The sequence below is a fragment of the Spermophilus citellus genome (genome assembly GCF_964194105.1).
Source record: "Spermophilus citellus genome assembly, chromosome: 4".
NCBI lineage: Eukaryota > Metazoa > Chordata > Mammalia > Rodentia > Sciuridae > Spermophilus > Spermophilus citellus.
The window spans coordinates 22686900-22916927 of record NC_138185.1 but is presented as its reverse complement, the minus strand read 5'-3'; the positions used below and the strand labels follow the sequence as shown (position 1 = coordinate 22916927).

General features: G+C 44.1%; 9 protein-coding genes and 1 pseudogene across 33 annotated transcripts; 5 read left to right on the top strand and 5 right to left on the bottom strand.

The window, feature by feature from the left end:
* Positions 1-11366: 11366 nt before the first annotated feature.
* On the bottom strand, positions 11367-16454 carry GDF5 (growth differentiation factor 5). The gene is made up of 2 exons (XM_081291481.1): positions 15571-16454; positions 11367-12794 (listed from the first exon to the last, which is right to left on the bottom strand). The coding sequence occupies exons 1-2, from the start codon at positions 16181-16183 to the stop codon at positions 11920-11922; spliced, it is 1488 nt and encodes a 495-aa protein (XP_081147607.1). The 5' UTR covers positions 16184-16454; the 3' UTR covers positions 11367-11919.
* Positions 16455-23535: 7081 nt separating this feature from the next.
* Positions 23536-24136, top strand: LOC308648454 (vesicle-associated membrane protein 2-like). The gene has a single exon (XM_081293209.1). It carries the CDS (start codon positions 23609-23611, stop codon positions 23957-23959), a length of 351 nt encoding a protein of 116 aa, XP_081149335.1. The 5' UTR covers positions 23536-23608; the 3' UTR covers positions 23960-24136.
* Positions 24137-30944: 6808 nt separating this feature from the next.
* Positions 30945-81186, top strand: CEP250 (centrosomal protein 250). Of its 10 annotated transcripts, none has more exons than XM_081291263.1 (33): positions 30945-31005; positions 40695-41001; positions 42125-42181; positions 43287-43369; positions 43570-43735; positions 44437-44543; positions 44761-45012; positions 46929-47025; positions 49146-49253; positions 49775-49936; positions 50462-50640; positions 50937-51119; positions 52794-52938; positions 54161-54307; positions 55195-55425; positions 56206-56399; positions 56604-56731; positions 56943-57112; positions 58002-58169; positions 58561-58695; positions 61482-61625; positions 64192-64325; positions 65684-65822; positions 66735-67077; positions 67564-67685; positions 68602-68722; positions 69755-69876; positions 70274-72871; positions 75853-75966; positions 76149-76304; positions 76817-76918; positions 77764-77826; positions 79215-81185. In XM_081291263.1, the coding sequence occupies exons 2-33, from the start codon at positions 40816-40818 to the stop codon at positions 79476-79478; spliced, it is 7320 nt and encodes a 2439-aa protein (XP_081147389.1). In that variant the 5' UTR covers positions 30945-31005; positions 40695-40815; the 3' UTR covers positions 79479-81185. The 10 variants fall into 10 exon arrangements, with proteins under 10 accessions (XP_081147389.1, XP_081147388.1, XP_081147386.1 ...); XM_081291262.1 differs by having other exon boundaries at positions 30991-31010; XM_081291260.1 differs by lacking the exon at positions 30945-31005 and adding an exon at positions 31590-31710.
* Positions 81187-93345: 12159 nt separating this feature from the next.
* Positions 93346-107177, top strand: ERGIC3 (ERGIC and golgi 3). 2 transcript variants are annotated; one of them, XM_081292700.1, is made up of 13 exons: positions 93346-93505; positions 93642-93712; positions 93832-93919; positions 94129-94248; positions 96395-96488; positions 97603-97768; positions 97911-97968; positions 104731-104762; positions 105585-105681; positions 105759-105823; positions 106486-106622; positions 106713-106768; positions 106993-107177. In XM_081292700.1, exons 1-13 carry the CDS (start codon positions 93418-93420, stop codon positions 107034-107036), a joined length of 1116 nt encoding a protein of 371 aa, XP_081148826.1. In that variant the 5' UTR covers positions 93346-93417; the 3' UTR covers positions 107037-107177. The 2 variants fall into 2 exon arrangements, with proteins under 2 accessions (XP_081148826.1, XP_081148825.1); XM_081292699.1 differs by having other exon boundaries at positions 106957-107177.
* A 2079-nt stretch (positions 107178-109256) lies between these two features.
* On the bottom strand, positions 109257-151916 carry LOC308648562 (fer-1-like protein 4; the record flags this gene model as incomplete). Its single annotated transcript, XM_081293318.1, is given in 45 exon segments — positions 109257-109455; positions 109552-109652; positions 109737-110020; positions 110516-110757; positions 110951-111049; positions 112433-112518; positions 113060-113220; positions 113721-113875; positions 114428-114598; positions 114769-114896; positions 121151-121267; positions 121365-121502; positions 121575-121675; positions 121773-121815; positions 123370-123545; positions 123548-123646; positions 123784-123982; positions 128277-128438; positions 128530-128646; positions 129197-129370; positions 129474-129608; positions 130106-130230; positions 130354-130507; positions 131470-131622; positions 142017-142133; positions 142207-142294; positions 143821-143921; positions 144372-144492; positions 144584-144761; positions 144952-145060; positions 145317-145678; positions 146286-146472; positions 146560-146743; positions 146856-147015; positions 147265-147349; positions 147428-147490; positions 147753-147884; positions 148000-148060; positions 148574-148744; positions 149030-149071; positions 149246-149337; positions 150713-150812; positions 150910-150998; positions 151508-151563; positions 151838-151916. Coding segments are annotated over 45 exon segments (6096 nt in total).
* A 3859-nt stretch (positions 151917-155775) lies between these two features.
* On the top strand, positions 155776-160876 carry SPAG4 (sperm associated antigen 4). 2 transcript variants are annotated; one of them, XM_081292258.1, is made up of 12 exons: positions 155776-156094; positions 156572-156676; positions 156931-156997; positions 157188-157249; positions 157478-157521; positions 157781-157806; positions 157924-158032; positions 158267-158342; positions 158435-158550; positions 158860-159027; positions 159524-159613; positions 159715-160876. In XM_081292258.1, the coding sequence occupies exons 1-12, from the start codon at positions 155791-155793 to the stop codon at positions 159871-159873; spliced, it is 1326 nt and encodes a 441-aa protein (XP_081148384.1). In that variant the 5' UTR covers positions 155776-155790; the 3' UTR covers positions 159874-160876. The 2 variants fall into 2 exon arrangements, with proteins under 2 accessions (XP_081148384.1, XP_081148383.1); XM_081292257.1 differs by having other exon boundaries at positions 155858-156075.
* A 2622-nt stretch (positions 160877-163498) lies between these two features.
* On the bottom strand, positions 163499-198766 carry LOC308646433 (RNA-binding protein 12). Of its 11 annotated transcripts, none has more exons than XM_081289332.1 (17): positions 198604-198759; positions 193387-193471; positions 168307-168435; positions 168027-168206; positions 167823-167897; positions 167674-167745; positions 167457-167537; positions 167195-167284; positions 167008-167094; positions 166804-166890; positions 166644-166703; positions 166429-166562; positions 166269-166323; positions 165624-165675; positions 164376-164509; positions 164000-164236; positions 163499-163829 (listed from the first exon to the last, which is right to left on the bottom strand). In XM_081289332.1, the coding sequence occupies exons 3-17, from the start codon at positions 168433-168435 to the stop codon at positions 163689-163691; spliced, it is 1614 nt and encodes a 537-aa protein (XP_081145458.1). In that variant the 5' UTR covers positions 193387-193471; positions 198604-198759; the 3' UTR covers positions 163499-163688. The 11 variants fall into 11 exon arrangements, with proteins under 11 accessions (XP_081145458.1, XP_081145459.1, XP_081145457.1 ...); XM_081289333.1 differs by having other exon boundaries at positions 193387-193439; positions 198604-198756; XM_081289331.1 differs by lacking the exon at positions 193387-193471 and having other exon boundaries at positions 198604-198761.
* A 5439-nt stretch (positions 198767-204205) lies between these two features.
* On the bottom strand, positions 204206-226171 carry NFS1 (NFS1 cysteine desulfurase). 3 transcript variants are annotated; one of them, XM_081291125.1, is made up of 13 exons: positions 225942-226171; positions 225252-225361; positions 224596-224712; positions 222709-222792; positions 221079-221231; positions 212180-212273; positions 211389-211523; positions 209282-209439; positions 208790-208895; positions 208261-208342; positions 207586-207669; positions 206960-207049; positions 204206-205092 (listed from the first exon to the last, which is right to left on the bottom strand). In XM_081291125.1, the coding sequence occupies exons 1-13, from the start codon at positions 226036-226038 to the stop codon at positions 205029-205031; spliced, it is 1374 nt and encodes a 457-aa protein (XP_081147251.1). In that variant the 5' UTR covers positions 226039-226171; the 3' UTR covers positions 204206-205028. The 3 variants fall into 3 exon arrangements, with proteins under 3 accessions (XP_081147251.1, XP_081147249.1, XP_081147250.1); XM_081291123.1 differs by having other exon boundaries at positions 225252-225355; positions 225942-226160; XM_081291124.1 differs by lacking the exon at positions 222709-222792 and having other exon boundaries at positions 225942-226158.
* LOC308647177 (10 kDa heat shock protein, mitochondrial-like) lies at positions 212281-213776 on the bottom strand (annotated as a pseudogene). The gene has a single exon. The product of its transcript is annotated as a 10 kDa heat shock protein, mitochondrial-like (transcript).
* On the top strand, positions 226062-228007 carry ROMO1 (reactive oxygen species modulator 1). Its single transcript, XM_081291133.1, has 3 exons — positions 226062-226200; positions 226391-226521; positions 227814-228007. Exons 2-3 carry the CDS (start codon positions 226391-226393, stop codon positions 227920-227922), a joined length of 240 nt encoding a protein of 79 aa, XP_081147259.1. The 5' UTR covers positions 226062-226200; the 3' UTR covers positions 227923-228007.
* The last annotated feature ends 2021 nt before the right edge of the window (positions 228008-230028 follow it).

Sequence of the window (230028 nt, the reverse complement as noted above, 5' to 3'; positions counted from 1 at the left end):
GGCCAGAGCCATTCCCCTCCAGGCTGAGTCACCAGCAGGAGCCCTCCCTTTCCATGGGGACGGGACAGAACAGGACATTGATTGGGGCTGGGGTTGTAGCTCCGAGGTAGAGTGCTTGGCTAGCACGTGTGAGGCACTGGGCACTGGCTTCATGGACTTCCTAACTGATAAGGGAGGTTTAGGAAAGTCTTGTAAAAAATAGAAACTGTGGGTAAGTGCTATGGAGGAAAAAATAAACTGAGGAAGTGACATATAAGATAATATCTAAAGGACAAGAAGAAGCTGGTCAAGGGGACTGACAAGGGTCCTGAGGAGGTCGTCCAGAAGGAGGTGGACCTCAACTGAGACCTGGAGAGTCCTTGATGTTGTCGCAAAGAAGGAATTTAAGGACAGGTCAAAATGAGGCACAGAATGAATTTATTGATGTTTTGAAATACGCATACAATGTGGAATGGCTATTAACTTATGTATTACCTAACTTATTTTTTGTGGTGAAAACACTTAAAATCTACTTTCTAAGTGATTTTCAAGAATATGATATACTGTTATTCTCTATAATCACCATGTTGTGCAGTAGATCTCTTGAACTTGTGTGTGTGTGTGTGTGTGTGTGTGTGTGTGTGTGTGTGTTATTGGGAATTGAATCCAGGGGTGATCTACCACTGAACTACACTCCCAGTCCTTTTTTTTTTTTTTTTAAATAAGGTCCTGCTGAGTTACTAAGGCTGGCCTTGAACTTGCAATCTTCCTGCCTCAGCCTCTATGCCCTACTTAGCTGTCTTGAACTTTCCTTCTATCTAACTAAAATTTTGAAGTCTTTGACCAGTATCTATCTCCCCAACATAAACACTTTTATATGCCTGCTGGTCATTTGTATTCTTCTCTATGAGCTGTCTATTTTCAAAAATCCTTGGTAACCACCATTCTACTCTCCACTTCTATGAATCAACTATCTTAGATTTCACATATAAGTGAGATCATTTTGTATTTGCCTTTTTGTGCCTGGCTTATTTCTCTTAATAAAATATCTTCCTGGTTGTAGCGAGGGGGCAAAATTGTGAAGTATGCAGTCAAGGAGAGAAATAAAGAATGTCCACACACTTCTGCCACTTTCAATGCTTTATTCACTCAAATTACTCAATTTACAGTTTCACTCTTTAGATTCTTAATCAAGAAAACGACAATCCTTAATGCTAGGCACTGCAATCGACATAATCAATTCACAGCAAACAATTCTAGATTAATTGTAGGCATTGCAAAACACACTTAATCATGACAGGCTAATGACAGACATTCCCTCTGTTTGCTAAGTTCAAAAGTCTCAAGCCTTAGGCTTTATGTCCAGCAGATGCACACTCACTTAGACCAAAGTGATCAGGTCCAGAACCAAGGCAGGCTTTTCCTGGCATGGAGTGGATGACCAGTTGAGGAGAGGGTCATAGGGAGAAGTTGTGGCTCTCACCAGGGTCCAGAAGAGGCCGTAGAGTTTGAGAATGGTGAGGATCATGCAGAGGATCAGGAAGGATGGCAAGTGATGGGATGTCAGGTCCTCATCAAGCTCTCTAGCTCCAGGGCATCCTTGTTTCTGCTGGCTGAATCCCTGTTCATTTGCTCTATTATACTAAATTTGTTCTATTATACTAAATTGTTTTAAGAGAGAGAGAGAGATAATTTTAATATTTATTTTTTAGTTTTTCGGTGGACACAACATCTTTGTATGTGGTGCTGAGGATCCAACCCGGGCCGCACGCATGCCAGGCAAGCGCGCTACTGCTTGAGCCACATCCCCAGACCCAATTTGGGGACTTTTGACCTCCCTTTTAATCCTTATCAGCCAACCCTATTGAATTATTTAAGTTCCTTATATATTTTGGGTATTAATCCCTCATCAGATGTATAGTTTGAGAATATTTACTTACATTCCATAGGTAGTTTCTTTATTCTGATTTTTTTTCCTTTGCTGTGAAAAAGTGTTTTAGATAAGCCAGGTGCAGTGTTGCTTGCTTGTAATCCCTGTGACTCAGGAGGCTGAGGCAGGAGGATCACTACTTCAAAGACAGCCTCAGCAACTCAGCGAGGCCCTAAGCAACTTAACAAGACCCTGTCTCAAAATCAAAACTAAAAGAGGCTGGTGATGTAGCTCAATGGTAAAGCTTCCCTGGATTCAATCCCCAGTACAAAAATAAATAAATATATTTCCCAAACAAATGTCATGGAGCTTTCCCCTTCTAGAGTTTCGGCTTGGATATTTATGTCTTGTCTAACATAGTACAGTTCATGTTAGATCAGCACTGTATCATTGTGAGTTGATTTTTATATGTGGTGTGAGATAAGGGTCTAATTTCATTCTTCTGCATGTGGATATCTATTGTCCCAACACCATTTATTGAAGAAACTGTTCTTTCCCCATTTTGTGTTCTTGGCATCCCTATCAAAGATCACTTGACAGGGAGTGGGGCATGTAGTTCAATGGTAGCACCTTTACCTAGCATGTGCAAGCCTTCAATTCCCAGCACCTCAAAAAAAAAATGAAGCCATCCATGGTGGTATATGCCATAGTCCCAGCTACTCAGGAGGCTGAAGCAGGAGGATGATTTAAGCCCACAAGTTTAAGACCATCCTGGGCAGCATGGCAAGATCCCATCTCAGTTGACTATAAATATATGGATTTATTTCCAGGGTCTCTATTCCATTCTCTCTATTGGTCTAAGTGTCTAAACACATGCAAATATTGGGAGGTTAGAGAGGGAAGGAAGATTCTAAGATAAGAACCCTGAGGTGAGAAATGTTTTTTTTTTTTATTTTTAGTGCATAAAATTGTTTTTGTTTTTATACAAAATATAAAGATGTTGCCTGTTAATCTTCCATTTGAAGGATTTTATAAGCCTAAATGAAAATACTTTCTATACACAATTGGGTAACTTGCATGTGCAATATTAGAAACCAACGATGTAGTGCTTCTATACATAAATTAGGATAACTTTCACTGCATATTAAAGGGGAATAAAAGAAGCATTCTAGTTAATCAAATTAAAGAAGCAAAGTGACACAAAAACTGCTTTATTTTATCAGTTTTTTTTCATTGCTATAGTGAAATACCTGAGGCAAACTAACTTTGTAAAGAAAATAGGTATATGTAGCTCCTGTTTTTGGAAGCTCAAGGACATGGTGCTAGCAGGCATTGACTCAGTTCTAATGAGGGCCCTCTTGGCTGTGTCACATCAAAGTGATGGCAAAGACAGAAACACATGCAGGATCAAGTGTGGATACAAGCAATCACATTGCCAAAGGGAAGCCAGAGAAAGCCAGGAGGGAACAGATTCAGACTATATAACAGCACTGTTTTGAGAACAACTTTTATCACTTCCCAGTGGCAGAATTCCCAATTGACCTAAGGACCTCCCAGTAGGCCTCACATTTCAAAAGTTCCAAATCATCTCCCAATACTGCCACCCTCGGGACCAAGCTTCCAATACATGAATCTTTGAGAGACATATCCAAACCACAGCATATACAAATAAACCTATTTCAGTAATATGCACAAGAGATAATGGACTAAATGTTGGAGACTAGAGAAAAGGTTGATATGTAATTTCCTTTCTGATGGCTTTGATTTTCTCTGTGAACTGGGATAGGGGAGAGAGTTTTCCTATTCAAAAGAATGCAGATGGTATGGAACTGTAATTTAGAAGAATAGTGAAAGTTTAAAGTTCAACAGAGAATAAAAATAAAGGGGTCAGAGGCTGGAGTTGTGGCTCAGTGGTAAAGTTCTTGCCTAGCACATGTGAGGCACTGGGTTTGATCCTCAGCACCACATAAAATAAATAAATAAATATATATATATTAAGATGCCTAGATTGGCTCCCTGCTTAAAAAAAAAAAGTAAAAGATTCAGGGAAAAATGGAGGTGCTGGGCTGGGGTTGGTTGTGGCTCAGTGGCAGAGCACTTGCCTAGCATGTGTGGGTTCAATTCTAAGCATTGCATATAAATAAAGAAAAAAAGGTACATCAACAAATAAAAAATTTTAAAAAAAAAGAAGAAAAAGAAAAATTGAAGCCCTAGTAAAATTCAAACACTCTTCACTTTTTCAATTTTAATCTATTAATTTTAAATTAATAGGTGTCGTATGATTACATTCTTTTTTCCAAAGACTAGCTTTATATTACAGATAAAGCTAAAGTGTGTGTGTGTGTGTGTGTGTGTGTGTGTGTGTGTGTTGCAGAGGAGCAAACCCAGGGCCTCGAACATGCTAAGCAAATGCTACAAAACTGAGCCCTATCTCCAGCCCAAGGCTAAAATACTTTTTACCCACCACTTTGAATCCCAGCTCTTTCTACCCTCTCTAAAGTCAAAATTTTCTTCTAGATATATTTTTTTAAATATTTATTTTTTTGGTTGTAGTTGGACACAATACCTTTATTTTACTTATTTATTTTTATGTGGTGCTGATTAAAATTGAAAAAGTGAAGAGTGTTTGAATTTTACTAGGGCTTCAATTTTTCTTTTTTCGCCCGAGCTAGGCGGGTGCTCTACTGCTGAGCCACAACCCCAGCCCTTCTAAATATATTTTTTTTAATTTTTCCTTTTTTAAAATATATTTTTAGGGGCTGGGGATGTGGCTCAAGCGGTAGCGCGCTCGCCTGGCATGCGGGCGGCCCGGGTTCGATCCTCAGCACCACATACCAACAAAGATGTTGTGTCCGCCGAGAACTAAAAAATAAATATTAAAAATTCTCTCTCTCTCTCTCTCTCTCCTCTCTCACTCTCTCTTTAAAAAAAAAAATATATATATATATATATATATATTTTAGTTGTTGATAGATCTTTTATTTGTTTGTTTGTTTGTTTATTTATATGTGGTGCTGAGAATCGAACCCAGTGCCTCACACATGCCAGGCAAGTGCCCTAATGGTGAGCCCCAGTCCCAGCCTTAACATTTTCATATATGTGTATATATATTTGTAGGAGTGGTGGGTTTTTGTTGTTGTTGTTGTTGTTGTTTTGTTTTGTTTTGCTGTGCTTGGAAGTGAACTCAAGGTCTTGTGCATATACCATTGTGCTACCCCTACAACCTCCTCATTGCACTTTTTTTTTATTATTTGCATGTCCATTTGTACAACTAGACTGCAGGTTTCTTTTGAAGACTGTTTTTATTCAGTCTACAAAAACAATAAAGTCATATTAATACCCATTTAACTTACTTTATTTCTTTTTTTTTTAAAGAGAGAGTGAGAGAGAGAGAGAGAGAGAATTTTTAATATTTTTTTTTTTTTAGTTCTCGGTGGACACAACATCTTTGTTGGTATGTGGTGCTGAGGATTGAACCCGGGCCGCACGCATGCCAGGCGAGCGCGCTACCGCTTGAGCCACATCCCCAGCCCCTTACTTTATTTCTTAGGGGAAACATTTAAAAAAAAAAGAAATACATTATGATTCACTTATATGTAAAATAGAACAGTAGTTGCCAGGGACTAGGAGGTGAGAGAAGTGGGGAGTTATTATTCAGTTTTACAAGATGAAAAAACTTTAGAAATCTATTGCACAACAAACATGAATATAGTTAACAGTACTGACTGTACACTTACAAATTATTAAGATGGTAAATTTTATTATGTGTTTTTGAAATGGGAGCATGAATCTACTATTCCTACAGCTGGTCTTTATTCCTTCCTCTTTCACATCTCCAAAGCTGACTATGATTCTGTTGTTTAAAAACAAATGTTTTCCTTGCAACATGGCCCTTACATGCAAGCCAATTACTTGTATGGACCTCAATCAAAGATATAATTTTGATACTGGAGGGGGGAAAATGGCCATGTTAAGCTTGCTAAGAGAAGAGAGAATACGATATTTAAAGATTTTTCAACAATCATTTTTCCCATATGAACATAATTTGAGTGTCCAAAATTTATTCTGTGTATCCTGAAGTCTTGGTACCAATTTTTACTATTCTCCTTCCTCACCATCTCTCTAGTGGTGTGATTGATCTTTGAGGCCCTGGCTACTTCGTTTTCTCTGTTCTCCAAGTGAGAACCTCTCAGAAGTCAAGTGGACAGCCTCAAGTGCTCATACCTGGGGGACTTGGAAATCCCTTGCTGAGTCCATCCCTCAGAGTCAGTGGAACCACTCACCAACATGGTGTGATTTTAGAGAGGATATGCCTGCCCCACTTTGGAGACTCACTGTTATTCATTTGCTCACATAGTCTGTATGCTGCAAATGTCTTCCTTCAACCCCCATCCAAATTTTATTCAATCTTCAGGACCCTCTCTTATTTACCTGAGTTAAATTATCATATATATTTTTTTCATTGTTCTTTACTTCTTATTTTATTATTTAACACTTCAAGTTTGAAAATCTTGATTCTCCCATTATCAAACAATTGTAGATCTGGTGGAAGCATAGTTCCATGGTACAGTGCTTGCCTAGGATGTGTTGAGGCCCTTTTAAAATCCCCAGCATCACAGAAAAATAATGATTAATCATAATAATTGTGACTAAGGTTTATTCATGTTTACTATAGGCCAGACATCATTAAAAAGGATTGTATACATATGTTAGATATATATTTACAACATTGAGAGTATTTTTGTCCACATTTTATATTTAAGGAAAGAAATGTGTGACCTTGCCCAAGGTCATGCAGATAGTAAGGAGCAAGGCTGGAATTTTATTTCATACAGTATGACCCCAGAGTTCTGACTTATGTTCAATGTGCTGGATTGAGAGAACCCTTAGTGTTTATCTAATCAACTTTCTCTCCTGTACTGCCACTTTATCTTCCCCTAAACTATGATCTAATCCCTTCTCCAGTTTCCTAAGTAATTATTCTAAGCTCATTTTGACCATAGAAAACTTGGTATTTTGCCTATTTCATCTTTAGACTTAAAAATCTCTCCTTTAAATTCATCTGAAATCTGTTCAGGGAGCAGTATAGTATAGTAACTCATGTGTAAAATGGAGAGTATAGCAGCTATCTCATGGGGTGGTTGCAGGAATTAATGATTAAAAGCATGTAACATAGTGCCTGGTGCCAGGATCTGCACAACACATGACAATAATTGGCTCTAAGTCTTCTTGTGCACAGATTTGTTCTCTGGATGCACAAAAACTGATCATGTCTATTATCTACAGTAGTCCTTCAATTTCTGAAAGTTGTGATTATGTTTCCTCTAAGCTGCTGCTACCTTCCCTTTCCTCCTCTGCCGCCTCCTCCTCCTCCTCCTCCTCCTCCTCCTCCTCCTCCTCCTCCTCCTCCATCCCTATATCTCTATCTATGGTTTCTGCAGCTAAAGAAATAATATCTCATAGATAATATCAGATATTATTTATAGACCTCTTGCTATCATATCCTCTCTCTCTTCTGCTAAGGCTTAGGTGAAGAAGTCAGAAAATCAATGAACAGTGGGTTTGTACTCTACACATCTTTTTATTATTATCATTGTTCTTTTTGTGTAGTGCTGGGAATCAAACTCAGGGCTTCATGCATGCCAGGCAAGCATACTACAGCTAAGCTGCACTCCCAGTCCTGAAACTCACATCTGTGGCATTTAGGCAGCCATATTTTATTTAGTTAACTCCACTGAGTTCACATCTACCTATAACACCATTTCTTTGCCATCTGAAGTTGTAAAAGCACATTTTTTTCACATCCTGTGTTTGTGCAGTTAGGTTCATGAATTAAGATGGATAATTTGACATTTTTCCTGTTTTATTTCATTTCATAGGATTCAGCCTATTCTGTTCTAACATCCTTTGGGATTTATATTTTCCTTTCCATTTATGCTTGGACTCTGAGGACAAGATCATTGCAAAGTAAGAAAATTCCTGTAAGGTGCTAAGCACAAATACCTGGCACACAGCAATACCTTGATAAACACAAACAATTGTGGTGGTGGTTGTTATCCCAATACTCAACACAGTGTCTGGCTCACAGTAGAACCCTGATAATATTCATTGATTAATGAATAAATGATTGGATCAAAGATTGATGGAACTAATAAATATTCCCTGTCTTGACTCTCAGGCCAAGTAAATTTGATATTATCATTCTTTTACAAATAGGGAAACTGAGGATCATAGATGTTAAATAACTTGCCCATGGTCACTCAACTGGAAAGTGGAACCAGAACTAGAACTCAAATCTGCTTGATTCCCAAGCATGTATGGCGGACCCTTCCCTATGATGCGTCCTCACATCTAAGAGAACGTGCTAGGAAGCCAGAATGAAGTCCGAGAGACTTCCCAAGGTTGTGTGTCCCAAGCCCTAGAGAAGTTGATTCTCTTGTAACCCTGGGACCCAGGGATGTTGAAGGGCCCAAGAGATGGGGAACAGAGCACTGGAACCTCCCTCCTCCCTCCCCTCTGGGCCTCTCGTATTCCCTGCCTAAACTCTGCTTTGCTATTTCTCCTAAGCAACTAACAGCATTGTGTGTCCCCAAGGAGACACTTTTAAGGCCAGGGAACCAAGACCCAGGGAAATGATTCAACTGCTTGCCAGAACCAGGGTCAGCGGAGTCAGGGGCCCAGAAGAGTAGGTACAAAGAATTAGAAGACCCGTGGGAAATCTGTGGTTGCCTCTCTACCACCCCTATCTGGGTATCAGCTTCCTCTTTGTAAGAATGGTGGGAAGTAATAGTCCTCATTTTACCTTATAATGGTTTGTGTTATAATGATGACAACAGCTAGGGTTTACTGAGTACCATCTCTGCCAGTTACCATGCTGAGTACCTTTCATAGTCTTAGCACTATGAAATAGGTATATTATTTACTCCCATTTTAATTTTTCATTCTTCCTTCCTTTCATCTTTGTCCTTTTTTTATTTTATTTTATTTTATTTTATTTTATTTTATTTTGGTACCAGGGATTGAACTCAGGGGCACTCAACCACTGAGCCACATCATCAGCCCTATTTTGTATTTTATTTAGAGACAGGGTCTCACTGAGCTGCTTAGCACCTCGCTTTTGCTGAGGCTGGCTTTGAACTCTCTATATTCCTGCCTCAGCATCACAAGCAGCTGGGATTATAGGCATAGGCCACAGCGTCAGGCTCCTTTTTAATAAATGTGGAAGCCAGAGTTCATAGAATTGTTACTTGCCCAAGATCTCTAACCCTAAGTGTCAGAACTGAGGTTTGAAACTGTGTAGCCTTTTGAGCCCTTTAGACCTGAGAAATAGAGGATGGGAGAGTATGATAGAAGTCCTGTACTCTCTGGGCAAAAATATATTGCACAGTCTATGGCTTCTTATGATTGGGGCTGAAAATGGGAACCTACGGAGAGCATTTCTAATGAGGCAGTTGTGCAAATCCAAAGGTGGGAAGGGCTCTTCTCACCCACATGATCAGATTGAAACCCTAGGTCTAGATGAGAGGAGGGAGGGTACACAATCTGACTAGCTCCTTTGTAAGAGACAGTTCCAGAGAAGATTGTGGTGGGAGAGGAAGATCCTAGGTTGTCCAGCCAGAGCCACTATAGCCCATTCAAAGCCAAGGCCTTCTGCAAGAAGAGTACTGTAACTCATGATGTTCTGCTGGGGTTAAGGCAGGAAGAAGCTCCAGTTTTCTCAGAACTTTCCAAGAAACCAAGGACGCACAGCCCAGGAAATAAGTACTTATGGCCTCCAATGGCACCTGTGACCCCTTAATTCCCTGTATCTCTGCCCTTGGGTTTCCAGCCACCCAGCTTCTACACTGTTCTCCTTATATCCACAGCTGTCTGCTTGGCATCCCCAGCACCTCCCTTCCAGGCTCGTTCTCCTCTCACACACACCAGGACTGTCTGCCATGGCAGCTCCTTTGTTTACTTCCAGAGCTCACAGGCTCACCACTAGCCAAACACAACGAGGCCTGGCCAGGGAGATCTTGGCTCTAGGATCAATCTGGCCCCTCTGGGACAGGTAATGACCTCCAAACCAAGAAGGCAGCTCAAAGGTAGGTTGCTCCCTGTGCTGGGTTCTTGCTTCAGAGTCTGGCAACCCAAGTTTCAGGACTAGAGGGAAAAGGTACAAGTTCTGCCCATAGCTGGGCAGGAATCCCTACTGTTGAGACAGCTTTGGCTAAGGGCTCCCAGAATTAAAGACCTAGCTAGAGAGAGATGGGGAAAATTTTGAGGCCTCCTGGGTGGGAACCAGAGGCTTGGATTTTTGCTCCTCTTTGAGTCTCTCATCAGCCTGGTAAAACCTGGCTCTGAAACCTCAGTTGGAGGATCCAGGTGCCTAAATTTCCTCACCAGGAGGTTGTGTTCCTCTTCCAAAAGCTCAGGTCTCATACACCCCAAAGATTCATATTCTCTCTCTCTCTCTCTCTCTTTTTGCACCAGGATTGAATTCAGGGTGTTTAACCACTGAGCCACATTCCCAGCCCCTTTTTAAATCTTTTATTCTGAGACAAGTTCTCATCAAGTTACTTAGAGCCTCATCAAGTTGCTGAGGCTGGCCTTGAACTTATAATCCTTTTGCCTCATCCTCCTGAGTCACTGGGATTACAAGTGTGTGCTATATAGTGCTCTCTCCTCCCTGAAGATTCTAACTGAAAAGGGAAAGTGAGTATTTACTATAGACTAAGCCCTAAGTAGAAACATAGCCTGGCATTTGTCTGTCTGAGATCAGTGGGAAGATGATTTACCTAATGTATAATTATGTATTTATATAATGTATAATGTAAAGTGAGGGGCTCTAATTCTGACTCTGGAGCTGTGGTAGGTGATGGGTAAGCAATAAGGAATACTGCAGGTGCTAAGCTGGAGGGCAGTAGGGTCACAGACAAGGTCATATGAAGAACAATGGTCATGGCAAAATAAGAGGCTCCCATTGGGAAGGGGAGACTCCTGGCAGTCCAGACTCCCCAGTGTAGAAGTAGAGGGCCCTTTAAATGTTGCCCATTTAATTCTGTGAGGATGGGAGAAAATGGGGGCAGGGCAGATGCTGGTGAATGATCAGAGATGATTTTAAGGCCTCCTGGATGAGAACCAGAGACTTAGACTGCTCCTGGTCTCCATTTCATTTAAAGGAAATGAAATCCCCAGTATCTTTCTCATTTAAAGATCCCTTTTAACACACACACAAAAAAACTTGACTAAGGAATGTAAAAATCTAACTTTGTTGCCAGGCCCCAATGGAGCAGATGGACCCAGGGGCCAATGGGCCTTTGGAAAGAACAGGAATGAGGTTAGAGGTGAACACTGGTCCTGCCCAGTTCTTACTCTCTGCCCCATTCTGCTTCAGTTTCCAAGGGTTGGCGGAGGGGCCTGGGAAACAGAGTTCAAGCATGAAGCAACCCACCCTCCTTCTCTGAGTCAGGAATTCCTTGAGGGGTTATGGGTCCCCTGGAGTAAACAAGAAATTTGCTACAGTTTTAGGCACAGTTTGGCTTTTTTTCTCATCAACGTACTTTTTAATCTAACAGTCTAACAGCCTCATACTCCTTACCCTTGCCCAAGTCCTCTCCCCGCTCTCCCACACCAGCCCAATCAACATCTCATCTGCCCTAAAGATTGAAAGTCACCAGGCACAAAGGTGATTCAAAGAGGAGGTGACACCTGTGTCTCTCCCACCAGATGCTCAGGATAGCACCAGACCCCCTTGGAGAGTTCAGAGGCCAAGGAGGCCTAAGTTAGGAGAGATTACAGGTTGAGTCTCATTGGAAAACACTGTCTCCTGGGTCTCAGTCCCATGCAGAGTCTGTCCCCTTAGACTGTCCTTGTCAGTCAGAGTAACAGAAGAGCAGAAATCCTCAGATGGGGGACTTGTGAATAGAAGGGGAGCCCAAGTCACACTCAGAGTGAACAAAGCTGCTGGAATGCCCTTTGGTGCGGTTGTGTAGATGCTCTGACTGCAGCTTCCTGACCCCTCTGTGATTCCAGAAGTGAGGGGAGGGGCTCTCAGGATTGCCAACCTGGAAGACAGAGGGCCAGTGCTGCTACCTGCAGCCACAAGACTCCACAACCATGTCCTCATACTGCTTATACACCACGTTGTTGGCAGAGTCAATGAAGAGGATGCTAATGGGACTTAGCCGCGTGGGCACACAGCAGGTGGGTGGTGTGGACTCGGGGTCCATGGAGTTCATCAGGGTTTGGATGACTGCGTGGTTCGTGGGCTCCAGGTGGGAGCGCAAGGGGAATTCGCATAGCCCCTCGCAATGGAAGGCCTCGTACTCGAGAGGCGCAATGATCCAGTCATCCCAGCCCATGTCCTTGAAGTTGACATGCAGGGCCTTCCGACTGCAGCGGGCCTTGAGGTTCTTGCTGGGTCGCTTGCCCTGGCGAGTGGCCAGCGGAGCCCGCCGTTTCCGCCGCTGGCTGAACAGGTACTCATACACGGTCTTATCATCCTGGCCCGAGCGGGCCTTAATCTCATTAAAGAACAGGTCCCGTTTCTTGGTTCGGCCAAACACCAGGAACAGAGCCTTCTCGTGGACCTGCCGGGCAGCCCGGTCAAAGCCCAGACCGCGGAGGTCCACAGCCCTGCCCCGTTCCCAGGCCTCCAGCTCCAGGCACAGCTGGGCCGAGTTCTTAAAGTTTCGGAAGAGCTTCCAGATGTCGAACACCTCCCAGCCAGATCCATCCAGGCCTGGCACCGAGCGCACATCCAGCAAGGCTGCCGGCTGCCGGCCGCTGGGGCAGCTGGACAGCTTCAGCTGGGCAGCCCGCCCGGCACCAGGGGCCACTGGCTTGGCCGCCTCCGAGGGCTTCTTCCGCAAGATCCGCAGCTCGGCCCCCAGCAGCCCATCCTTCTCCAGGGCACTAATGTCGAACATGTACCTCTGCTTCCTGACCACAGGACCTCGGTCATCTAGAGAGAATAGCCAGAAGTCAAGTCCTGCAACCTCACGAGGGAGCCAGTCACCTCTAGGCCCCAAGGGAGGCCCAAGCTCTTCCCCTGTGGGAAGCCACTTCTGACACGTGATTGGGTGGCTCCCGTTAAGGGTCTGAGGCGTTCTGGCTGTGTTGGAACTTTCTGGGCCCTCTGGTGATGAGAGAACCCATCTGCGTGGGGGTGTGCCTGACCACTGAACCCGGGGCCCAATCACTGACCCTGACCTTGGAGTGCAGTCCCCCCTCAATCTTCACTGGATGGAATCCTCCCCTGAATCTCTTGTTCCCCAATAAAAAGCTACTCCCCGGCTTGTTCACTCTCTCTCCTGCTAGCCCTGAGTAATCCTTGCTGCCCTGCTGGGCGGTTAGAGGAGGGAACCAGAGAGGGGAGCCATCTCGGTTACCAATAGAAATAAGGTAACTGAGTCTGTGTGTTTTATTTCGATCTCTTCTAGCTAACTTTTATGCCAAGAACCTCATTAATGAAACCATTGGCATGGTGGATTCCCCCTCAGGAGAATTTTCTTTAACCTCTTCCCCACTGTGTCAGAGGCCGACATCAAACCACTGAAAGCCTTTTTAAAGTGAGGGAGCTTCCTGCACAGTGGACCAAATCAGGGTGTTTATCTGTGAATGTGGAAATGGATGATTTGGGTAACTGTTTGTGTCAATGATTTATGTATAATAGTCATAAGCCTTACAACTTCCTTCTACTTATGTCTCCTGCCTCGTGATCTAACATGATATCCTATGTCTGAGATAATGGGGTATACATTAAAATTACCCATTTTTTGAAAAACCTGAAGTTCAGGGACGTTATGTGGCTTGCTCAAGGTCCCTCGCTAGGAAAAAACAGAATTAGAACTCTAGAATTTTTATATCTCATACTGACATGCTCCCATTATACCTTAAAGATCTTAGTGTTCTCATTTTTACAGATGAGGCACAGAGATGAGGAGTGACTTGACGTAGGTCACAGCAAGTTAATGAAAAAGCTGATCTACAACCCAAATTCCTGGCTCCCCAGTCTAATAATTTTGTTGTGTATTTGTCTTCCCCTTCTGGGTGGATGAGGGTGTAACAGTGTGTGTGTGTGTGTGATTGTGTGAATGAGAGAGGGAGAGAGAGAGAGAGAGAGAGAGAGAGAGAGAGAGAGATGGGGTTCATTTGTAAGTATGCAAGGTAATATACATGTGAGTTAAAAAGATATGTATGAATATTTTGCATGAATTTCTGTGTGTGTGTGTGTGGGGGGGGGGTGGGCATTGAATCCAGAACCCTCTACCACAGGGCTACATCTCAGCCCTTTTTACTTTTTATTTTGAGGCAGGGTCTCGATAAGTTGCCCAGGCTGGCCTTGAACTTGCAATCCTCTTGCCTTGGGGCCTGCTGGAATTACAGGCATGTGCCACCATGCCCACTTGGCCTCATGAATATTTGAAGGGCTTGTATGTGAATGTGAGTGTATGATTCCACATATATGCATAAAGTGTTTATACATGTGCACATGTGTGATTCAACGTGTGTAAAATATAAGGCTATGTGTGTGAGAAGCTCAGCAGTGTCTCTGTATCAGCATGGCCTCCTTCCTAAATACCAATTTGCCATTGGGGAACATTCATATGTTGCCCTAGAAGGTAACTAATTAGGCCTTTAAACTCCCCATCTCCCCCTCCCCAAGCTCCCTTAGTGCTGGGGGGGGGGCACAAGGACTTATTTTATGAGCCCCCAAGGGGTCACAGCTTTCCCTGGCTGGGCAGGCAGCCAGCCCACCTCCCCCACCTCGTCCAGACCTGCTGCCTCTGTGCCTCCCCCCTCCTGCCCCCTGTCATTCCCCTACAGGCCAGCTCTAATGAGGAGTCTCTCCTACTCTCTGACCCCTCCCCCACCCTGCCAGCCAAAGTCCTAAGACTCAGAACCCGAGCATAGGAGCTGTAAGCAACCTTAGCAACAGGCAGTCCACCTCCCTCTTCACACTGTGGAGAAACTGAGGCCCTGAAAAGGGAAGAGTCTTGTTGAGTTCACACAGCAAGTTGAGAGAAAAAGCTGAGATGGTAATACTAGATTGGCAGAGGGAAACACAGGAGAGCAGATATTCTCCTGCGTTAATACTAAAAATATGTTTACAGGGCACAAAATTTTCACATTTGAAGGACTTACATAAATCACCGGGTCAGACTCCCATCTAGATGGACAGATGGGGAAACTGAGGCCCCAAGGGGTGAAGGGGCTGTCTCAGGGTCACATTATGAGTTAAACCCTAGGTCTGATGCCTCCTTCCATGACTCCAAGATGCCCCCTTTCCTTTCTTCACCTGTCTGCCTCCCCTGCCCCCTGTCCTGATGACAAAGTTGCAGAACTATGGGGACCTTTCTAAAGTTTCATCCCTCTGTCTGCTGAGAAAACCCTGGAGCTTGGAAAGTTTGGCCAACCCGTAAAGTTACGGAGCGTGGCTTGATAATCAAGTCTTGGATAATCAAGTCTCCAACTCTGCCACCAAATGGCAGGTCTTGTCTCCTCTCCAGGATTTAGTGTCCCCTCCCCCCTGCACCTTGCAGGAACTGGACTTGGTGATCCCTGGGTACCCTATATGCTGACATGCCAGCAGCCTGGATCTGGTATATGTAAGGTAATTCCCTGACACCCACCCACGCAGGACCAGATGCACACACATTCCCCCACCTGTTAAGCATCAGGGCTCAGGGAGTCCCTCTGTGCATGCAGATGCTCCTCCCGCCACCCCGCCCCCTCACCTTGCCCTTTGTCAATAAAGCTGGTGATGGTGTTGGCCAGGCCAGCCTCCAACTTCACGCTGCTGTTGCCTCCCTTTCTGTCAGCATCGGACAGCGTCCTGTACAGCGAGAGCATGTACTCGTGGGGTGTGATGGGGGGCGGGCGGAACGGCTCCTTGGGCTCTCGAGGGGGCCCAGACTCCCTGGCCTTCTTCAGCAGAAAGGAGCTGGGGACAGATCCTGCTTTGGGGGGTGTCTTGCCCCCGGGAAGCTGTCCTTTTGGGGTTACAGTCCGGGCTGCAGGCTGCCTGGTCTGGGGAGGGGGTCCTGGCTTGGGTTCAGATCCACCAGATCTGGGGGGCAGCTTTTTGGGCTCATCCTTCTTGGCCTGTGTCTGCCCGGGGTCTGCCTTTGCCCTGGTGTTGGTGGCCCCCCCACCATAGCTGTGACCCCCTGGCCTAAAGATGTTCCGGGCCAGGGGGGGCCTCTCCTTGGCCTCTGCTTTGGCCAATCCTGGCCTGGCCCCCGTGGGTCTCTGGCCCAAGTCAGGGGCACCCAACACAGTGCAGATGAATTCCAGGTCCAGCCAAGCCAGGTGCCAAAGCAAGAAAGTGAGGAGTTTGGGGAGTCTCATCCTCTGGCCAGCCGCTGGATGACACCAAAGAGAACAGCGGCAGCAGCGAAGGTGCCTCTGGCTTGGCAAGAAAAACCATGAAAGGAGTGGATCTTCAGGAGCAGCGGCGGCAACAGTAGCAGCAGCAGGAAGGGCTTTCTCCTCAGTCTGAGACTCTTGAAGTCCGCCGGGCGTGTGTCTGTATCCAGTCCCATAGTGGAAATGCTCCCGTAACCAGACGTGCACCGTCTCCAGTCAGCAGCTGAAAATAACTCGTTCTTGAAAGGAGAAAGCCGACCGCCCCCTTTCTCCTGCACAACTGACTGAGGGCTTGAAGGAGGCTTGTATAAGGCTGAGGGATTTTTCCAAGAAGGAAGAATGGCGTAATGCTGCCTGTGTGCTCCAGTTTTTTTTTCCTCCTAGTTTTGAATCCTTTCCAGTGAAAATACTTACACACACACACACACACACACACACACACACACGGGCCTGCAGGTGCTCAGAAAAATCTTTTACAAACCTGAACTCAGGAATTGGAAACGGAATTCCAACCCAAACCAATTTAATTACTCTCTGATGTCATGCTGTCTAAATTCATTTATGTGCGATATATTTATGTGAAAAAAATCACCGCTGCCCTTTTGAGGCCATGGCTCACGGGGGCTCTTGGCACAGAGCCCCGTAGGGGGACTCAGGGCTTAGGGGGCCTCTCAGTCCCCAGAGCAGACTCAGGGGTCTTCACCTCCACCTCCTGGAGAAGCCCACCCCACCGACCCAAGGAGAGATGCTGAAGAGTGAGCCCTGAGACCCAAAGCCCCAGAAGCATGAGGAGTGTGGGTTTTCAGTGAAGTCCTTGGAGTGTTTTAAAAGCAATTTCAACCCCTGCATCTAGCCTGGGATCCGATTTGGGGGAGGGGGGCACATGTGTATGTGTGTGTGTGTGTGTGTGTGTGTGTGTGTGTGTGTGTGTTGCAGAACAGATGGCAGCATTTACCCACAGTTTCTTTTATTTTAGTAAACTTGTGGTGACCCAGAGGCAGAAAAAAATATCAGTGCCCACTACCCCCCTCCTTCCCCACAAATGCCATTGGTTGAACTCAGATGATTTCTTCAGGCTTGGGGGACACTGCCACCCTGAAGCCCCTACTTGTCTAGAGGCAGTACTGGGTGTACCCTGCCACTACCCCAGCAAAGACGTCCTCGGAGTTTTCTTAGAACAGATTGGCTGAGTTAGGAGGCAGTGGCCCCAGCCTGGGGCAGCAGCGGCCCCTGCAGGAGGCTGGAAAAACGATTTCCCACAGGAAACTGGTAGTTGGGAAGTCTGAATTCCAGTTAGACTCAAGGGTTTCTCAAAGTGCCTCAGTGAAGTACTGAGCCCCCTTTCTTGGGATGTCCTATAGAGCCCTTGGACAACTTACCACAGGGTCACCTGGGGAAGCTGCTTCTTTCACCTGAAATAATGTTTTATCACTTCCACAACTGAAGGAAGTCCTCCTTATCCTGAGAAGTTAAGGCACACTCACCTCCTCCTAGAAGCCTTCCTGGATTCCCAGTCAGTACCAATGACTCCCTCTAACACAATAATTGTGACACAGTGACAAAGATGACTGGCAGCGGGAAAATCAGCAGTCAGATAGGCTTCCTTCTTGGATTTTTTTTGTTTATTTTCCTTGCAGTGCTGAGGATTGAACCCAGGGCTTCAAGCAAGCATGCTAGGCAAGTGCCCTACCACTGAGCCATAACGGCAACCCCATAGGTTCTTACTTGACATGGCCTGACACAGTAGAAAGTCAGTGAGTGTCTGATGAATGAAACAACATGAAACTCACTCTAGGGGCTGGAGCTCCGTGGTACAGTGCATGCTTAGCATGTGTGAAGCACTGGGTTCCATTATCTGCAAACAAATAACAAAATAAAACAACCCCCGTGGCTGGGTGACCAAGTGACCCACGAGTCCTTTCATGGTGCTGCTCCCAAGGTCACTGATCCCCCAGCCCAGCTGTATGGCTTTGCTACTAAGCTTCACCTGGTACTCCTAGGTCAGAAATGGAAGTATAGCTCCAGCTCCTAATCTCAAAAGACCAATGCAGCACCAGATTCTCTTTGGGGGTCTTTAAGGAAGGGCTGAATTCGTTTTTATCCCCTCAGTTGTCCAGGTTCGTCACACTTGGCTTTCCTTTTGACCTTCCCCCCTTAACCAGTCTTCTAGGACATTCCTCCCTTCATTCCATCTTACTGTCTCCAACGCTGTTCTCCTTACCTCTTGACCTGCTATAATTCCCTTATAACTGGCTTCTAGGCCTCCAGGATCTCTCTGTTCCAACCCTCCCTCTACCTAAAACCCACCCATTAAACAAATGCCAACTCATGTGCCATCTGCTCCACAAAGCCTTCCCTCATCCCCCAAAACACACACTCCTCCTGAACTGCCCTCACGCATTTCCTGTGCTGCCACCCACTCTGGTAGCTCAAAGTTTATCTGTCCCATCTCCAAAGCAATTCATTTCTTCTACTCTGTATACTTTTTTTTTCATATTTTATTACCACTTAATTATTTATACCTATTGTAAATTGTTTACCTACATATCTGTCTTCCCCCATTACATTATAACTAGACTGTACCATATTTGTCTATTAGTTATTCACAGTGCTTGGCGTAGGGCCCAGCACATAGATTTTTTTTTTTCAGTATTGGAAATTGAACCCAGGGATGCTTTACCACTGAGCAACACCCCAGTCTTTTTTATTTTTATCTTTTGAGATAGGGTCTCGCTAAGTTGTTGAGACCTGCCTGGAACTTTCAATCCTTCTGCCTCGGCTTTCTGAGTCACTAGGATTACAGGCGTGCCCAGCCCAAAGCTATCATTTTCAATATATCATGTCTTCCCTGCAGAACTTTGAGTTCCTTAAAGGGAGGGATTTTTGTCTTGCCACTTTGGCATTCTGTAAGCTCCACTGAGTGCACAGATGAAGGGAAGAATCAGTCAAATAACCCAGACATCCCTATACATGGTTTGTTAAAGAGTAAGGGCTCTGGCCCAGCATAGTGGCACATGCCTATAATTCCAGTGACGTGGGAGACTGAAGCAGAAGGATTGTGAGTTTAAGGCCATCCAGGGAAATTTATCAAGACCCTGTCCCAAAATAAAAACTAAATACAGCTGGGGATGTAGCTCAGTGATAAAGCATCCTAGGTTCAATCCCCAGTACTGGGGCAGAGGGCAGAAGCAGAAGTTCTGGAGACAGACCTGGTTTTGAAACCTGGTTCTGCTATTTACATATTGTGAGATTCTGGGAATCCTCCCAATCTCTCTGAAACTCTGGACAAAGATAATAATAGTACTTATATAGGGTTTTTGTGGGGAATCAATGAAATTAATCCCAAAGTGTGATTAGCCTAGAACATGGCAAATATTAGTAATAGCTACTATTTTGTGAGCACTTTTTCTAGTCAACTAGGCATGGGCTTTGTTTTCCATCACATTTGGGGGGAGAAGCGGTACTGAGGATTTAACCCAGTGGTGTTTTTAACACTGAATCATATCTCCATCCTTTTTTATTTTATTTATTTTTATTCTATTTTTTTAATTTTTAGTGTTGATAGACCTTTATTTTATTTATTTATTGATATGTGGTGCTGAGAATTGAACCCAGTGCCTCACACATGCTAGGCAAAGCACTCTACCACTAAGCCACAACCCAGACCCCTTTTTATTTTTTATTTTGAGACAAGGTTTCACCAAATTGCTTAGGTCCTTCCTAAGTTGCTGGGGCTGGCCTTGAACTTGTAATCCTCCTGTCTCAACCTCCTGAGTCTCTGGGATTATAGGCATGTACCATCACACCTGATTCCATCTCATTTATTACCTTATCTTCACAACAACCCTAAGATGAAGGTGCTCTTAGTACTCATGTTTTAGAGAAAAATAATATGAAATTCAGAAAAGTTAAATTACTTTCTGAAGGCTAATTTCTGCTTCAACACATTTTATGCTAAGAATCCTACTCGGGTTTCTAGGAATATAAGATGTGATAGGATGGTAGGGGATCTTAGTTAGGGTGTTCTTGACTTTCAGCCAAAGTTTCACCCAATGGGCTGGGACTTTGGGAACATGGAGGAGTCTCAGGCCAGTGGCTAATGTCTGAGGAGTGGGAACTCCCAGGAATGGGGTAGGAGTAGCAAAGCCACTCTGAGCTTGCATGGAAGGCCCTCTCTGAGGAGAAGCCCAGGGTTCCTGCCTGGCATTCACTATAAAGGTGACTAATCACTTTGGTCCCCTCTGGTAATTGCAACCAGATGCTGCCATTGGCAGTACTTCAGTCCCGACATGTTTAATTACTGGGACATAGAGTCCCTGGGTCCCCTGGGTCCCACTCCCTCCCCCTCCCCTGTCAGCAATATTAATGTCAAACTTGAGGTAGAGGATGGGAGTCTTGGGAAGCCACTGACATGGAAATAATCTTTACAGTCCCTTCCACCATGCGGAGCCTTTAACTCTTATAAATGTTTCCCCATCCATTATCTCACTGGCACCCCACAAAACATCCTTATAAAGTCACTAAGCCAGAGTATTAGTAGATGAGCAAATAGTGAATCCTTTGCTTTTTTTCAAGCACTTGGCAATTTTCAAAGAGGTTTCACATTCATTATGCCAGCTGAACTCCCTAACATCTCTCCATGAGTCAGTGAAGCACAGCACAGAGGATGAGAGCACGGGGCTCCAGGATCAGACAACAGAGTTCATGTCCCAGCTCTGCCACTTACCAATTAGGTGATCTTGGGTATTCATTCATTTATTTGCTTAATTATTCAGCAAATATTTATTAGTGCCTACTATATGGTAGGCCCCAGATCTCAGCACTAGCTGTATAGCAGTGGACAACACATCAAAGTCTGTGCTCTCATGACAGTGAATGAGTCTATGCATTATTTTAGAGAATTCTAAGGGCTGTGTAGAAAAATTAAGCAAGGTCAAAGAGGTGTTTATTTCAGTTAGCAATCCTCACTAGTGGGGGCAGGGTGATATCATTTGAACAGACACCTGGATTTAGTAAGGGAATAAGACATAATAAATTCTGGGGAATGGTCATTTCAGGCAGAGGGAACAGCAGATACAAAGGTCTTGAGATAGGAATGTTCTGGGCATATCTGAGAGAAGTTAGTGTGACCGAAGCAGAGAGAGCCAGGGGGTGAACAGTATGTGATGAGGTCAAATTGTGCTGAAACCACATCATGTGTAGCCTTGAAAAACATGGAAAGGGAGGTAGATTTTATTTTTTAAAAAATATTTTTAGTTGTAGATGGATACAATACCTTTATTTTATTTATTTTTATGTGGTGCTGAGGATTGAATCCAGTGCCTCACACATGCTAGGCAAGCACTCTACCACTGAGCTCCAGCCCCAGCCCTAGATTTTATTTTTAATGCAATAGGAAATCCAGTGGAAGATGTTAAGCAGGAAAGAGATAACATAATGGCTAAGAACTCAGCTGCTTGGATCTAGGGCTGTAGCAGAGCACTTGACTAGCACATGGGAAGCACTGGTTCAATCCTTAGCACCACATAAAAAATAAACAAATAAAATAAGGGCATGCTGTTCATCAACAGGTGGAAAAAAAAAACTCAGCTACTTGTCTTCAAATCCTGGCTCCCCAATTCACCTACTGTATACTCTCACATAAATTGTTTAATCTCTCTATGCCTCAGTTCAATAATAATATCCCTTTCAGAATACCTGTCTCATAGGGTAGTTGTGAGTAAAGTTCTTAGAAAAGTCTCATGCATAGTAAGTATTGTGTAAATATTTGCTATCATTTACAAATTAGAAAATGACCTCTCTGAACTTGCTTCTTTGCCCATAAAATTAGGATAAAAATACCAGTTTTACAAAATCATTCAAAGAACTAAATATATTTACTTACGTAAAATACCTTTCTTTTGGTGACTAGTATGTTAGGGATGCTCTATAAATTATAGTTTTTAAAAAACATTTTTGCTCTGTTAATATTGTCCCTGTTTCACAAATAAGAAAATCGAGGGCTGGGGATGTGGCTCAAGCGGTAGTGCGCTCGCCTGGCATGCGTGCGGCCCGGGGTTCGATCCTCAGCACCACATACCAACAAAGATGTTGTGTCCGCCGAGAACTAAAAAATAAAATATTAAAAATTCTCTCTCTTTCTCTCTCCTCTCTCACTCTCTCTTAAAAAAAAAAAAAGAAAAAAGAAAATCGAGTCTCAGAGAAATTAAGTGAGGGGCATGAGGTTACATAGCTAGTAATGAAGGTGACTCAATCCAGGCACCTGACTGACCAATGTTCTTCCCACAGCACGGGGTAGGGGCTGTCCAGGGAGAGGGCCCCCAAGTTCCTAACCTTTCGTCTATGTTCCTTCTAATCTGTGAGTTCTGATTTGCTCCCACCAGTGGAATTCAGATAGCCCTAACAAGAGTAGAGCTGCCTCTGTTCACCCAGCACCCCAACCACCTTTCTGATTTGTGTTTTAAGCTCTTGAAGATCAGCCACTGCTCAGAGCAAGAGCTCAATGACTCCCCCTCCTGGAATATTTCAGAGCTGCACCGTGTCAGAATGGGCCTCCTGTCACAAGTTACAGTACTACAAACTGGAACTTCTGCATGAGTGTGTGTGTGTTTCTGTCTGTTGTGGAGAGTGGGGAATTAAACACACACACACACATATATGTGTGTCTGTGTGTATATATCTTCACTTTTTTCTTTAGAATAAATATATTTTTAATTTAAAAGTTCTTTTCAAATAGTAATACACATTACAAAGAAGAGTAATATGAATTCATGATAAAAACAAATTCAAACTACAAAAGATAGCACAAGGAGGACTGGGATGTAGCTCAGTGGTAGCATGCATGCTTACCATGCAAGAGTAGAGCTGCCTCTGTTCAGCTAAACCTCCTAACATGCACTGGGCTCAATTTGCAGAATAACAACAAAATAAGAATGCACAAGTGAAAGTCTCCCGCCCACCCAGACCCCAGGTCTTCCAGTCCGGAAACAACCATCATATCAGCCTCCTAGATGACTTTCCATGCAATATAGTAAAAACAATTTTTAAGTCTTTTGGTTTTGGTTTTGGTTGGATGCAGTAGCACATGCCTGTAATCCTAGCAACTCGGGAAGCTGAAACAGGAGGATCACAAGTTCAAAGCCTCAGCACCTTAGTAAGATCCTCAGCAACTTAGTCAGACTCTCTCCCTCTTTCTCCCCCAACCCCAGCTCTCCATTACTAGGGGTTGAACCTAGTGCCTTATGCTTGCTAGGCAAATGCTCTACCACTGAGCCACATCCCCAGCTCTAATAAGACCCTGTCTCTAAACAGAAATAAAAAGAACTACAGAGTCCGAGCCAGCGCGAGCCGCTGCCGCTGCTGCTGCCATCACTGCCGCTGCCAAGTCCTCCGCCCGCTGCCCCCACCATGTTGGCTACTGCTGCCACCGCCCCCCCTGCGGCTCCAGCTGGGGAGGGTGGACCCCCTGCGCCCCCTCCAAACCTCACCAGTAACAGGAGACTGCAGCAGACCCAAGCCCAGGTGGATGAGGTGGTGGACATTATGAGGGTGAATGTGGACAAGGTCCTGGAGCGGGACCAGAAGCTATCGGAACTGGATGACCGTGCAGATGCACTCCAGGCAGGGGCCTCCCAGTTTGAAACAAGTGCAGCCAAGCTCAAGCGCAAATACTGGTGGAAAAACCTCAAGATGATGATAATCTTGGGAGTGATTTGCGCCATCATCCTCATCATCATCATCGTTTACTTCAGCACTTAAATCCCCGAGGAGTCTGCCCTGCCTAGAGAAGGGCCTCTCCCCCACCCCCAGCTGTTCCTTCACCTTTCAGCCATATCTTTCAGCACCCTTCCCCTGGATCCGTGTGTGTGTCCGTGTGTGTGTGTGCCCCCTTGTAAATAGCCAGCTGTTATTTATACATATATAATATTATATATATTTGGTCTGTTTGTAGTTTTATTACTAGAAGATTTTTCCGGTTGTCCTTAACACCCCTTCCTGAGGTTCCCATCTCCTCTCTCTTCCTCTTCCCTTTCCCTCTCTTCCTGAATGGTCCCAAGTCCCTACATTTGCATCTGCTATGCAATATTCCCTCTCTCCTTCTCCTTCCTTTGGATTTAACTGACCCTCTCCCTCACCAGTCCCCCATGCAACACCCCAAAAGATAAAAAAGTACCTGTCCAATCCTCCCTAGGTGCATCTTTGCACCCTTTGGGAGGTTCTGAGACTGGCCCTACTTGGTCCTAAGAATCCCAAGGTCTTCTGGGAGCTTCCAGCATGTTACTTAGCATATCATTTGCATACTGACATCTCTTTAGGTTTCCTTCTTCCATTTTTCTCTTCTCTCAACCTGTGTTTCTTTTTTACTGAGGAGTTAGTCCCCATTGGTCCTTGTATCACACTTTCATTTGCACAACATTACATGCAGGTGGTGGGGAATCTGGGCTTTTGGGGAACCAGGCGGCCCTGGTCCCCAGTATTGCCCCCTCCTAGCCCCTCTAGTCCAGTTTGCCTTCCCTATCCTAATTTTCCAATCCTCTTGTACCCTCCTCTCCCTCCCCCCAGCTGGTGTGTAAGTGTCTTGGAGTTCAGTGTGTTATGATGGACCAATAACTCTGCCACTTGGGGTCTCTCCCTACATTCCTGCTCCCCAATTTTCACGTGGGGCACGCAACTGACATTCCCAGGGGTCTCCCTCCTTCCCATCTGCCTGATCTGCCTCCTCCTCCCACCAGGAGAGTTGGGGGTTGGCAACAATCTGATCTCTTTTGGGAGGAGTGGCTACCAGTGTGTGTGTGGGGGGGTCATCACTGCCTTGGGGAGGAGTGGGACAGGGCAGAGAATCCCCCCAATTCCTGCCTGAAATCTCTGGCCTCACCCCTGCTGGAGGTTGGACTGAAACCTTCCTCCCCTGTTTGGGGGGTGTTGCCCCCATCACTGCCCAGCTCCTCTGACTGCCCCCCTGTATTCAGGGTGGGGGTATTAGTCACTGCCAATGTGTGTATGGGACTTGCTGGATGATGGGGAATCCTTGCCCTTTTCTGGTGCTGTTGAGCCCCAGAGAGAGCTATCCCCTCATTGGGTGAAGTGATAGAGGATGGGTCTAATGTCTTTTTAAATGGCACAATTTTAGGAGTCTGAGGGTGCAGTCCCTTAGCCTGCCACTGGAGGGGGCCCCCAAACTCCCCATGCCCCCACCACCACTCCAGGTTTTCTGTGTGGAGGGGGAGCAGGGAGATCTAAATTGTGGTGTGAAAGGGTAGGAGAGATGCTGGGGGTGGGGGTGCTGTGTTCTAGACCCCCCATATTATCCCAATGTCCCCTGCCTTCCCTCTTCCCCCATCCCGTGCCCCCAATTCTGTGGCGCATCCAGATTGTGAAAATGTACAATAAATGTGTAATGAGTAACAAAAAAAAAAAAAAGAAAGAACTACAGATGTAGCTCAGCTGTAAAGCATCCCTGGGTTCAATTCCTAGTACAAAAACAAACAAATAACAACAACAACAACAAAAAAAAAAACTTTTGGCTCAGGAGGCTGAAGCAAGAGGATGGCAAGTTCAAAGCCAGCCTCAGCAACTTAGCAAGGACCTAAGCAACTCACAAGGCTCTGTCTCTAAATAAAAGATATAAAAAACTTTTATTGATGTATATCCATGCTGTATGTTTAATTACAAAATTAAGTCATATTCACTGTAAAAAAATGAAATAATATAAAAATTTAGAATTAAAAGAGAAAATCTTGCTTGCCCTGCCCACCCCAATCTTTTTTTTTTTTTCCTGATGGTAACCATGGTTACCCTGGGACCTGGAAACCTTATTGTTCTTCTTGAGGTCAGACACTCCAGATCCTTGCTAGAGACTCCTTTCATTCCACCTTCTCTCCATCTAATTCCATCTTCCATTTTGCATATAAGAATTCTAGCAGATCTGTATTATAATCCCCATTTGGCAGCTAAGAATTTGAGGCTCAGAGAGGGGAAGTTAGTTGCTGAAGGACACAAGGCAGAGGCAAGGGTTCAATCCCAGGTGAGTGTGTCTAACCCAAGTTCAGTGTTCTTTCCACTATATTCCTCTGCCTGACTCCAATCCAGAATCTTAGAGCTTAGCTGTGTCACACAAGGCAGCAGATAAATTCTCAGTTTTAAATATTATTAAGGGCCCATTTTTGAGGAAAGAAATGACCTGGTCCCGTGAGAACTGTGACTGACCATTCCTTTATGGCCAAGTCCTGAACAGTGGCAAAATAGGTCAACTCCTTAAAGAAGTGTCAAGCTTGGGTGAGCTAGTAACTTAGAGCCTGACTTGATCAGTGAGAAGGGCTTAAGTTTGGAGACTTGCCCACTAAGGCAGGATCAGAAGCAGGAAGAAAATATCAAGCTGAGTGCCGGGGGCGGGGAGACAACCAAGTGGTGAAATGAGCAAAAGGAGTTTCCAGAGAAAATTCCCAGCATGCCCCAAACATCCCACACTCTTGCCCACCACTGTGCCTTTGCACATACTCTGATCAGAATGCCCTCATTCCATTTGTCTGCTCAACATTTTTACCCTTTCAATCAACTCATAATGTCTCCACCCCTCCCAAACCAGACCACTCTCTCTTTATAGAATTTACCACCCTGTATGTGTGTGAAATATTTGTTTCCTTGCCTACCTCCCATGACAGTATATGAACTGAGGCTCTAGACTGGGCCCCTGGGTTATTATGCTTTGAGTACCTCACAATGTCTAGCTCATGATTCATCATGTAATAGGTGCTCAATCAATATTTATTTTAGGGGCTGGGGATGTGGCTCAAGCGCTCGCCTGGCATGCGTGCGGCCCGGGTTCGATCCTCAGCACCACATACAAACAAAGATGTTGTGTCCGCCGAAAACTAAAAAATAAATATTAAAAAATTCTCTCTCTCTCTCTCTCTCTCTCTTAAAAAAAAATATTTGTTTTAATGGTGCACGAATAGATTCAGATAGATGGAGAGCAGCAAGTTGTTCACAATTTACTGCAAGAGACTGTTTCTTTTTGGGACTCCAGCTCTGCTTATATCTTCATTTGCAGGGCTGAGGTTGTGGCTCAATGGTAAAGAACTCACCTAGAATGTGTGAGGCACTGCATTCGATCCTCAGCCCCACATAAAAACAAATAAACAGAATGAACGTATTATGTCCATCTACAACTAAAGAAATTTTTAAAAAGAACTTCACTTGCAGTGAGTGAGAAATGGTTGTGTTTTTTTTTCCCTCTATTGTCCCCTTCTGTCACCCTCAGCTCACTTCAGACACTCAAGGTATTGACATAGAAAGATGGGTAAGAAGTAGGAAAAATCGAGTATTATAGCAGGCTTTGTGCTTTTTTGGTCTCACAGATGACCATTACTGTCTCTATCCATCATCAAAGTGTCATGAAATGGTTTTAGGCTCCTCAGTAGTTCCCTGCTGGGCTCCTTTCCTTACAGGTCCCTTAGCAAAAGACTTCTCTGTTACCAGTGCTCATGTGTCTGTATTATTATTCTTGGAGCCTCTTTACCCCTACTGAACAGGACCTAGGGTGGTTCTGTAGGCTCTCTCTTATAGCCCACATCTGGCCTTCAGAAAACACTCACTGACAAATTCTGGGAGAGTAGGCAACATCCACAGACTCTCCTGGCTCTGCCACCAAAGCAGCTAGCAGGTTTGTATTGTCTCTGGCTGCTGGGATTCCCAGGCAGGAAGCAGGCCTAGTCACTATGCTCCCCAGCTATAATAGTGATGGATTTGGCACCTTAAATTCTTGTGGAAGCCGCTTTCCCCAATCACTTGACCAGAGTATTTAAAGATAGCATTCCTGCCAATCTTCCCCAAGGAGGGGTGAGGACCCACAATCAGAAATATTGCTATACAAATTCTCTATTCCCTATGCTCTTGATTCCTCTATATTCTTGTAATCTATAAAGGTTTCAGAAGTTTAAAACAGATGTTAGGCAATTAGGAAAATATAGTGTCATGGGGGGAAAATGGTCTAGGTAGAGGGCAAAGTATGTAGTCCTGGTACAGAAAAGTTTGGTATGTTTCACATTCCCAGAGATGGAATTTAGGATGTAAAGAAAGAGCCCAATTCACCTGGAAGGGCCAAGTTAGGTTTTCTTCCAAATGATCCATTGTCTCTCTCTATTTCTCCAATGCAGCCTCCTTTGAGGACTCCTCCCCATTCTGATTCATCAGATGGGTCTAAAATGGACAGACTCTAATTGTGTCTGAAGTCTTTTTTCATGGGACCCTCCAAACAATTCAAGTGATGTGTATGAACACTTACTCATCCCAAATGTTCCTGGCACTGGGCAGGACATTTGAAGGCTGATGCCTAGAGAACCTCTAGAGGGCAATGTTACTTATTCTCCTGCATCAGCAATTTCACTTTCCTGCTTTAGTTGTACCACTTTATTATTTTTTTAATATTTATTTTTTTAGTTGTAGTTGGACACAATACCTTTATTTATTTATTTTTATGTGGTGCTGAGAATCGAACCCAGGGCCTCACATGTGCTAGGTAAGCACTCTACCACTGAGCCACAACCCCAGCCCCACTTATATTATGTTTTAGTACAATTTCCAACTTACGGATAATACATTGTGTCATTATTCAATCATAGAACATACTATATGTTCAAGAGATGTTTCTGGGTAAAAGAATAAATAAGGGAATGAATTAATCCCCCTTTACAAAGATCAAAGATTACCATTTGATTTTGATCCCCTTCTAGTTCATTTACCCCTTTATTGGTATGTTTTGGTAGTCTGAAGCCTAGGTTTACTCCTCATAGTTGTATCATATTGTCTTTTTTTTGCGATGGATTTTATGTTATTAAAATTTTTAAGACTTAGGTTGACTTGATTCATTCAGTCAACGAATAACATTCAATTTAGCACCCACCAAGTGTCAGATTATGTGTTGAATCCTAGAAATAAGTCAGGGACTCTTGACCTCATAAAGCTTAAATTTCAGAGGTGGGGAGAAGATAATAGGTAAACAAATAAAATAAGTAGAAAGTGCTATGTAAGAAACAGACAACTATGATGGAAAATATAGGGTAAGTATTACTTTAGATAGCATGGTAAGGGAAGACTTAACTTAGGAAATATTTTTAAAAATGAGACAGGAAAAAGGAGAAGGTACCAGCTGAGCCAAGAGCTGGGGGGGAAGTGGTCTAGATAGAAGGCAAAGTACTGCAAAAAGTCCTAGTACAGAAAATTTGGTATGTTTCACATTTATGCAGTTTTGTTTTTCTCCATGCCAAGTAGTGTGGCAGGGAATATTCTTGTACAGAGCTTGTTGTGGAATTATTTCCCTAGGGTGGCTTCTCACCACTGATTCTTTCCATCTTTTTCTGCCCAGTACCTGGAGATGTTTCTTCTTCCCTCTCCAGAAACTGCTTTTCCAAATCAGTGTCCTCACTTTCCTATCTCCTTTCACTCCACTTTCTCTTTATTGCAAAGTAGATATTAAAAAGTTCTTACACAAGAGAAATACAATGTAGCTCCTAACACAGTGTTCTCCCAGGTTCTCTTTGTCTTAACCAGAGGCCTATTGCCTATTTCACTTTTGCTACTCATTAATTCACTCAACACTTAATGAGCATCTATTTCATCCAGGCTTTGTGCTGTGTGTTGGAAGCAGAAATGGCCAAAAAATAATCTTTATCCTCAAGGAGCTCACAATCTCCTGAAGTGCTACCCAAAATGTGTACTTAATACATCGGAATCACATGGGGGTATTCTCTAAAACGCAGATTCCTGATTCCCCCATTGGTTTGCTGAATGTTAAGGGGTAGAAATTTCTCAGCTTTTTTGTTTCAATCCCTACTAAAAATTGAGAACCACTTAATGGAAGAGGCAGATAAAGGGAATATTAATTCTAAGAAAGTGTATTGAGGGCTGGGGATGCGGCTCAAGCGATAGCGGCTCGCCTGGCATGCGTGTGGCCCGGGTTCGATCCTCAGCACCACATACAAACAAAGATGTTGTGCCCGCCAAAAACTAAAAAATAAAAGATTAAAATTCTCTCTCTCGTAAAAAAAAAGTGCATTGATATTTGATACACAAAATGCCTTGAGAATAACACCGCAGTCACAGGGGGAAAATTTAGGGGAATCTTGATTACGTAGAAAATGAGACCAACTCTATGTAGCTCTTTGGTCACATTTAGGCCATTCAGGCAAAGGTAACACTGTGCAAAGGTATGTAGAGGGCTGAGTGTTCCAAATAACACTAAGTCATTCTGCTGCAACTGTTGTATTGCCTAGGGCTGCCCGGACCGTCGGGGTTCCAAAGCAAGAAGGAAGACCAGGGTTGCAAGTTTTACAGCTCCTTTCTCACGCAGTTGGTATTCTACGGGGTTTGTAAGTAGAGTGATGCGCAGGCGCGTCTCGAACCAATTGAATTTTTTTATTACGCATGCGCGTTATGTAACGCCTAAGCCAACAGGAGGATAATTGAGGCAAGATTTTTCTGTTCTTGAGATGTCCTTTGCTGTAATCCAAAAGCTCTGGCTGTCTCCATTTCTGGCAAGGGATCCTATGTCTCCATATAACCCCCACTTTCCTTTTGGATGTCTTGAGTAAGCCTGACGCCAGTACCCAACATGGTGGAGATCCGCCCCCGGCGCTGTCGGCCTATAGGCGCGCTACACTGTGGGGCGGGCCCTCCCAAAGGGCGGGAGTTTGGGGGCGGGGTTTGAGCGCGAGCCCGGAGGGCTCCCGCCCCCGGCCCGGCCTCTCGGCGGCTGCGGCCGCTCCTTTGCTGAGCAGCGCTCCAGGAATCTGCCCGAGCTGATCGCGGTGAGGTGGGGCTCAGGGGCAGGCGGGAGGTGCCCGGGTTAACGGTCCGAGGCCCAGGGACTGGCCCGCCTGGGGCGCCCGCGGGAATCCCGTTTGGACAGCGGCCTCCCGTTTCCCAGGAGGACCCGAGGCCCAGAGACGGACTGGAACTTGTCCTAGGGCCCCTGGCCTGCCCGTCTCAGCTTCCTGCTGCCGGCACTACTCTGGCTGTGCGGGTACGCAGTGCGCTCTCCCGCCCTTCTCCCTGCGTCCCCCGGCTTTGCACGTGATCTGTCCGAAAGCCCAGTCCCACCCACCGCCCTGGCGCGCGACCCTGGAACTCTGTTCTTCGGGGGACCCAACTCAATAGCAGTTCTTTGAAGCCTTTCCCAGCCGTCTTCGCCAGGCGCAGCTAACTTCGCTTTGTGGCTTTTTGTGCATTTTCACAAATCGCTTTTTCTGCCTTTTCACACTTTGAGCTCGGTCTTTGGACGTTATGCTTTGCCTTTTTGGTCTCTGTATTCAAGGATCTTGCACATGATGATGATAAGAGCTAATATTTACCGAGTAGTCGCAAAGTGTCAGATTTTCCTAAATGCATTACATGTAAAGTCTATTTAATCTTCACAGAGACCTAGAGGTGTGTTTTGTATCTTCACATTTTGCATATGAAGAAACTGAGGCACTCCCGGATGGAGTAATATTCCTGAGTCTCACAACTAATAAGTGAGTAGAGCTGGAAACTGTCCCCAGGGCATGTGATAACTTTACTCCATTGCCTTTGGGTTTAGTAAATGACTATTGAATTGATTTTCATATTAGCCCCTTGAGTTACGAAGGCCAGGATTATGATTCCCATTTTACTGACACGTCTTTAAAAGAAGAATTGATGTTCTCAAATTGATAGAATGAGTTCATGACAAAACCAAGGATAAAACTGGGGTTGACCCGGTATAACTATATTCTGTCCATTATATTCTACCTTTTATTGCTCTTTTTCCCTCAGAATGCTGCAGGCGTAGATGTCATTATTTCACACCCTTTTTTTTTTTTTTTGGAACCAGCAAAGATTTTATTTTATTTTTTTTAATTGTTTTATTGTTGGTTGTTCAAAACATTACATAGTTCTTAATATACCATATTTCACAGATTGATTCAAGTGGGTTATGAACTCCCATTTTTACCCCGTATACAGATTGCTGTGTCACATCAGTTACATTTCCATTGATTTACAAATTGCCTTTCTGGTGACTGATGTATTCTGCTGTCTATCCCATTCTCCACTGTCCCCCCTCCCCTCCCCTCCCCTCCCCTCCCCTCCCCTTCTCTCTCTCCATCCCCTTACTATAAATCGTTTCTTCCACTTATATAATTTTTCTCCTACTCCTCCTTTCCTCTTATATGTAGTTGTGTATAACCCTGAGGCTCACCTTCCAATTCCATGCAATTTCCCTTACCTCTCACTTTCCCTCCCGCCTATCATCCCTGTTTAATGTTAATCTTCTCCAGCTCTTCGTCTCTACCCTGTCCTTGGTTACTCCCCTTATATCAAAGAAGACATTTGACATTTGTTTTTTAAGGATTGGCTAGCTTCACTTAGCATAATCTGCTCTAATGCCATCCATTTCCCTCCAAATTCTATGATTTTGTCATTTCTTATTGCAGAGTAATACTCCATTGTGTATAAATGCCACATTTTTTTAATCCATTCATCTATTGAAGGGCTTCTGGGTTGGTTCCACAATCTTGCTTATTTCACACCCTTTAAGAAATGACCCTTAGAATTGTGGCTTCCTAGTCTATAAGTTAGGAGGCAGGTAATGTAATGGAGAGTGCATACAATTTGAAATCAGATTGGTGTTTAGTCTCTGCTTTGCCACTGACCAGTTATGTCCTTTTTTTTGAGCCTTAGTTTTCTCTCTCTCTCTCTCTCACCAGGGATTTAATCCAGGGGTGCTTTACCACTGAGCTACATTCCCAGCCCTTTTAATTTTTTATTTTGGGACAGGGTCTTGCTAAGTTGCTGAAGCTGACTTTGAACTTGCAGTCCTGCCTCAACCTCCCAAGTCCTTGGGATCACATGAGCCATCACTCCTGCCCACTGAACCTTAGTTTTCTTGATTATAAAATGAGGACCATAATCTCATCTCTAAATTGTGTTGTACCAGGGGTTGGACCCAAGGGCACGTAACCACTGATCCACATCCCCAGCCCTTTTTATTTTTTATTTTGAGACAATCTCACTAGGTTGCTTACAGACTCACTAAATTGCCGAGGCTGGCTTTGAACTTGTCTCAGCCTCCCGAGCTGCTGGAGTGATAAGTGTGCATCACCTTGCATGGCTATGAGAGGTTTTTTTTGTTTTTTTTGTTTTAATTAATGAAGATTGCAAGTTATTATTGTGAAAGTAAAGTGCTGTACAAACTGTATAAGCTTTGAGTTTTGCTTTTAGAGTGGCAATAGAACTGTCAGCATTTTGTAAGATTATGAAGGATAATGTAGATCATGTTACCTAATGTTGTTGTATCAGTTAGTTGAATATGTAATAGGCACCTGTTACATACCAGGCATTATTTTAGGGGCTGAGAGTACAAGTGTCCAATAAAATAATGCTTTGTACTGGTAGAATTTACATTCTGGTAGGTTATTATATAATAATTAGACAAGAACAAATAAGTAAATAGTAAGGTGAGTAGAAATACCAGCATGTGTGGAGGAGTGATGGTATTTTATATGGTTAGGGAACTACTTACTGAGCAGTGACACTTGAACAGAGACCTAGGTGAAGGCGGTAAGGATGCAAATCATGAAGATAACTAGGGAAGAGGCCATGAAATGGGTTACGTTTGGTGTGTTCCAAGCATGCACAGCAGGGAGACCAGTGTGGTTGGAGGGTTGGGAACAAGGGGAAAGGAATAGAAAGTAGAATTAAAACAAATGGGTCTGGGATCAAATAATTATGATCCTGAAGACCATTGTGAGGATTTTGGTAGAGAGTTCTGAGTGGCTTCATCTGTTATATTTAAAAAGGATTATGACTACTCTGTTGAGAAATAATAAAATTTAGGAGGCATCACTACCATCTAGAAATCTTTTGTAGTAATCCAGATGTATTAGTTATCAGTTGCTGTGCAATAAACTACCCCAAAAGTAAGCAGTTTAAAATAACAGTCATTTATTGTCTCTCACATTTCTTGTGGATCAAAAATCCTCGTGTGGATTAGCTGGCTGTTTCTGGCTTAGGATCTCTAGGCTGCAGTCAGACTGACAACTTGAGCTGCAGTGATTTGAAGGCTTCAGCAGGGGCTGGAAGATGTGCTTCCAAGATGGCTCACTCACAGCACTTTTGGCAGAAGGCCCAGTTCCTTACCTCTGGGCCTCTTCACAGGTGCCTTTGTATCCTCAGTTCAGAATAGTTGGCTTCCCCCAGAGAGACTGATCAGAGACAGAGAGAAAGACAGTAAGCAAACAAGGAGCCATAGTACCATGTATGACCTTGTCTCAGAAATCATTTCTACTTCAGTCCAGCCCACACTCAAGGGGAGAGAATTAAGCGTTACCTCTTGAGGGAGAAGTATCAAAGAGTTTGTAGGCATGTCTCAAAGTCATCACACCAGGTTAAAGAGTGGCTTGGCTCAGGATGGTGGCAGTGGGGGTCTGGTATTAACAGCAGAATTTGCTGATGTGGAGGTTATAGGGCATGGCCGGGTGGAATAAATCTGACTGTAAGGCTTTTGACTTGAGCAGCTAGAAGTATGGCAGTGCCATTTACTAAAGTAGTGAAGATTGGAGCAGCAGCAGTTTACTTTTGGAGTAAATTGAGATAGATGCCTACTCGACATCTACTTGGAGAAGTTAAATAGATGTTTGATTATGGTATAGCAGGACAGAGTTCCAGAGGAAAGTGTGGGCTAGAGAGTAACCCTGAGGGTTATGGGTGTGTAGGTGCTATTTGAAGCTGTGAAACAGGGTGCAATTTTCCTGGGAAATGAATGTAGGAGAAGAGGCCTGATGCCTGAGCCCTGGGCCCCCAATATTCAGATATCATGGAGATAAAGAAGGGCCAGCAACAAAGATTGAGTGGGAGAGACCATAAGTGAGAAGAGAACACAGAAACATCCCACATGTGTGACTTATATAAGGAATTTCATGCTAACTCCCTGCACCTCCACAAGAAGCAGAAATGGAGCCAGATGCAGTGGTGCACACCTGTAATTCCAGCGACTCAGGAAGCTGAGGTAGGAGGATTGTGAGTTTAAAGCCAGCTTCAGCAGCTTAGTGCAGCACTAAGCAACTCAGACCCTGTCTCTAAATAAAGATGCAAAAAATTGGCTGGGGATGTGGCTCAGTGGTTAAGCATTCCTGGGTTCTGTCCCTGGTACCAAAAAAAAAAAAAGAAAAGAGAAAGAAGCAGCAGCAGCAGCAGAAATGGTGTCTGTACACAAAATGTCTCTATAGTGTTTATACTCAGGAAATAAAATGTGTCCTTAAGTGCTTTTTCTTTTTTGCCATAAATGCCAAATTATATTTAATAATGCCAGTCTGGTTCTTAGTCCTTGTAGTATTTATACCTCTACTCCAAGTTTAGGTGGAGTTGTTCCTCTTTTAAACTTTATTTAAAGACTCCTTTTAAAATACGTTGGATGAGAGCAGACTAAATACATTATTCATATCACTATTCTGCTACCTTCTACCTTAAGTCCACAGGCGGCTCTTGGTCTTGAGTTTGCTGCCCTTCTCAATCTGATTCTTTTTTTTTTTTAATATATTTTTTTAGTTGTTGATAGACCTTTATTTTATTTATTTATATGTGATGCTGAGAATCGAACCCAGTGCCTCACACATGCCAGGCAAGTGCGTTACCGCTGAGCCACAGTCCCAGCCCTCAATCTGATTCTTGACAAAAGCAGGAAGTAGGTCCTGCTATTTCTGTACAACAGTGGCAGACTTGAATTTCTGTTGGAATTCCTGAGTATTTATGGGATAAACTAATGCATAAAGAAAGTGAATCTGTTCCCTTTTCCTGCAGCAATCATAAATCCTATTCAATGGCTTACAGTTTACAGGCTACCTGGATGTTCATTATCTCATTTGAATGCAATCTAATCTGTTACCATTTGCCAGCTACTGACCTTTTCCTTTTCTGGGGGACATGGAAACCTACCTTTCCTTTGGAGCTCTGCTAGTGTATCTAAAGTGTTAATAAAAGGGTGCTGAGCTATCTCCAGGAAGCTCAGAACTAAGTCTCAATTTTAGAAAGTTCCCTGATGTGATTTTTCTGTCTCTTCCTTTTTATTCTGATTTTAGTGAATTTCAGATTTACAATTTTTTGTTTTTTGTTTGGTACCAGGGATTGAATCCAGAGGTACCTTACCACTGAGCCACATCCCCAACCCTTTTTATTTTTTATTTTGAGACAGGGTCTTACTTAGTTGCTTAGCGCTTCACTAAGTTGCTGAGGCTGGCCTTGAACATGTGATCCTTCTACTTCATACTCTCAAATCATTGTGATTGCAGGTGTGTGCCACCAAACCTGGCCTTTTTTGGTTTGTTTAATCATAACACTTCAAGTCCTTTTTTAAAATGAACTTTATTTATTTATTTTTTGGGGGGGATTCCAGGGATTGAACTCAGGGGCCCTCAATCACTGAGCCACATCCCAACCCCATTATATATATATATTTTTTAGAGACAGGGTCTCACTGAGTTTCTTAGCGCCTCAGTGTTGCTGAGGCTGGCTTTGAACTCGCCATCTCCTGTCTCAGCCTCTGGGATTACAAGCATGCGCCACCATGTCCATGCTTAAAATTAGAGCAATTTTAGATTTATGGAAAAATTGCATAGTACACAGGGTTTCTATTTACCCAGTTTCTGCTGTTAGTGATATCTACATTATTATGGTATATTTGCTATACTTTTCAATCATTTTTTTGAGATAAGTGGACATATAAACAAAATATGAGTAAAATAAACTTATTTCATCTTTATAAACCTGTTTCCTTATCTGTAAAAAGAGAGGGTTATACTAAACTTTTAAATAGCACTACAATTTTTTAATTATCTGCAATTTTATGTTTTTAAAATTATTTTATTTCTTTGTTGAAATATTACTGATATTATCTTCCCAAATAATATTTGCATGTTACTGGCAACCTTATCCTAAAAGAGGATTAAATGAGAATTCTTGGAACTGTGACAAGGCTGTATATAGAGACATTAGGTTGAATTACAGGAAAGTGCCATTTCTGTAGGTGAAAAAATAAGGAGCGAATATCAGCAGTTTCCTATGGTTCAATCTGATAATTTGGGATAGAGATTCAAAGGAGGGCGAGCCTTTGGTCCACTGAAGCTGCATGTGGAAAAGCCTGGCTCAACCCTCGAAGTATTAGGAGAGAAAAGGCACTTCAGTTCCTTTGAAGCAACTCAGATCTGCTCTTATTGTTGGTAGAGTGTTGGCAGAAATCCTGAGGTAAGCGAGCAGTTTTCTGGAAGGTCTGCCTCCACCCAGCAGAGAGGGATTGCACTCCATCAAACTCTGAAGAGCCAGCACTTCCTGGTGCAATGGTTAGTTGGTTTTGCAGCCCTGGTGGAAAGGAAGGGCAGAAAAGGAAGATGTTTGTAATTTGGGGAAGGCTGAATTACTTCGGCCTGGGTTATTGGTATCACCAGACCTTCACTGGTGCCACACTACTGTCACTACTTTATTTATTTCTACTTTTGTCTTTTTTTTTTGAACTAGGGATTAAACCCAGGGCTTTACAAATGCAAGGCAGGTGCTTTGATATCCCAGCCCTCATTGTTTTATTCTTTACTGCCCAGGAAAGGTTCTGAAGACTCAGGTGACTTCAGTTGTTCAGGATAAATTAGTAAACTGAGTTTTTCTCTATAACTCTAAGAAAAACAATAGCACGAGTACAATGATAAATGAGAACTGAAATCTGCTGTCAGTGTGAGGGAGAGAATAGTCATGGGACAGAGGAACTTTGGTGAACCAGAGAGTATATGCCCTATCCAAAGGGGACAGGCACTATTCAACTGCAACTTGGGTCATTTCATTGTGGGAATATGGCTCAAAGGTCATTGTACTCTAATTTTCCAGAAGAGTCAGAAATAAGGGTTTTTGTTTTTCTAATATTTTTAGTAATAGACACAATACTTTTAATTAATTTATTTTTTATGTGGTACTACGAATCAAACCCAGTGCCTTATACATGCAAGGCAAGTGCTCCACCACTGAGCTACAACCCTAGCCCAGTAATAACAGTTTTTAGTGTGTATTCCCCTAATTATAAATGTTGAAACCTAACTTGAATTTTTAAAAATCATTGTATGTAGCCGGGTAGGGCGGTGACACCTGATATCCCAGCTACTTGGGTGGCTGAGGCAGGAGGATCACAAGTTCAAGACCAGCCTCAACAATTTAGCAAGACCTTGTCTCAAAAAACAAAATAAAAAGGGTAAAGTGATAGCCTAGCTATCACTAGAGACCCTGGTTTTAATCCTTAGTGCCACCACCAAAAAAAAAAAAAAAAAAAAAAATCATTGTGTGGTCCACACACAGTGATTGATTGAAAAGAGCCAGCAAACCCCACTGATCTGCAATATCTGGCCTATGGTTTAGATCTGTCGGAGATCTGTGATATATTCTTACATATTTCTTTCTTTCTTTTTTTTTTTGTGATGCGTGAGGATTGAACCCAGGGCCTTATGCATGCGAGACGAGCACTCTACCGACTGAGCTATATCCCTAGCCCCTCACATATTTCTTTATTATTACAGACAACTAAAATGATTTAGACAACTTCTGCCTTTGAGGAACTCACAGATTAGAATGTGGACAAATAATGAAGATAAAATGTAATTAATCTGAACATTAGAATATATATTCTAGAATATATATGTATTTGAGAGAGTGAGTGAGTGTCTATGTGTGTATAGCTATGAAAGTGGTAACTTCCTTCTGGGACCATATGATAGGAGGTGGCATTTGAGCCAGAATGTAAAAGATTTGCAGTTTGGTGCATGAAAGCATTTGAGGTTCCTAAAACTTCTAGTGTATGTAAATGCTAGATTTTCATTTGCTGGAAATACAGATACTCCTTAACCCTGCTGATGGGAGTCTTAGGGTTAATAACATGAAGGAACTCCCTGATCTCTCCTACACAGGTTGTAGAATAATTGTCAGTTTTAGAGACTTAACAAATTCAGAGGTCATAGAGCTGGATGCCCTCATTTTTGGACAAGGGGACTGAAAGGGAAGTGGCACGCCTGAGGTCAAAGCCCCCCATAATTTTTCTTTGCTACAATGCCTCCCCCTTTCTTGGGTATATCCAAAGGTCACTGTTAGGCTGGCTGCCTCTGCTGCAGGTGGCCCATTGCCCTATTTTAGCCCAGGTAGGTGAGAATGGTTTACTCTCCTGGTGCAACTGTTTTTTTTTGTTTTGTTTTTTTTTTTTTGTTGTTGTTGTTGTTTGCTTGTTTTCTCTCTCTCTCTTCATTATTGGGGTTTGAACCCATGGTGCTTTACCATCAAGCTGCTTTCCCAGCACATCCCCTGCATTTTTTTGAGATAGGGTCTTACTAAATTGCCTAGGCTGGACTTGAACTTGTGATCCTCCTGCCTCAGCCTCCTGATTTGCTGGGATAATAGGCATGCACCGTCTCACCCAGCCCACCCTTCTCTTTCTCTTTGGATCCCTTACCTGAAACATCAGCAACCCCTTTTCTTTGTCAGGGAGTCAGCTGTGTGACCTGGTACAAGTTGCTTGATCATTCTAAGCCTCCGTTTCTTCATCCATGTATAAAGAGCTAGAATAGCACATGTAGTGAAGGGAGGTAGGAAGGACTCGGAAGATTTCAAGATTCTTACGTAGACACAATGATATAATGCATGTAAAGCACTAAAGCAACTGACCTGAATGATGATGATTCACATAATTCACAGCCCCCCAAGCTAGGTGAAATGCCTTCTCTTTTTTTTTCTCCATGCAAACCTGCACTCTTGTTGCATATGCTTCATTTTGTTATAATTATTTGTGTCTGTTTCCCTTGCCAAACTAACAGCACGTTCAGTAATTCCTTCAACAAATGTCTTCATGGCTATGGTAGATATGAGGGATGCAGTAGTAAACCAGGAGCCCTTGGTTTCGTCAGAGTTCCAAAGGCATGCCAGGAAACGGTATTCCTGTGAGCTTGTCTCATGATCCATTAAATTTGGGGAATGATCCTCATCAGAACCCCATCTTTTTTTTTTTTTTTTAAAGAGAGAGTGAGGAGAGAGAGAGAATTTTTAATATTTATTTTTTAGTTCTCGGCGGACACAACATCTTTGTTGGTATGTGGTGCTGAGGATCGAACCCAGGCCGCACAGCATGCCAGGCGAGCACGCTACCGCTTGAGCCACATCCCCAGCCCCAGAACCCCATCTTAGAGATTAGGGTCTATCTTAAATTTTTTTTTTTTTTTAATGGAGTCTTGCTATGTTGGCCAAACTGGCCTTGAACTCCTGGGCTCAAACAATCCTCCCAACTCAACCTCCCAAGTAGCTGGGATTATAAGTGCTTACCATTTTTCCTGGATCTATCTTATTATGTTAGAGGTTCTGAGGAGTCCTGTAGTAGAGGAACCTGTTTACTTTGTCCAACCAAGTTTTGCCATATACAAGTTTGTTGAATAAATTTGGGTCATCTGGACTGTTTTTTCAATTTCAGTTGTGCTTTGGTCTCAGCTCAAGAAGAAGTAGAAGTGGTACAGAAATGGTTAGAGAACCCTGCAGGGAGCAAACAGCCTCTGGATGCATAGGGACCTGTGAACTTGCTGTCTGATGCCCCCATGGAGACAGGAAGCACCGGGTTGAACGACATGAAGCCCCAGTCTCTGCAGCTGGTGCTGGAGGAGCAAGTGCTGGCTCTTCAGCAGCAGATGGCGGAGAACCAGGTAGTCTCCTGGCGGAAATTGAAGAGCTTCCAGGAGGCACAGCAAAGGCAAGCTGCCCTTGTGAGGAAGCTGCAGGCCAAGGTGAGCAGGGTAGCAGCTGGAAGAGGCAGAGCCAGGTGGGGGGGATGGCTCACACCTAGCTTGGTGAGCTGAGGATCTGCATTGTTCAGCTTTCAAATATAGTTTCTTTGATCCTCACTACTACTTGACAAGGTCTGGATTGTGTCCTTTTTAAAAATGAATTTCACACAGTGGCACATGCCTCTAATCCCAGCAGTTTGGGAGGCTGAGGCAGGAGGATTGCAAGTTCAAAGCTAGTTCAGCAACAGCAAGGTACTAAGAAACTCAGTGAAACCCTGTCTCTAAATAAAATATAAAATAGGACTGGGGATGTGGCTCAGTGGTTAAGCACTCCTGGGTTCAATCCCTGGTACAATAAATATTTAAAATAAATGACTTTCTAAGGAAGCTGGGCATGGTGGTTCATACCTGTAATCCCAGCTAGTTGGGAGGATGAGTTAGGAGTATCACAAGTTTGAGGCCAGCCTAGGCAACTTAACAAGGTCATATCTCAAAATGAAAAATAAAAAGAGCTGGAGGTGTAACTCAGTGGTAGATCAGCCCTGGGTTCAATCCCCAGTACCAGGAGACAAAAAAGGTGGCATTTACAAGGGTTAAATTAGTTGCCCAGAGGCTGGGGTTGTTCCTCAGTGGTAGAGCACTTGCCTAGCATATGTGAGGCCCTGGGTTCGATTCTCAGCTCCACATAAAGATAAATAAATAAAATAAAGGTATTGTGTTTATCTGTAACTAAAAATTTTTTTTTTAAATTAGTTGCCCAGGAGCTGGGGATATATAGCTCAGTTGGTAGAGTGCTTGCCTCGCATATACAAGGCCCTGAGTTCTATCCCCAGCAACACACACACATACACACACACACACACACACACACACACACAAAATTAGTTGTCCAGGCTTGTTCTTGTCTAGAGCTGAGATCTGACCCTAAGATTTATGGTTTTGTTTTTCTGATGTAAGAGGCATATTGAAAATATTCTTTTTATATCCAAATAGACAAATAGAAACCACCATCACCACCCAGTTCTCCTGTTCACTGCAGGTTGCCCAAATTATGAGGGAACTTTGGTTTGGGCTTTTTGTACCAGCTGTGTCCATTGCTTAGAGTGTGCTGTCTTTGCCTTAGGTTTTGCAGTACCGGAGCTGGTGCCAAGAACTGGAGAAGCGACTGGAAGACACTGGAGTAAGTGAGGCTGAGTTCCATGTTCCCCTTGAGCCCTCAGTAAATGTACTTGTTAGGCTTTATTTTCTGAGGGTGGCCAGGATATGATAAGGGGTGTATGCTAGAAGTCTCTCTTCAGCCTCTGAAAGTTCTGTCAACAGCAATCTTCCTTGGACCTTGCTATGGCTGGTCTATGAGAGTCCATCCCTTGGTTTTCTAAGGACCAATGCAATATCAGGGGACTTAGCCCAGTGGGTGAGTGGAACTAGAGGGAGGAAATGCATCCTTCATCCAGCAGGTGTCATTGTTTCTCTGTGGTAGGAGAGGTGTTCCTCTAAGACCTACAACGCATGTCTACGCTAGAGGGATCTATTTGTATCTTGGCTGGGCAGAATCGGCTTTGAAAGACCCATTTGTCTTAGTTCCAGCTCCCTCAGGCACCTGATCACATTCTCCTCAGAAAAGTTCTGTTGCAGGAAGGAAAGAACCAAAACATATTGAGTACCTTCTTTGCAGGTAGGGCAAAGATTGTGGTATAATTATGTCACTTAGTCTACAAAAGAACTTTCTGAGAAGAGTGATATTACTTTCATTTTGTAATGAAGACACTGTAGCACTAAGAAGTTAAGTGACTTTACAAGGTCCAAAAATTATTATAGTAAAAATCAAGGCCATTAATGAACAATAATCTTATGCTTCTTAGGTTCAAGGTTCTTTTTAAAACCAAATGCCATCTTTCAGAAGAGGTTATTGGTTAATTTTTTTTTTTTAAAGAGAGAGTAAGAGAGGAGAGAGAGAGAGAGAGAATTTTTAATATTTATTTTTTAGTTCTCGGCAGACACAACATCTTTGTTGGTATGTGGTGCTGAGGATCGAACCCGGGCGCACGCATGCCAGGCGAGCGCACTACCGCTTGAGCCACATCCCCAGCCCTATTGGTTAATTTTTGGAAAGAGGGATGCAGTGGATTTGCTTCCAGGACATAGTGATTGAGAAAAGAAAGGAAATTGCTATCACGGGAGAAAGAATAAAAAGAAAGTGTGCTGCTATGGAAAGAGGCCTCAGGGAATTGGCTTGAGTGATGTTCTCTTTGGAAGTGAATAAGGCTTGTTTCTGTCTGGCAAAGGGGCCGATTCCTCCGCCTTGGGAAAGTGTGGAAGAGCCAAACCTGGAACAGCTGCTAATCCGATTGGACAAGGAGCAACAGAGGTGATGGACCCCATATTTTCTGACCTGAGTGTTTGGCCAGTGGGTGGAGAAGTCTGATGAAAAAACTGTCCTGAGGGCTAATATGGATTAGAACCATCCTGGCAATGGAAAATTCCAGTCATTGTCATCTCACTCTCAAGAGGTCTAAGGGGTGGCGCAGGCCTTTATTTTGCATTTGCTCTTTCCCCTCCCCAGTGCAGGTGTGAGAGTCTAGCAGAAGTGAATACTCAGCTTCGACTGCACATGGAAAAAGCTGACGTGGTGAATAAAGCCCTTCAGGAAGACATGGAAAAATTGACAGTGGACTGGAGTCGGGCCCGGGATGAGCTAATAAGGAAGGAGAGCCAGTGGCGGATGGAGCAGGAGGTAGGAAGGACAGAGAGCAGAACTGAGAGAAGAGGGCTGTGCATTCTGAGTGCTGCCCTGGTCAGTGCTGGAAAGGATTAACTTCAGAAAATGGATGGAAACTGCACTGTTGTCGTTAAAGCCTCTGACTATCCTTACCCATGCAGATGGCTTTGCCCATGCTAGCCAGGCCTGTGCTAGCAGCTCTGCTCTGTTAGGCTTTCTTAGTTCTGCATTACCTACCTAGTCTAGGTCTTGCTGGTGGCATGACACTCAAAGCACTCTCTTCTTGCAGAAATGACTAGCTTTGATTTCAAATGGATCTGAAGGTTTACTGGTCCTCTTCAGCTGGAGATCTGCATAGCTAGATGCCATGAAGGTGGTTACTAAGTTGCATGAAAAAGAAAAGACAGTTAGAGATCCTGAAGAATTTTCAAGTTCCAGCTAAAGGAAACCAATGTTGAGCCCTTGCTCTATGCAAGGTGACTTACATATGTTAGATCACTTACTTCTCCTTATAAGTTTATGATAATAGCCCCCATCTAAGCAGCCACTGTATCTCCTTTTCTAATCTAGCTGACGGAAAGACTGCTTGCCATCCAATGTCGTTTGTCCTTAAAGTCCCTTCTTTCACCCTAGTAGTCGGGAGTAATTCAAGACTCTTATACTGGCATAAGATAGTCCTCTGCCCTTGGGTATGACCCAGGTTTCTGAACACACAGTTCTTCAAGGGCTATCTGAAGGGGGAACATGGTCGCCTTCTCAAACTATGGCGGGAGGTAGTGACCTTCCGACGCCACTTCCTGGAAATGAAGTCAGCAACTGACAGGTCAGTGTGGGAATAAGAAGGGAGGAGGTTTGCCCCTATTGATTCTGAACTTAAGGCAGTGGGCTGCTGTAGAAGGGGAATCAGGTGGAGATGGGAGGGTGCTATTGTTCATTTCAGGTGATTTTTTTCACATACCTGCCCCTCAGGCTTATTGGGCCTGATCTCCAACTTCCCTTGGTTCCTATTGGAGTCTGCTCTTTTCCTTGCTTGTACTCAGAGATCTGACAGAGCTAAAGGCTGAACACGCAAGGCTTTCAGGGTCCCTGCTGACCTGTTGTCTGCGCTTGACCGTGGGAACACAGTTTCGGGAATCCAGTGGATCTGGGAGAGCGGACAGGAGTGAGCCACCCCAGTTGCTGCTCCTACTAGCCAAGACTCAGGAGCTAGAGAAGGAAGCCCATGAGAAGAGCCAGGAGTTAATACAACTCAAGAGCCAAGGGGATCTGGAGAAAGCTGAACTTCAGGATCGGTGAGATGGCCTGAGGTCCCAGGAAAGGCTCCCTGAGGGAAAACTGACTCATTAGAGAGTTATGGAAAGGCAGGAGAGAAACCAAGAGTGTTCCTACCATGAGAGGGAAAATAGATGTGCTGGGATGGTCTAGTTTGAAACCCAGTGCCATAGTTGGGGCTTTCACTGACCTCTGCCCTCAGATTACCTTGTAGCTCAGTTTTTCTCGTGTAGATTTGTATAGCTAGCTGTGACTCTGTCCTCTATCAATATCAAACTATTTGCCATACCCAGAATTACCAGTTCTTCCATGTTTCTCTGCCTTTGTATATGTTGACCTTGGCCTGGAATGCCACCCTGCCTTCCCCTCTGCTTTATCCTCTAAAGCATAGATCACATGTCACCTCTTCTACAAAACCTTCTGTGAATTCAGTAGTCTGTTATGTTACTTTGTCCCTGTGGTCTTTTGGCCTGCTTGTTACAACATTGATCTCATTGTATTCCATTAATTATTTAGTTTCTTGCTGATTTTTTATTTTTGTGGTGCCTGGGGATTGAACCCACGGCCTTTGTGTGTGTTAGGCAAGTGCTTTACTACAATAACACGAGTATTTTAATTCTGGGTTTATAACGAAATGGGATTTTTATTTTTTTGGTATTGAGTATTGAATTCAAGGACATTCTATCACTGAGACACATCCCCAGCCCTATTTTTTGTACTTTATTTATAAGCAGGATCTCACTGAATTGCCTAGTGCCTCACTTTTTGCTAAGGCTAGCTTTGAACTCTCTATCCTCCTGCCTCAGCCTCCCTAGCAGGCAGGATTAAAAATGGGATTTTTAAATGATGATAAGAAGGGCAAAGACAAAAGCAGAGAGTCCCATTGGAATTTGAGGCAAAATTTATATCCTATACTTAGGATTGTCTCTCCACCCATTGATGATATATATAAATATACAAAATGCAGGATTATTTTGTTTGGTTTTTGCTTTTGGAGACACTGAGAAGCACAAAGACAACGACCATGTAAGTTAATTTTATGTCTCTAGTGCTTTGCACTTATCTCCATATAGTAGACACTAAATAAATGTTTGTTGAATGACCATGTGGTGAGTTGGGCTCTTGGAATTGGTACATGATACAATTATTAAGATTTTTTATAAAAATATTTAAACCCCTGAATAATATTCACTTAAGAAATACTTGTGGACGGGTGCTGTAGTTCCAGCAGCTTGGGAGACTGAGGCAGAAGGATCACTAGTTCAAAGCCAGCCTCAGCAATTTAGCAAGGCACTAAGCAACTCAGTGAGACCTCTAAATAAAATACAAAATAATGGTTGGGGATGTGGCTCAATGGTTAAGTGCCCCTGAGTTCCATCCCAGTACACCCCATCCCCACCCCCTGGCAAAAAAAAAAGAAAGAAATACTTGTTTAGCCACCCACATGATGCCAGGCACTAAGCTCCATGATATAGTGTTAACCAATAAAGATGTCACTGACTTTAGAGTAATACCAGGGAGATTGACCGTATTCTATCCGAATCACCCCTCCTTTTTCCCTATCAGAGTCAGAACCTTGGGCTGGAGGGACTTGGGACTATCCCATGTGTCAATTTTGATATTCTTATTGGCTTCAGGGTGCTTGACTTCAAGATCAAGCGAGGCCTGGAAGGGCCTGGGCCAGGGCTTTCCTTCAGCTCTTGGCCCCCAAACACGAGTTCCAGCCTTGAGATGTGGTAAATCCCTGCATGTGTTTGAGTGGCTTTTGGCTTCCTGCTCCCAGTTCAAAGCTAGTAGCTTCACATGGTATTCAGGGAGTGCCCAAGGGATTCTGGGGGGCTGCAATGGAAGTGTCTTTGGGGCTGGGGTGTGCTGCATAGTAGCTTTACCTGCTCCATGGGATGCCTAAGTGACAGTGCTGTGCTCTTCTCGTTAGAGTGACGGAGCTCTCTGCTTTGCTGGCCCATTCTCAGAAGCAAAATGAAGATTATGAAAAAATGCTAAAGGCTCTAAGAGAGACAATGGAGATCCTGGTACATAATCCTTTGTTCTGGAAAAGAATTGGGAGTGGGCTTGTAGGTTCCTTCCTCCTTTATAAACAGGTAGTATAGAATACCACTAAATGTTTCTTAATGAAGTTCTCCAAAGCCAAAAAAATAGATTTTGATTGAATCTGACAATAAACCCATGAATTTATTCATTCAAAAAATATTATTAACTGTTCACTATCTCAACTATTTTCCTAGGAAAATTATAATGGTATATGGATGCCATGTGTTCTTTTCAGAGAGAAGTAGCATATACTTTAAGAGACACAATGTCAAATTAGCAGGTTACCTGGGAAATAAATGAGGAATATGGCAATTTTTAGCCTGGAACAAAAGGACTTGAAGAAGTCAGGGTGTCTGTCTTCGCACATGGAAGTCTGACATTGGGGGAAAAAAGATTGATGCATTTAATGTTTTCCAGGACAAAACCAACATCAGAGGTTAGATATCATAGAGTAGGAGGTTTGGCTCACAGCTAGAACTACTTGAATGGTCTGTCTTTTTTTTTTTAATATTTTTTTAGTTGTTGACAGACCTTTATTTTCTTCATTTTCTTATACGTGGTGCTGAGAATCAAACCCAGTGCCTCATATCAGGCAAGCGCTCTACCACTGAGCCACAATCCCAACCCCATTGAATGGTCTGTCTTATTAAAGGAGCAAAGCTTTGATTACTGACTTAACATGTGACAGGGATGTTATTAAAGAAGTTCTTTAAAGTTGCATGTTAGAACCTCTGGCTTGATTCCATATTTTCCTTTATTTCTATGAATTTTCAGATTTCTGATTTTAAGCAGCTCCTGAACCCCTATCTATATTCACACCCCTAATTTTTTCATCCAGACTGGGGTCACCTGGGAGCTGGACTTGTTTTGTGTTTTCTTGATTTCTTTCTTTTTTTTTAATTTTTTTTTAGTTGTCAATGGACCTTTATTTTATTTATTTATATGCAGTGTTGAGACTCGAACCCAGTCTCAACATGCTAGGCAAGCCCTCTACTGCTGAGCCATAACCCCAGCCCTCTTGATTTCTTTTTGTCAAGAATTTGCCAGTTCAGACATCCATGGGGCTTAGAAGTAAGTGAATGAAGTGGATGAGTTGCAATACTTCTTATTTTCCAATGCTATCTTGTTTAGTTTTCAGTAAAGCAGGGGAAACTTGAGTTCAGTACTAAGGAAACAGTGAGGAGTGGCAAGGAATGAAAGACCCCAAATAAATGTCTCATCTTGAGGAGGTATCCATTGTTCAACTTCAATAAATAATTACCATCTAGGAATGGGGGCTGGGTGTAGCTCATTTTTAACTTTTTTGAGAGAAGCCAGAACTTCAGACTTTTTGCAAAGTCTCTCCCTTTATACATGTTGATTCAAATTTTGGCTAAATAAAACATCACTACAGGTCTGTGTTTTCAAGCCTAACATAAGTGCAGTAGGAAGAGAGGAAATCTTGAGTCTTCAAGATTATTACTAGCTTTGGGGCTAGAGCTGGTTTATAGCGATGGCTCTCAGGCATCGATTTACTATTTGGAGGCAGCGGCCATCCCCCATCCAATAATAGCTGACATCTGTTGAGTGTTTGCTTTGTATCGGCACGATGTTGTAGAATTTATGTGCAGCTTTTAATTTAAGACTCCCAAAAAACTTATGAAATAGTTGCTGTTAATTATTCCTATTTTTAAGAGAAAAATTCAAAGAAGGAATTGCCGAAAGTTACCAATCTAGTAAGTGATAGAGCAAGAACCCTAACCTAGGCAGGCTAATTTGGAGCTTTTAATCACTTCATCTGAACTTTTTATCATCACGTTGCATTATCTTCGGACTTCTTGGAAAAGTGGGGTTGACGGAATGAGCAGAATAAGACTTTGGTTGATTTGGGGTCTGTAATTACAAATTATTTTTTGAGAGTTTGGCTCTTAGGCTCTATTCTTTTTTTATATTTTTTATTTTAATTTTTTTAGTTGTAGATGGACACAATATCTTTAATTTCATTTATTTGTTTATTTATTTTTATGTGGTGCTGAGGATCAAACCCAGGGCCTCACACGTGCAAGACAAGCACTCTACCACAGAGCTACAGCCCCAGCCCTCTATTCTATTCTTTATGCAGGAGTCAAATCACACAGAATTAATGGAACATGAGGCATCTCTTAGTAGGAATGCCCAAGAGGAGAAGTTGTCTTTACAGCTGGTGATCAAGGAGATAACACAGGTACTGGTAAGCCTGCTGTCATGGTACCTAGGTAATGCTTCATTCCTCTCCCCAGTCTTCCATGTCCTCTCACATGCCTAGATTTCCAGTCTCTGAGGTTTGGACTTAGGGTCTTTTGGGATAAATGCTCTGTATTTGAAGATGAGATCCTTAAAGGATAGGTAAGCATTCATATCCTGGCACTATGTGGTGGGACAGGACCTCTTTCCTGTCACCAGTTGCAATTCTCAAGCCAGAGAATGGATTCTGGTCTTTTGTCACTTCAATAGCCTCTTCTTCCTTTGTTCCCTTATTTATTATTATCTCAGAGAATGTTCTGGCCTTGTTGCTAGTCTTAGATTTGGGTGACCACAGGTGGAGTGTTGAAGAAATGAGCCATTTTTTCTCTCAGATACCTACTCTAACCCTCAGGGAAAGGACCCGAGAAGGAAAACCTCAGATTCTTCTGGCTGTAGTGTGAGCTAAGCTCCTGCATGGACTCTAGGCTTCAGTCAGTAGGGTGGTAACAGTGTTGTGTTGGTTTTCAGGCCTTGGTGGAAGAAGGGGACAACACTGGCCAAGGCTCTGGTCATGAGAGCTCCTTGAAATTGGACTCTAGTGGCTTCTCCTCCCACTTTGATTCCCAGGATCCAGACAAAGCTCTTACTCTGGTGCGTTCAGTGCTGACTCGGAAACACCAGGCTGTGCAGGTGAGGCTCCCTAGTGTTCCTCAGTCAATAACGTGGCAGCTAAACTGATAGATGCCCCAAGTACCTCCCTAGCGTGGACTATCCCTTTCAGTGGACCAGTCATGAGGTGTCTATTCAACACCCCAGAGTGCTCCTTAGAATTTCTCCATGTCTGCCCAGTTATACTGTGGGTAACAGGCTGATTCTCCATGCCTGTGGCAACTTCACATTGTACAACAGTGTTTATTACTATGAAAAGAGCTCTGGTAGAGTATGGGTATGAGTTCCCCCAATCTGAGGGACCTAGGCACACTTGCCATCCCCCCATGCCACTGTACTTTTGAAGATGATGAACTCTTTAACACTCTAGAGCTCCAAAAGCAAATAATCCTTTGTCCTCCGACTCAACCAGTCACATCTCTATTCCCAGCTTGCCCTTGTACCAATGCCTAACCTCATGTCCAAATGGACTTTCAGACTTCTGAAATCCTCCTTTGCCCTTGCCCTCTTGCTTATCATCTCGTTTCTACTGCTGTCCCTCCACAGGACCTAAGGCAGCAGCTTTCAGGCTGCCAGGAAGCAATGAGCTTCTTGAAGCAGCAACAGGATCAGTGGGAGGAAGAGGGCAAAGCCCTGAGGCAGCGGCTGCAGAAGCTCTCTGGGGAGCGGGATGCTCTGGCAGGGCAGACTGTGGGCCTCCAGGGCGAGGTGGACACTCTCAGCAAGTGAGCAGATGGGCTGTTCATCCCTACTCCCATGTCTGGTTTCTGTCCTCATCCACACCCATTTACCAGTACCCGTTATATCTTTGGTCAGCTCCTCCTGACATCCCTGAGATCCAGGGCTGCTTTGCTTTGTGTTCTATTTAACAAGCTTTTGGGTTTTTGTGTTTTGAAATGATTGAAAAACAGTTTCCTGCTCAAAAGGAAAGATGAAATGTTCTCCTTTGACCTTGTGATGTCTGCTTCCAGCAAGGATTTTAGGTCCCAAGATCTGCTCATTTCTGGTCTCTTCGTTCCAGGGAGCGAGAGCTCCTGCAGAAGGCCAGGGAAGAGCTGCAGCAGCAACTAGAGGTGCTGGAACAGGAAGCATGGCGGCTCCGAAGGGCGAATATGGAGCTGCAGCTGCAGGGTGACTCTGCCCAGGGGGAGAAGGAGGAGCAGCAGGAAGAGTTGCACCTGGCTGTTCGGGAGAGGGAGCGTCTGTAAGTGTGACCAGTCTTGTCCTCTCTGGCTTTCTTTTAGTTCCACACTCCCCCACCTGCTCCTCTATTTTAGAAAGTGGACTGTCTAGAAGCCTGGCACAGAATGGGTAAGTTAGCTTACTACTTTCCTTTGCAGAAAGATGAATACACAAAGTTCATCCAGACTTTGTTGAGCACCCATAGAGATGAGGCACTGTGAGGAATATAAAAATGAATAACAGATAGACCTCATCTCAAGAAACTTGCAATAATGGAGAAGACATAAGTAAACAACTGTGAAATGAGAGTAGATGAAGTATATGCTAAATAGGCATTCGAGCCTATTTAGCTTATACTTTTTTTTCGTAGTATAAGAGTAACAGTTAATTATTGAGAACCAGGAAGAGCTTTAAGGAGTAGGAGATGGTTTGAGTAGGACCTTGACCTATTTTGATAGTGAATAGGAGAGAGGCTAAAGGAACAGAATAGCAAAGAAAAGGAAGCAAGAATGTTCGTGGCATGTTCGGAGTAGGCTGGGATGCTAACAGATGAGACAGGGAAGTAATGGGAAATAAACTTTGCTTTCAAGAAGGGAATTTGAGAGTCAATATTAAATCTATGAATTCTCTTATATGATGTTGCACAAGGAACAGGGACTTTAGAGCTGAATGAAAGCTTGGTTTAGATTCTGGATCTGCCATGGACAGATTATTTGTAAAATGGGGATAAGACTATTTACCTTGAAGAATTAATGGAAAGAAGTGTTTTAGAAAATGTCAGCATAGAGCCTGGCATACAGTAGGTCTTGAATAACTGGTAGCAGGGTTATCTTTTCTTCACCCTTGGTATATTCCCCTCCTCTTCTGTACCCTAGTTCTTTGCAACTAGTGGGCATGAAGAGGATAAACTTGAAAGACTGCCAAAAGGGTCATGCCCTGTCCTAGGAAGGATCTCCCCTGCACCAGGTAGAAGGCAGACAATCTGCAAATAGTTATATTTTTAAAACTTTTCTTACCTGACTTGATGACATAGTTATATGATTCAAAAGGAATTTTAAAAGATTCACAAAAGATAGACATATGAAGTCTTACTTCCATCTTTGCTTTCTACATCCTGTTTCCCTTCCTCCTCTAAACTATTTAAATTAATTTCTTGTTTATCTTTCCCATGCTACTTCATGCAAACATAAGCATAGATTCTTCTTTCTCTCACTTTTTTTGCATAAAGAAATGTATACATTTTGCTTATATATATATATATATATATATATATATATATATATATATATATATTATAAAAAATGCACATGTGCCAGGCATAGTGGCACACACCTGTAATCCCAGCGGCTTGAGAGGTTGAGCAGGAGGATTGCAAGTTCAAAGCCAGCCTCAGCATTGGCAAGGCACTTAGCAACTCAGTGAGACCCTGTCTTTAAATACAATACAAAATAGGACTGGGGATGTGGCTCAGTGGTTGAGTGCCCCTGAGTTCAACCCCCAGTACCCCCCCCAAAAAAATGCACATGTGTACTATTCTTCATTGGACTTTTTTCACTTAGCATATTAGAGATCATTTCTTATCAGTTTTTGGAGACTTTTCTCATTCTTTTGCATAGAAAATGTAATTATATTCATGTTACCTTTTGGGTGACCACTTCCAAAGACTTACTCTAGCCCCATCTTCTTCGTTTCTCAGTCAGGAAACACTGGTGGGCTTAGAAGCCAAGCAATCAGAATCACTCAGTGAGCTGATCACACTTCGGGAAGCTTTGGAGTCAAGTCGCCTGGAAGGGGAGTTACTGAGGCAAGAGCAAGCGGAAATGGCAGCAGCACTGGCCAGGGTGTGTAGGCCTCCTCTTTACTTACTGGGTGGATGGCTTAGGAAGTTGGGTTCCCAGAAAAAGGGCATGTAGCCGCCTCATTCTCTTTGCCCTTTAAGCTGTGACCCTTGGGTTTCTTTCCTCCATTCCTAGCCTGCTTCTGGGTTCTCTCCTTCTGAATGTACCCTCTATGTTGGAATTAGATGATGGTTATGTCAGTCTCTTAAAACCATTCGGTGGCTTCCCAGCTCTGGAGCTGCATTCATAGACTTTTGCCATCTGCCTCAAACTGTGTATCTAGCCTCCCTGTCCACTCCAAACCCACCCTAACCCCTGTTGTCCTTTGCTCCATGTAGCATTAGTTGCATTCTCAGTTTTGTTATGTCCCTTCTTGACTCTAGTACTCTGCATATGCTTTTTCCTCTGCCTGGACTGCTTCTTTCCTTCCCCTTTAACCAGGAACTGTTCCTCATCTCTCAATACCCAACTTAATTGTTAACTCCTCTACCAAGCATTTTTGACTCTTCCAAATTGAATGAATGACTTCTTTGAGTTCCCCAGAGCACTTTGGGTCTATATTTCTTTTTTTTATTTTTTTATTTTACATCTTCTGATAAAACATTACTTTCATTAAAAATTGAAAAGCATTTTCTGCCTAGTGGTATATGGAATGACTTTCTTTTTTTTTTTTTTTACTGGTTGTTCACAACATTACAAAGCTCTTGACATATCATATTTCATATATTAGATTGAAGTGGGTTATGAACTCCCAATTTTTACCCCAAATGCAGATTGCAGAATCACGTCGGTTACACATCCACAATTTTACATAATGCCCTATTGTGGAATGACTTTCTATCCTGAAGCTGGGCAACAATTTTAAGCTGCAGCTTCCAGTCAGAGGTGTAATCACCAGGGTGAACAACCAACACCATAAGGTGTACTGAATTGCTAACTTGTGATGATTAGTAGGTGAGGGGTATTAAATGCATGGGTCTATATTTCTATAGTGTCCTCAAAATTGTGCTTGTTCATTATGTCTGTGCCTCTATGCTGTGAGTTCCTGTCTTACTCCTCAATGAAGGAATAAATGGGCAAAGGGAAAACTTGTTTAGAATGTAGGGGAAGGGATGGAGTGCTAACTGATATTTGCACCAAAAGCAACAGGTGTTGGGAATATGAACTGTTTACAGTTTTAAGAAAACTAGGAATGGGAAACGCTTTAACCCTCTTTGATTTGTAGGCAGAACAATCCATTGCAGAGCTTTCAAGTTCTGAGAACAGCTTGAAGGCAGAGGTTGCCGATCTTCGGGCTGCAACTGTCAAGCTCAGTGCCTTAAATGAGGCTTTGGCCTTAGATAAAGTTGGACTGAACCAACAGCTTCTCCAGGTGAGCAGAGATTTGTCTGATCTCCATGCAGGGCTGGAACCTGACTGAGGTGCCAGTGACAAGCAAAGCTGATGCCCATATTAGGGCAGACTCCTTAAGGGATTAGCTCCCAAATGTAGTTTTGTTTCTTTTTTCTTTTTTTTTTTTTTCTGGTAGTGGGGCACTCTACCACAGATCTATACCCCCAGCCTTTTTTATTTTGAGACAGGTTCTTGATAAATTGCCGAGACTGACCTCAAACTTGAGATCCTCCTGCCTCAGCCTCCCTAGTAGCTGGGATTATAGATGTGCACCTCCATGCCTGGCATCAAACAGTTCTGAAATGAACAAAAGGAACATTTACTGTACACTGGAGAGCAAAGAATTAGATTTGAGAATTAGAAATACTCCTGTCCCACACTTCTAGCAGAACCACCTTTGTATAAGCTTTAGGGAGAGTCATCAGAACTGGGTAGGGATTGATGTCCTCTGGAAGCAAGACCAGGTTTTTAATCCTATTAGGTGAAATATTGGCAATCACCAGAAAATAATCCACCAAAGAGCCTAAGTCCTCCAAAATCTCTACAGGTTATAAATTTAACCTATAATTTTAGCAAAGGACCGTACTTACTCCCCCTTTTCTCTTGAGCTCCAGAAATATTCTATTATTCTGAATTATTTGAGAACGGAATTTTGCCTTTTTTTAAATCTCCATCCCCAGCATCCAGCCTATCCTGTACTTAAAATACAAGCACCAGATCAAATGAATGGATTTTCCCCCATCTTCATTTTTGGAGAATAGATTCACATCTCACTTGGATTTTGGTTTTTAGCACTTGAGACCTGTTAGGGAAACTTTAACCACTTGTCTTTAATGACCTGTACCCCCTTTCCTTTTTGGCCAGTAGTTGGAGCATGACAACCAGTCTGTGTGCAGCAGAGTAGAGGTGGCAGAGCAGGCGAGAAGTGCTTTGCAGGTGGACCTGGCAGAGGTAGAGAGGAGCAAGGAAGCACTGTGGGAAAAGAAAACCCACCTGGAGGCTCAGCTGCAGAAAGCTACAGAGACTGGAGCTGAGCTGCAGGCAGAGCTCAGGAGCATCCAAGAAGAAAAGGAAGAAATTAAAGAGAAATTAAATGAGGTGAGAAGACAGTTATACAGTGGACACCATTAATTAAGATACTACTCATTGTAAAAAAATAAAACATGATGAAAATGACTCAGGGAAAGTCTTATTTCCTAGAAATGACCAATGTTACTTGTTTGTGGTCTATCTTCCTATTTTTTAAAGTAATTCCTACAAGAATCTGCTGATTCCTTACTTCTTCCTACCCACCAGTTTGAATTAGATGCTTCTCCTATATGCTCTGCCAACACCTCATGCTTATTTCAACATCTGCACCATTCATTCTACAGTTATCTGTTTCCATGTCCCTCCAGCAAGGCTGTGTCTTATTATTGTATTCCTTTGGCTGTTAACTCAGTGCTGAACACATAACAAGGCTAACCAGTACATTTATTTCTTGAACCAATGAATGACCTGGCCCAAAGGTCATCGTTTTCCTTCACCAAGCCTCTCATAATAATTATACATAATCTTCCATTTCAGAATCCCTTCCTCAGGTCACTGGTCACTTTCTTCCTGGTATTATATGCATCTTATTTCTGAAAACTAAAAGTTCTTACGTGCAGGTCTTCTGTCCCCAGCAGAGAGTCTTGCTCATAGAAGAGCATACTTTCAGGGCTGGGGCTCTCTGGGTTGCTCAGGGAAATAGATAAATGCCAGTGCTATTAAGTGAGCAACATTCAGATTTACAGTGCTGGGCCCAGAATCTCTGAAGCGCCAATGGCCCTAACCTGGTATTAGCAGACCAGGGGAATTTTGCCTCTACTCTATATCTCACCAATTTCTCCCCCTCAGGCACTTTACCAGCAGGAGGCAGCTACAGTTCAGCTTGAACAGCTGCATCAGGAAGCAAAGCGACAGGAAGAAATGCTTGCCAGGGCAGTCCAGGAGAAAGAGTCTCTAGTAAGAGAGAAGGCTGCTCTAGAGGTGCGGCTGCAGGCTGTGGAGAGAGACCGCCAGGACCTTGTTGAACAACTTATGGGGCTTAGGTAAGGCTTTGATCCAGTTCAGCCAAGCTTAGAGAGCTTCACAAGGCAAAGGGTAGCCCTAAGTATATGACTTCCAAATGAATTATGAATTTATAATTGCCCCCCCAACTTCTCCTGGTAGCCAGTACTTAGAACTCCACTCCTTTTAAGGAAAGGTAAGGGCATTGATGGGTAAGATCTCTTCCTGTTTCCTAAACTTCACAGCTCGGCCAAGGAACAGCTGGAGAACAATCTGTTTGAGGCCCAACAACAAAATTCTGTGATAGAGGTCACCAAGGGACAGCTAGAGGTCCAGATTCAAACTGTCACTCAAGCCAAGGAAGTAGTCCAAGGTGAGAACCCAAATGGGATGGGGCGTACTCTATCCATGGGGATGGTGAAAGTCAGGAATGCAGTGGGATGCTATTAGAGCTTTTCTCCAGCCAATGCAGGGCCTCTGAGATGGGAGTTGCTCATAAGGTTCATGGGGAGCAGAAGAATATTATTAGGTAAAAGGATCAGGGACAGAGGCTCAGAGAGCTGATCCTCTTTCTGGAATCCTAGGGGAAGTGAGGTGCTTGAAGCTAGAACTGGAAACTGAACGGAGCCAAGCAGAGCAGGAGCGGGAGAGAGCAGCCAGAAAGTTGGCCCAGGTTGAGCAAAATGGGCAGATGGCCCTGGAGCAGCAGAAGGTGGCCCATGAGGAGGAGGTCAAACAGCTTCAGGAGAAATGGGTAGGTGGTGAATGTGGCTGGGGTTGGGAGAGGCAGACATGATTTCCCTTCTGTGAATGTGCACCACCTGCTGACTCTTGGTCCAGGTGTTACTGCTTACAAGAGTGGTTTGGACAGTATGGTATAAATAACTTCTAGGTATTAAATGAGTTAATAGCTGGGCATGGTGGAACATACCTATAATCCCAGCAAGTTGGGAGGCTGAGGTGGGAGGATCATGAGTTCAAAGCCAGCCTCCCAACTTGGGTGGGCTCACCAGCATGCTGAGCATAGTGCCCACTGTATTTACCAGCTTTTGATGAAAGAAGTGGTTACTTGCCTGGCTCTTACCTACCCTCTGAACTCATTCAAGACAAACCTGCCAGGTACACTCCTAGAAATCATAGACTGCCCACAGCCTGCACAGCGTCAGTAGCCTGGTAGCATTGCCTACTGCACCTGCAGGACTCGGAATCTTGGCTACATAAAGCTGGCAGGGGACATAGTGGGGCAGTGCACAATGTTGCCACAACCTTGAGATCTCTCCTCACCTCACAAACTCTTCTCACCCTGGACCTTCCCCCTACTGTGATCCCTCACCTGACCCTGTGCTCTATCCTCATGCCACACCAGCATTGTTTTCTTGCTACTTACCTTCCCTAGCCATGACACCTTTCCCCACATCCTTTCTCACCTTATTTGATTTTTTTTTAATAAATCTCATTTGACTGCAAAAATTTAGTGAGACAGATAAGGCAGATTATTAAGCATTACTTTAAGTTGAGGAAACAGGCTTAGCGGGGTATCGGGCTCATGTAGCTAGTAGTAGAGAGATTCTACTTTCAAACCAGTTCTTTTGCCTCCTCTCCCCATCCATTTGGTTCTAACAGCATTTCCTTTGCATGGCCAGGAGAAAGAGCACTTCCGGCTTCAGAAGGAGCTGAATAAGGCCCTGGAGAGTCTAGAGAGAGAAAGAATGGAGCTGGAAATAAGGCTGAGGGAGAAACAAACAGAAACTGAAGCCATCCAGGCACAGAGGGAAGAGGAACGGACGCAGGCAGAGAGTGCCCTCTGCCAGGTGGGAAGCTAGGACAACTGGAGTGGCACATCCATTACCATTGGTGACCCCAACTATTTTCTTTTCCTGTCCTTAGAGCAAGCTATAGAAGGGCTTCCAGAAGAGAATGTAGTACCCACTTAGTTGCCAGCGAGCGGGGTGTTCTACACCGTTAGCTGCAGGGCTTCAGTATGTCGTACTTCCTGAAGGAGGGCTGACATTTACCACATCCTGTCAGCTTGCAAACCAGTGGCTACCTTCGTACTTCCTGGTTCTCAGTCAGTGGGCTCAGACCTTCCTTTGCTATCAGCCCCCACCTCATTTGCTGGAGGGGCCCTAGAGCAGCAGCTGGGCTGTGCTTTTAGCCTCCTGGGTGAGCATGATAACCCTTGCCCTTTCTACTTCTCCACAGATGCAGCTGGAAACAGAGAAGGAGAGAGTGTCCCTCCTTGAGACACTGCTACGGACCCAGAAGGAGCTGGCAGATGCCAGCCAACAACTGGAACGGCTGAGGCAGGACATGAAGGTTCAGCAGTTAAGAGAGCAGGTATGGAGGGTGGTCTTAGGCGTTCATTCACCCATTCAATAACTAATAGTACTTTAGCACTTCTTATGCACCAAGTACTATGCTATGGGCTGACATGTGAAAAGTACATAAAGGGGTAGCTCAGTGGTCAATGTGATAGACCTGGTCCCTGCCCACAAGAAACTTAAACTGTGGTGGCAGAGACAGATGTGAAATGAGCAGACACAAAATAAATGATATGATTGTTTTATAATTAGTTTGTAATAAGTGTTCCAATAGAAATAAAAAGAATGATGTAATTGAGAGTAGTTCAAAGGAGGCCTCTTAGGACAAGGTGGACAGGGGAGACCTCACTAAGAAAATGACATTTGAGGGCTGGGGTGTGGCTCAGTGGTAGGGCATTCACCTAGCACGTGCAAGGCCCTGGGTTTGATCCTTAGCACCACATTAAAATAAAGGTGTTGTGTCCAACTACAACTAAAAAATAAATATTAAAGAAAAAAAAAAGAAAGAAAATGACATTTGAAGGGCTGGGGTTGTAGCTCAGCAGAAGATTGCTCACCTAGCACATGTGAGGCCCTGGGTTCCATCCTCAGCACCACATAAAAATAAATAAATAAAATAAAGGCATTGTGTCCAACTATACCTAAAAAGTAAATATAAAAAAAAAAAAAAAGAAGAAGAAGAAAATGACATTTGAGCTGAGACTTAAAGGTTAAAAAGAAGCTAGCCAAGCCAGGCACAGTGGTGCACACCTGTCATCCCAGAGGTTCGGGAGGCTCAGGTAGGAGGATTACAAGTTCAAAGCCAGCCAACTCAGTGAGATAGGGCTTGGGATGTGACTCAATGTCAAGTGCCACCGAGTTCAATCCTTGGTACCCCTACCCCCCACCAAAAAAAAAAAAAAAAGGAAGCTAGCCAACAGGGCATGGTGGCATATGCCTGTAATCCCAGCCACTTGGGAGGCGAGGCAGGAGGATCCTAAGTTCGATGCTAGCCTTAGCATCTTAGCAAAGCCCTAAGCAATTTAATGAGACTCTGTCTCAAAAAGAAAAACTAAAAAGGTCTGGGAATGTGACTCAATGGTAAAGTGCCCCTGGGTTAAGTCCCAAGTTAAGTCCCAATTATACCCCCAAAAAAGAAGTTAGATGTATGGTATAACACAGAAGAACCTCAAAAACATGCCAAATGACAGAAGCGAGATACAAGAGGCCACATTATGTTTCCATTAATATAAAATGTCCAGAGCAGTCAAATCTACAGAGACAGAATCCAGATTAGTGGTCGGGTCAGGGTGGCAAATGGGGAGTGACTGTTAATGGGGTGATGAAAATGTTCTGCTCTTAATCGTGGTGATAGTTCAGAATTCTGTATATACTAAAAACTACCAAATTGGCTGGGCATAGTGGTGCATACCTGTAATCCCAGCTTCTCAGGAGGCTGAGGCAGGAGAATCACAAGTTCAAGTCCAGCCTCAATAACTTAGACCCTATCTCAGAATAAAAAAGGTAGAATGCTCTTGGGTTCAATCCTCAGCACCAAAATAAACAAAAACACTGAAATGGCATACTTTTTGTTGTTGTTCTTTTTAGATTTACATGACAGTAGAGTGTATTTTGATTTATTATACATTTATACATACATGGGGTACAAATGTATAATATGTCTAATTAGGATCCCATTCAAGCAGTTGAACATGATATTGAATTTCTGAAATGGTATACTTTTTGTTATGTGTGGGGTTTTTTTTGTTTGTTTGTTTTTTGTTGTTGTTATTTTTGGTACCAGGGATTGAACTCAGGGGCACTTGACCACTCACTGAGCCACATCCCCAACCCTATTTTGTATTTTATTTAGAGATAGGGTGTCACTGAGTTACTTAGTGCCTTGCCAGTGCTGAGGCCGGCTTTGAACTTGCAGTCCTCCTGTCTCAGCCTCCCCAGCCACTGGGATTACAGGTGTTGAAATGGTATACTTTTTACAAGTGAATTGAATGGTAGGTGAATTTTATCTCAGTAAAAGCTTTAAAAAGAAAAAGAGAAAAGAAAGAAGCCAGACATTTGGAGAATACTTCAGAGGATTTAGCTTTCTGAAGGGCCCTAGGACAGACAGAAAAGGGCTTGGGAAGTTCAAGGACAGAAAACAGTGTAGCTTCAATGTGATGTCCTCAGGGGCAAGTGGAGAAGTAGGCAGGAGCCCTACCTCAGCCAGAGTAGAAGCTTAGATTTCATTTAAAGGCAGTAGGAAACTGTTGGATGGCAATTAAAAAGCAGGTATGGGACATGATTTTATATGTGTGTGTATGAATGTACATTTTTTTTTCCTTTTTTCTTTTGCAGTGTTGGGGATTGAACCCAGGGTCTTGAATATGCTAGGCAAGCATTCACCCATCAAGCTACATTGTCAGCTCTAGATACAATTCTCCATTGAGTCAAGTGGAGAAAGAGAATGAAGAGAGAGTGTGTGTGTGCATGTGTATGTGTGTGTGTGTGTGAGAGATAGAGGCATCAAGTGGAAGTAGGGGGATGGTCAGGAGGCTGTTGGTATGGTCTGGGTGATGAACCACTATCAACTCGGGGCCCCTGACTCAGAAACCTGGGTGACCCTGTGCACAGTATGAAGTAGGAGAGCAAATAGGAGGCAAGGAGTTGAGGTGGGAAAGACATGCATTGCTGGAATGACATGGATCTGCCTTAGCTTTTGTCAACCCAATAGAAAAAAACAAAACGTCTGTATGTATCCAATGCAGGTTTCAGGACAAAGGCTCAAGTATACGTCACACTCCCTGATGGCTTCTCCCTTTGCAGGAGACCACTGGGATGCTGCAGACCCAGCTCCGCGAGGCTCAGTTGGAGCTGAAGGAGGCAGCACAGCAGCACAGAGATGACCTTGCTGCTCTCCAGGAGGAGGGTAGCACCCTGCTGCAGGACAAACTAGATCTACAGAAGCAGGTCCCTGCTCTTCTCCATCCTGCTGCTGAGCTCAGGAGCACAGGGATAGGTCACAGTACCAAGTGGATAGTTGAAGGGTGCTCAGAGCTAAGCATGTGTCTCTCGGTGCCCTGGAGTAGTACAAGTGGCCTTCCATATCCATGGGTTCCACATGTTTGGGAAAAAATTGCATCTGTATCACATGTGCACAGACCTCTTTCTCTAAACAGAGTATAACAACTATTTACATTGTATTAGGGATGATAAGTCACCTAAAGATGATTTAAATGTTAAGAGAGGGTGTGCCTAGGTTATATTCAAAAACATGGTGCAATTTATATAAGGGACTTGAACATCTGTAAATTTTGGTGTCTATTAATTCTAGGATGCTAAGTAACCACTGTAACTCTTTCTTTGAAGTGATCTAAACAAAGCTAGGTTTTTCTCAGGCCGTCCCAGTTCTGATTGTTCTTCCCATTCTCATCCTGAATCCAGTGTTGTTATATATCAGGTTGCTTTTCTTTCTTTTTTTTATTTTTTATTTTTATTTTTTTTTTTAAGGATTAGTCTTTTTTTTTTTTTTAATATTTATTTATTTTTTTAGTTCTCATCGGACACAACATCTTTGTTGGTATGTGGTGCTGAGGATCGAACCCGGGCCACACGCATGCCAGGCGAGCGCGCTACCGCTTGAGCCACATCCCCAGCCCCTATTTTTTATTTTTAAATGTATTTATTGTAGAGACTTTTTGTTTTTAAAGACAGAGTGAGAGAAGAGAGAGAGAGAGAGAATTTTTTAATATTTATTTTTTAATTCTCGGCGGACACAACATCTTTGTTGGTATGTGGTGCTGAGGATCGAACCTGGGTCGCACGCATGCCAGGCGAGCGCTCTACTGCTTGAGCCACATCCCCAGCCCCATTGTAGAGACTTTCAAAAGATGAGTTACACACAAAAATATCTAGTTACATTATTATGATATCTTAATTTTTTTTAGAATTCTTTTTTTATTCTAATTTGTTATATATGACAGCAGAATGCATTTCAATTCATATTACACACATAGAGCACAATTTTTCATGTCTCTGGTTGTACACAGTAGAGTCAACACCATTCGTGTCTTTAAACATGTACTTATGGTGATGATCTCCATCTCATTCTACCATCTTTTTTATCCCCATGCCCCCTCCCTTCCCCTCCCATCCCATTGCCCTCTAGAGTTCATCTAATCCTCCCATGCTCCCCCTCCCAACCCCACTATGAATCAGTCTTTTTATATCAATAGAGAAAACATTTGGCATTTGGTTTTTTGGGATTGGCTAACTTCACTTAGCATTATATTCTCCAACTCCATTCATTTACCTGCAAATGCCATGATTTTATTCTGTTTCATTGCTGAGTAATATTCCATTGTGTGTATATACCACATTTTTTTTATCCATTCATCTATTGAGGGGCATCTAGGTTGGTACCACAGTTTAGCTATTGTGAATTGTGCTGCTATAAACATTGATGTGGCTGTGTCTCTGTAGTATGCTGTTTTTAAGTCCTTTGGATATGGACCGAGGAGAGGGATAGCTGAGTCAAATGGTGATTCCATTCCCAGCTTTCCAAGGAATCTCCATACTGTTTTCCATAATTGGATGCACTAAGTTGCAGTCTCACCAGAAATGTATGAATGTGTCTTTTTACCCACCTCCTCACCAATACTTATTGTTGTTTGTGTTCTTTTTTTTTTTTTTTAATATTTTTAGGTGTAAATGGACACAATACCTTTATTTTATTTGTTTTTATGTGGTGCTGAGGATCAAACCCAGGGCCTCACACGTACTAGGCAAGCGCTTTACTGCTGAGCCACAACCCCAGCCCTTTGTGTTCTTAATAGCTGCCATTTTGACTGGAGCGAGATGAAATCTTAGAGTAGTTTTGATTTGCGTTTCTCTAATTGCTAGAACTTTGGAACATTTTTTTCATATATTTGTTGATTGATATAATCATCTTCTGAGAGGTGTTTGTTCAGTTTCTTGTCCCATTTATTGATTTGGCTATTTGGTGTTTTTGGTGTTTAGCTTTTTGAGTTCTTTATTACCCTAGAGATTTATGCTCTATCTGATGTGCGAGTGGTAAAAATTCGCTCCCAAGCTGTAGGCTCTTTACTCACCTGATTGTTTCTTTTGCTGAGAAGAACCTTTTTAGTTTGAATCCATCCCGTTTGGGGGTTACTTTTCTTATTCAGTCTGATTTTTCTTATCAGAATCCTATATCAAATGATGTTCTGATTTTTTTTTTGTTTAAAAAATGTAATCACTACACACTTTCCCATAATTTTGCTTTTGCTCTTTAGCCAAGATTTTATTTATATCTGCCTGTGTGCAGCATTTGTGAGCCTGGGAGACAGATGGCCGGTCTGTTTGGTACTGGGAAGGGGGTGGCTAAAAATAGTTTAGGAATTGGTGGGAAGAATCTCCAGAGCTTTAGAGATGAGCCACTGAGTGTGGTTCTTGCAGGACCCTAAAACTCTACTAGAAGCATCCTCCCATTGTTCCCCTGCCCTGTCATCTGGTCCATATCCCCTTAATCTTTCAGGTGGAGGACTTGAGGTCTCAGCTGGTGGCCCAGGATGACTCCCACAGACTAGAGGAGCAGGAGGTTCAGGAGAAGCTGAGAGAAGCCCAGGAGAGTAGCCGAATTCAGAAGGAACTGGAGAGGGAGAAAGCCAGGTAGGCTAGACAGCCATGGAGGGGTTTTTGCTTTTCTGGTTGACAGTTTTGACAGTTCTTTGCGCAGGTCACCTCATCTTCACGTCTCCAGTTCTGGAGGATACAGGTACATGTGGAGAGGACATGGTCTCTGTCTTCAAAGCTTACACTTAATTAATTTAGTAAATAGCATCCATTATGCATCAGATACTTTCAGAGTGGGGGATATAGTAATAAACAAGACATTGTGGCCCCTGACCCAATAGAATTTATAGTTTTACGGGGAAGACTTTAATCAAATAATTCTCCAAACACATTAGTGCAGATTATGACATACAGTGTAGAGGAAAGAAATACGGTGTTGAAATGGAAGTGAGAGAGGGGAGACCCACTGTAGAAAGTTGTTAGTGAAGGCAACAGTGTCTCATGACACTATTTAAATCAAGCACTGAAGGATGAAATGGAGCTATCTGTGCCAAAGGATAAAGGAAAGTTCTATACAGTAGGAATAGAAATTATGCTCAGAGACCCTGAGCAGATGAAAACTTAAAATGTTTGGTGAAACTCAGAGTATGGTGTAACGAGCATAGTGAACAAGGAGAGTTGGATAAGTCCTTATCATTCAGGAAGCTGTAGGCCATGGCAAGGAATTTGTAGATTATATCTAGTAGGAAACCACTGGTAGATTTCAAGCAGGGAAGTTGACATAATTCAGCTTATGAGGTATTAGAAGAGACAGTTAATGGCATGAAACAGCAGGCGACAGAATGGAGAGCGACATACATTCTCAGTGCTGCAGGAGTTTGAGAAAGGACAGATCTTTTGGTGATGACAGTGTCAGGTAGAAGACAAGTCAGGAGGCTGGTATAGGTGTCCAGATGAGAGATACTGATGCTGAGCTGAGGCAGGTAGAGGAGAAGGGAAGGGAGGAAGGGGTTTAAGGGATATAAAGTTAGAATCAATTATATATAGTCACAGATTGGATGTGGGCAGGATGAAAGGAGAGTTCTGCTGTGGTCGTGGTTTCTATGTTGGAACACTGAGGATGAAGGTACCATTTCTGAGCTAGGAAACATGGTAGGAGATGAGTGGGGAGTTGAAGGTACACAGGGGATGAAGATTAGTCATGTTGAATTTGAAGTACATGCATAGGTACATGTAGAATGTAGCATAGAATAACCTGTGAAGTTGAAATGAGGTGTCATGCATGAAGTGATGCTTAGTAGGTGCTCAGTAAATGGTAGCATGTATTGTGACACTATACTCATTATCATTAGTATTTCTATTTTAATTATTTATGCTATGTTTAGAACAGTACAGTAAGAAGGTAGTTTCTTCTCCTTGAGAGTGTGACAGCCCTGTGACCCTTTTCTTCTTAGCCTGACTCTGTCACTGGTGGAAAAGGAACAAAAACTCCTTGTTTTACAAGAAGCTGACTCTGTTCGACAGCAAGAGCTGAACTCCCTGCACCGTGACATGCAAGAGGCCCAAGAAAGGCAAAAGGAACTCAGTGCTCAGGTACTCCCCACTGTGGTTATAACCCTGCTTCCTGGGGGAGGCCTGTTCCTGAAGTGTTGGGATGAGTGCTCACAGTCCTCTTACACAGGGGTCAGACTGGATCCTCAGTAGCCCTGGAAGGAGGGGAAAGCCAGGAATGGGCAGGGTGGAGGCTTGGGAACCTGACCAATGAGAATGGCCTCTGTGGGGAACCTGACAGCCTGGATCATAGTGACCAGAGGGGCAGAGCCCAGGTGGGCCTGGTAGACACACAGCCACTTCCAAGTATGCTTGGTCTGGGTGGCAAGACACAGCAGAGGGAACTGAGCGGCAAGAAACACTCCAGGTCAGGTAGCAGCAGCAGGACCTCCCAGGACTAGATCTGCTCACAGCGGGACCCATGACCTGGATTCAGAGGAGAGAGGACTGGGAGAAGAAGAGTGGGAGTAAGAGCTAGCTAGACAGGTCTGCCTGTTAGTCCTGAGTCTGACTGCTGGCTCTGCTGCTTCCTGGTTATGTGAGCATCAGTCCCTTCATCCATAAACAGGGATGGTAATTCTGAGCCGTGATGGAAATACATAAAGCGTCAGGAACACAGTGAGCATGCAGTAAATGGTAGCCGTTGTTATGAGTGGTCTTAGGCTAGTTGTCAGGATCTCAGGGAAGGTATCATAGGGAGCTAGCACATCAGCCTAGGAAACCAGGGCCAGAGCCCATTAGTATAGATTGGGCCTATGTGTCAGGAGTTGTTAGCCTCTAAGTGTCAGACCTAGGCACTCACTTCAGAGCCCTCCCTACCTGCTTTAGAGCTGAGCCAGCTGAAATCCTCTGTCCTGATCGAGATTTATAAGGGATTGAGCAGGGTCAGGCTTAGAAGGTCTGAGGAGAGGGTATCCACCCCTTGCTCGTAGTGAGTGGCTTCCTCCCTGGCAGGTGGAATTACTGAGGCAGGAGGTGAAGGAAAAGGAGGCTGATTTTGTGGCTCAGGAAGCACAACTGCTGAAGGAGCTGGAGGCCTCTCGGATCACGGAGCAACAGCTGCGAGCTTCCTTGTGGGCCCAAGAAGCCAAGGCTGACGAACTTCAGCTGCAACTGCGTAACACAGAAAGCCAGTTGGAGGTGCTGGCTGCTGAGCAGCAGCCTGGGAACCATGCCCAGGCCCAGCTGGCCAGCCTCTACTCTGTTCTGCAGAAGGCTCTGGGGTCTCTATGTGAGAACAGGCCAGAGCTGAAGGGTGGGGGAGACTCTGCTCCCACCCTGTGGGGCCCAGAGCCAGGTGAGCTCTTAGTCCTTACCGCAGAAACCAGGCCTAGCTCCCTGGGGAGAAAGGAGGGGAACGCAGGTCCTCAGGCAATATTACATCAAAGTTAAGATCACCACTCTAGAATTCACTCTATGTGAGTTTGAACTCCAGCTCTACCATTTTGCTAACTATGTGTTGTTGGGCAAGTCCCTAACTTCTGACTTTAAAGTGAGGATATTAAAAGCACCTACCTCAGGATTTTTCTAAGGAGTTAATGTGGTTACAGGTATAAATAGCCCACAGGGTGCATAACAAATGACAGCTAACTACCTGGTACCCACCTTGGTGCCTAGTGCTTAGAAAAGCAGAAAGTATGTGATGAATCAACTACCAATCCCAAGGAGGGGCTTCTTTGATGAGAGGAGGGACTAGCAGGAAGGCCAAGGCCACATCTGGGAAGGAAGACTATTTGTTTTCATGACAGCAGCCAAGTAAGGAGATTTTCTTACATTTCTTCAGGCCAAAATGGAGCCAGGAGCCTTTTTAAGAGAGGGTCCCTCCTGACTGCTCTTTCGGCTGAGGCTGTAGAATCTGCTCTCCACAAGCTTCACCAAGACCTGTGGAAAACTCAGCAGGCCCGGGTGTGTATTCTCTGCCCTCCTTCCTTGAGGGTCACTTCCCTGAGAAGACTGAGGCAAAGACTCAAGTAGCTATGTGGCTTGTTTTATTCCTGAGGTCAAGTTGGAATGAGCTCCTCCCTATCACTTGCCTCCTGGCAGCTGGTGACTAAAGCATTTAGGTTTCCTGGGCCTTGTTTTCACTTGCAAAGGAGGACTGCTAATGTCTGCCCCAGGGGTTGTTGTGAAGATTAAAGGAGTGGGGGTGTAAAGGAGCCCTGTAAACTATAAAACTATAGGTGTACGCTTTGGTTCACATCATTTTCCTCTCATCCAGGAATTTATTCTTAGACCAAGCCTTCCAAGAGAAAGGGACCACCAAGATTTGAGGTTGCCCTTTATAGGAGCATCCATGCAAATTGCTGGCCACTTACATGCCAGCCACTCTGAGCTGGGATTATCAAAAGGAGAAAGACCTGACCTCTGCCCTCAAGAAATCTCATGACACAGCGAGGGGACCAAACTGCATTCTGATAGCAAACAGAACTGACAGAAGTAATTGAATCAGTAATAGACACAGATGATGGACTGGTGGAACTAGTTGGAAGGGGCAGTCCATTCTGGTTCACAAAGGATCCAAGGAAGGAAGAGATTGCCCTTAGGCAACACTTTGAAGTAGGTATTTGGGAGGGTAGAGGTGTTCCCTGGAATAGGGCCTTGAGCAATTATTTCAAAAGACATTAGATGGAGGCAAGTTGGAGTAGAGCCCATCATCACTTCAGGGAGCAAAATGCACATGTGAGTTCTGTGGAAGCTATTTGAGAATAGGGCCTTGATGGCAGGCCACCCCAGAGAGGAAGTGAGAATAGAATTTGAGCCCTGGCTGGGACAGCTTTGTGGCAAACAAGGACTCAAGTTCAGCCCTGCCTTCCTTTCCCAGGATGACCTGAGAGATCAGGCCCAGAAGCTGACACAGAGTCTAATTGATGTTGAGGTGGAAAAGAGCCAGATCCACTCCAAGTTTCAGGACCTTCAGAGACAGCTCTCCCAGAGCCAGGAAGGTGAGCTATGTCGGTGGGCAGATTGGCAGAGAGGACAGGTGGAAAGACCAAAAGTGGCAGGAACAGCCTAGCAGCCACTCTTTCTATTATTTACCCACACCTCGGAGATGATATCTAAGGTACATCCAGAGGGGCAGTGAGCCATTTGAACTATTTGTATGCTTTTCTTGGCCTTTGAGGGCCATCCTGGAAGAAAGGATCAGGAAGAACAGGTTTGGGAAACTGACAGAAGGAACTGGCAGGATTTCCATTTTTCTGTCTCTGCAAGAGTTCTTAAAAACAAAAAAGCTAGAAATCCAGGGCCAGGGTATGAGAATATGATAAAATCCTGTTTCTTTTGTTATTTATTCATGTTACTTATTTGTTTCATTGCCAACAATGTCCTCAAAATTAGACTTTAGGGCAGAAGGATAAGGACTTATTTGGGAGAAAACAAGGAGAGGAAATCTCGGGGAAACATCTGTACCACAGCTAAGGGTTGGAAAGGGTGATGACCGCTTAGAGAGGAGAGAGAAGGCTCTTGAGGCTCAAGATTCTTCTGTAGAAAAGGAAACTTGGATGATGGGTTTTGCCTTTTTGAGGCCATATGAGGGCTCTTAGAGATCCACACAAATAGAGCTGGGTTCAGGACACCCTGCAGAAGTGAGGGGCAGCCAGCAGAGCCACCTAGGTCCCTAGGAGCTTCTACAAAATCATGTGATTGGGGTGTGGAAGGAACCTCTGATGTTGCTAGCTCAACCCTCTCTGGAATCCAGGCTTGAGGATCTCTGTGATCAGGATAAAGATGTGTTGGGATGATTGACAGGCAATGCTAGGACTGGCAGCAGACACAGACAGAAGTCTAGGAGCCTCAGGGAGCCTAGATAGATGGGAGCAGCTGGCAGACGGGTGATGTCTTAGGATGCTGAATGTAATTCTCTCCTGGCCTTCTTCTCCTTTGATTATGTTCCCCATCCTCCATCTGCCTCTATACTCCTGTGGTCTCCCACCCCAACCATGGACCTAATTTCAGTATCTCTGCTTTTCCCAAAGAGAAATTCAAGTGGGAAGGAAAACACAGCACCCTAGAATCTGAGCTGAAGGAGCTGCATGAAACTGTGGCATCCTTACAGAGTCGCCTCCGGCAAGCAGAGCTACAGAGAATGGAAGCCCAGGTAAAGTGGTACTGATTGGGCCACTGAGTGGTACTAAGGGCCCACAGCTGTAGCTGTCGCTCTCCTTTGCCTATGATAATGTGCCCAGCTTCCTTTTAGCAAGTCTCTCAGTTCCTCTGGTTGTCCCCAAGCCCCTGGAGGCCATTGTTAAGGTCATAATGAATCCTCCTCTAATTACCTTCTCTGAGTTTAGGTTGAGATTTTTGTCCCTTTCCTTGAAGGACCAGGGTCTGGGATGACTGCACCATGCAGAGTCTTGGTAGATGGTAGGGATTCCTTTTACAGGATCAGCTTAAGTGTAATTGTTCATTTTTCCCAAGTCTTTGTCATTGCTGATGCCACAAAATAAGGAAGGGAAAGTCCAGTGCCTAAAGTGGTTTTGCCTCTTGTTTTCCAGAGTGAGCGAGAGTTACTTCAGGCAGCCAAAGAGAACTTAACAACCCAGGTTGAACATCTGCAAGCATGTGTCACAGAAGCCAGGGCTCAGGCAAGTGCTGCTGGGGTCCTAGAAGAAGACCTAAGAACGGCTCGCTCTGCACTGAAACTGAAAAACGAAGAGGTGGAGAGTGAGCGGGAGAGAGCCCAGGCTCTACAAGAGCAGGGCGAGCTGAAGTTGGCCCAAGGGAAGGCTTTACAGGAAAATTTGGCTCTGCTGGCCCAGACTCTATCTGAAAGAGAAGGAGAGGTAGAGACTTTGCAGGGAGAAATCCAGGAACTGGAGAAGCAGCGGGAAATGCAGAAGGCAGCTCTAGAATTGCTGTCTCTGGACCTGAAGAAGAGGAACCAAGAGGTGGATCTGCAACAAGAACAGATTCAGGAGCTGGAGAAATGTAGGTCTGTCTTAGAGCACCTGCCCATGGCTGTCCAGGAGCGAGAACAGAAGCTGACTGTGCAGAGGGAGCAAATCAAAGAGCTCGAGAAGGATCGGGAGACTCAGAGGAACATTTTGGAGCATCAACTTCTGGAACTTGAGAAGAAAGCCCAAGTGATTGAGTCCCAGAGAGGACAGATTCAGGATCTGAAAAAGCAGTTGATGACTCTGGAATGCCTGGCTCTGGAGCTAGAGGAAAGTCATCACAAAGTGGAGGGCCAGCAGAAGGTGATTGAGGAACTGGAGGGCCAGAGAGAAACACAGAGGGTGGCTCTGACCCACCTGACTCTGGACCTGGAAGAAAGAAGTCAGGAGCTGCAGGCACAAAGCAGTCAGATACAGGAGCTGGAGAGCCACAGCACCTTTCTGGCAAGAGAGCTACAGGAAAGGGACGAGGAAGTGAAGTCCCAGCACCAACAAATAGAAGAGCTGCAGAGGCAGAAAGAGCATCTCACTCAGGACCTTGAGAAAAGGGACCAGGAGCTGATGTTGCAGAAGGAGAGAATTCAGGTTCTGGAAGACCAGAGGATGCTGCAGACCAAGATCCTAGAGGAGGACCTGGAACAGATCAAGCTGTCCTTGAGAGAGCGTGGCCAGGAGCTGGCCTCCCAGAGGCAGCTGATGCAGGAGCGGGCAGAGGAGGGGAAGAGCCCTAGTAAAGCACAGCGTGGGAGCCTGGAGCACATGAAGCTGATCCTGCGTGATAAGGAGAAGGAGGTGGAATGCCAGCTGGAGCATATCCAGGAACTTCAGGAGCATAAGGACCAGCTGGAGCAGCAGCTCCAGGGCCTGCACAGGAAGGTGGGTGACACCAGCCTGCTCCTGACCCAGCGAGAGCAGGAGATAGTAATCCTGCAGCAGCACCTTCAGGAAACCAAGGAACAAGGGGAGCTGAAAGAGCAGGCACTTCAGGGTCACCTGGAAGAGGTCCAAAGAGCCCTGGCCCAAAGGGACCAAGATCTCGAGGCCCTGCGGCAAGATCAGCGGCAGGCCCTGGCCCAGGAGGAGGAGAAGGCAAGTGCCCTCCAGGCTGCTCTGGAGCAGGCCCATGTGACGCTGAAGGAGTGCCAAGGAGAGCTGGAGGAGCACAGGGAGCAGGTGAGAAGGCTCCAGGAAGAGCTGGCAGTGGAGGGACGGCAGGTTCAGGCACTGGAGGAGGTTTTAGGAGACCTGAGGGCCGAGTCTCTGGAGCAGGAGAAGGCTCTGCTGGCCCTTCAGCAACAATGTGCTGAGCAGGCACAGGAGCACGAGGCAGAGGCCAGAGCTCTGCAGGACAGTTGGCTGCAGGCAGAGGCCACACTCAAGGAGCGAGACCAGGAGCTGGAGGCTCTGCTGGCAGAAAGCCAGTCTTCCAGGGATCAGGAAGCCGCTGCACTGGGCCAGGCAGAGGCTCTGCAGGAAGCCCTGAGCAAGGCCCAGTCTGCCCTGAAGGAAAAAGAACAGCATCTCCTTGAGCAGGCAGAATTGAGCCGTGGTCTGGAGGCCAGCACTGCCACCTTGCAAACTGCACTGGGCACCTGTCAGACACATGCCCAGCAGCTGGAAAAGGCCCTGAGGATGCGAGAAGCCGAGATTCAAGACCAGGATCTTCGACACCAGGAGGATGTGAAGCAACTTCAGCAGGCACTTGCCCACAGGGATGAAGAGCTAAGGCAGCAGAAGGAACAGGGGCAGCTGTTGGAGAAGTCTTTGGCACAAAGCAATCGAGAGAATAGGATCCAAGAGAAGCAGAGTCTTGGGCAAGAAGAAGAGATGTGGAGCCTGCGTGAGAATCTAAAAGAACTAAAGCTGATTCTAGCCCAAAAGGAAGAGGAGATTCAGGAACTGAGAGAAGCCCAGCAAAGGATGAATCTGGAGGCCTCTCCCTGCCTCCACAAAGCCTCCTCAGTGGAAGAGCCATCTCCAAAATTGAATTCTTTAGCACCTGTGCTGCAGCAGGACTTGGAGCGACTACAGATGGTCCTGAGGCAGACAGAAGCCAGGGAGATTGAGTGGAGGGAGAAGGCCCGAGACTTGGCGATGTCCCTGGCCCAGAGCAAGGCTAGTGTCAACAGTCTGCAGGAGGTAGCCATGTTTCTACAAGCCTCTGTTCTGGAGCGGGAATCACAACAGCAGAGATTGCAGGTAAGTGCCTCAGGGGAAGCGAGAGTCAGACAGAACCCGTCCATCTGAGCTTGAGGGCTGCTTGCCACCCTGGGCCTTGTGGCACTCAGTAAGTATAAGAAGCTGAGATCATGAGTACCTCAACATGAGCTAGTCTATGACACACACAGTCCCTGCTTTTGGAGCGGGACTAGTAAATAGAGAGCTGTGCTGCAGTGTGCTTCATGCCTAATGAGGGCACTCTTGTTCCAGGCAGGCTGGAAGGATGCCCAACCTTTCCTTCAAGTATGTCCCAAAAGGCTTCCTGCTAAAAGTGGATGAGATCTGCAGCTGGGGTTATGGCTCAGTGTGGAGCGCTTGCCTGGCATGTGTGAGGCGCTGGGTTCAATTCTCAGTGCTGCATCTAAATAAATAAATAAAAATGAAAGTCCTCAACAACTAAAAAAAAATATCTGAAGGGACCAGTCAGGAGCTAGCCAAGCACTGGTGGGGGCGGGGGCTTTCTAAGGAAGAGGAAAAAGGAGAAAGAACACGGAGGTGTAGGAGGTTCTGGTTGTCTGGAAGTTAGAGGGGCTGTTGGCAAGAGAAGAGAGGACAGCAGAGACCACAGCATTCAGGGCTTAGAAGTATGGACCTGTCAGCAAGACGCTAAGGACCTGGGTTAGTAGTGGGAAGCACCTGAAGAGCAGGAAAATGACACCATCAGAGATACAGTTCAGGACAATCTCTCAGGCTGCCGTGTGCAGTAACAGCAGATCTGGGGAGACCAGCTAGGAGATTAGTAGAGGTCCAGGGGAGTGGTGGAGACCTAAGATGGTGTGAGTGGAAACAGGTGCTCACAGGTGTTCTGCAATTGACTGACCAAGAGGTGGGAGGAGTAAGAAAGGACAGAAAAAAAAGTCAAAGGCAACACTAGGTTTCTTCCCACTAAGATGAAGAAAAGCAGGTATGAGGAAGAGGAGTGGAATGAGGAGGACCTGCGGGATATGCAAGGGGAGCTGTCCAGAGGGCGGCTCAGTGAAGTGGTCTGAAGTTGAGACTGAGACTGGGTTAGGGATGGAGAATTTGGAGTTATCAGGAGTTAGGAACAAGTGGGCTCTGGTAGGTGTAATGTAATGTAAGTGACAAAGGAAGTGGGTTTCAAATAGGATTTGTGGGGCATAACATTTAACCTCAGGTTTACATGTCATGCTTTAAGTCATCTTTATACCCCTAACACTGAGCACAAAACCTGCACAGAGTGAACAATTTTTCAGGAAAGCTAGGTTGATAGCTGACAACAGAGGAACATTGTTGCTTTTGTCAAGAGAAATTCAGTCCATTTTTTTCATGGAAATTGACTCTACATCCTCATTCCTTAACTAATCCCCATAGGATCCCCCTTACTCATCTCAAACACACAGTCCCACAAGAACTTGCCTTCTGGGAACTCACAAAATTGTAAAATGGCAATATATAGGGAATTATATTTATGAACTTTGGAGTCAAGTTCCTGCAATATAGGTGAAATACTGCTCAAATTCATTGACTGTGTGGCCCTGGGTAAGTGTCTTCATTTCCCTGACTCTGGGATTTCTTATTAACAAGATAGGGAATTTAAAATAAATAAATAAATAAGGAATGATAGTATGGAGTAAGACAATACCTACCGAGTGCTTGGGAAGAAAAAACTCAGTAAAACTTCTTTTCCTATTTGTAGGTCCATTCTCACAGGCCCAGCACGTAACTGGGCCTGAGGGTACTTGCTAGCCATGCTCTTGGGATACTGAGTATTATTCACTTAGTGCATTACTTAGGTCAAGGTACTTTTATCTATTCCCCCTTCTAAACACTCAAAGACATTTTTAGATATAACACTTCATTGGAATAGTGCCATCTCCCTCCCTCTTCCTTCCTTCCTTTTTTTTTTAATTATATTTTTTTAGTTGTAGATGGACAGACTACTTTTATCTATTTATTTTTATGTGGTGCTGAGGATCAAACCCAGTTCCTCACACGTGCTCAGCAAGTGCTCTACCACTGAGCCACAACCCCGGCCCCCTTCCTTCCTTTTTATACTGAGGTTTGAACCCAAGGATGCTCTACCACTGAGCTACACCCCGGCCCTTTTTATTTGGAAGCAAGATCTTGCCAAGTTGCTGAAGCTGGCCTAGAACTTGGCAGTTATCTTGCCTCAGCCTCCTAAGTCATTGGGATTACACATCACCATGCCCAGCAATAGTGCACTGTTTCTCTTTCACGACCCTGAAAAGGTGGAACTTTTAGCTCTTTTTAAAGTTGAGAAATGGTAGTTAGGTTAACTTGTCCAAAGTCATACGACTGGTAACTGGCCAAGGGGGGTTAGATCTGACAGTCTGACTCTTAGAGCTGAGGTTATTTACATCAGGGTCAGCTCTTCCTCTCTCACTTACAGCCTGTGCCACCACGCATGTATGCTCATTCCCTTTTGTGAATCTTTTTTCTTGACTGTTTTTTATGAAACACCAGGTGCTGAGAAACTATCTAGTATTAGGTTTCCAGTTTCCCCATTCATCCAAAGGGATTTAACCTCAAGGGTGTGATCCTTGTTTTATAGAGCATATAGTCATTTTATATATGAGGAATTTGGGCTTGGAATGATCTCAAATCTTGACCTGAGTCATACAACCAATAAGTGGTGACATCACATCCAGCTCTGTATGACTCCAGGAGTCCTTGCTGTTTCTAGAACACATCAGTGCCCCAAGTTGTTGCTTGGCTTCATGGGAGACCTGAAATAAGATGGCAGCTCTGGTCCTAGCTCACGTTCAGGCTCTCCAGGAATCCTTGGGAAGATCCTTCTTCACTCTGTTTCTTCATCTGGAAAATGAGGGGTCTAGACTAGAATCACTCAGAGGCTCCAAGAAAACTAAAACTATACCCTGGTGAAGAAGTCAAACGGGTTTTATAAAGACAGAGACTATGGTGAGTCTGGATATGAGACAGGCGTGGTGTGATATTTGTCTTATACCTCCATATCCCAGGCAGAGCTGGACCTTACCAGACAGGCTCTGGAGGAGGAGCGACTACACAGCCCACACTCAACCAGCAGAGTGGAGCAGGAGCCCAGAGCAGAGCAGAGCGAACAGCCCGGAGAGGTAAGCTGAGGGCTGGTGGGAACCAATGGTCAAAAGAGGGAGCTTCTGTCAGGCTTGTTCCTCTTCCTTACAAATTGGGTCCCTTTAAGCCCAGACCTGCTTAATTGGTACATTTGCTCTTGGTCTGTTCCCCCAACTATTTGTGGGGCTGCCCAGGTGAGATTCACAAGCCTTCCCCACAGGCCTCAGGAATGGAGGCTGAGCCTAATTCTGGAATGGAGCAGCAACAGTCGTGGAGACAAAGGCTTGAAAACCTTCAGCAAGCGGTGGCCCGACTGGAAATTGATCGGAGCAGGCTGCAGCGCCACAACGTCCAGCTGCGGACCACCTTGGAGCAGGTCAGTCAGTGACTTCTGCCGTCCTCAGCTCCTCCTCTGTGGTTGGGTACACATGCATCTCTACTTCTCATGGAGCTCCCAAAGCAAGGGTTGGTAAACTACAGCCTGTGAGCCCAACCGAGCCCACCACCTGCTTCTGAGATAGTTTGATTGGGACACAGCCATGCATTGTCTGTGGCCTTGTCCACTACATCAGAGGAGCTGAATAGTTGTGACAGAACTAGAACGGCCCACAAAGCCTAAAATACTTGCCACAGAAAAAGTTTGCTGACCTTTGAGCCAAAGACCTGAGAAGTAGCCTCCTCCTCCTGCCTCAGGAGCACTTCTTTGCACTCAGGGTTGCCCTAGCACATGCTTTTCCCTGCTCAGGAGTCTCACTGCCCATGGTTGCTGTCCGTTTACACTCATCAGGACATCAGGTCTCTGTGAGCATTGTCCCTTATGCTGCTGTGGGCCCCTGCACATACTCTGGCCCCAAGCCAAGACCTGGTCTGACATTCACATCTTGGCAGGTGGAGCGAGAACGGAGGAAGCTGAAAAGGGATTCCATGCGCACATCTCGGGCAGAGGCCCCGGAGATCGGTGATGCCTCAGCCTCATCACCCACACAGAAGGTGCACCTATTTTCTTCACCTGCACCCTCAGCCACCACAAACTTGGCCCTCTACATTGCATATCCCAGGCACCCTCAGGTGGGAAGGTGGCCACTCCAGCCAATTCAGAGAGCCCCTCCTGACGGTTTTGCCGAACTGGGCACAGCTCAGGCTCTCCTTGCCTTAGAAGGAGGCCCAACACCAGTGGGTTGGGGGAGGCAAGTGTAGTGATCCTGCATTCTGAGGAGCTCAGATCTGCCCACTCCCAGACCAGTACGAGCAGGGCTATAGTCACACTGGCACAGGATGTTGTATGGTACTTCCCAACCCCCAATGTGCCTGGATGCTTGAACACAATTCTCTTAGACCTCCTTGCAGTACAAGGTTAAGATCCATGGTATTTGCTAGGAACAGAGTCACTTTTTTGGATAAGGTATTTGGAAAAGATTCTCCCTAAATTATCACTCTTTAGTTGAGGTATTGCAGCCTGGCAAGGAGGGACTGTTTCTGGTGAGCATCTCTAGCTCTCCCAGCTCTGGGCACTATGTCTGTCTCCTTTTCATCCTTAGTTCACAGCAAAGGACTGGGCACAGAGCAGATGTTTGGCATGCTTCTGTTAAATAAAAGTGCCAAGCCTTTCAACCATCAGGTCTCTGTGAGCATTGTCCCTTATGCTGCTGTGGGCCTGCCTGGGCCTCTCCTTGCCCTGGGATATGGTACCCCATAGAGATCTAGGGTTAGGTTTAGGCACTTCTGGCCCACAGCCCTTGCTCATGTCCCAAGACTGTGATGAGGTAGCCAAAGAATACCTGTAGAAACCCCAGAGTGGAAGGTCCATTCCAACCAGATGGGTGTATCTTCCTTAGGATGGAAGAAGAGGACAGAGCGGTTCCTCAGATGCCAAGTATATAGCTGACCTGCAGAAAGAGGTATGTTCTAGAAGAATCCGTTTTGTAAGTCACACACTTAAATGACAAGGTATCAGTGTCTACTGTGTGCTTGGCCTTTTGAGTACCTCCAACAGGGAGAGGGGAAGTAGTTCCAGCCTTCAGAGAACTTCAGTCTCCCTGGGAGGCAAGAGGAGCGCTGCCCCAACTCCACCTGCCATGTACTTAGGGTGGGAATAGAACAAAGAGCATGTTCCAGACCAATCTCCATTTTCATATTTGGAAAGAAAGAGGAAAAAAAAGAGGCCTGAGGAGCAAAGATTCTAAAACAGAATAGAGTGTGGAAAACTAGGCTGGCCCCCTGTACCTTAGCTGCACCCTTACAGGCTGGACTATTGCCAGCACTCCAGGCAGAGGAACATTGTGCATAGGTCAAGCCAAGGCTCACTCTCTCTCAATGCCCAGGAGTAATAAGAAGTATGGAATTTTTATTTCTGGCCTGTATCAGAAATCAATAGTTACTACTGGTAGGGCCTGACTCTGTAGCTAGACTCCAGCTGTTTCTTTGAATTCTGTTGAACTTACACAAAGCAATACTGAGACGGCCCTGGCAGAGTGAGATAAGAGGTACTTCTGGGTTGTAGTATTTAAGGGGGCACTCACTTTTGACCTGGAGCACCTCTTTAGATTTGCACCCCAGGCCTCACCCTAGTCCTGTACCACCCTGAGATCCCTGTAGCTTCACCTCCTTGCTTGTCTCATTAGACCCATCTGAAAAAATGAAAGGATTAGCCAGTGATTCTCAACCATGGCTGCGCATTAGGATCACCTGGGGAGCTTTGAAAAATTACCAATACCTGGCCCCACTCCAATCTAATTAAGTCAGAATATTTTTTAAAATATTCCAGAAGGCCTAGTGCACACCTATAATCCCAGCAACTCAAGAGGCTTAGGCCGGAGGACTGCAAAAATAAATAAATAAAAAGGGCTGGGGGATGTAGCTCAGTGGTAAAGTGCCCATGAGTTCAATCCCCAGTACCAAAAAAGGAAAAGAAAACCTTCCAAAGGGACACGATGGGACATTCTGCAGTGTGAAAATGTTTTGTGTCTTTGGGATAGTGGTTACATGTAGGTTATGTCATTATCAGACTCATCAAATTATACATTTAAAGTCAGTAAAGCTGATTTAAATTCAGTAAAGCTGGTGAACAGTTTTGTTGTTTTGAAGCTCCCTATTTGCATCATTGGGGCAGTCAGGGTTGTGAATTAGTGGATTCTCTGAGTCCTTGTCCCAGACACCCTAAACCCTGATTCTGAGGTTCATGTGTGTAAATGAATGCTAGGCCAAGAGCCACAAGAGCACAGAGCAGACAAGATGGACAGCTGCAGGGCCCTCAACTGCTCTCCCTCTTGGTTTTCCTGCCCACCAGGTGGCCGTGCTACGAGCCCAGCTGGCTTTGGAACGGAAGCAGAGGCAGGACTACATCGCCCGCTCTGTGCAGACCAGCCGTGAGCTAGCAGGCCTACACCACAGCTTGTCCCACTCTCTTCTTGCTGTGGCACAGGCCCCTGAAGCTACTGTCCTAGAGGCTGAGACCCGCAAGCTGGATGAGTCCCTTACCCAAAGTCTGACATCTCCAGGGCCAGTCCTGCTATACCCCAGCCCCAGCACTACCCACACCACCCCCAGGTAGCAGCCACAGCTAGAGCAGGATACAGGCCAGCTTGATGGCATATGGACAGATGACCATAGTGGCTATAGGTTTGCCAAAGGAAAGATCTGCTCTGTTATCCAGCCTGGCTGTCCCAGATTACCTGGCATTCCCAGGAAGAAGATAGAGAACCACAAGGCTGGAGAGGGCCCCAGCTTACGTGGGAATGAGGCAGATCACATTTGCCTGATAACTTAGACTCACCCAAGGAGTGCCTTGTCCTGGCCAAGGGGCAGCTACTGGCTTACAGCCAGAAGAAACCAGAATAGCCCACACTAGGTCTTCAACAATGACGACAGTGTGTGGGTGTTCTTGTCCATGTTGTGAGCATTCTGTGCATTAACTTCAGGGAGGTTTTGTTTCCCTATTGTCTGCAATTTATTTTCCCAACACCTCACCTCCTCTCTTGCCTTTCCCTTCAACAATAAACCTAGCCTCTGCATTAGTCCTCTGCTGCTATCTCCACTTGTGTAACTGGGCAGCAGCTGCACATCAAGGGAATTTGGGAAGAATTTGCTAATTCCTGCAAGTAACATGAACTTCCTGCATGTCATGCTCTCTGATCAGGGTTATATACACAAGACAAAAGTCCCTATCCACACAGAGCCTGGAGTCCAATTGATGAGAACAGACTAATACTTGAAACAAGTCAGAGGCAGCTCTATGTACTGACTAGAAGTACATGGGGACTGAGGGAGGGAGGCATGAACTGGCCCTTCAGGAAAGATCAAGAGATGGGGTGCTGCTAAGTTCATCAGTGAGAAGACTGATCTGGCTATAGCAGAGGGTGGGGGCCAAGGTTGGAAGAGGGTAGATTATAGAGGGCTTCCACTTCCAACTCTTGGGCAATGAGGAACCACCAAATGTTTTTAATATAAAATAAGTTCTGGGTTTCAAAAACACTGGGTTAATATGTGGCTACAGTCAGATTCTCTAGAGCTGAGAAGCTCCATCTGGCCTTGTTCCCCATGACACATGGTTATCTGCATGAATGGCTGTGAGGTGTACCTTCCTGGGCATATCAACTGGAACTGACTCTGGTCCCCTTCCTCTAACTATGCATCAAGCCAGTTCAGAGGATGGACTGTGGCAGAAGTTGTCACATTGACTGAGCCTGATGGACACAGTCTAGACTAAACCTAGCTCACAGGCACAAGACCTATTGTTGGCAACTGCCTACATCATTCACACAGCCCAGAAGTGGGACACCTGGTTCCTTCTGCAGAGACAGGACATAGCCAAGCACAGCTCCCCACATTCACCCTCCTGCCTCTTCATCCTTGGTTATCCCAAATACTTGAGATCCTCACGTTCCCACCACAGCACAGGATTGGCTTAGAAGGGTGTCAGGGTCTGGCTGTGGCCTAGGGATCCACTAGAATAGTTCTTTCTTATCTGAAATCAAGCTTGGTACCTGTGGAGAGGAGCACAAATTACTGACCACTCATCCCAAGGTCCCAGTATAGAATGTACTGTACCCCATTGGAGAGGGAGACCCAAAAGAGAAAGAGGTCAAGGAGAGGGTGCAGCCCAGAGTCCAGGACTGAAGACCCTCCACCAGCCTCTGGAGACAAGGTAGCCTCCAGATCCTCGGAGGCTTTAGGACCCATCTGAAGTGCTGACCAAGCCTGCCATGTTGAGCAGCAGCACATAAAATTAAAAATAAAGTTATTGTTGTCCACTTTTAACTAAAAAAGAATTTTTTTTTTTCTTAAGCAGGAACATGGGGCGGGGAGGGGCTGGGATTGTGGCTCAGTGGTAGAGCACTCACCTAGCACGTGCAAGGCCCTGGGTTTGATCCTCAGCACCACATAAAAATAAATAAAATATAGGTATTAGGCTGGGGTTGTGGCTCAGTGGTAGCACACTTGCCTAGCATGTGTGACGTACTGGGTTCAATTCTCAGCATCACATACAAATAAATAAAATAAAGGTCCATCAACAACTAAAAAATATTTTTAAAAATAATTTTAAAATAATAAAGGTATTGTGTCCAACTAAAAAATATATATATTTTTTTAACATCAGCCACGGGGTAAGCACTGAGGCATCTACCGAGCCTCAAAGCCCCCATTAAAGACCGCATTCTTTTTTTTCCCTTTGGACAAAGCAAATAGTAAGTGGCAGGCTGGGCCAGGCACTGGGAACATCGGGGAGCTGTGGTCACAGAGTTTCACATCCCACTGCACTGTTGGCCTTCATCTCTCCTCAGCCTTCCACAAACACCTCCTTCCAACACTACCTCTTGCCTGTCTGTCCACCTGTTAAGTCCTGAAGGGTGCTCTGCCTGGAGACTGAGGAGAGATGGGTGAGGTGACATTTAACGTATCCTGTGTCTGCCCTGGGTTGATACCCAATAGAGTCCTTCATGCTAGCCCAGTTATATCAGGGGCTCATCACCCAAATCACATGTGAGTTCCTGCATGTCTGTTTTGTCCCAAGTCTCTTCACCTTGACATTCGCCAAAGGCCCAGTTTAGGAAAGAGGGCTTGGCAGCCAAGTGTGATGGGAACAGCAATAAGAAAGGGCAAGAACAGGAACTGAAGCTGGTATGTACATCTTTCTGAGAAGGCCACCATCAATTCCCAGTGAGGATTGTCAAGCAGGAGGTAGAGGGGCAGGGGCGGGGGGGGAGAAAAGTCTTAGAATAAAAAATAAAAAGGGTTGGGGATATAGCTCAGTGGTAGAGCATATAAGCCTTGGGCTCAATCCCAGCATTAAAAATAAATATATAAATAAGCTAATTAATTAATATAGAAATTGAGTTCCTAATGATATTTCCAGTTTGAATTTAACATCACAGAGTTTTTATTTTACCTAACTGGTTCTGTATTTGGTTCCTAGTAGTATTAGTATATTTATTTAACTTATGACATTTATTCTATGGTTTCAAAAAATAATACCAATGATATATTAAACTTTGAGTGAAGTTTAAGGTTTTTTGTTTTGTTTTGAAGTATAGCTAAGTTTACTATAAGAGAAGTAAATTAACACCCTCAATGGAAAGGGTAGGTCATGAAGAGGACAGTGACAACATTCGAAAACTCCCCTTTGTTCCCTAATTTTTATCTGGATCTTAGAGAAGTTTCTAGAGAGTCCTACCAAAGTACAACTTCTCAACTTTTGACTGACCATAGAATTGCCTCGGATATTTAAGTTCCTATTGCACATGATTTTACTCACAGATACTTGAGTAAAACCTAAGGGGGTTAGTTTTGGGGGGTTTTGTTTGTTTGTTTTGTTTTTTGTTTCTGTACTGGGAATTGAACCCAAGAGCACTTAACCACTGAGTCACATCCCCAGACTTTTTATATTTTATTTGCTGAGGCTGGCTTTAAACTAACAATCTTCCTGTCTCAGTCTCCCCAGGCTCTGGGATTACAGGTGTATTCCACTTCATCTGGCTAGATCTTTTAATTCTAGAGACTGGGAAATCTGAGATCAAGGTGTCTACGTATCAGGTGTCTGGTGACAGTCCTTGTATAGTTCTTTTTATCCTTTAATATCCTGTAAAGGATGCCCTGTAAGAGAACTTGAAATAGTCCTTTTTCTGGTGGTTATTTTATCAATTTGATACACAGTTAGATTCTATTGATTTGTTTTCAGATTTATCTGGTTTTCATTAATTTTGGTTTTTGATAATATATAGTATGAGTCACATGATGATACATTTGCTGTTGAGAATCAGTTATAGAACATAGCCCTTTAATGACACTAGGAATTCAGTGAGAGAAATAAACTAGGGTTTTATTGAGTAGCAGAGTGATCTCCATTGTGTCCACTTGAAGTTAAGTCCCTCTCTGACCCTCCAAGGTCTCTTTGGCTACCTGTCTGCTTCCTGGGGCTTCAGTAGAGCCATCTCATCTGTAGACAGCAACCTTCCCCTCACACTGCAACTTAATGATGACATCGTTTTCTTTGGGGAACTTTCTCATGATGTCATAGCACAGATATTTATCATCCCAGTAGTGGGTCCATCTATTGTGATGGTCTACTCCAAAGCCAAACAAGGACACCTGGGAGATGGGATAAAACAGGAGATGCCCATGGGTAACAGGCTGGATCCTGTCCTGCCCCCATGCACACTTGCCACTCCTTCAGCAAACACACTCAACACCCAGTGTGCAGCCACCTCTTGGGGCTGGGAGGAGGAAGGAGTTCACTCATCCAGGAGGATAAACTCTGAATACTCAGAGGAACCCTGGAGCCCAGAAAAGAGTAAGTATCAGCTAGCTTTTTCCCAACATGTTGAGGAAAGAGGATTCCCTCCAGATACAGAAGAACATTCCAGGCATGCGAGAAAGCATAATGCAGGTGGTGTCATTAGGGGACCCCAAAGTGCCCAGTGTTGGAGTTTGGGACAGAGGAAGCCATAGGTCAGATCATGCATGGTCTTTCTTGAAAGCCAGGCAGAAAACTTAAGGTTAAACAGAGGAATGAAGGTCTTGAGTTCCAGAAGATGTCTTACCTGGTCACAGGTATGCAAGGCATACATCAGAGCCACAAACCCCAACGATGGATACTGACCATAGTTTTCCAGCCAATTTTCCTGGATATACTTAAGGAAGGAGATGCTGATAATCAGAACCTGAGGAAGGTAGAAGAGAGTGCTGACCTGAAGTCTGTCCATGGCCACCCATGTTCCTCCTTCTCTCCCTTTTTCCTTCCTGGGTCGCTCACCTTGTCTTTGGTTACATCAGTGAAATGGACTATCCGAAATCTAGAAAAGGATTAGGTCAGTCATTTGACACAGCAGCCCCCAGGATCAAGTAGGCCTTGGGGGACCCCAACATTCAGCAAGGATCTTTTTGAAGTTCCCGTCACTACAATACAATGGCCATCCCTTCTGACATACCCAGGGTTTCTTGGCTTCCAGGAGAGTGTATAGTCACGTAGCACAGTCATCATCCATCTCAGACCAGATGAATTCAATGGAAGCAGCAGCTGGGGTTCAGGGCTCTCAGTGCTGGCAATCTCAGGCTGCATAATACGTAAGGTGGTGGTATTCCCCACATCCGTCTCAAAGCCTTGGACAGGGGCTTTGTTCATCCTGGAAAGAAGGGGCAGGATGTTTATTTAGAGAAGGAAAAGGGTTTGGCTTAGCCTTTCAGGTTTCCACCTCTTACCCTGTACCTACCTGAGTACCACATCATGTTGGTTAATCCTGAAGCCAAGACCAGAACCTAGTAAGGACCTTGAGTTTCCTACCACTGCACAGGTCTGGCATCCAGACTTCAAATGGTCCAAGGAATGTGCGGGAAAAACATTAGTTAACTGCATACTCTTAACATTCTTCTGTGACCTGACTCTCTGGAGTCCCTAGAGCATAGAAAGGGGGAATTTAGGGGCTTAGTCCAGGCTCCAGCTACCTGTAGAAAAAAGTTATGAGTCTATGCCATGAGGCACAGATGACCGCTAGCCCCTGTTGGGGGGCGGTACTGAAAGAGACCAAGAGTATGCACTGACCAGCCACAATCCCAGAGCATCATAGGACATGGAATTTTCTGACATCAGGGGCTCTATTCCCTTTTCAAAGTGTCTGTCAAACCAGTCAGACTCTCCAGGTATGTAGAGGCAGGCAGAGCACTCACGGACTTTAGATAAGCAGCTGCACTTTCTGGAAATATTTCTGGAACAGCGGCAGATCCTTAAACGTAAGTTGTCCATAACATCTAGGCTGACCTTCTGGTTCAGGAAAGAAGCCATCATCCACAATGAAAGCATAAAGAGAGCTGTCAGACACAGAGTCCAGTATCGAACCTTCATCTCTGGTTCCAATGGAAGTCCCTAGCAGACAGCAGATTGGCTCTGATACCTGGCACAGGAAAAGAGGAGGGCCTGGGGCCAAAGACATCCCTGGTGTCACTCATGCTGATAGTTTCATCCCATTGCCAAATCTTCCATATCACACCACCCAACACTTGATTCTGGCTTCCCTACCTACCTGCTAATCTCTAAAGAGAGCTACCAGAGCATGAATGAGAGAATGAAAGGGAGACATGACATTTCTATGTCTGTGGCCTCCCTGAGGATATTGATGCTCAAGGGGGTCTTCCCTGCCAGCCCAGCAATATTAGGGACCTCATCACAGAGAATGCATTGTGACCTCTTCTATGTAGGATCATGATCATATCCTCCTACTTTACTTTGGCCTTCAGCTCAGAGCCCAAAGGACAAGGAATTTAATTTTAATTGCACCTCTAATCTCAGTGGCTTTGGAGGCTGAGGAAGGAGGATTGCAGGTTCCAAACCAGCCTCAGCAAAATAGAGAGGCCCTGAGCAACTTAGTGAGATCCTGTCTCAAATTTTTTTAAAAAATAAAATAAAAAGGGCTGAGGATATATCTCAGTGGTTAAGTGCCCCTGGATTCAATCCCTGCTACCCCCCCACCAAAAAAAAAAAAAAGAAAGAAAAAGAAATTTGTGTATCTTCGAAGTAACTGGAAGAAAGGATTTTTTTTTTTTTTTTTTTTTTTTTGGTGGTGCTGAGGATTGAATCCAGGTTCTTTTTTTAAATTTTTTTTTTGGGGGGCTGGGGATGTGGCTCAAGCGGTAGCGCGCTCGCCTGGCATGCGTGCGGCCCGGGTTCGATCCTCAGCACCACATACCAACAAAGATGTTGTGTCCGCCGAGAACTAAGAAAAAATAAATAAAAATTAAAATTCTCTCTCAAAAAAAAAAAAAAATTTTTTTTTTTTGGACACAACATCTTTATTTTATTTTATGTGGTGCTGAGGATCGAACCCAGCGCCCCGCACATGCCAGGCAAGCACGCTACCACTTGAGCCACATCCCCAGCCCTGAATCCAGGTTCTTGTGTATGTGAGGCAAGCACTGTTCCAACTGAGCTACAACCCCAGCCCAAGAGAATTTTTTAATGTTCTCACCACAAAGAAATAATAAACGTTAGAGATGATGAATATGCTTATTATCCTGATTTGATCATTATACTATATATGTATCAAAATATCACATTGTATTCTATAAATATGTACAATTATTATACATAAATTAAAAACAAAACCTTTTTGGGCCTGTGGTTGTGGCTCAGTGGTAGAGTGCTTGCCTAGCACTGAGTTCAATCCTCAGCACCACATAAAAATAAAGGTATTGTATACATTCTCAACTAAAAAATATATAAATAAAAACTTTTTGAAAAATCAGCAAAAATAGTCTTTCTGAATGATGCAATTCAAACAGATTTTTTGCATGTGTTTACATAGTTCTCAAAAAGAAAATAAAAAGTCAACCCTGGGAGGTTTTTTGTTACTGTAGAGTGCTGCAAAGAATATTATACATTAGAATATTAGACATTAGAAATATTAGACATATTCTAATATATCTCTTGTTATAAAAATGTAAGTTAGCAAGAAATAGAATTGCTAGATCTAAACTTTTTAATAGATACTTTTTTAGTTTTTTTTTACCATTTTACCAATGAATAACATTTTCTCCCTTATTTAATATAGTTAGACTTTTAAATATTTTAACTATTGAAAATTAAAATGAAAAATGGTATCTAATTTGTGGTCTTGATATTAATTTCCCTGACCACCAATAATGTTGGTGATCAAATGTTTATTGGCCATATGTTTTTTCCTCTCTCAAGATGTCAGATGTCAGTTTGTCTTTTGCTCATTCTTTAATGACTGTTTTTTGTTCTTTTTTAAAATTTTTTTTTTTAGTTGTAGTTGGTCACATACCTTTATTTTTATTTATTTTAATGTGGTGCTGAGGCTCGAACCCAGCACCTCACACATGTTAGGCGAGTGCTCTACCGCTGAGACACAACCCCAGCCCCTGCTTTTGTCCTTATTTACGAATTTTTCAAATAGTATTGATACTGGGGCTGGGGCTGTGGCTCAGTAGGGTAGAGCGCTTGCCTTGCATGCATAAGACCCTGGGTTCAATCCCCAGCACCACATAAAAATAAACAAATAAAGAATGTTGGGTATAACTTCAATTTACTATTTAAAAAAAAGGTCTCTTTAAAAAAAAATAGTATTGATACTGACTTCTCAGTTATATGTACAGTGATTATCTTCTCTGAATTTTTTTTAAACCTTTTTCTTTTTTTAGTTGTTGACAAACCTTTATTTATTTATGTGTGGTGCTGAGATTCGAACCCAGTGCCTCACACATGCCAGGCTAGTGCGCTGCCACTGAGCGACAATCCCAGTACTCTCTTCTCTGAGTTTTTAGGGCTTTTTTTAAACTTTCAGAGGTCTGGATGAACAAAAGTTTGTACATTTAATATAGTCAAATTTATCAATCTTTTATTTTATAGTCAATCCTTTTGTCTCATGTTTAATCAATCTTTTCTTATCCCAAGATCTATAAGATATTTACCTATATTTTCTACTAGTTTCCAAGGTTTTTTTTCCCTTGAGATTCTCCTGACTCAACCTCCTGAGTAGCTGGAATTACCACCATTGCCTGGCTATTTTTCTTTTTTTTGACAGTTAAGTCCTTAATCCATTTGGGGTTAAATTTTTGTATGTGATATGTGGTAGGGACCAATTTCATCTTTTCCATATGGATATTTTTTTTCAGTTCCAGTAGGAAATAATCTCCTCCTCCTCTGAAAATAATGAAACTGATTAATTCAATGTGTTTGATCATTTTGAGAAAAGATTTGCTGCAATCTTAAAACTCCCCAGCATTTGGGCCCAAAGGATTAGGACCTGTAGAGCATTAACTGAGCATCATGTGTAGACAGTGAGCTTGCCTGCATACCCTAGCTGACAGGCGACTTCCAGGCAGAAAACTTTAGATGCTGTGCTGAAGGCATTGGGGAACAGAAATTTCAAGTAAGGAAAGTACAAGAACCTCAGAGAACAGAAATACAGCCCAAGAATTTAGAAAATTTAATGCTTGTTATAATTTAGATATGAAGTGCCCCCCAAAAGCTCATGCAAGAGTTTTCAGAGGTGATACAATTAGATCATGACAGGTGTAACCTAATTGGTGGATTAATCCACTGATATGGATTAGCTGGGTGGTAACTGTAGGCAGATAGGGTATGGCTGGAGAAGCAATGGCAACTGTAGGCAGATAGGTTATGCCTTTGCGGGTTTATATCTTGTCTTTGGTGAGCAGAGCTCTTTCTCTGCTTCTTGGTTGATATGTTCTGAGCTGCTTCCCTCCTCCCTGCTTTTCCGCCATGATATTCTGCCTCTCCTCAGGCCCAGAGTTATGGAGTTGGCTGAACTGGACTGAACCTCTGAAACCATGAGCCAAAATAAACTTTTCCTTCTCTAAATCATTTGTGTCAGGTCTTTTGGTCACAGTGATGAAAAAAAGCTGACTAAAACAATGTTTATGTGGGCAGAGGGTCTTCAGTCCAGGGAAGACAGAGAATTGGAACTGAGACCCCTAAATGAACTGAGAACCTCAAAATTCTGAACCTTCAGTAAAAAGCTGGGCTAGAAAATACCGTGCCCCCTCACATGGGTAAAGCAAGGAGGCTGGCTGGTTTAACCTAATGATGAAAGAGCCTCCCTCACACACTCTGCATGGAGTTGGGTCTAAATTTTCACCTCCTGTACAATCCAGGGGATCAGACAGAGCAATTACCATAAACATGGCCCCTGAGATCTGTTCCTTCCTTCCCAGGCACTGTGCTGCCAGAAACAGAATCAGGCTAGAATTTTATTCAGTACCAGACTGATCTCCATACAATTTCCTCTTGTTCTTTACCCCCTGTAAGTTTCTGCAGTCTCCATGCTGCTGCTGCAATCTAAAGACTCCCCAGCATTCAGTTCCAAAGGAATGGGACCTGTGTGGTCTCAGCTGGGGGCCACGTATGAATGGTGAGCTTGTACAGCACACCCTATCTGGCTGGCAACTTCCGTTTCTGCTTCTGTACTCTGCATAGACGGGATCTCTTGGGGGCCACTGGTCTGCTTGTTATTCTTTCAGCAACAAGATGGCTTTCTTTGCTGTTCTGATTCAAATCCAAACAGGGAGGGCTGATGGATAAGATAGGGATGTATGTGTCAGCAGCCAGAATCTGTCCTTACCCCACCTCCCCTCATTCAACATATAGAGTGCAGGATCTTTGGAGAACAGGAAGGAGAATGAAGCTCATTACTCCAGGGAAGACAGATTCTAGACATGGTAAAATAAACAATATCAAAAAGTCCCCCTGGGGGCTGGGGTTGTAGCTCAGCAATAGAATTCTTGTCTAGCATGTGTGAGGCACTGGGTTCAATTTTCAGCACTGCATATAAGTAAATAAAAGTCTATTGACAACTAAGAGAAAAACAAATCAAGCAGGCATTAAAAAAAAATCACCCTGAAACATCAAATGGATCATCAACTAGCTTAGCTGCTTCCCAGGACACTGGAGGAGGAGAGGATTCCTCCAGGGAGGTAAGAAAAGGGAATTCCAGGCAGAAGGTACAGCCTATGGGGTAGCCTGAGGTAGCTACTATATTTGGGGGAACCCAAGAAGCCCAATGTGAGCACCTGGGAGAAAAGAGACAAGGAGGTGGGTCAGACTATGCAGAACCTTGAATATCAGAAAACTTTAGACTCTATGCTAAAGGGAATGGGGAACGGAAATTTTAGGTGATAAAAGTATAATTTCATGTCTAGGCACAGGTACACAAGGCCAGAACAGAGCCATGAGCCTCAGGATTGGATACTGACTGGTTTTCCAGCCAGTTGCCCTCTTTTACCTGAGGGAGAAGGGCGAGGGCTGGCCTGAGCAACCCATAGCCACAACCTTCTATTTCCCTGCTCTTCACATTCAGTTATCTCCCACTCCCCTAGGGAACCAGACCATCTTCCAAAATGGAGGTGGTAGAGTTTCAGAAAGCTCCTGAGACTTGGGAAAGTCCTGCAGGTGCCCACAGTAAGCCAGAAGAAACTTTCTCCAGAATCCTTTTGCCTTCCCCTGAAGTGACTTCTCTTCACCACCACACAGACTATCTGTATACCTTGTTGGTCACAGCATTTGAAGTCCCAGATAGTTCAGAAAGTTACAGCAGCTGCTTCCAGGAACCCTGGTCACTGGCATTGCTGGGACAGATGAAAGGTCCTGTGATTTGGTTCCCCGTATCTGCCTCAAGGTCCTGCACAGGAGCCTGGTTCATCCTGGGAAAGAAAGTGTAAACTGACAGAACCTAGGATAGACCTGACTGTCACCCTGCTTGCTGCCCTTTCCTCAGCACCCAACTGAAGACCATGCAGTGTTGGTCAGTGTTGCTGAGACCAGAGCCCAGTGGGATCTGTGAGTCCTCCACAAAGCACAGATCCAACAGAAATCAAAATGTAAACAAGGGTCTGGGAATCACTTTCTATAGCATCTTCCATACTTTTCCAAGCTTGCTCACTGAGATTATGTCCTGGTAATAGCAGAAGGAGGAAACTGGTATCAGCCTGGGCCAGATATCAGTGGAAGGAAACAGGCTTGAGTAGGTGAGACCTGCAGCCAGAAATCAGGGATTGAGGCTGAAAGGAGGGAAATGCATTAAATCAGGCTGAGGTTTGGGCCAGAAAGAGATAAGCTAGGCCTGGAAGGAAAGGGGATAAATTAGGACCCAGTGCCGACCACTAATTAGCCATCAGAGAACTTTTGTCTTTGTCAGATACCCTGTGGTCTTTTCATGACATGCTTCAAACCAGTTCCATTCTCTGACTGTGTGGTGACAGGAGGAGCAGCTGAGGTTCCCAAATAGGCAGCCACACTTCCCGAATTTAAACCAAGAGCAGTTGCGATGCCATGGTATCAGGTACATCCGTTTCTCCTGGGATGATGATTCAGCTGTCAGATCCAGGTAGGAGATCACCAGCCACAAGATGAACACCCAGAAGACCCAAAGGACAAAAATCTTCCAACAGTGCTTCATGTCTGGCCCAGGAAATGGCTCACATGGCAAGCAGTAGACTGGCTTCTGTCACCTGGAGGGATGTGGAACTACAGATAGCACTTGCATTCCTCTGACCTATTGGCCACCACAATTCCCCGGCCCTCCATCCTCCACCTCTTTCCAACTTCTCATGTCCTACCTCCCCATCCATTTGCTCACCCCAAAGAGAACTCCGAGGGGACCTGAGATGGAAAATGCCAGAACAGAGAGATAACATACGTTGGTGTCCCAAATGCATCCCACAGAAGGAAGGATTATCTCTCAGTGTCATCAAAGTACACATTGTGACCTCCTTCCTATAACCTGCCTAGAAAAAGTTACCACCCTATCTTCTCTCTAATGCATATTACATTGAGTATAAGACCCACAGGGAGAGAAATGACCATGTCTCTCTCTCTCTCTCTCTCTTTGATGGTGCTGGGGATTGAACTCAGGGCTAGGCAAGTGCAAGTGTTCTACCACTGAGTCATACCTTCAGCTCATGTGTCTCTTCTTTTTCTTTTCTTTTCTTTTTTTTTTCTTTTTTTTTTTTCTGTGTGTTTTTGGCACAGGGGATTGAACTCAGGAATGCTTTACCACAGAGCTACATCCCCAGTCCTTTTTATTTATTTATTTATTTATTTATTTATTTATTTTTTGTTTTAAGACAGGATCTCGCTAAGTTACCAAACTTGTCCTTGACCTTATGATCCTCCTGCCTCAACCTCCTGTCACTGGGATTACAGGTGTGCACCACCACATCCAGCAATGTCTCTTCTTTCAGTGGACTTCCACTTACATGTCTCAAAATCATCTCACCTGAACAAGTCTGAGGCCAAACTTGTGATTTTCCCTACAAACCAATCCATTCCCAAAATGTCCCTATCTCAATGAATGGTCCCACCATATCCCCTGTATGTGTTGGAACCTTAATTCCTCAGTGCTGCAGTGTTGGATGGTGAACCTAATGGGAGGTGTTTGGGCCACGGAAATACAGCCCTCATGAATGGAATAGTGCTTTTCTCTCAGGAACAGGAATGGGTTAGTTATTGTGGGAGTTCAATCCCTTATTTTCTCTTATGCACATGCCTTCTGTCTTCCAACTTCTACCATGCTATGAAACAACACAAGACCTTCACTGGATGCAACTGCATAATCTTTGATCTCCCTTCTCTTAGAACCATGAGCCGAAATAAACCTCTTTCCTTTATAAATTATCCAGGTATTTTATTATAGCAACAGAAAATGAACCAAGACACCCAATTACTGAGCCAGGAGAATTGCTTGAGTCCAGGAATTCCAATCCAACCTGTGCCACAGTGATACCCTGGGTCAAAAACAACAGCCAGGGATAGTGGCACATGCCGGTAATCCCGGTGACTCGGGGAGGCTGAAGCGAGAAGATCGCAAGTTCAAAGCCAAACTCAGCAACTTAGCGAGACCCTGCCTCAAAACAAAAATAAAACAAAAAGGACTGGGGAAGTGGCTCTGCGGTTAAACGCCCCTGGGTTCAATCCCTGGTACCGAAAAAACAAAAACAAAAAAAACTACGAGGACTGGGAAGTAGTTCAATGGTAGAGTGCTTGCCTAGCGTCCGTAAGTGCCTCGGTTCAATCCCCAGAATCACATAAGGGGGAAAAAAAAAAAGTAGTTTGACCTAAGAAAAAGCGAGGCGCATTTTACGCATTAGTCATTAAGGAGGTATTACTGTACGAGCTGCAATAGGAAGCGGGAGTTGAGCGCCACACCACTCGAAGGGAAACACTCGGCGCATTTCGGCACAAGGCAAGTTAGGGCGGCTATTGCTGTGTTTCTAGCCCGCAGACACCTCCTCCTAGTCCCTCCCGGACCCCACACGAGGTCTCTCCAACGGTGGTGCTTCGGCGCGAGGGGGCGTGGCGGCATAAGTGGGCGGGACGAGCTGTCAGAACGCGGGCGAGGGGTGGGGTCAGCATGAACATTTGCTGCGCCTGCGTAAGGAACCGAGGAGGCGTGGCTCCGGCTCCGGGCCGGAAGCAGGAGGCTGCAGAGGCGGGCCGGCTGGCGTCCCCTTTCCGGCCGGTCCCCATGGAGGCGCTGGGGAAGCTGAAGCAGTTCGATGCCTACCCCAAGACTCTGGAGGACTTCCGGGTCAAGACCTGCGGGGGCGCCACGGGTAGGCGGCAGCAGGGCCAAGGTTGCGGGGAGGGGGTGTCCTGGAGCTTGGCCCTGGCGCCTGGACTCAGACCGGCCTGCTTGAGTCTGAGGGAGTGGCACAGAGGCCGTTCTGACCCTCACTCTTCGCCCTGCAGTGACCATCGTCAGTGGCCTTCTCATGCTGCTACTGTTCCTGTCGGAGCTGCAGTATTACCTCACCACTGAGGTAATGGGTGGGGCCTAATAGTGGGCGGGGCTTTGCTTCCGAGGGGTCGGACCTCTATAGGTGGGCGTGGGGAAGGAGAGTCCTGGGGCCAAATCTAACTGAGACAGCGCTTGCCCCAGGTGCATCCTGAGCTCTACGTGGACAAGTCACGGGGAGATAAACTGAAGATCAACATCGATGTACTTTTCCCACACATGCCTTGTGCCTGTAAGTATCTCATTATAGGTGAGGGTTGCAAGTCCCAGGGCTTTCAGGGTGGCTTCCAGATTCACACTTCCAGCCTTAGATTTGTACTGGACTCCAGGACAGTCTCCTTCTCCTAATCCATTTCTGCCCTGAGACAGGCTGTTTTCCCCCAAACCCAGACCTCCACTCCTTTGAGGTCTTAGTACCTTAATTTGACTATCTGCTTTCAGATTTGAGCATCGATGCCATGGATGTGGCTGGGGAACAGCAGCTGGATGTGGAGCACAACCTCTTCAAGCAAAGACTAGACAAGGATGGCATTCCCGTGAGCTCAGAGGCTGAGCGGCATGGTAACCAGAGGGGTACTGGGTCTCAGATCCTAGAACTAGACATACCCAAGCCCCACAAATATGGCAGGCTGTGACATATTAAACAGTTAATATCTGAAAAAGTCAACTGGCTGGCTTAAGGTCTCTTAGCTATTAAGAGTCAATGAATTGAAATCCAGGCTTCTAATCTCTAGCTAGTTGAGTAGGGTAATTTACCTGGCTATCATTCTCTGCTTATTGTAGTTTGAGTAACAGAAGCTTGAGGATGGGTGTTATGTACAGTTGTCATGGTGGAACTCCTTTAGATAAACCTGAGCTTCTCTTGAGTGTTTGCTTCCCTATCCCATTAGCTGAATTCAGTCCTTAATGCTCTTCCCTCTTTGGAATGCCTGTGGCTTGGTTAGGAGTCTAGGTTCTGCCTGGGTGAGGTCATGGGGATTCAGACCTGTAATCCCAGTGATTCAGAAGGCTGAGGCAGGAAGATTGCAAGTTCAAGTTTAAGGCCAGCCTCAGTAATTTTGCAAGACTTTGTCCCCAAAATAAAAAGGACTGAGGATGTAGCTCAGTGGTAGAGTGCCCCTGGATGCAATCTCCAGTACCCAAAACAAAATGAAAACAAAAAAGAGTTTAGGTTCTTCAGTCATATTGCTGGGTTTAGATCTAACTTGTTTCTTGAAGAATGTAAGCCTCAGTTACAAAGTGGTGATAAAAAGTAGTACCCATCACATGGAATTAAAAAGATCAAATAAAGTACAGTTGGTTCCCAACTTGTGATAATTCAACTTAAGATTTTTTTGACTTTCTGGTGGTACGAAAGTGTCCCATGCAAACATTCTGTTTTTCATTTGCAGTACAGCATTCAGTGAATTAACTTGAGATAGTCAATACTTTATTACAAAAAAGACATTGCATTAGATGATTTTGCTGAACTGTAGGCTAATGTAAGCATTCTGAGCATGTTTTATGTAGGCTAGGCTAAGCTATCATGTTCTGTAAAATATCAGATATTGAAATGCATTTTCAAGTTACCATGTTTTCAACTTATATAATGGTATATTGAATCATAACGCCATTGTACATTAAGGAACACCTATAATATGTGTAAAATGCCTTATACAGAATGGGTGCTCCACTTTTAGCTTCCTTTCCTTTATCAAAGAGGGCTCCCTAAATAAGTGTTGTTGGCCAGCCTCAGTTCCATCTTCATAGAATCATTGTGGGGATGAAATGAGATAATGTATGTAAAGTGCAATGACCCTGTACCCAGTTACCTTTTAGTATTTACCTTTAATGTTTTCTTTTTAGTACAGGGGATTGAACCTGGGAGCACTTAACCACTGAGCCACATCCCCAGTCCTTTCTTTTCTTTTCTTTTTTTTAAGTTGTGATGGACACAATGCCTTTATTTTGTTTATTTATTTTTATTCGGTGCTGAGGATTGAACCCAGGGCCTCACATAAGCTAGGCACTCTATCTCTGAGCCACAACCCCAGCCCCCAAGTCCTTTTTTGTATTTTATTTAGAGACAGGGTCTCACTGAGTAGCTTAGGGCCTGAGTTGCTGCGGCTGGCTTTGAACCATGATCCTCCTGCTTCAGCTTCCCAAGCCGCTGGGATTACAAGTGTGGGCCACTGTGCCCACCTCATGTTCTTACTATTTATTATTTTTATTAAAAGACTTATTATGTATATAGAAATGTTTAATGTTGGGGCTGGGGTTGTGGCTCAGTAGTAGAGTGCTTATCTAGCACGTGTGAGGCCCTGGGTTTGATCCTCAGCATCACATAAAAATAAATAAATAAATAAAGGTATTATGTCCAACTACAATGAAAAATAAATATTTTTAAAAAGAAATGTTTGATGTCTGATCCAAATGTCTGTACTATGTAAATATCAGATCCTTTCCAAAAAAAAAAATATTTTTGTAGTTGTAGATGGACAGCATGCCTTTATTTTATTTATTTTTTATGTAGTTCTTAGGATCAAACCCGGTGTTTCACACATGCTAGACAAGCACTCTGCCACTGTGCTACAGCCCTGGCCCTTAGATTCTTTTTTAACTTGAATTATTATCATCCCTCTAGCCAAAGAACCCATGCAGGAACTAGGGCTATAGATGTCAACTTGTCTGCCTTCAGCTGATGCCTCTGCCTCTGCCCTCCCCGTAGAGCTCGGGAAAGTTGAGATGATGGTGTTTGACCCGGATTCCCTGGACCCCGATCGCTGTGAGAGCTGCTATGGTGCTGAGTCAGAAGACATCAAGTGAGCAGGACTCTGGGGGTGGAGAGCAGGCTTCCCATCAGGTGCTGTCTGTTAATCAGCCTCAGCCATGGTCAGACTGTAGCAGGTGGGTGGTCGAACCAAGAGTCTAGAAGGGGACAGAGTGCATTCCTCAAGTAACTAATGCTCTGTTAGCAGGCCCTCCCTGGAAACTGCAGACCTAGAGATGAAGCTGAAGAGAACTACTTCTCAGCTTAGAGAAGTAGTTCACAGGTGTTCTCTGGAAGCCAACTACCTGGTTTCCAATCCTGTGGCCTCTGGCCAAACCATGTCACCTTTCTATGTAAAGGATAATAATAACACCCTCCTGATAGAGAAGTGTTAAAGATTAAATATATATTGTATGTAAAGCATTGAGGTAGAAGACCTCACCTAGATTATTAAGCCCCCAGTATATAGGAACTGCTGTGGGGCTTCCCAGGTCCTGAGCCTGAAAAGGCTAACTCAGCTATTCTAGGGTGAAACCTAGGAATATATGGCTTTTTTTTTGGTACTGAGGATTGAACCCAGAGGTGCTCTACCACTGAGCTACATACCCCATCCATTTTTATTTTTATTTTGAGACAGGATCTCACTAAGTTGTTTAGGGCCTCACTAAATTGCTGAAGCTGGCTTGGAACTTGTGATCCTCCTGTATCAGCCTCCCGAGTTGCTCGAATCACAGGCATGTACCCCTATACCCATCTTGGAATATATACTTCAAAGTTATTTTCAGTGGGAGACTGTGGGTCTAGCTCAGTGCCTCTCATGCACGAGGCCCTTGAATTCAGTCTACAGCACTACAAATTTTTTTTTTACCCACTGTGGTAAAATACATGTGACACAAAATTTGCCATTTTAACCATTTCTAAGTGTACAGCTCATTGCTCTTGAGAACATTCACAGTGTTGTGCAGTCCTCACCACCATCCGTTCCACAACAGTTCCATCACCCCAAACAGAATGGGAACATGTATTTTTAACACCTGTTGCCAGTGAGGAAACATTGGAGGATGTTCAGTGGCCAGCGATGAGGCTAGCAGAAGCTTCACAGCAGGCAGACCTTCTCAGTGGCCAGCACTGGTCACGTTCTTCACCCCACGCCCTATCTCCTATAGGTGCTGTAACACCTGTGAAGATGTGCGGGAGGCGTATCGCCGTCGAGGCTGGGCCTTTAAGAACCCAGACACTATTGAGCAGTGCCGGCGAGAGGGCTTCAGCCAGAAGATGCAGGAGCAGAAGAATGAAGGCTGCCAGGTGTATGGCTTCTTAGAAGTCAATAAGGTACTAGGAGGGATCAAGGCACGGCAGGGTAGCTGGGCTTAGCTGTGCTGGGAAAGTTGCTCCATGAAGCAGGGGCCCATGCAGGTCCTCAGCAGGCAAAGGGAGAACACAACTGGAGAATGAGAGAAAATATCCCCTACAGGTTGCCGGAAACTTCCACTTTGCCCCTGGGAAGAGCTTCCAGCAGTCCCATGTACATGGTGAGTGATCCTGCATCACCGGCTGGGGAGGTTTTAGACCCTGGACACCCTTTTGGTGTGTTGGAAGTGCCCCTTACATGCCTCATGTTCTTTTGTCTTTGGTCCAAAGCAGGCTTTTCTTCATCTCAGGACAGCAGTTTGGCACAGTGGTTAAGAGCACAGGCTGAGGAGCCAAACTGCCTGGGTTCAGATGTGAGTTTCAAACCTTACTGGCTGTGTGACTCTGAGAACATTCCTTAATCTTTTTGAACTTCAGTTTCCTTCTTGATAAATTGATGATCATAGTACTTATCCCACAGGGCATTGGTGCAGGTTAAAAATACAGGGGCTAGGGGGCATATGTAGCATAGTGGTGGAGCACTTGCCTATCATGTGCAAGGACCTGTGCAATTAAAAAAAAAAAAAAAAAGAAAGACTGTAACACAGGGCCTGGCTTGTGGTAGGCAGTTGTTTAAATGGTAGCTCCCAATATCAGAAGACCTGTGTGTGAGGCTCTGGGAAAGCAGAGCAGGGTTAGAATTCAGATTCTTTCACTTTTTTTTTTTTTAACCATACGATTTATTTTAATTTTTTTTAGTCATATGTGACAGCAGAATGTATTTTGACATATAATACATACATGGACTGTGCATACATCAATCATATTGTCTATTCTGCTGCCCTTCCTATCCTCCCTACTCCTCCCCTTAATGTGACACACTTTTTTTTTTCTTTTTCTCATCACAACATCATATATGTATTCACTTTTTTTTAATGAAGTTGAATATTTTATTATTTTGTTCCAAGCTGTTGTTTCAGTGTGTAAAAATAGCACCAGTAAATACAGTATATTATAAAATTAAGACAGTATTGTTTTTCTGACACTGTATAACATGCACTTTCCTCCATCTCAGTTTTTTCCAATGGAAGATCATTAAATATAATGACCCAAATCCAGGAATGGATGTAAGAAAGTTACAATATTATATTAGGCTTATAAAAAGGTTATCCTTGAATTATATACTTTTTATAAATAGTTTTTACCACAGATAATTTCAGATTCAGCCTAAAGCATACTCTAAAAATCATAAGGAATTGTAAAAAAGATTCATATTGTATTTATTGACATTTATTGGGAAGTTAAGGGGTATCTTCTTCCAGTAGCAGTGTTGAAAGTAGTTTTTTAAGTTTTCTGTCCATCACTAATTTAAGACAGCAGCTGAAGTTATTCCGCACCAGTTTATTTAGGGTGCCATTTTTACTTCTCAATAGATTTTATTTTGCTCATTAGGTCATCTAGTTCTGAAGGGTCACTCAGTGTCATCTTTATCAGCCAACCATCTTCATAACAAAATTTGTTCACAAGCCCTGGGTTTTCTGCAAGTGTCTCATTAATTTCAGTTACTTCTGATAGAGGAGAATAGAGTTCACTGGCAGCTTTCACACATTCCAAAACACCAAACTCATCTCATTTTTTTATTAAAAAATAAAAAAAATTTAATAAAAATTAAAAAATAAAAATAAAAAACATCTCCCAGAGCTTCCTGTGCAAAATCAGCATTCCCACTATTCCAATACCATTTTCTGTAGTAATCCATTCGTGTTTCTCAGTACATTTATGCACGGAGAGCAGAGAGGTCCGATCCGCAGTGTCTGAATGGCATCTGCCCTCACCGGCCAAGTGCAGGGCTGCTCGCCGCAGCTAGCACACTCTCAGCACCATGTTCGCACGGGTCCTCTTCCACATGATATGAGCTGTGTCATGTTTGGGAATTATGGAGCCCTGCTCAGTTTTTCTTCTTCCATCAAGGGAGGCTAATACCTCCCTCACAGGGATGTCAGATGAATGAGATTTATTCTCATTCATTTATTCATTCATGCAGTCACTAAATATTTAGTAGTCACCTCCTGTGTTCCAGTTGTTAGTGTTGAGAATGTGAAATGCTAAAAATACAGCAGTCAATAAGAGCCTAGTCCTAGGAACATTCTAGTAAAGAAACAGTAAACAAGTATGAAAAATGTATGGTATGTCAGATGCTATTAAGTAATATAGACCAAAACGAGGCAGGATAAAGATGATCGGTGTGAAAGTTAAGATGGGGCAGGGTGCTCTTTTAATTAAGGTAGTCAAGGAAGACTCTCATGAATTTACTGTTGAGCAAAACCTGAGGAAGGTGAGGGAGCCATTCCAAGCAAAGAGAACATTAAATATAAATCCCAAAGGCAAGAATGTGCCTTAAAATGCAAGGTGCAGTCAGGAAGTTAGGGTGGCTGGAGCAGAGGATTGTAGTTAGATACTGGGTGAGAGAAGTAAAAGGGCCATGCCATGTAGGGTATGAAGAGGCATTGTAACTGCTGGTTATGGTGATGCATGCTTGTAATCCTAGCAGCTTAAGAGGCTGAGGCAGTAGGATCGCAAATTCAGAGCCATCCTCGCAACTTAACAAGGCCCTAAGCAACTTAACAAGACCCTGTCTCAAAATAAAAAATAAAAAGGGCCACGGATGTGGCTCAGTGGTTAAGTGCCCCTGGGTTCAATACCTAGTACCAAAAAAAGGTGGTGGCAAGGAGGGGAGCATTATAAGGATTTTGACTTCTATGCTGCATGAGATGGGAAGCCATCATAGGACTCTGGAGAAGTCCATGATCTGGCTTGACTTTTAAAAGGTAAGTAGTACTCTTGGAGAAGATTGTAGGAGAAAGAACAGAATCAGAGGCCAGTGAGAAGGCCATTGCAGTCATTAATCCAGGCAAAAAATAATAAGACTTGGCTCAGAGCAGCGGTAGAGGTGGTAAGAAGTAATTGGGTTCTGTGAATGCATCTGTGTAGATGTTGAAGGTAGAACTGAGAGGAGGTGCTAATGGATGTGATGGATAAAAAAAAGAATTGAGGATGACTCCAGTATTTTTTGCCTAAGTAGTAGGAAGAATGGAGCTGCCATTTAATGAGCTGAAGAAGACTCAGAGGGACAGGTTTACTTTGGAATTGAGGGGTGTAAAGTAGTATTCTGCTTCTGTCATGGTCAGACTAATAGGATTTGAGTGTCTTTGTAGACACCTAGGATACCAGGACCCCGAATTCAGGGAAAAGGATGGCCTTGGAACACAAACATTTTAGCCATCAGCATACTTAAAGCCTTGAGACTTCATGAATCACCTTGCAGGTGAGGGTAGTTGGGGAAAGGAAGAGCTTGAAGGGTGAGTGCCAGGCCTCCTAAGTTAGAGGCCAAGGGAGGCCAACGGCATCCTTAGAAGCTAAGGGCATCAGGAACCTTAGGAGGATACTGGGAAGGTAGGAATTCAAGGCAGGAGAGTGGCATCCTGCAAACCAAGGGATGGGTGTTTCAAAGACTGTCAGATACTTCTGGATGTCAAGCAAAAATTGAATATGTCATGGATAACGTGGCCATCCCTTGTGGCTTTGACAAAACCATTGGGCACAAGGAGAGATGTGGGGGGATTTGGAGCAAGTGAGTATAGATGAGCCTGTTGTGGAGTTTGCTCTGAGGGGTGGGGAGTGTGAGCTGTCATGAAGGGACATATGGAGCAAGGGAGGGTTTCTAAGGTGGGTGGTGTACAGAATGATAATTGAAAATTATCAATTAAGGACAGTAGGAGTGATGCTGCAGAGATTAGGGACAATCCCTGTAGTGAAGTCCTCAAGGAGGAAGAAGACAAGAGTGTAGCGCCTTCAGCATATGCAAAGACCAGATGTGGCATCTGGAAGAAAGCACACTCTAGGCATAGCAGGGTGATAGTAAGGGTGGTGGAAGCACATGGACAGTCTCTTCTGAGTGAATCTTTTTCTTCATGATGTAGAAAGTAAGGTCATCAGCTGAGGATGAGGAGAAAGGGAAGGAGATAGTGATTTGAGAAAGAGGAAAGGTATTAGTGATCATGTTGGGGTGGGAGAGAGCATGCTGGGGGAGGTTGGAGCTGGGTTTCGAAGCATCCCAGGGCCCCCTTGGAGTTGGGCCAAGAGTAGCATGTGAGACCTGTCAGCATAGCTGTCTGGCTCTTGGTAGATGTGTGAGGGTGGGCTTGGAGGAGACAGAGTATTGGTATTACCTAGTGTTTGGTGTTGCCACAGGCCTGTAAAGGCAAGGGATTCAAGTACATGTAAAGAAGGATTAGTGAATGGGCTGGGGCGCACTCATTGGTAGAGCACTTGCCTAGCATGCGTGAGGCTCTGGGTTCAATCCCCAGCACTGCAAAACAAAACAAAAATTCCTGGTGCGGGACCACAGGACCTAAGCCAGTAAAGGAGGGAAGCCAAGACATGGGAGCAGGAATGGAGAAAAAAGCCGGAAGCCAGGGAGGAGGCAGGGGAAGCAAGGGACTGGAGGTCCTTGGTGTAGTTGCAGAGAACTTGAATTCAGGGTAGTGGAGGGAAGGAATGGGGAAATAAAAGTTGTTGGTTGGTGCATGGGGTGCTTAAAATTTAAATTGCAAAGGGGTGTTCTTAATGATAAGGTTTGGGGGATGGCCATTAGATCTGGTGGCTCAGGCAGGTGAAAGAAGACCAGGAAGAGGGGAATGCTCTGGAACTTGGAGGCCAGGATATTGGAAGTCTCATAGATGTGGTGTGAACATCACAGAAATTGTGATAGGGGTAGCATAAGAGAGGGACAGGCAGTTGCTAAACCACTGAGAAATGTTGGGAGAACTATCCTAGGAGTTCTATGGAGATTCACAACTAAAACAAGAAGGGATGGGTTGCTAGGAGTTTGAAAGCTGTGGGGCTCTAGGTCACATCAAGGGAGAGTGACTGAGGGACAGTAAAGAGCAAGAGAGACCTCTCTTTAGGCCAAAAAGGGAATGGGTATGGGAGACAAAATAGTCACTAACTGAGGTGATTCCATGTAGCTAGTACCTTGAAGAGAGAGCTGGGCAAGGGGGTGCAGGAAGACAGGGCATGTAGCTTTGGTGGTGAGCATTTGCCTAGCATGTGTGAGGCCCTGGGTTCCATCCCCAGCACTGCAAAACTAAATTGAAAAAGAGTGGGGGGGGGGGGGGGCTGGGGATGTGGCTCAAGCGGTAGCGCGCTCGCCTGGCATGCGTGCGGCCCGGGTTCAATCCTCAGCACCACATACCAACAAAGATGTTGTGTCCGCCGAGAACTAAAAAATAAATATTAAAAAAAAAAAAAAGAGTGAGGGGACTGTGTAGAGGTTGAAGCTGGGTATGCTGATGACTGAGTAATGGGGACCCAGTGTAGGGTATAGATGGGTTGAGAGTCAGGACCACAAAGGGATATACAAAGCCACCTGGTAAGAAGAGTGCAGGGCATGAGTGAGCACTGAGCTGCTCCAAGTGACTGAGGTAAGCAGGAGGGGTCCTCGGCAATAGCCCTGTAGGTCTGTTAGTCTGTGGGGTGAGGCCAAGCATGGGGAGGGTTGGTGCAAGTGGGTCTGAGGGACCCTGCAGAACTCTGGAGTACCCTTTCTTAGGGGAGGGTGGCTCACTAGGATTGTAGGAAGGTGATCAGTGAGGAGCCGTTGGCACAAGGCCTTGCAAGTACTCAATAGGAGGTGGTGCCTAGAAGGCAGTACCATTTCTGCTTGTCTGCAGGGGGCTATTGTCAGAGTCATGGACCCCAGGGCAAGGGTTGCCTTAAGCATGGATATTCAGACACAAAGTTGTAGTTGCCCGAGGCCAGAAATCTACCTGAATTGAGGCCTGGGAGCTACTTTCTGACATCCTTGTGGATTGGGGAATGGAGTATAATATTACACTATAAAATTCACTGAGTATTTTCCCATCTTTCCTAGTCTTCAGGACAGCCCTTTGCAGAGGACACACAGGTTCAGGAAGCGCAGTGATTTGTCCAAGGTCACACAGCTAGGAAAGTGGCTCATTGGACTCTAGGTCTTTTGTTCTTCCTAGGCCACCATACTTCTCTCCCAAGCCATCTTGCTCTCTTCTGTGGCCAGGGAAGGGCTCCCTTGAGGAAACAGAAAGAGACTTGTTAGCTGAGGCCAGACTTTGTGTTTGAGGCAGGAATATTCTAGTCTTCACCACTTATCTTGTTCCATAGTTCTCACTGTGAAGCTCTGAATTTGTGTTCTCTTCCTCCCTCTCTCTCTCTCCTTCCCTCCCCCATGCTGCAGTACATGCTGTGGAGAGTAAGTGGCCCTGTCCTCCAGGGAGGCCAAGCCCCACTTCTGAGGCAGCCTGTCCTCCTAAGAAGGGGGGAGGTTTGGATGGGTCTGGGATTGGGGCCTTCTCTGGCCTGCCTGCTGGGTGACTATAAAAAGCACTAGGACATATCTTTGAGGGTATGATTCCTTGCAGCAGGAGGGATTGGGAGTTAGAGGGCAGGAAGAACTTGTTCTGGAACAGTTGGTACAGGGTGCCCATGGGATTCCCTTTGGGGAGCTTGGAGGGGAATCATGGAAAGAGCTTAGCATTCTCAGGTCCCACCTCACTTTGGGGTTCAGTAATTTGCCATCAGACTAGTTCATGAGAGACTAGTCAGTGGGTTTTGTTTCCTGAGTCATAACTGGGCCTTAGCAGGGAAGGCCTCGAGTTCCTGTGTTTGTCAGGGAAGAAACAGGGTCTGTGTTCTTATGACCCCTGAAGAAGGTGCAGACTCACACAGGCCCAGGGCAGACCCTTTCTGTGTCCTTAAACAGGACCAGGAGGTGCCAAGCTGGGTTAGGGGTCAAAGAGCATCAGGCAGGTCATACTCCAGAGGGAGGAGGGAGGAGGCTTGAATAAGGACTGAGTGGGCTATGAGACCAGTTTGCTCCCCTGAATGACCCTTTCTCCCTTCTCTCCTAGTCCATGACTTGCAGAGCTTTGGCCTTGACAACGTATGTACCAGGGGACACCATGGGGGTTGGGGGGTGGGGAGACTGGCTGTGGCCTTCTTTTCTCTGAGGCAGGCACGCATCTAGAGAACAATATTCCCTGTTGGTGGGATCCTGTTTGTGGGTCTCAGGGTTGAATGAGAGTGAGACACTGAGATCTGAGCAGGCCAGGGGCAGGGAAGAGGGTGGACAGGAGCATCCTAAACTGAGGGAGCCTCAAGACAAAGTTAGGAGGGTGTGTGGTGCTTGTAAGGTACTGCAAGGGCAGCTGTGGGCGGGGAGACTGGGGGAGTCCATGGGACCAGAGCACACAGGACTTAGAGGCCACACTGAGGTGTCTGGTCTTTCCCCTAACAGGGAAGCTGTCAGCCTTCCTAAAGCAGGGTAACATATCAGATTTGCATTTTTAAAAGATCTCTCTTGTGGCTGAGATACAGGAAGGGAGCTCACCTGAAGATCAGTGGCCTCCAGTTCAGGCCTTCATGGCTTAAGGCCTCCAGGAAAAGTTTGCACCTGCCATGCAGAGTCAATGCCTGGTCTGAGTGTGCCCACATGGGAGTGAAGCCAGTACCCTAGACTTGAACCCTGGGAGCCTGTGTGGACTGTGGGAAGAAAGGGTTCTTAGGTAGGCAATGGGAGATGTCTGTCTCAGAAAGGTTTCTTTCCTTAAGGCCATAACTTCTCCCAGACAGAGCCCTCCTTCCCTTCATCCCTACTTTCCCCATCTGTACAGACAGACCCAGGCATCCCTGTCTGCTAGTGTAAATACAGAGCTTGGTATGGAGTGCGGACTGTCAGGGACTCAGGCACTGATGTTGCTTGCAGATCAACATGACCCACTATATCCAGCATCTATCATTCGGGCAGGACTACCCAGGCATTGTCAATCCCCTGGACCACACCAACGTCACTGCACCCCAAGGTACTAACCTGGGAGGTAGTCCCCTGCCACCAAAGCTCTGCCTGGAACACATGCCCAATGCTTTCTTCTCCCTGCAGCTTCCATGATGTTCCAGTACTTTGTGAAGGTGGTACCCACAGTGTACATGAAAGTAGATGGGGAGGTGAGTCTGTGGGAGTTCAGATGTCATTCTCCTGCTTGGTGCCAAGCATTGAGATCCTTCATTTAGCTCCTTCACCCTGGAAAGTCAGGTGCTCCTCTTATCCCCATATGGTGGATGAAAAACTGAGACTCAGAGGGCAGGTGACTTGCCTTCATAGACAGAGTTCAGGCCTGAGCACTGCTGGGTTTCAAAGCACTTGCCCTTTCTACCACCTAGACTGCCTCCATCCATTCCTCCAGTGCCTGCTGTCCCTCTGGAGTCTGTCCTGGGCTGGGGGTTGGCCAGGCCAAGCCTTCTGAGGCCCTGTTCCATTCCTGCTGTGACCTGTGGAGCAGCCTCTCTATAGAGTGGTAAAATGCAAGGGGCTGAGGAGCAAGGAAGTCAGTCCCAGCTTTAGGATTGACCTTGAGAGTTTTTTCTCATCCCTGGGCCTCCACAAGATATAGCTGGGATGGGTAAACTGTAAAGAGCTGGTGGCCAGAGTGGAAATTGGGATGGCAAGGCAGGACCAGGAGTCTGGCTAGTCCCTGTGCCTTGCAGTGTTGGTTGCCCATGTGGCACCTCATTTTCTCCCTGTGTGTAGTCAAGGGAGAGGCAGGAGCGGGAGGGTTGGGAGCCAGATTGTAGACCCAGCTCTGGCTCTGGCTCCCTTCCCACCCCAGGTGCTGAGGACAAATCAGTTCTCTGTGACCAGACATGAGAAGGTCGCGAATGGGCTTCTGGGTGACCAGGGGCTCCCTGGAGTCTTCGTGCTATACGAGCTCTCACCTATGATGGTGAAACTGACAGAGAAGCACAGGTGAGGGTAGGGGATGGGAGTGGCCAGGCCTGGGCCTGTGGGGCCTGTGGGAGTAGAGTGCCCACTGAGTCCACCTACTCCCTCTACCAGGTCCTTCACCCACTTCCTGACAGGCGTGTGTGCCATCATTGGGGGCATGTTCACAGGTAGGAAGTCCCAGGGAATCTGGGGTTTGGGGTCATGGAGTATGAATTCTGAGTGCCCCAGGTTTGGGTTGGGGAGAAGGTGCACCTTAAGAGCCAAAGGGGATGCTGGCTTTGGCCAGTAAAGTGACAAAGCCCACAAGGTTGAGGCAAGGGTCCAGCTAGGCCAGAGCAGCTTTTGTCTCTCCCAGTGGCTGGACTCATCGATTCACTCATCTACCACTCAGCCCGAGCCATCCAGAAGAAAATCGACCTAGGGAAGACGACGTAGTCATTCTCTACCCAATTGATTCCTCCCTCTTTCTCCTGTTTCTCCGGCCTGTGATCATAGCCCCCAGTCTCTCCCACCCACACAGCCCTCACCTAACATTCATCCCCATCCCCAGGTTGATAAATATTGATTGTGATAGTATTTGCTTGGTCTCCGTGTGATTTTTGGGTCTGGCTGTAACCTGGGACTGGTCCCTCATCTTAACTATGTCATGACTGACAACTCGAGGCTCAGATGCCCTCTGGGAGCCCCCACATGGGCACATCCTGGCTAATAGGGTTTATTCACACCAGATTGATGTGTATTCCACAGCCCTGTCCTCAGTCCTTCCTCTGTGATCAGATGGACCTTGCCAGGGTGAGTGTCCTTGGAGCCACCATGGTCCCCAGGCTTGTGACCCCAAAACCACTCGGCTCAGTGTGGGTTGAGGTTTGCCACATCTTGACAGCTAAAGCTGGGGCTGCTTCCTGCAACCCTGAATTTAGCCACCTGATCCTATCATGCTCACAACCTGTTCTGGGCCAAGGCCCATGAGGGCTCTTGGCCCAGAGAAAAGTCCATCCAGGTCCGTTTAGGAAGTGAGGAGCAGAGGTGGCAGTGGCTATTTGGCTATCTTGGAACAGGACCAGCACCAGACCCCTGGCTTGGGACCTAACCAGGGCTTCCCATTAGAACCCTTTTAACACGTGGAGAACTGTGGCCCAGAGACTTTCCCACAATCCAGGGACCCAGCAATGGTAACCACCAGTCAGTTCATCAGGTCATGTATTGGGGAGTTTCAATGTAAGACTGTAGCAAGGCGAAGCAGAAAACAAGGGCAAACAATGGTCTTTTAATCAGCTTTTTCATTGCTGTGACTAATAGACCTGACAAGAACAGTTTTATTGGGGGCTCATGATTTCAGAGGTCTCAGTTCATAGACAGCTAGCTCCATTCCTCAGGGTTCGAGGTGAGGCTGAACATCATGGCAGAAGAGTGTGGTGAAGGGAAGTGGTTCACATAATGATCAGGAAGCAGAGACTCCACTTGCCAGATATAAAATATATACCCCAAAGGCACACCCTAGTGACCCACCTCCTCCAGCCATACCCTACCTGCCTTTAATTACCACTCAGTTATCCCATCAGGGGATTAATTCACTGGGTTAAGCCTCTCATAACCTTCTTGCATTGCCTCACACATGAGCTTTTGGGGGACACCTCACATTCAAACCATAACAAATGGTAATGACAAAATTTCTGGGGTCTGGCCTAATATCCAAATGATGTAATCATCCAAGAACTGTGTGTCATGTCGGACATGATTTGATTGGGCATGATTTAATCCTCCTTGTGGACACGAAGTCTCATCTATAAATAGGAGATGACCACACCAGCTATGGTCAGCCAATTTTGGGGGGCACCCTTGTTAACAGGATTGTAAACTTCCCTTGGGATCCCCTGTCTACCATCTTAGCTTATGTGGTTTATGAAGAGAGTTGGTCTCCCACCCTAATCTCCCAGGGAGGATCACAATGTGTATATCCCACTCCCTACCTGCAGTCAGTGACCCAGGGTAAGTTAGGCCCATGGGACCACTTTCTTTTCTAGTTTGATACAGGGAGACTTGAGGTCACTGCAGCAACCAGCAACGTTCTTAAGGGAAAATTTGACTGCAAATGAGCTATCCCCCAGGGTATGGCAGAGCTGGGGGGTGGGCAGAGACAACCAGTTTTGGTGGTGTCATTTGAGCCCTGTTGACAAGCTGTCCCTGAAGCTAGCCAATCAAACTAGTAAGTAAATTCTATTTTTGCTTAAGCCAGGCATGCTTAGTCTAAGGGTTGGTATAGAATAAAGAAACTAATGAAACAGAGTGCTTAGATGCCATGGAATGCAGAAACCAGAAGATTAGGTGAGTGGGACCCAACCAGGGAGGAACAGCAGCAGCAAGCAGTCTTCAGGGCCCCCTTGCCCTGAGCCTCCTGCCAGATCCCGTTCTGACAGGACATGGGTAGTCTTCATCCCTGTGCATTCTAGAAAACCCTCAGCACCTGAGGTCACCCAAGAACATTTCTGTCCTGTCACCTGCAGGAACCAGCCTTGCACAGCACATAATCGAGGGCCCATGAATGTGATAAAGTTTATTGAAAGCACTGAACCCTGGGATAGCTCATATGGGCAGGAAGGATTCCCGGAGCGGGAGTTAAAGGGCTGCTACGGTGAGATGAGTGTCCCAGGTCAGTTAGTCTGAGGGTTTGTGGAGGGGGCTGAAGATGACCTCGCTGATCTGGCCGGGGATGGTGTAGAAGACCAGAAGAAGGAAGACGGTGAGGAGCGCCAGCACGAGCAGCAGCACCAGGATGCGCCAATATCGGCGCAGGATGAAGAAGACGAAGGTCTTCAGTGGGTTCACGAACCAGTTGAAGGAGGTTTTGGGGCGGCTATTGAAGAAAGGGTGGAGTCAGGATGACCAGGAAGCCCCTGCCGGTGGCCCCTACCGCCCTCTTTCCGACTCTGGCCGCCTGGCTCCCACTCACTTGGGCTTCTCCAAGGGCTCTGGCTCCTTCCTCCCCTTGCCCACTGGCCTCTTCTCAGCCTCCTCCACTGTCAGCAGTTCAAACTCTGCCTCCACCTTCCCCTAGGAAAAAAAAACTACTCCTGCATCATTGGGAGAGAGGCCGAACCCTCAGCTAGGCCTGGGTCACTGCCCTGATGCACCCACTGTAAGGATGTGGACATTGCCGCCCGTGTCGGTGAACTCCAGGTCTTCCGGCCGGCCCTTCCTCCTCTTCTGCTTCCGCCTCTTCTTTCTGGCCTGAGCCTCCCGATCCTCACGCTCTAGGTCCTCTGCCTCCCGCAGCTTCACTACAGGCCACCAGCCCCGCAGGCGGCGACAGCGGAACAGATTGCACCTCGGGCCAGCCCCATCTTGGGCCAACCGCACTGAGCAGTGCTCAGGGTCCCGGGCTCCCCGCACCATGTCTGGCAGTTGCAGCTCCAGCGATCCTGCAGGAGCAGAGCCCCTGGGTTAGCAGGAGACTCAAGTGTAACTGGATTAGGGATGAGGCAGCAGCATACTAGGCTGGAAGTTGGGGCATCAAAAGGTGGGATGTGGTGGTCAGGTCCACAGCTTTGGATCACAGTTCAACTACCATCCTGTGGTCAGATCCCAGCAGAAGAGGGCCATGGACTGGGATCAGATTACCAAAGCAAGAACCATGGGGTTGTAGTCCCGGGGACTTTAGCTAGGGTCATATCAGAGGATTGAGGCAGGGACTATGGGTACTGCAGTCAGAACTTATTGTGGTCAGGGCTTAATGGACTCAGTAATTAGGCCATAAAACAAAGGTTCAGTTCTGGGGTCTGAAATCCCAGGACTCAGGGCTGGGTTCAAATAGGGAACCAGGGGAGAAGGGTGGTAAGGTGGGGGGAGGGGTGGGCAAGAGCAAGGAGGGCAGAAATCAGGGGTAGGGCCTGAGGCTGTGGAAGGCTGAGCAATACCTAGGAAGTCGTTGGCTGAGATGCGGTCATAGTCCCAGACCTGCAGGACCAGCACTGCCGGCTGCCGGAACTCAGCCTCCTCCAGAGCAAAGGGTCCAGGACGACGCCGGACGCTCACCTCCCTCTCCGTGGGCAGGTAGTCAAAGCGGAACACGAAGCGCCAGTTGAAGTTCCCCTCCCCAGTTAGGGAGTTGAAGTGAACATCTGTCTCCTGTTTATCATGCTCCAGCCCCTTCACCCAGCTGGAGCCAGGGGAAGGGACAGGTTAGGGTAGCTGGGCATCCAGGGTGGGGCCACTCCCAGAACTCAGCTCCTCATCCAGCTCTAGGCACACAGAGGGCCTGGGGACAGAGCACTGAACTCAGCCAGTACAATTGCTATGTGCAATCCCCTCCTTGGGCACAGCCATTTGGACTTCCCTGTCTGCACACCTACCTTTTCACATAGATGTCACTTGACATCTCTCCAGTGAGTGGATTCACATCATCCAGAACCACATCTTCTGTGTTCCAGATGACAACTCTCAGCTCATAGCTGGGGGATGTATTGGGGGCCAGTTTTCAGACTCTTTTAAAACCTTTTAAAAGGTTCTAGGAGGGACTGCAGGAAGTAGGAAGGACCTGGACCAGGGCCACTGACATTCACTGGGCACCTGGTGTGTGCCTGGCTGGATAATGAGGATGCCTGTGGTCCTGTGAAGGCACAGCCTAGTTACCACTGACTACCCCAGCCAGCCATAGCCAATGGCACCAGGAATGCTCTCCTGACCCAAGACAATGCAAGTAGGCTCTTCTTCCTATAAATTTGGAGTCCAGTCTCTGACACTATGTTGGGCAGTGTGGCATCAAATGCAGAGTTGAAACGACTGCAAACCAAAATGATGTGCAAGTTGAAGCTTTCGGGTGCAGAAAAGTGGTGAGTAAGCACAGCAGAGAAAGCCAGGTGCAGAGAAAATTTGGAAGAATGGGAGACAGTGGGAATGAGAGCCTGAAGTCCCAAGGGGCAGAGGAAGGGCTGCAACATTCTGGATCCTGCCTTCCTGTGGTCCTGTCTGGGTCTGTCATGGTGTTGCCTGGATAGTTGTTCTCTCTTGACCAGCACCAATTTCCCCTTGTTTGTTGACAGCACCCTGATTTTCTGCTGGTGACTCCCACCCCAGTCCTACTGCCAATCTATGTGATTCTGGTCCTGGCTCCAGGCCATGGGACATCACACAGGACTGGCCAATTGGTATATTACCTTCCCTGACCACAATAATAGCTTCCAGGGGTAGAATTTGACCCAAGCTGGTCTAATGAGAGGTGGCTCTAGGCTTTTTCTCTAAGTTGGAAGAGATTAGTTTCTGCTCAAATGGCCTAGCTCTTAAGAGATAAGCCTGCAACTATCAGAAGCCACCTTGCCTTCAGATTGCCAAAGGTTCCCTGAGAGTGGCATCAAGGAAAGCAGATCCCAGAGGCAGAAAGTAAAATATTGCTGACAACATTGATCATCTGGATTCAGCCCTGTCTGAATTGGCTATATCCGATTCAGAGCTCCTCTCAGGACGGCATGGTGGGGCACGCCTGTAATCCCAGCATCTACTGAGGCAAGAGGATGGAAAATTCAAAGGCTGGGGATATAGCTCAGTTGGTAGAGTTCTTGCCTCACATGCACAAGGCAAGGCCCTGGGTTCGATCCTCAACACCACCAAAAAAAAAAAAAAGTAAAGTGACAGACACCTAACTACTTACAATGGCTTATAGGACAAAAGGTCAATTAATGACTCACCTACAAAAAAAAAAAAAAAAAAAAAAAAAACCTGTGGTCAACAGCCTCCACCTGCTTCAGAGAGGTTTTGGATTTTCAAAGGACCCTGGTATGAATAGATCAAGTTGTGCCTCCCTCACCCTTTGGGAGGAGGGACCATAACTTTCTCACCTGATTGGCTTCCGAGGCTTGATATCAACTGCAGGTGGAGCAGGCACATCGCTGGGGAAGATATCAATCCACATGTGAAGTGATCCCTGGGAGCACAGGACCAGGTTGGAAGGTATTGCTAGGGACCCCACCTCCTCTAACAGCCTATGGCACAGAGCTGTGCCTTACTCCAAGTGGATTGGGGGAGCAGTCAGGCAGAAGGCAGATTCTGGGGTGCAGGATGAAGGTGGAGCCTGAAGTGGAGGTTCCAGGTCAAGGTCAGGTTGGGGGTTAGGAGTTCAAGGATGAAGTCCCAGAAGTGAAAGACTGAAATCAGAAGTAGGATATGTTGTTCCAAAGGTCCAGATCTTAGTGATCTGGAGTAGAGGCTGCATTGCCCAGATCTGAAACTTGGTGGCCCAGGGGTGGAGATCCTGCAGGATCAGAGTCAGAGATGGGGTCCAGGGATCCAGGATGGAGGTCCAAGACTCCAAGACTGAAGTAGGGATGCTGGTGACCAGCATCAGGAGCCAGAGTCAAGAGGCAGTGGAAGTGCTCAGGTAAAGGTCTTGGGGAAAGGGTGAATCAAGTGGAAATCCTGAAATTCTGGGAGTCCTGTAGTCTTGGGAATGTTGGGCACCCCCTCACCTGCAGCAGTCCTGGGCTGCGGGGATGGTAGAGGGGCCGTGTTTCCACATGCTCAGGCACGAGCTGGATGCCAAGCCCCGGCATCTCCTGCCAACGCCGTAGTACAAGCAATGCCTGGGCCTCCTCAGAGGCTTCACTTGCCACCTTGGGACCACTGCCACCTGGAACAAGAGGTGTGTGAGCTTGGGCTCTGCACAGTTCCCCACTGTCCTCCCTTCTTCCCCCAGCCCTCCACAGCACTAAGCTGGGGCCACGCTGCACTGGATGGAGCCCAGGATGGGACGGCAGGACCACAGAGCACAAATCATGTATGTGTAGAGCGGGGGATAGCAGGGGGACAGGGGCACAGGAGAGGCTATACTCTCTGCTCAGATCCTTTGTAGAGAACAGACCACTGGTTATTTATGAGGCATGAACTCAATTCCACAGCCACATGCCATTGTATGGATGCTCTGTGTTCTGGGAAGCTGATGAACTGTGGCTCTGTGGGGTCCATTTAAAGACCAATGTACTTCATCCTAAATCAACTAAATTAATATTCTCTGCCCGCTGCCTTCAGCAGACTTTGGGGGAACACACTAGATTGGTACCTGGTGCCCCTATTCCTTGTTCTACCTCCATCTTGCTCCCTTTGGCCTGTCCAGCAGAGAGGGGCTGGTACCTGGAGGCAGAGTCTCGGGCGGTGTCAGAAAGACTTTGCTGCCCACTTTGACAGCTCCAGCTCGGTATTCAGGAGCAGGGAGGCCACAGCGTTGGCACAGCCCTGCTAGGATCTGTGAAGGCCGGAATGCATCGCGCCAGGCATTGTACCCATCCCTGAGACAGGAAAGGAAGATGCCTTAGCTGGAGCCAGCACATGGACACAGTCGGGCACAGGAATAGGAATGAGGACCCTTGAAGGATCCAGGTTTGGAACCCAAACTGGGTTCTAGCTCAGTGACAGAGCACTTGCCTAGCATGTATGAGGCACTGGGTTCGATCCTCAGCACCATATAAAAATAAATAAATAAAATAAAGGTATTGTGTCCATCTACAACTAAAAAACAGATTATTTTTTTAAAAGAAGGACCCCAATGGGAGACAGCTTAGTCTTCATCTACGATTAAGATGAAAATCAAAGATGTCAAGGTGCTTCTATGAAAGAGATACTGATATGTCTGTTTAGCAGATGAGGAAACTGAGGCTCAAAGAGGTATTAGTTACAGGATACCAACACCCAAGCCCAAGTCTTGGCCACTGAACTATGTCTTGGAGGGGTTGGGCAGTTCCCATTCTATGAAGTCCTAGGATTTGAGGTGAATGGGAATGTAAATTTCAACATTTTGGTCAGAGATTTAGAACAGCTCTTGAGGGCCCTGTGAGACTCACACGTCATACTGGGAAGCCAGCCCACAGTTTGCTCTGTGGTGGCTATAGAATCGATTCTCCAGATCAATGTGGGTCTCCCCGATGAGGTCATCAGAACCCACGAGGTCATGATCAAACACAGCCACGGTCAATTCTGGCTCAGCTGGGAGAGAGATGCTTAGCTCCAGGACCCTGGTCAGGAGGGAAAGTGGCTAATGACACCTCTATGCCCTCATAAGTAGTCTGGAGTGTGGGTGTCCCTTCCCATGCCATCATCAACCAGCTACTGGGTGAGAGCCCTTGGGCCACAGGTTGGATGGCCAAGGTGCTTGCCCATTCCCAGCCCCAGGGCCCAGCCTCACTCTCCAAAGATGGGGTTGAGCTGCTTGGGAATGTAGCGCTCCTTGGTGTCTTGCCGCTCCTTGCCAGTGCTCACTACCACATAGGGGTCTGCTTTGCCATTGGGGTCTGCAGGAGCCAGATTGGTAGCCTAGAGGGAGAGGATGAAGTGGAATTGGAATAAGCATCACTGTCATAGCCCAAACCCTTATTGGACCTAACCTCAGAATAAGTGTAAACAGAAAGTGGCCAAGAAGAGATCTGAGAGCTATGACAAGATGATTTACCTTTTCAATTTGGTTATGAAATACTGAAGACACAAACAGCTATAATGAAAAATATAATGAAACAGGATATACTTGGGAAGGTGCATTTGGAACTCAACTATTCAACTGGTAACTTTCCATACTGACAGATTTTTGTTTCATGATGAGCATATTTTACTTTTTAAATTAAGTATTTTAACTAAATTTTTACAACAATACATTGAGCTTGTGCATGCTCGGCTTAATAGATAAGACATTACCAATAAACTGAAAGCCCCTAAATAGGCTTACCTGATTTAGTCCCTTCTCATCCCTGAAGTCACCTGAACACTTTCTTTCTTTCTTTCTTTCTCTCTCTCTCTCTCTCTCTCTCTCTCTCTCTCTTTCTTTCTGGCACTGGAGATTGAACTCAGGGGCATTCAATCACTGAGCCTCATCCCCAGCCCAGATTTGTATTTATTTAGAGACAGGGTCTCACTGAGTTGCTTAGCACCTGGCTTTCTGCTGAGGCTGCCCTTGAACTCATGATCCTCCTGTCTCAGCCTCCCAAGCCGCTGGGATTACAGGCGTGCGCCAATGCGCCCGGCTCACCTGAACTCTTAGGTTAATCACTCTCAGGTGTGTTTATACTTTTATTCCATATATGTGTATCCCAATATGATATATATACATATATATATGTGTGTGTGTGTGTGTGTATATATATATATATAAATATATATATATATATATATATATATATATATATATATATATTACTTAGCACGTTTTAAAAATGTGCGTTTTAAACTTACACTGAGGTTGTTTTTTTTTTTACATTTTTTTAAGAGAGAGAATTTTAATATTTATTTTTTAGTTCTCGGCGGACACAACATCTTTGTTGGTATGTGGTGCTGAGGATCGAACCCGGGCCGCATGCATGCCAGGTGAGTGTGCTACCGCTTGAGCCACATCCCCAGCCCCACACTGAGGTTTTTTTAAAAAAATTTTTTAAATATTTATTTTTTTAGGTGTAGTTGGACACAATGCCTTTATTTTATTTACTTGTTTTTATGTGGTGCTGAGATCGAACCCAGGGCCTCGCACGTGCTAGGCGAGCGCTCTATCGCTGAGCTACAACTCCAGCCCTACACTGAGGTTTTAATTATCAATATTTCACTTTTAATTTTTTCTCCAAAGGTTTTCTTTGTTTTGTGGTGCTGGGATTGAACCTAGGGCCTTGCACATGGTCTACCACTGTACTGCACCCCCAGATCCTCAAATTTCTATCTGGTCCTTCAAATTTGCTGTTTACTTTTGATAGTCTTCTTGTACCTTACTCATTTTAAATTCATTCTTGTTTTTCCTTAAATACTTCCTACCTAGTAATTTTATATTCTCAATCTCTTTATTCCGATATCTGTGACCCTGGGCTCTGAATCTGTTATTTTTGCTAATTCTCACTCATGGTGATTTGTGTTTTGGTATTCGGTATTCTTATCATGATTCTTATTTGGGTTAGCTCATTCTACGAGCCTAATTTGATCTTCCAGAGAGGGTTTGCTTTTGCTTCTGCCAGTTTCCTGAACAAACTACCAGCCTGCAACCACTTTCAATTCAAATCCTCCAACTGGGATTTGGCAATGATGTGGAGTGTGGAACTTGTGTCCCCAAACTGCAAGACAGTGGTCATAAACGCTCAGGAGAGATTTTCCCCTCTAGCCAGTGCCAAAATTAAGACAGGCAAGTGCCCTTAGTGTCCCTTCTGACTGGCAGGTTCATGTTTTTTCATCCTTATGTTGAGGGGGTAGCCTTTAAGGTGCTCACCTCAGAGGGGCCCTTCTGCCCAATTCTTCACCCTAGGAAATCCCTGGGCCTTCTCTCCTGCCTGTCCTGACTGCATGGCCATCCACAGGGACGTTCAAGGTCAGCAGTCTCTGGCAGGTGAAAGCCTCCTTTCGCACTCAGTTTGCCCCCTAAGTTTCTTAACACCATGTTCTCATTTTCCATTGTTTTTGTAAGCTTGTTTTTGTTTTGTTGGTACTGGAGATTAAACCCAGGGGTGCTTCACCACTGAGCCACATACTCAGCCTTTTTTATTTTTTATTTTGAGACAGGTTCTTGCTAAATTGCTCAGGGTCTTGCCAAGTTGCTGAGGCTGGCCTCCAACTTGCCATCCCCCTGCCTCAGCATTCCAAGTCACTGGAATTATAGGCGCACACCACCATACCCAATTCACATTCCATATCCTTTAAAAAAAATTATAGTTGTAGATGGATAGCATGCCTTTATCTTTAAAAAAAATTATTTTCTTTAGGTGTAGATGGACACAACACAATGCCTTTATTTGTATGTGGTGCTGAGGATCAAACCCGGGTCCCGCCCGTGCTAGGTGAGTGCTCTATCGCTGAGCCACAATCCCAGCCCCAACATGCCTTTATCTTATTTGTTTATTTTTATGAGGTACTAAAGATTGAACCTAATGCCTCACACATGCTAGGCAAGCGCTCTGCCACTTGGAACTACAGCCCCAGCCCCAATTTCTGTATTCTTGATGCTCTGACATCTGGGGTTTACTGATGTTAAATTATTCTCCAACGTTGTTATAATAATATCTATTCAGTGGCAGGCAGAATAATGTCCCCCCACAAAGATATCTTCATATTAATCCCCTAGACTTTGAATGTGTTAGGTTACATCTCAAGAGGGACTTTGCAGGTTAGGGATCATGAGATTACCAGTGTCGGCCCAATGGGATCACAAAGGTCCATATATATGAAAGAAAGAGATAGGAGAGTCAGGGAGATCTGAGGATGCTCTAATGTTGGCTTTGAGGATGGAGGATGAGACCATGAGCCAAGACACACAGGTGTACTCTAGAGGCTTTCCTGAAGCAATGAACAGATCCTCCCCTGGAGCTGTGTTCTTTATAATGTCAAAGGGTACAAACAGCCCAAATATCTGTGGACTGGCAAATGGATAAACAAAGTGTAGCATGGGCACAGAGCGAAACATCAAGTTGTAAAAAGAAATGAAGTGCTGAGACATGCTACGACACTGTGAACTTTGAAAATTTACGCTGAGGGCAAGAATCCAGTTACAAGTGGGGCTGGGATTGTGGCTCAGTGGCAGAGCTCTTGCCTCACATATACAAGGCACTGGGTTCAATCCTCAGCACCACATAAAAATAAACAAATAAATAAAGGTATTGTCTCCATCTACAATGAAAAAAAATTAAAAAAAAAGAATCCAGTTACAAAAGACCACAAACTGCATGACTGCATTTATAGGAAATGCCCAGAACAGATACTTACATAAAAACAGGAAGTACCTTAGTGATGGCTTAGAGTTGGAGAGAATGGGGAGTTTGAGGAGGTGACAACTAAAAAGTACAGAGCTTTTTTTTTTAATTTTTATTTTTTGGTACTGGGGATTGAACCCAGGGGTGCTTACCCACTGAGCCACATCCCCAGCCCTTTTTCTATTTTATATATAAAGAGGGTCTCACTGAGTTGCTTAAAGCCTTTCTAAATTGCTGAGCCTGGCCTTGAACTCATGATCCTCCTGCCTCAGCCTCTAGAGCCACTGGGATTACAGGTGTGTGCCACCAGGTTCAACCAGGGCTTCTTTTTGAGGTGTTGAACATGTTTTAAAATTGATTGTGTCCGTAATTGCATGATTTGAGAATATATTAAAAAACAATTGAACTGTGCACTTTAGATAGGCAAATTGGATGGTATGTGAATTAAATCTCAATAAGGGCTGAGGTTGTCGCTCAGTGGTACAGTGCTTGCCTCACATGTGTGAGGCACTGGATTCGATTCTCAATACTGAATATAAATAAATGAATAAAATAAAGGTCCATCAGCAACTAAATTTTTTTAAATCTTAATAAAGTTGTTACAAAAACATAAAATATCAAATCATTCAGCACATAACACAGGTCCCCTCTTTACATTTCATCCTTCCTTTCTAGAGGTAAAAGCTACCACCTTGATCTTTATAATAATCATGCTCTTGCTTTTTCTTGTAATTGTATACCTACAGTTTAGCTTTGCCCAGTTCCTGATGCCCTGATCCCTTTCTTTCTACCTCTTTCCACTTAAATTTTTTTTGTAGTTGTAAATGGACATAATTCCTTTATTTTTTATTTGTTTATTTTCACGTGGTACGAAAGATTGAACCCAGTGCCTCACGTGTGCTCAGCAAGTGCTCTGCCACTGAGATGCAGCCCCAGGCCCTTCCCTCACCTTCTTTAGGAACCAGTCTCTTTAGTTTCTGGTTAATCTTTCCTATATTTTTGTTGCACACATATTTTCCTGTATCCTCTTCTTTCTTAAATAGAGAGTAGTATCCTATACGTACTCTTTTGCATTCTGCTATTTTGATCTTACAGAAGATTCTGGAAATTACCCCATAGAGATGGTTCATATTCTTTTTTCACAGCTGCCTCGTACTACATGGTGTGGACGTGTCATAGTTTATTTACACACTCTTCTGTGCATGGGCATTAATAAGATTTCATTTTTAATAGTCTTTCATTTTTAGAAATGTTATTTTGTTATTCCCACAAATTGCTCTGTCACTTTTTTTTTTTTTTAGAGAGAGAGAGAATTTTTTAATATTTATTTTTTAGTTTTCGGCGGGCACATCTTTGTTTGTATGTGGTGCTGAGGATCAAACCCGGGCCGCATGCATGCCAGGCGAGCGCGCTACCGCTTGAGCCACATCCCCAGCCCCTGCTCTGTCACTTTTGATGGCCTCTTATTTTCTGCTTGCGAAATACTTTAAACAAGTGTTTTATATTCTAATATTGGAAAATTCTAACATCCAAAGTTTTCAACTTTCTAATTCTCCTTTGTGTTGTTTCTTCTGATGATTTTTTCTGATAGATTGTTTTCTTCCATATTTTATAATTTTTGTATTGTGAATCCACATTTGGACATTTAAATCTATGGAAACTATGAAGCTGTGTTTGGGATCACTTTGTGCCAATCTCTCAGTTTGAATTTTCTAGACTAAAACGATCATTTAAATTCATGTTTTAACAATGTGAGGGCAGAACTGTGATAAATTCTCAAGGAAGACTTTTTTTTTCTATTTTCCCACCTGGAACAGAGGCTGAGATGGCCTGTTGACTTTACAAGCTCCTCTCTGGTGGCCCGGCTTCCTCTTGCCCACCTTCTACTGAGATCCTGCTTCATGCCAGGGTCTCGGTTCTGGTCCCCCACCTTGCACAGGCTACAAGAACCCAAGGCCCAGGTCCAGGTGTGGACAACCCTCTCAGGACCACCAGAGCTTCACGGCTAGTCTTCCATCCAGGATTCCCATTGCTTCTTCACTATCCTTTCTTATGAGCTTAGTATTCATGTAGGCCTTTTAATTTTAAATTTAAATTTAAAATCTTTTTTGCAGTGCTAGGGATGGAACCTAGGATCTCAGCATCCAGGTAAAGACTACCACAGACCACACCCCAACCCACAACCTTAGCATTCACTTCAAAGACTGTGTGTCTAGCATTTGTAGATGGACTACAAAAAGAATTTATCTCAGACCATCCTGTCTGCCAGTTGCTCAAAGCAGAAAGTCAAGGTGACTTCCATGACCAAGTCGAAATCCTAGAGTCTTAGATGATGGTAGAATATCTCTTTGAATGCTTAGTCAGAACCCAAAACAGATAAAACTACAGCATCTGCTCTGGTGACAGGGAGTGAGGTGACACAGCAACCCACTCATTCCTTGTTACTCCCTGAGGATACCTTTCAGAAAAATTTAGGGGCCTGCTGACCTCTGCATGAAAACCACAGCAACACAAGTAGCTACAGGGTATTTGGTAATAACTATTCTGAAGCTCAAGATTCAGAGCTACACTCCCAGGCCAGTGGACCAGAACTGGGGACCAGAACTGGGAACCAGCGTCAGGAGCCCTACACTCTAAATTCTAGCTCTACAATAAACAAGTTTTGTAACCCTGGAGAGTCTCCTAATTTTGTGTCTAAGATTTCCTATCTAAAAAATGAAGACATGTAAGGTGCAGTGGCACATGCCTGTAATCCCAGCTGCTTGGGAGGCTGAGGCAGGAGGATTACAAATTCAAAGCCAGCCTCAGCAAAAGCGAGGCGCCAAGCAACTTTTCTCTGCTGGTGTTGGAGACACTCACCTTTACAACATACACTCTGACCAGGAGCTTGATGGGCCGATTCTGTGGGATGCCGCGGGAGATCTGGGGCTCAGCATATGGCACTGCCTCTGACTCAGGATAAATGAGAAAGGAGCCCTGGAGTGGAGAGAGATCGAGAAGGCCCTGGTAAGAAAGTTTTCTTCCTGAATCCCTGTCTGTGCTCCCTGGTCCCCCTTTCCTTCCCCAAACATGCCTTGAATTTGCCCACAAGATGTCCAGACCCTTCTTCCCCTGCATCTCCATCCTGGCCCCCTTGCCCTCGGTAGAGGGGAAACACATTCAGCCAGTCTTCAAAGTGGTGAAACTCCTCCTCCAGGGAGCTGGTGTAGATCTGAAAGGGGAGGGCCTTAGAGACAGCCTGGCAACCAGAACCCAGGGACTCCCCCGTCCCAACACCAGTCACCTTCAGGGTGGCGACTGCTCTTTTCTGAGATACAGAGCCTTTGACATCAGCCTCACCCTGGTCCTTGGCCTCCCCCTCCACAGAAATGAGGTTGACCCCATCTGGAAACAGCAGAAGTGTCTCAGGTCAGGAATATCTGGTGGGGTAGAGGTGGGGGAAGGGACAGATGGAGCAAAAGCGAAAACCTCAATCACTTACCGGAATCCCCAGGCTCATCCATTTCATCCTCATCAAGATTGGGCTGAAATCAAAGTGCAATTCAGACTTTTCTCTACCCTCTTCACTCCTTAGTCTACTCCTTTTCTGGGATAGTAAGGGGGGAAACTTGGTTCAAGTTCCAGCTGTGTTAAGGCGCTTCATTTTGGGGGTGGGGGGTACCAGGGATTGAACTCAGGAGCACTCAACCACTGAGCCAACCCCCAGCCTTTTTTTTTTTTTTTTTTTTTTTTATTTAGAGACAGGTTCTCACTGAGTTGCTTAGCACTTGGCTATTGCTGAGGCTGGCTTTGAAGGCTTGATCCTCCTGCCTCAGCCTCCTGAGCCACTGAGATAACAGGTGTGTGCCACTGTACCCGGCAAGACACTTCTTTTTCAAAACTTATAATTATTATCTACTCCTGCACTATCAACACAGTTACCAGCAGCCACATGGTGCTACTAAGCATATGAAATGTGGCTAGTGTAAGCTGAGATGTGCTGAAGTATAAAATACACAGCAGGTTTTAAAGACTTGCTATAACATGAGAATGTAAAATAGCTCATTTTAATTTTTTTTCCAGTACCAGGGATTGAACAGGGGTGCTTAACTACTGAGACACATGCCCAATCCTTTTTAATTTTTATTTTGAGACAGAGTCACACTGAGTTGCTTAGGACCTCCCTAAGTTGCTGAGGCTGGCTCTGAACTTGCCATCCTCCTGCCTCAGCCTCCTGAGCCGCTGGGGTTACAGGTGTGTGCCACCATGCCCAGCTTCACCTGTTTCCTTTTACAGGGAAACACCTGTTTCCTTTTCCTGTTCCTTTATTTTAATGTGATAAGTGTAAAAGTTAAGATTACATATATGTCAGATACTAGGGATATAGTTCAGTGGTAGAGTGCTTGCCTGGCATGCACGAGGCTCTGAGTTCAATCCTTAGTTCTGCAATAAATAAATACAAAACAAACAGGGCTGGGGATGTAGCTCAGCAGTAAAGCTCCCTGGGTGGGGATGTAGCTCAGCAGTAAAGCTCCCTGGGTTCTATTCCCAGTACCTGGGGGAAAATGATTTTATATACATGACTTGCATTATATTTCTATTGGACAACAAAGCTCTAGATAATGAAGCTATAATAATCCCATCTTCTAAGATTGTGGTAAAGAAAAGATGACTGTAATAAGGAGCTCTAAAAAACTAGAGAGCGTCATGTTTGCTAAAATCATTCCCTTTTTTTTTTTTTTTTTTTTTTTTTTTTTGGTACTGGAGCTTGAAGCCAGGGCCTCACACATACTAGGCAAGTGTCCTCCAGTTTTTTTTTTTTTTTTGGGGGGGGTGGGTATTCATGGGGATTGAACTCAGGGGCACTGGACCACTGAGCCACATCCCCAGCCCTATTTTGTATTTTATTTACAGACAGGGTCTCACTGAGTTGCTTAGTGCCTTGCTTTGGCTGAGGCTGGCTTTGAACGTGCAATCCTCCTAGGTAAGTGTACCCCATTGCTCCATTGCCCAGGCTGGCCTTGAACCTACAACCCTCCTGCCTCAGCCTCCCCAGTAGCTGCGACCCAGCTCCCACCCTGGGACCCTCCCTGTCCCACCTGCCCCTGGAGCTCCTGCAGTGAAGCGTAGTACTTGGACCACCAGTCGAGCTCTTCAGGATCCGGGATGTCCTCCTCCAGCTCTGGGCCTAGACTCAGGAGGCCTCCTAGGGGGAGCTTCTTCAGGGGAGCCTGAGGGAGAGAGGCCCCAGTCACTCCAACCCAGCACCATCCAAGCCCTGCCAGCCCCTTCTCCTCCCTTCTCCAGCTGCTATCACCTTCAGGAGCCGTGTGGATCTCCCAGAATCAGCCAAAAGGGAATCCAGGGCCTTCTGTCCTGAAAGCCCGGGAAGTGGCACCACAGGAGGTCAGACAAGTAGAAGTCACATCAGTGCTCCATTGGAGGTCCCGGGGGCCATCTCTACCAGGAACCAGGGGGGTTCTGTCCCACAGTCCTAGCAGAGGGCCCCTTACCTTGAAGTTCCTTGGGTACCAGGTCTCCCGCCTCCTCCTCCTCTCCCTCCTCCTCAGAGGGATCCTCAGGACCCTGAAGTATGAACCGCAGCATGTGGGGAACAATGTGGGACCCCACAAGGACTGTGCGGCCAAAGGCCCGGCGCTCAATCACCAGGATACTGAGAGGGGGCTGCAGGTAAGGCTGCTCTGGCAAGTCCTGGGGAAGGGAAAGAGGAACTGTGTCTCCAGAGAACTGGGAAAAGGGAAAAGCAGCCCAGAGGCAGGCAAGAAAGAAGCAGGTCCACACCTGCCCCCCAGGCCCAGCTCTACCACAGCCCAACCACATCATCTCGGTTAAGTCACTGCTTTCTGACCCTGTGACCCGTGTGAAAAAGCAACACAATCCCGGCTCAAAAGACTGTTGTAAACTGGGAGTAGTGGTCACTTCTGTGATCGAAGCCACTTGGGAGGCTGAGGCAAGAGGATTGCAAATTCAAGGCCAGACTGGGCAACTTAGAGAAACCCTGTCTCAAAATATAATAAAAAGGGCCAGACACGGTGGTGCACACCTGTAATTCCAGTGGCTCCAAAGACTAAAGTAGGAGGATCACAAGTTCAAAGCCAGCCTCAGCAAAATTAGTGAGGCCCTAAGCAACTCAGCGAGACCCTGTCTCCAATAAAATTCCAAAAAGGACTGGGGGTGTGGCTCAGCGGTTAAGTGCCCTTGGGTTCAATCCCTGGCACAAAAAAAAAAAAAAAAAAAAAGGGAGAGAGAGAAAAAAAAGAAAAAATGTATATATACATATATGTATAGTAAAAAAGGGCTGGGGAATAGAGTGCTTGCCTAATGTGCAGAATCCTAAATTCAATCACAGTATCACAAAAGAAAGAAAAGAAAAGAAAAAGACTATTTGGGCTGGAGATGTGTCTCAAGCGGTAGCGCACTCGCCTGGCATGCGTAGGGCCCGGGTTGGATCCTCAGCACCACATACAAACAAAGATGTTGTGTGCCAAAAACTGAAAAATAAATATTAAAATTCTCTCTCTCTCTCTCTCTTTCTCTCTCTCTCTCTCTCTCTCTCTAAAAATAAAAAAAGAAAAAGACTATTGTAAATATCACATGACATAATAGATATAAAAAAATACTTTCTGATAACACTACAAAGTGCTATTAGAAATACAGGGTTGTTGGGCTGGGACTGTGGCTCAGCGGTAGAGCGCCCCCCTAGCTCGGGCGGGACCTGGGTTCGATCCTCAACACCACATAAAAATAAAGGCATTGTGTTGTGTCCATCTACACCTAAAAAGTAAATAAATTTTTTTTTAAAGAGAGAGTGAAAGAGGAGAGAGAGAGAGAGAATTTTTAAATATTTATTATTTTTTAGTTCTCGGCGGACACAACATCTTTGTTGGTATGTGGTGCTGAGGATCGAACCCGGGCCGCACGCATGCCAGGCGAGCGCACTACCGCTTGAGCCACATCCCCAGCCCCTAAAAAGTAAATAAATATTAAAAAAAAAAAAAAAGAAATACAGGGTTGCTGTTGTTATTCTTACGTAAAGTACCAGTGCTTAATTTGCTAATATAGATTTAGAACCATTAAATCAAATATGGCCTTTAATCCAGTAATTCTATATCTATCAATGGATCCTAAGGGAGAAAAAGATGCTAATTACAGTACTGGATGTCTGACTTTATTTTTTACATATGTGACAATTATAGCACAAAGAAAAGATGAAAGAATGGAGCTCCACTGGAAAAAAATTCTATATTTTACTGGAATTAAATTATTAATCTGAAATAGATTGTGAAAAATCAATATGTACATTGTTACCTCTAGAGCAACTACTAAATAAAAATCAATAAAGCAATTAAAGCAGTATACAAAGGAATATCTACTTAATGCAAGAGAAGGCAGTAAAGAAGCCCCCAAAACACAAAGCATAGAAAACAAATTACAAAATAGTGGATGTAAGTAAATCGTACCAATAACAATAATAATGTTATTATATTAAACATGCCAATAAAAATATAGAACTTGACAACTGAATGGGAAAAAAAAGATGCAACTCCATGCTAAGAGATACTCTCGAGATTCAGACACATGTAGGTTGAAAGTGAAAGAATGGACAAAGATAAATCATGCAAACAGCAACCATAGACACCTGGAGTTGCTAAATTATCAGAGAAAATATACCTTAAGACAAAAGTTTTTACTAGAGACAAAGAGGCTTGTTTTACAATGGTATATGTTAATTAGAATATATCACAATTATAATCACATATGCACCTAACAACAGAACTTTAAAACACAATAAGTAAAAAGTGACAGATCAGGGATGTAGCTCAGTGGTAGAGCACTCGTCTAGCATATGTAGTGTTCTAGGTTTGATCCTCAGCAAACAAACAAACAACAACAACAACAAAAAGGTAAAATTGAAGGGAGAAATAGACAATCCAACAATAGTAGTCAGAGACTTCAATACTCTATTCTCAATGATGGATATAACAATTAGACAGAGAGCTATCAAGGAGGCCTGTTCAAGAGGTTCTTTTTTTTTTTTTTTTTTTTTTGGTACTGGGGATTGAACTCAGGGGCACTTGACCGCTGAGCACATCCCCAGCCCTATTTTGTATTTTATTTAGAGACAGGGCTCACTGTGTTGCTAGTGCTTCACTTTTGCTGAGGCTGGCCTTGAACTCACAATCCTCCTGTCTCAGCCTCCTGAGGCACTTTGGATTACAGGTGTGCACCACAGGTGTGCACTTCCATGCCTGGTCAAGAGGTTCTAATAACACTATCAAGTAAAACTCAACACAACTGATATCTACAGAATACCACGCAACAACAGAAAAATGCACATCTTCTCAAGTGCATAGTGGAAAGAGGAATGTGTGTTTCCCAGTTTGTACCATGAAATATGAAATGAGAGGAAACACCTTGCTGTGGTCTGAAGGTATGTGTTTCTCCAAAATTCATACATTCAATCCTAACCAAACTAATGGTATTAAGGTAGGGCCTTCGGGAGGTATTAGGTCATGGGGGCAGAGTCTTCCTGAATGGGATTAGGACCCTTACAAAAAAGTCCTGAGGGAGTCCCTTCCTATTTTTGCCATCCCACCGTGACACTACACACTGAAGGTGCTATTTATGAAGAGCAGGCTCTCTTTAGACACCAAATCTGCTGGTGCCTTGACCTTGGACTTCTCAGTCTCCAGAACTGTTTTGTTTTTGGCTCTGAGGATTAAACCCAGGGGTGCTGAGCCAACCCACTGAGCCACATCCCAGCCCTTTCTGCTTTCTATTTTCACACAGGGTCTCAATAAGTTGCTTAGGGCCTCAATAAATTGCTGAGGCTGTCCTCTAACTTGTGATTCTCATCCCTTAGCCTCCCGAGTCACTGGGATTACAGGGATGTGCTACCTTGCCTGATCAGCCTCTAGAACAGTGACAAATTTTTCTTGTTTATTAATCATTTAGTCTAAAGTATACGGGAGTGCAGCCAAAATGGCTGAGCCACATCCCCAGCTTTATTTTGTGTTTTATTTAGAGACAGGGCCTCACTGAGTTGCTTACCAAGCAATCGCTGTTGCCGAGACTGGCTTTGAACTCACAATCCTCCTGTCTCATCCTCTGAGCCGCTGTGATTGGGTGGCCTGTCCCTGCCACCCAACGTGCACCCAGTGGTCAGGGGCTCGACCAGGGGTGTCAGATCCACATCACTGGAGCCCCTTTTGCTTTTGTACCCATTTTACACATAGAAAAACTGAAGCTCAAGTAAAACAAGTGATTTGGTAAGATCTTAAGTGGCACTGTCAGAATTTGACCCCAAAACCCATAGAATGGTAATGGCATATTATACAGTGTGTTTTTCTTCTCAGCCCTGTTTGTCCACTCATTCAAAAGAGCCAAGAGAGCAGCAGATTAATCCAGAGATCAGCAAACCACAGCCCATAGACCAAGTCTGGCCCACTGCCAGTTTTTATAAAATTTCCTCGGAACACAGTCAAACTCATTCATTTGCATGTTATCTATGGTTGTTTTCATGCAGCAATGGCAGAGTTGACTGGTTGCAGCTGAGACTGATGGCCCACAAAGGCTAAAATAGTTATTATCTGGCCCTTTATAGAGAACTTGCTGAGCCGGGTACCATGGCACATGCCTGCAATCCCAGAGACTTGGGAGGCTAAGGCAGGAATATTATAAATTTGAGGCCGGCCTGGGTGATTTAGGGAGACCCTGTCTCAAAAAATGAAAAGGGGCTGGGAATGTAGCTCAGCAATAAAGCTCCTGGGGGTTCAATTCAGTCCTCAAGAATACACACACTCTCTCTCTCTCTCTCTCTCTCTCTCTCTCTCTCTCACACACACACACACACACACACACACACATACACACACACACACATAAGTCTTCTGTTTGGATCTAAGATAACCAGGTGGAAATTCACCACCCACTGCCCTCTTTCACTTCTCTGCCCCAAATTCCTTGTCCCCAGCCTACGGCTCACCACTGTCAGATGTGTGACAAGCTCAGTGAAATTGGGGTTCTCACGGTAGCTGGCCAGGACCTCAGATTCCACACGTCGCCCAGCCACTTCCAGCACGACCTGGGGCTGCTCCACCTCAAACAGGTGCACACGACCGAGGCCCCTGAGACCCCAGAATAGCACCTAGGGTCAGGAAGTGGGAGAGTGAGGGGCCTGCACCTGACAAGAGAACACCCATGTGAGGGGGGCAGGAAGACGTTGTGCCTGGTGCTACCTCAACACGGAACTCCCTGAGCACTGGGCGCACGTTGGGTGGCAGGGACAGGCGTCCGGAAAGGGGCTCCACCAGGGATGTCAGATCCCGGGGCTCCACATCACTGGGCACTGAGGGCTGCAGAGGAAAAGAGGTCAGAGGTCAAAGAGGAATCAGGCCAAAGGAGAGAAAGCCTGGGCTTGGGGAGGGGAGGCCAAGAGCCCCTGGTGCAGTGCAGTGCCCAGAAGCCAGCAAGGCTGGGAGTGGGAGTGGCTCTTGAAAAGCAGCGTATATAGGGGGGCAGGTGGGTAGGACGGGATGGCACCAGAAGACCACAGCCAGGGCGCTCTGGGATTGAAGGCCTGGCGAGGTGAACCCACAGTACGAGCACTCGTGATGTTCCCAATGAGTGACCCCACGACAGACCTCCAGCCTGTATTCTCTGGAGGGTATTCTCAGGGGCACTCACTGAGCCCCATCCCTAGCTCTTTTTATATTTTATTTAGAGACAGGGTCTCGAGGAGTTGCTTAGGACCTTGCCAAGTTGCTGAGGCTGGCTTTGAACTCGTGATCTCTTGCCTTAGCCTCCCCATCCGCTCGGATTATACCCACGTTTTATATCCCCTGGGGCTCGATGAATAACAAGATAGGCCCACAGCCTGTGCCAGGTGGGCCTCCGTATTCTGACCTCAAGTCCGCCACGGTAGTCCAGTTCAATGAGTTCAAAGGTGGCAATGAGCTCTCCAGCTGCCCGGGGTCCCTTCCTCATGGGGAAGAACTGCAGCTCAGGGTGCTGGTATGGCTCCTCCACCAGCTTTACCCTGGGGGCAGCCAGTGCCATGCCCAGGAACACTGGGGGGCCCTGGGTGAGGGGCAGGGTGATAAAAACAAAAGATGCTCAGAGGAGGGACATCAAGAAGCAGGGGCAGACAGGAGCCCAGGTGGGGCCGCATGCACTCACTCACAAGCTTATTGTGATCAAAGACACTGACAACCACTAACGGAGGCTCCTCCTGCAAGTGTTCCCGCCTCCCGTCCACGATCAGCTGGTGAAATACCAAGAGTTCATCCCACAGGGGGCTCAGCGTCTGCTCCAGAACCTTGGGGGCCATGGAGAGAAGGGGGCAGTGGCAGGTGTCAGCAGGCAGCTCCCCACATGTGTGCCAGGTGGGCATTCCTGCTCTAAAATGGTACTTTCTATTTTTGTGCTTCAGCCTGTATTCTCTGGAGGGTATTCTCAGGGGTACTTAACCACTGAGCCACAATCCCTAGCTCTTTTTATTTATTTATTTTATATTTCATGAAAGAATCGGGATAGATGAAGACCAACATCCTCCACTGGGGTCTGGCTGCCCCTCCCAGCCCTGGCTCTCCCTGCTGTAATCTGCTACCTTCAGAACCTATCCTAAAGTTAACCCCAGGAAATGACTCCTTTCCCCTGAGACCTTGGGTTCTCCACCACCAGCTACAACAGCGTGGTCCTATCCACTGTTCTGCCCTGAAAAGTGGGCAGAGACTTAGGGCCATAGGGAAAAGCACAGTCCCACTCCACCTTGTACCCCAAGATCCTCCAGCCATAACCCAGCCTGGCCCTTACCCGTGTGGTCTGGCACTGGGTAGAGATGAGGACTCTAGCAAAGGGGTCAGAGAGGCCACTGTCATCTGCTGCCAACACGCCTCGGGCCTGGTATAGGTGAGCACGGAGCTGGAAGTAGCTGAAATCTGGGGTGTGGGAAAGGAAGGTGCCATGCCCATTCAGGCGACCCCTCCCATGACTCATGAGCTCCCACCTTGGGCAAATAATGAGGTGAGCCCTGTGCCTGCCCCGCCCAGCCTTGCACTCACCATCCCGGTACAGGCTGTGGGGCAACCCCACCGAGGGCTCAGGCAGCAGGTCTGGGGGCAGCTCGGAGGTGCAGGCCTTGGCTTGCTTGCCCAGTCCCAGCCACAGGAAGAGCTCCAGCTTGGCACAGACCTCCCCAGGGGCTGCCCCTGGTGCCTGTGTGGGAAGGAGGCATGTTGGGGCCTCAGAGGCCTCCTCTTCTTACCCCAGCTAGGCCCAACAATCCTGTGGCTCCAAGGCACACCCTGCTCTTTCAGTCAAACTGTGCCCAAGTTCCACACTAGCTTCTCCCCATCCTCTGGGTTTTAGATTCAAGGTTGTTTCCGTAGAGATGTCCCTGGCCATCTTATCTGAGCAGGTTTTCCCCACCCCCTTGGTCTCTGTAACATCTTTCTTGGCAATTCCTACAGGTTGTGACTATTCTTCTTACTCATTTATAGATGTATAGTCTCCCTTATGAAACCCCACCCTCCAAAAAGATGAGGAACATGGCAAGGGCTGCATCCCCAGGGCTACAACAGAGTCTGGAACAGAGGAGGACTTCAGTCCAAAAAACAGTTCCTCTTGCCTCCATTTTTGCACTCCACTTCATGCCCTGCACCCCATACCCTGTCCCTACCCCTCCTGGCTATTGCTGTCACTCCAGCCCCAAAGCTACACTCTGACCTCTGCCCTCCCTCTTTTGTTCCCTCCACCCTCAATATATTCCCTATCCCCAATTCCAAGAGTCACAACAATTCACCATTAGAGATCCCTTTTGATATCTTGTCTAGGGATGCCTCATTTAGAAATGTTTTGCCTGAATATCAGTTACCCTTATAAGAGACTGACTAATAGCGCTCTCTCTCTCTCTCTCTCTCTCTCTCTCTCTCTCTCTCTCTCTCTCTCTCTCATCATTCTGCCATGTATCAGAGCCTGGTCAGCAAAAGAGCCAGTGCAGGCCAAGGGCTAACAACTTTGCTGTTTACTTCATTTCTAAGCTGACCTGGGCTTTTGGGGGCAACTGAAAAGAGTTCAGGGTCCCCTGGCTGGGAACCACAGGCCTCCACTCTTGAGGCCCCACCTTCCTTGAGCCACACCCCACTCTCCCCAGCACCCTCACCCCAGGGCCCCCTTACTGTGAGCAGCAGACTCTGGATCTTCCCACAGTCCCGGCCTCGCTCCTCCTCCACCACAGAGAACAGCACATCCTGGGCAGGGATCCGGGCACAGGCCACACGGCGGCGCCCACTGAGCATCCAGACCAGCACATCAGGGAGGGGCGGCTGTGGCTGCCATTGGAGAACAGGGTCATCCAGGCATCTGCAGCTGAGACCACCCACAGCTTGGGCTAGACAGACAAACCAAATATCCATCCCAGCCCTGACCTCCCCTGAACCCCAGATCCATGTGGCCATGTGCCCCTGACGTCTCCTCTCAGATGCCTCATAGAACACCTGAGACTCATAGTTCGACCTCAGTTCTTCTTTTTAAATTATAATAAAGTTACATATAACAAAAAAAAAATATATCACCAAAAGCATTTTAAGTGTAAGGTCAGTGGCATTCACACTGCTGTGCAGCCACCACTGCCATCCATCTCTAGAACTCTTTTTTTTTTTGGCGGGGGATGGGGGGTACCAGGAATTGAACTCAGAGTCACCCGGCCACTGAGCCACATCCCCAGTCCTATTTTGTATTTTATTTACAGACAGGGTCTCACTGAGTTGCTTAGAGCCTCGCCATTTCTGAGGCTGGCTTTGAAGTCTTGATCCTCCTGCCTCAGCCTTCTGAGCTTCTGGGATCACAGGCGTGCGCCACCGCACCTGGATAGAACTCTTTTCATCTTGCAAAACAGAACTCTGTTCCCACTAAACACTAACTCTTCCTTCCCCCACTTCATCCAGACCCCAGCTACCACCCTTCTACTTTCTGTATCTATAAATTGGACTATTCCACGTGCTTTGTACGAGTGGATTCCTCAGCATTTGGTCCTTTTGTGCCTGACTTATCTCACTTAGAACAATGACCTCAAGGTTCAACCATGTTGGAGCATGTGTCAATCTGATATCTTTACCTTTCCCTCCTCCTGAGTTTGATCCTTACCCAGTTTCCCCACCAGATGTCCATTTGCATCATTTAAATACTGATGAAGATGTCAGTTTTCTCTAACATCCAATCACCAAGTCCTGCCACTGTCCCCCTTCTCTCCTGTCCTTACCATCCTACTTCAAGACCATCCACAGTCAATGGTGACAGTTCCTACTAAGTCTTCCTGCTTTCAGTCTTTCCTCCCAACCCATTTTCTACTATGAAAAACCATTTTCCCCTTCCTCTGGGTTTTAGTCAGTGTTGTTTCTGCAGAGAACTCCTGCCTGGAGGTTCTCCCCCTCCCTCTTAGCCTCTGCAACATCTTTCATGGCAATTCCTATAGGTCACAACTAGTTTTCTTATTCATTTACAGATGTATAATTCCTCTCTTACTAAAACACAAGCCCCAAAAGGTGAAGAACATCAGAAGGGCTGGATCCCCTTGGCTTAATACAGAGCATGGAACATAGTAGAACTTCAAATATCACAGAGTTCAAAAAATTGCTAGAACTGCTTGATAGGAAGCCCAAACCTGACCCTCTCCCTCCCCTATTCAAAGCCATCATCCCACAATTCCATTTTGAGTAATATCACGAGCTAGAAATTAAGATCTTCCTCTCACTAAAAACAGTGAAAGTGTCTGAGTAAAATATTTATGAATATTTTATTAAAAGTCCCCAATGATCAGACAAACCTCTACATGAAAGTGGGAACGCAAGGAGGTTAGCAGAGAATTTAAGCCATTTTTGCTACAAGGGTATTGGCCAAACCTGGCAAACCTGAGCTTCTCATGACTTGACAGTGAGAAAAAGTAAAATAAAATAAAATCTCAGATCTCACTCAGGACAGGAGTCTAATAGGAGATCTCTCCCATCTCTGGAAGCCAGGATCCCCACCACCACCAAAAAACAAAAACAATCAAACAAAACATGTGCCTTCGGGATAAAAAGCAACCCATAAATAAACTTGGCCACCCTTTCATTACCCAGGATCTATAGGAAAAGTTGCCTGGTTGAGTGAAGTGATGAAATTGTTCCCAAAAAGAAAAACCACAAGCTGACTTTTTACTGTGTCTGGGTGCTGCTGGATATCAAATTTTAGTTTAAAGTTATCTAAATCAGAAGCAAAGTCAAATGCTTTCCAGAAAAAAAAAATGTACCTTTATTCCAAGACTCAAAGAATTCCTACAAATGATATTTTAAGGGAACACCATTATCTGGATAGGAGTGGATGGTCTTGAAGTAGGATGGTAAGGACAGGAGAGAAGGGGGACAATGGTCAGACTTGGTGATTGGATGTTAGAGAAAACCAACATCTGCATCAGTATTTAACTGATGCAAATGGACATCTGGTGGGGAAACTGGGTAAGGATCAAACTCAGAAGCCGGAAAGGTAAAGACATCAGACTGACAGATCTAGCAGATCCTAGTCAAAAGCCAGTAAGCCAGAAGGAAACAGAAACAGAGAGTAATACCAGACCCACCCCCTACAAAACAATAATAACACCCAAAAAACTATTATTGGAAGCATTATAAAAACAACTGTGCTTGTTTTACTAAATAAAACAAAAGACAAACTTAACTGAGAATAAGAAACTGTAAAAAATAGTATAGCAGATGTGAAAAATAGGATTTACAGAAATAAAAAGTGGAATGATTGAAATAAAAAATTCAATAGAGGTACTTACATAGTCTTCTAATGTTGAATTAAGAAACCAAACAACCCAATGAGAAGAAGAATTTTTTTCAACAAATGGCTCTGGAAGATCTGAATGTCTATATTTTTTAAATAGAATTTTGACCTTTATCTTACTTGAACACAAAAAATAGTTTGAGAACAGAGAGCTTAACATAAAAACTAAAACATAGGCTTTTAGAGAAAAGCAGAGGAGGACACCGTTGTAGATTAGAAGTAGACAAAGGTGCCTTACACATGCATCAGGAGGATGATAAAAAGAAAAATTAGATAAATCATACTTCATGCAAACTTTAAAATTTGGTCACCAAAAAACACCATTAAGAAAATGAATCATAGGCTGGGGTTGTGGCTCAGCGGTAGAGCGCTCACCTGGCATGTGTGGGGCGCTGGGTTTGATCCTCAGCAACACATAAAAATAAAAAATAAAGGTATTGTGTCCAACTCCAACTAAAACAAAGTATTTTTTTTTTGAGAGAGAGAATGAATTTTAATATATTTTTTTTTTTTTTTAGTTTTCAGTGGACACAACACCTTTTGTTTGTATGTGGTGCTGAGGATCGAACCCAGGCCGCACGCATGCCAGACGAGCGTGCTACCGCTTGAGCCACATCCCCAGCCCAAACAAAGTATTTTTAAATAAAGGAAAGAAAATTAATCAGGGAGTCACAAATGATTCATATCCAGGATATGTTGGGGGATTTTTTGTTTTGGGTTATTTTTTGTTGTTGTTGTTGCTATTGTTTGGTGCCAGGGATTGAACCCAGAGATGCTCAACCACTGAGCTATATTCCAGCCCATTTTTTAATATTTTATTTTGAGACAGGGTTTTGCTAAGTTGCTTAGGACTTTGCTAAGTTGCTGAGGCTGGCTTTGAACTTGTGGTCCTCCTGCCTCAGCCTCCTGAGCTGCTGGAATTATAGGTATGTGCCATCATGCCCAGTTCCAGGATATGTTTTTAAACTATACAATTCGATAATTTAAAACCAAACAGTTCAATTTTGAAGACTGGAAAAGCCATGAAAACCCCTGCATAAAAATATATGAATGGGGCTGGGGATGTGGCTCAAGCGGTAGCGCGCTCGCCTGGCATGCGTGCGGCCCGGGTTCGATCCTCAGCACCACATACCAACAAAGATGTTGTGTCCGCCGAGAACTAAGAAAAAAATAAATAAATATTAAAATTCTCTCTCTTTCTCTCTCTCTGTCCCCCTCTCTCTCACTCTCTCTTTAAAAAAAAATATGAATGGCAAATGGTCACATGAAAATGTTCAACATCACTGAGTGCTAGGAAAGTACAAATTAAAACTGCAATGAGTTGCCATTATACACCCATCAAAATTCAAATTTAAAAAAAAAAATGGGCACTGTTTTTTATTTTATCTATTTATTTATCTATTTTTGTAGTGCTAGGGATGAAACCCAGGGCCTTATGCATGCTAGGCAAGTGCTCTACCACGGAGCAAAATCTCCAGGCCCAAAATATCTGAAATTAAAAAGACTGGGTTGGGGTTGTAGCTCAGTGGTAGAGCACTTGCCTTGCATGTGTGAGGCACTGGGTTCGATCCTCACCACCACATAAAATAAATAAATAAAATAAAGGTATTGTGTCATGAACAACTAAAAATAAAAATTAAAAAAGTGCAATATTAAAAAAAAAAGACTAATAACACCAAAAGTTGGAGAGAAAACAAAGCAACTGGAACTTTCTTATTTTGTTGGTGGGTGTGTAAAAAGGAGCAATTACTTCAAAAAATGATCTGGCAGTTTTTAAAAAATTAAACATGTAGGGCTGGGGATGTGGCTCAAGTGGTAGCGCGCTCGCCTGGCATGCGTGCGGCCCGGGTTCGATCCTCAGCACCACATACAAACAAAGATGTTGTGTCCGCCAAAAACTAAAAAATAAATATTAAAATTATCTCTCTCTCTCTCTCTCTCTAAAAAAAAAAATTAAACATGTAGACATCCTATAACTGAGAAATTCTACTTCTTGGTATTTACCCAAGAGAAACCAATGTATGTACTCTTAAAAAGACTTATGCAAGATGTTCATGGAAGCTTTCTTTATAATAGCCTAAAACATGAAACAATCCAGATATCCATCCACATGAGGATGAATAAACAAACTAACATATACTCAAGCAATTAAAAATTACTGAACAATAAAAAGAAATAAAACTGACATCTGCAACAATGTGGATGAATCACAAACAAAAACATTGTTCTGAGTTTTAAAAAAGCCCTTCCTGGGCTGGGGTTGTGGCTCAGTGGTATAGCGCTTGCCTCACATGTGTGAGGCACTGGGTTTGATCATCATAAAAAAATAAATAAACAAAATGATCATCAGCACCACATAAATAAATAAGTAAAATAAAGTAAAAAAAAAAAAAAAGCCTTTCACTATAAAGAATATAGTCTATCCTCATTATCCACAGATTCTGTATTTGCAAATTCACTTGCTTGCTAATATTTATAAGCCCCAAATTTATAGTCCTGGCATTTTTTATAGGCACATGTGTATTTTTTTGGCAGAGAGACAAAAAAATTGAGCCACCCTACAGTGGAATAAGGCCATTCTCTATCTTCATGACCTGCACTACTGCAAATAAGTGTCTTTCTTATAGTCTACTGAGCGCTATGATCTTTGCATTTTTGTGCTTTTTGTCAGCGCTTTCACTATTTAAAATGATCCCCAGGTATAGTGCTGAAGTGCTGGCTAGTCTTGCTAAGCACAAGAACATGTACTTAGAAAGTACAGACGTGTATTAGAAAACCTTCATTCAGGCCTGAATGATAGTGTTGTTAGCCTGGAGTTCAATGTTAACAAATCAACAATATTTATTAAATAACCCAGGGTCTTGTACATGTGAAGCAAGCACTCTACCAACTGAGCTATATCCCCAGCCCCGCTATACCTTGATTATTGGTAGGCATTTGTTTTACAAAGTTCTATATATTCACCAAAATTCAGCAAATGTTTGGATAAGATTTGTACATTTCATTGCATGTGTGGTGTGAAGGAAAAATGCTAAATTTTTTTTAAAAATCGGTGGAGGAGTCCACTACCAGGTTTCTTTAAACAGACATAAAACAAGGTTATGTAATGGTCCAATGACAAAAACTTGAGGTTTGTAGAAACCCAACATCTATCCCCTAGACATAATGATTCAGGAATCACTAGTTCAATGTGTGCTAATTCAGTGTTTCCAATGTCTTTGTAGAACACTCTATCCATATTGCATCATTCTAGATACAAAATCCTAGAATAGTCAAAAACATAATGAAAAATTAACACAGTGGTTATTCTCTGGCAGTGGGGAGTAAAGACTGGAAGAAAGAAACATTTTAGGATGATAGTAATATTCTATACCTTGATTCTTTTTTTTTTTTTTTTTTTTTTTTTTTTGTGGTGCTGGGAATTGAACCCATGGTCTTGTACATATGAAGCAAGCCCTCTACCAACTGAGCTATATCCCCAATCCCCCTATACCTTGATTCCTGGTAGGCATTTGTTTTACAGAGTTCTATATATTCACCAAAATTCAGCAAATGTTTAGATAAGATTTGTACATTTTATTGCATGTGTGAAAGGAAAATGCTAAATTTTTTTAAAAATCAGTGGAGATGTCCACTACCAGTCTGGACATAGAAAGTTGCACACAAGACTCACTGTCACCCTAACAACGAAAACAACCTAAATAAATTGCAAAACTGTGTGTTTAAAACAACAACAACAACAACAAAACATCACAGAGGTGAGGATCCAAAGAAACCTAATGAAATAAATCCAGAAAGTGATGGATTCTTCATAGGTGAAGAGAGATCTACAGATGCTCCCACCTCTGGCAGAGCTGCAGTTATAAAAAGGAATTGGTCATAAATAAGGAGAAACTATACAACTTCTAAGAAATGTTTAATGCTGCATGCCACATGAGAATCCCAAGGACCTAGCCACAAAACAAGACTTATCTATTTACCAACTCCTTCCTAAGGATCTTCACTTAGAGCTAAGGGGAGGTATGTAAATAGCTGCAATAAGAGATCCTCATTAAGTTTGTTTTTGTTTTTGTAGTTGTAAATGGACAAATGCCTTTATTTTATTTGTTTATTTTTATGTGATGCTAAGGTTTGAACTCAGTAACTCACTCTGCCACCAAGCTACAGTCTTAGCCCCCCCTTAAGGGTTTTTTACAAGTGAAAAGTAACCACCTTTAGAAGAAAATAAGAGGACAGATGAGCTCAAAGAAATCCATGGTCCTCTGGGATTTCAGCTTTTGTAGTGGAGAGAGAAGCTGGAGATCTGAAAGAACACATTGCTCCAAGGCAAAGCCGGAGAGCCCACTGAAAGCAGGGGAGCATTCTGGACTTTCAGAGCTATGGGGTGGGGTCCCTTTCAAAGTCTAGGGAAGGGAAAACAGGTCTAAAAGGTATCTCCTTAGGTTCAGAGGGAAGGAAACAGAATTAGAAAACAAGAATTTGTCTACAACCCTAAGCCTGTCAGGTGGCCTGTAAAGCAGGGACAAGGGCCCATAATCAGAATGTTGGCAGTTGGGGTAAGAATAGAGACAGATTTGTGGGATCTTGCCAGTTCTCAATTCTAGGCCCAGATGAAAGGAGAGTCCTGTCCCATCCTCAAATCATTCGAAGCCAGAGGTGAAGTGAACCCAAACAAGTTCACAGCAAAGCCCAGGTCAAATACAAAGCATGACGCAGGATTCACTCCAGATGCCTGATGTGAGGAGGGGAATGACACTTTCTGGAAATACATATTATTTATTTTAGTCTTTACTGTTCTTTCATACAAAAATACAGACATTATAACTAAAAAGTCACAAGACAGTTGGACATGATGGTGCATGCCTGTAACCCCAGTCATTTGGGAGGCTGAGGCAGGGGGACCTTAAGTCCAAGGCCAACCTGGGCAACTGAGCAAAGACTCTGTCTCAAAAACTAAAAGGGACTTGGGATGTCACTCAGTAGTAAAGTGTCCCTGGGATTAACATCTCCCACCAAAAAAACAAAACAAACAAACAAACAAAAAAACCATAAGACAGGAAAAGTGAAAAATGTGACTCTTGATCAAGAGAAGAAATAACACATAAGACACATAAGATAACCCAGATGTTGGAATTATTAGACAGGGACATTAAAATAAGTATGATAAAAATTCTAAAAGTTACAGTGGGGAAGTACACAAGAGCTAAAAGATGGGTCATTTCAGCAAACACTTGAAAATTGAAAATAATCAAAATTATCAATCCTTTCAAAGTACAAGATAGACCAAAATTTTAATATAACAGATATTAAAAAGTTATTTTAAAAATGTAAAGCAATACCACTTTTCTCACTAAATTTTTTGTTTTGGAGATTATAGCTTTGTTGGGTTTTTGTTTGCTTTTTGTTGTGGTGGTTGTTTTTTGTAGTTGTAGTAGTTGTTGTTATACCAGGGATTGAACTCAGGGTCACTATACCACTGAGCCACATCCCCAGCCCTAATTTGTATTTTACTTAGAGACAGGGTCTCACCATGGTTGCTTAGTGCCTCATTGTTGCTGAAGCTGGCTTTGAAGTCTTAATTCTCCTGTCTCAGCCTCCAGCGCTGCTGGGATTACAGAAGTGCACTATTGTGCCGGCTCTATTTTTATTTTGAGACAAGGTCCTATTAAGTTTCTTAAGGCCTCACTAAAATACTGAGGTTGGCCTTGAACTTCCAATCCTCCTACTTCAGCCTCCTAAGTCACTGGGATTCTAGGTTTGTGCCATCATGCCTGGCTATTGTTATTTTTTATGAAAACAGGTTATCTATATTAACATGTAATTGATTTGCTCGTGTTATTTAATGAAATAATAACTATTGTTTATTTCTCAGGATTTTTAGTTTTTCCTTTTTATACTTTTTTTTTTTTTAATTTTATTTAGAGACAGGGTCTCACTGAGTTGCTTAGAGCCTTGCTAAATTGCTGAGGCTGGCACTGAATTTACAATCCTCCAGCCCCAGCCTCCTGATCCACTGGGATTACAGGCATGCACCACCACACCTGGCTTTGTTTTTCCTTTTTAATTCATGTAATGGTAACAAAGTCTACATAAACAAATGCTCTTTGGGAAACCCAATAGTTATTAAAGGCACCAAAGAGTCCTAAGAAGAAAAAGCTTGAGAATCACTGCTCTACAGAAACTCTAGCCCTTGCATACCAGGACATGTGCCAAAATGGTCTTGGAAAACATTTCTGGGGCTGGGATTGTGGCTCAGCGGTAGAGCGCTCGCCTAGCTATGGGAAGGACCCAGGTTCGATGCTCAGCACCAAATAAAAATAAAGGCATTGTGTTGTGTCCATCTACACCTAAAAAAAAAAAATATTTTTTTAAAAAAGAAAACATTATTAGTTTTTTATTGTTTTATTATTATTATTTTTATTGTTTATTTATTTTTATGTGGTGCTGAGGATCAAACCCAGTGCTTCACACGTGCTAGGCAAGTGCTCTACCATTGAGCCACAACCCCAGCACCCAGGCCTTTTATTTTTATTTGTTTATTTTGGGTACCAGGGATTGAACTCAGGGGCACTCAACCACTGAGCCACATCCTCAGCCCAACTTTGTATTTTATTTAGAGACAGGGTCTCACTTAGTTGCTTAGCCCCTTGCTAAATTGCTGAGGCTGGCTTTGCCCTCGAAATCCTCCTGCCTCAGCCTCCAGAGCTACTGGGATTATAGGTGTGTACCACAGCACTCAGGCCCCAGTCCTTTTTTTAATTTTTATTTTTAGACAGAATCTCATTAAGTTGCTGAGACTGGCCTTGAACTTGCAAACCCTCTGCCTCAGCCTCCTGAGTTGCTGGGATTATAGTTGTGTGCCACTGCACAGCTTGGAAGCATTATTTCTAATGACCAGTAATTAGGAACGATTTGCAAATCCATCAACAATACAATGTATAAATAAATCATAGTATATTGCCAGAAGGAAATATTATACAGCAATGAAACAAATTACAAAATTATACAATATTATGTACAATATTGTATAAAATATATTATATACAATATTATACAGTAATGAGACAAATTACACATCTACATGCAATGATCTGGATAAATCTCACATACATAATATTAAAAAAAGAGCAAAATAATATAAGTTTGAAAAAGAGCAAAACTAAACTATATTATTTCAGGATGCTTATTTATGTCACAAAATACAGGTTTTCACTACAAATTTTTAAAAGCAGAATAGGGTTGTAACTCAGTGGTAAAGCATGTGCTTAGTATGAGTGAAGCCCTGGGTTTGATTCTAGCACCAAACAAACAAACAAAACCAATAAAGCAATTTTGCACTAAAATTCAGTATAAATTCTATATACTGTCTCCGTCTTTCCAACACTCTATCTTCCACATGTCCCCCAGTTCTAATTCTGGCCATTTGCACATATATGCATTCTTTCTTACTTGCTAAATCCCAACTTATCCTTTGAAGTCTGAAACCAGGATCTAACTGGTTTGGAATCCCCGTTGCTACTTAACCAGCTGTTAAGATTCCCTCTTTAAGCCTGTTTCTGCTCCTTTCAAATGGGGTAAACTCTTCCCAAGTTTGCCAGAGGAATAACACAAGATAACTTATGCAGATGCTTAGCAGAGAAAATATTCTCCCTTTCCCTTCATACACTGAATTCAGAGTTTCAGACCAGGGAGGTCATGCCCAAGGGAATTTACTCTCAAATCTTCAACCAAAGAGATCTTGAATGCTCCCCGAATCCCTGCTGAACCCTAGAACTTTCTTCCTCACCCTCAGTCATTCCAAAGGAATGGCGTGACATCACACCTGCCCAGAGAACTCTGGATGGTCAAAAGGCTTAGGGGGATGGGTGTACGGGGTAGGCAGACGGGGTCAGGGAGGCATTACCTCCTGAGCCAGAAAGCGCAGTTTTGCAAGGAGTTTCTTGGCCAATGTCACCTTCTTTTGCATGTTGGCCTGTCTCAGACCACGTAAAAGCCGCAGACCTTGCTTTGCCAACAGGTTCTGAAAGGGCAAAAAGAGAGCATGAGTGGAGGGTTCTAGCCAGGTCCCCCTGCCTTCCTTCCCCTGCCCATACCAGGCTGTGCGTCAGCAGTTTCCCTCGGCATCGATCCAGGTTGTTGGGCCGGGTCATCGTCCTACGCTCAGTACTGCGGCAAAACTGTCTGCAGGGAGAAGGGACATGCAAACCACGGGAGTCACAGGAGAGAACATGGGCTCTTGGGGCCAATTCCCTCAGAGCAGGCCTCCCAACCCCCATTCCCTCACGGCCCTCTTACTCTTGTTCTCCATAAGGTGTCTATATGCATTTGGACCAACCCAAATTCATCAAGGACATGTCGCCTTTCCTTTGAGCCTCACAGCTCCCCAGTACTTAACTATCCACTGAGAAGTACCCTAGCTACTCCATGTGTCGCCCAACAGCACTGGTATCACCTGCGTACTTGTCAGAACTGCAGAGTCTCAGCCCCACCCCAGAGACTACTGCATCAGGATGTACATGTTTACACCCTGGGGCATTCCTGTGCCCATTTAAGTCAGAGATCACCTGTGGTTTAGTTGCCCCTGGTTGGCTGAAAGGACGTAACATGCCTGTTCCCTTACAGATGTGACATGCTCCTTCATCTTTTTCACATCACCTTCACTGTGCCCTGCCCTCTTCACCCTTTATAAAATCTCTCTGATGTATTTTTCTTTCATTTCCTCCCTTAACACTTATCCTACATAGCATATTTTTATCTCTTTGTTTTCATGTTTATTATCTGTGTTTCTGCTCATACCCCCTACCCTCACCCCAGGGGAATAATACAAGCTTCAGGGATTTTCAAGATCAGAAATGCCTTTTCACTGATATCTCTGTACCTAAACAGTGTCTGGCATAGCAAGTACTATATATATTTTTTTGAGGGGGTACTAGGGATTGAACTCAGGGGCACTCAACCACTGAGCCACATTCCCAGCCCTATTTTGTATTTTATTTAGAGACAGGGTCTCACTGAGTTGCTTAGTGCCTTGCTTTGGCTGAGGCTGGCTTTGAATTCGCAATCCTCCTGTCTCAGACTCCTAAGCTGCTGGGATTACAGGCATGTGCCACCATGCCCAGCAAGTACCATAATTATTTATTGAATAATTACACAATTAATTCTTTTGAGAATAGCGCCAGAAACGTTCTTAAGTGCCTGGAATTATGGTTATGGAATTTATGGAATTTGGGTCAATGAAGGTCAAAGATGGAAGGAACCAGAACATGTTTTATGTGGTTACTGCAAAAAAGATGATATAAGTAAGGACCAGTTGAGGATGCAGGAGAGGAAGTGGACAACAGCAGAGCCAATTCCCCCAGGAGGTGAGAGGAGATAAAATCAAGATCACAGCTAGGATGCTTCCTTCACTTAGCAGGAAGGAGAGAGAGGCACAACTGGTCAGGTGGTAGATTAAATGGAAGAAGGTGAGGATTCTGTTTCCTCCATAAAGTAGGAGACATGAGAGCAATATATGCCCCCAGGAGCCAGGGGAAAAGACCTTATGGAAGGTGGTAGCAGAAGCACCTAAGGACCTGGGCACAACCCAACTCCCCAAATTTCCATCAAACTCCTTGATATTTAAAATTGTCTCCTATAAAATGCAGCTTCAAGTCACGAGGTCTCCCCCACCCTGGATCAACAGCTCTAAGGGCTCTCTCTTAGTTCACCTGCTTCCAGCCACCAGTTCCTCCAGAGTCTGCTTGAGCCGTGTGCAGGCACTGAGTCCTGATCTACGTTGCATCTTCTCAACTTCCTGCAGCCCTTGGCTCTGTAGCGCAGTGAGAGGGTCAAAGTCTTGAGGGTCCCAAGTACAGTAACCCCCACTCCCACCTTGAGGCCCCACCCACTTCCACCCCATACCTCCTAACCTGCCCTTCTTTGGCTCCATGGATTCATGGTTCTATTCCTTTATCATCTTAGTGGTTCCACCCCACTGGGGCCTGGCCTCCAGTACTCTATCCCACCCCTTTACCCAAGCCCCTTCCTGGGTTCAACTATTCTGAATCCCTGTCCTCCTATAACTTTGATCTCCTGAATTCCCTTCAGTTTACCCAGAAACTGTGTTCTTTGTCCACTATGCTCTGGCCTTGCACCAATAAGGTGCTGGCTCCCTTTTGCTCCACCAATTAGCTTCCCTTGGTTGCTCCCTCAAGGGCCAAAGTGTCCCCAGCATCTGCATAGCCCTGCATCTCTCTTTAAGTGCTGGCCTTGCCCTCACCAGCCTCTCAGCCACTTTGTGCACACAGTTGCTGCTTTGCAGGCGCCATGTGTAATCCTCCCAGCGGCTCCACACATGCACACAGGGCTTATGGTGACGCAGGGGCAAGCAGAGGTATGGTCTGGGCCAGACAGAAAGAAACTGAGGCTCCGGGGTGTCCTGAGTACATGATGACCTCCCAACACCCCCCTTAGAGTCATTGGAGCACTCACCCACTGCCGTCCACAGGCTCTGGCCTCTGAGCTGGAGTTCCCACCTCCTCCTCTTCTTCCAGACCGGTCCCCATATCTTCAGACTCCAGGAGAGACTGAGCCTCCCCCAGGTTGCCCTCAGTTCTCTCCCCAGCCCTGGACCCTCGGCCCAATTGCTCCTCTCGGCGGCCTGCATGACCTAGCCTCAGAGCAGCAAGAGTCAGCAGGCAATAGGTGGAGGGTCAGACCCCTCCCTCAATCAATTCTGCCTCAAGAGAAGTCAAAATCCACCCTTACGGAAAGTCAATAGCCCATTCCAGGAGCATACAGTCTGAAATGAATGACCACCCTCAAAACATGACCCTCAGGGGTTCAGGTAGGCCACACACCAATGGAAATCTCGAAGCTGATGGGCTGCAAGGCCATAGTGGGGTCAATCATGGTGGCTTCAAAGAGCACGCCAAAAAGCAGGAAATCTTCACAGGGCGCCAGGGCATTCTGGGGAAGGGAATCAGGCTGGAGTCACAATGTTCACAAAAAAACCATTACAATCAAGGCCCAGAAGTCACTGCAGGTGTCCTACACCCCTCTCTGCGCCTTGCAGCCTCAACACTTTGGCTCCAAGGGATTGGTCAGTCTCCCTCCACCCATTATGGTACAAACCCACCCAGCCCCCAAATTGAAACTCCCCCATGGTGTTCAGTGTCTGGGAATGCATTAAACCTCCAAAGCCGAGAGTGACTCCAGCCCCCACCTCCGTCAGAGGCAGCAACTCCTCCACTTCCACCTCCATAGCACTGGGAATCTCAGGAGATTCTGCACTGGAGCTGGTGTCCACCTGCTGCGGAACCCTGGTTGGGATCTGGCCCTGTCTGGCTTTCTTCTTCTTCTTTCCGGCGAGTCGGGACAACCTGGACCCCTGTAAGGTCTGGGGAGGTTCAGGTTCAGCTCTCCCTTCAAACACTTCCATGGACACTGCCACCAGAAGTCGGCCGCGGAACCAAAGGCCTTGGCCGACGCCTTCATTGAGACTTTGAAGACCATCCCGGACACCCCTGCTAGGGGGCGAGCCATAGAGGGGTATCCAGGCTGGGCCAAAGGTGGGGTTAAACCCAGCTGTGGGGGACAAGAACAGTGTTTTGGAGGAGAGCACGGGCGGGTGGGTACTAGAATAGTCTATACTCCATACCCTTATCTCCTCCAAGTCTGGGGGTGGGGATATGGGCAGGAAAGAGTTCAGCAGTTCTGGAAGAGAACAGCTGCAGACCGCTGGGTGCAGCTCAAAACCAGCTGGGCTCCCAAAGGCGAAGCGAATCGGTGAAGTTTGGCCTTTTGGGGCCACCAATTGATAGAGCCAAATACCCCCAGGCAGAGCCCGGACCGGGGTGGGGCTACATGTAATAGGGTGAAGGACTGGGTGAGTGGCTACTTAGGCGGCAGCAGTGTTTCAGCGAGCGTAAATCCGTAGGAAGAGCAGGGCAGGCGTGGTTACCGGATGCGTGACTGTGGTCAGGTTTTTGTCAAACCGAGGGTGGGGTTTGTGTCGGGTGGGGAGGGGGGCGGGCGAAGGGCGGGGCCAGCCTGGAGCAGTTCATTTTGTCGGGTGGACCCGACTCCCTCAACTGAGCTGGGTCCCCAGGAAGGAGCGACTGCGGCTCTGAGGGACCCAGGTTAGTTGAAGCGGGATCTGGGGCTGACAGGGCCCAGCGCCAGCTGCACTCACCCGCGCGGCCCGGGTGCGAGATCTGCTTCAAGTCCAGCACGTGCGTGGCGAGGGCCGCATCAAGGAGGGGCGCGTCGTCCCGCAGCTGCAGGCGAAGTCCGCGCGTCAGCGGTGGGAACAGCTCCACAAAGTTCAGCTGCTCGTTCCACTCCGGCGCCGCCGCCTCGCTGCGCACCGACGTCTCGCCCTGAAGACCGACGTGAAGACCGACTGAGAGGGTTGAGCGCGGGATCAGGGCCTGAGTTTCGGCGGAGTGGGCACGCTAGAGACTTACCTGCTGTCCCAAGAAGGACACCCGTACATAGGGGTCCACGAGGACGCGTTGGTCGTGCAGGGCGCGTGCCAGACTGCCCAGTAGCCCTGGACGCAGTGCTGGAAGGCCCTCGGCGCGGTACACCCGCACGCGGAGCCGCGCCCACGGCCTCTCTGCTCGTATCCCGCGCGGCAAGAGCAGGTTCCTGGAGGAGCAGGGAGGTGAGAGGCCGAGGAGCAGAATCTATCCCTTCGCCTGTCCGCGCCTCCGAGGCCGCCCCCATCCGATTCTCTCCTCCCCTCATCACCCCAGCTCACTTGTCGATGTCCGAACTGTGCCCTGGACCCAGGGGTGGCAGTGGAGGAGGCAGGTCTCCGCGTGCCCTCACGGACAAGGTGACCTTAACGAAGCCCTTGGTCCCGGCGCGGGTGTCCTGGGGGTCATGCAGAGGAGCCCATTTTTGATAGAAGTGGCCATCTAGGGCAGAAAGACGGGAGTCAGGGGACGCTGGTGGGATGCACCAGGCGATCATAGAGCTGCGACCAGAGCGTTGGACAGTGGCCGGGGTTCCTCTCTGGCTCAGTAGGGAGGAGTGAGAGTGTTTGGAGTGTCAGTCTTCGCAAGAGATGGCTGTCTCAGAAGTTAGTGCACAGGAGTCCATGCGGAGTCACTGCTGAGAGGTCCCTGTCCCTGCAGATCAGTCTCAATAAGCCTAAAGTTCTGTACCTGGCTGGTCGAAGACGATGCCCAGGTCCATCCTGAAGGTGCCTATCCGGGTGGCCATAAAGGGAAGGGACTGCGAATGGAAAACCTGGGGGGAAGTGGTGTTAGTCCCGAAGCTTCAGCGTTCCCCTTTCCTGAAGGAAAGCTCTCCCTTCTGTCTCCTCACCGTGATCTCCAGCAGCAAGTCTTGAAGGCGAAGCTGGGTCTCATGAAATTCGAACAAGAAGTACTGGATTGAAGTGGGAGTGAGGGAAAGTAAGGAAGGGAGAGAACATTAGATGTGAAGCGTTCACGCCAGCTTGCCCCAGCCTCTGGTGAAGACAACGCGGTACTTCCACCCTGGACTGAGCCTCTGCACACTTTTTCCCTTGATGAGTCCCGCCCCTCCATATTCTAGACTCCAGCGCACCTAGGCCACGCGTCCTCTAAGGATGATTCCTATCTTGCTCCCGCCCACTCTCAGACTCGCCACTTTCCTTGATCATGCCCACCTCATTGTAAAAGGGGCAATTGGTCCCACGCTGTGTGGCTGTCACACGGCGCTGCTCCCCAACTCGTATGGCCACATAGGGGTTAATGTTTACTCCCACTAGTTTCTGGGCTTCCAGCACGGTGACCCCTACCTAAAAGGTGCAGAAAGGGAGGAGAGGACGCCAGACCTACCAACGTAGGGGAAGGAACATGCGGGCACACAGAATGGGGGTTCCACAGGTTTGGGGCCTGGGAGGAGAGCAGTACCTGGAAGTCCTGGGCTTTGGACATTTGGAAAGGATCCCCACGGGCCAGGCTCTGGGCTCGGCTGTAAAGAAGCTTAAAGTCAGCTCTAGTTTCCCCATTCCCTGCCAACACACACACTCGCTTGATACTGGAGGTGAGGTCTCCTGTTCTTATAAACTTTTGGATTCTGAGTCTTTGGGGCTTGTCTTGCCTTACCTACACCTCAAGCAAGCCTACACCCAGAATTTGACCCATTCCTGAACTCCTAAATCAATTTATTTGTTCAAACAAAAATTTATTGGGCACCTACTATATGCCAACACTATTCTAAGCACTGGGACACTGCAGTGAGCCAGAGTTAAAACTTGCTCCTTACCTTTCATCACTTATCATTGTGTGAGCCAGTGTAACCAATCTTGACCTTGGAAGTGGCAGTGTCTATGCCTATGAGTGACCCTTGACCACAGGATATCCACCCTTCACCCATACCCTGGGACGTGTTTGTGAGGGTGGATGGGTGTGGGTCCACATGTGTGAATGGTGAGACTGACTCATTGGCAGGGTATAGGAGCAGGTGCATGTGGGTACAAGTTACCTCTTGAGGGGGCTGAATACGACCCCAGAAAGCTCCACATCAGGCTCATCCTCCAGGTCCAGCTCCAGCTCCAGATCCAGCTCATTCTCATCATCATCTTTCGGACCTAGGCTTCGAGCTAGCCTGCGGCCCAGAGCTACTGCCCGTCGCTCCAGCCGGGCCTCCCCAGGCCTAATAGGAAAGCCCTCAAGAGATATGCCTGGGACCTGTTACCCATATCTGGGCATTCCTTGATTTTGTTGACCTTAGGACTGACCCTTAGACTGACCCCACTGATCTCAGCGCAGACTCCTAACCCTGAGAGCTCTCAAATTCCCAAATTGACTCTTGATTCTGGAACAGATCTCTGACCTTGGAATTGATTCAGTCCTGATACCTTCAGAACTAACCCCATGTCACTGGCTCCTAACCCCAAGACCAACCCCAGTGATCCCAGATCATCCCCCATATACTTACTCCAGCTCCTGGAAGCCCACATTGGGGATGATCAACTCTGAGCTGGGAGGAAGAAAAATGAGGGGAGTGAGGGGGGGCCAGGCCCAAAGACAGAGCGGCAAGAGTCATAGTATCTGGCTATAACTCTATGGATCCGGAGTGAAAACTTCTCCCTTTCCAGGACCTGCCTGGACTGGGACCACCTGGGCTGGAATCACCAGGCTTTGCTTAGTTTACCTATCCCGGATGAGTGCCCCAAAGTCCTCCTCTGCCCAGGCTCCAGCAGCACCCTCTGGAGGCTGATACTTCAGGTCAAGCTCCACCTGGATCTGAAAACATACACAGTGTAGTACTCCTCAAACTGTCCTAAGCCTGAGAGGCCCAAGGACAATGCCTTTTTCTCCATCTGTAAACACAGACCCTCCTGGCCTGCAACTAAGGTGACTTGTGGATCCTTTCTAATTATCAATAATGTTGATTATTCACAACTTTGCTAAGAATGTAATGAGCAAGCTATTTATTGAGGAGGTCAAATACAGCTCCAAAATCTCCTACTGCTTTTGCAAATCCCTTACTGTGATCTTCTCAGTTCTGCATGGCCTGGTCCTTGCCATCCACTCCAGCTCCTTCTCATTGCGGGTTCTGCTCTTCTCTGCTCTCTAGCTATGCTCCCCCAGGATACTGGACTTTAGTATATTTGGGTTCTTCTGCCTGGAATATTCTTCCTTCATGCTTCATACCTATAATAGTTGAGCTCCAAGCTTAAGCATTACTTTCTCAGGGAAATTTTTCTGACCTCAAAGTAGATCTCATATCCTTGTTATGTACTCTCCCAGCTCCCTACCTGCATTCAGTTGCAATTTCACACTTATTTGTGTGGATATTTGTTTAATGTTAGGCAAGAGAGCTCCAACAGGGTAATTCCATGTCTGGTTTTACTGACTACTGAATCCTCATAGCTCAGCACCACACTTGGCTTTTAAGAGCTTTATCAATGACTATAGAGTGAATGAAAAAACAACACTTGCTTTAAATCCACATAATGTAAATGAAGAAAACAGCTTAGAAATGTTAAATAGCTTGTCCAAGTTTTCAAATGAGAAGCTGTCAGATGGGAGATTTCAAGCCAGATCTACTTCTAGGCAATACGAATTTCTGTGAAACACCAGGAAAATCCATTGCATGTCTGTGATTTCAGCAGCTCAGAAGGCTAAGGCAGAAGGGTCGCCAGTTCAAAGCCAGCCTCAGTAACTGAGCAAGGCACTAAGCAAATCAGTGAGACCCTGTCACTAAATAAAATATAGAAAATGCTTGGGATATGGTTCAGTAGTTAAGTGCCTTTGGGTTCAATTCCTGGTAACAAAATGAAAGGAAGGAAGGAAGGAAGGAAGGAAGGAAGGAAGGAAGGAAGGAGAAAATTCAGCCAGGTGTTCAACTTTGTCTCTCACAAGAAGTGAGTCTACTCCAGGATCAAAGAGCAACAGAAAACTTATCTCCCCTTTTGCCACAACCTAGGGCCTCAGAGCTGAACCTGGTTCTGGCCCACATCATACTCAGACAGGGACTGCAATGAAAGGAGCCCTAGCAGTGGTAGGGGTTGATACCACGGTGTCTGGGTCTTGAGTTTCCCTGGGTTAAGTGTAATCCTCTATCTAGAGGGGGTCTCAGGTTTGGGGGTGGCAGACTGGTGCTGATGGGACTCACAGGGGACACTTGCAGGTTTTCATCCACTAGGGCCTCCCGTAGCACCAAACGCCCAGCACTCTGTAGCTGTTGCAGGGAGATCACCAGGGTCCCCAGAGGCCTAGGGGAGTAGCACGGGACAGAAGAGTATCCCAGGGAAATGTCAGTAAGTCAATCCCAGCCTCTCTTGCATCCCTGGCTCCCCCAGGCCTACTCACCTGGAGCTGAACACACGGCTGCAGTTGACTACCTGCACGGACAGATTTTCCCCAGTGAGTGGAGCTCCATAATGGGGCCAGCGGAACAGCTGGGGATAGGAAGAAGCTTGTAACACTCATTGCTGGGCTGGCCCTTATTCCTAATCCACCCCTATTCCCAACCCTGAAATTGAAGCCAACCCCTAAACCTGGAGCTAACCCTAGGACTGGTCTTCCAAACCTGAAATGATCCTTCCAACCAGGGACTGACTACAAACAAGGGCTAATCTAGAGCTAACTATCAGTCAAGAAATAATGCCCTCCAGTCTTAGAACTGACTTATTCCAAGTGGGTCTGATTTTTTTTTCAAGTTTTCGGTGGACAAAGCATCTTCATTTTACTTTTATATGGTGCTAAGGATGGAACCCAGAGCCCCACGCATGCCAGGCGAGCATGCTACTGCTTGAGCCACATCCCTAGCCCAAGGGTCTGATTTCTTAAGTCTGTTTCTGACCCCACTTCCCAAGACTACATCTCCCCAATCCCAGTAATGAGCCCAGGATGGACCTGGAAAGGAATCAGCCCAGCTTTTACCCATCCAGGAGCCATCCATACTGACCTCACCGACATCGGCTTCTTGACCACAGCGAATTTTCCTTGTTTTCTGGGTAAAACCTGCTCAGGATTGAAACTAGTCATTTATTAGCCCTTACCCACATAAAAAAGTCATTAGCCTCTTCTACCCTTGGTCCAGTGTCCATTCCCCCTAGACTCACATTTAAAGGAAAAAAGCGGTTGGGTGAGGGAAAAAAGCAGAAGGTCAGAGGTGGTAGGCTGGGGAGAAAGGAGACAAACTGTAGAGATGGCCAGGAACTGGGTTAGAGGTCTGGGAAATAGAGGGTTAGAAGTCCAGTTCCAAGAATTCTTACAGTATCCTTGCAAGCCTCACCCCGAAAGCTGAGCTTCACTTGTCGGTCATGGGTGCCTGGCAGCCCTGTTAGTCTCCTCACACACACAGTCAGAGCCATGGTCCCTGTGCCACTGGCTCACCCTTTGCCTGACTGTCCACCCCAATCACTTCTGACTCACTGGACTCACCCAGCAGGTTCAGCAATCCCTGCCCTTTAGTCAAACACTCAGGCAGCAGGCCTGGGAGTCATGGGTGGAGAGGGAGGGATAATGGAGAGGTGGGGGTAAGGTCCCTGTGGTCAGCTCAGTCCTTCCTGCCTTCATCAGCTACAAGTTGGTCAATGCTTCATACTTCATCCCATCCTCATGGGGTGAGAGCTGAGACAGGATAGGAGTGGAGAGGATAGGGCCCAAATCTAGTCCTTGCTAGCCTATGAAGCCGCAAGGGCATAGACCTCATGCTGTTTCTTGTTCATCTTTGTGTTCTCAGAATCAGTTTTCATTTTATTTATTTTTCCTAGCTCAGAATATGATACACAGTAGACCCTTAATGGCCCACCACCATGCCTAGTCACTTACTTTGCCTGGGTAAAAGGATGGAATAATAATAGAATCCCCTTGGGCTGGGGATGTGGCTCAAGCGGTAGCGTGCTCGCCTGGCATGCGTGCGACCCGGGTTCGATCCTCAGCACCACATACCAACAAAGATGTTGTGTCCGCCGAGAACTAAAAAATAAATATTAAAAATTCTCTCTCTCTCTCCTCTCTCTTAAAAAAAAATAAATCCTGGGCTTCCCTCCCTCCCTTTGTTTCCTCCTCCTCCTTCTTTAAAAAAAAAAAATAATAGAATCCCCTAGTTTTACGGGATACATTATTAGCTTGAGCATAGTAGTTGTTTCATATTTTTTGTTTTGTTTTATTTTTGGTACTAGGTATTGAATTCAGGGGCATATGGCCACTGAGCCACATCCCCAGCCCTAATTTGTATTTTATTTAGAGACAGGGCCTCACTGAGTTGCTTAATGCCTTTCCATCACTGAGGCTGGCTTTGAACTCATGATCCTCCTGTCTCAGCCTCCTGAACTGCTGGGATTACAGGCATGCGCCACTGCACCCAGCTCCATATGCTTCTTAACCAGAAGCAAATGGTCCTTAACTTGGGGTCCTAGGATTCCAGTGGTATCATACATGGGCTCCAAGGAGTCAGCAAACCTTTAAAATAGTCCGTGATTTTTTAAAATTTTAATACAGGGTCTCACTAAGTTGCTGAGAGCTTCATTAAGTTGCTGAGGCTGGCCTTGAATTTGTAATCCTCCTGCCTAAGCCTCCTGAGTCACTGGGACTACAGGCATGTGCCACCATACATAATGTAAAAAATTTTAACATACCACTGTAAAATATGAAGCATTTGTGCTTTTCTCTGGGCATAAAATTCCTAGCTTGGGTTAATGACTTTTAATAGATGTTCAATAATTATGCTCAATGAAGGAATAAATATATCTCACAGTCTGAACCCAAAATAGGTGACAAAAACTATGTGTTGAATGTATTGGGGATTGAACCCAAGAGTGCTTTACCACTAAGTTACATTATCAGTCCCTTTTTGTGGTGGTTGTATAAGATCTTGCTAAATTGATGGAGGCTGACCTCAAACTTGCAATCCTTCTGCCTTAGTCTCTTAAATCACTGAGATTATAATGGCCCACCACCATGCCTAGTCACTTACTCTATTTACTATACTCCTACATGCAAGACTTGTGCTATATCCTGGAGGATGGACAGAAGGGATTCAGCCACAGAGAGGTGAGTCAGATGTGTTGTTTGTCTCTCAGGAGCTTCATGGGCTCCATTGATAAAATGGCTAGAAATACCATCATATGGCAGTTTCCATCACAATAGGAAAGGGTCAGGTGTGGGGATCTCCGAAGGAGGGCAGTTGGGCTTCCCAGAGGAGGGAGCTTTGAGTATAGGAGTTGGGAGCAGAGATAGGCATCTAAGCAGTTGAGAGGAATGCAGGATGCTTTGTAGGGCACACGATTTGCTCAGTTTGACCTGAATACAAGGAATTCAGGGCAGCAGCAGTAGATAAGATTAGACCATCAGAGGAACTAGGTCTTGCTGTATGGCTTTAAGCTACCTATGATTCCTTCTTGTGCTTTAGCATTCCCATCTCAATAGGGGTTGGAAAGCCCTGTTCTGCTTTTTGCCCCAGTTATTAGGAATTCAACTGATTTTGGGAATCTATACAATATAAGACAAGGGGAATGGACTATTCTCTTTCTAAGCAAGGACCAGGTTAGACCTCAAGGTCCTCAGATGTTGGGGGTTTCACTTGCCCTTTTGATAAACAAGGGACATTGGTACCAAAAGAGTTCACAAATATTAAGTAAGTGGGGGAGAAAGGGGACTAGATTTGGACAGAATTTTTAGTTTGCAGTGCCTTGGTCTTCCTCTTTTTCTGTCCCGAGCTCTGTGGTATCTAATCAAGCAATGCACTGATGTCACTTCTCTGGAGCCTGGCACAAGCACCTCCCCTTGGGCTAGAACACATCTTAAAAGACTGTCCCTGTGCCTCCACCCCTCTAAGAACTGCCACTTTCACTACCTAACATTCTAAGGAAGGAGTGGTATGTAATAGGCTGGAGGGCAGGATATTGGAATTCTAATCAGTCACATATTCTGTGGTCTCAGGGATGTCCTTCCCCCTTCTGGATCTTTTTGTGTAATTTGTGCTGGATGTTTTCAAAGCGTGGTCCCTAACCAGGATTACATATGTGGTTGTTAAAATGCATATTTCTGTGCCCACCCCAGAAAGGCAGTGGTATAATCCCAAGGCATGCCTGGGAACCTGAATTTCTATAAGCTGCTCTAGTGCTCTGTTGCACAGCAGGAGTTTGGGAACTTCTGGTGTCTTGGAAGTGACCATCTGTGATTACTCATTTTCTTTCTTTCTTTTTTTTTAATATTTATTTTTTAGTTCTCAGCGGACACAACATCTTTGTTTGTATGTGGTGCTGAGAATCCAACCGGGCCGCACGCATGCCAGGCGAGCGCGCTACCGCTTGAGCCACATCCCCAGCCCTCTTTCTTTCTTTTTTAATATTTATTTTTTTAGTTGTAGTTGGACGCAATACCTTTATTTCACTTATTTATTTTTATGTGGTGCTGAGGATTGAACCCGGGGTCTCGCATGTGCTAGGTGAGCGCCCTACCGCTGAGCCATAATCTCAGCCCCCTCATTTTCTTATCCATAGTTCAGTGTGGGGTTTGAGTGTGGGTATAGTGATTGGTGGGTGCGCAATTCCCACCCGACAGACCTCTGGGAACATGGGCCTGGTTGGGGAGGAACCCACAGATCCTGAGTTCAGAGTCTTCTGTCTCGATAACTAGAAAGAGAGGAGAGAGTTGAAGGCTTGCAGAGCAAAAGGACCATATGTTTATTTAGAAGTGCCCTGGATGATGCTCTGATCCTTCTTAATGTTTATTCCTTGGCAAATATTTGAGCACCTACTACAGGCTAGGCTATCTAAGTACTTACTGCAAGATACGCAGTGGGGGAAAAAATCCCCACCCTCAAAAAGTTTACCTTCTAGTGGGCCTGACAGGCAATAATGTAATAAATAAGTAAAACATATAGCATGTTAGTGTCAAATGAGAAAAACAGCAGGGAAGGAAGATAGAAATTACGCTGAGCGCCATTCTGCGTGTTCTGGAAAAAGATGTGATGTCAAACATCAGAAAGAGTAAGAGATTGCAATGGCTCCCAGCGACGTCACGGCTAGCTCTATGACGTACGGTCAGGACGTGCGGCGGAGACCTTGGTCTCCTCTATGACGACAGCAGCCAGGCCCAGATACAGGTGAGAGGGCCGAGTCTGGCTGCGCGGCCGCCGGCTCACGCAGAATCCGTAGGGTCCTCGCGGCACGCAGCGGCTGAGGGCCTTGGCGGCTGCGGCGGCGACTTTGGCGTCCGTGAGGGGCAGCCCAGGTCAGGATGCGGCGGAGCCCTCGACCAGGCTCGGCCGCGTCCCCGCACAAACCCAACTTCTACAGCGACAACAGCAATAGTTCAGAGAGCGTCATTTCGGGGGACAGCAGCCGGCACCGTTCAGCTGGGCCGGGGCCAAGGGAACCCGAGGGCAGAAGGGCTGGGGGCTCCAGCTGCGGTGAGCCTGCCCTGAGCCCAGGACTGCCCGGAGGACCCACATGGGCAGGAAGGTCTCGGCAGAAGCCGGCGTCTCGGAGCCACAAAGGGCAGACCGCTTGTGGCGCCGCAACCGTGAGGGGCGGGGCCTCGGGTGCGGGCGGGGTCGAACCTGGGGGAGCCGAGGGAGGGGGCGGGGCCTACGGGCGGAGCCTGGCGAGGAGAGGGGATAAGATTATGTCTGGGCACCTTTTAGCAAGGGGGACGCTAAATGAAATCCCTTGAGGGGCGGTGCCTTGGTGTGATGGACGGCCCTGGGAAGGGGCGGGGAAAACCCTGTGATTGGGCACCACTGAGGAGGCGCCTCAGTGTTGGTGTGAGTGGCTATCTGGGAAAGGGGGCCGCACCCAGACCTCAGGATGGGGGCGGAGCATCCGCTTGGGAGTGGGACCAACTCTAGAATGAGCCTGGGGGGATGCGGAGGGAGAGGCCTGGGATTCCGGTGCGGCGGGTCCAAAGCCTGTTTGAGAGGCTGCCCAGCTCTCTGGCGGCTGGGCTGGGGAGCCTGCTCTCGGGGAAAGAATGGGCCTGCGGTGCTCAAGGCCCCAATGGAGCCTTTGGGCTCTCGCAGAACCGACTGAGTCTCCTGTAGTCTCTGAGGAGCCGCTCGATCTTCTCTCCACCCTGGATCTGAGGCAGGAGATGCCTCCGCCGCGAGTGTCCAAGAGCTTCCTGAGTACGGTCCAGGCCAGCGCCAGTCCCCTCTGATCCTCCCGCTCAGCCCTCGGACTCCAATTCTCAAGTCCGAGTCCCCAGCCCCTTTGAGATTCAAGTCTGAGTATCCAGCCGTTTCTCGCCCTCAACGCATTCTCCTAGCGTATTCTTCGCTTCCCGGGTCCCTCCCGAACCCAGGCTCTGCCCTGATGCCCTTCCTGAGCCCCTTCTGAACCTGTAACACCACGCTCTCTGAACACGCTTTCCTCTTCCCAGGCCTCCTCTTCCAGGTGCTGAGCGTGGTGTTATCCCTGGTAGGAGACGCGCTGGTCAGTGTGTACAGGTCAGAGGGAGGGACAAGGGCGCCCCAGAGGCTGCTCTCTGGCGGGGGTGGGAAGTAGGACCATGCAAGACCGAGGCTTGAGCCGATTCAGATTTGGATGAGTCGTGTTCACAGGAGCTGAGTCTAGGACTCTGGGGGGTGACGAGGTCCTGGGAGGGCCTCGGGCCTCAATCTCCCTCTGGTTCCTTAGGGAGGTCTTTTCCATACGCTTCCTGATCACCGCAGTGTCGCTGCTGAGCGTCTTTCTGGCAGGTAAGGGACCGAGAATCCCTTGAGGCACCAGCTCTGAAAGTTTAGAGACAAATCCATCTGATTTACATCCCCGCCCCACGTTCCTCAGCCCACTCAGAGCCCTCTAGTCGCCCCTCTGTCTTCCATCGCCCTCCCCACCCTTCAGGCGTCTGCGGTCCAGTTTCCTTCCGCCAGGTAAACTCCTTTCCTTCCTCTTCCTTTCCCGGACACCCTCCCCCTTTTCTACAGCACTGTGGTGGGGGCTCCTGTACCTGGTCCCTCCTCTGGAGAATGTAAGTCGGGAAGACCGTTTTCTGGATGGGTGGAGGTTGTGGGGGGCTCCTTGTGCTGGTGCTGGAGGCTAATTCTAAGGAAGGGCTGGGCCTTGAACAAATTCGGAGAGGCTCTGGTCCGGGAAGTTCAGGGTAGTGTATGTGTGGGAGGAGCAGTTCTCCAAAGGAGGCGTTTTGAGTCGGTTGTCCAAAGGCTGGCTTGGGAGAAAGCGGGGCGCGGAGCTGAATTGCACTGTTTGTCCCTCCCTCTCTCCAATAGGAACCTAAGGAGATGCTGACTCTAAGGTGAAAGAGGGCACTTGGGGTGGGTATTGAGCGACTCAAAGGTGTTTCGTCCTGGGCATTAACGGGAGAGGTCCCGGATCAGGAAGCCAACTGCAGGTGCTAACCTCCTCTCTCCAGCGAGTACCACGAGCGCGTGCGCTCTCAGGGGCAGCAGCTGCAGCAGCTCCAGGCCGAGCTGGATAAGCTCCACAAAGAGGTGTCCAGTGTTCGCGCAGCCCACAGCGAGGTGAGTCGCGCAGCGAGGATGCTCAGAGGCTGGGTGACCCCGCCCCGCTCGCAGTCCCCGCGCACCTAGGAAACCGCCAGCAGATCCCGCTTGCTGGGGCCCGGGATTCAGTCCCCACTGCGGGTCTCTCCTGGAGGCCCACACAATCCATCCCAGAGCACTCAGTTTGGGGAGACAGGCCCACCTGTAAACCAGCTCACAAGCCCGCCTCTCCGCCACCCTTTCACACTGCAGAGAGTGGCGAAGCTAGTGTTTCAGAGGCTGAATGAGGACTTCGTGAGGAAACCCGACTACGCGCTGAGCTCTGTGGGTAAGACATGCAAAGAGAGATCCTGACACAGATCTTTCCCCAGCAGGGGGTAAGGCCTGGGAACTCCTGAGGGTTACTCCTCCCTACTACAGGAGCCTCCATCGACCTAGAGAAGACATCCCGCGACTATGAGGACACGAACACTGCCTACTTCTGGAACCGCTTCAGCTTTTGGAACTACGCGCGGCCGCCCTCGGTCATCCTGGAGGTGGGCCTGTAATCGGGATCCCGAGATCAAGGGGCGGGACCTGGAGTTCCCTGGAGGCGGAACTTGGCGGTGCAGAAGGGTATGGCCGGCTGAAAAGCCGAGTCTGGCTTGGCCCAGGTGAGGCTGTGCTGAAAGCCGAGGATGGGGTTAAAATGAAGACACCTAACAGCGCTGGGGACTGAGCACTGGGCGGCATCTGGCTTGATAGGGATCCGGACGGGAGGAGTAGAGGATGGGAAAGGACAGCAGTTGCTCTCTTTTGTGGGTTCTGATGATCTCTTCCCTCCACCACCCCTACCCGGCCTGCAGCCAGATGTGTTCCCTGGAAATTGCTGGGCTTTTGAGGGCGACCAGGGTCAGGTGGTCATCAGGTTGCCAGGTCGTGTGGAGCTGAGCGACATCACCCTACAGCATCCACCGCCCAGTGTGGCACACACCGGGGGAGCCAACAGCGCCCCCAGAGACTTCGCAGTCTTTGTGAGTGGTACTGAGGCCAGGAGGTGGGGGGTGCTTAGAAAGCACAAAGCGGATCATAATAACTAGGGCAGGCATTTGAGGCTTTGCTTGCTCATCTATGTATCAGACAAAGCCACTTGCCTCTCAGGCCTGCTATAGGTTATAAATAATCATGACTATATCCAAATGTTAGTTATGGCTTATTGAGCCTTTTCTCTAGGCCAAGCACTTTACATGCATTATTTTATTGAATCCATCTCACCACTGATGAAATAATATTATCTCCCCTTTTGTATATAAGGAAAGTAATACTCTGGAAGAGGAGGTATTACTATCCCCAGGTAACACAACTATTGGCCAGACTTAAAAAACCTAGTTTTTTAAGAGCCCACATTCCACACTACACATCCTATCATCAGAATACTCACAATTACCAAACACATAGAAGAAGAACCCCCACAAAGTTGTTTTCCTTCCCCATGCCTCACTGTTCCTCCATTCACTCTTCACCCACCAGGGCCTTCAGGTTGATGATGAGACTGAAGTTTTCTTGGGGAAATTCACCTTTGATGTGAAGAAATCTGAGATTCAGACTTTCCATCTACAGGTGTGTGTCTCTCACCGTTAAGGCAGTACAGCAGAGAGATGATTGGGGAGGGCAGCCCATGGAAGAGCATTTTTTTTGGCATGATCCATTTGTCTTCCCAGAATGACCCTCCATCTGCCTTTCCAAAGGTGAAGATCCAGATTCTAAGCAACTGGGGCCACCCACGTTTCACGTGCTTGTATCGAGTCCGTGCACACGGTGTGCGAACCTCAGAGGGGGCAGGGGATAGTGCCATGGGGGCCACTGGGGGGTCCCATTAAACACGCTGATGGTTGGAGTAGAATTGAGCCCTGTGCTGAAGGCAGCCAGATCAATACTGAGCCAGGGGGGTCTCGGCTGGAAAGATCTCTGGCATATAAATGATAGGGTCTACCTTCCAATGCATCCTCTTTTCTTAGAGTAAGTCCAGATCAAAATAATAGCAGCAAATGTTCATGGAGTGCTTACCATGTACAAGAGCCAGAGCTGTGTGGACATTCTGTACTACACGTTACCTCCACAGGTCGCTCTCTTTAATTGCAGAGCTGACAGGCAGCTGAAGACATGATTGAACTCCTCAATTCCCATCCACCAATGTCTGGAATGACTTTCCCAATGTCTGGGAAGCTTCCCAAATCCTACTAGGTACAGATGGAGGGGAAAATACATTTCTTCAAACACTAAGGAGACTTAAGGAAGCTTCTGAATCAAAGAGGTGATGCAGGCCTAGTAGCCCTTATGAAGGTAGTCTTCACTGAGACCTGAGTGACTGACTCCGTTTGACAAAGTGTGGATGTTCACCATCTAGTGTTCATCAGTTTGTGCCCTCAAGGAGCTTGGCAGGGTAAATAAAGAAGATGCTCTAGGAAAGAGAATTTATTTACAGATCCAAGAATTGTTCAATCTAATGGTCAAAAGGAATTCAAGGAAAATAGATGGAAGAGACAGGCAATCAAGGGATTAATGAATTTTACCTAGGGGTAGAGAAAAGGGCATAGCAAGAGTAAAGAAATATGCAACATCTTGGGTGTTAGGATTTCCCAGTATGGCCCAGTGTGATGACACATGCCTGTGATTCTGGCAATGGGAAACTGAGGCAAGAGGATCTCAAGTACAAAGCCAGCCTCAGCAATTTAGCAAGACTCTAAGCAACTTAGTGAGACTGTCACAAAATGTAAAATAAATAAAAAAGGACTTGGGGGGCTGGGGCTGTAGCTCAGTGGTAGAGTGCTTGCCTAGCATGTGTGAGGCACTGGTTAGATCCTCAGAACACCACATAAAAATAAATTAATAAAGATATTGTGTGTCCCTCTACAACTAAAAAAATATTAAAAGAGTGGAAATGTGGGTCAGGGTTTAAGCTAAGTTACTAGGTTCAAACCCTGGTACACCCAAGCCCCAATTCTCAGTATATTAATGGTTTGTTTATTTTTTTGGTACCAGGGATTGAACTCAGAGGCACTTGATCACTGAGCCTCATCCCCAGTCCTAGTTTTTGTATTTTATTTTAGAGACAGGGACTCACTGAGTTGCTTAGTGCCTTGCAGTGGCTGAGGCTGGCTTTGAACTTTCAATCCTCCTACCTCAGCCTCCAGAGCCACTGGGATTACAAGCATGTGCCACTGCACGAGGCTAGTATGTTCATGTTTTATAAGAACATACAGACTATCAATAGTTCCCTAGAAAGTAAAACTGGGATTGTTCAATGTATTGGGGTGGAATACTTATCCATCTGTTTAAACTTCAGGGATATTATTTTGTACTTAATTTGAAGCCAAATTAAGTGCTCTCAAAATCTCGAGCTAGAGATACAATGCTTACCTAATATACATGAGGCAGTACTGGGGTTGATTCCAGCACTGAAAAAATGAAGGCTGGGGTTGTGGCTCAGCAGTAGAGTGCTCAGTCTAGCACCTGTGAGGCCCTGGGTTCGATCCTCATCACAACATAAAAATAAAAGGCATTATATTCAACCACAACTAAAAACTAAATACTAAAAAAAAGAGAGAAAGAAAGGAAATACAAAATAATACAGATTTTTCTGGAGGAGAGTCTCACAACAGGAACCAAAAGCCTTACATTTTTTATACTCTTTAACACAGCAATTCCATATTTAAAAGTGTTATCTGAAGAATACCCAGATATAGGGGCATAGTGGCATGCACCTGCAATCCTAGCTATCTGGGAGGCTTCCCAGGCAGAAAGATCACAAGATTGAGCCTGGGTAATACAGTAAAACTGTCTCAAAAAATAACATAAAAAAAGAGCTGCGGTTGTATAGCTCAGTGGTAAAGCACTTTACCTAGCACATGTAAGACCATGTGTGGTATCAAGCCCCAGCAATCAGCAAGAAAAAAATATATATTCAAAGAATACTTATCGGGGCTGGGGATGTGGCTCAAGCGGTAGCGCACTCGCCTGGCATGCGTGTGGCCCGGGTTCGATCCTCAGCACCACATACCAACAAAAGATGTTGTGTCCGCCGAGAACTAAAAAAATAAATATTAAAAATTCTCTCTCTCTCTCTCTCCTCTCTCACTCTCTTTAAAAAAAACAAAGAATACTTATGGGCAACACAGCAAGACCCGTTCTCCAAAATAAATAAAAAAGGACTGGGGATGTAGCTCAGTGATATAGCAACCCTGGGTTCAATCCCCAGTGTCAGAAAGAATGAAGTGAGGCAATAAGTTCTGATAGATAAAGCATCCAAAATATATTAAATAAAAATAAGGTACTAAGTATGTAATATGTCCTATTTAGGAAAAACTTTTTTTGTGTAGAACAGAGGCCCTTATCCTACTGCATTATCTACATTGTATAATATTTACACGTGAAATAATTTATACTAACTAGGACATATTTTAAAAATTAGAAAATAAAACATCCTAAAACAGTACGCATGGCCTATAAATATGCATAAAGGACTAAAAGCACCAAATATATTTTAATTAGGACACAAGAATCTTGGTGTATCTATTTTTTCTATATTTGAAACTTTTCTAGCTGGGCATGGAGGCACATTTCTATTTATTTTTACTTTTTTTTTTTAGTTGTACTTGGACACAATATATTTAATTTTTATGTGGTGTTGAGAATCGAACCCAGTGCCTCACACATCAAGGCGGGCGCTCTACCACTGAGCTATAGCCCCAGCCCTAATTTTTTTTTAAATATTTTTTAGTTTTATTGGAATACAATACCTTTGTTTTATTTATTTTTATGTGGTGCTGAGGATCAAACCCAGGACCTTGCACATGTAAGGTGAGAGTTCTACCGCTCAGCCCCAGCCCCAGCCCACATGCTTGTAACTCTGTACTTACATAGAGGCTGAGGCAGGAGGATCCCAAGTTTTAGGTCAGCCTCAGCAACTTCCCAAAACCCTGTTTGTTTCAAAATGAAAAGTACTGGGCTTGTAGTCCAGTAGTACAGCGCTTCGGGTACAATCCCTACTATTACAAAAATAAGTCTTTCTAAGGCACAGTGGCATATGCCTGTGGTCCAGAGCACTCGTGAGGCTGAGGCAGGAGGATTGCTTGAGTTCAGGAGTTGAAGGCCAGCCTGGACAACACAATGAGACATCATGCCCCACCCTTAAAAGTCTTTCTACAATGAATATAGGTATTAAATCTCTAGTAAGGAAAAAAAGAAAATCGCTGTTAAAAAATTCAGGTTTTATAGCCTATATTTAGGACCAGAACTACCACTGCTCCCTCCTCTAGGAAGTGTAATATAGCCTGTTACACCTTAAAAGGAAAGGCCTGTGTTTCAGCTTCTTTGGAAGGAACAGAAATCTGGCTAGAAATACCCATCTTTAGGCATCATTCAGGATCAGCACCCCTGAAGTTCAGAGAAGTAAACATTGCTAATGGAATCTTACCCAAAATACAGAGTGATGGCACAGCAGTGGTCTGTTACTGATCTTTATTAAATGATAAAGGACAAACAGGAAGAGCAGCAAGAGCAGAAGCCAGTATAAAAGTATCAAATATAAAGTGCTAGCATGGGGGGAGAGTCTAGGGTTGGGCCATGGCCCAGAGAATCTTGGGGGTACAAGGCTAAGGACTAGGTCTGGCCATAGCCCACCCTCCCAGGGAATCTAGACCTGTGGGGTCTGGACAGGACCCTTGGCGGGGGATGGAGGCATCTTGAATGGGGCCCAACCTTGGGCCTTGAAGTAGGAGACCACCTGTGTAGGCACTTCTGCAAGTACAGTCTGGGCCAATGCTTCCCGAGGAGCCTGCCAGGAGAAGGGCAAGATCAGTGGGGGCCTACAACAGCTTCCTAAAGTCTACATCTCACACCCAAGGAAGGACACAAAATCCAAGACTCAACCCTAAGACTTTGATGAAAGTCCTGAGCCTCAACCCATATCAAGAAGAGTAAACCCCCAGATTCACCCCCACTCACATTTTGGAATTTGCGATAAGGCACAAACTGTACTATGTCGCGGGCAGATGCCTCTCCAGAGCGTGTCCTCAGAGGCCCACCATCGGCGTCAAGCTGTTCCATGGCCTCAAAGTCAGCACCACCAACACCCACAATGATCACTGACATGGGCAGTTTCGAGGCATGCACCACAGCTTCACATGTGGCCGCCACATCTGTCACAGCACCATCAGTCAACAGCAACAGCACGAAGTATTGCTGGGGGTAAGCCCATTCATGTACTGAGTCAGATCCTCTTTCCCAAAATCCTCTACTTTAGCCACACACTCCCACACATAAAAAGTCCCTTGACGCACAGCCCTCACTACTCCACTGCTACAATACCCACAACCCTCACCGAGGCAGTCCCCTGATATGCAGCCTGGGCTGCAAACCTGGCCACATGGTTGATGATGGGTGCAAAGTTGGTGGGGCCATAGAGGCGTACTTGGGGTAGGGCTTGGCGGTAGGCATCCACAATGCCCTGGATGCCTGTAGAGAACAAGGGCAGGAAACATTATAAAATACTTGACCTCTCAGGATTACGCTGATCCTGAAATCAGCACCCTGGCCAGAAGATTTGGGAATGTAGATGCATTTCATTCACCCTATAACCCTGGGTACTTAACTCTATACAAAAGAGGAGGAAAATTGCCTAAAATAATGGCTTGAATTAAAACCCAGATTAGCAGGATGCCCTGAACAAATTCTGAACCATTTGAGCATCATTATATCCTACGAAAGTAAAAATTATAATCTGTCTAATACAGTAAGAATCAATACTGATATTACTAAGGAAGAAGAAAAAAACTCAATAAATAAAAAAGGAAGAAATATAAATCATTTATCATAGTACTGATTCCAATGAGGTTCACCAATGGATATTAAATCTAAAGGGTAAAGGTTGATGTTTAACTGGGCATTTAGACAGCTTCAAAGTTTCTTGTCAAAAGACATTAATTAGGGCTGGGGATGTGGCTCAAGTGGTAGCGCGCTTGTCTGGCATGCGCAGGGCACTGGGTTCAATCCTCAGCACCACATAAAAATAAAAGATGTTTCCACCGAAACATTAATTAGGGGCTGTGGTTGTAGTACAGTGGCAGAGCACTTGACTAGCATGCATGGGGCACTGGATTTGATCCTCAGCTCCACATATAAATAAAAAATAAATGTTGATCAACAACTAAAAAAAATACTAAAAGGGCTTGGAAGACTCTAGCAAAATACCCGCTGCAGGGGAGGCATCAAGGTTTCTAATGATGTCCTGTGAATCGCTAGGCAACAAATAATAACAATAACAGCTACCAATTCTGAGAGCACTTATGTTGTCAGGATTACTGCTTCCTATTTACTGCTTTACTTCTAACTTCTTAAATACTCAATAACCTACAATATTTACATTTATTACAAAGCCCAAACACACAGAAGTGAGCAACTTTCCCCAAGTCATATAGTTTACTAATAAGATTTGACTCCAGGGGGCTACCTCTAAAATCTACTCCTCTAGACAATGTGTCAGCCACCTCCCCACCTGCTTTCTCTGCAAGAGGCTCACCACTCAGGAGTGGAGAGATCTGTTTCACAATGGAGGATAGAGGGAACTTACCTGCACAATATGGGTTATTGGGATTGAAGTTCAAGGGAAATTCATGTGAAACCTGAAGGCAAAAATAAAAATGAGTCAGTCTCCTTCCTTCCCATGTTCCCCTCACCGTTATTGTGCCGAGGGGGTGTAGCTCAATGGTACAGCATGTGCTCAGCATGCAGCACCAAAAAAGAAGAAAAACCCCTATGGTATATACCAGGAGCTATTTAGTCCTAAGCTTGACATATACATGCCTACAGGGATGCATCCCCTTCAAGGCAGCAAGTAAGTTAACTACATCCCCCCCCAAGTTAGGATTCTGAAACTAAAAACAAAAATGGGGGCTGGGGCTGTAGCTCAGTTGCAGGGCACCTGTCTAACATGCATGAGGCACTGGGTTTGATCCTTACCAAAATATAAAAATAAACAAAACAAAGGCATTCTGGGGCTGAAGTTGTAGCTCAGTAGTAGAGAGCTTGCCTTGTACTTCTGAGGCCCTGGTTTTGATTCCTAGTACCACATATAAATAAATAAAATAAAGGTCTGTCAATAACTTAAAAAAAATTATTTAAAAAAATAAAGCATTCTGTCCACTTACAGCTACAAGAAAAAACGGGGGGGGGGGGGGAGGCAGTGGGGTGGAGTGGGATGGGGGAGAGAGCTTACCTGCCAATCAGGGGGTACCTGGGCCCCAAATCCAAACGCTGGGAACAGCTTGTCCCTGTAGAAAGACAGTGAGTTGGGGAAGAGGCAGTGAGGGGATTGTAAACCCAGAGGTTGAAGCATCTGTAGGGAATGGGACTGGCCAAGAGAAACAGGTACTCACGAGTCATAGTCTTGAATCACACTGCCCACACTCCATAGTGCTGTCAGGTATTCGTTGACTCCTGTAGGACTCAGGTAGTGCAGGGAGTCAGGTGAGGAGGGATCACCATTGGAGCCAGTGAAGTCAACACCAACCTGGGAAGAGGCCAGGAAGGGAGCTGAAGGGTTAAGGTTAGGGTTAGGGTTAATTCTCTTGTCTCTGGTAAGGCAACTTACAGTGAAGTTGATTTGGCAGCCTCCCATAACATAGTCCAGGAAGGAATATTCTGTTTCTACCTGCATATGAAACCAGTGTCATGCCTAATCACATAAAAGGGGGATGGAATCTTGGAGCTCAGGGTTCATAGCCCATTGATCCCATAAGCTACTGTCTCACCTGGCAAATCTTGACACAGATAGTTCCAGAGTTCTTATAGCTTTTCTTTTTCTGCTGCTTCTCAGGGTGGATACATTCAAATTCGGCCTGGTAAGGAGAGGAAAATTAGGGCAAAAATCTCCCAAGCTGCATTGTTCCCACTATTCCCTTGGATTAGCCATCTAAGCCCACCTCAGTACACCTAAGCAGCGCCAACAGACTCACCGGGACTTCCTGTAGTTGGGCCAAGCTAGTGTGGAAAATACCAATGAGATCATGTGACCCATCACTGTCATGGTCTGAGCAGCGTACCTGAGGAAAGGTGTGTGTATACAGATAAAGGAGACAGGTTAGAAGTCCTTCTCCAGGCTCTTCTCCCTTGCTCAGTTCATTCAGGAGGCAAGCTCCTTACCTGGATGGGCGTGCTAGGGTCTCCACCACAGAAATGCTGAAAGGGAACTGAGAAGCGCTTCCACGTAGGATTCAGGTTGTTCTTAATTACCTGGAGGTGGAGGGCAAGGCTTCCAGTGAGCTCTGGCCTGGCCCAGTGGAGCCTGTGTGAAGTTGCTGCCCTTCCACACCCACCTGCAGTCTCTTTTTCCCTGTGTTCCAAACCTTGCAAGCCCAACAGATTCTCTCCTACTCTTCCCCCACCTAATCCCAGGATCTCGCACCTCAGATCTGTACACCAAGTGCAATTTCCCATCACCCTGGCGGAAGAACTCCAGAAATGGATCAGATTTTCCCAGGAAGTCCTGTCAATGCCACAAGACTTGTTACAAGACTCAGGAAGAAACAACCACTTTGCCAGCCCCACACCCATCCTATCCCCTATTAACCACCCCCACCCCTTTATAATCTTGGGTCCCCAGGGCCTCCTCCCAGATGTACCTTCTTATCAAGGTTTCTGGCCTCTACCTCCATTGTTACTATACGACTATCCTTTAACTCCTGAGCTGAGACCTAGATAGGGAGGATTCTGTTACCTCATGAAAACCTCATTGTTGCTAAATTCCTACCTGGCCCTTGCTGGGGCTTACCGTGATGGTTCCCTTCCCAGCAGGTTTTCCAGGCTTCAGCATCAAGGGTAGAGTCAGCATTTGGCTGGACACAATCTATGGCAAAATAGGCCAGGGAAGCTTCAATGCCAGACAGCCAGGTCCTCTTGTCCCCGCTACCTCCAGGGAGCCTAGATTATCTCAGAGGGCACTTACTGAAGGATTCTAATCCCTGGCCCTACATACCTGTCCTAGGGAACACTCAGCTGCCCCCAGGAAGTCGTCATCTCCCAGCTCTGGTGTCTTGTTGTCTATGTCATAGATTCCAAAGCGTAGTTTCTGGACTGTCTCAAAGTGATACTCGAGCTGCAGAGTCCTCGAGAACTCAGGGTTTGAGCAGTTCCGTACTCGCTCAGTCCGGCCAAGCTGAGGGCAAAGGCCAATAAGCATCACAATCACACACCCTTCATCCTAAAACCTAAACCTAACCTCCCTCCATAACTTTAACCTCCAAGGCCCACCTCACCTCAGCCCAGTTGCCCCCTCCCACATCCTGTAATAGGACGCAGAGTGGGTCTGACTTGGAGCTGATGTCCTTGTCAATGAGGTGGTCACAGGAAATGGACAGCTGAACCAAGGTCACACAGTTGGCCATCTGGAGGAAAAGAGCTCAGTCAAGCGCCAGGGACCATTCTTCACCCTTCCCTGACTGTAGGTCCCAGTTGGAAAGGTCAGCATTTTCACCCAGGCAGAAATGAGCTGGCATCCACTCCCAGAACACCCAAGGAAGAAAAGACCCTATACCCTCAATATCCCCAACCTCAATGGCACAGAGTCAATGATTACAACCAATCCTTTTCTCAAAGGGTATGACAGGAAGATGTTGAAAAGGAGAAATAGCTTTTGACTCCTAAGTAATCCTCACTCAAATACTGATCCTAATCCCAGTCTTGTACTCCAACATTAATCTTTGCAGAAACCAATGAATCTCATTCTGAACCTTTATGGTCCCTAGGTCAGTCCCTAATCCAAGTTCTAGTCCCATATTGTCATCAATGCAACCATGATCCAGATACTGCTCCCAAAAAAGCTCTTGCTTCAATGACTTGCCACTAACCCTGGGCACCAACATCTTGGAGTACAGTTGATTTACCCACTTATTCTCTTTATTTTTTATTTTTATTTAATACCAGGAATCAAACCCAGGAGTACTCAATCACTGAGCCACATCACCAGCCCTTTTTTAAATTTTAAGACAGGGTCTTACTAAATTGCTTAGGGCCTTGTTAAGTCCTAAGTTGCTGAGTCTGGCACTGAACTTGCAATTCTCCTACCTCAGCCACCTGTGTCATTGGGATCACACCCACACCCAGCTTCACCCATTCTCTTAATCTAAAATCAGCTGTTCGGGTGCAACTCAACATTTCCACTGCCACTATCTAGTCCATGTCATTGTTATTCCTCACCTAAATTACAGTATTAGCCTCTGGACTCCCATATCCTATGCCATCCCACATTTCCACTGCCCCATCTCCACCCCAAAAAGCTATTCTCAATATCTCAACCGAGGTGATGCAGTTAAAAAGTAAGTGGTAGAGCACTCATGGGTTCAATCCCTAGCAAAACACACATTCCTTGTCAAGTCAAAACCTTTGCCTGGGCTGAGGTTGTAGCTCAGTGGTAGAGCACTTGCCTAGAATATGTTCCGTTCTCAACACCACATGTACATAAATAAAGGCCCATCCAAAAAAAAAAACAAATAAATAAAAATAAACAACATAAACCTTTGCCTAAACCCTTTAAAGATTTTCCATTACTCTTACATTTCTCTAACCTGGTCTAACACCTTTCCTATTCACTCATTCTAGCTACCCAGATTGCCATTCTTCAAATAAGCCAACCACATCTTTCCACATATTATTTCATGTCTTGTTGCTCCCCTCCCCAACCCCCCATTCAGTATCATCTTCTTTGCTATGAATGAAAAGGCTCTCCTTTCAAGCCACTCTAAAATTCCAAGCCTACCATCATTGGCACATCACATATTCCTTTCCTGCTTTTTCACTTTAGCATTTATAAGTGTCTAACAAATTACATATATTTATCTATATAATATATCTCCCACACTAGAATGTAAATGCTGTGAGGGTCCGTATTTATCTCTTCTGTTCATTGCTGTGTCCCAAGCACCCAGACAATATTTGCTGAATGCAACCCAAAAGGCTGTTTCCAGCCTGAACTTTAAGCCCACCCAACTCTTACTGGCCTCTTGCTTCCCAAATCAAGCAGCACAAAGCTTCAACATCTACCCACTTCCTCCGCTGGACACACTAACTTGCATGAATCATAATTTGGCTCCAATATAGTTCTTCTGCCTACAGCCACCGTACCAATCGTCTTCAGACTTCTTACTATTCCTATGTTCCCCTGCTCATACACCTGAAGACCATCTGTAACAAGAGTGCACAGGTAAGGTCAGATATCTCTCTGCCCTTCATTCAGCATTCCAACTTTCCCAACAGTATTCTCAGGATGCTTCCAGCCACAGCCATCCTTACACTGACCCTCAGTCAAGCTCTCTCCACACCTAGACCACTGCACCCCAATCTTGATCCCTCATGGTTTCTATTTGGAATGCTGTTAACTAAAGTTGAAGATTCTTAGAAGTCAACTTGCTTTATATACTACCCCTCCATAGCACCTTGACCTCTACTTGAATGCATCCAATGATGAAAAACCCACCATTCTTACAACCCATTCATATGAAAGTTCTGCTCCATAAAGTCCTATCCATACTGACCAGAGTCTGCAGAATTCCCACTTTTACCCATTAGTCCTACTTCTTCCCCACTCTGGACTATCAGGGAAAGCCTTATTTTATTTCTTATACTCTTTGCACAATATAGAGACAAATGAAAAAGAATGCTCATTTCACTACTGCAGAAAATCTGTAACAGCTTAAAGGTGCACTAATCAAATTATATTGGTATTATCTGATAATATTAAGTTGTAAAAAACAGGGTATGACACTAATTCAACTGTATGTGTATAAGCATATATAAAAAGAATTGGATATACACAAAAAATAAATACATACAGGAAAATGAAAGATACAACAAATAAATGTGATTTTAGAGCTGGGCACAGTGGCACACGCCTGTAATCCCAGCAGCTTGAGAGGCTGAGGCAGGAGAATTGCAAGTTCAAAGCCAGCCTCAGCAAAAGTGAGGCACAAAGCAACTCAGTGACATCCTGTCTCTAAATAAAATACAAAATAAGCCGGGCACAGTGGTACACACCTGTATGTAATCCCAGCGGCACAGGAGACTGAGACAGGAGGATCACAAGTTCAAAGGCAGCCTCAGCAATGGCAGGGCACTAAGCAACTCAGTGAGACCCTGTCTCTAATAAAATATAAAACTGGCCTGTGATTGAGTACCCTTGAGTTCAATCCCTGGTACCAAAAAAAAAAAAAAAAAAAGGGCTAAGGACGTGGCTCAATCATAGAATGCCTCTGGGTTCAATCCAGGGACCAAAACAAAGTGGGGTTGTGATTCAGTGGCAGAGTGCTTGCTTGCCTAGCCCATGTGAGACACTGGGTTCTATTCTCAGCACCACATTAAAGATAAATAAAATAAAGGTATCGTGTCCATCTATAACTAAAACAAAAAAATATTCTTAAAAAATGTGACTTTAGGGTTGGGGCTATGGCTCAGCTGTAGAGCGCTTGCCTTGCACGTGCGAGACCCTGGGTTCGATCCTCAGCACCACATACAAAAATAAACAAGTGAAATAAGTGTTGTGTCCAACTACAACTAAAAAAAAGTGATTTTAGGGGTTGGAGCTGTAGCTCAACACACAGAGTGCTTACGTAGCATGCATGAGGCACTAGGTTTGATCCTCAGCACCACATAAAAATAGATAAAATAAAGGCATTCTGTACAACTATAATTTTTTTAAATGTAATTTTAAGTACTCTGGAGAAGTGGAATGAGGTGGAAATTTATGCACTCTATATATTCTTCTGTAGTTTCATATTTCATACTGTTTTTGCGGTACTTTTCCACTGAGCATGTCCAGCCCCATGTATTATTTATTTTAATTTTCAGACAGGGTCTTAGTTGAGGCTGGCTTCAAACTTGTGATCTTCTTGCCTCATCTTCCCAAATCACTGGGATTACAGGCATGTGCCACTGTGCCTGGTTTATTTTAAACTTTTTTTTTTTTAAGGGGCCTCATTAGCTTTTTTTTCCTCCAATCTATTCATCAGATCCTCTTTGACAATTCATTCTTTGCTCAAAGTCTTGACTTCCAGTTAATAGTCCCTAATATCAAGCCTCAATGTCTCTTGCCTCCCATTTGATTTTTCTTCCCTAGCACTGTCCCATCTAATCATCACTGATGCCAGCTTAAAAAGTCTCTACCATAATTAAAAGCCCTGTATAGATGACCATGGCCCTTAAGTTCAGAGTCAAATTCCCTAGCAAGCCACCCTGTTACAACTACTCCAGAGCATGTACCTAAACAGAACTAAGCAGTAAAATGTGGTAACCCTGCAATTCTAGTTCTTTTATCTTTTAAGCCCTATCTCTTGACATTCACCTACTCAACTAGTCAAACAAAATTATTTTTGGTTCATTAACACAAACACAAACACAAATCTTAATTTCTTGTATAGCAAATATCTTGTCATCCAAGGCTCTGATATGACATTATTCCATTATGAATCCTTGCCTATCTTCCGTAAGTAGGATTTCATTTTTCCCCTCTTCTGGATAACTAACCAGTCTTTCTGCAACCACACACACAATACTGGGTTGATTAGCCAAACAGTAATCAGATCATGCCATTCTCTGGAATGGTTTCCCATAATACTCAAAATTCAAAAAGGACTGGGGTTGTGGCTCAGTGGTAGAGTGTTAGCCTCGCACATGTGAGGCACTGGGTTTGATCATCAGCACCACATTAAAAATGAAATAAAGATATTGTGTCCACTTACAACTAAAAAATAAATATTTAAAATAAAATAAAATTCAAAGTTCTAACCATGGTCCATAAGGCCTGCAACATCAAATCCTTGCCTAACTAAACATCTAGCCACCCAAGAAAGTATGCTCCAGGTAACTTCCTATCTGAACCACAAATGTACAACATCAAACTGACTCTCCATTTCAGGGCCTCTGAGCTACTCCCCCCATAGTCCAGAAAACAAGATGACCAGGGACCATATTTTGTTTGTCTACCTCTTTATCTCCAGTACTTATAAAAGTACTAACCCTATAGCAAATATTCAATGACTGATGTTGAAACCACTTTCCCAGAATTTTGAGTTTTGTCTGTCTTTTCTCTTAAACTATGGGCTCTTTTTAAGTAGTGCTAGATATTATCTCTATACTCCAATTACTAGTACGTAGTACACAGCTGATATTCATAATCATTTGCTGAATGGATGGTGAATATGTTTTTTGATCATCTCATACTTCAGGCCTTTTTCATTTGAACTGACGTCGAGCAGTAAATCTTCCCTATTCTTATACTATTGAGCTTAAAATTTCAAACGCAGGACTCCTATAACTCTATGTTAAATGACAGTCAATTTAAAGAATGGACAAGAGATTGACAGATACTTCATTAAAAACAAAAACAAAAACAAAAAAACACATGAAGTCAGGCCCAGTGGCACACACCTGTAATCCCAGCAGCTCAGGAGGCTGAGACAGTAGGATCATGAATTCAAAGCCAACTCATCAAAATCGAGGCACTAAGCAACTCAGTGAGACCCTGTCTCTAAATAAAAATACAAAATAGGGCTGGGGATGTGGCTCAGTGGTCGAGTGCCCGAGTTCAATCCCTGGTTACTGCAAACCCCCCCAAAAAACACATGCATCTGAAATAAGCAAACAAAGTGATCCACACCACTAGTCATCAGGGAAATGCAAAATAAAACCAAGGAGATAAATTACAAACCTACCTCAACAGCTAAAAGTAAAATTATGGACAACACTAAATACTGGCAAGGATATGGGCTCTTACACACCATTAGTGAAAGCAATAAATGTAACACAATGGAAAACAATCTGGAAAACTTATCAGGAAACCAAACATATACCTAGCCCAAGAGCATATACCTACTCAGAGGTGTTTATCTAAAAAAAATGAAAAGATTATGTCCACAAAAATTTTTCAGGCTTTTTTCTTTTTTTTTGGTGGGGAGGGACCAGGGATTTAACTACTCAGGGGCACTCAACCACGAGCCACATCCTCAACTCTATTGTGTATTTTATTTAGAGACAGGGTTTCACTGAGTTGCTTAGGGCCTCGCTGTTGCTGAGGCTGGCTTTGAACTTGTAACGCTCCTGTCTCAGCCTCCCGAGCTGGGATTACAGGCGTGCACTACCACGCACAGCTTCATAGCAGTTTTATCCATGATAGCCCCAAATGCCAAAGAACCTCAACATCCATCAATGAGAATGGATATATATTAAAAACTATTCAACAACAACAAAAAATTAATGTCACATGGATAAATTTGAAGGATAAAGTATATAGATTCTATTTATGAAGTTTTAGAACAGGCAATACTAATGTATGATAAAATTCAGAAGGGTAATTATCCTCCCTTCTTTGCCAGGGGAGGAAACAAGTATTGACTGAGAAGAGCAAGAAAGAATTCTAGAAGGGAATGGAGATATTTCTTTATCATGATCTGACTGTAGACCATAGAAATATATGCACTTCTAATGATACACTTTGTTGTATAACATTTGACTGTATGTAAATTAATAAACACAACCCACAAATACTTTTCTAAAGACATGTTGAAATGTTTATGGGAGAAGTATACTGATCCTACAATTTCTTTATGCACCAGAAAGAAACTGGTTTGTTGAATGGAGAGATATGTAGTGAAACAAAGGAAAAACTATAGAATCTAAGTGGAGGTCATATTCTTGAGAATTCCGTACAATTCTTTTCAACTCTTCTGCATGTTGAAAGTTTTCATAATAAAATGTTGGAAAGTTAGATTATAGTTCCTTCCCCTTTTAAGACTTTGTGGTAAGCAACAAAAGAATTAGCAGCGATTATCTGAGTTGATAGGCTACATCTGCCAAGTGCCATCTTAAAGTTAAATTCCCCCAGAGAAGACCAAATACATAGAGTGAGCCAGGAGCTTTTTCCTGTGCTAGGACTTATGTTCTGGAGAAGTAGAAAATTCTTTTCTAGTCATGACCATGACACCACTTTCCCTACATGCAGATGTAGTCCATCCATTTTCAGTTTCTTTTTTGAACTGAGACTCAAAATCCCAACGTTAGACCTAGGGACCCAGGTGCATATGGAACAGGACTCTTGAGGATGTAATGGTACTAAGAGCTTGGCTTCTATTCTCAGAGGCCTGAGCCTCCTGTGCAACCAGTTTTATTTTTTTTTTTTTTCACGGATCTGCCTCCTTTTGTTTCTTACTGGAAGTGGCCAACTCTCTACAGATCTTTATAACCTGCAGTTTTCTTTTGATCATTCTCCTTTTTTTTTTTTTTAATATTTATTTTTTAGTTCTCGGCGGACACAACATCTTTGTTGGTATGTGGTGCTGAGGATCGAACCCGGGCCGCACGCATGCCAGGCGAGCGCGCTACCGCTTGAGCCACATCCCCAGCCCTGATCATTCTCCTTAAAATGATCTATAATCCATGGGATTATTAATCTCTTCCAAATCTTTAGTCCTTGAAACTAAAGTAGCTTATCTCTACTTGGAAATCTGATAAAACTTCTGGTTCACTCCTGGTACTCTTCTTTCCTGTCCCTGAATAACTACACAGTTTAAACCAAACTCATTCACTTTTCATATAGTGGATAATTAACCCCATGGGGCTTTTGAATTTTTTAGGATCAGGATTTTACAAAAACATCTTACATATCACATATAAGTGGATCAATAAAAGCCAAAAATTTAAGATTTTATTTTGTAAGAGAGGTCTGGCTAGTACTCAAGATCTTTTGTGTGTTCTTCTATCAACCAGTATCTTATGTCTAACTAGTTGGCCATTTTCATTCAGGACCCTCTAATCTGTTCTCTATGCTGGGGTTAAAAATTGCCTGTTTTCAGGGCTGTGGCTGTGGCTGAGTGGTAGGGCTCTCACCTAGCATGTGTGAGGCGCTAGGTTTGATCCTCAGCACCACATAAAAATAAATAAAATATTGTGTTCACTACAACTAAAAAAATATTTTTTAAAAATTGCCTGATTTGGGGGCTGGGGTTATGGCTCAGTAGTACAGCACTTGCCTAGCATGTGCAAGGCACTGGGTTTGATTTTCAGTACCACATATAAATAAATAAAATAATGGTCTATCAACAACTAAAAAAAAATTGCCTGATTCCAACCCAATAAAACCAAGTTAGTCAGGGCTGTGATTGTGGCTCAGCGGTAGAGCGCTCACCTAACATGGGCAGGACCCGGGCGGGTTCGATCCTCTGCACCACATAAAAACAAAATGCATTGTGTTTTGTCCATTTACACCAAAAAATAAATATTAAAAAAACAAGTTTCTCAAAACCTATCAAAATGTATAACTTACTTATTAAATATTTCTTACTAGACTGTAAATCCAGATCTGCCTGATTCCCATTACAGTGCCTGGCAAATAGCAGATGCTGTATTAATATCTGCATATGTTGTATTAATGAATTCTAGGAAAGGAATGATAACCCAAGGATCCTTGGAAATGACTCTAATCTAGCTTTGACCTGCTGCTGAAGCCATCAAAGGGGAAGTGAGCTTTTTAGGAACATCCAACAGAAAAGACAAATTTTATTATCTCTTGGTACTTCCAGCTACCCTCACCTTTCCATCTGAAGCTATTCGGGAATTGCAGATGCAAATAGCTATTTTCTGCCTTTACTTTTTGCCATTTGGAAGTCACATTGCCTGCTGCTTCTCTTCGTACTTTTCTTTCTTCTACTCACCCCCAGTCAACCTCAATATTTTCCAAGCCCTGGACCCCCGATAGGGTACATTCACACACTATCCCTTAAAGAAACCGTATTCATTCTCAATTTTGTAACTCAGAATTCACAAAATGTCAAAAATACATAGGCAGAGAAGGAAAATGGGATTTGGGTAAAGCCACATACATGGTTAAGTGAAATAAGTGCTAAATGCAAATAGTCTGACTCTACCACTAGTCTAAAACTTTGGAATACAGTTTTCTTGGAAGATCCTCCCTTCCATTTATATTCAATAGCAATCAATAGTAACTGCATGGGTTCTTCAGCGAAGTGACAAGGCTTCCTACACTGTTTGTAGTCCTTCCTAGCCACAGTACAATACTACTGTACCAGATTACATCTTACTCATGTAACTTGGGCAAAATACTTAATCTTACTAAGCCTGTTTCCTCAAATATAAGGGAATATTATTAATATAGATTAATGTTATGTATGAAAGGTGTATGGAGTATTTAGCACATATGATAGGCTTGTTACTAGCACGTGTTGGCTATTATTAGTATCCTTCAAGCGTAGCTCTCATAGACCCCCCTTTTATCTTTCTAGCACTCAACAACTTCTTTTTTTTTTTTTTAAAGAGAGAGTGAGAGGGGGGGGGGAGAGAGAGAGAGAGAGAGAGAGAGAGAGAGAGAGAGGGGGGGAGGGAGGGAGGGAGAATTTTTAATATTTATTTTTTAGTTCTCGGCGGACACAACATCTTTGTTGGTATGTGGTGCTGAGGATCGAACCCCGGCCGCACGCATGCCAGGCGAGCGCGCTACTGCTTGAGCCACATCCCCAGCCCTCAACAACTTCTTACTCTAGGATACCATACTCAATTCATTCCACACAACAGTATTTTCTCAATGTTTCTCCAGCTATTTTGTCAATTAAATGACTAAACTTCTTTAGCATAAAGTAGCAGCATAAATGGCACTTCAGGGGGCTGAGGTTGTGGCTCAGTGGTGAAGTGCTTGCCTGGCATGTGTGAGGCCCTGGGTTCAAACCTCAGCACCACATAAAAATAAGCAAAATAAAGGTATTTGTCCATCTACAACAAAAATATATATTTAAAAAATGGTACTTCAGTTATCTTCTGCTACAGACAATAAACTTGAACACAAAACAGAAATTCAAAACAACTGAGGGAAGTTTGCATTAGTGTGCTAAAGCAGGCTGGTATAACTTACAAGAGCCAATTGTTAAATATTAAGGAACTGTGTGAACAAGTGGCCTTGGTAAGTTTAAAACTACAGATACAAGATCAATGCTGAAATTAGGGTTAGGGTTTGTCTCCCCTGAGAGCAGTTCACAACATACCATGGGTGACAGGGTATTTCACTCTGATAATAGGGATGACTTGTCCTTTTTTTTTTTTTTTTTTTTTAAATTGCCCTGTTTCCCTGCCTTGGGAGGTTCTAACCCTGCTCTTCATAAATCCAAGAACCTCTCTTGTCTCACGGGTTCAGACAAATTCAATTCAATGCCACATGAGCTGAAATTTATCTGTCTTTCAAGCTTAGGAAATGCGCTACCCTCTTCCCTCCCAAAAGCCTAATCAAGAAAGGCACTAGCCTGCAATTACTACCTCCCTTTCTTTATCCACCCCAAGTCATGGTACAGAAATTGTACAGAAAGGCTGCAAGGAGAAAGAGAGGATCAAGTGTCTTGAGCGGTAGGATCACTCCTCCAACAACCAAAGCCACGCTCACACCTGTTGCCTACCTTGGCATGCTGGAGCAGCTCAAATGCTGGATCAAGTTTTGGAAGTGAATCAGGAAATCCTTTATAGGCTCCCGATGGAAGAAACACCACCCACTGAATACTACAAACACCACCATTCCTTTGCTTCTCGGTCTCCTTGAGGCATTCTAACCCAAGGATTCTCCAAATTTTAATCGGCAGCCCCATAGGTCACAAACTGAACTAAAAGTATAAAGCTTTACTATAAAATTATATTCTTTACTCAGACGTATGATTCAGGGCCACTAAAACCATGTCAACTAAAATTTTAACCAATAAATTTGGTTTAAATCTACATACTAAGAAGTCTGGCTGTCATACAACATTTGGCAACACTGCAGTTTAACTTCAACATCCCTACAGATTCACCCAAAGTTGAACAAATCTAACCTGTGCCCAACTCTAGAATCCTAGCTTGAGAATTGGATAAGGAAGGCAAACCAGACTGGGAAGGAATGCGTTGCCTATGAGCAGGCTTGCACTGTTGTGGAGCTGGAGTTTTTCTCTCCCTAGAGGCTCTGAACTTGCTTACACTCAGCCTGCACCAGCCTATTCTCCATGACCATGAGCTCAACTATGGACCCTGAGAGGCCTTGCCAACAGATAATGCTTCATTTCTCCATATCATACTTACAGTTGAGGGACTGAAAAAGCTGGAGCAGGGACAGAGAACTACTGCTGGTAGCTTCCGTATCCCGCCCACCCACTCCCCACCCTGGTCTGAAGTCAGGAAGAGACAGGGAATAGGGTGCATCTCTGAAGCCATGCAGGCATCTATGAAAATTCTGTTCATCCCCATTATCAATGAGACTTTGGGCAAGTTACTTTCCTGATTTCCCTATAAAGTTGGGGTAATAATGTCAAATTTATATGGCTATTGGGATAAATAAGGCTTCCCTTCATTGCTCATAAAAGGGAAAATGCATCTTTTGAGTCCTTGTGTTGTTATCATTAACTCCTTGTTGATTCGTGCCATAGCTAAGAGCAATGCCTCTGCTGTACCTGATCCAGAAAACCTAACTAGCAGCTTCTTAAGAGAAAATGAAAACACTTAAACTCTGAAGTTCTCAAGATGCAGTGTGGGACTGCTCCCACGCAAGTAGTAGTAGAGCAGCAGCCAGACAAAAACTTGAGTTCACCCCTAATCTAAGGTCCAAACCCACTACAGATTTCCAAAAAGAGAATAGCTGGGGTTGCAGACGCTTAAAATTGGAGAGGACATCATCTAGTTGAATCCCATTTCATAGAAGAGACAGAGGCCACAGGAGGAAAATGATATTTCCCAGGTCACTATAACTGACGAACCACAACCTGATTTTCCTTCAAAGTGTGTCTTCTCTGTCCAGCCATTTTAGCAACGGCTCACATCTTGTAATCCAGCCCAATCTAAAGCCCACCTGTCCACTGAGAGTAGTAAGGTTCATGTGGTCTCTCTCATGACCTTTAATAACTAGCCTTGCACACAGATGGAAAAGAATTATGTATCCATCACACTTTCCCTGTTTAACCACTGGGGCAGGAATGACGGAACTGCTGGACTCCACATTCTCAGGACTTCATCCAAAGGAATGCATTTTAAACAGCAACCATAAATATTGCAAACAAGGTAGAATTCACCTTAGAAAAATGTGATCTATATGAAAATTTTCAAAGAATATATACAGTGTAGTCAATTCTGCCCCATCATGCCCTGCTAGAATTTACTTTCTGTGGGGCATCTGATGCAATAGAAAGACCACCTTCCTGACCATCTCCCATGTGCAGTGACTTATGGCCCAGAGGGGCTGAGTGAAAAGCAGATCAGATTCCACAGAAAAGTAACCTGTCATTTGTAATGCAAATCTTCCTACTCTTCACTAGAATATTTCATTTGGGATACTTGGGAGAACTTAAGGTGAGTTGTTTCCAAAATTTGCTTGCTTGGGAAGTAAGGGTGAGATTTCAACAATAAGGAAATCATACTGCAGCTACAGGCTGGTTTACATTTCCTCTTGTCTCAACATCATTCAGCAACTATTCAGGAAAGCCTTTACCCAACTCCTCTGGTACATGAGGTGCCTGGTACAAATACAATAAAGCACTTTCATGTATATATGAAGACTCTACACTTACTTTGCTTTCTTTTCCATGTGCTAGGTACAGAACATACCTCAAAAGTTGTTAGAATAGGCTATAGCTATAGCTACCATGTATATTCAGGTTGAACCGTCTTAGAAGCATGAAGGTAATAGATGTTTCAATTTCAACAGCCCCAGAAGCAAAGCATTATCTATTTCAGGACAGCAGTTGTATTAATCCTTCAACCAGTTTAGCCAGATTTATAGCAGAGGGGCTCTTCTGGTCAGATGGCAGAGGGAGTTCCCACCCCCATTGCAACCCAATATGTGGAGGAGTGTAGCAGTGGGTGGCATAATTCATTTCAAAGTGAACCAAAGATATATGAGGAAATCAGCAGTAGTGCCAGCTGATATGATTTAAGACCCTTTAAAAGCAGCTGAATTTCTTCACCCTTCTTAAAGCTTTCCCACTTCTTGAGGACTAACAGGTGATTTGTGGTAGAATAATGTAACTGTTACCATTTGATATGAAGCACAAGTGTGTATGAAAAAGCCTTATTCACTAATCAAGAGCTAAGTCTAATCTCTACCACCTCCACCCATTAGGAGGATAGGGTTACCAAGAGAGCAGCAAGGGATCTTCAGTCCAAGTGAGACCCATAGTCCTTGTTACCATAAGATTTACTATATAAGCAGGCAAAGCAGAACACTGGTGGCAGCAGAATGGAAAGGGACTGAAACACCAAGGGATAACCTATGTAGGTATAGCTTAGTTCATTACTGGGACAAGTTAAACCAATACAACATCTTTGACTCTTCATTTATGATGTTGTATCATTGATACATTTCCCCCAGTCACTATATCTCATTCTCTTAACATGAAATGGTTAGCACTCAACTAATCTGGAAAATGACTTGAGGGCTGGGTTGATGGCTCAGTGGTAAAGCGCTTGCCTAGGATGTGTGAGGCACTGGGATCTATTCTCAGCACCGCCTATCAATAAATAAAGGAAAGGTCCACCAAAAATAAAATTAAAAAAAAAAAACGACTTGAAACTTTTTACTAAGATTAGAGTCCACATTGGACAACTGGGGTTCCATTTCCAATGCTCTGCTGTGCCATTTATCACTTTTCTACCACTGCCAGCTGAGTCTCTGTCTAATATTTTCACTAGCGGGAGGTCCCTGAGGCAGAGTTTAAGGGATATGGTTAATGAGATTTCCCCATCACAATATGCTGCCCTTGCTTTAGGGTTGGAATATTTATATCAGGTGGCTTTTTTCTCCTTCTGGACTCTTCAGTAGTTGAGCAATGATGTGGAAAAGCATGCCACCTTGGTTTGCTGGCTGCTAGTTATGTTGACCCAGAAAAGGAGCCATATTCTAGGATGCTATTGAGACTCTTGGACAAAGTAGCTCAAAGCACCAAGAATAAACCCAGGAACAGCACAAAAAGAATTAATGTTTACCTGAGCAGGCACCAATAGGAGATGAACTTGCTTATGTTGTTGAACAGGTTTTTCTCAGAAAAAGTCACCTTAGCATCAGAAGATTAATTGTGTGACTATCAGAGTACAATCTTTTCAAAACACTTTACATTAAGTCTTTGTGTTCCATCAGATTTTACACTAAAAAGATGAAACTGTAATCAAGCAATTTTTTAAAATAAAAAAGCAGAGCCATAGTTTGATTCTACCATATCCCACAAAAGCTCTACTTTTGGGAAAACAGTCAATAGATGTACATAATTGATAAACTCTTGCTGTAAAATACTGGAAAGCAGAAACAATGATTTACAGAAGTGATCAACAAGAAAAACAATCATTATCAGAGTCCACACCTTTCAGGCGGTAAAGGCCATGCTAGGTATCTGTGGTTCATTTTTCACTCAGTCATTTTTCAAATTCCTGGACAACCTTGATTATTTATAAAAGGCTCATGGTGGCATGTGCCTGATGTCCCAGTTATTTGGGAGGCTGAGGCAGGAGTTTGTGTGAATCCGGGAGTTCAAGGCCAGCCTGGGCAGACTATGTCCCCCCAAAAAAAAAAAAAAAAAAAAAAAAAGGAAGGGGAAAAAAAGTAATATGGTTCAGTTACTACCTGGAATTATGTATGTTAGTCTAAATACCTCTTAAGTGAGCTGGTTATTCTAATTCAAATACACAATAAACTATAGCAATAATTACACTTTTCAAGAGCTTTCGTTATAAGAGCCCACTAGATCCAGCAACTGTAATCCAAACTTAAAAAAAAAAAAAAGAATTCTGTGGAGTTTATGAAAACTCAATCACTATTTTTTTCAGAAGTTGAATAAGTGTGGAAGGGACTAAAACCAGAGCATCAATGTCAGAAAGCAGCAATATTTGTGATTCCTCTCCTTTCTTCCCCACCTCAAATACCTCATACAGCAATACAAAAAGAGAAAAAGATGTAGAGGTGTGTGAAAATTATAATCTATTTTGAAGATTTCTCTTTTCCTACTGTAATCAATTTTTTTAAATGGTAATTCACAGACCCTTTAAGACTCCTGTGAAAAAGAAGAATCTGGTATCTGTTCTTTCCAAGTCCACATAATGAAGTAGTTCACTAGCAAACACACACAGTAAATTAAAATTCTGAAAAGGTGGATATCACAGATTTGACCTAGTATCAAGACTCCTCCCTGCCGTTCCAGGCATCCTCTTCTTTCCAAACTTCAGCATTAGCAGACAATTAAAAGCAACAATTGTTACCTCCTCCAAGATCACCAAAATTCACCTTTCCAAAGGCACAAAATATTTTCAGGAAGGTTAAAAAACTGATGTTAAAATAGCTCAGTACTTTTGTGCAGTTAAAGCATTAAAAGCATCAGCCTGTTTTTATTTTGTGACAAGTTTATTGAACAGTATTCAGACTTCATCTTTATAAACAAAAGAAAATCTGCTGAATGATGCCAAGGCAGTATTTGCTGGCAATGCTGGGCACATATGGTCTATGAGCCGTTTTATTGTGTGTAGTTTCTAAAGTTTGGACTACTAATAGAACTGCCAGTAAAACAATTTAAATGTGGTAAATTTTCTGAAGGTGGGAAATAATTTTTAAAGCAATCGCTGCCAGAAATTCTCTCCAACAGGTTTAACTACCAGCAACTTTTACATTTTCTTTACTTGTTTTTTTAAGTGTTCTCAAAATTAAGTGAATTTTCTTTTTACACACTTGACCCACACCTGTGCAGAATCACAGAATCCAGAAAAATGGAGTGAGTTTAAGTCATGCTTCCTCATTTTTATGCTAGGTGACTCTTTCCACCTAAAAAGTACATGTTTGATTACTTCCATACAGTCCCAGATTTTCATCTGGTGAGTTAAGACTGACCTTAACTATATTAAATATTATTACTATTTGAAATTCTGAGTAACAAGTTTTCTAATTGAATTTTCATTGTCAATGTTTTGACAACTTGGTATACAGAGTCAGGAACTACATTTCACTTAACACTGTGTTGCATTAAAAAACAAAAACAAAAACCAGCCACTAATAATTGTATATCCAAGCTACAGTGTAAAAACAGAACATACCTCCAAATTAGGCTTATAAACTAAATCTTTCACTAAACTTCAGAAAAGTTACAAATTTGCTTATTTATAAAATACATTTTTCGTAGTTTCTCTAATCCTTTAAACCCAAAGAAAAATGAACAATAAAAACTCAGTAGGAGGAAAAAAAATTAAACCTAATGGAAAAGATGCTCTTCCATTAATGTCAAAGTCACCGAACACAGACAATAAAATTTACACATAAAAATTGAGAATACCATGATAGTGTTTACAAATGCACACAACTTTGAGCAAAACTTTACAATCCTTCATACCATACAAAGCAAATGAGAAAATAATATAAATTCAATTCTACACCAAACCTAGTTCTTAGAGGAGAAAATTTGTAAGAAGAGAGGTATGGATAGTTTCACAGAACATTTTCAAGAATTTTTTAAACCTGAAACTCCAAAGCCCAGAAGATAAACAGTATGCTTAGCAGTTAGCACTATGTTAATAAGTCTCAGATACACAAAAATCAAGTTCCAAGACAGCAAAGCATTTAATTACATTTCACAACAAGCACTGTTGTGGCTCAACGAAATATGAAACATAGTTCTCTCCAATTGCTACACAAACCACTATTAAATTTATTTAATTTGATGAACAATGAAATCAAATTCTCCTTTTCATCATTTACCTAAGATGTAGAAATAACAAAGTAGGTGCAATAAAGTGTATGAAATATTTAATAAGAATGTACGAGCACATTTAACCAAAATAAATTGTGAAAAAGGACTTTCATCTTCAAACAACCCATTTTTTTTTTTCTAAAATGAAAATAGTCAGCTTTCCAACGGGGAAAATAATCTGTGGTTGAAACAAGACTCCCAAGCAGCACTGAAGTTTTTCCCATTGTCTTTGGAATGAGCAAAGATTACTTAACAGCTCAAATTGAACAGCATATACAAACATTATATTGCTTTTTAAGTTGAGGAAGCAGTATCTAGTGATCTGTCATATCAAATTTGTTTGTGAATTATCAAAAAGACCCACAACACAGCCACCTCTTCTTTGAGTTTGAACAATCCTTTCCCTAAAACAAAATTCCTGTACTGTCATCCTCTGATTGTACACAATCTTCACAAGTGAAACTGTTACTACTCTAAATTAAGGGCGACGCTTTATTTCAGTGTTCTACTGATTTGCAACACCAAAAAGGCACTACATAATTTTTAATAGGATATACTTCTTTTAAAGGTCAGATCTCCATAAGTATTATTGATTTGTAGGAAACGTTGGAGATGTTTTAAACCAAGGCAAGAGAGCAATGTAAAAGATAAAAATTTGTTTTTCATGATAATTCCCCAATCTTCCATTCTGTACATTAACAATATAATGTGACATATCTTTAGAGAATTTAAACTAAGGGGGGGAAAAAGCCCTAAATAGCCTATGTGGCAGCGAGCAGGACATTGCAAGATAAATATTTTTATGACTAGGACACGTACCAACCAGAAGCTATGTGTCCTGAAGGCCCAAGAAACGAATATAAAAGGGCAAGGAGTCTTAATTTGCTCCTCTCTGGCAGCTAGACTTTTACTCTGCACAAAGAATTTTTGAGAACAAGGCTCCTGATTAAATAACTATACCAAAAAGCCTCTAACTTAACAGGATTAAACACACATAAACCTATGGACCAGCTTATGAATCTTTTATTCTATAATGGTATTGCTAACAATTTCAACTTCAGTTTTAAAAGACTAGATTAATATAATGCTCTTTCTAATGAATAGATCCCTCTTTTTATGCTTTCAGGCAAAAATTTCACTGAAGTTGGGACAAAAGGGAATTGCTAGAACAATCATCTTAAACACTGGTTACTAAAAGTATTTTCTGGTTTCAATGCCACCCAAACCACATAAACAATTTTTAAACTTACTAAACTAAAACTTGGCGGTTAAACCAAAAAGGCTCTGGTAGGTAGGACTCCATAGTTTATTTTTATGGCAAAAGTCTTATTTCACACAGTTTTAAGTGTGTCATTAGAAATCAAAGTTCAGGATTATAGCACAAACCAATTGTGGAGTTTCATATTTAAAGCAAAAACCCAACAAAACAGTTCTGCTCATTTACAAATGAGTCAATTAGGCAAGCAAAGCAGCAACGTCTGAAGCAGGACTGTCCATACAGCAAGAATCCTCAAAGAAGCAATAAAGGTACATACAATGAATCTGTATACAGAGATTTTATTCAATTTTAAAAGAAAATGAAGACTTTAGACAAAGCTTTGACCCTATAACAAAGCACATCTGTCCAGCTTTAAACCAAATTCCAAGAGTAGCCAACTTCTATATTTTAGTAGCTGGCAGGAGCACCCTCAATGAGCTCTACTGACATTTCTATTTTCTTCATCCCATATATTATGAAACAAAACCAATCTAGACTCCTTGATAAACTTTATGTGGTCATTGAGTTTTTACAAATGGTTTCTCTAATAGTATGCCAAAATCATTTTTGTGTTCTCTCCAGATAGCTTTACTGTAACATACAGCAATGTTCATCCTGGTAGTGAGCTGTAAACAGTCAACCAATGCTTTTGTTATGGAAACCAATCTATATGCAATTGAAACAATCCACAGGTTCTAACCTGAAAATACTAGGAAAACAATCTGGATGCATTGAACACAGCAATATGAAGGTCTACCCTATAAAGAACTGATGTGAATGGCTATCCTAATACAAGTTTTACTTTTCTTGAGCCTATAGGCCTGTCATTTAAGTCAATGACAGCAGCTGTGGCTTCATCTCGAGATTCAAAGGCCACCATGGCTTCACCTGTGGGCATACCTTTTTCGTTGTATTTTAAGCACACTGAGCCTGGGATTACTTGATAGCCATAAAAGAAATCTAAAATCTCATCAATAGACACAGTGAAGGGCATGTTCTGCACTTTAATTACTGTAGGTCCTGGTTTCCCAGAACTAGATCCAAAGCCAGGTGGACCACCAATATGGATTGGGCCAGGGCCAGGGCCAAAGGCTGGCGGTCCACTCAAATGCCCAGGGGCACTTCCAAGACCAGGAGGGCCACTTCCAAAGCCAGGGGGGCCACCTAAGCTACCAGGACCATTTCCAAAATTCTGAGGGGCCCCTCCAAATCCCGATGGCCCACTTAAAGTATTCGGTCCACCTCCAAAACCAGGAACTTCCAATCCTAGACCAGGCAAACCACTGTTTCCAACTGAAGGCATACCAGGCCTAGCATCACCAAAGGCCCCTCCTAATCCTGGAGGAGGCAGTGGTGGCCCAAAGGCATTTGATCCACCAAAATTACCAGGGAAATTAAATGGAGGTCCATTGTTGGCCTCCTTTGATCCTACTGTCAGGAAAGCATGTTCTTCACCTCCGGCACTGGGCATTCCTGCACCAGGCATTCCCGCAGCAGGCAGGCCCGCACCAGGCAGTCCTGCAGAGGGCATTCCCGCACCAGGCATGCCCGCAGCAGGCATGCCAGCGCCAGGCATTCCCGCAGCAGGCATGCCAGTGCCAGGCATTCCCGCAGCAGGCATGCCAGCGCCAGGCATTCCCGCAGCAGGCATACCAGCAGTGGGCATGCCTGCAGCAGGCATTCCAGCACTAGGCATTCCTGCACTGGGCATTCCTGGTACTGCAGGATTACCCGGCACAGGCATCTTTAGGCCCTTTTTTCCTTGGGCAGGGGGATTTTTCTCAATCTCCCTCATATCTTCTAGGGTAACTACATGAACAAATGCTTCTCTCCCATTAAGTTTTTTACGGTGTAAGTGTTCAGACTTACGTGCATCTTCTTCATTTTTAAACTGAACCAATGCCTGTCCTAGACCTTGCCCATTGTTATCAACAAGAACATGTACTGCATTTTCATCCACTGGGATTCCTTCCAGGAACTGCAGAACATCCATCTTGGTAATGCTGAATGGAATATTTGTTATGTGGGCACAGACTTTGGCAGAGTTGACATCCCCCTCTGGATTTAACATCATTTCTCTCTGGTCATAGCTGAAGTTCTGGAGTCTTTTTCGAATTGTATCTATCTTTTCTAGCATACCTTTCTTAGTAATTGGATGAACTTGAATAAAGCGATTGCCCATGTATTGTTTATGACGACACAGAGCAGCCTTATAGTCAGCCTCATTCCTAAACTCTACGAAGCCTTCACCAGTTGCTTTCCCATTGGGTCCATAAGCTATATAAATACTATCTTCCACAATATCCAATTTTTTAAAAAAATCAATGACATGTTTGTTTTCTGCTTCAAATGGCAGCCCTTTCAAGTAAACACAAAAACCAGCCTCATGTGGTGATCTTGACCTTGACCTTTTCTGCCCACTGGGCGATTTTGACCTGGGCAGTGTCTGAGGAGGGGGATGGGTTTGTCCAGAAGGTCCCATACTTTGTTTAAAAGTGATATGTCCTCCAGCAGCTACCCACTGTCTCTCTGTGGCAGGGCTAACTTCCACATAGCGTTGAATCATCAGCATTCTGTTTCGTTTCAAAGCTTCAAATGTATCTTGAGGGGAGAGAAACTTAACCAATCCATTCCCGTTATTTCGGCCTACATGATCTTTCAATAAATGCACCGCATCAACATGGAGCCCATGGAAAAATTCTCTGACATCATTTTCCATTGCAGAAAAGGGCATTCCATGAACACTGACATACAGATCATCAGGGTTGATGGGAAGAGGCTTCACGCTGCTTTGAGAGTTCATCTGGATAGGGTTAACAGGATTCAATGGACCCAAAAACATAGGGTTCAGGTTATTGTTCAGATTTATAGGTGCTCCAGAGCCATTCATTCCAGCAGGTAAAGGTGCCACGGGTGGCGGATTCAAGGGTGGCATGCCGGACATGGGTGGCAGAGGGGTCATGGGTGGCACAGAAGGGACTGGTGGAATCGGGGGCACAGGAGGCACAGGGGGCAATGTAGGTACTGGAGGAGGAACTGGTATTGGGGGAATGGATGGCATTGGTGGCAAAGATGGCATTGCTGGGATTGGAGGAATAGGTGGTGGTGGGACTGTGTTCATTGGAGAGGCTGTACTTGGAATGGTCGAGCTGAATGTTGGGCTCCCAAAAGAAGCCCCCATACTTGGAGGAGCAGTTCCTACGCTGGCTGTGGAAAATGTCTGTATGTTTTTGTTGCTTTCATGAACAGAAGTGGTAGCAGTAACTACACTTGGTGAAGGATTATTAAAGTTGGGTACTGTTGTAGGCAAGTTTACCCTGCCACTCATTCCTGAGCTAGGTGGTGGTCCTGATCTACTAGCATTTGCTGGTGGTATATCTAGGTTGGCAGTTTCAAACCGCCTACGACTCAGTTCAATCATATTCTGCATTTCCGTTTTACTACTCAACAATAGTGTTACTTTTGACCCTTTAATTGTACCACCTGTGCGCATCATACCAAGCCTTGCATCTTCATCAGTGGCAAAAACGATGAAAGCCTCACCCAGTTCACCCCCTACAATATGCACGCCCCCATCAGGGATGGTCAATCCAGAGAAGAAGTGGCGAATGTCCATGGTCCCCGCCACAATTGGGAGACCTTGCAAACGGATGACCACAGCCATGCTGCGCTGAAACCACACACACCTGCAGATGAGAAAAGGCAACGGCCAGGTCAGACTCCTGTTTATCACACGATGTTTTTAGCTGCAAGAATGACCAACTACCATATTAGGCCCTCGAACAGTCCCTCAGGCTAACACAGGCATCATCTTTTTTTAAATTTAGAGATTCTAAATTTAAATGTTAAACTCAGACAATTTCAATTTCCAAAAGAGATTAATTCTGGAAACAATCATATGTTCAGTCCTAAGATTTGAAAATTTCAAGAAAAAACAGTAGGATAGTACAAAATCACCATAACATCATTCAGACAACTAGCCCTTAAGATTTAAAAGAAATGTGTATATCAAATCAGGAAGCCAAGTTTAACAACAGGTAGGGGGAAAAATCATACAAAGGACACATTAAATATTTTAAACTATTTAGCATCTTCCCTAGAAACTTCATAATTTCAAAGAATTACCAGAATGTCATTTTATAGGGTTCCATCTCAAAATCCAAATTAAAAATTGGAATGCTCAAGTCTCAAATGAGAACCAATTTCATTTTTCAAACTAAAACTTAAATCTTTTCTTTGGGGAAGGGAGTGGGGGGGCACACTGAGAACTGAATCCAGGGCCTCCAATGCTCTACCACTGAGCAGCCCTCCTTTTGTTTTTAAATTTTTTATTGTGAGTCAGGGTCTTGCCCAAGATGGCCTCAAACTTCCATCCTTATGCGTCAGCAACCTGAATAGTTGGTATTATAGGCATGTGCCCACACACTCAGCTCCTAACACTTTTCAATCTCTCTCTCTCTCTCTCTCACACACACACACACACACACACACACACACACACACAGAAACAAACAAACAAAAAAAAAAACTTGTTATACGCAAGCTTACAATGCCACTCATTCCTGAGCTAGGTTGTGGTCCTGATTTACTAGCAATTGCTGGTGGTATATCTAGGTTGGCAGTTTTGAACCTAAAAATAACATTTTCTTTGGGGGGGAAGGGGGTTCTGTTTTTATACTAGGGATTGTACCCAGAGGCACTTTACCAAATGAGCCACATCTCCAGTTCTCTTTTTTATTTTAAGACAGGGTCTCACTAAGTTGCTTAGGGGCTCACTAAAGTACTGAAGCTAGCCTTGAACTTGTGATCCTCCCACCACAGCCTCCCAAACTGCTGAGACAACAGAAGAGTACAACTGTGCCCAGCACAATCTGCCTTATAACTTTATTTAAAGCTAATCTATGTATGGAATTACTTAATATAAACATGGCTAATACATATTAAGAATAAAAAATAGGGCTGGGGATGTGGCTCAAGTGGTAGCGCGCTTGCCTGGCATGCGTGTGGCCCGGGTTCGATCCTCAGCACCACATACAAAACAAAGATGTTGTGTCCGCCAAAAACTAAAAATAAATATATATATTTAAAAAAAAAAAAAGCAGGAAGGATTTAAAAAAAAAAAAAAGAATAAAAAATAAATACTAAATAGGACAGCCAAAACCTGAGTTAGCTATTAATCACTTTTTTCTTTTATTTGAGACTGGGTCTCATATGTTGCCTAGGGTGGCTTCAAGCTTGAGATTGAGATTCTCCTGCCTCAAGCTTCTGAGTATTTGGGATTACACGTGTGTGCACATTACCTGGTTTAATTCATCACCTTAAAATGTAGAACTTGGGTACAGCATCATTCACATTAATTAAAACTCAGGTTCAATGATTCATTCCCAAATCTACTATTAAAGGGGGGGAAACAAGGTCTTGTTTTCCCCCAGACAGGGGAGGGCTGACAATGAAAAGGAATAATTTTTTCGGTTTTGTCTAGGGTGTGAAGTTTACTCAGCAACTGTTCAGTTTCTTACCCAATATAACTCCTGTGGGATCTCTAGTTATTCATGATCTCCTTAAATAATGTCTATTTTAATTTAGTCAAATGAAAGTTTCTTCCAAATTTAAATCAAATCTCAGTATTTCAGTTCTAATGGCTTCTAAGAGCAAATGCAAAGGCAGGCTTTTGTAAACCGACACAAACCATATTTATAAGGCTGAAAAAATATTAATTTGAAATTAATGTGAACAAATCAACTTTTCAATATGAGCCTATTAAACTGGCTCCAAAGCCTCAAGGAAGTTATTAATTATTCGTGGTTTTATTACTTCTCAAACAAGGGCATTAAAAGGTCTCTCCTGTTATAAGGTTTAAGAAACATTCTAGAAAGGAGTTCTTCCATGTAAAGTATTACATGAATACTAATATAATGTAATCAAATCTATAACTATATCTCAATATTCTGACTGCTGCATACAAGGAGAAATAAACTGAATGCAGTGGTATACACTCATAACCCCAGCTACTCAGGAGGCTGAGGCACGAAAACCAGCCTGGGCAAATAGCCAAGACCTCCATCTCTAAAAGAAGGATAAAGAGAAATATATTACTTTACTTTGATGGTTTTCTAACACACTTATATATAAAAATAAAAGTGTTGTTTTTGTTGTTGTTTGGTTTTGGCAGTACTAGGGATTAAACCCAAGGCCTTGCATGCACATTCTAGGCAAGTGCTCTACCTACCACTAAGCTATATCCCAGTCCAAAATTAAAAGTTATTTTCAAATTTAATCCAGAAAGATGGACTGGCAAATAGAAAATGCTCTTCATGAATCATCATAAAGCACTACAAATTTGGGGAAGATGGGCAAAGTTTTTCATTTATTTACAAGAGTCAAGAAGATAAATTAACACTAAAAAAAATTATGCCAACAAACTTTCTTACATTATTAAACAGTTTAAAAGGAAGTTTTTCAAATGTAGGAAAGTAAGATAGCATTCCTGTTTAACTTCAAAAAAATATTTAATCACTTTATATGGGGAAAACATCATGGTTTGTAAACCAGGTACCCAAAACAACTTGAGAGAGATGTAAATTTGCACTCAGACAATAAAATGGGAACTTGATATGGCCTCAAGTACACAAAAATTAAACACAACGCAAAATGACACACTCGTTAAGTCTTTAAACCATTTTCTGCTGAGAAGAGATTTACTGAAAGTCTATACAAGGTTACAATGAAAACATGCTCATCTGCCTCAGATTACAAACAGGAAAGGGGCTGAGGATTAAATCGAAGAGCACAAGATTTATTCATAAAGCCATCTGAAGAGGAAAACAATTTTTAGGTTCTGAAATATGAGTTATCATCTGTTGTTCTGCTACTAATAAGCACCTGTTTGATAAGTCATTTCAACCTATCTTGAGTCTAGCTTAGTTAACAAAAAAGTTATATTAAATTTGCTAAGTTTCCATCTAAAGTCTAAAATTTGTACTCTACAACATAACTCACTGTCTATACCTATACCCCCAGGGACTATATATATACACACATATACATATATACATATACCCATACCAATAACAAGCACCTGTATTTGTACGTCATCTAGAAAGCTACTAAGGGGGTAAATTTACTTACTACCTAACAATAAAGAATGTAGCAGGAGAAATGCATCCATGTAAAACTGGCCCTCAAAGGAAGCAAAACTATTCAAGGTACCCATTTACCCCAACCCCAACCCTCAAATAAATTTGTAAACACACACATACAACAATTTCACCACTACACATATTTTTATGTTTTCTTAACAAAGTATCTCATTTTATTTTTGTATTAAAACAAACCCTGTATTCAAAGTCTCTTACCTGATTAAACAAGAGATGTATTTTCTTAACAAGAAGTAGAGGCCAAGTCAATCCTGTGGGCAACCAATTAAAACCAACTTTTAGACTGCAATAGAGAATAAACGGAGGCAAAAATCAATGCAGGAAACACAAAACAATACGCACAGGCCACACTGAACTGTATATTAAGGCAGCAAGTCTGAAACCACCAGAGAACTTCATTGGAATGCACATGGGAGAAGGGGGGGAAAGCAGACACCAAATTCCCACATACACTTTTAATTGTACTACTTTTCAAGCATAGAAGTCTCTCAAAATATCTATATATTTATATGTCTCACAAACATGTTATGAATTAGCCCAAGAATGAATCAACAGAAACAAAGCTCAGCTTCACAACTGGTAATGATTTTATCACTTGGTGGCAGAACAAGTCCAACCTCTACCTATTTCCCTATATTCCCACCAAACTTTGGATGAAAAAGCACCAAGTTCACACAATAATAATTCCTTGGCAAAATAAGTTGTCAATTCAAGGGTATTCATGGAAATTATTGCAACTACTCTTTCAATATAATTTCCTTTGCATTAAAATATCAAAGATCACAAAACATAATGAAAGTTTTGGCTACGATGACCACTTCCACTGGGGCTCAACATATTCAGGAAAAATACTTTTTTCTCATAACACAACAGTTCCAAAAATCTTGTTTTAAAAATTCCCTAACAATGTCTGACATACTAAGAAACAGACCACTCATCTTTCACTAGAATTTATTCCAAAATGGTACAAAGTTATGTTCACAAGCAACATGCATGACCAAATGACAATTATATTCAAAAGGTCACAGTGTGGGTGGGGGGAGTACTGGGGAATCAACCCAGGGGTGCTCTACCAACTGAGCTATATCCTGAGCCCTTTCTAGTTTTTGAAACAGGATCTCCCTAAACTGTAAGGCTGGCCTCAACTTCCCAAGGGACTGGGATTATTAGACTGTGCCAATGCATCTGGTTCAAAAGGTCTTTTATTTTTTTAATTCAGAAGAGAGGAAAAAGATTGCTGCTGTTCAGTATTAAGATCATCAATAGATTGATAAATGATGCTCATTTTTAAAATTTGTTCTAATTAGTTATGACAGTAGAATGAATTTCATTTTTTAATATCTTTCAAAATTAAGCTATCACTAGTGAGCTTAATATTCATCACCAGAAAGTAAAACCAACTTTAAAAATCCCAAGTGTTATTCCAAACTTGTCTAAAGGACAAGTTAAATGTCTCTGCGTCAACTACTCAAATTTAGAACAGTTTTGCCAAAAAGCTATGCAAATGTTATAAACACTTTCAAAAGTCCAGAGCATTGTATTAATCTTTGACATTGTACAAATCTATTCTAATTAAGTCTAAAGGGTTTTAAGGCTCTTCATCTGAAAGCCATATCTAGCAATTTACTTAAGGTTCACAAAGAGAAATACGACGGAAAAAAGAAGCTTCAAATAAAGTTATAAAGAAGCGCATGAAATTACTGCAATATTTGTTTCTAAAAGGCGTCCACTCTAGCAGCTATAGAAGCAGGGTAATTTTCTAGTTAAGTTACTTGTGAAAAACATTTGATCCCTATTGGAGATTCTAATTCAAAAAGTCTCAATACAATGGAAGCAGATTCCTCAGCCTCTTTCCTTCTAGAACCAAGAGGGCATCTGAAGGACAAATCCAGATCATCTACTCAAGCCCAAAGGAACTTATAAGATCTACACAAAAATTTCTAAAGACTGTTCGAAATTATTTTATTAGGAAAAAAAAAATCTCATTCCACAAAGAAAGGTTGAAAACCCAGCTGAATTTGACAAATGCCTCATTTAAGTTGTGTTCAATTTAAAAATACGAAAATCAATCCACATATAAATTTGTGATTCTCTTCTATTTCAGCAAAGAGAAACCCCCATTCCATCCCAAGCCAAAGTATGCAGGAAGTCAAGGTGAAAGGAAAGAAGGTTCTGAGAACTGAAGTATTTTTGTTTCAAAACCATACTTTGTAAAGATCACAATAATTTAACGTGATATCACTGTTTTTCAGGAACCTGCTCATTCCTATAAGCTAATGTCAGTTAGCAATCTAATGCAGGATTCTAAATTGAAAAATTCATCCCACTCACTTTAAGCTCTCATTACTTTAAAAGGACAAGAGAAACAATTCTATGCAACACCCCCCTAAAAATATGTATTTTACTTATACAAAGACTAGAAGCATAGGCAAAAAGAAAACGGGCCTGGTTTACCATTAATCCACTAATACATTTGAGAAGATCTAAAACAAGCAAGTTTGCTCTAGTATACTTTCCATTTCATACCCTAACACAGACATTAACGCAGCACGACAATTACCTGATTTATACATAAATTACAAATATCTGCTATAAAAATTTAGCATATTATGACAAGATTTTCTGATTTACTAGTCATTCTAATCACTTGGAGTTTCAGGATAAAATGATAAACCTCTTTATCAAGTCTAGACACAAACTAGAACTTGACCATCTACACTCTTCATCTTGTAATAAACACTCAGAAGTGAATATTTGTTCAGTTAATCTAGGTACTTCATTCAGATCTAAAAGAAACAACACTAATAACAAAAAAACACAGCAACACCTCATTTCACATCAGAGATAAGCAGCAGAAAATCGATTACAATAGGCACACTATAAGGAGTGTAATCATAATCACATTATGGAAAGCATTATGAAACTACCACAGCTTCATCCAATTGATTTTATCCCCATCACCAAATGGAGCACATTTAAGATTATGGGATCATTCATAATGAAAAAATTCTTCTGACACTGATGAAGATGTATCCATTTTATAATACATTGATCAATTTTCCCATTAACTTCCCATTCAGTACTCAAAGGCAGCAAGACTTTAATATTGTTATTTTTGATCCCCCCCAAAAGTTCAACAAAAATGTTCATTTTCTTACTTCATTTACACTTCAAAGTAAAAATATTCCTAACCTAACCTACCACATTCACCCTCACTGTGGTTTAGCACTGAAAAGCTGGCTTTAAACCAAAACTCTGCAAACCAAAGGGTACATAGAGGGTGGTAGTAAAGTCTGACAAAACTACACAGTTAAAATTATTATTCTGTTCAGTTGACCTAAATATTTAACAAATATCCATGAATATTTATTAAGCACTTGTGAGCCAGGCATTAGACATAAAACTTGACAACAGTCTCCATGTTTTAGGGAGATAGCTAAAAGCATTGTTTGTGCAGCCAATTACTGATACTTAGTTCTTCCTACACCTACAAAAGAAAACAACCAAACTGAATAATGAAGTGACCCTCTACAAAATGGAATAAAAGCAATACCAATATTGTCACTGGACTCCAGCATCCGGTACACATTGATCTACAAAAATCAAGTTTTATACCTAGAAAATTGTACCAACAACCCCCAAAAATCTCATTATGCTGTCGACCAAAATATTTGACATATCAAAGTGAAAAAAGTCTAAAGTGTACTGTAAGAGCACATTATAAGTAACTACCACAATGGTTTCTAAAGCTTTGTATTTTTCACCTACTGATTTGAATATAAGAAAAATTGAAATTATACATTACAATCAAACAATATAACCAACATTTAATCCAACATAAGAAAGTGACATAAAAATGCATTCCCTGTTTTGAACTATTATATAAGCATACCAAACATTTCATTTCCTTCAAAAAAAAAAAAAATCACCATAGATTCATGTGAATCACCTGTAACAGTTTTTCCAAACTTTTTATTCTTACAAAAATGCACAAACACAAAACTTTCCACCAAATCAAAAAATCTCCATTCCATCAAAACTACCAATTTCAAAAACAAGTACAACCTACATGTCTAGACTTGCAGGATTTTTTTCCCAACGGCAAATACTCTGAAATATATTAACAACACTACTTAACAAGGTCCCAGGCAATTCTTGTTGCTAAGACTGAATTTTCCAAAAATTACACCATTTGAAACCATGCAGGCAAGAAGCTCTAAGATAAACACTCCATTCACAAACCTCTCCCTTCCACAAGCCTTCAGTTGCCACATTCCCCCCCGACCCCCGAAGGTTATTTTGATTGGCATCATCCTAATCTTGAATGATACAAAATGGCTCCTGCCAGGTGCCCCCATTTACATTAGGTCTTCTCTGGGGACACAGGCGCCAAGCCGAGTTTTAAGGCCAGAAACCTCTCCAACCACAGCCTGCAATTCTCAATATACACTACCTAGCTGAATTAATGTTTAGCATTGAGTAATCCTGAGTAGCCCACACTATAATTCCTCATATTTTTCACCATAAAGCACACACGGGAGACAAAGTCTATGCAAACCCGCTGCTCTAAGTCCAACCCCGACACTAACCTGTAGATCTTCAAAGGCCCTCCCACCCATTTCACGTGGCTGCAAAGTAGCGCCGCCAAGCTTCAGAGTAACTCAATTAACTGTCCATCGAAAGCATCCACCCTCCACATCTTACAGGACTTTCTCCTTCATAGTGCCAGAGATTCCCCTCCCAAGGAGCTGCTTACAAATTGCTGCTTACAACACTAGCTTTCTACACACGCTAGAGTAAGCCCCTCCTTAGCTCTGGGCCTTGAAAGCACTTCATTATAAGCCCACCTTCAAGCCAGGAAGGCGGTGAGTGCTGAGACTTAACTTCCTGGACTCACAGGAGTGAGCTTCCTCCTCCCTGATGTGTCCCGACTGTAGTCCCCTTTTGTTGGAAGGCCACAAAGGCCTTCTTTACACTTCAGTTACAAAGAATGTCCTCACTACGATCACCTCTCCACTTGGGCAGCGGTGTTGTTTTAACCTCTGCTCTATTTGGAGGCAAAGGGAGTCTTCCCCATGCGGGATGTAGGTGTATTTTCACTGCAGTCCCCGTTAGTTCACAGGCCTCCGAGGTACCCAGCTCTGGCTGCCTCCTCTCAGACCACGGAAGGGTTCTCGCTATAGCTTCGTCCCCACTTCGATACGCAGGCTCATCCTTTCTCGCGCCCTCCTCGCGTCCGCGCAGGCCGCAGAGACGTTAAGTGAGCCCCAGGAACCCCGCAGGCCAGCCCCAACCCTTTGTGTGGGGCGCTCGCTGCGGCGGGCTCAGAGGCCTCCGAAGGCCCCGCCCCGGGCCATCAAGGGGCGGCTCGAGCCCCGCACAGCCCCGCCCGTTTCGGGGCTGTGGGAGTCTTACCGGGGAGAACTTGCGCGGCACCAGAACCCAGACCCGAGTTACCCCCCGCGCGAGTGCCTCCGCCCCGCGGCCGACAGCCCCAGCCCGAACGGCTTCCCGGAGCCCACCGCAGCCACCACCTCCTACGCCGCTTCACAAAATGGCCGCCGGCCCGCTCAGCGGCTCCGCGTTCCAGGAGGGGGCGGGACGAGGTGACGTCGTGAGGCAGGACTGCGCAGGCGTGCTGAGGTTCTCTGGCAAGCTACCGGAAGTTGCGGGTGTTGGTGGAGAAGACTTTCGTTTAGTGTTTACAATCTTAGCTCCCAAGCCAGACCTGAGGCAAGCTACCAGTTGGGTGCACGCGTTCTTCTCTGTGAGACTTTGAGCAGATTCCTTCAATTCTTTCAGCTTCTCCGAAAAGAGGGAAATAGTGCTTACCTTGCAGAATTGTTTTGAGCTTTAAAAGGATCAGAAATAGTGGCTGGTTCTATTGATAATGTCCTAACAAAGCCAGAACCTTCTTTTTTTCCATGAAACAAAGTTTCAATCCAGGAAGCCTTATCCACCCTAACCGCTCCACAACTATATCTTAGTATTATTTTGTTATAGAAAAATCTATTTCAAGATACTTTGGTCCTAACCCCTACCCAAATACTCCTGCTTGTGAAGCCAGATTTAAAGAGATAGGTAGTTAGTGTAGCTAGGTAAATCGGGTCTGATATCAAGTCTAAATAAAAGGGAGTCCAATCTGAGCCCAGGAAGTCAGAACTAAATCTGGGAGATTGAAATGTTAATGTCCCCAAGGGCACTGTTGGCCCATCCTAAAGAACTGTTAATGAAGCAGCTCCCAGCAAATAGAGAGGTGCTAATCAAATCACCCTAGGCCCTTCCAGCCCGGATCACTCCTACCTTGCCCCAGCGTCTCACCTGTTTTCCACCTTTCGTCCTCCTACCGGTAAGCAGGAGGACAAAAGAAGACCTTAGAGGGCTGGGGATGTGGCTCAAGCGGTAGCGCGCTGGCCTGGCATGCGTGCGGCCCGGGTTCGATCCTCAGCACCACATACCAACAAAGATGTTGTGTCCGCCCAGAACTAAAAAATAAATATTAAAAATTCTCTCTCTCACTCGCTCTCTCTCCCCCCCCCGTCTCACTCTCTCTTTAAAATAAAATTAAAAAAAAAAAAAGAAGACCTTAGATACAAAATAAGATAAGATCTCTCCATCCCAGGGATTCTGCTTTTTCAGATCCCCTTCTTCCTCCAGAGGCAAGTCTTTTCGCTATCCTTTAATAAAGCCTTTTACTTTCCACTCTACATTTGTCTCTGCGTGCTTCTCTGGTGTTGTATTTCAGAAATCAGGGAAGCAAGAACTCATCAGGAGAACCGTCGGTATCACTTGTATTCTATACAACCTCCTTCCACCCCCACCGGTACCCAGTATTCAGGATCAAACACAGGCCCTTGCCCCCGCTAGTCAAGTGCTCTACCACTGAGCTACATTTCCAGCCCCCATACACTGTATCTCGTTGAATATTTCTGTGATTAACTTTGTATACAGTCCTTGCTTAGCATCTGAACGGCCATCTTACATGACAGCTGCCATTTTAAGGAAGAAGTTTCCTTTTCCACCCAAGGGCCTTTCTGAGAAAGGCTCACTGTTACCGCTGTTGGCTGTTGACCGGTGAGGAGTCCTTGCTTCCCCAATGTTGAAGAATAACACCAGAGAAGCACGCTGAGGCAAGGTCAGAATGGAAAATTAGAAGTTTATTAAAGGACAGCAGAAAAGACTTCTCCCGGAGGAAGAAGGGGACCCAAGAGGTGGAATCCTTTGAAGGGCGAAAGTGTTCCCCTTTTTATAGTTTTTGGTGATGGAATGTAGGTGGGAAGGGTTGGGACACAGGTGGGCCAAACAAGTAATCTGGGCATTTCCGAGTCAAGTTTGCTGTTTATTAACATTTCTTTGGAATGGGCTATCTCCAAATCTGTTGGGGGCTGTTTCCTGGGCTTCATTAACATTTCTTTGGGATGCGCTGTCTTCAAATCTGTTGGAGCGGTTCCTGGGCTTCATTAACATTCGAGAGTTGCTCAGCTTTTCTGGAAATTCATTCTCAACATGGCCTCCATTTTAGATTTCACTCCGTATTAGTCCCGATTTACCTAACTACACTGACTACCTAATTTTAAGTCTGGCTTCACCACTCCCTCATAACAACCCTAGCCTTAACCACCAGCATTAGGACCCATCCAGCGGTGATTCCTGAGCCTCCCGCATAAAAGTTCCAGAACTGATTTGCCTCTCTCCTATATGTGATGGACTTTGTCAGCTCTGACAAACTCCCATGTATATCTCTGCCTGGTCTCTCTCATTTCTCCCTTACCTATCTCTCGTTCCTCGCTTTCCCTTCACTAAAAAAAAAAAAAAAAAATCATGACCTAAATTCTCTTAACTCCAACAAGTTTTGGGGAAGATTTGTGTGGTAGACTTGAGCTGTGATAGCTCACTATGCCCAAAACAGCAAATTGGAAAAAAAAAAAGTCACATTTTTTACACCAAACATACACTACATGTAATCTGTATAGATAGGTATAGTATATAGTCTATTAAAAAAAAAAACAAACCCTACTAAGGGGTTATAGCTCAGCGGTAGAGTGCTCGCCTTGCATGTTTGGGGCTTTTGGTTTCATCCTCAGCACCACATTAAATAAATAAATAAAGGTATTGTGTCCAGCTACAACTAAAAAAAAAAAAACTACTAAACTGGGCGCAATGGTGGACACCTGTAATCCCAGAGGCTGAGACTGGAGAATCATGAGTTTAAAGCTTAGCAAGTCAGTGAGACCTGTCTCTAAATAAAATACAAAACAGGGCTGGGGATGTGACCCAGTGGTTGAGTGCATCTGAGTTCAATCCCCAGTACCTCCCAGTCAAAAAAAACCTACTAAATGTAATATGGTAATCAAGACTGGGTGGGTGCTGGAACCTAACAGGACAATAATAGGAAAACTATTGTCGGGCTGGGGATGTGGCTCAAGCGGTAGCGCGCTCGGCTGGCATGCGTGCGGCCTGGGTTTGATCCTCAGCACCACATACCAATGTTGTGTCCGCCGAGAACTAAAAAATAAAAAAATATTTTAAAAAATTCTCTCTCTCCTCTCTCACTCTCTCTTAAAAAAAAAAAAATTCTCTCTCTCTCTCTCTCTTAAAAAAAAAACAAAAAAAAACTATTGTCACATAGGCCTGTAATCCCAAAATGGCAGAGGCAAGAGGATTGCCAATTGAAGTCAAGCCTAGGCAATTTAGTGATACTTTATCTCACTGAGTGAAAAATAAAGAGATGGAGAAGTAGCTCATCCCTTTCAATCCCCAGTATGAGAGGGGAAATAATAGGAAAACTGTTGAAATCTGAAGAAAATTTGAAATTTAGAGGTTAGGGATGTAGTTTTTTGGTGTAAGTACCACCAAAAAAAATTTTTTTTATATTTATGTACCAAGTTTTAGGCAAATGCACTGTAGTACAAAATTAGAGGAAATTGGTCATGGATATATAACTCTCTACTATCTTCACAGCTTTTCTATAAATCCAAAATTATTCAAAATAAACAGTCTAGTTTTTCGTTTTGTTACCACGGATTGAACCCAAAGGCACTTGAACACTGAGCCACATCCCCAATCCTTTTTTTTTGAGACTTGGTGCTAAGTAGCTTAGGACCTCACCAAGTTGCTGAGGCTGACTTTGAACTTCCTATCTTCATGCCTCAAATCTCCCAAATTGCTGGGATTAAAAATGTGCACCCAGAGGCTGGGGATGTGGCTCAAGCGGTAGCGCGCTCACCTGGCATGTGTGGGGCCCAGGTTCGATCCTCAGCACCACATACAAAGAAAGATGTTGTGTCCGCCGATAACTAAAAAAAAATAAATATTAAAAAATTCTCTCTCTTTAAAAAAAAAAAATGTGCACCCAGGTGCCCAGAACAAAGTTTATTTATTTTTTAAATTTTTAGTTGTAGATAGACACAGTGCCTGTATTTTGTTTATTTTTATATGGTGCTGATGATTGAACCCAGTACTTCACACATGCTAGGCAATTGCTTTTTTTTCTATATATATATTTTAGTTTTCGGTGGACACAGAATCTTTTATTTTCATGTGGTGCTGAGGATCGAACCCAGTGCCACGCGCATGCCCAGCGAGTGAGCTACCTCTTGAGCCACATCCCCAGCCCAGGGCAAGTGCTTTACTACTGAGCTACAACCCCAGCCCGAAAGCTTATTTTTTTAATTAAAAAAAATTATTTTTCTTACTTGTAGTTGGACACAATACCTTTATTTTATTTATATGTTTTTATGTGGTGCTGAGGATTGAACCCAGTGCTCTACCGCTGAGCCACAACCCCAGCCCCAAGTTTATTTTTTTTATTTTTTTTTTTAAAGAGAGAGTGAGAGAGGAGAGAGAGAATTTTTAATATTTATTTTTTAGTTCTCGGCGGACACAACATCTTTGTTGGTATGTGGTGCTGAGGATCGAACCCGGGTCGCACGCACGCCAGACGAGCGCGCTACCGCTTGAGCCACATCCCCAAGTTTATTTTTTAAAACCAAGAAAACCTCTATAATTTCATTGCCTCCTTTCTCAGGCTATCCCACATTCATCATTCTTTACCCAGTAGCTACAAACATTTTTTTAAACAGTAACCACAAAAAGAAATACAACTATGAGCCAAGCATGGTGACACACACCTGCAATCCCAGGAGCTAAAGCAGGAGGATTGCAGGTTTGAAGCCAGCCTCTGCAATTTAGAAAGGCCCTAAACAATTTAGCCTGACCATCTCAAAAAAAATAAATAAATAAAAAGGGCTGGGGATGTAGATCAGTGGTAAAGCATCTCTGGGTTAAATCCTCAGTACCAAAAAAATAAATAAAAATAAAAAATTATGGTGAGGTGCAGTGCCATACACCTATAATCCCACTAATATGGGAGGTTAAAGCAGGAGTATTGCAAAAGTTGAAAGACAGCCTTGACCATGTAGTTAAGATGGTATCTCAAAATAAAAAATAAAAAGAGCTGGGGGTTGGGCTGGGGTTGTGGCTCAATGGCAGAGCACATGTAAGGCATTGGGTTTGATCCCCAGCACCACATAAAAATAAACAAAGATATTGTGTCTATATAAATTAAAAAAAAAAAAAAGAGCTGGGAGTATAGCTCAGTATAAACACCCCTGGGTTCTATCCCTAGTACTGCAAAAAATGTGTGTGTGTGTGCGTGCGTGTGTGTGTATGTGTGTATATATATATGTATATATTTTTTTTATATTTGTTGGGGTGTGGTGGCACACACCTGTGATCCTAGTTACTGGGGAGGCTAAGGCACTTCAAGGTCAGCCTGAGCAACTTAGTGAGACCCTCTCTCAAAATAAAAATTTTTTTCAAAAGGGCTGGGGATGTAGCTCCATGGTGGAACATTAGCCTAGTATGTGCAAAGCCCTGAGTTCAATCTCCAGTACTGCCAAAAAAAAGGTATGTAAGCTGACTGAGTCATCTATAGAAGTCAGGTAGAACGGGTAGTCTTCACAATGCCTAAGTGCAGCTTCCACTTCTCTCAGGTTCTCAATAAAGTCACACAGTAAACAGAAGATGATAAGTTTATTTCTCTCCAAATCTTCAAATTAACAAATTCTAAGAGAAGAAACATAAAATTATTAAAATAATGGATAGAGTCATATTAGAATAATGGATAGTCTAAGACAGTATCTATATTGATCAAGCTGAGAACTAAGAAAGTTGTTATTTCGTCTACAGTCAATAAAAACAGATGTTCTTTGGAGTCTCTAAAAGGATTAAATTGAAGTCGATTATGCTTGTTATTGAAGGAGCCAGTCCAGTTGAGCAGTAAAATGCCACGATTCAAATGTCTACATAGGACAATGGAATCCCCAAAGAGCTTTCTTTTTTTTTTTTTTTTGAGAATTTTTTAATATTTATTTTTTAGTTATCAGCGGACACAACATCTTTGTTTGTATGTGGTGCTGAGGATGGAACCCGGGCGGCACGCATGCTAGGCGAGCACGCTACCACTTGAGCCACATCCCCAGCCCCAAAGAGCTTTCTTCCAGTTCCTTTTGCTTTCCCCAAAAAGGACACAGACACATCCAGCAGCAACATCATAGCAAATATCTCTATTGCTTCCAGATGAGAATGTCCACACTCTATAAATGACCAGAGAAGAACACCTGAAGAGAAATGGGGAATGTGTCCCAACATAGGATCTAAGGTGAGGGAAAGAAATTTTCCTTGTGTTTCTGAGGTGGAAGAGGACTGTGATGATGTTACTGGGCTATACCAATTCTGATGTTACATAGAGTACCCACTGGGTAGAATGAGATCCCTGGCTTTTGTGGGTCAGTGAAGCAGGATGGGCCAGGCCAGCACAAAATCAGGGACCCACTCTTCTAGTGTTGGGTCCACTTGATGCTCTTGAGGTCAATGCCATCCTGTACCATCTCCCAGAGAGGACTGTCAAAGAGAAGAGGCATTCAGTGAGTAAGAACTTAGATAGGAAGCAGTCAACATTGGCTCTGAGGCCTTGAGCCATGACTTGCCTCCTGTTCTTGTCTCTCCTCTGCCTTTTGCTTGAATGGATCTCAACACAGGTGGTCAATAAGGTCTTTCCCAGCTACTTACTATAAGTCTTCCTCAAGTCTAGCCAAAAAACAGTATTAACTAGGCACCTCAGGCTCAAAGGCAATTGAACCTTTAGTCAATGGACTTCAGATGTGGTCATATTCTTAAAGCTCTCCTCCCACATGTGAGAGGCTATAGGCTCCCAAGAACACCAACAGCCTCAGACCTGTATAAAAAGCAAGTTTCATCTTCTCTACTACAACTATCACAAATTGCCCACTTTTCAGCACTTGTTTCTGGGTTTTGATCAAGTTCTTGGTTCTCCTGGATGGAACTTGGCTCTAAATCATCTGAGCATGCAGTTCCATCACATAGTTCTTGCCATTTTCACCTCCCCATATTGAACTTTTCTTCCAGAATTTCTGGCTCCAATCCAAAAGGACCTTTTGGGTTTTAGGCCCCAGCATCCCATCTCATATAAGAAATCTCTACTGAGTTCTGATCCCCTTCAGCATGAATGTCTTGCATGTTTCAGACCACCTATTACTTCAGTGTTGTATGACTATGTGAATGTTTTTGTATTTTCGTGCTGGGCATTGAACCCAAGGTTTCACACATGCTAAACACTCTACCTACCACCGAGCAATACCTCTAGCACCAATTGTGAAATTCTGTGGTTTGGGTTATCCAGCTATTTTTTTCTACCTGATTTAATTCTATTCTTGATTATCCTTCTCCTTTATATGATACATTCCCAGCATAACTTTCTATTTATAATATTTTCCTAGGCTCCTTAAAGGTAGCAATCATTTCCTTCCTGTCCCTAATAGGCTCACAACATAACGTTTTGGTTGAAAGCTAATGGGACTAGGCTAAATTCATTTTGTAAAGGGTCAGAAGCGATAAGGTACAGATACTGAAACCACATAGGAAAAATAAGGTCTTTGGCCAAAAGAAAAATCATTTTTTTTTTTTTTTTGGTACTGGGGATTGAACTCAGGGGTACTCGACCAGTGAGCCATATCCCCAGCCCTATTTTGTATTTTATTTGGAGACAGGGTCTCAATGGCTTAACACTTCACTTTTGCTGGGGCCGGCTTTGAACTCTGGCTTTGAACTACTGAACCTGCCTCAGTCTCCCGAGCAGCTGGGATTACAGGCATGTACCACCATGCCTGGCCAAAAGAAGAATCCTAAGCATAAGAAACTTGAGCAACCAGCAGATGTTTAAGCAATACAGCTAGACCCTAGCAAGTAATATCCAGAGCACAGAAAGGCCAGGGAGAACTCAAAGGGAAGCAAGGTATACACAAGGGTTCCATGCCCAGTTCCTCAAAGGAAAAAAAAATTCCTATTTTAAAAGGAATTTTCTCATATACTTAGTCTGTAAGTCACTAACTTTGTACTAATATTGCTGCAACAATGTTTGCTAGTACTTTCAATAACAGTAATGAAAAATGCTACCTGTATTAATGTAGTTCTTCAATTTTTAAACAACTTTCTCATATTCTGAAAACAAGCAACCAAAGAGCTCTACTTTCTTACTTCATGGAAGCTCTAAATCCTAAAATCCAATTACTCTCAAACTGGTTTCTGGGGCTGGGTATATAACTCAGTTGGTAGAGTGGGTTCAATCCTCAACACCAAAAAAAAAAAAAAAAAAATCAAACTTTGGTTTCTGGCAGCATGAACACATGAGGACAAAAGAGGAGCCTAAACTACAGTTTATTCTAAGAGTTTCTGATACAATAGTGCATACCTCATTTCTCGAAGACGCTTCACATGCTGAATGCATTTCTCTGCAGTGTAGTCTACTTCCTCCTCTGTAGTAAAGCGGCCAATGCCAAACCTTAAGAAGGAAAAGGAGAAGAGCTTTTCATCAGAGCTAGTACTGTGGTAAATTTACTTGGCCAGTACTCACTGAGAACCTAGTACACAAAAGACTTAGAAGAATATGGTCCTACCCCTCTAGGCCAGAGTTTCTTAGAACATGGTCTGTGAATTTAATACATCAGAACCACCTCAGAAGAAATTTCCTAATTCTCCTCCAGACCTAGTGAAGCCAAATACAAATGTGAGACTCAGAAACTGTCATCCTTCACAAATTTCCCAAGTGATGCTCAATGAAGTCTGAAAACCTCTGCCCCAGAAACTTTCCCAAATAATCAAGAAGGAATAAGAAAGGGTTGGGAGTGGTAGTGTAGGTGCTTAGCAGGAACAAGGTTCTAAACCAACACCCAGCACCCCCCCCCAAAAAAAAAAAAAAAAAAAAAACAGAGAGAAAGAAAGAAGGGATAAGAAGAACCAGACAGAAAAAGACTGTATAACAGAAAATAAAAAATAAAGAGGATGTCTTTCATAAATATGGCAGCTCAACTCACAGACCTGATGGAAGAATGTGCTAAATCCTCATCAGTGCCAATTGCTCTAAGGACATAAGAGGGCTCCAGGGATGCAGAGGTGCAAGCACTGAGGAAACAGACATGAACCTTGCTCAGATCATCATCAACATCTCTGTAAGCCACAAAACTCCAGTCTTACTTCCTCCCCCAGGGCCCTTCTGTCCCCATAGGGACAAAAGACCTAATCTGGCAGAGCTAAAGAGCCTAATGCTGCCTTACACATTTTAGGTTGTGAACCCAGCTCCTCTGGCTCCCATCATGGATAACATCTTTGAACAAGGACAGAGCCAAAGCATGATACCCCATGAAGTGAATCTGACAAAAAGAGGCAGCAAAGAACCTTGTACTCATTCTCCAAGGGAAGATAAATCCTTGGTGACCTTTAGAGTATCTTCAATTCTGGAGATCTGTAACAGAACTACTAGTGGAACTCTACATCAGACACACACATTCCCTAGAACCACAAAAATACAGAATTCTCCTCCAGGAAGCTCTGCTAGGGTGATAAACTTCAGCTTGTACCCAGCCAAAAAATTACCTTTACCTTGATACCTTGAATCAAGAGCTCTTGCGCCTGTCTTTGCCATACCATGAAGCTTAGTAATGGTATGGAACACAGAAGCCCTACCACAGTCCCTGTCTATCTGGTCCAACTCACCTCCCTGAGGATAAGGCAACATCCTTGAGTGCCATCAGCAGACTCTCCCCTTCCACATATGCAAAGGAGAGGTTGATACAGCCTAAAGAAAGAAGGATACTCTATGAAAGGGGTCTAGACTCGAGCCTCTTGTAGAATGGGAATCAAAAAAGATATATCCAGGGCTGGGGCTGGGGCTCAGTGGTAGAGCACTTGCCTAGCATGTATGAGGCGCTGGGTTTGATCCTCAGCACCACATAAAAATAAGTAAATAAATAAATAAAATAAAACTATCATGTCCATCTACAACCAAATATATATATATATATATATATATATATATATATATATATATATATTTTTTTTTTTTTAATATTAGTTTTTTAGTTGTAGTTGGACAATACCTTTATTTTGTTTACTTATTTTTATGAGGTGCTGAGAATCGAACCCAGGGCCTTACACATGCTAGGCGAGCGCTCTACTGCTGAGCCACAACCCCAGCCCCAACAACCAAAAATAAGAAAAAAATTAAAAAAAATTATGTCCATACCAGGATAGTGGTGTTCGGGGTCCCCATTCATCACCACATCTGGAAGGCTCTTCGTTATTTTCTCTATCAGTCGCTCTGCTAATTTTGAGATTCGTTTGTGGTCATACTAAGGTGAATGTAGGGGAGGATTAAGCAACATGATCACCAAACAGTTCAAAAACACATGCTCAAAGAAACCCTTCTCCTCTACCATCCTATGTTACTGCTGGAGACCACTTTTATCTCCAGCCCTGAGAACACCACCTAATGTGCAAAAGTGCTCAGTAACGCCACATACGGTTCCAACAAAACTAAAACAAGTGAGTTCATAAGTTCTCCCAGGACATGGGTTTTGAGCCCCTAATACTTCCTTCGGTCTAGGGGGCCAGCAGGAGCTTATTGAAAAAAACCTCCTCTTCTACCAGCAATCTAACTTAGCTATGCCAAGACACCACTAAATATGAGACCCAAGACAGGAAAAGAAGTTGTGGGAGGAAACTGCTCTTCTCATACCTCCATCTCTTGCTGTGCCACCTCACACGCAGCCCCCAGCCCCACAACCAAGGGTGTAGGCACTGTCCCAGACCGCATACCCCGCTCCTGCCCCCCTCCACTCTGCAGGGCCTCCACACGCACTCGGGGCCGGCGGCGGATGTAGATGGCACCAACCCCTGGGAAACAAAATTTGTTACAAAAAAGAGAAATCCAGATGAAACAAAATAAACAAAATATCACTTTCCAAGAAATCAAAATATTATTTCAATTTTCCTCTTAGCTGAAATTTTTCTAAATTAAAAAAAAAAGCTGAGAAGATAGCACCAAAATCATAATATTTTGCAAAATTATTTAACATCAGGAATTTAACTACCAGAAGGAGTAATGACCAAAATGGTCTAAGGTAGTTCCCTAAGCAACAAATGAAATCATATCATACATTGCAGCATTATTCATATGTGCAAAAAGATTGGAAACATTTTGGATGGGCGTTATCAGGGGAATGTCAAATAATTTGATGTCCATGCAATGAAATACTACCCAGATACATAAAAGAATGAAGACATTTTTTCAGTACCAACACTGTAAGATCTCCAAGATACATTGTTAGGTGGTCAGTCACAATGGCACATTTTTGTCATCCCAGCTACTTGGTAGGAAGAGGCATGAAAATTGTGAATTTGAGGTCTGTCTGGGGCAATATAGCAAGATACTGTCTCAAACTGAAAAATAAAAGGGGCTGGGATATAGCACAGTGGTATAATACATCAGGGTCCAATCCCTACTAATACCCACCCCCCACCCCGCCACAAAAAAAGAAAACTCATGAAACCCCAATAAATTCTATCTTATAACTAAAAAATGTAAGACAGCCAGGTGTGGTGGTGCATGCCTGTAATCCCAGCAACATGGGAGGCTGAGACAGGAGAATCACAAGTTCAAGGTCAGCCCCAGCAACTTGGCAAGGTCCTGTCTCAAAATTAAAAAAAAAAATAAGGTTGGAAATGTAGCTCAGTGGTTAAGGTATGGGTTGTATCCCTGGTACCAAAAAAGGAATTAAAAAAAAAAAAAAAGTGAGATATTGTTAGGTAAAACAAAGCAAGATCAGAACAATGAATATAATATGCTACCATCTGAATCAACAGCAGGATGGAGGGGAAGTACATGTATGTGAAAATGCATAGAATAATTCTACAAATATACACAAGTATATTTATTGTAGCAGCAATCTAACTTAGCTATGCCAAGACGCCACTAAATATGAGATCCAGGACAGGAAAAGAAGTTGTGGGAAGAAATTGCTGTATAAAAATACACATGGGGGGGGCTGGGGATGTGGCTCAAGCGGTAGCACACTCGCCTGGCATGCGTGCGGCCCGGGTTCAATCCTCAGCACCACATACCAACAAAGATGTTGTGTCCGCCGAGAACTAAAAAATAAATATTAAAAATTCTCTCTCGGGGCTGGGGATGTGGCTCAAGCGGTAGCGCGCTCGCCTGGCATGCGTGCGGCCCGGGTTCGATCCTCAGCACCACATACAAACAAAGATGTTGTGTCCGCCGAGAGCTAAAAAATAAATAAATATTTAAAAAATTCTCTCTTTAAAAAAAAAAAAAAAAAAAAATTCTCTCTCTCTCCTCTCTCACTCTCTCTTAAAAAAAAAAAAAAAAGAGACTATTAGGGGCACAGACTATTAAGACTATTGAACACCAATAGATGCTAAAACCCATATACTCTTCCACTAAGCTAAAGTGAGACACTGGGAAAGAAGGACTTAAAAGCTCTGCACATCCTAGTGAGGCAGACAAGGTAACTGGGCCTGCACGGTGAAATTTGACTGAACAAAACTCTGTGTTCCTCTGCCAAATTAATATTTATATGCTTTCAAAGTATTTTTTTAAAGGGATCAAGGAAGAATGGTCTATTGTACACACAGTAACTACTTGGGTGTACAAATAGGCCAGTGTTTCTTGAATATTGCTAAATGACACATGCATTCTGCTGGGCATTCTGAACGTACAACTTCCTTTGAAAGTAATGGCAGTCTCAAATAACTCTGAGAAACATCTGTTAAAGAGTTTCCTGAGATGTTCAGACAAGAGGCACTCTAGGAGGGGCTGGTACCTTTAGGACCATAGATTTTGTGACCACTGATGCTCATGAGATCAATTTTCATGTTGTTGACATCAAGTGGGATTTTTCCAACAGCCTGGGCTGCATCCGTATGGAAATATACCTTTCTGGAACTGCAAATCCGCCCTGAAAAAACAAGAGGGGAAGACCCACAGCACAACATTGGGAACTAACCTGACAGTGGTCCCCCATACACCATGAATTCTCTACCCACAGTAAATGATTCTAAATCCTCTTCCACCCCTGGCTCCACCTTTCCACTTTCACTCCCTCCTTCTCTTTCCCCTCCCTTCCCTGTCCTCCAATTTCTCTGTTCTCTAAAGCTCAAGGACAAAGTACTAAATGAATATACTCCTGATATTCTGATGCATGAGATTCTTTCTTACCACCTTATAACAATGACCTTTCAAAACGTCACATTACCTTTTAGAACCTTTTTGATTTAAAAGGAGGAAAGATTAACAAATCTGCATAAAAAGATTACAAGGAGAGCTCTAAGTAGAGATTAAATAAAGAGATGTTCTAAAGGAAAAAAAAAGTAGAGGGTTGTTTTATTGCTGTTTTGTGGTTGTTTTAGAAAACAACTAAAATAAAATGAAAAAACAGAAATGGTACTAGATCTGGGTTCAAATACTGCTCTGCCACTTATAATGTCCTAGAAGGCCATACTTAGACTCTCTTTCTTTTGTTCACTCATAATGCTCTATAGAGTGTTGGAACTCTCAGTCTATCCCTACTTCCTCAGATGCACCCAACTAGTCAGCAAGGATCATGACACTCACCTATTTCTGCAATAGGCTGCTTTACTCCAATCTCATTGTTCACAGTCATAACTGAAACCAGGCTCGTATCTGGCTGGATGGCAGCCTCCAGTTCCTAAGAATATGTGGGATTTAAGAAGACTATATTCTGATGAAAAAGTCCTCCCTAAATAAGAATGTAGGCAAACATAATTTTATTTATTTATTTATTTATTTTCATTACATATTTTATTTGGAAATGTTTACACAAGTACGAGGAAACTAAAATTTTGAGGCAGTGGATGTTATTAGATTATCATCAGTTTATTATAAAAGACACATGGAAATTATTTACATGATGAAAGATTTCAGAACTTCAGTGGAATGGGCAGCTTCATAGGATGCCATTTCAACAGTGATTTGTTTCAGTCTATATATTTTCCAAGAATGTCACCATCTCTAAATAAAAAAATAATCCTTTCATCTAGAACTACTTTGGTGCCTCCATACTCTGGGAGAAGAACTTTATCTCCAACTTTCACACTAACTGGCTGAATCTCTGAACCCTTTCCTTTAGAGCCTGATCCATCCCACAGCTACTACTGTTGCTTGCAATACTTTTCCTTGAGATTTTTCTGGAAGCATAATGCCTCCTTTGGTTATAGTTTCTGCTGCACTCCTTTCGACCAATACTCAGTCAAGAAGTGGAAGAAACTTTCTAAATGCTTGTCCGGCCATGACTCGCGGCGCTGCAGCTCTGACTCTGCATTAGGGTCGCCACCGAAAAGAGACCTGCAGAGCGGCCCTCGGAACACGTGGCAAACATAATTTTAAAAGGGGGCCTTTTACTACTCCCCTATTGGACTGGATAAAATAAAAATACTAGGGGGGTTGGCCAGGTGCAGTGGTACAAGCCCGTAATCCCAGTGGCTCCAGAGGCTGAGACAGGAGGATCACAAGTTCAAAGCAAGCCTCAGCAAAAGTGAGATGCTAAGCAACTCAGTGAGACCATGTCTCTAAATAAAATACAAAACAGGGCTGGGGAATTTGGTTCAGTGGTCGAGTACCCCTGAGTTCAATATCCCTGCAACCCACCCCCAACCTCTGGGAACCCTTAGAATAAACTAGGGGGTTGGGAACATAGCTCAGTGATGGAGTGCTTGCCTAGCCTGCACTGGGTTCAAACCACAGCACTGCAAAATAACAAACCAAACAAACAAAAAGATATGACAACATAAAATGCTGGTGAGTATGAAAGAAATTGAATCATTCATACACAGTTGGTGGAAATGCAAAATGTATAACCAATCACTTAATAAAACAGTTTGACAGATTTTCTAGTTTCTTTTTTTTTTTGAGGTTTGTTTTGTTTGGTTTTGGTTTTGGTTTTTTGTTGGTAGTGGGGATGTAATCCAGGGGCACTTTACCACTGAGCCACATCCCCAACCCTTTTTATTTTTGAGACAGGTTTTCACCAAATTGCTGAGAGTTTCACTAAATTGCTAAGGCTGGCCTTGAACTTTAAATCCTCCTGTTTTAGCTTCCCAAGTTGCTGGGAATACAGGCATGTGCCACTGTGCCTGGCTTGAGATGGTCTTTTTTTTTTTTTTTTTTTAAGAGAGAGGGGAGAGAGAGAGAGAGAGAGAGAGAGAGAATTTTCATATTTTTTAGTTATTGGCGGACACAACATCTTTGTTTGTATGTGGTGCTGAGGATCGAACCCGGGCCGCTTGAGCCACATCCCCAGCCCCTTAGATGGTCTTGCACTGGGCATGGTGGTGCATAATTGTAATCACGGTGACTCAGGAGGCTGAAGAAGGAGGATCTGAAGTACAAGGCCTGCTTTGATAATTTAGAGAGCCTCTCAACAACTTACTTAGTAAGACCCTATCTCAAAATAAAATTTTTTTCAAAATAGTGGGGATAAAGCTTAGTGGTGAAGTGCCCCTGGGTTCATTCCCCAGTATCAAAAAAAAAAAAAAAAAAAAAAGGAGAAAAGGAGAGAGAGGGAGAGGGAGAGAGAGTGAAAGAAACAGCTGCGCACAGTAGTACATGCCTATAATCTCAGGGTCTGTAATCCTAGCAGCTCAAGAGGCTGAGGCAGGTGGATCACAAGTTCAAAGCCAGCCTTAGTAAAAGCAAGGCGCTAAGCACTTCAGTGAGACCTTGTCTCTACATAAAATACAAAAGAGGGCTGGTGATGTAGCTCAATGGTCAAGTGCAATCTTGGTACCTGCCCCCCAAGAAAACCCTAAACATAAAATTACCAAATGAATCAGTAATTTAATTCTTAGGCATTTATCCCAGAGAAAAATTAAATTCTCAGAAAACCTGTACACAAATGTTCAATGTAGCTTTATTCATAATAGCGAAAACCTAGAAACTACTCAGATGTCCTTTAATAGGTGGTTAAATAAACTACGGTACATATATAACACAGAATACTTTTCGCTAATAACAAACTACTGGTATGTATAAACAACAATCTCCAAAGATGGATGTTGAGTGAAAATAGCCCATCCTAGATTACTTACTATATAATTCCATTTATATAACATTATACAGTTACAAGATTAAAGAATTTGAGAACAGATCAGCATTTTTGTTTTTGTTTCTGTTTTCAGTCCTTGGGGATTAAACCCAGGGGTGCTCTAAAACTGGAGCTACATCCTGGCCCTTTGTATTCTGAGAAAAGGTCTCAATAAATTGTGAGTCATTGGCCTTGAATTTCCTCCTGCCTCCTGATTAGCTGGGATTACAGGCATGCATCACTGCACCCAGCTAGATTGGTGGTTTTAAGAATAACGAATGAAGTGAAGGATCATTATGGTGATGAAACTATTTGTACCTTGACTATGGTAATTTTTATATGAAACCTAATGTGATAAAACAGCACAGAACTAAACACATACATATACACAATTCAGTACAAGTAAAATCCAAAAAAAGAGAAATCCAAACAAGAGCTGGGCACCAAGGTGCACACAGTAACTCAAGAGACGGAGGAAGGAGGATAACAAGTTCAAGGCCAGCCTTAGCAATTGAGCAAGAACCAGCCAATAACCGTGATGGCAAAAGCAGACCCAGTTGTGAAATAAAATTATAAAAAACGTATGGTAAGAAACCAATGCCTGAGAAAGGGGTCAATTCCACACCCCTCTCTCAGCTTTTCTCTTGGAAGCCTAATTAATCATGCATGAGTCCCTATGTTTTGGATTGTAAATAACTGCCCTAGGAGTCTGACTACTACTCCTTGAAATGAAACAGATGCCTGTAAAAAGAGCCCTTTCTTCTTATCAGTTTCTGTGAGCATGATTATGCTAGAGTCCCTGCACAAGGCCTTCAGCTCACAGATTAGGACATTTTTGTTGTTGTTGTTATAGGTGGACACAATATCCTTATTTTATTTTAATGTGGTGCTTCATGCATGATAGGTGAGCGCTCTACCTCTGAGCCACAACCCTAGCCCCAGGACATTTTTTAAAAAGAGGAAAAAGCCCCAGTGATAGAATAGGTCTAAGATGATGTCAAATAACCTATAAATATTGTAAGAAACTGTGGATCAGGGCTCAGATTTGGACATTTTGTTTTCCTCTGGGCCCGCTAGTGTAAAATAAAGTTTGGAGTCATCCTCCTGTCTGAGTGCTACTTGCTGCTTCTCGACCAGTCTGTTTCCTGCAACATAACTAAAATTTAAGAGAGGGCTCGGAATATAGATCAAGGGTACAGGACTTACTTAGCATGTACAACAAGACCTGCGTTCAAAAACAGGGTGGGGGAAGGGGAAAAAAGCTGATCCTCAAATCAATGTGTTTTTTTTCAATATTTTTTTTTTTTAAAGAGAGAGTGAGAGAGGAGAGAGAGAGAGAGAGAGAGAGAGAGAGAGAGAGAGAATTTTTAATATATATATATATTTTTTTTAATATTTATTTTTTAGTTCTCGGCGGACACAACATCTTTGTTGGTATGTGGTGCTGAGGATCGAACCCGGGCCGCACGCATCCCAGGCGAGCGTGCTACCGCTTGAGCCACATCCCCAGCCCTTTTTTCAATATTTTTAAAAATATTTTTTACTTGTAGATGAACACAATACCTTTATTTTATGTGTTGATTATTATGTGGTGCCAGTGATCGAACCCAGTGCCTCACATGTGCTAGGTCCTGGGTTTGATCCTCATCACCACATAAAAATAAATTAAATACCGCTGGGGATGTGGCTCAAGCGGTAGCGCGCTCGCCTGGCATGCGTGCTGCCCGGGTTTGATCCTCAGCACCACATACAAACAAAGATGTTGTGTCCGCCAAGAACTAAGAAAAAATAAATAAATATTAAAATTCTCTCTCTCTGTCCCCCTCTCTCTCACTCTCTCTTTAAAAAATAATTAATTAATTAATTAATTAATTAAATAAAAGTATTGTGTCCAACTACAACTAAAAAATAAATATTTTTTAATTTTTTTTTTATCGTATTTTAGAGTTGTAGTTGGACACAATACCTTTATTTTATTTTTATTTGGTGCTGAGGATCAAACCCAGGGCCTCCCACGTGCTAGGCGAGCACTCTGTTACTGAGCCCCACAACCCAGCCCCTAAAAAAAAAAAGAATAAATAACAGGCCAGGTGCAGTGGCCCACGCATGTAATCCCAGTAGCTCGGGAGGCTAAGACAGGAGAATTGTAAGTTCAAAGCCAGTCTCAGCAATGGCAAGGCGCTAAACAACTCAGTGAGATCCTGTCTCTAAATACAAAATAGGGCTGGGGGGCTGAGGATGTGGCTCAAGTGGTAGCGCGCTTGCCTGGCATGCAGTGCGGGCCCAGGTTCGACCCTCAGCACCACATACAAACAAAGATGTTGTGTCCGCCGAAAACAGAATAGGGCTGGGAATGTGGCTCAGTGGCCAAGTGCCACTGAGTTCAATCCCTGGTACCAAAAAAAAAAAAAAAAAAGAATAATAGAACTGATCCTAAATTCATGAGGAATTGCAAAACACCTTAATAGCCAAAATAATCTTGGAAAAAACAAAAATAAAACAACAACTAAGTTGGATTGCTTATACTGCCTGATTTCAAACTTGTTACAAAGCTATAGGAATCAAAACAATGGTATAAGAATAGAAGAACAAAATTGAAATTCCAGAAATAAACTGATACATATATGCTCAATTGATTTTTTTTTTTTTTTGAGATTGGGCTTTACTATGTTGCCTAGTCTGGCCTCAAACTCCTGGATTCTTGTGATCCTCTTGCCTCAGCTTCCTTACCTCATATCATGTACAAAAATTAAATTTGAAATAACCAAAGACCTAAATGTAAGAGATAAAAACTACAAAACTCTTAAAAGGAAATGGATAGGGCTGGGGTTGTGGCTCAGTGGTACAGCACTCTCCTAGTGGAGGTGAGGCACTGGGTTTGATCACCACATAAAATAAATAAAAAAGGGAGCTGAGATTGTGGCTCAGCAGTAGAGCACTCGCCTAAAATGGGCCGGACCCAGGTTCGATCCTCAGCACTACATAAAAATAAAGGCATTGTGTTATGTCCATCTACACCTAAAAAAATAAATATTTAAAAAATAAATTAATTAAATAAAATCAATCAATAAATAAGTAGAAAAAAAAGGAAATGTATAAATCTTTATAACTTTGAATGTGGCAAAGGCTTTTCAGGTATAACACAGAAAGCACAAATGATAGTCAAAAGAACTGAAAGCTTTTTGGGGATGATGAAAATGATCTGGAACATGGTAGTGATGATTATTTAAACATTTTTTTTTGGGGGGTGGGATACCAGAGATTGAACTCAGGGGCACTCGATCACTGAGCTACATCCCCAGCCCTATTTTGTATTTTATTAGAAACAGGGTCTCACTGAATTCCTTAGCACCTCACTAAATTGCTGAGGCTGATTTTGAACTCGTGATTCTCCTGCCTCAGCCTCCTGAGCCACTAGGATTACAGGCCTACACAACTGCACTCAGCTCAAACAACTTTGTAAATATACTAAACCACTGAGAATTATAAACACTCCTGAAGGATGAATTTTGATATGTGAATTACATTTCAATTTTTAGATGCTTAAAAAAACACTGTTAAGGCATTTTAATAAGCTGAGCACAGTGGCACACACCTGTAATTCCAGGGCTCTGGAAGCTGAGGCAGGAGGATCACAAGTTCAAAGTCAGCCTCAGTAAAAGCGAGGTGCTAAGCAACTCAGTGAGACCTTGTCTGTAAATAAAATATAAAATAGGGCTGGGGAATTTGGCTCAGTGGTTGAATGCCCCTGAGTTCAACACCAGGTACCGCATCCCCCCACCCCCCAAAAAAGATATTTTAATATCAGGTAAATCTCTCAGGGTTTTTGTTGTTTGTTTCATTGTTTGGTACTAGGAACTGAATCCAGGGAGACTTTACTGCTAAGCTACATCCCCAGGCTTTTTCATTTTTAATATTGAGACAGGGTGTTGCTGAGGCTAGCTTCAAACTTGAAATCCTGCTGTCTCAGCCTCCCTAGTTGCTGGAATTACAGATGTGTTCCACCATGCCCAGCATCTAAGGGTTTTTCAGAAGTGAAAAAAATAAAGAATGAAAGTATGTCATTTGAAGGAAAATGGATAGAACTCAAGAATATCATGTTAAGCAAAATAAAAGCAAATTCAAAGGGTCAGAAGATTTCTCTCATACGTGAAGGCTAGAAAGGAAAAAAAGGTGGTTAAATTAAAAAAAAAAAAAAAACATGGGGAGGGAAGGTCCTATGAAAATAGAAAGGAAATATAAAGGGGACCAAGGAGAGGAAAGAGGGGAGGAAAAAGGGAGATACTGGGGAATGAAACTGACCACATTATGCTGTTGTACACATATACAAATATATAACAGCAAATCCATTATTATGTATAATTATAATGAACCAATAAAGATTACTATATATATTAAAAAAAGAAAAATATCAAACAAGTCCTTTAGAAATACAGTCTGGTGAGGATCTGCAGGATACTAGAAAGTGGGGGCTAAAGGACAGGCAACAAAGTCAAGTACAGAGGTTCCTAAGATTCAGGATTCAATCCAGCCAAAGAAATAAAAGAAGATGGGGCAGGGGTTGTGGCTCAGCGGTAGAGCGCTTGTCTGGCACATGCGGGGCCCTGGACTTGATCCTCAGCACCACATATAAATCAATAAACTAAAGGTATTTAAAAAAAAGAAAGGGCTGGGGATGTGGCTCAAGCGGTAGCGCGCTCGTCTGGCATGCGTGCGGTCCGGGTTCGATCCTCAGCACCACATACAAACAAAGATGTTGTGTCCGCCAAATACTAAAAAATAAATATTAAAATTCTCTCTCTCTTTCCCTCTCTCTCACTGTCTCTCACTCTCTCTTTAAAAAAAAAAAAGAATAAATAAATAAATAAATAAAAGAAAAGAAGAGACATTATGTGGAAGCAGCCATAGATATGAATGACTGAGAGATAATTAAAAGCAAGAGAGACGGAACAAACAATAAAATGATTTGAAAAAAAAAAAAGAGTTTTGAATTTGGACTTAGGGCTATGTCTACAAACTGCATGTTTGAATTTGTCTAGGAATGCTGGTATCCAAAATTTGGTAGAAAAGAAGCTTCAACTCACAACCTAAAATAAATAAATATATCTTTTTTTTAAATTATTATTATTATGGGACCAATTGTCCTGGCTTTTTTTTTTTTTTAAGAGAGAATGAGAGAGGGGAGAGAGAGAGAGAGAGAGAGAGAGAGAGAGAGAGAGAGAGAGAGAGAATTTTTAATATTTATTTTTTAGTTCTCGGCGGACACAACATTTTTGTTAGTATGTGGTGCTGAGGATCAAACCCGGGCCGCACGCATGCCAGGCGAGCGCGTTACCGCTTGAGCCACATCCCCAGCCCCTGGCTTTTTTTTTAATATTGATTTCTTTGTTGTATTCGGACACAATACCTTTATTTTATTTATTTATTTTTATGTGGTGCTGAGGATTGAACCCAGGGCCTCATACATGCTAGGCAAGCGCTCTACCGCTGAGCCATAACCTCAACCCCAAATAAATATATCTTTATATATTTACTATTTTTCCCCTCATACACACACACACACACACACACACACACACACATATATATATATACACATATATATAAAGAAATGGGCCAAAATGGGTAAGATTCTATAAAAGTATACTTTTTTTTTTTCAGCCCTGAAGACTAAATCCTCATTCATGTTTAGCAAGCACTCTACGACTAAGCTACACTGCAATTGTATGCTGTGGTGCATACCTGTGGTACCAGCTACTGGAGGAGTTCGAGGCAGCAGGATTACAAGTTAGAGGGCAGCCTGGGCAACTCAATGAAATCCTATCTCAATATAAAACTTAAGGAAAGGCGGGTCTGGGGTTGTGGCTCAGAGGTAGAGTACTCACCTAGCAAGTGCCAGCACCACATAAAAAAATAAATTAAAAAATAAAGGTATTGACAACTACAACTAAAAAACAGATATTAAAAAATAATTTAAGGAAAGGGTTCGGGGTGTAGTTCAGTGGTAGAATGCTTACCTAGCATACAAAAGACCCTGGGTTCAATCTTCAGTGCCAGAGAGAAAGAAAAAAGCCCTATACTTCCTTTTTAGGGAGGATAAATGGCATCAGAACAGGGAAAGAGGAACTTTGCCATAGTGAGTAAGAGTCTCCAGCATCCTGAACACATGCCCAGTGGCTCTCATAAAAGCCAGGAAGCACCAATAAAGTGGAGACACAAGTCCTTCAAAGAGAGGGAGGATGTGCTCACTCAAGGGAAACAATCTCTTTCTTTGCCAGGATGCTTTCTCTAAAATCCACCCTCACCATTTAAACCACCTTTAAGCTCTAGCTAGCCAAGGTTGAAGTGACAGATTTAGAGCTGAAGCCAGGATACTCCTATTTTGCCCGTCATGCCAAAAGCCATTCTTACCTTTAGATCAATGATCCCGCTCTTCTGCACTGGGAGGTAGGTGACCCGAAAACCCTCAGCTTCCAGTGAACGACAGGAGTCCAAGACACATTTGTGTTCTGTCTGGGTGGTGATCAAGTGCTTTTTCCGTGACCTGTAGAACCTGGCTACCCCCTAAACAGTAATGATGGAAGGAAAGGGAACATATTCAGGGAAATAGCAATAACTTCAATTCCATTTACAAAGGGATTTGTTTTTTTACTTGGTTTGGTGTTGAGGATTGAATCCAGGGCTTCACACATGCTAAGCATGCATGCTATTACTGACTATTTCCCAGCCAACTATGTGATACTTTTTTTTTTTTTTTTAGTTTTTAGTTTTTTTGGCTGCTACAACATCTTTATTTGTATATGGTGCTGAGGATCGAACCCAGGCCACACATATGCCAGGCGAGTGCGCTACCACTTGAGCCACATCCCCAGCCCCTATGTGATATTTTTAATATCAGAAAAAACAGTATTTTATATATATATTTTTTAATTATTTTTTGTATAGTTGTAGATCGACAGCATGCCTTTATTTTATTTATTTATGTGGTACTGAGGATCGAACCCAGTGCCTCATACATGCTAGGCAAGTGCTCTACCACTGAGCTACACCTCAACCCCCAATATTATATTTTAAGTTTTTAGAATTTCCATTTATTATAAGGAAATAAAGAAGTAAAAAGCATTTCTTTCATTTAAGACAAAAAAAAAAAAAAACACCACATAACCAGATATGGTGGCACATGCAGTCCAAAGCTAATTGGGAGGCTGACATAGCAAGATCGCAAGTTGAAGGCCAACCAAGGCAACTTAACAAAACACTGTCAAAATAAAACTTATTGCGGGCTGGGGATATGGCTCAAGCGGTAGCACGCTCGCCTGGCATGCGTGCGGCCCGGGTTCGATCCTCAGCACCACATACCAACAAAGATGTTGTGTCCGCCGAGAACTAAAAATAAATATTAAAAATTCTCTTTCTCTCTCTCTCTCCTCTCTCTCTCTCTCTCTCTCTCTCTCTCTCTCTCTCTCTCTCCTCTCTCACTCTCTCTTTAAAAAAAAAAAAACAAACTTATTGCAATTGTCTAGCACACAGGAGACCCTGAGTTTAATCCCTGGTACCAACGAAAAAACAAAATAACAACAACAAAAATTTAAAGTGATAAAATGTGCAGTACCCCCCCACTCAGTTTATAATACAAAATTATTCTAAAAGTAAAATATGAAATTATTGGGCTGGGGATGTGGCTCAAGCGGTAGCGCACTCGCCTGCCATGCGTGCCGCCCAGGTTCGATCCTTAGCACCACATACAAAATATGAAATATTAGAAACTGATGATATAGCTAAATGTTAGAACACATACTTAGCACACTTTATACCCTGGGTTTGATCTTCAGCATCAAAAAATAAATAACAAAAATAGAACTAATTGGAACAAAGGGAAAAAAGAATCAACATATTAGAAAGGGTGTGTTATCTTTCTGGGCATGATGGCCCACAATTCCAGAGGTGCCATCTATTTCCCTTTTCTTACCTTTTTCCTTTTCTTAGGAGGTGTTGAGGATCCAACACCAATTGAGCTACACCCTCAGCACCCTTCTCTTACCTTAATTGCTATGTTGTTGGATTCAGTAGCACCACTAGTGAAAATGATCTCACGAGGATCAGCTCCAATCAGAGATGCTACTTGCTATATGCCAAGAAACAGAGATAGATATCATCAGTTCCCCAGTCAGCAACTTAGCAAGATCCTGCCTCAGAAAAATAAATAAATGAACCAGGCATGGTGGTGCACACCTGTAATCCCAGCAAATCAAGAGGCTGAGGCAGGAGGATTGGGAGTTTAAAGCCAGCCTCAGCAACTTGGAGAGCCACTGAGTAACTCAGCAAGAACCTATCTCTAAATAAAATACAAAAAAAGGCTGGGAATGTGGCCCAGTTGTTAAGTGCCCCTGGGTTCAATCCCTGGTACTAAAAACAAACAAACAAACAAACAAACAAAACATAAATAAATAAGTAACTCAATGGTAGAGTGCCTTTGCGATCAGTCACTAGGAGTGAGGAAATAAAAAAGGAGCGCCATTGTATTCTACATACTGCCCAAGAAGAAGCTTTGCACTTACAGATCAACTAGACTAATGTTAGTATGTTAGACAAAGGCCAGTTTCAGTTACATTTTAGACTCTGTGTTCTTTTCCAGTGCAAGACAAGATACTAGCAAGAATTTTAAGCCAGCAGGGTACAGTGGTGCATGCCTGTGATCCCAGCAATTTGAGAAACTGAGGCAGGAGTATCACAAATTCAAAGCCAGTCTCAGCTACTTAGAGAGACCCTAAGCAACTTAGCTAGACACTTTCTCTAAATAAAAAATATTAAAAAGGGGCTGAGGATGTGACTCAGTGGTTAAGTGCCCCTGGGTTCAATTCATGGGACCAAAATAAAAGGGGGGGGGGGCTCAGGAAGTAGCTAAGTTGCAGAGTACGTAGCATGCACAAGACCCTGGGTTCAATCCCCAGCAACCCCATCAAAAAAAGAACATTAAGTGATATCATTTTGGGGATTGAACCCAGGAGATTTCTACATCTGAGTTATATCCCCAGCCCTTTTATACTTATTTATATAGGTATTTTTTGTAATAGGGATCAGTGGTATGATACCACTGAGCCACACCTCCAGTTCTTTTTACCTTTCATTTTGAGAGAGTCTCACCAAGTTGCCCAGGCTGGCCTCAAAATTGTGACTCTCCTGCCTCAGCCTCCAGAGTACCTGGAGTTTGGTCACGGCTCATTAAGTTGCCTAGACTAACCTGGAACTTTTGATCCTCATGCCCTAGACTCCTGAGTAGTTGTGACTACAGACATCTATCATTGCATTCAGCAGCGACATTATTTTTAAAATGTACTTATTGAGTTCTCACTATATACAGACTATGTATAGGAATTGTGTTAAAAAGCTTACCAACCTAATCTCATTTAATTCACCCAATAATCACACAGTAGAATCTATTCCACTCCACTTGAAATGTGAGGAAAATTGAGACTTAAGAGAAATTAGATCATTTCCCCAAGGTAATTCTATTAGGAAATAGGGATACTAATCAAATGTCTATGGTCAGTCTCCAGGCTACTCACTGAATATCTTCTAGAAAGAAAGAACCCAAATAATAATTTCAGGATTTTTTTTTTTTTTTTGGCACCAAGGTTTGAACTCAGTACCTTAATCACTAATCCACATTCCCAGCCCTTCTTAAAAATTTTATTTTGGCTCACTTAAATTGTTTAGGGCCTCACTAAATTGCTGAGGCTGGCTTTGAACTATAGAGCCTCCTGCCTCAGCCTCCAGAGCCACTGGGATTATAGGTGTGAGTCACACAACCCAGACACCAAGACTAATCCCCAAATTATTTCTACTTCTATTCCACCTACTAAGGAAATATCTCCCACAGGCCACAGAACCTCTGACCTTGTAACCTCCCAGACTCCTCTGTACTAACCTGGCGAGCATGTTCCATGGCTGCCTCACTCTCCCAGCCATAAGCATGTGTCCGAGAGTGTGCATTCCCATAGAAGTTAATGAGGTATGGTAGCATGGCATCAAGCACTCGGGGGTCCTGAGCACAACACAACAGATGAGTCACCTTGAGTCCACAGTCAACTCAGGCCCCACTACATTTCCAAACCTGCCCACCCTGCCTCAACACACTCCCAACCCTTCATCACTGCCTGGGTTAGACAAGTCTTCCCTCCCTTCTATTAATTAAATATCAACCTAATATACTCCCACTCCCAACCCATCTTCAATCAGATTGTTCTATTGTCCCCTCAGGTAGTAAACACTGTTCTGACTACTGTTTCTGCAGATGTTTGCATTTCCACCAGCAATGTGATTTATGAGGAGTTGGGACATGCATGATAGCAGGGAAAAATCTCTTCTCACACATAGTTGAAAATTTGCACTAATACTGGAGAAGGGGATCAGATATTTAGCATATGAATAAGAATTTAAGCCTCCTAACTCCTGGCTCTATTCCTTTTCCCAAAACACCTCAAAGGCTCTCACCTCTACAGCGATCCACCCTTTCTATGCATTTTCACTTCTAACAAGTACTTGCTATTACAGCCTTAGGAAAAGCTGCCGCTGTATTCTTACCAGAGGCGTGGTAGCTTGAACATCCATGTAGAGAGGTCGCAGCACTGACTCTGCCTCAGGGGCAGCCTTTGAATTTGAGGCAACAGCCGACTGGGAGGCATGATCTACAACTGACAAAAAGTGGAGTGGCCAAGTGAAGGAGGACACAACTATGAACACACAGCAGCCACAGAGACTCAATAGCTGGATAGAAGTGTGATAAGTTTAAGGGGTGATGGGGTGGAATCCTAAGGGGAAGTAAACAATATCAAAGAACACTATACAAGGAGGCTACTGTTAGAAACAAGGTGATGGGGGGGCGGAGGAGGACGCTGGTGGCAATGTTCAAATTGGCTAGATAGAGTGAAGAGAGCTCAGAAGGGCAAAGCCATCTAGATGGAACCTGGACGCAAGGCTGGACCAGCATATCTAATAGTTGGCCAGGAGAGGTCAGAAGGCCCAGGCTTCCAGGCTATGGGGGGTTGGGGACAAGAACTGCGGGGACTGGGGTGGGAGTGTGAAGCGGAGGAATTAACCGTTCTGATGTATAGCCTGAGAAACTCTGTGGGGTGCAAGCGAGACAAAACGTCAAAGATTCTGGGCTGCGGGGCGGGACAGGGAAGCTTGGGAATATTCGGGGGGACTGGCCGCTCGGAGGGGAAAGGAGGCCGCTTCGGGGAAGGGCGGCGAAGAGTGGGATCGGAAGCGTACCGCGCAGGCGCAGCCCCCGGGAGGGCGTCGCAGGCTTGGGCCCGACTGCGGCCGCCACAGCCAAAACCGCCCGCCTCCAAGCGGCTCGTAGCAGCATGGTCCCAGCGTCAGAACCCACTACCCGAAGTGGCTGCAGTCCGCGGCCCCGGGTTCCCGGAAGTACTGCCTCGCGCTCCGGAAGCGATCCCCCGGATGCGAACGCCCTCCGTCTGGTTTTCGGTGTGAGACGTAGAGCCCAGCGACAAAGGCCACGAACGAGGTGAGGTTGGGGTGGCCCGAGCCGGGCTGCGTCGCGCGGCGTCGGGTCTGGAATGCGAAGAGGGTGGTGGAATAGGGCAAGAGGCTGTTCCTTCACTAATTTTCCTGAACCCCTTGGTCTGGCTCCCCACTCCGCCCGGCTTCTGGGCTGTCCGCTGGGCCCGCACTTCCCATTCCCTCACACTCCGCAGATGCCGGTGGCCGTGGGTCCCTACGGGCAGTCCCAGCCAAGCTGCTTCGACCGCGTGAAGATGGGCTTTGTCATGGGTTGTGCCGTGGGCATGGCGGCCGGAGCGCTCTTTGGCACCTTTTCCTGTCTCAGGTGAGGGACGCAGTTGGTGAACTTTGGGAGGGACTTCACGGCTTGCTCGTTTGCATCCTGAATAGAGCCTGATTCAGGCTGGGAGCGCAGTGCAGAGCCCTACAGTCAAATTCTTTCTGCCCCTTCTTTCATTTGTTCAGTGCTGTGAGGCAAATTGGAGGCGTAGTTTCATCAAGTGTAGATGAAAACAGTAACACCACCTTTGTAAGAATCAAGTCAGCACGCATTGTGTAGAATCTGGCACATAGCAAGGGCTTAGTAAATAATTATTACTGCTGTTGCTATTTTTATATCCAGTTGCACAAAATGAAAATTGTTGAGGTGTTTGCCCCGGGAATGAGATGTAGAGATGAAGTATATAACACTGTGCACTTGGAAGGTCATTTTCTCATTTGGGCAGTGTTATTCCCGTGTTTCCAGATTATAAATTACAATATACTGAGCAGTACCATATTTAACAAACCAGTTCTGTTGGCCGGGTGTGGTGGCGCTAGTCTGTAATCCCAGCAGTTTGGGAGGTTGAGACAGGAGGATCTGAAGTTCCAGGCCAACCTCAGCAATTTAGCCAGACCCTGTCTAAAAGTAAAAAACAATTGGGGCTGGGGATGTGGCTCAGTGGTTAACTCCCTCTGAGTTCCTTCAATCTCTGGTACCCCCCCCCCCCAAAAAAAAAAAAAAAAAGAAACCCACTTCTGTGTTTTGATGCCCATTTTATGGTTTTTTGAAACGGCCTATAAAATCACAGAGCTGGTTCTTGAACCCATGATCAACTCCAAAGTCATCAATACCAAAAACCAACTAAGACAAATATCTATTCGATGACACTCAGGAGGCAAAACCAACTGTAAAAACTGCTTTCGCATCAGGAGTGATAGTGACCCCTGTAGTCCCACACTCAAAGGACTGAGGCAGGAGAATTGCAAATTCAAGACCAGCCTCTCTCCAACTTAGCAAGACCCTGTCTTAAAAAAATAAAAGAGGCTGGGAGTATAGTGCAGTAAGACATCCTTATCATTCATTCCCCAGTGCCACCATGCACTTGACACTATCTCCTGCCTCCCACAAATTGAAAGCAGTTGATATGACATTCTATTGAATTTCCTAGAGACCCTGATTAATCTTTTTTTCATTACCCATATAGGAAGAGGTAAAATTTCGCAGTACCAAGTGATATAAAGGAATTGCTAGATTTTAGTAGTGCTTAATTCATAATTATTACAAGTACAGATTGGAAAAAGAAACTATTTTTGTATTTTTGTTCCCAAATGGCCCCATCTTGGTTTCCTCCTCAGGATCGGAATGCGGGGTCGGGAGCTGATGGGCGGCATTGGGAAAACTATGATGCAGAGTGGCGGCACATTTGGCACATTCATGGCCATCGGAATGGGCATACGATGCTAACCAGGACAGTGGTTGCCCACTACATCTACATCTTCCTATCCACCCTGGCCCTTGTACCATAATAAAACAAAGTCTTTTCTTCTCATTTTCAGTCTATTATTATCCAACTTGGCCAAAGATTTTGTAGAGTAAAAACAGGTAGGCTAATGAGTAGGATTGGTGCTGTTTACAGGGCCTGGATTAGATATCCAAAATTGGAAATTTGGGGATGCCTGATACCCTCCATATACTCTACTAAACTTTATTTTTTTAATAACTTTATTTTTTATGTGGTGCTGAGGATCGAACCCAGGGCCTTGCACATTCGAGGCTAGCAGTCTACCCCTGAGCCATAACCCCAGCCCTCTACTAAAACTTTAAATTCAACCCTGTAAATTTGATGTTTTTGTAACAGTTTGTGAGGTTAAACACTGTAAAACCTATGTTTCCTCAATATAACACACTGTAAAAAGTTTTATTTATTTATTTTTTTTTGTGGTACTGGTATTGAACACAGTAGTTCTCAACCACTGATAACATACCGAGTTTGTTTTTTTGATACAGGGCATTGCATTGCTAACCCGAGCCACATCCCCAGCCCTTTTTATGTATTGAGACAGGGTCTGACAGAGTTGTTGAGGCTGGCTTTAAACTTCTGATCCTCCTAACTCATCCTCGCAGATTGCTGAGATTACAGGCATGCACCACCACACCCAGGCTTATTTTTTGTTTGGTACTGGGGATTGAAACCAGGGGGTACTTTACCACAGATCTACATCCTCAGCCTTTTTCTTTAAGACACACTCATATAGGTGGTAGGACTAGCCTTGAACTTGGAATCTTCCTTCCACAAAATTGCTGGGCTTAAGGCACATGCCACCATGGCTGGCATAGAAAAAATTTTTTTTTCCTTTAAAGTGTTTTTAGTTGTTGATGGACCTTTATTTGCGGTGCCTCACAGGCAAGCACTCTACAGCTGAGCTACAACTCCAGTCCTCCCAAAGGATTTTAATAACTTATCCAGGTCCCACCTGAAATTGATCTTCTTGCTTGATCAGAACAGCTTATACAATGAAGAAAAAAAAAACATCTGAAATACCACTTTTCTACCTTCTTAAGTGGCTAAATCCCAGATAACATCCTAACCAGGCCTCAATGATGTCAACTATAACCTGATCCTCCACAAAATTTTTTTTTTTTTTTTTTTTTAGTGAGAGAGGAGAGAGAATTTTTAATATTTATTTCTTAGTTCTCGGCAGACACAACATCTTTGTTGGTATGTGGTGCTACCGCCTGAGCCACATCCCCAGCCCCACAAAATTCTTTGTCTTGAAATAACATTGGGATTACAGGCTTGAACTTGAACTTCCCCTTGAACTTTTGATCCTCCTGTCTCAGCCCCGTTACTGGCTGAGATTACACTTATGCCACCACAATAGGCACCACCCCTTAACTACTTGTTCAATCAAAGGCCTGGGCTCATTCCCCAGTACCACCACCTACCTGCTCCCCCATTCAATAAAGAAAAAAAAATGTATGGGAGAGAAAGGCCAGTCGGCTTTTAAACCATACATTTCTTAAAATGACATAGTGTGTCAGGAGTTGATGACTTCAATCTAATTCAATGGCCATTTTTAACTTCTTTCTATGCATCAAAGTTCCAGGCAGAGGTTCAAAGCCTGCCTCAGCAATGCCAAGGTGCTAGCCAATTCAGTGAGACCCTGTCTCTAAATAAAAAACAAATACAAAATAGGGCTGGGGATGTAGCCAAGTGCCCAAGTTCAATACTCAGTGCCAAGGGAAAAAAAAATTCAAAAACTAAACCATTATATTATGTGGTAGTACTAGGAATGGAACTCAAAGACTTCCTTTAGGAAAATGCATCACCACTGAACAACTTATCTCCAGTATTTTTTAATCTTTTGGTCTACAGTGGGGATTGAATTCCAGAGGACTCTACCACTGAGCAACCACCCTAATCTTCCTAATTTCCAGAGGCTGGCCTGGAACTTGTTCTCCTGCTTCCCCCAATCACTGGAATTACAAGTGTGTACCACTACACACCAACACTTTCTTGAATTTTGAGAAGGGTTTACTAAGTTGTCCAGGTAGCTTCAAATCTGTGTT

Coding starts and splice junctions, on each gene's coding strand:
- SPAG4 (XM_081292258.1), top strand. CDS start 155,791: ATGCGGCGGAGCCCTCGACCAGGCTCGGCCGCGTCCCCGCACAAACCC. Junction 156,095..156,571: donor CGTGAGGGGCGGGGCCTCGG/GTGCGGGCGGGG, acceptor GGGCTCTCGCAG/AACCGACTGAGTCTCCTGTA. Junction 156,677..156,930: donor AGTGTCCAAGAGCTTCCTGA/GTACGGTCCAGG, acceptor TCCTCTTCCCAG/GCCTCCTCTTCCAGGTGCTG.
- LOC308648454 (XM_081293209.1), top strand. CDS start 23,609: ATGTTGGCTACTGCTGCCACCGCCCCCCCTGCGGCTCCAGCTGGGGAG.
- GDF5 (XM_081291481.1), bottom strand. CDS start 16,183: ATGAGACTCCCCAAACTCCTCACTTTCTTGCTTTGGCACCTGGCTTGG. Junction 12,795..15,570: donor CTTTATTGACAAAGGGCAAG/GTGAGGGGGCGG, acceptor TATTCTCTCTAG/ATGACCGAGGTCCTGTGGTC.
- NFS1 (XM_081291125.1), bottom strand. CDS start 226,038: ATGCTGCTACGAGCCGCTTGGAGGCGGGCGGTTTTGGCTGTGGCGGCC. Junction 221,232..222,708: donor CCAACAACATAGCAATTAAG/GTAAGAGAAGGG, acceptor ATTACTGTTTAG/GGGGTAGCCAGGTTCTACAG. Junction 207,050..207,585: donor TTAGCACATTCTTCCATCAG/GTCTGTGAGTTG, acceptor TTCCTTCTTAAG/GTTTGGCATTGGCCGCTTTA.
- LOC308646433 (XM_081289324.1), bottom strand. CDS start 189,695: ATGGCTGTGGTCATCCGTTTGCAAGGTCTCCCAATTGTGGCGGGGACC.
- ROMO1 (XM_081291133.1), top strand. CDS start 226,391: ATGCCGGTGGCCGTGGGTCCCTACGGGCAGTCCCAGCCAAGCTGCTTC. Junction 226,522..227,813: donor GGCACCTTTTCCTGTCTCAG/GTGAGGGACGCA, acceptor TTTCCTCCTCAG/GATCGGAATGCGGGGTCGGG.
- ERGIC3 (XM_081292699.1), top strand. CDS start 93,418: ATGGAGGCGCTGGGGAAGCTGAAGCAGTTCGATGCCTACCCCAAGACT. Junction 94,249..96,394: donor CTCAGAGGCTGAGCGGCATG/GTAACCAGAGGG, acceptor CCCTCCCCGTAG/AGCTCGGGAAAGTTGAGATG. Junction 106,769..106,956: donor CATTGGGGGCATGTTCACAG/GTAGGAAGTCCC, acceptor TGTCTCTCCCAG/TGGCTGGACTCATCGATTCA.
- CEP250 (XM_081291263.1), top strand. CDS start 40,816: ATGGAGACAGGAAGCACCGGGTTGAACGACATGAAGCCCCAGTCTCTG. Junction 43,370..43,569: donor TTGGACAAGGAGCAACAGAG/GTGATGGACCCC, acceptor TCCCCAGTGCAG/GTGTGAGAGTCTAGCAGAAG. Junction 44,544..44,760: donor ATGAAGTCAGCAACTGACAG/GTCAGTGTGGGA, acceptor GCTTGTACTCAG/AGATCTGACAGAGCTAAAGG.